This window comes from Tachypleus tridentatus, chromosome 9, assembly GCF_004210375.1.
Source record: "Tachypleus tridentatus isolate NWPU-2018 chromosome 9, ASM421037v1, whole genome shotgun sequence".
In the NCBI taxonomy this organism is placed as follows: Eukaryota; Metazoa; Arthropoda; class Merostomata; order Xiphosura; family Limulidae; genus Tachypleus; species Tachypleus tridentatus.
The window spans coordinates 133,691,416-133,979,773 of NC_134833.1; the positions used below are offsets into that span (position 1 = coordinate 133,691,416).

The window sequence follows — 288,358 nt, forward strand, 5'->3', positions numbered from 1 at the left end:
TAAGCTGTCAAGATTTAAATTAAAAATCATCACCTTATGTCAATTGGTATATTACGTTTCGGTAATTTTGGCCCAGCCATCACGTTCATAAAAAACACATCTATGTATGACATCCGTAAACTACCTGTTTTTGCGGGCCTATACTTTTTCCGTTTTTGGAAATCCTCGAAATACTACAGATCCGTAACATCAAATACATCAAAAAATAATCTTACTGTAAGTATAACTAAAATAAGATGATAAAGATGATATATGTAAGGATTCAAAAATCACACTCTGTTCTATTCTAGAAGGTAATTTGTTTCAACCAAATCTGGTAATATTCAATTAGGGCCAAAGAATAGAAAGGCTAACTTTGCATCAAAGCCATGGTTCTCCCTCAGAATGGTGATGGTTTCATAGTTTGGGTACCATTTGTTAAACTGATCAAGTAGTAATTAATCCAAATCTTAATAGAGAAAATCCTAAATGAGGGAGATAACATGCTGGACTTTCAAACAAGCAAACCCCAAAACAAATCCCAGCAACTGCAACACAAATAGTTATTCCAGAAACTTTCTTGGTATAACTATTTGTGTCACATGTTACACACTTTGGCGCTATGTTCCTCTATCCGTGATGGATGTGCTTTACTTTTTACATTGCAGGCATTGCTCAAGGCACATCTGTTTCTTTCAGTTATTATTTCTGACACTCTTGAATTATTGTTTACTTTATAGTTATCCACTACTGATGGTGCATTGGCTTTCACTCCTCTCATTATGTGCGTTTCTGTGATAAAGGTCTGATTTATGATGTACAACAAAGCCACACTTTTACAAAGATATGATCCAGCCTGCAGTACCATCAACCACTTGAAAGTTGCAGACACATAATACACGCTGAACAAAATCATGTGAAATTTGGTTAGAACAGTTTTCACCATCAAATTTGACTTGCTGCATCTAATACGTTGAGCAAATGTTCACCTTTCAGTGCCTCAAGATATTCAGTTAGTAACAAAATTCACCAATTTCATCAGTCTAAAATCAACACAGAAGCTTGGTCTACCTTCTTCCTGGCCGTTAGAACTGGTAATGACAATCAACAATTCATAACTATTGAACTACACATTATATAACTTGTTGCACAAACAAACTTTTGATAAACTCTGAGGTCCAAGATCTCACTTCAATTGGGTTTTAAAATATTTCAATTGGAATTAATTAATTACAATCCTGCTCAGAAAGCAACTCATCTCACTTTTTTACTGGACCTTTTTACTATACTATAAAGTATAGATCAAACCAAATTCACAAGCTATTCCTACCTTCTATATCAAAGGATCCCCAATACTTATTAAATATTTACTAGTACACTGTATTTTCTAATTAGTCCTATCTCATAATTTGATCCCCATTTGTAGTTTATTTTTAATGGAATCCCCCACATTGGTCAAAAGAAGGATTTTTATTCGTTGATATATAAATACTTTATCAAGGAAAGGTCAAGCAGACATCAAAATCCAGGAATATAATGACAACTTCAATGTTCCGTTAATAAAAGTGATAACACTATATTTACTGTCTTCTTCGTCTTTTGTCTTTGAAGCCTTTAGTTCACTTTAGGGTTATTTCTACGTATGCTGAAACTACATAAATATTAATATATGCTACCACAAAAGGTAAGGTATGATAGGCTGGCGACTTACTAGGAGGCCTTTAGTGGTCTTTCTGGTGATCCTCTTCCGTTTCTGAGTTGAAGTATCTTTAGATCACTCTTCCCTGTGTCTTTTTTTTTGCTTAATGAATTTTCTCTTCACTTATGGTCCTCTGACTGTGCTGAATTCATGCATGTTTCTTTGTTGGCTCTAGAGGCATTTCTAACACTTCAAACTACTCAGTGTAATATTCTCAATATAATCTATATTGATTAGTTATAGGTAGAGAAATGTACAAGTTATTTTGTATTACTTTGAGAGCATGCAAAAGGAAGAATCTATTCGACATTAAACATGACACTGACTGGCCCATAGGAGAGTTTACCAAAAAATTAGCCTCTATATAAGCATATAATTGATCAAAATTATGCTTCTCTTTAAATGTTTAAGTATTGACGGTTCCCGTATCTTACTTGGGGTTGGACAAGAAAATGTGAGTTGCTACTTCTTATTTGTCTTGCTCAGTGATTAAAGTATTGCATGACTCTTGACTTTATTGTTATGGAACATAAGTTGTGGTAGATCTGAATAAACTGGCTAGAGGGTTCCCAGGAGATATTCTACACTTTCAATCATAATTAGGTCTAAATAGATTCTTGTAGATATTTGCCGATACCAATTTTTATATATCAGATTAATATCTGAAATACATACTTACTTATTTAAAGATATATATCCTGATTCTATAAAATTCAATGCCTTGGATTTGATATACAAAACTCTATGTGCGCACTAATTCGTTTTTCTTCTCATTTATCAGTGTAAAACTTGTGTAAAGTGACTTCATGCTTTTAACTGATAGTCTTTCAATTAGAAAGATCTATTCCTCTTGTTAAATGTGGTATTGTTTTTCTTGCTGGGCGGTGGTAAGTGTTGTGTCACTTCAATATCTCATAAAGATGCCTCACTGTCGTCAAACAATTGCATGGCACCTAGACTGACCTTTGTATGAGCTAACAGTGGTGGTTATTCCTCAGCAGTATATCTACTATTATTTTGTATCCAAATGTCTTGTATCACTATTCTATTCAGGATCCATCAGGTATCGGAGCTGATTTACTTAAGAAAACAAACTTTCTACTCAAATTAATTATTGGGGAACCCTTCGAAAATTCTTTAAGTTTTGAGAAGCTTTCTCTTAGTGGTTATATCCACTTGTCTCAGACTCTTAGAAGTTACTTTAAATAATGCAGTTTTTAAATGGATTAGCCATTCTTACAAAGTTATTCACACTGAATGAACGATTAGTTCGACCAATGAATTCTTTATATTTACTTAGAATAAATTAAATATAAAAACACAATATGCCTGCAGAATCAAAACTTATACAAATTAAAATTTCGTTAAAACATTAGTATATATTCAATAGGTACCGAAACAAAAATACATACACTTGTCTGTTTGATTTGATTTTTTTAAAATTTTCACGCAAAGGTACACTAGGACTATCTGCGCTAGCCGTCCCTAATTTAGCTGTGTAAGCCTAGAGTATAAGACTAAACACCTGGCCATGCTGGGCCTCATACATTTGTCACTATAAAATTTCCCCACAGTAGACAAAGGGCACATAGCCCTGAATTCAGTTCATGTTCCTCAATTGGTGGTATATTCATGATGTTACAAAAACACGGGGGTTCAAGAAGTCTTGATGCAAATGTACATAATATTGTAAAGTTAAAGGCTGCATAAAATCAAATACATCCTAATACATATATATTCACAGTACTGATGAGATTCTATTAACCACCCCCTTCCTCCTCCTCCTAGTGGCACAGCAGTATTTCTGCGGTGTGTGTTTTCTTATAGCAAAGCCACATCAGGCTATCTGTTGAGTCCACCAAAGGTAATCGAAACCCTGACTTTAGCGTTTTAAATCCATAGACTCGCCATTGTACCATCGGAGGACGTATTTCTGTGGACTCATACGGCTAGAAACAGATTTTTGGTACTCGGGGTGGGCAGAGAACAAATGGCCCATTGTGTAGCTTAGTGCTTAATTCTAAACAAACAAATAAACAATATTCAATCAATTTTGTAGGCTCTTTGAAGGACGCATCTTGAATATGATAAAATAATGTTGGGTACTACTCAAAATATCTATTTTTTGCAAAATAAAAAAATATTATACCTAAAAATTGCAGTGGAGCAAAAACAAATCGCCCTTTAAGTGTTTGCATTAAAAAAAACATCTAAATAAAGATATAGTTGTTTATTATGGAAATAAGTCTGAAAAAAGTAAATAAAAATAGATATCATAAAGACGCATTCTGTTGTTTCTGTTCGGGTTGGGGCCTGGCATGGCCTAGCGCGTAAGGCGTGCGACTCGTAATCCGAGGGTTGCGGGTTCGCGCCCACATTGCGCCAAACATGCTCTCCCTCCCAGCCGTGGGGGCATTATAATGTGACGGTCAATCCCACTATTCGTTGGTAAAAGAGTAGCCCAAGAGTTGGCGGTGGGTGGTGATGACTAGCTGCCTTCCCTCTAGTCTTACACTGCTAAATTAGGGACGGCTAGCACAGATAGCCCTCGAGTAGCTTTGTGCGAAATTCCAAAACAAACAAACAAACAAAACTGTTCGGGTTATTGTACATTGATTTACCTATGACTAATGAAGGTGACTTCCAACATTTCCGAAAGGGCTTATCAAAATACGATGCATTACTATAAGCATAAACAGTGAAATAAGTTCAGAATAGCAGCACAAAGTATAGTAGACAATATATCTTATATTTATTTATTACAAGGGACAAAAATGAATTGTTGGCTTATTTATCGAATTTTTCACAAAGCTATATGCGCTAGCCGTCCCTAAATTAGAAATGGTAGAGTGGAGAAAAGACAAATAGTCAAAACTACCCACTGCCAACTCTTAGGCTACTCTTTTATTAACGACAAGGCCCAGCATAGCCAGATGTGTTAAGGCGTTCGACTCGTAATCCGAGGGTCGCGGGTTCAAATTCCCGTCTCACTAAACATGCTCACCCTCCCAGCCGTGGGGGCGTTATAATGTGACAATCAATCCCACTATTCATTGGCAAAAGAGTGTCCCAAGAGTTGGCGGTGGGTGGTGATGACTAGCTGCCTTCCCTCTAGTTTTACACTGCAAAATTAGGGACGGCTAGCGCAGATAGCCTTCGTTTAGCCTTGCGCGAAATTAAAAAAAGGAAAAAAAATACTAACGAAAAATTGGGTTTACTGTACATTCCAACGGACTTACGGCTGAAAGTGAAAGCATGTATAATGGTGGAATTCGAAATTGTAAGTCGAGTGTCCTAGTTACTAAACAGTAGAACTAAGTAAAATTAACTAAAGGATACATAGAAATAATTGGTTGTTGTTGCTTGTAATTAAGTAAAAAGCTACGCAATGGGCTATCTGCGCTCTGCCTACCACATGTACTGAAACTCGGTTTTTAGCGTTTTAAGTCCACACGCATGCGTCCATGCTACAACATATCTCAAGTGAAAGAGTAGAAAAGTGTTAAAGTTATGTTAATGTACTAATTGTGGTAGAACACAATAATAATCATCACTTTTACAAATGAAATTAGATGGTAATAGTTTATGTTTTAATTTATTTTTTAATGTTTTAATAATTTTAATAATGTTTTAATTATTTTTCCTGGATTATCAATCGTTATTATAATTATTTTTAAATATAATATATTTATTTATGTATGTGTGTGTTTATTGTTATGGCCAATCAGGATCCCTAGTTTACACTTTGGCTGGTTTAGACGTTCATTATTCCACAAATTTTGGTGGTGCGTAAGGTGAATAGTACAGCTTACAGGCTACAAAGCAGTATAAGACAACTTGGTTTCGTGCGAAAGTGAGGTACGAGTCCTGAATACAGGGGTGTCCGATGAATTGTTTATACAAGAGCAACCTGAAACTTTTTAAGTTTTGAACAGGTATGAAGAGCTTTATGTGAATCAATTCAAATAAATAGGAAAGTTACATTTGATGTATGTATAAACTTGAAAACAGAAAACCTATTTTTAAACCTGTGTATGTAACTTCAAGAATTTTAAATTATTATCGATGTCTACGCGGTTCTCGTTGTCCACGGTGACAGTCTAGAAATTGAAAGGTAGTGCAAGTTAGATTTCTGACTAGGCTTACCAACTGGCGTTAGGCCTGTTGACGGTGCTATGATTAAGATTTAGGCGTAGCCCAAATTGTACAGTCTATGATAATTCATAATGTACCGGTGTATCCAAATTTGAATATCTTTTCGAATGTAATAAATATATCTAAAAAAGTTGTGTTTTTATTACTAAAATCAGGTTATTCTTTTTTTTACTATAATTATATATTTGTTTATTTAAACAATTAAAATTCAGTCTGGCAACCCACTGCTTAGTAAGCACTATAATAATACTTTCTGGTTCTAACTTGCATTAATACCACTGATACCAGTAGTTATATAAAATTCACTTATTAAATATTATTGTTAGGTTATTAGTGTTTTTTGTTTTTTTTTTGTTTTTTCGTTGTATATTGTTATGGAAACTAAAATATTTAAAGTATTATTCTATTTTAATTAATATTTTTTACTTAAAAAAAGACAAAATATTAGAATAAACCTGTGGTGAAATATATACTATAATCTAATGGTAGTCTGAATTTTTAAGGAAAGGTTTAATTCAGAAATAATAAAAATAGTTTAACCTTGTGAAGTTGTATAGCTTTATGGTAAAATACCATTAGAGTGATAGTAGCATTTTCTGATATCCTTATTACAAGAAATATATTGTTAACAATGTATAAAAGATATATGATAATGGTGTTTGTATTAAAAAGATTTGATATGTGAAGAAAGGGTAATAAAAATGGATGTCTTTCACAAAGCATGAAACTTGAGAAGCAGAAAAGTAATACAAGTTTCTAAAATTGGTAAGAGATTTGGATATTAAAAAACTGCTTGAAAGAAGTGTTTGGGTGGAATAATAACACAATATCCAATCTTTTTATTGTACATTAACACTATTTGGAAGTACAGAAGCAGACATATTCTTTAGAGTATTACCTTTGTATTAGATGTAGAGTTGTGGAAATATGTTTGTTTAAGTTAAAACAAGATTAAGAGAGAATTTAGTTCTGATGCATTATTAACACTTGTTAGGAAGGTTTTAGAACCTGTTGTCAAAAATAGTTTATAAAAGTAAACTTCAAACTAGTATATTGTGATCATTTTGTACCCACAATAATTTTGTGAGGGATTTTTTTTTATCTATGTTACAAAATTAACACATTTTTTAACAATTTCCTGTCCCCCACTCGTACAGTGGTAAGTGTACAGATTTACAATGCTAAACTTTGTTTTGTTTTTCCTTGGTACACTCAGCAGATAGCCCAATGTGGTTTTACTATAAGAAAACATGCGGCTTTGTTGAGAGCTACTTGGTAAATGTTGTATACTTTGGTTAAACAGTTCAATTAAAATCTGATGAGAGTTTTATTTAGTAAATTACATTTTCATATAATTGGATGGAAAAGTAAAATTAAAAGAAAATTGGGTTGTTAATAATAACTGGTCTAGATTAATTAATTAGTATCACATAAAGTAATTAACTGAAGTTAGTGTTTTCCAGTTATTACTGTTTTTAATTATGCCAAGTACAGAAGTTAAGATATCTTTATTATGATTTCTTATTATGGCCAGGTGGTGAAGGTGCTTAACTCATAATCTGAGGGTTACAGGTTTGAGTACCTATCACACCAAACATGCTTGCTTTTTCAGCCATGAGGGTGTTATGTGATGGTCAGTCCCACTATTCATTGGTAAAAGAGTAGCCCAAGAGTTGGTAGTGGATGGTGATGTCTAGCTAACTTCCCTCTTGTCTTATACTGCTAAATTAGGGATGGCTAGTGCAGATAGATCTTGTGTAGCTTTGCCCAAAGTATAAAACAAAACATTTCTTCTTATTATTTTTGATTAATTTAAGGTTACTTAAATTAATCAGTTACTGTTATGACATTAAAAAACAAACAAACAAACTAGCATTTCCAATTGTTAATAATTTAGATTATTCCAACTGCCACTGGCCTGGCAAAGTTAATTTGTGACCTATGTATTCTTCTCACCCTTAAGGTACTTAACTACAATGAATTTGGTTGCACACTTTCTACATAATAAATAGTTTGTTTCAAAAGTATTATAAAATTCGGTTTAGTATTTTAATGATATTTTAAGTTGTGAATTTTCCGAAGTTTCAAATTTTTGTTACTATGTAAAACAAATGTAGCCTTTATTTATTTTCAAAATAAAACTATAATTGTGTATGTGTCCTACTATAGACATTCTCGTTTGTTCGTATGAGCTGTAACATACAAAGAAAATAACTATTAAAAATGTGAAGGATTAAAACTGGATCTTGTTTATATTATTTATTTAAAAAGAAAAAAAAAATTGTATGTATTTAGTTAGATCTAAGTTCTATTTTCCTTGGTAACATATTTCTTACCTTTTTGTTTTTGAAGCAATTACATAGCTGCAAAACAGCATAAAGCACTGATGAACAGTAGGTGTTGACTGGTAGAAACATAATTTGCACTTGTATTTTAGGGTCAAGCTCAGTCTCACTTATAAATGTGATTAGTTTTTAGTAACTAAGCAACTTTTGTAATTGTGTTGAGTAATAACAGATTTACTAATATGCAAAGAAAAAAAGCTCTTCTGTTATCTGAATAATTTTTCATTTTAAGAACTCCTGACTTTTACCATACTTACTAATCCTAAATAATCATCTGTCTTCTCGTATAAGAATATTTGTAGTTTTAAAACATACGGAATAGACGTTTAACATTTAGACGTTTAGACGGAATAAACATAAATGTTTTTCAAAAACATAGTCAAAAGAAACTATTTATACATAAATTTCAGGTTCATGGCTTATTAGGTTTTCTAAATTTTGTATTAGAATACATTTCTACTTACTCAGGTGTTTGCAATAATTTGGACAAGAATATTTTCTCTCCAGTAACATTTAGCCATTTGTTTTATCTCACTTGGAGGCTAAGAGTTATTAGTTCTAACTCATTTGATGTTGTATCAAAGAAAATCTTAGTACAGTTTTCTTGAAAGTGGTTGTCAGGGTGTAAAGTAAATGTCATATAAGAAGCAAATTTGTAGATAAGATTAAGTGAAGCATACTTCACTTATAAACGTGCTTCTGGATAAATGTGAAACCTCTATCTTGAGATGAACAAAAAGAAAGAAATTAAATGTATAAAAGTTTTGTTTATAGACAACTCTCATTTGAACTGCATAAAGATTAAAGTTCAAAGTATTTTTTATATTTTTCCTTGTAAACTGCTCTAAATAAAGTTTGCAGAGTTGCACATATGTTTTTATAATGTTATGCTGCTGTCATAGGAAAATTATTCATTTCCAAATTTTCATACTTAAAATCCATAACTGTGCAAATCTCAGTATTACAGTTCAAGACAAATAATTAACATTATTTCCAGAATGCACTTTCAAGACCCCTCGTTACTTTCATTCTCCTTACTGGACAAAAATGTCCATTTATCACCAAGCTTTATAATGCCAAACAGTATTTTCATTTTATAACTGTTGTGAAGCATTTAATTAAAGGCTTGCTGGAAATTAAAATCTGTTATTTGTGATAATTTTGTCCAACGTAGTGTAAATCCTAAATTAAAACCAGTTGGAAAGTTAGAGATGTTCCTAAAATTTTGCTGAGAAACAGTTTTTAAGTGCTAATTTTTCAAGCATTCTTAGATTATTTTTAACATTTGATTTCAGTGCTTTAACAGCTGAAATGAGACTTGATGGTTATAGTTTCATGGATCCTCCCTATACCATTTTCTTAATTATCTGTGGGTAACTGAAATTTCTCCATTTATCAAGAAGGAAATGAGATTTTTGTTACACATTTGTGTGTTTATGAACTTTCAAGATCCTCTGACCCAAACATAAACAAATTTAGTAATGTTTTTCATATTTGTTGATAAAAGCATGTATAGTTTTTAATCAAAATATGGGCTTAATGTGTCTGGCTTGTTGTATGATACACAAGTTTATTACAATGTAAAGACTAGAAAAACAGACTATTATCACTTGATTTACATTTTGATGAAATGTAAAAATGTAAAGCACTTAATCAGAATTTTTTTTAATTGTACATGTATAGGAACCATGGTTATGAAATGTTTTTATTACAAACTTGCACTTAATTTTTTCTGGGCAATTATGATTATTTACAAGAGTATGAATAATATTTTCAATATAGTGTCTCACCTCTTGTAAAATAGCTGTTCTTTTGTCAGCAAAAATTTTTAATACATTCCACTAGCCTTCCACCTCCTCTTCCTGCATAGCCATAGAAAAATGATAGTGCAGCAGCTCTCCACCAATAGGACCCTAACACCATTCTCATTGTAACCAGCACCCTCTTCACATCTATCCTTGTAAATCACTTCGTGATTAGTAATAGTCCTTTATAGATATGCTGGTTTTTATTTATGGATTTGTTGACAGTTTCTTTTACACTTATGACTCAGGTTTTTCTTCTATATATTTTAAATTTTTGCATTTTGGTATCTGGAAATTTGCCTTTTTTTCATACTTTTTCAGGGGCTTGTTTCTAATGTACTGTGGATCCAACTCTGACAAATTGGTTCCTGACCAGATGTGTGTGTGTGTATTATATTTTAACATCTGCATTCTCCATCTTGTGACCATGCTTGATATCAGTTACATTGTGACCCTTCCTACTGCAGAACTGATGTACATTTTCAAATGCTGCCAGCTGTTGGTTGTGTCTCCATTTTATAGTAATGTATGACTGACCAGTTACTTAGCAGGTTTGAGTTGTACATGCTGTAGAGATATGTTCTGTAGGACTGTTATTGGCTTTTTGCTTCATAAATTTGTTAGTCTTGGACTGTCTACTCATGGACTAACATAAGTAAAATAAGGTTGCTGTATACTTCTGTTTCTCCATGTCATTGAGACTCTTCTAATAATGGACCTCTGATACCATTCCATATTCTTCTTAGTGTTAAATGAGATCAGACTACCTAGTACGTATGATCTTTTGTGCCCTTGTTGCTCAACAGACCAAAGTTCCATTTATCAGTTATGCATATTCTGAGATTCCTTCATGGTGTCCCATACTTTTTCTTTGGAAGTCTTTCATAAGAGAGTGAAAGAGTATACCTAGATCAGATATGATGTTTTCCTTTTGGTTCCACACCAAACACTGAGTAGTATTTATTTAAAATTTTTCAATGTTCAGATTAAAGTCCTGTCATTGCATTAAATTGGGTACGAGTTTTCCATATCACAAACTTGTATCTTTATCTTACTTTCTACAAAGTTTGAGAAAATGTCTGAATTTATGGATTCCAAAAGTGAATACATCAAAGTTCAAATTAGATTTTGTTTATGTAATCAGTAAAAAATTAATGATAAAAGGTATTTCAAAAGTACTATTGAGAACATTCTTTTGATTTGATTTTATGTTGGCCTTGAAACTATTTGTGTAATCAAAGCTGAAAAAAATTTCTTGTGGTTTTAAAGGTTTGTAGTATCTTAGAATGGTGGGTTATAATAATGTTTTAAATGGATGATAATGTATAAAGTTTTACATTTTGAAACTATTATACTACAACTTTTAAAACTAATTAAGGAGTGAGCATGAGCCTTAATTGTTTAAAAAAAAAAAAACACCCAAAAAACTGTACTCCCTGAGGACAGGTGTGAGCTAGTGCTAAGCATTACAAGTTGTTTATGATTCATGTACTGTTTTTATTGATGTATTGCATAATTGGTTAAGTTACAGTTGCCCAAGAAGTGGTGGTAGGTGCTTTTGACTAGCTTTCTTCCTCCCTCCAGTTTATCATTTTTAAAACTATATTAGTGGACTAGTACAGATAGCCCTTGTGTAGTTTGTCTTGAAATCTGAAACAAACTGGACAAGGTGTGAATACCTACTAATGGTAACTTTTGTTACCAGCACCATATACAAAATGAATTAAGATAACTAGGAAACTACAGGTCACCAGTTTAATTTCTGTTTATTAGAAATGAATTGACATCTTTTGTTGATAATGTATTACAAAGTTTAGGAATAATTGTGAAACTCAATACCTCTGTTTCACTTCTGTTCTTAAGCATGACATCAGCATCATTATGTTGTCAAGGGGGAAAACTGACAGACAACAAAATAAGTGGATGAACATCACTATATTATTAACTACACACTCTTATTTGCTTGTTTTAATGTAATGAGTACCCCTGTTTTGGTAAACAGTTTAAGTAATGTTTGTTAACTTCAGCATCACATCAGGTTCAGTATTAATTTGGCTTTGGATTTTAGACTCAGTGGCTACAAGTGATGAAATTTCCACCTCTGAAATAGAAGTATAAAAGTACCAGTTTTGTCTGCAAATTCTGGATACTTTCCAGGTCTGTGAATACAAAGCTAACTGTGGATTTCTTTTAAACTCTGACCTTTTAGGGTTTTGTTACAAGTAAGCACCAGCAGATACCCTTCTTACTTTGTAGAGAAACCAGACAGACCATTATTTTACAATGCACATAAACTTCTAAGTAAAGAATACAATTTTTCATTTTAACTCAAAAGTCTTGTAAAGTTTGAGAGATTTTTCCTACCTGTGTATCTATTATTGAGGTTTAAAGTTTTGACTTTGCTTTGGAATCTACACTCTGGCATAATTATAAAACATTTCTGCAAACGACAGTGTGGAAACCTCTGTTGTAGGAGAAAGTAACATACCTAAATGTATTGCACTGTGAACAGTACTATGTATTATTTCCAGAAGGGTTACACAACAATTGTAGGTGTTTCATTCGCTTGTGGTGATTGGCAATTGTAAGCAGTAGCAAGGACAACAAATTAAAAACAGACTAAACACATGGAAGTTGCACTTAATCTATTTAGAAATGTGAAGAATCTTAAACAAAATGATCTCTAGTACTCCTCTGTAAATAGTTGGGATACATAAATGTTTGATTGGGATAAAGTATAGCATTGGTCTTGGAGTGCTGTTATGAGTCAAAGATACTTTATTTAGTATCAATCATATTTTAAAATGTTTGATATTAATATCAAAGTAAAAGATTTTTACAATCCTAGGTTCACTACAGTTATGTGATTCATGGAATTTGGTAATTGCTTTGTCATTGGGCTCATTAATTAATTACATTCAAATAATTGATTGTTGTCAGGTGAAGCTTGTGTTTGATTGAAAACCATTAATATGTATAAATGAAATAAAGCTTTCACATAATTTATAGTTATATAAAATAGTAATCATGTTTTCACATCTTTTTAAAAAAAATGTACATATCTGATGCTGTGTGTAATATGCAAATAGCTATGTACAGTAAAGTTGCACAGGAATAATGAAATAAAATTACATTTGCTCAGGAAAGCTTTCAGGAAGCTTACATTTCCTTTGTTATTGTTGCATTTTCCCATTAATTGTTTTTATTAAATTTATGCAATAAGTTCACTTTGCCGTGAGTAAAAGAATGCGGATGAACCATGCATACCCAGTCAGAAAAGCTAACTAAAAAGATGGAATTCGTCAAGCAAAGTTACATTCCTTGGGAATGTAATATTTCAGTTCTTGCTTGAATTTCAAGATCATCTTATTAGAACTAATTAAAAGGACTAATTTATTTAAATAAAACAAATCTAGTTAACAGTGTGTTAATAATAAGTCCTTTTTAACACAAAAATATTGGTTGATTAATCATTCCTAATAATAAATAAACAGAGTAATACTAACAGTTTGATTAAAATGTAAGCTTGGACATTAAACTGTAACAAAAAGTTACTAAAGCAATTGTTATTGTTGCCACAGTTTGTTTGTACAGTATTGCTGATTGATTAAACATATGCTTTGGGGGGGAAAAGGAAATGTTGAGTTACAGTGATGCTCCTCTTGCTGTATGTCAGTGTATATTTTATGTTTGATATATTGTCTTCCACAGTACTTTTACGACTTGTATCCTGGGTATTCAGTATATTGAATTGTATCCAATAGATGTACCCTTCTATGGATAATGCCAGCTACTAAATTTAAAAGTAATTATCACTTTTGAGTGCAACAATTTGTGTTCCCCAAATGGAAAATAATTGTTTTATAAAAGTGAGGCCACAAAAAGAAATATTTAAAAAATGAAATAAATAATAACTTCATAATAATAATAATAATAATAAACTTTCCTTAGATTGTGTCTCTATATCATGTTTTTTGGAATTTTGTCTTATCCCAAAACTTATCAGAGTAGATTAGATGCATTTAAGTTTAGCAGTTAAAAGACAACAGACTTTTTAACTGCAAACCTCTAGATGTGGATTCCTGTACATGGCGAGGAGACATCCCAGGGAAGGTTCTCTTTCAGTTTACCTCCTGTGGGATCTAAACATCCACCCACATGGTGACCTGTAAAGGAGAGGAGAGGATCCTGGTGGTTGAGGGCCCCACTTTGGCCTTGAATTCCTGTAGACAGGTGATATTGGGGTGGTCCTCCTTGGGTCAATTTGCTGGTTCCCTTGGGCTAGGGATAACCAAGTACCAGTGTTGAAAGTTCTCAACAGGTGTTGTGGACATTGTATCTGATGTTGCTGTTTTAGGTATAGTGCTCACTAAAACCTGGCATTGTTGCAGTGTCATAGTTTGGCATTGTTGTAGATCTCCTTGTTGGGCTCCATGATGAGTGGGGTCAATGGTTAACAAAAAATTATTTTATTATGGATATTCCAAATAAAAACTTAAATAGTGAAAAAACAGTCCATAGGTAAATGATCATATCTTGAAGATTCTGAGCAGCAGTCTTCAACATCTGTAATACCTTTACCTCATTTTCTTATACGACATTTTCTTTCGGACAAACGTTTTAGGGCAAATGTCTCCATATTTCATTCAGAAGGGACTAGAGGGACTTTCTGGCTCTCCAGAATCAGCCAAAAACATTCACTCTGGTGACATATTGGTGGAAACATCCACATCTCAATGCAGTGAACTCCTCTTATATTCAAAGGCAATTGGGGATACACCTATTGAGGTTATGCCTTGTGCTACTTTGAATTTGTCACGAGGAGTTATTGTTGAGAGGGATTTGAAGAACATCCCCGAGTCAGATTCTTGCTGATTTCTCCACCCAAGGAGTTTCTGTAGCGAGGTGTATCTCCACTCACAAAGATGGAATTATTACGATAACTAGTGTCCTCATTTTAACATTTACATCACTACATCCATTTGCCACCATCAAGGCAGGTTACCTTAATTGCAAGGTATGGTCATACATTTCAAACTCTCTCAGATGTTTCCAGTGTCAGTTGTTCATTCACTCAAAGACATCATGTTATGGTTTCTTGACGTGTTCTTGTTGTGATTGCAAGGACCATGATGCTTATGAGTGTGAAACAGACCCTTATTGCATCAATAATTTTTCACCCACCCTACTTTTGTTTTTGATCTAAATAGTTGGAAGAAAAAGAGATGCAGCATTTGAAGATGGTTCAAAACATTACTTACCCTGAGGCTCAAAAGTTGCTGTCCACTACTTCATCTCGGATGTATGCTCCTGCACTTCATTCCACTACTATAGTGGGAGTGCAGATGGGTCTCTCTGTGTCTCCAAAGGAATCATTCTCAAACCAAATGAAAAGTCTTTTGACTTCCATGATTAAAAAAGTTGATGAATCAATATCATCACTCACCTCTGTCCCTAACATTCATTCCAGCAAACCCCAAGATTCACTTCCTTTGGTTCCAGATACATCTCCTCCCACCCCAAGATGCAAAATGATCATTTGTTCACATCCTCAGTTGCTGGAATCCTCTTTCAACAGCAAAAAACTGCCAAATCAACCCAGGGTAGGATCCATGGAGGATGACAGACTTCCTTTGAATAAAGACAAAGAAAAAAGACGTGGTCATAAACAGAAGGGCTCTCCACCTATTTCACCTACACAAATAAAAATGGCCACCTTGATACAATGGAACTGTTGATGTTTACATTATAATCTGGATGACATTAAAGCACTAATTGCTTCCTACCATCATGTATGTTTTTCCTTACAGGAAAAATTTCTGAAACCTGCTGATACACTCACCTATCAGCAGTTTTCTTTGTACAGAAATGAGAGGCTGTGTGATGGATGATTGCATGGAGGGGAGGCACTGGTGGTTGATTAGCATGTGCTCATTTTTGGAGGGTGTAGCCATCTGTGTTTCCTTGGTTTCTATCATCACTATTTGTTCTTTCTACCTATCTCTTGAAAAAACATATAATCAGTTAGACCTTGATGCTCTCATTGAACAATTGCAGTTTCCCTTTTTAATCCTGGGGGACTTTAAAGGACATAATCCCCTCTGGGGAAGTGCTGATATTGATGGGAGGAATCACTCTGTAGAGTGTATGCTCTCTGATCCCAACCTATTTTCAGAACTGGTTCTGATGCTTATTTTCATGCACTTAGTCAGTCCTTTACTGCTATTGACTTCTCAGTTTGCTCCCCTTCACTATTCTTCCACTTTTCATGGAGGGTTGACAAGAACACATGAGACAGTGACAATTTTCATATAATTTTGAGAGAAGCTGGCTGTGGTTGATACCATGTGCTCTGATGGAAGCTTAATCAAGCAAACTCGCTCTCTTTCACTGCTCTTGCAGAACTTGATCCTGCCATCATCTGTAAGCCATCAATAGACGACTGTGTAGCAGCAGTAACTAACTATGTTATACAGGCAGCTGCTTAATGTATTCCTAAGACCGCAATGCGTTTTCTACAATATCCTCATCTGTGGTGGAATTTTGCCTGCCATATAACATGGAAGGCTCTAAAATAGGCCTGGGATACTTTTTGTAGGTATCCCACACTCTTGAACTGCATCACTTTCCAGCAGCCCCATGCACATGCTTGGTGGATAAGACATCAAAGCCAGAATGACTCTTGGATTAAGTTTACAGTTAGCATATCTTCTATCACTAGTTCCAAAGTCATATGGGACAAGATTTGAAAGGTCAGTGAGCAATATAATTCCATCCCCCTTTTGATCTTGCTCTCTGATGGCCAGGAAGTATTTGATACCCTGAAGCATCACCAATACTACAGGTGAAAGGTTTTGCTGGGTATCTCACATTTCTGCTTCATCCTCCACCTTTTTAGTCATCAAGACTTTGGAAGAGTGATCACCTCTTTCCATTAGAGTTGATTGTCTCTGAATTCCACCAGTGTAAAGGGATGATTATACTCAAACTAGCCTTTCATTAGTCTGGCAGTACATCTGTTGGACTTGATGATGTATGCTACAAAATGCTGTGCCATCTGTCTTCTGCTTCTCTTGCTATTCTTCTGATTGTTTTTAACTGGATCTGGCAAGATAATATTTTTCCTGATACCTGGTGCCAGGTTATTGTTTTGCCTTTCTCTAAGCCTGGGAAGGATCCCAAGGTTTCTTCAAACTACCATCCAATTGCTTTGTCGAGCTGTCTCTGTAAGACCTTGGAGAGAATGGTTAGTGCTCCTTTTATTTGGTTTCTCAAATCAAACAACCTCCCACCTAGTGTGGGTTCCGACAACAGAGCTTCACCATGGACCACCTGATTTGATTTGAAACGTCAGTCAGAGAAGCCTTTCTCAAATGAAATATCAATGTTCTTTAACATTGAAAAGGCATATGATATAACATGGAGTATGGCATTTTGCATTTATATGGGTTATGTGACCAGTCAGAGAAGCCTTTCTCAAATGAAATATCAATGTTCTTTAACATTGAAAAGGCATATGATATAACATGAAGTATGACATTTTGCAAGAACTCCATTTATATGGGTTATTGATGTTCTGTGTTAAAGATACATCATGCTCTTATTCGATTGAAACTAGACTATGGATAATTGGTCTATGGCTCTGCTAGGACCTAGGTCTTGAAGATGCTGGATTCTGTTTGTCATCAGGGACTTTGACTCTGCATCAGAACTTTCTGCACATCCCAAGTTCAGAGCTCATACACAGTCTCATGAACCTCCTCTACAACTCTGCCGTTTGTAACTGTCTTTACTGTATGCTTCAAAACTTCGATTCTTACCACAGCATGCCACCTGTGGTTGTGTTTTTTTTCCTCAGTGGGCTATCCTTTTTCAGAACAGATGATCTGCCATTGTTCCTTTTGGCCATTATAACCAGGCACAATTGTCTGAAAAAAGCAAGATACTCCCAATTGAAAATACTATCTGTTATTTGCTGAACATCTTTTGAACCATCCTTCCATTCCTATTTATACAGATGGTTTGAAATCAGGTGACTCTGTGGGTTTTGACATGGTTTGTTGTGGTTTCTGTGTTCTACAGTTTGTGGCTGAACTGTATGCTATGTCTCTTGCCCTGGATCATATAGAAGCTGAGCAGTACTCAAATTACACTTATTTATACTGACTTACTTAGTTTTCTACTGGCCTTGGAATAGTTTCACATTAGTTCTCACTCTGTTCTTTCTGATATTCAAAACTGACTGGCCTCTTTCTCTTTAACATATATTTCTATCCAGTTTTTCTGGATACCATACCATGTTGGTATTTGCAGGAACGGGCTTATCAACACCACAGCTAAATCTGTTTGCTCTGGCACTATCACTGCTGTGCCTGTTCTATATGTGGACTGTGGTCCTGTATTTAAGGCTCGGCTCCATGCCAGTTGGGACTTGGAATGAGCAACGTGAAAACAAGCTTTTCTGAAGAAAACCCTCTGTTGGATTTTGGCCATCTCTTTCCATAAGGATAGGAAAGAGGAAGTTGTCTTAACTAGACTATGCATTGGTCACAGTTTTGCACTTCTTCATTGTTTTTTTTTATCTGGGACTGATGCATCAATGTGTAACTTTGAGGTCACAATAAGCCACATTTTACTGTCTTGCCATTGTTAGAACTCAGTGACGGCACCATTTTAAACATGTTTTGTTCCAAGGTTTATCCATAACATTAGATAGTGTGATGGGCAATGGTAACACTGTCCACCTTAGAAATATTTTTAGTTTTTTAAAGACATTAATAATTTTTTAATGCCATTTAAGTTTTTTATACGTTATACCTTTTTTAATGTGATTCCCTTTGTACAAGAATTGATGTACATTTGTTGAATTTGAAATTAGAAAATGGCCAAAATATCAAATAATTTGAAACCAGGACTGGAAAGGCCAACTTCAGGTGTCTAACACTGATGTTTGAACTACCCGTTAGTCATCCTAGTGGGCCCGGCATGCCAAGCGTGTTAAGGGTAATCTGAGGGTTGCAGGTTCGCATCCAGGTCGAGCCAAACATGCTTGCCCTCCCAGCCGTGGGGGCGTTATAATGTGACAGTCAATCCCACTATTTGTTGGTAAAAGAGTAGTCCAAGAGTTGGCTGAGGATGGTGATGACTAGCTGCCTTCCCTCTAGTCTTACACTGCTAAATTAGGGAAGGCTAGCACAGATAGCCCTTGAGTAGCTTTGTGCGAAATTCCAAAACAAACAAACAAACAAACAAACAAAATAGTCATCCTAGTGAGCTATAATAATTAAAATTTTGCTATAAGTCTTTTAAAATGTGTATTACTTTTCTTTATAAAAATGGCCATAACATCAAATAACTCAAAACCAGGACTGGAAAGGCTAACTCCAGGTGTCTAATGCTGATTTTTGAACTTACCCCTTCATCATCCTGGCAAGTTATGATAATTACAATTATGCTACAGAAAGTCCTTTACAACTACTATAGTTTTTGTCTTACCACTGTAGGCTAGAGGTAAAAATCGGATTTAATGCTATTTATTTTTTAATTCAAAAGGTAAACTTTGTTTTGTTTTACCTAAGTTTCCTTTTATGAATTTTGTTAATTTTACTTTAATTTTAACTCTTTACTGGATGTTTGGCACATATAGTCTAGTTGCTTTGTGCTTTTAAACACCAAACAACAACAGTTGTGTTTTAGAAAAGTATATTATTTTTCTTTTTGAGTGCCTCCTACAACCCATAACTCATTCTCAGTATGTTTTCACAAAATAGAAACTTCTCATTTGTGCCTGATTAATGGTGTCCAGATTAATTTTCTGCATTGGTCTGTGTCTTGTGTACTACAACCATAACAGTCTGCTCCAATGCATGGAAGAATCTGCTGTGAATAATGTTTTGTTGTATGTTTTATTTTTATACAAGTTCATGTATAAAGCTTATTACAAATTAAAAAGCTTAAATTTTCCATGTGGGTGACACATAATATGTGATTACTATTTAAACACTCAAATGGTTTCTGTTAAAAGGAAGAAAACAATGAGACTGCTTCAGTGCCATAGGAAGAACCTTCAAATGTTTAGAACTATTTTCAAATATCTAGCTTGTGAATGAACTTTTGAACACAGTTCAGATAATCAGAAATGCTAATTTCAATTAGCTAATTATTTTCATTGTTGGTGACACAAATGTTGGAAATCTAATCTCATTAAACAAAATTAACTCCCATTTAGAAACAAATGAGTTGCTAATTTGAATTCAAATTTTTAGAATGTATATTGAGGTTTTCTTTTCTAGTATGAATTTTTAGCTCAGGGCTCCATCTCTGACTGATTTAATATCTAATTACAGACACAGTTATTGAGGATTCCCTTTTTGCTTTACCATTAGATTTGAGAGAAATTTAGCTAAGGCTAATTTTATTAAGTACTGGAATAGCGATGGAGTGACATAGTAGGCAAAAATAACCCTGTAAACCTTTTTTCAGGTTCATGCTTAGACCTGTTTAGCTTAAATGCATTTTATGTTAAGAGTTAGTCTGTTGAATTTATGTTATGGGTGGGATTATAAAATGTATCCTAGGTTTTGAAGATGACTGCAGAAGTAGGACCCACATTGTAGCTTGTGCTCTAAGATCCTTTTCTAAAAATGTGCAGTGTATTTTCAAAAATTATGTTAATGTGTTTTGATTTATGGCTTAAATGTTATGATTGTAATATAATTAATCAGAGGTTGGGATTTGCTGTTTTTAATACAGTCCCTTCTCATTACTTTGTTTATTCATTTAACTTCATTTATATATAATTATTTAATTTCATTAAAATACACACATACTATGTATAATTGAAATGTGACTCAGTGCATATGCATCATGTCAATGCAAGTTGTGAAGTTAGCTTTGCATGAATGTAAGGTCAGTAATAAAAAACATACGTGTAACTTAATGTTACAGTGTAAGTATAGCATATTTTCATGTTATAATATGCAGTCATTCTAGCACCAAAGAAGCACAACATTCATTTCCTTTTTTTTTTTATGATGGTTACGATGTTGGTCAAGTGGCAAACCCCACATAGGTGGAGTATAGAAAATACCATAAAACAGTCTTACTGAAAACAAACACTTCAAATGTGTTTAAGAGGTTTTAGAACTTATGCAAATACCATTTGAGATTTTTTCAGTGAAGAATATTTTTTTAATTAGAACATTAAATCATTCTGTTTTTAGACTAGTAGTGAAACACACTATTTTCAGACAAAAATATTTAATGAAAATATTTCATTAAAAAAATCTGATGGTTTGCATACTAAATTACTTGTAATCTTTTTTTTTTTTTTTTACTAAAAGTCTACCAACATTTGTAAAGATTCACATGCTATATCAAAAGTTATAGTACATTACTTAATGTGTGCAAATGTGTATATATAAAATAATGCATTATCTTGAGCCCATAGCAAAAGGGTTAATCCAGTGATCCAAATGAAGTCAAGTAATGTCATTAAGATAATCAACTATTAATTGAATTAGTTTCAAATTATTACAGTAGTCTAAGTAATCAAATATATTTTATTTAATTCAAGGATGTTCAGCTTAACTGATTGTTATAACTCAGAAAAATAAATCAACTAATCAAAATTAGTTTTTCTAATTATTACAATTTTTTTTATTTTTCAACTTACAAGAGAATAATCAATCAATTGTATGTAGTTAATTAATAAGCTTGATGACTAATTAACTAGCAATTTATACTGATTATTCAATTTTATATCTTACAGATTGTAAGGTCAATCTTAAACCTAAAGACTCTGAAATGTGCAGATAGCCCTCATGTAGCTTTGCACAAAATTGAAAACAAACCAAACCTCTGAAATTTTTTCCAGAAACTAAGTATATTAGCTATAATTTTTTTTTATTACTGAACTAACAAGAAATATTCTTATTCCTGTTGACTCTGATAATGCAGGTAATTTCTTTTATTGGACAATCAATTTGGGTAATTTTTGTTTTAATAAACCTAACAGTCACCAGATTACACTTTCTTTTTTACTTTTTTCAAATAAATTCTCTGTAACATTAATAAATAGCAAAATGAACTAATTTTTAATCTGGTTTAGTAATTTATTGTCATATAAGTACTGAAGAGTTCAGTAATAACACAATATAGGAATTTTCCTATGAATCAGAGAGAATCATATAGTTATTTGTTTCATTTTATTTAAAACCAAATGATAGTTAATCTCATAAATATTTAACATCATACTCTTTCAAAACATTTGCTATGGCTATATATTTTGCACTTGGGAAAAATTAAGTTTGAAGTTTTTTTAAATAAACTAATACAGAATGGGCATTAATTCATATTTTAATATTTTAAGTTTGATACCTCATAAAGGTACTTTATTTTCTTTACAGAAAAGATGAACACAAATTATGACAAATGTACATAAAACCAATAATGTAAAAAAGTTCCTCTTATGAAACTTAGTCCTTCAACTTAAGAATTAAAATGGTTTTATTTTCAGAGCCCAAACACACATTTAATGTATGATATGCAATAAAATACACAAACTGGTAAGATCCCATCCTGCAGTTTCTCATATTTACAAAATCTAAAAAAAAAACTGATTTGTGAGAGTAATTGTTCTTTTTAAAACTTTCATTAAAATATGTTAATTTTTATCAATTTCATTGTATCAACCTAATTTTAAATAAAGGTTAGAAGAAGTTTGTAAATGCAGAATGAAAGGTCTGTCAACTTGATAATATAACTGAGAATAGTTGTTTTTATTCAACCAGTGTCACTTTTTTTTTTTTAATTTGTATATCAATAACAGTAAGAAATTGGAATGTATTCAACATAATGGAAACAAATATTATACAAATCAGTTTTAATCACTGAAAAGTATTGAAAATGACCATACTTATTACCTATCACACCAAAGTTTACAATCTCTTCTCACTCAAGAAAATATGGTCAAATGATTGAAATTTTATATCCTTGATATAGTCAATATGTATACTTTGCTGTTCTGAACTTTGAGATTCTCTAGCCATTTCTTTTTTCTGGATTGTTTTACATCTTTTGTCAATTGAATTACCTCATTTCACTACTTGCGATTTATAACAAAAAATGAGCATGTATTTCCTTGTGGCACAACCATATATTAAAAAAAAAAAAATCCTTCTGCAACTAAATAAATATTGTGGTTATTTTGTTTTAGCTAATACTTATATTCTGTAAATATAACAAGATTTAGTGGATTTTCAGAATTGAGAAGCAGCATCTATGGAAATCAGCTTTTCTGTGTATGATTTGCTGAATTTCTGTTTCAGAGATATGCACATGAATGTTCTTGTTGTATAGCATCTTGTAACTAGCTCTGTTTCGTAGCTGTTTATACAATCTTCAAACTGTTTACGATGTGAAAATCTGAAAAGACATAGCAGCATGGTGCCAGTAGACATGGGGTTCTTATTTCTTTGTTCAATCTCTTCATAACTGTATTTGTACTTTTCAATCTTAGGAGGGCTGTTTGTTAATTGATTAAATAATTGCCTCATTAACCAACTAATATAATGTTCCCAAAATCAAGCAACAAAAATGTTTGCAGTGGATGCTGCCAACCAGTTGAATGTTTCTCTGTCCAGTAACTTAACAACAAAAAGTTGAAGGCAAGTACTGTACTCTCTCATCTGTACAAAATAAGTGATAATGGCAGATGCTGTTATTAATTTTGCCATAACACAAACAGGGACAGCAGGTTTAGTGTCAGTTGTTTAATTACTTTAGCAGTTGGAATAATCAAATGATGATAATTGAAAACCATAATTTTGAACAGTTGATTATTTTTGTGAAATAAATTAATAGTGTTTTTGATGTATATAGTGTTAGTGATGTATTCCAGTATGTCATACTGCATCAAGAAGAATATCTTAACTAAAAAGTTGATATTTACTTTGTGGAACTCAACATGTTATGGACACAAGTATAAATGCTTGGGAAACGTCTATCCTTTTAAAATGCTCATTTGAATCCTTTTTTTGTGTTGTTGTTGTTGTTAAGAGAAAAGTTTAAGATATAGATATCAGTTTTTACAACTTCTTTTTGTGTCTATATGTTGAAACTATAACTAAAATGTTACTGTTTGATCATTCATGGTAGTTTTGAACTACATGCAGAAATATCTGGAGCTTGTTATGGAAGAAAAACAAAATATATATAACTATTTTTTTAAAATTATTCTATAGATGTGAAGTCTTATTCAGTAAAGACAATCTACTAATATCACAAGACCTACAAAAATAACAAAGCTGAAATTGTCATCTTTACTCTTTAAGTATGCAGTTTTTGTTTCATGAAATTGAAATAAGTGTGATAGTAGAAAACATGGAGTTAAAGCTTTTGTTATTTCTACAGTTGTCAACATTTTTATGGAAAAGGGAAGGCACACACTTGCAATTTCAGTTTCCTGACCTTTAAATATTATCCAAATTGAAGGTTTTGCAATTTTTATCATAGATTTTGTGAAATTTTAACTAGTTACTAGTGTGTTAGAATTAGCACTTTTTTCATTTCGGCTCCTTCAAAGCATGGGTTTAAATCATTATTATATGGGTAAATCAAAAGAATTTTATCAAATGAATTGTATGAATAATTAAAAGTATAGACATACCTGAGAGCTTAACATTTTTTATATTATTACAGCTGTAGTTCAAGATGGAGTTAAGTAAAACAGATCTGTTAAAACTTCTGAGTGTCCTGGAAGGTGAATTACAAGCAAGAGAAGTTGTCATTGCTGTTCTGAAGGTAAAACCAAACCAGTCATAGTAATTGAGTTGGCTCTAACTTACATTATTATACATTGGCTTAATTTGCAGTTAATAGATGTTTGCATATATTTTTCTTTCAATAATTTTTTTTGGATACTATTTTTATTTTACTTAAACCTCTGATTTCTTTTTCCATTAATTCCCCTATTGTTTCATGCTTAGCAGTTGGCTGTGTAACATGTAAGATTGTTACAGAACCAACAGTTTTTCTTATTTCGGGTACACGAGCCCATAACTGATGTTTTTCATATCTCGTCATAATTGAAATGGGTTAGGTTGTGAGTGGATTTCATGCTTGTATTGTGTTGTTATGCCTGTATATTCCAGTAACAAAGTTTGACTTAAACCTTAACTCATTGTATTTTAACAAATTTAATATAAAAATGCATAATGTGAAGATAATGTGTTGCTATGAGCATCTATTTTTCTACACATTATGATGATTTAGTGAGTTACACTTGAAATTTACTTGACCATTTTCTTATTGTGGTATATGAATAATTTTGACAAAAAATATTTAATTGTCCAAATTTTAAGTTTAAGGTTCTTAATATTAAAAATGAAAATTTAACTTCTTTCTAGTATGAGGTTTGCAACATTTTCTCTATAGGAAGTTCTTCTTTTCTGATTTGTTCACATCCCATCTAAGAAGTACAAAATTTGATATAAATTACTTAGTTGAATGCTGTTATCACTTAGGCAAAGCATAATATTTATAGCTTGCAATCTTATTTGGGTATAGAGCCAAACAATGGAAAATCGGACCTTTCTTGCCATGCCCACCTGTTGCATCTTCATTTTACAGAAATTACGAGTAATTCATTTAGAGGTTATATACTATATTTATGACCAATAGAAACCAAAGGCTTTAATTTATCAAATTTTCTATTATATTGTTTTTGGTACAAAAGATAGCCTATTTCACTTTCAATGTCATGTAATTCGATAGGGTAGTGTGAATTTTGTGCTTATCAAGTTATTTACAAATTTTATAGTGGGACTACTGGTTAGACATGTTCAAAGGGCAATAAAATAATAAAATTGAAGTACAAACAACAGATTACACTGTTGCAAGTTTAAACCTATTAAGGATAAACAAATGTAGATTAATGTTACAACTTAACAAATTTTATAGTGGGACTACTGGTTAGACATGTTCAAAGGGCAATAAAATAATAAAATTGAAGTACAAACAACAGATTACATTGTTGCAAGTTTAAACCTATTAAGGATAAACAAATGTAGATTAATGTTACAACTTGAAGTAATTCTAGAAAGAAAAGTAAACTTAGATTTATTTTTTTAGTAGTTAAATGGTCATTTAATTTGACTGATCTCTTATGTAGTTAGGGTGGAGAAAATAATATAAAAATGTGAAGTGCTTATTGAAGAAAATGCTCAGAACTTATTAAAGAGGTTTCAGAGATTATGCAAACAAAATTTAAGATTTTTCAGATGAAAAGTAATTTTAATCTTAACCTGAATATCACTTTGCACCAAAAGTATTTAACATTTTTACTCCATGTACTCATGGAAAAAGATTTGTGAAAATACTTCATTAAAAATTCAGATTTTTAGTCTATATATGACAATAATAACTGAAAACTTGGAAGATTTTGTGAGGATACATAAAACAGATGTTTTAGTTTTGAAATTAAGGTCAGTTTAGAGTTGCAAACTCAGCGAGTTCAACTGAGCACAGAGTGAGAGTTAATCCAGAGAACAAAAAGTTCTTGCAGAAATTGATTTAATGTTGTTGTAACTCTTGAACTTTTTACTTTTCAGAATATAGAGCTTGTATGCTAACCATTTTAAATTTTTTCAAAACAAGTTTAGAAATTTAACTTTTTTACTTTTGAACTCCTTAATTTTGAATTTATAATTCTCATACATTTTTTTAAAAATATCTTTCATAATTGTAATATGTAATACCAAGTAAAAATTGGATAACATCAATATTTCATTGAAGCCAAATATTTACAAGAAGTAAAGCAAACAATTATCTCTTCTTGCTATGACCTTTGTACTTGGTTGTTGTTGTACATAGGTTGCTAAGCCTTATAAAATTTCACACATAGACTATATCAAACAAGACTTTTTTTATATTATATACATAGTTGAATAACTGTAAAGTCATAAATAACTGCACTGATACCATACAGTTCCACTATACTTCATTAAATTTAGTAACTAAGACGTATTTGATTTTAAGAAATATATAAAACTTCGAACAGGCTAAAGACACAACCGACCTCCTTGGAAACTTGGATCAAAAGAATGTGGAAGCCTTTTCAAAGATTAAAATTGTGGAGAGAACCTCTCTGGGACATTCTGAGCTGTTGACTGGTTATTAGCATGTCATATACTGTAGCAAGAGCATATAAGGGACTATTTACAAAAAAAAAAGGAAGTTGAACAGGGTCACAGTGTTTGATTCAGTACACAAGCCATATCTCAACAAAATAAAAAGATACAAAATTATTATTTTATATTGTTGCTTGTCAATATTAGTCATTTGAGTTGTTAATTTGTACAAAACTATAGACTTTATTTTGACATCACAAACATCTAACTTTAAACAGTACTGCACTCAACATATCGTGTGACTTACTAAAATCTATATTTGGATGTGTTCTTTTAATATTTACTTTTAAGAAATGCAGTAATGTGTAATACTAAAATTTAAATTATTTACAATTTGATTCCAAACTTATTAATACATTTATAAAATAGTAGTTCAATAAAGTTTTGAATGCAAATCAACAAATGTGATAACATGGCCTTTTACCCATGACCTGTCATGAAAAGGTTAATCATTTACTTTGTCACACTAATTTGTTAATCAATTCTCTTTAGCTATTGATTATATTGCTTAGTTGAGTTTAGTTTTGCTCTTGTAAAATTTGTTAAAGTTTTGGTTTTGTGGGAACTTGCTAATTTTTTTACTAGATTATTAATTTGAAGCCATGCTAGCTATAAAATAATGATGTAGAATTTTCTTTGTAATTAATAGTTTGTATGGCATAAGTGAAAAGTTTTCAGGTGGTAGTAACTTGTATTACTAAAATGCTTGATATTACTTAATTTGTTTCATTGTTTTCAAGATGTGTGCATGTTTCAAAAATGTAGTTGGGATGATTGCCAATGTCTTTCTTTGTTGATATGAATTCTGATAAACATTTACATATTTATGCTTGTAAAGATTAAGTTTGTGATAAGCAGTTATTAATTGTTCTCCAAGAATAGGTATGTTTAAGTGAAAAGCATTTGTTCAATCCACACAAGACAATTTCATTGACAAATTTGAACAGATTGAAGATCTTGAATGATAGGTATAGTGTGGCAAGTAAAAGACATTTTTTGCATTTTCCAAAATCAAGGATTGTGTGCTTAAAGAATTTGCAATTTCAACTTAAACTTGGGTTCTTGAAATGATAGAAGAATTCTCAAAGGTACTAATTTGCTATTGAATGGTTTGGGATACTAAATTACTCATTTCTGCATCCTTCATATGAATCTATACATTTCTTTACACAGACTAGAAAATAGATGTAGTGCAAGCTTCAGTTAGCTAAGAACACCATATTGTTTAAAAAAAATCTAGATGATATGTATAGTTTTGCTATTTTGTAAATGTTTTTTTTAAATTTATTTGAAATAACAGAAAATTAGTTATAAGCACATCCTACTTTAAGACAATGCACTGGGGTGAGGGGAATGGTTAAATATGTAATTATCAAAACAAGTTTTCTCGCGTGGCCCAGCATAATCATCAGGCTCTCTGTTCCGTTAGCAAAGAGCCAAGATTTATATTCACTTATCTGCTGCCAGAACCAATTCTATATATAACTCACTTTAAGAGAGGTCTTAGCTAGTGATTATATAAATGACTACCCATTTGTATCTTGTCATGCACACGAACTAGATGAACACATCATGGAAACATGTGGGTGTAGGGCAGCTTGCCACCAATAGCTTGTAGTGTGACATCTGTTGCTGCAGTGTTATTTAATTAAGTTGTATAAGAAGCAATATAATCTTAATTACAAACCACCAAATGACTAAGTACAGTACTTTTATCATAATACAGTTAAATTAAGTGATCATGAACAAATTGCAAGGAATGTATTTAGAAAAGAAAGCCAAAGGGGAAAATGCAGTAAGAAAATATTTATATAATATAGAATGAAAGGGCATGTCTGTGTGTGTGACCACTATAACTCCAAGAGGAATAAACCTAGAAACCTGACATTTTGCACCCATATTAAATGGACCATAAGGGTTGGACATGGTTATTACTTTAATTTACCCCTGAAGGTCTATAGAAAAGTTTTTTCCTTCTAATTCTCAATTACTCAATTTGTTGTGGAGGTTTTCAGCCAAACATTCTTTCAACACAAACTGAGGAACAAAAATACAAGTTGGAGAATATAATGAGTTGTTGATTTGAGTTTGGGAAATGGTAACAAACAAAGGGAAGAAAAATATGAATTAGAGAATGAAAATAATTCAAATAAAAACATAGTGAAAAAAATTTATGTGAACCTAAATTTAAACTTTGCTTTCAAAAAGAGTTTAACTTAATTTTGGAAAATGGCAACAGACAAATCAATCATATAAAAATAATTGACATATATATAACTACAGAAGTAATTAAAGTAGTAGAGATGCTCGACTGGTACATTATGGTTTCTGTGAATCAAGAAGTGGACCTTAGAATTTCACTGTGAATTGTGGATATTTTATGCTAGGTACATATTATTAGTACTTTTATTCAAGTTGTATTATTATTCTTAAAATGATTCAAGTACAATTATCAAATAGTATCCCATGTTTTTTCAATTTCTAAACAAAAAAAAAAAAAGGCCTCAATGTACTACACTATTTTATATACATAATAATAAAGTAAATGGTTGTTTTTTCCTGAGTAACAATGATTCAGCTTTTGTTTTGTTTTTCTTATATATAGCTGAGCAAGCAGTGAAATGTTTCAGTTTAAGTTTATATTATGAAGTGCAATTTGTTTTATTGCATTATGAAACTAAATTTGTCACTGGCTATATATTTATAATTATAATACTTCTATATAAATGTGAATACTTCATACTACAGCTATTCAGGAATCTGTTTTTGTCATAGTTGGTATTAATATCTACATGCTTATTTTGTCAATTATTTGGTGATAATTATTTTTGCTTCTGCCACAAGATTTCATAAAATTGTGTATTAAGAAGAAATTTATGTGAAAAAATGGAGGGGATGGGAAGGTATATATATAATCAAATTTATTTTTGTTTTATAAACAGGCAGAACAGATTAAGCAGCTATTGTACCCAAAGAAGCGAGGAGGAAAAGGTGATCCTATTGCAGCTTTACAGCGAGATGTTTTTGGAGTTACAGACCCAAATTTTGATGAATCTGAAGTGAAAGCTGTATATAATATGCAGCTACAGCAACTAGAACAACTAATACTAGAACAGCGAAAAGTTCAGTTGCACCTAAGAGATCAGTTATTAGAAGAAAATGAACGAGCTGGCAAAGTAAGATTGAAATTTTTGTAAAGGAGTTAAAATATTTTTTAGCAATATACTATCTGGCTTAGTGTATCCTGCACCAAGGGAAAAATTGTACCTTTGAATTAAAATCATAGTAGAAAATAAACTTGGGTATTTTTCAGTATGTTTTTAATTACTTCAGATTTGAGATTTATTCAGTGAATCTTTTTTTTTTTTTTTTTGACTTTGTACATAAAATTTTTTAAAAATCAAATGTTAGTGTTGTAATATGGCACTTGCATCCCAACAGGAGGTAAGTCAACACAGTTTTGAACAAAACAACATGAATTTGAACCTTCTAACTTGGATACAATTATAGTATTATTGACTTTAGCTATCCCTTTTTTAAATTTGATTGACATGATGTGATCTAATCTGAATCTGAGCTTCAAAACACATTAGGCTTGTAATCTAAATGTGTAAGATCACTCTCTGTTCTTTTCAACTGCACAAACCAGTATGAAATAAAATGATGAAATATTAGTGTTATGTTGGAAGAATAAAAGATACACAAAAGGTTCTGATTTTTATTTTTAAAGATGGTTTTATTACTTTATACTTCATTTTAATTATGAAGTTATAACAGTAAAAGAAATGATTTGTATTGAAGAAGTTGGATTAGTCAAATAATTTTGCACATGAATATAGCAAGTATTCAAGCATTTGAAAGTTAACTCTTTCACTGTGGGCTCAGTTGAGTATACGGGAGTTGTCTACATGTTGAGCATTAAGTATTTGAGGTATAACCTTTATTACAGCATGTGTTTCTTTAGAAAATTTAATACACTTTTAGTAAAGATTAAAAATCTCATTTTTTTGTTTATACAGTAATAGTAATGAAGTATTTTATTATTAAAGATTTGTATGTGAGAAGTAATTTTATAACTAGTCTGAGTACAAAGTGATTTTCATGTTATGATTTAAAAAAAACTATAATTTCTCTTAAAAATCTTGAGTATTATTTGTGTAATCTCTAAAACCTCCTAAATACATTTAAAATGTTTATGCTCAGTAAGACTATATTTTATTTTCTATACTGTATGGGGTCAATTGCTTGATCAACCTTGAAACAATCATAAAAAAAAAAAAAAAGGATTAGCACAAAAAGCATAATATTTATTTCCTAGAATGACTACATATTATAACATGAAAATACAAATGTTTAGTCTTAGTAACTTGTCTTCTAATGCTTTATGTATTATATTGATTTTCTATGCTTGCTGAACTAACTACATAACTTGCATTGAATTGGTGCACTGCACTAATTGTATATAAAACTGACTTTTAGTCTTCCCTATCTTGGCTATGTTTTAGTGGACTAGTATTCTGTAATGTAGTCGAATTTCAATTATGTATACAGATAATTACTATTTAGAAATAAATTATGAAACTTGATTTATCATTCTATATTTTAAGAAAACTAAGAAGTAAAGCAAACAATTCTTCTTGCTATGACCTTTGTACTTAGTTGTTACCATATGTAGATTGCTAAGCCTTTTAAAATTTCCCACATGGAGAATATCAAACAATTTTTTTAGGTTGTATATATACAATTAAATAACCAAAAACTCATAAATAGCTACAGTGATACCATGGAATTCCACTATGGCTTATTAAGCTTCGTAATTAAGATGTATATAGTATGAAACTTTGAGCATACTGATGACACAACCTACTTGAAAGTTTGTATTAAAAGAAAGTGGTAGTCTTTTCACAAATTTAAATGGCTGAGAAAACCACTGAGGACATTTGAAGCTGTTGATTGATTATTCATATGTTGTATATAATAGAGTATATAAGGGATCATTTAATAAAATGGAAAGAGTTGAATAGGGCCACAGTGTTTTATTTAGTATATAAGTAAAGTAAAAAAAAGATATATTTTAATTTTATTTTTAGCTTGTTGATAATGGTAATTTGACTTTCTAATTTGTACAAAACTATGAGACTTAGTATTTTGACATTGTAAGCATCAAATTTCAAACAGTGCTCTACTTGATATAACTTGACTCACTAAAATCTATATTTAGATGTTTCTTTGAATATATACTTTCAAATTAAAAACATTAATTCTTATGTAATAAAGTGTGAATTATAATCTACAACTTTTTTCCAGACTTACTGATATAAATTAATAAAATACCAGTACAGTAATTTTGAATGCAAGTCAACAAACATGATGTGGCCTTTGACCTGTGACCTGTCACAAAAGGGTTAAATGAAAATTTGAGAGATATCTTTTATAGGGTATAGGCATGGCAGTAAAAAAAACAACAAAAACTAATGGGAGCATTAGTATTGTTTTAACAAAATATTTTCAATCTGAACTATTATGATATTCAAGTAGTGTATTTTATGAAATAGCAATAAATTATTGCATTAAAAACAGTGTATTTTGAGTATTTTTGAAACATTTTGCAAAGCAATTTTAAAAAATTTATTAAACTGAAATTTGCAAATTACATGTATGATACCTCTGTCAGAAGATGTGTTGTCAGTACTGTGTTAGGAGTATGTGTGTAAGCAAGATTTCTGAAATGGCTGAATATATTGAGATGAAAGCTATTATACATTTGCACTATGACCCAACTCAGAAGTGATTAGTTTTTGAATGGTCAAGCTGAAAGGTCAAGGATATAAAAAATCCAAAAAATCTCTTATCTGTTAACTATTTTTGTTCTATAACTCTGCCAAAAACGATCAAATTTTGATGAAACTTGGTGGACATATGTTGAATATTTTTTCATTATCCTGTATTAAAAATGGTTTGTGTTAATAATGAATATTTTTGTATATTTTGAGGGCTGAATATGATGAAAGTGACAGAGGTATATGCTCCACTGAGTGCACCTCTGTTTTTATGTATTTACATACAATCTGTGGGGGAATTATAGTGTGAAGGTCAATTTAATTGTTTGCTTGTAAGGAGTAGCCAGAGAATTGGTAATGCTGACTAGCTACCTTTTCTTTAGTCTATCACAAACAAATCTTAAATGAACAATTTCACTCAATTGCCTTATTCAAATCTTTACAGTAAGTATTATAAGAGTCAAAACATAAAATTGCTCAACGTAATATACTATGTGAACCTCGCATGAAAGTAAAAGTTAAATCACTTCCAAATCTTAGTCACATAAGGCTGGTACTTAACTGTGGTTCTTTATGACATGAGCAGAGGAGAGTATTTTTACATTTTGATAAAGGTGGGGATGCCTATCCATCGTAGATTAACCTTCATTATTAGCTAACATCCACTTTGCAGCTGGATATACTGAAGTAACCTTTGGTTTACCTTACCTTGCACAAGAACTAACAACTGAGCATAGGTAAATGTAGAATCCACAACCTGTTGATAAGTCCACTTATAGTGAATAAGACAAAAACTAGTTTGTGTTGTAGGTCAAATCTGTTTTTCTAACAGGAGAGTCTTGGGTACTTGTATCAACACAGTGGATTAAAATAGAATACATATCAAACTAAATTAGTTATAAAAGGTTTTAAGTATTTAATGTATGTATGTATGTATGTGTGTGTGTGTGTGTGTGTGTGTATACATATATATATTCAACAGTTACATGTTTTCTGAGCTTTCCATACTAATTTTGTCTGTAAATGTCAAGTAAATAAGTGATAAAATCCTAATTTGTATGTCTTAATAATTTTGGAGGAACCTATAATAAACAACTTATAGAAGATTGTAGCACATTTTATGAAATGGGTCTAAGGAACTTTTGTAATTAAAATCATTCAACAGGCTTTTCAACAGGGCAAAAATAATGTTTTTGAGGGTTTTGGTTAGCTCAGTTGGTTAAGAATCACTTAGAGCCAAGACTCAAAAGAACATGCTTATTAAATAACAAGAAACAAAAGTAGTGATTTAGGTATAGCGAAGTTAAGATGCAGAAAATTCAAAAGTGTTATATCTTGAAAGGAATAGAGTAATATATAGTAGACATATTTGTATTTATAGACAGAACTGAAACCTATATATTCTTCCTTTATGTGCTAACACTTTCGTGTAAGATTTGGTGTGTATTTGTTTTGATGTTTGGGCAAAGTTTTATTGCATTAACTTCATTTGCTGTAACTGAAATAAAGCATAAAATGTACTAGCTAAAACAAACCTTTGTTTTTATTTATGATACATATGAATACTTTTAGTAGGAGGAAAATCATTTACCTTGCCTGTCGGTGTGGATTCCTGTAGGTAGTGAGGGTAACTCCCAGGTAAGGTTCTGTTCTTTCAGTTTACCTCCTCTGGGATCTAAACATCCATCCACGTGTTTGCCATGCATGGTAACCCATGAAGGGGAGGAGAGGATCCTGGTGGTTGAGGGGTCCAACCCTAACACACCACTTTGGCCTTGAATTTCTGTAGATGGGCAGCCTTGGGGTGGCCCCCCTTGGGTCAGTTGACTCATCCACTTGGGCTAGGGTCATCCAAGTACCAGTGTTGGATGTTCTCAACAGGTGTTGTTTGACATTGTAGTGCATCCCCTCATAGGGCTCAATGGTGAGTGGGGTCAGTGGGCACCAAAATTTCCCTTTTCTTATTATGAATACTCCAATTAAAAATTTTAATAAAATAGTGAAAAAATAGTCTATAGGTAAATGACCACGTATTGAAGATTCTGAGTAACAATCCTCACCATCCATACCACCTGTTGTACCTCATTTTCTTATATTGCACCCACTTTCAGCAAACCTTGAGGGCAGATATCTCCCTTTTATATTCAGAAGGGACTAGAGGGACTTGCTGGCTCTCCAAAGTCAATAAAAAAAGCTTCACTCTGGTTACATATTGGTGGAAACATCCATATCTCAATGCTGAACTCCTCTTGCATTCAAAGGCTATTGGGGATATACCTATAGAGGTTACACCTCATGCTACTTTGAATTCATCATGAGGAGTTATTACTGAGAGGGATTTGAAGAACATCCCAGAGTTGGAGATTCTTGCTGGTTTCTGCAGTGAGGTGTCTCCACTTGCAAAGATGGAATTATGGTAGCAGGTTATCTTAATTGCAGAGTATGGCCATACATTCCAAACCCTCTGATGTTTCCACTCTCAATGGTTCAGTCACTTGAAGATGTCATGTTGTGGTTCCTTGACGTGTGCTCGTTGTAGTGGCAAGGACCATGATGCCTATGAGTGTGAAATGGACCCTCATTGCATCAGTTGCAATGGTTTTCACCCTTCCTACTTTCGTTCTTGCTCTAAATGGTTGGAAGAAAGAGGTGCAGCGTTTGAAAATGATTCATAACATTATCTATCACGAGGCTTGAAAATTACTGTCCACCACTTCATCTCGGATGTATGCTGCTGCACTTCATTCCACAGCTACTGTGGGAGTGCAGACAGGTTTCTCTGTGCCTCCTACAGAATTGTTCTCCAAACAAATGAAGTCTTTTGATTTCCATGGTTAAAAAAGTTGATGAATCAATTTTGATACCTATCTCTGTCCCTTATATACATTCCATCAAACCCTGAGATACACATTCTTTGGTTTCAGGTACAGGCATTTCCTTGGATCCATCTTCTTTTCTCACAGCAAGATGCAAAACAATCATTCATTCATGTCCTCAGTCTCTGGAATCCCCTTCCAACAGCAAAGACCTGTCCAATGAACCCAGGGTAGGATCCATGGAGGTTGATAGTTCTCCCTCGAATAAGGAAAGTAAGGAAAAAAGATGTGGTCGTAAACAGAAGGGTTCTCTGCTCAATTCACCTACACTTAAATAAAAATGGCCACCCTGATACAATGGAACTATCGAGGTTTATGTTCTAATCTAGATGACATCAAAACACTGATTGCTTCCTACCATCCTGTTTGCCTCTTCTTACAGGTAACGTTTCTGAAACCTACCAATACAGTCACCTTTGGCAGTTTTCTTTATACAAAAATGACAGGCTGTGTGATGGATGAGTGCATGGATGGGTGGCACTGATGGTTGATCAGCATGTGCCCACCTTGTCTTTGCCACTCAATACACCCTTGGAGGCTGTAGCCATCTGTGTTTCCTTGGGTCATACCATCACTGTTTTCTCTATCTGTCACCTGGAGAGACATATGATTAATCAGACTGTGATGCTGTCATTGAACAGTTGCCGTCTTCCTTTTGCATCCAGGAGGACTTTAATGGACATCATCTCCTCTGGGGAAGTGCTGGTATTGATAGGAGGGGTCACTCTGTAGAGTGTATGCTCTCTGATCACAACCTTTCTCATTTCAATACTGGTTCTTCTATTTATTTTCATGCACCTAGTCAGTGCTTTACTCTATTGATCTCTCAATTTGCTCCCCTTCATTATTTTCCCATTTTTCATGGAGAGTTGACAATAATCCATGACACAGTGATCATTTTCCTATAATCTTGAGAGAGACTGGCCATGGTCGATGCCACCTGACCCGCGTTCCCCAGTGGAAGCTGGATCAGGCAAACTGGCCCTCTTTCACTGCTCTTGCAGAACTTGATCCTGCCATTGTCTGTAAGCCATCAGTAGACGACTGTGTGGCAGCAGTAACTGAGTGAATTATACAAGCAGCTGCTCAATGTATTCCTAAAACCTTAAAACCTTTTCCACTATATCCTCCTCCATGGGGGAATTCTGCCTGCCACATGGCACGGAAGGCTTAAAAATGAGTCTGGGATACTTTACATAGATATCCCACACTCTCAAACCACATCGCTTTCCAGCAAGACCGTGCGCATGCTCGATGGGTAAGATGTCAAAGCTAGAAGGAATCTTGGATTAAGTTCACAACCAACATATCCTCTACCACCAGTTCCAAAGTAATTTGGGACAAGATTTGAAAGGTCCATGGGTAATATCACTCTGTCCCCTCTTGATCTTGCTTTCTGATGGCTAGGAAGTAACTGATACCCAGAGCATCACTGATACTTTAGGTGAAAGCTTTTGCCAGGTATCTAGCTCTTCTTCCACCTTCTTAGCCATCAAGACTGGCAGAGCAATCACCTCTTTCCTTTTGAGCTGATTGTCTCTATGGCTATAATTGTCCCTTTACAGTGGTAGAACTCAAACTGGCCCTTCATCAGTCTGGCAGTACATTGGTTGGACCTGATGATATACACTATGAGATGCTGTGCCATCTATCCTGCTTCTCTTGCTATCCTTCTGGTTGTTTTTAACTGAATCTGGCAGGAGAACGTTTTTCCTGATGCCTGATTATTGTCCTGCCTTTCTCCAAGCCTGGGAAGGATCCCAAGATTTCTTCAAACTACCTTCCAGTTGCTTTGATGAGCTGTCTCTGTAAGACCTGATGGTTAATGCTCCTCTTGTTTGGTTTCTCAAATCAAACAACCTCTTCTCATTCACCCAGTGTAGGTTCTGACAACAGTGCTCCACTATGGACCACCTGATTTGATTTGAAACATCAATCAGAGAAGCCTTTCTCAAATGACATATCAATATTCTTTGACATTGAAAAGGCATATGATATAACATGGAGGTATGGCATTTTGCAAGAACTCCATTTATATGGGTTATGTGGCCACTTGCTCATTTTATTAAAAAATTTTTTAATGGACAGGAGATTCCAACTTCATGCGGGTTTGACACTTTTCCGTTTTTTTATAGAGGAACTTGGAATCCCTCAAGGATGTGTTTTGAGTGTCACACTTTTCAGTATAAAAATTAATGCCATCACTGAACAACTCCCTCTCACTGTTACAAATGGTCTCTATGTCAACGACTTTCACATCTCGTGTCAGTTGTCGAACATGAGGTATATTGAGCAGCAGCTACAGACTGCTCTCAGTTGTTTACTGTAGTGAACCATAGCAAGAGTTTTAATTTTCTCTCTCTTTCTCAAACCGTTTGCAATGCACTTTTGGTGCCAATGGGGTGTTCACCCTGATCCTCAACACCATATCGGTGAGGTTGTGCTACCTGTTGTACCTGAGAGAAAGTTCTTTGGGCTTATCTTTGGCTCTAAGCTGACCTTTATACCACACATCAAGTAGCTGCTGGGTCTAATGTAGAAGAGCACTGAATATCCTTCACTTCCACCACTTGGGGAACAGGTTGATGTTCTGTGTTAAAGATACATCATGCTCTTATTCGATTGAAACTAGACTATGGATAATTGGTCTATGGCTGTGCCAGGACCTAGGTCTTGAAGATGCTGGATTCTGTTTGTCATCAGGGACTTTGACTCTACACCAGAGCTTTCATTAGTGAAATCTCATCATGTATAAAGTATAGCAGGTTATTATTTTATATCCTAGCTTTTACATATTTGTAATTTGATTTCCTAATTCATACAAAAATCTGTTTAGGCATGTTTTTAAATACCCATAAATTAAAGTAAGTCATGAATAATATGAACACTTGAATTAGAATTTTATACCTAACTTAGCATAAATTCATAAAATTGCAGTTGAATAAAATTTTGAATGCAAGTCAACAAATATGATGAGAAAGCCTTTGCCTCATGACCTGTAAGAATACAGGTTAAGTAAGTCGGATAAAGTCTTTAGACTGGAGAGTGTTGAGATTTACTGTTTGACTTCAGTTTGAAGCTTTTATTGTCATAAATAATATTCTGCATGGAGTCATAAACTATATTAACATTTATTGATCTTGTATCTTATTACTAAAATATGTTCTGTAATACTTGTATTTACCTATATTTGAATACAGTTATTTGCTAGAATTTCACAATCATATGATAAAATGAATGAATTATGATTTATACACTTTTGTGGAGAATGGGGGGGGGAGTTTTTTAAATAAAGATTCTGTGATTCAGATATCTTTATTTTTTATAGTCAAAACACGTGCTTTAAATTACATGTGCATAGATATGTCAATGTAGCTATTTGTGAAGGTGTGTACATGCTTGTTTGTGAGTGTTGTTATGAAGGTAATAAATGTTTTCTGTCCATCAATCATATATTGTCTATCAGGAAAATATTATTAGAGTTTATTATTTAAGTATTCATTGATTTGAAGTTTCCTGTTAAAGGAACACATATACACACTACTTATTTTTCCACCAATAATTTCCAAGAACTGTGTTTAGTTTATAGACTGGCATTTAATGTAGTTAATTGCTATTGGCTGTTGTATTATAGATCATTTAAGTTATTAAAGTATACTTGTATAAACTGTTTAGAGAACATATCTTCTCTTCAGGAAATAACAGAATAGCATCTGAGATGGAACAACCCACTGAAGGTTTAAAAAACAAAACTTCACTTGTATGAAATTATGGGTAGAAAACAATGGAAATCTCTATAGAAATACAAAATAATCTTGCTATTGTGTAGTCTTTCTGAACCAATAGGGAAGAAAAATTCCAAAAATAACTTTTTTTTCACATTCGAGATATGTGATAAAATAATAATAAAAAAGATACTGTGTAAGCCAAGATTAATACCTGTCTGTACTCAACAAGATTTGTTAATATAAAATCTAGTCTTGGGAACTGAAACTAACTCATAGCTACCAGTCATTGAAATTTATTGAGGTTGTTTATGCTTCACTATTAAACATTTCTGTATTTTAAGTTTTAAATGTAACTTGGAATGATTTAGTTTGGAATTTTCCATTATCATGTACACTATTTTCAGTGATTTCAGTATAAGGCCTGATGTAGTTTTATGACTGGGGTATTCAGTTCTTAATCTGTGCATCATGAGTTTGAATCCTGTTAGTGAACATGCTTGCAATTGCAGCTGTGTTAGCATTATGCTGTTAAGACCAACTTCATATTTTTTTTTTGTAATAAAGAGTAGTCCAAGAGTTGTGGTGGGTGAGTTGACTTGCTGCTTTCCTTCTAGTCTATCAATTCTAAATTAGGGGTGGCAAATGCAGATAGTCTGAGAGTAGTATTTGTGAAAGCCAACAAAAAACAAATAACTTTCATATATGCACATCTTAAGTTCAAAATATTTTAAAGATTTCTTGCAAATTTTACTGTTAAAAATCATTCACATGTTTTCCCTCAAACATATTTATCCATAAAAAAAATTATAAAAAAAAAAAGCAACAACAATTGTTTTTTTACCACCTTGGGTTGCATGTTTCTTAATTTTGTTAGGTTTGTTAATGCTTATGATTTAACATACCAAAATGACAGCCTGTGTAGTTTGCACTTGTCACTGGCTTTGAGTCTGACAGGTAAGTAAGTGTCTGCACTTGATGTAGCATTATAAGATATTCAAGTTTGGAAGCTATGATGTAAAAACAAAGTTTAAGAGTATTTATTTTCATAGGAAATTGGCCAAAACATTATTCCTTATTATAAAGAGTGCTATTCATGAACAAGTACTGAGAATTTTGTTTTTAAAGTTTTAAATATTTGGCCTTAGTACATTTGCATTGTAGATCTATGATTTCCTGAGTGTAAAAGGCATAGATATAAAATTCAGTATTCATTCCTTTTTCTTTTGATGTCTTGTAGTATTTTTGAAAGAAACAACAGGAAACAAAAAATGCTTAATTCTAATTTTTTGTTGTTAGATTGTGGCCGAGCTAGAGGATGAAAAACGGAAGCATGCTCAAGATACCGCTCAGGGAGATGATGTTACTTACATGCTAGAAAAAGAACGGGAACGACTAAAACAAGAGCTAGAGTTTGAAAAACAACAGAATAAGAAATTAGAAAAAGAATTAAAGAAACTAACAGAGACACTAGAAAAAGAACAAAATAGACAAAAAGAAATTGTCTTGCTTTTGCTGGCAGAGAGGAAACGTCTGATTGTTCGTTTGCTGGAAGAAAGGCAGCAGTTGGAGGAATTAACAGAGGTATGTCAAACACCCAACTTGAGATTGAAAATGTTACAAATTTGTTTCTCAGCACAATATGTTAACAAACATTTTAGTTTTAGAATTTAGTGAGTATATTGCTTTAAGTAATATTGTAACTCAAAGCACTTGCAGCTTTTGTAAACAGTTTTGGAATCTATGAGAGGTCACATGATGCATTATAGTTTAAGAATGAAATTTTCATTGATATTAATTTTAAATTGAAACAGTAACATTTATGTTTATATCTACATTTTTGTTTTTTATATGAAATCATACCTGTATTTAGGTATATTGGAATGAAATTTTGCATCTTGCAGATAAATATACATAAAATATTTATGCCAAGACGTGTCTGAGTCTTTTTAATCAGTAAAAAGTATTGCCTCTGTTGATGTTGTGATGTAACTTTAGTGAAATTGCATGATGTTGATGATAGATAGAATTTAACTTTAAAGATTAGTAAGTAGTTATTTAATAGGTTATCTTGTAAAAGTAATATCCATGGGCTGTTCAATGATGGTAAGCATTTGTGTAGCTTAACTGTTAGTTATAAACCAACTGATGTTCATACTAAACAACAATATTCTCATCATATACTGGAGAAGAAAGGCTAACCTTTATTTATATTTAATTATTGTTCTAAATATTATGCAAAGTCTAGGTTTTTATGAAGTCAATTTAGAATATTCTAGATCTATTCTCCCAAACTAGCTTGATTCTAATATTACCTTGTACCTTCTAGCTAATGTCTAAATTACAGCATTGGAAAATATAGTTTATAATCTTATATTTTTATTATAATTTATTTTGATAAACGTAAAACTAAAAAAGCTAAGTTCACTATGAAGAGTGACATTTTACTATATGTTTAAGTTTAATTATACAGAAAGATATAGAACAGTCAAACTCCTGATTCAACTGGCAGCAGGCAATTGCAGTAATGTTCCTAGGTTGGCAGTTTAAAACACCTGTGTATTCTTGTATCAAAGATAAGGGAATACTTTGGAAATTTTAAGGGACACTCTTGAAACTTTCTATTTTATATTGAAGAGCATCACCTAAAGATGAACAGTTATGTTTAGTTGATGTAATGCATTTGTGTTGGGAGTAGCTATCAAAACAATGTTAAATTGTTATAATTATACAGCACTTTAAGTTTTCAAAGTTGAATAGTTAGTAATCCGAGTTGGAAGTGGCACAGTACACTTGTGTAAATTAGCTGTCCTTAACTTAGATATGCTACTGAAGTGCCACCCAAAATATTCTATCTATAAAAGTCACTATATTTGTGTTACTACTATTGTTTTAATGTTCCACTCTATTTATAACATTTGCTTTGTTGGTGATGCTTAAATTGGCTCAGTGGTTAGTTTCAAGTGAAAATATTGTGTTCAAGTCCTAGTCAATTGAAGATTTTATATATCTATTTACAATTATTAAATCGTCATGTTTAGGACAAGATCATACAATATTAGTGAAAACCAGAATAGTATGATAGTTTAAAATTAGGAATTTGAATTATTAATTAACATTTGATTACAAAGACTTGGTGTCAGTCATTACAGTACTTGACTATCATGTGGGAGCCTTATGTCCAGTCCTAGTCAAGTCATGATTTTAACTTGATGTTCTCTGTTAGTTATTATTTATTTATTAAAATACTTGCAGTAAGCTCTTTTGAATATGCAGAATTATATGTCAAAACAACTTTTATCTTTTCATCTCAGCAGTTGGTGCCAAAATACATTATTATTGATATTTTTCAACTTAGATAAGAGATTTTTAATAAGTATTTTTTATCAACTAAACATAATGTTTAGGGATAATAAGAAACTTGTTGGTCCATCTTGGCTGTCCCATCCTTTAAATCAAACTTCTTATTAAGAAAATTAACAAAAGAATTTGTAAGTCAGCCCTAATCATTCATACATCTATCAAGCTTTCTTTTTAAGTTGCTCAAATTTACTGCCTCCACAATATCTGAAGGCAACCCTGGGCTTCCACTAGAAAAATAACTCTCTTAGCCACTGTGGCTAAACAAAGTAATTTTCTTTTAGCCACAGTGGCAATTGTTTATCCACAATTTTAGGTTGCCAAAAACTGTGTGGTGCATGACTTTTAATATGCATCAATTCCATCCAGTAAAAAATAGTTGTAATTATGTGAAAATCTACAAGACGTTTTGTACTATTTTTTTATTCCACAGCAATCTTCCTTGTAAAAAAAAACCAAAACAAACAAAATAACAAACATGATAGAGAGGAAAATAAAGATGCATTTTTCAAAATAACACAAAAAAATGACTTAAAACTAGAATATGGTAGCATGACAAGTAAGTAGACAAATCCAATAGCATCCCTTCAGCCAAATCATTCTCAACACAAGATGTGGTAGAAGTTGACACCTGAGGTTCCAAAGCACATTTCTTCAATAGGGAATGGTACCCATGTCTGTCTTTGTGAGTGACCCAGTATCTGAATGCAGAGTCGAAGTTAAAATAATCTAACAGTTTGGATTCCATGGATAAGTTCAGTAACATTTCTGTCTTGGCCATTGCTCCTGGCATCTGTTTTGATGGTGTTGTACCTGCTAATTCCCTGTTCATTCAACAGATGTAATTGGAATTATTAATCCAATTGCTGCAAGCTGAGACAGATTTGGAAAAGTTTGATAGGTCTGGTGGATGTATTCCTTGTAGAAGCTCTTCATGTTTCTGTTTTTGTGAGCATCCTGTTCCATTATGTTCCTTAGTAGCAGCCATTCAGTCAGTGCCTCATCCTCATTGATGAAAGGAGAGAAGTGCTGGATGAGTTTCTTCAGATCATTCTCATCAGATACTGCTCTGCTGTGACATAGGCTAAATATTGACAAAAATGACATGATGTTAATGTCTGGGAATGCTACTTGTAGTCTTGTGACCACCTCTTCAACAAATTACTCAGCAGCTGATCTGTACTTTTCACGTTGTTTATCAATATCTTTGTCATGGCCTCTGTAAGAAGTGTAATCACTGGCATCAGGAGCTTGTGGGAGTTCCTTTAGTGCAGCCTGTGTGTTAGGACCAGGGATGTGTACCAGCGACTGAATTGACAGAATTGACCCATCAATAATTGCTTTAGCCTGATCATAAGATAAATCAGCTCTCTCTAGAGATCTTGACAAAAGTCCAAGAATGCTAACAGTGTCAGCCAAAAAGTGTGTCATCATGGCAAAGCTGTAACATGACATTTGCTGGAGTAGACCATGTAGTAAGGCTCAGCCTGGAGTATCAGGCAGCTTATCACAGTTACAATACAGTTGACTAATGCTTGGATGGAATCATTAAAAGAGAGCCATCATGTGAAAAACACTTGCTTGATTTTGTTGCTTTTCTCTCCATGCAATGCTTTGCTCTCTTCCAGAACCTGACACAACTTGGGAGAATATTTCAGGCTTTTTGCAAACTGGTTCAAAACTGAAATGTACTTCACAAGGTATGGCACCTGGTTTGCTGCCTTTTCAGCAGCCAACTGTAATCTGTGTGCCAAACAATGACTTGTTATTATCCAGGGGCATTTCTCAAATTTTATAGCAACACCTGTTTTTATTCCCACCATGACATTTGCACCATCAGTTGCAAGTCCAACCAAATCAACATCAAACAATCCTCAATCTGCCATGACTAAGCACATTATGTTGTAGATAGAATCATCCCCAGTGTTGGTCAGCTCACGCACAGCAAGGAATTGACTTGTAACCTCACCTAGTGATGAAAGATACCTGATATAAATTATCAGTATAGAGGTGTTTCCTGCATCAGTTGCTTCATCTGCTTCAAGAGCAAAAAATGGGAAAGGCAATGCCTGAAAGTCTGCCTGCATTTCTTCCTGAACTACATGATTTAGGACACTGTATATATCATCCAGAGACTGGATGTGGGTGTATATGAAGCTCCCTGTTCCACTTTGTGACTGAGTCTGTAGTTTCTTTAGAGAGGTCACTCCCTGTTAAAAAATATATAAGAACTTGTGTTTTGAAATAAGACCACCAATTAAAGTAATAAACAAAATATTTGGAAGAGTTGGCTAGCTACTTAATTTTTATAGATATTTTCAAAATGTTTCACTTTTAGAAAATTGTCAAATTGCCTTTTTTAAGGAAACAAAGTATCTTATTAATACTAAAATGAAGAATATTCATACATTGAATACTTGTAGTGAAAGGAGGGAATGAAACTTCACAGTTGGGATAGCTTCCTTTGCTTGTACAAGTAATGTGGCCATCTGTGCCTGAAATGCCACCTTTACACCCCACATACACATTTACAGCAGCAGTTGACATGTCTTTTTTCAAAACTTGTGATGCTACTGCACTGCGATGATCTTCTTACTGTGCATGCTTCACCAAGTCGTCTTTTTTAGGCTTAGTAGCATTTTTCCCAGTGGTACTATAAATATTTGTGTTCTTGTTGCCCCTGCATAATTTGCAATGAAATGTATTTTATTGGGAAACATGTTCCAGCCAAGGAAACTGTGAAAACCAAGTTTTTGTAACAACTCTGTGAAAATTGCGGATATATATTTTTTCCACACCGACAGTCTGATCACTGCTGCAAGCTTCGGTTTCTTCAAAGCTATCTTTTCTTTTGGAAGTGGATTTCCCATCATCAGTTATGTTGTTGCTTCAACCCTCTTTTGAAAATAACTTTATATATCTAACTGTTTAGATGTCTTTTTATCTGATCCAGGAGTTGTCATGATCTCAATTCACACACTTGTCAAACAAAACTTGGGATTTCCACTTTGATACAGACCATATGTTGGTTTTACGAAAGTCAGGTTTTCTCTGTTTACTGTTTGTGTACCACGGGCAGAATCAAACATGTAGCATAAGAAATGAAAATAAAAAAATCATTAGCACAGCTGAGTAATAAATTTTTTAAATTTAATTTGTTAGTTGTCATATCCCTGAAATCATAAAAATACATATATAAAGAAAATACAGATCAGTCAGTGGAAGTTTTTAAAGATGTTTCTTCAACTTGCTGGGGGGCACCTCTGGTCATTTGTTATCATTAATGGCGTGGATGGTGATAAAAACCATGAAAGCTGTTAAGACCAAAACTTGAGCAGAATAAGTAAAGGAAAACCATCCAAGACCGAAAAATTATCTTTCACCACTGTGGTGAAACCAACACTAGATTTTTTTAGCCACAGGCTGTTTCTTTTCGCCAATGGCGTTGTGGCTAATGGCTAGCAGAAGCCTTGCAATCAATCCATTCTATAGGCCAACCACCCTATCTGAAAAATGAAATTCTTATCTGAAAGCTGTTAAGACCAAAACTTGAGCAGAATAAGTAAAGGAAAACCATCCAAGACCGAAAAATTATCTTTCACCACTGTGGTGAAACCAACACTAGATTTTTTTAGCCACAGGCTGTTTCTTTTCGCCAATGGCGTTGTGGCTAATGGCTAGCAGAAGCCTTGCAACCAATCCATTCTATAGGCCAACCACCCTATCTGAAAAATGAAATTCTTATCTGAACGTGCGTGCCATTTTTCCACTGAAACGCGGATTTCCACGTTTTCAAACGACCAACGATCACCCACGATATTCGTGTAAATTCGAGGAGAAAATATGAGCGATCTGGGGGCCGGGTAGGTGGTTTTTGAGGAGAAATCGTATTTTTTCAATGTTTATTGCAGAAGAAAAAAAAATCTGACCACCATCTTGGAGGCAGTCTCGTTGCAGGTCTCGTGGTCTGGTATCGTGTGCATACCAGACGATAAAATATTCTCTACGCTCCAAAGAAACAACAGCGATTGAAATGTTTAAAAGGAAAGATGTTCATTTTGATCCTGTAGACAAGAAAATGTGTAAGGACATTAGATCAGCAGCTTCAAAGTATACCTCAAAGCTGAGGGAGAATCAGAAGAAAAGGGCAGAAAGGCTTGAGGCCTATGGTTCTGTGAAATCTGGCCCAGCCACCTTGGCTAAAGAAAAAGTCCAGAAAGCTGCAGAGGCATAGAGAAGAAAAGCTCGGAAGAGAGCACTGGAAACCCTTGTCTCAAAAAAGAGGAAAGTAGCCAATATTGATTAAAGGAAATTAAGTGATTTGAAATTTGACTGTAATTTATGCAGCAGAGCAGAAGTTGATATCAGTGACTGAAAAACATTTTATTATTATCTGCAGCATACAGTGCCAGTGGTTTATTTTAAAGCATATCATTAATTTTATTTTGAAGCAATGTCAAAGCTTTCCTTGATTTGCTGTTTCAGTTTGTATTGTGAAAGAATGAAAAATATACTGATATTGAGGTACCAGTAATTTACTGACAAGATTGTATAGATGAACAAGTTTTACTGTAGGTAGTCATGTAGAGTAATTTTAAGTAATTTGAAATTTTAATGGAATACATGCAGCAGAGCAGTAGTTGTTGATGTCAGTGACTGTACAAAATTTAATTTCTGAGGCATATTACTGATATCAGTAGTTTAATATTGAACCATATCAGTAGTTGAATTTTTAAGCAATGTCATAGCTTTCCTTCATATGCTGTTTTAGTTTGTATTGTCAATTTGTGAAAGAATGGAAAATTCATTGACATTAAGGTACCAGTAGTATAATGACAAGATTGCATAGATGAACAATTTGAACTGTAGGTAGTCATGATTAGTCAAAAGAGTAATTTTATGTGATTTGAAAATTGTATGGAATATATGCAGCAGAGAAGTAGTTATTGGCAATGACTGTAAAACAGTTAATTGGCAGCATACCAGTAGTTGATGATGTTATTGATGACAAAAAAGGATAATAATGAAATGATTTGTATTTGAAATATTTACTGAGTTATTTTGGCTTTTTTACTAATATATTTTGATTTAGAAAAAAATTAAACTGAATAAATAGCAAATAAACAATCTTAAATTTCATTTATTTACTTTTTATTTTATTTGTTAATTTTAGATATTTTGATATATCTTCTAAAAAATGAATGCAAATAAAAAGAATAAATCAATCTGCTTAAAACTGTAAATGAAAGTTATAGTTTTTATTAGTTTGATTTAGTCTTTTAATTTCCTTTTGTTATTTTATATGATATATATTGTGTACTTTTCCAACATTGCAATGTCAAAAAGCATAAAGAAATTGTCCCAGATTACACCAAATAGCATCCATTTTTTTTTAATTTCCCAGGTGAGCATGCCCCCGGACCCCCCTAGTTAAGCACAGCTGCACCTTTATACCTTTATACCACAGGCTATATACCTTTTCCTCTTTTTTTCATAAATGTCATTGGCATGCCTGTCTGAAGACAACTTCTACATTGACTGACTTTATGTTCATATCCCCTAGTTCTATAAATTTTGCTGTTAAGTATGAAAAATGTTGATGCATTAACATTATTGGATCCTTTTATAAAACAATTCAATTGTATCATCTCAAATTCTCCCCTCTTTCAGGATAATTTTAACATTCTTAATCTCTCATATGACAACCTCTTCCATCTCAAGTACCATTTTAGTGACTCTCCTCTGAACTCTTTCCAACAATTCAATGTAAGGATCATAAGATTAAACACACTACTTCAAAGTTGGCCTAACCAGTGACATATGCAAATCAAATTATAACCTCTTTAGATTTGTAAATACAACCTAAAAGCTTATTTGTCTGACTGTTAGCAACAGCACACTACTTGTATGGCCTCAGGACTGATCAACTATTACACTAAGATCCTTTTCTTTCATGACACTGTTGAGGTTATTCCAATCCGACTTGTACGTAAAATTCAAATTATGATACCCTACATGCAAATTTTGCATTTACCATAATTAAAACTCATTAGCCATTTTGTTGCCCAACTCACTAAATGATCTATGTATCTTTGTAACATAGTATGTTTTTCACAGACAGGAATATCAAAGACCTTTTTCATCAGCAAATGTAAGTAATTTGTTGAGCATTCCTTCATCTGAGTCATTAATGTAAATCAAAAAGAGCAATGGTCCTAATACTGAGTTCTGAGGTACACCACTTGCAATGTTAATCCAGTTTCACTGAACTCCATTTGTAACAACCTTCTGCTTTCTTTCATCATGTCACTCTTCTGTTCAATTAGTAAAATTATTCTCTACACCAAAAAATGTCTTTTACAAGTCTTTTATATGGCACTTTGTCAAATGCTTTCTGAAAATCCAGATAGACCAAATCTATGCCCTTATCCTCATCTCTGTGTGGAGTAACATTTTCAAACCATATCAAAATATTTGTAAGGCAAGATTTTCTATAGTGACATCATGTTGACGATAGGATAAAATTATAAACTTTGTTAAATGATTTTGCAAAGTATCTTTTTATTGGACTTTCCAAAATGTTTCCCACAACTGATGTGAGACTAGTAGGCCTATAATTACTGGGGCAACTTCTGTTACCTCCCTTTGAGATATGATTGACATTAGGTAATTTTCAATCTGTTGGTACTTGTCCACTATTCAAAAAAAAAAAACAACCTCATTTAGAACCCTTGGGAAAATATTTCTTACAATCTTATTGCAAATTGTATTACAACTAAGCTTACACATTGCATTATTAAAATCTACATTAAAAGGTTATACCTACTATTTTAGTACTCATTTTTACTAAATATAGTTATTTCTTTTGTTCTGCAACTCTAATTTTTAAAGATAAAAATAATGAAGTAACGCTAAAAAATCCTTAATATTATAAGAACCTAATTTTCTAACGTTGAATTGTAACTAAGCCACAGTAGCTGTTATGTGCAATAAGCCTAATCTAACAATATAGTACACATTATGCTACTAAAATACAAATTAAAAACTTGTACCTACTATTTTGATCTCCAATCTTGCCAAATCTAGTTATTCTTTTGTTATTTAACTCTAATGTCCAAAGGTGAAAATAAAAACCAAATAGTATTAAAATTGACAATATTATATATTTATAAAATTTTTCTAACTTTCATGTGCTTTTTTTTTTCTTCATCCTCAAATTCTTTACCTTTCTCCTCACAATTAAAAATTGTAGCCTCGTATATTTGAACATGTAGAAATATTTTTTCAACTGTTTTTTTTTTCCCATCATGGATCATTCTATAAGGCTTTACTAAGAAGCAGATTTAAACATAACTACAAGTTTTACATGTGAATTTATAAGGACAACTTACAGGAGAAGACTAAATATATACAGAAAATACTGTATTAATGAGAATCTAGAAATGGAATAATCATTCTCCATACATATATTGTTACTAACTTCTAATTAATATTAAGAAAACACGTTCATTAAACATTTACTTCATTTTTAAAAACAAATTTAATGTGCATTTACCATCATATGATGGGTACTTATCTAGTTGATATTAAATTCATAGTTGTATTAGTAGGGTGACTTTGTATGTATATTATTACTTTACAGTAATGTAAGTCAGGCAGTAAGTTTTTTTTTTTTATGTATAGACTTGTGATACTTACAGTAATAAGCTATGAGCAACATAAATATAAAAAAATAGTCACTCACCTGGCCACAATCAGTGTGGCTTGTCAGTACTATAGATATATTTTAAGCCTTGCTTGGGACCTAGTAGAATTCTAGTAACCTGCTTGTTGGTCAGAAGATATACAATTGTGATCATTTGTTATTACTTAAAGTAAGTTAAAACGATTCATTTAGTAAAAATGATATAGGCCTAGTAGTGCAAAGTTGCTTTTGACATGCCATAATTGTGGCATGCAACTAACTCCATAGAATATTGTCTTCAAGAGACGAGACTCAAATTTGAGATTTTTGTGATTTCTATGTAAAAATGGGCAAATTTACACATTTTCATTTACATAAGGTCTGAATAAACAACATATGAATCAAGATTTACATGTATTTATGCTAAAGTTATACAAAAATGAGCAAAAATGTTTAGAAGTGAGTAGTTTTTCAAGATTTGCAACTGTACTGTAAATCACTTTCATGTATCAGCCCCCAAATATAGTCTCCAATCATGTTTTCATTATATGCTCCCAGGTCACAAAAGCAAAGTTTGAAGTGAAAAATTAGTCTTTTCCATTTACTTTAGGCTCAAGCAGTTGGGGATTAACTCTTCCCAGGAACAAGAAAAAGTACAAATTTTGTTACATAGTATAATTAACAGCTTTGGTGATTATTTGCACCCCAAAAACACTTTTGGTAATAAAATGTTCTTGAAACTAAAAATTGAAAGCATTGGTTTTATTCAAAATAACTGGTATAAACATGTGTGTATTAAACATGCTGTCTAATTAGCATGATTAAAAAATCTGTATATTACATGTTATACCATTGCTGATTAGTTATCATATTTTATCAGTTTAATGCAACATGACTTAATTTTTTTTTGGCTAAATATTGTTTGAAAATGAGACCTACCAAGTTAATAAATTATATTAAATCTTTACTCCTTTTAAAACAAAAACATTTAAATCAATGTTTCTTAACTATCTTTGCCAGGCTCTGGAGCTTATAAAAAGAAAAACTAGATAGTTTTCATAAATAAATTGCAATGTTTTTGTACATTCATCTAAGTATTCTTTGACATTCTATGAAGGCAATGAGTTTGTACTTAGTGTCAAAGAGGTTGAGAAATGCTAACATAGATAATAGTGTTTTCATTCTACTCTGAAGTTCTTATTGATAATTATTCCCTGACATGTCAACTGATGCTGTTTACTGTGTCAGCAAAATGAATTTCTACTTCTCTGGAACAGGTGAAAGTGCAGCATCTTGACCACTTGAATGTGACACGTGACAACTATTTCTGTACGAGTAAATTTCAGCCAGTTTTATAATTGTGAATTGCACCTTGTAGAGATACTTGCCCAGTATATTAAGAATTGAAAACAGTAAATAAAAGCTTGTTGTCCTAACTTCATGTTACAAGATGTTTTTAATTAAAAAATTATATCTGTGGGGAGCCTTATTGCATTGGTTTTTGACTCTGTTTAATATTATGTTTTGGTTTGATTCTAGAAAGTGTTTGATATAATATTGTCTAATATTTTGTAATCTTTAGCAAAATATATATTGTATGACATTATATTTTATAAAAATTACTATTTTTATATTGAATATAATTAGAATAATTGACTTACTATTTATTTGCTATCTTTAATGAAGTACTTTGATCATTTAAAATATTTCTCTTGTCCACATATTTTATGCATGGTAACTGCATGGGTTTATGTTTAGCTTCAGCATGAACTCTTTATAAAAGTGAATATTAGTTCCATAATATGTCTTTTAGTTGTAGTAATATGTTTTAGATAAATGAATATATATGAATACATGATTTTCTGTAGTTAAGCTAATATAAAACTTGTATACTGAAGAACTTTTATTCCTAATAGCTTGTAACTAAGAGAAATACCTTTGTGAAAGATATAGAAAAATTGTAGTAAGTGATAAAATGAGAAATGTTGAATGCATTTAGGAGTTGCTGTGATGTGATATTTTTACACCATTACATAAATATCTGATAATATTTTTATGGTATGTCCTAATATTAAAAGAATATTCTTAATCCTACACAATTTGATGGATCTTCACCAAATTTGGCATGAAGACTTGTGTCCATGGGGTGATCCATGCAAATTTACAGTTTCAAATTTTGTGTTTTGCTGTTTTTAATGGGTATTTTCATTTTTTTTTCTAATTATACAATATTATCGGTTTCATTTTTTATTTAAAGGATTGAACAAGTGAAATGGGATAGTGTATGGTACTTTAAGACTACCTAAATTTAGTTTCTTTACATGTGCAAACTTAATTGCTGAACTTCAAAAATATGCATGACTTCTGATCGAGTGAAGTCAAATTCTACACTGTCAAATTGCATTTTGTATGATAATGCTTACAAGTCATGGATTAAAATATTTCCAGTAACTTGCTTTAAGTTGTTAAAGGAAAATCTTACTAGTGGGAGAGATAAATGAATTAATCACTTAAATATGTTTGTTGTAAATATAAATATTTTATATTCTGTTGCATCTAGCATCAGAAATAGAAATTGAACTACAGGGTGAAACAAATGTTTATTTAATTTGATATGGGTAGCATTTGTTTTGTATTTTAGAAATAATATTGTACAAATCCTGAAATATTCAAAGAAAGGTCATTTGTTTTTCAAGTTCTGTATTTTTGTATTCTGAAGCATTCTATTAAAAGTTTGAAATTGTATATATTTCAAAATATTGAATGTTCCTTATTTTCTTGGTTTTGATAATACCAATTATGGAGCAGACAAACCTGGAACATGTAGAAATGAATATGCAGATTTTTTATTATTTTTGAACTAGGAATTTTGAACTAGGGATGTAAAAGTCTTGGTTTTAAGGTTTATTGGCTGGATATGTGGTATAATTTCTAATAAGTTGTGGATGTATATAGGTGTTTTAGAAAATCAAGGCAATATTTACATCAATGCTTTCTCTGAGTTGCAAGGCAGTAAATGTTATGTTGTAAAGCATCATTGATGTATGTAGTTATGAAAGTGATCCCTGTTTCCCACATGATGCACCAGTGGTGCTAGCCAGTGAGGAAACAACTTGACTGTGCAGTTGTCATTGTATGTTGGAAAAAATAAAGCAGTGATCTGAAGATGTTATGCTAGCTGAAATACACCAGATAAGACTGTAACAACATGGAGAGAATTGTATGGGACAATGAGTAGGTGGAAAAGTCTAAAGGTAGCCAAACATTAGTAATGGGAGGGAGATTGAGCAGGATGGCTCAATAGTGATACAATTGATTAAAATGCTGCCGAGGTGAACGCATCTATTTGTGATAAGTGAGTATTATTGAACATGTAAATAATGTTAAGTGCTGGTAGTTTTCATACCATTATCCATTAAGTCACAAGCAGTTGACAGACATTCATAAACAAAATCAGCTGGATGTGTGTACTTTTAAAATGCTACCAGGAAGGTGGTGGTCTTATTGTCATCGGTGAAGAAACACGAGTGTGTTGTTTTGATCTGGAAAGCAAAAGATAGCATCTAGTTACTGCCACTAAGAAATTTAAAATATGGTAATCCTTTTGGACAATAAATTTTTCACAATCATTTGTTTTATGAAATGCCTTTATTTTCTGAAATACCCTTGTTGATAGTGTCTCACAATACAGTATGTTACTCAAAAGAGCTTTTTTTAAGCTCATTTTTTTGCATTTGAAAAAAGTGTAAAGCAGACCTACTTTAAGAAGTTTACTATTTATGTTTTCAAGATCCATATTGCACCTGCAAGAATTACGTACAAAATTACACGTTTTCTTTGGATATCTGAAGAGTATATTTGTACTGAATATCGAATTAAAATATTAATGTATCAATTTTAATATTATATCAATTTTAAAAATATTGTTCTAGAACATACAGTAAAGTTATGTACATTTTTGAAATTTTTTATATGAAATAACCAATTATATTTTTTCTGTTTATTTAAATTTTGTTCACCACATATTTGTATTGGAAAGTTACTAAATAATTTTAGAACCACATAATTACAATATCATGAGGCTTGAGCATAATTTTTTTCCAATACACAAAGTAATACACTGAAATCCCGTATCTCCTATATTAAGATTTTTGGTTTTATTTCTATAACAGTACTGTACTTCGACAAATGAAGTAGAATTTTATACATGTTAAGATGTTTTATGTTTATTATTCAGTAATCTGTATTTATCATTGTCAAATTTCAATTTGTAAACTGATTCATTACTCCATATTATAATATTGAATTAACCAAAGAAATATATTTCTCAAAATTTTCAATTTTTTTTATTGTAACAGAATTTATACACTTGTATAAATATATGTATTTATATTTTAATTTTTTATTTATATTTTGTGCATGTATTTTCACAGTTTCTATCGGTATAAAGTCCTAAATACAATTAATTATATATTTTCTCAATTGGCATTTAATGATGAGATAATTTTCAGTTTTTTCTCACCATGTACAGGTTTACAATGCTAAAATTAGGGGTTTGATTTCCCTCGGTGGTCTTGGCAGATAGCTCAATGGGGCTTTGTTATTATAAAAAAAAAAAGAAAAAACAATAAACATGCACATCCTCACTATAAAATACAATTTTTTTTTGTTTTTGAAATATTTGAATTTAACTTACTAATTCAAATCTGTTTATAATTATTTGTTTTTAATGACTAATTAATTAAAGGAATTATTTCTTATTTTATGTCTGTACATTTTGCTTAATCAGTATTATCAGCAAGAAATTAGTATTTTCCTGTCATTTTAGCTATATAAGAATAGTATACATTCTGAATAAATCCTAATGGAGCTCCATACATATTGTATTCTGTTTTCTGAATAACTTTTAAACCATTTGAATACTGTAGTATGGGGCACTATCAAAAGATATAATAGAATCAAAATATGCAGCAACAGTTTCTTTATAGTTACAATTTTTTAATTAAAATGCAAAGCATGCCTGGTATGTAGCTTCCCCTAAGACCAGAGTACTTCAGTATGTTCATTTTTTTTGTTTTTTTATAGATAGGTTTAATTGTAATTTTATTAAATATTGAATGAAACTGGTAACAGTGGTATTGAGCAATAATTTTCTAAATCATTTTTATCTCTACCTATATACAGGAATTACTTTAACTGTTTAATTTACTAGGAAACAGTGTAGGAATTGCATTAATTGTTTAATTTTCAAGGAAACATTCTGGAGTGAACTGCAAATATAGACTAATGGCCCACCAATTCAAATTGTGTATAGTTTTATAATTTCAATTTTTAAATTATAAAACCTAGAACTTTATTTTTTAAACTATTTGGTAAATTTTTAATGTTATTGGGTATAAAGTTAGTGTCTTAGAGCTTCAATGACATGCATTTTCATATTTTTATGTATAATTTCATGTTTTTTACTAATAAATATTTTAGGTAACATTTATGAAATGATTATTTGTTGTAGTTTAATTTATCATTTGATTATTTCCTTGAACAAAAATTTTGTTTTCACCTTTAATGTTGTCCATATAATTAAACTGCTTTTGTTACATTTCCATTACATCCTGCTCCCCAGTGGCTCAGCAGTAAGTCTGTGGGCTCACACCTGCAGAAAACTGGGTTTCAATACTCATGGTAGAAACAGTACAAGATAGCCCATAGTGTGTATGGCTTTGTGCTAAACAAGACTGTTACATTCCATAAACAGTTTTTGTATACCTCTGCTTTACATTTCTTAACATAATATTTTTGTTGTATAATTTTTAATACATATGTTTTATGTATGTTTAATTTTTAATAAATTTTAGTTTGTAAAGTAATTCAAAATGTTTTTATTTTTTACTTCAGACCACATCAGGTGCAATCTAAACATGACATAAATAAACCTACTCTACTTCTGAGGTCAAATACCAATATATATCCCAGTGCAACAAAATTTTTTCCTTTTTAGTATATCAGTAATTTATATTGTAACTTCAGGAAAACATCTGTTATGTACCTGTGACCTATAAATTTCTATTAAACTTTTCATACCTCAAGCTTATGATTTTGACTGTTTTTGTTATTTGTATTTATATTTTCCACTTTTTTACATATACATCAATACCACTGTTTTATTATGTTCTCTACAGGTGTTATATGTTTCATGTCTATGTAAGTGGAAAGTATCTGTTCTTTAACTAATATTTTGCATAATATCACTACCTCTGTTTTTGTGTAATGTATTGTTTATTTTACATATTTTTTTCTTAAACTTCTATTTAAATGTAGTACATGAAACAGTGTAATACACCTTTGACCAAAATATATTTGTAAGTCTGAAATATGTTATATATTTATTAAATAGACATGTTTTTTACTGTTACTTTTGAAAAATAACCACTCTTCCTTATGTTTCCTTGTTCTTTATTTCTTATTCTCCAATCCTTGTAATTTACTTTTTCATTTTTTACTCAAGCTTGAAATTAAGTTCCTTTTAACTTCTTGATTTGTACAATAATTTATTTGCTAATGGTGTTAACTATTTATTCAGTTATGTTTTGTCTTTAAAATTTTTATCTGTAGCTTTGGAAAGTGTGTATGTATATATGTATATATAGCTAACCTACTTTCAACCATTTGCCCCTTTTAAATTATTTCTAAATTTTACATTTATTGATTTTATTTTTATTTACTTTTTATTTATTTCTTTATATAAAAAATATCAGTAACCTTCATGTTTACTTCTTACGTACATCCACCTTGCCTTTCTGGAATTCATACTACTATGAGTGTTACAAGATTGGTTCTTCTAGATATTAACTTTGATCACTTATGTTTTACCTTCTTTCAGTTCAACATTTACCTTTTTTATTTTTGAATTCTATTTCTTCATTCCTTTAATTTCCTGTGTTGATCCAATCATGACCATTGGAAACTCATCCACCTGTTTTGGACATGAATTTCTTCTTGAATATAATTTTATTAACCCTTATATATTATTTCTCAACTTTTTTTAATTGTTCCTAGTGCAGTAAAAAGTGTAGGCATGTTTTACATTTCTCATGCTTCAAAATATTAATTCTTGAATCTTCCACCACACAACATGCAATGTCTGCTAACTTCAAATATACCAGAAGAAAAAACTAATTGTTCATATATACACATTTACATTAAATTTATTTAAAGAAAAAGAAAAAGGCTTTATTTAAGCTACTGCATAAACATTCTATTGCTAAGTAACTGCTAAATTCACCCCAGAATATTAGCTTTATTGCTGTTGTAGGTATTTATTTTTTGCGACATATGTGTTGATATTACAGTATTAGCTAAGGATGTGATTTTAAAATTGTTTGTACCTGTAAACACTTTATTAAAATATCTTTGAATCTATTTTACAATGCAGGCACTACTGTTACCAAATGAAATCAAGTTTAAGGTTTTTATCATTTTATGCTAAGACTTGCTGAACCTACAAATATTTCTGACATGTAACATATTTTTAACATACATTTCAAAATAATTTTTTTTTTTTTTTATATTTGTGTTTTGACAGTGTACTTTGTTTAAAACTAGGAGTGTATAAATGGATTTAATTTTAAAATAGTCTAATACTTTTTGGCACTAAATGGATTTTTTTTTCTAGATTTTGAATCATGAAAAAGCACAAATTGCTGAAATGGTGGAAGGCCTAGAAGAAGAAAGTCAGAAGTCTCTTCAGCTTGAAGCAGAGCTTGAAAAACAGCAGGCAGAATTCAGTCAGCAGAAGGAGCATTTCCAAAGACAGTTGTCCACAGCTGGAGAAAGAGAACAAGAACTAATAAGTGAACTGGAAAAATTGAGAGAAGAAGATATATTCCTTCGTAGGCAACTTGGTGGGAAGGGAGATGAACTTCTGCCTGGTGGTCCCATTCCTGTAAACTTGGGTGAAGGTGTTCGGAGCACCATTGTGACAATGGTTTCTACTCCCCCTCGCTCTATTTCGACTGTGTCTCCAACAGTTAGTCCTCCCAGAAATGTTGCTAGAGCTGTTAGCCCTAAGCCAGGGCTACCTCCTGCTACTCCTGCTAAACCCCCAGGTTTAGTGCCTCAAATACCCCACAAACTAGCAGTACCTATAGCAACAAGCATTCCTCCTAAACCAAATGTACCCCCTTCATTAACTGGGGCTCAGTCTCATCCTACTCCCCCTTTACTTGCTGTTCCACAACCTACTGTGCCGTGCTCATCACCAAAATCACCTGTTAAACATTTCCCCCATAGTACTTCACCTGTTCCACCTCATAGGCCAGTATCTTCTGCTGTTCCGCAGGAAATAATTATGGGCGACTCGACTACTGGGCATGTTAGCACTGCACATTCTCGAAGTGTTACTTCTGCAGTTGCTGCCACTTCAGTATTCCACACAGTTGAACGAACAGTTACCATGGTGACATCACAAATGCATGCAGCTGGAGCAGATACCGTAGTGCAGACTCAACAGGGAGGAAACATTCCAGCCACCACTGCTGAATCCAATTTGGCAGCAGCTGTCAGAAAACCTGTTCCAGTGGGTCGAGGAACACCACCTCCAGTACCACCTAACAAGCCAGTATTACCTCCGCAGGTGTTATACAGGAAAGAAATTGGACCAAGACCCCCTGTCCCACCTCGTAGTGATGTAATAACTGATGGTCGTACAACCCAGAAGATGGCTGTTTCTGGAACTCGATTTGGTGTGACTGTTACAAAGAATAAAGTATTGACAAAAGGTCCTGGCTCAGGTGTGGATGGTCCTGAAGTGGCTAGAGTGGAGGGTCAGGTGGGTGGTGCATTAAAGGAGGACCACTGTGGTGCTCCTACTGGTAGAGAGGACACTGTCAATCTGAATGGCTCCTCAGGGATGGATATGATAGATCAAGAATTGGCTGATTTTCAGGAACTTTTGGTTTCTATGGTAACAGGTAATGATGATAAAACTTCTTGCGTGTCTCAAGATCAGAAGTGACACTGTTAATTCTGTTAAATGCCACTATACATAAGAACTGGCTGTTAATCAAATTATATTAAATAAAAGTGCAGTTGCAGTTGTTAGAAAGCTTGTCTATTATGCAAACTGTTTTGTAGAAGTTTTATCATTAAAAACATCATTTCAAAAATTTATACATGAGCAACAGAAACCAAATCTAAATATTCAAAATTCATGCAGTTAAGCAGAGGCTATATTTAAATTTTTTAAGAGGGAATTTTATCAGTTTGTTTATGCATTTCTTTCTACTCTCATTTATACATTCTATAATGATAGAAAATGTAGTGAACAAAATAATTTTCTTGTAAATATCACATGTTTTTCTAAACTACTTAAGTAAAATTCCATGTAAATGTATAGGAATTATTTCCATGCACCAACCTATGTACAGTACTTGATTCCAGTTGTTTTTATACAAACTTAATCCCTACAATAAAAGGAACAACTGAGGAAGTTGAATTGTATCAAACACCTATACTCTTTTTTTTTTTTCATAATTTTCATTTTGCAATCTGAAATCTGACAAAGTACAATCAATGTTTAGGTGAAGTTATGTTTACCATTCATCAAGAGAAAGAAAATTCAAAGTATTATAAACCAAATCAACTTTTAAAAGGATATTATTTAAGGTAATTAGAATTTGGTATTTTAACCCTTAAATGGTGGTCATCATCAGTTGATGCTGTTACCTATAGCATTCCTGCTGCTCAAGGGTTAAGATATGTTGTATCTATTAAGGGTGTGCAGTCAGGTTTTAATAAATGTTGGATTTGGCTGTCACATCATTAATGTGGTACATAATCATAATTCATTACTTCATACAGATAATTATATTTTTTTAGGTTATATTTAGTAAGTGTAGTGAATATTCATTCACTATCCTTACCTTCATATATACCTTCTGCTGCTGTGTTCTAACCTGTGACCTAAGTATTGGATCTAATCATTTCTTTTTGTTCCTTCCCTGTGGAGCCTGACTAACATTGGTGGTGGCCTAAACTAACCTTTTTTTCTTTCTCTTTTATTAGTCCTAATTTTTAGAGTATGTTACTCATATGGTATGCATAAAAGTGTATGGATGTGAGATGACATGTTCATGAACAGGTATGTACAATTAAATATCAATTTGTGTTTTAAGCTATGTATACATGCATCTCAATAAAAGTTGCTACAATTTGTTTAAAAGATGACCAAAAATTTTACTTTGACTCTATTGCTCAACAGTATATAATAATAATAATTATTGTTATTCATGTATCAATACTAATATTTTGTCATTCATCTGTAGTACTATTCATACGTCAGTTAAACATATCCTAGAAAGCCAAAGTTTGTGAAGTTGATATATTTTGAAACTGCATGCCTATTCTTGATTTTTAAAGTTTGAAAAGAAATTTTTCCTGTTTGGAATTTTAACTTGAATGCAAGTTCACTACAATCTGTGTTTTGGTTATTGTACTTCTTGGGTGTTGGACTTCACATTTGTCACATCTTGCGTGCGCGTACACACACACACACACACACACACACACACACACACACACAGAGTCGTGAGGCTTTATATATGAAATAAAATTTCCAATGATAACTTTTGCTAATTTATAAGAAGTTGACAATGCTTAGGGCAAGTTGATGTTTCAAATGTATGCTTTTGTCATTTTGTATTTTTTCACTTAACTGCACTGATACAGTAAGTTAGTTACAAGGAACTGGTTAGAGTGAAGCAAAATATAACTCTTTGTAAACACTACTTCTCCCACTAAGTGCTGTAGAAGAAAACAGCTAACCGTAGTTGATTTAACGTAATTTTAGTGTATATGTGTTTGGGTTGAGAGTAAAATAGTGTCATAAAGGTTATTTTTAAAAACATGCTTTAAGATAATAAATCTTAAATAGAAACACACACACCACAACAACAATAACACTGTATACCTCAATGTTTTCTGTAATTTTTGAAATGCTGTTCTGATGGAGATACACTGAATATTGTATTTATCTTTTTATTCTGCTTATTGACTACACTAAATATAAAACCATGTTAGTACTGCATAATATTTCAGTTACTTTGAATGAATCTGAAATTAGCTTTGGCACTTTTCTCTGTCGTATTTTAGGTCAGTGGGCATAGATGATGTTATCTGTTTATTGAGTCACTAACTTGTGCCACCACCATCTGTACTGCTTCAAGTCTCGTATCATGCTGCATGTGTCAGGCCTTGGATCATTAACAGTTGGGAAGTGGCCTTAGGAACAACTGAAGACCTCTCCCACTTACCAAAGATACTGTACTTTTCTTGCTTTCTTTTTAAGCCTGGGACAGCAAGGTATAGAGTGGTTACTACAAACTTGTATGTTATTCTCAAATAGTTGATACATATGAGGTAATGCAGAAAAACTGTATTGCAAAAAAGTTCCAACTAAATGATGGATGGTGTAAGAACTTTTGGTAGAAGTTTTTTATAATTATCATACAGTTATTGTATGAAATTCAATACTTATATCAAAATGAAACTGTCAACTATCTTCACATGCATCATTATGTAGAAAAATATCTGATGGTTGGTTTCTAGGATACGTGTTTAGGTATAATTACATTAAGCAAATGTTATGTAACTTTCACGTGCCTGTTACACAAACATTGTTTGTGTATATTCAAATATAAACTACATGTACTGTCTCCACATGCATGCTGAAATGGTTTGCATGTGTACTGTAGTTAGTTTAGGATCAGGAGTTTTTAGTTTTTTGTGAGGAAGTTAATCTGTAATATATCTGAACATTAGACAAATGCAGTTTTGAAATTCTCATTTATTTAAGTGATGCACACACAGGTATGGTATACTTGTTTGTTTTTTTTATACTTGTATTATCAGTTATAAACTCTGTTCTAAATGGCAGCTTATACTAGAGTATGTACACCTTATCAAATTAAATAAATTAATCAGTCTTAATTTTAGTGTTGTGGTTGAAATATTTGTTTCTATTCAAATCTCCAGAACTTTTTACTGGACTGGTTTTACAATGAGAATATTTCATTTGCTTGATGATAAATGTGTTTTAGTATTTAAGTAAATAACAAAAACCATGGCTTTTGTTATTATTATACAGGTTTGCTTATTTGTGTCAGGCATAGTCAGATATGTATGTGATAAATATAATGTCCTGTACAGGTTCTTTAGTAAAAGTCATTACAGAAGTCTGCTTGTGCTGTTTAGTAAAAAATGCAGATTGAGAATGCTGTAAAATTGTAAGGTTTATTAGCCTTTGTGTTTTGGTAACTGCTAATGTCATATTGCTTTGCTATTCAGTTTTTGCATTTTAATCAAAGTTTATTTTATAAAAATCTGTAAGGTGGAAATCAAGTGTCACAGTGAAATTACTGATGATTGTTAAACTTAGAATTGTTTGCAGCTAAACGGTTGCTAATGAGCAGATTGTATACAGAATTATTTTATCCATTCCTTACAATTGATTATTAAAAGCAATGTATGATTCATACATTTAATGCTGTTTCAAAGCATTTTGATTTGATAAGTTGGTAGATTAACTACATCAACTCTGTAAAGCCTGCATTGCATTCCATTGGAAATTTTTTACATGTATTACTGTCAGTGAATTAAATATGTGACTCAGTGATGTGTAATGCTTTATATGAAGAAGTGTGTATATATAATATAAGCAAAATACCAGTTGATAATGAATTTTGCATTTGGACACTGGTGCTGTAGGATTTGTCACTGTTTTCCCTTGACTTAAAATATACCAAGGAGGCTAGATACAGTATTAATAAGTACCGTTTTAAAAACTAATTAGTTTCTAAATGTCATGAAACCTCACTATAAACTTGAGATATTTTAGTAACAGTTTGAATTTATAGGTTTACACAAAATAAATTTTATCATTAAGTTTATAAATATACTCTAAATTAAATTCAGAATTTAATTATCTAGATCTGTTAACCAGGGCCATTTGAACCTTTAATATAGTCAGGCAGGATGAAAAAATTACAAGTAATTTGTTGTGCATCTAATTTTTAGAAAGGTGTCTGTAGATTTATTTACATTTTTATTTTTTCACATTTCTTGAATTTTTATTTTTTGTACTTAATTATCAAGGTTTGGTATGTATTTTGGTGATATCCTAAGTTAGTGTGTATATAGACCAAAATTGCATTAGTCTGTGAATGGTTTTTGTAGCATTTCTGAAAGGAGTTGGTAGACTGTTTTAAAGAGCTTTTTTCCTGTAACTGTTTGGTCAAGTATTTGTTTTCACTTAGCTGTGTGTTATGAACCCATTTCACAGTAATAAATGTGAGGGGGTTTAGTCAGTGCAGTTAAAATTTTCCTTAAGTTATAAACATTCATAGAAATGCATAAAGTAACTTTTTTTTTAAGACTCATGGGTGTGTACTTCTGTAATTTATGGTAGATGTATAGTTGTGTATTGGATATATGGAAACAGCACAGTAAGGCTAGTAATTGTGTTAACTGTTTTTCATTTAAATCAAAGATAAAATTGTGTTACATAAAATCCACATAATGGACCACCAGAAAGAATCAGTTTTTTTATTGATTGAGGCAGTATACTTGCAGTGGTTCAGAGTTGTTATGAACTGGTGCACTTCATGTCCTCATTTAACCACTGATGCAGTTTTTGTTTTCTGATGAGATCTTAGTGACAGAACTTTACACATCAAGAACTTCAGTAGATGTTTCAGAATCCTTACACTTTGTTCTGCATTACATTATTTATTAATCACTAGCATGGATACCTTGAAAATTTTTGCATCTAAAAATGCCCAAATGGTGGTGCATTTTTATTCCTTGAATCTAAATGTGAACTTTTTTTTTCCACATTCCCTTAAATATAAGAACTTTCATCTTTAAGTATATATAGGAAAATCTCCATCCTCTTTGCAGATAAGTTAGTGTAGCCCTGGCAGTGAAAGCCAGCATGTTTTGCTGTGCAAGTTGAAGGCTCAAATTTGTCATTTGTTAAAATCATTATAAATGTTTCAATAAAACCTTGTTCAAAGTGAAATATTGGTCTGGACATTTTTGGGTGTTGGCATTACTGAAATATCTTTGCAAGTTTAGCCCTATATGCATCGAAGATGATGTATTATATATTGTATGCATAGCGTAATTTCCGGTAGCATCTTCCTTTACCCAAACTTGTTTAAAAATATAATTATACAGAAGACCATTCATGATCAATTGTCACATGGTAAGAAACCTAAAAGGTAGTTTTGGGGTTTTATAAGAATTTTGCGTACAGTGTTTGAGCAATTTCTCAAGTGTTTATTCATTCATATCATTATAAGAACCTGCATAAGCATCGTACAAGATAGAAGATGAAATTGTGCTTTGTTTGTAGTTTCTTTAGCACTGAGAAGTATTACTTGATGCTTTCCTTCACATCATTAAAGTCATGTTTTTTCATTACTCAGTTAAGTTGCTTCAAAAAATTGTTTTTTGGTTGTATCTTTTCATAATCTTGAATGCAGAAACTTCCAATCAGTATCATATTTCAATGTGTTTTAAAAACATGTTGAAAGTGGAAGAAAATAATGTTGGTAAAATTTATCAAGATATTCTAAAGTGGTTTCAAAATTTTCTAAAAAGAAAAATGGTGTAAACCTTTTTGTGATGTTTCCCATGCAACTTTTCTAATATAAAAATGGCAAACTTTACAGCTTGCTTGAAAACCACGTATAAATAAAACCCAAAACACTGTAGTGACATTGCTTCTACATAGAATATTACTTTGGAACTAAATTATAGTTTGCCCTCTTACATAATGAACTGATAAACTACTAAATTCAACATTTAATCTGAAAAAAAAAAAATTAAGTAGCTTGGCCAATTTTAACATGTATGCTAGGCCTACTTTCTTTAAAACACTTTTTAGAAATAATTTGGACAGTTTTCTTCTACACAAGCCAAATCTTCTTCAATTAAATAGGTTCTGCATCAAATTTTTTTTAGTTCATCTGTTGCATTCTATAATATGTTAATTATAATACTGTTTTTATATATACTCTTCTGCAACAGCCTGTAAGATTTCATGTTTTTGGACAGAGTGACCCATGAACTAATAGGCTTAACATAATGTAAGAATGCTTTATAAAAGGCATGTAATTATTTTTAAATTATTGTATACTTGCTATAAAGTGGTTGTAAATCAAATTGTTTTTGCTTCAGATACTGAAGTTTGTTGTAAATTAAGCTAGTTCCTTCAGGTAATGGTTGAAAATCAGGCTAATTCCTTCAAACATTAAAGGTTACCAATTACCTTTCGGTAGACTACATGTTAGTTGTATTAAGATGTTACTATAAATGATAATTAGTCTTTGAATTGAATCTCTGTGGAGCTTGCAACTTAAGACTGTAGCTGAAATAACATCTGAAAAACAAACTTTAATTAAATTATTGGCATAAGGTACAAAGATTTTATTATCTAATGTATTTGTAACTTAATATGTGAATGTAAATGTTTACATATTGACTTCATGAAAATATTTTCATTTTGAGATACAAAAAGACAAAAATAGCCTTTACTGTTAGAAACTAAATCATATTTGAGTGCATCCTCAGATACATTCCAACATGAAGGAGAGTAATGTGCATTTTGCAATCATTTCTTCTCTGTTCTAACTATTCTGTTAACACATTTTTGTATTCAACAAGAAGTGACAGTTTTATGTAGATTGATCTTTGAGAAGGTGCATATTTTGTCTGTTTATTGTGACAATGTTAAAACAAACTTCATTATATTAAACATGATTGAATTGCATTGCTTACAAGTAAACCAGAGCTTAATGCATTGCATGTACTTTAAAACTTTTCACTGATCTGTGTAACTCAAAAACTTGAAGTTTACAGTTGAAGTATTTTTACAAACATGCTTTTTAAAGTTAGCTGAAATGATCCCCCTCTTTTTCTATGCATATTTTAAGATGTTTGTCTGATAAGTACTTAGGTGTGAAAAACAAAAGGAGGATGGGTAGAGATTACCTTTTCTACCAATGAGGTATTCAATTATGAAAAACTTTTATTACAGACCAATAAGATCTACACAAAGTTGAGATTTTTCAAAGAGTAAACATACTGTTTACAGCTGTTACAATTTTATATGGTGAAATAATTCTGGTATATTAGTAATTCGTAATAGAATTTTGAGGTTTGATAAGCTTGTTACAGTAGATCTGTTACTTATTCTTTTAAATTGTTTTTTTTTTTTTTGGTTTATGTATATATTGAGATTTTTTAAATATACCCTCATTTTATGAACCTAGACTGATTAAAGCTGAATGTAATTAAACTTAATAAAATATTTTATAATGATACATTTTTTCTTTGTTTCTTATCCCATCATCAAAATTTGTAGTTCATATGAATGGTCAGTATGAAAAAAGTACGTTTTTGATGCAAGTTATGGTTTATATATGGATGTTAATTTGAAATAAGTAACACTGTTAAAGTTCATGATACTATTAGTTCAAACTGTTATCAATCTGAAGATGCATAGTATTTTAACATACATAATTTGGTGTTTAAGAACTGCAGACTGTGGGGGCAGGGGATAAATTTTCTTCTAGTTTCATACTTTATAAAGCTTTACTTTTTTAAAACTTTTGAAATATTATATCATGGTAGTTTTGCATATACAAGTTTGATGTGTATGCTAAACTATATAGCAGTTTACCATGTATTTTTCTAATTGTTGTTTATTTAGTACTTCAAACTGTGTTCCATGATAGAAGTAATTTTGAGAGTAGATGTGTGTTTAAAATGAGGCAGGTATATTAAGATGTACTTAATGTCAACATTCTGTTGACATTCACAAACACTGGAATGAGGATTGGTTACTGTTCATGTTTTATTAATTTGGAAAAGTTATTTTGCAATTTGTAATTGCTGTATAAAAATTTATTTTGAGAATTTTTCTTTACTATCCTGTTTTGCTAATTTTTTTTTTTTTTTACTTTTCAGTTTCACATACAAAATCTTCTTTGTGTTATTAAATAATTCCACTTCTCTCTACATGTAAAAATAAATTTTGGTATTTGATAATTATATTCCATTCTGTGATTAATCTGCAAACAACTGCAACTTTTAAGCCCAAAAAATGTTTTCCATTTTTTTACATCATGTCAACTCTAACAAGCTTTGTTTTTATCACTGTTAAGAAAAACAGACTAGTTCTACTTTCTTCATTCAAATTAGATTTAAATTAAAAACACACATTTTAATAATGGTAGATGTCTTAATTATTTTAAAACATGTTTGTTGAGGCAGATAATATATACAAAAAAAAAATAACTGTTAGGTAATGAAACTTTGTAGAATGGATGGCAACTGTCTGTTGTGGAGACACAAGTGTAGAGGATGATGTTTTGAAAGTCTTCTGCCTTTTATCTTCAAGTCAGTTTGTGTGCAAGTGTTGTCAGTCTTTTATAGTGTTCTAGTTGATTGTGGAGAGCATGTAGTCAAAGAATCATTTTATATCAACACTGTTAAACCTTCACTAAACAGAGATTCTGAATTAGAGGAGAGTAACCTGTGGCTGCCATTGGTTGAATCTACAGATCTCTCCTCCAATCAGAAAGTGATAAACCAACCTATCATAACACACTCTCCACAGTTAATCAGAACACTATAAAAGACTGACAACACCTGCACAAGCACTGACTTGAAGACAAAAGACGGAAGACTTTTGAAACATCATCCACTACACTTGTGTCTCTACAACAAGCAGTTGCTGTCCATTCTACAAAGTTTCATTACGAATACTCTTCTTAAACAATCTATCAAAGAATAACTCTTAGGTGATTGTGTTACTGACTTTATAATCATTCTTCAAGCATTTTTTGGGTAAACCCAGAGATATTAACTATATCCTGCTAATTGAATCAGTGAATAATTTGTGCTGTGCTTGTAATGAATGTCGTAATTTGTGTAAATAAAAATCATGTGCAAGGCATAATCACCTATAGAAAGATGGCATAATTACTTGATGGCACATTATTCTAAAATATAAAAAAAAAACTCAACGTAGTACCCTCTACCTGAATATTACATCTGGTTTGTGTGACATAAGATTGCATTTAATTCCCCTAAGATTGAAAGACCAACCTGAAGAAAACTTTATTGCAAATATCATGCCAGAAGATGATAAATGACAAAAGTTACTGACATTTCTAAATTTCTTTTTTGTATTTTGAAAAATTGCTTTTCTAAGGTCTAAATGTTGGATACTGGGACATTCTTTGTTTAATAGTTGTTAGTCAGTGGATAGTACTGCAACATTATTCTGTATACAGTGTTGTTGTAAAAGTTAGGGTTAATAACTAACAGAACAAACTTTCATTTAGAGCTGTGTAAATGTAAATGCATAATTCAAGAAAGTGATTTTAATAGTTTGTGTGCAGTACATACAGAAGAAATTGCAGTATTCTTTGATTTTGAAGTTTTGTTGGAAGAAAGCATGATACATAAATTGGTTGTGTGTGTGTTTGTGTTTTTGCATGTCCAAGGGAAGACATTTGGAGTGTCTTGGAAATAATTAAATACAGATATAAGTATTATGGTTATTAGTTTTAAAATTTCAGATGCCTTTCAAAAGGTTACTAAAAGTTTTGGTAGCATCTGCTGAAATTGAACAAAACAGTCATTTGCCTTTGTGAATAGATATAATTATAATTTTAAGTTTAATATTATTGTGTGGATTAAGAGATAAATGTTACAAATACAAAAAAGGAAAACTAAATGTCCAAGTATGTATGTATTTTGCATTGCCTTGTTTTACAGTGTAGAAAGCAGCTTAGGAACATTTTTATAGGGGAAATTTCTTTGTTTGTTCTTTTGGATGAACTTTTTTTTTGGTATATTTCATTCTTAAAGAATGGATATATGTTAACCAAAATATGTCTGAAGGTTTAAATGTTTTGTAGAATTAATGAAATACAAAAACTAGTAGTTTTACATAGCAACATTAGAGAAAGACTTTTTTTTCCATTTTAAAGTATAATTTTGTTCTTTAAATAATCATCTTAAATATTCTACAAAGCATAAAATATATTTTTACAGTTGCTAAAAAAATAACTGCGTGTTCTCTTCTTGGAACTATGCATTCAACTCACCTCTTTAGACAAGTGCCTTAGGCAGTGTCAAAAAATGAAATTTTATTTAACAGGTCTGATAAGTAACAGTAAAACAGTACCATACACAAAACTGGATGACTGTAGTCTGTAAGTGTCCTGTAATTGTATTTGTATATTATGCGAGTATCTTGTGGGAAAGTTCACTTGTGCAATACTAATGATTTATCTTTATCATTGTGTCTTATAAAACTAAAAAGAAGTGGATAACCTTGTGTTCATGCATTGCAATTTACATTTAATTATATTATATTTTTCATGAAGTCAGAGTTGATGAAGGATAATCTGAAATTTCAGAAGATTATACTGATTAATTTTTCACAGGCTTGGGATATTTCACTAAACAAGTGCTTCTGATTTTTCTTAAATATTATTTGCTTGGGCATGTGAGTTATGATGACTTAGTCATATGTTCCAATTATTAAGAAAGTTCTGTTAGTGATAGCCTTGAAAGTGAAAAATGCTGCAAAGTATTGGATTTTACATCACTTAGGACTAGATTTATTTCAACTGGGGAGGTTTCAATATTATAAAAGATCTAAATATTAGTATTTTGTAGAAGATTCTGCCCATCTATGTGTTATATGTTTCTGTTAATGATGTACATAGACAAGGTATAGTTGCTGTAACTGGTTTTTAAAAAAAATGCTTTTGAAATGTTCAAAGCAAACAAGAACCTCATGGAACTAAATTTATAGTTAAATTTGTGTTTTTCATTGTTTGGTAATTTTCTTAAAATTCTTTGTATTTAACTTGTGAATGTCCAAACCTTTTCTAGTCAATATCTTTGCATGTGTGCTATGGATATAATATTTTTGTGTTGTTGCTGATATGAATAATAGGTAAGAATACTTAGAGAATGAAAGCTACATCTGGATATATTACATATCACATAATGTATCATTTATACCATTGTTCTTGTGATTGAAATTGGTAAAATATACATCTTTACCCAGCAGCTGCTAAACTGGGTGTTGAAGTTTAGTTTTTGCAGTGATGACAAGCTTTAATAAAGTAAGTTATAAACAAATATTGATTAAGGAAGTAAATATTTACTATTCACATCTTTGTGTTTGGAACTCTGAAAACTTTGACACACAGTTTAAAAGTGAAGTATTGTCAATGATTTCAGGAGATGCTAAATTCATATTTTTAAATTTTCACCTTAAGGTATTGTCTATATGTAGTTGTAATATATTCAGTATCAAGCAATTGAAATTACTGACATTTAAAAATGACAAACGTTTTATTATATTTTAAAATGATTAAAACAGCATTTAGCACAACATGGTAAAAATGTTTTAGTTGTTAGAACTTAGAAAAAGTTAAACGTTTATTTTTTATCTTCCTATACATCTGATCTTGTCCAACAGATTCACTTGACTTCTATAATTAATTGCAATTCTATAATACGTATATTTGTTAGATATTTTTTGAAGCCTTAGTACAAGGATTGTAAGGTTTTGTAAAAAAAACAACAAAGTATATTGTATAGTAAATGAAACAAAATTTGCATACTGAACTTGGTTTTTACAGACATATAAATAATTATTTTGGGAAATAAACAAGAATATTGTATTGATTAAAAAGGAAAAGAACTAACCTAATCAAGTTGTTATAGATTATAGATTCCTTTTTACCCAGCTGAGCATGATAGATTTAACTTCAGTTACTTGAATTGTGAATAGAAGATCAGTAGCTGTTTGCTGATTGGTTATCCTAGGCTTCATTTAAAGGATTAGAAACATTTCATTTACTTGTAGCATATTCTCATTTTTCAGCTTTTTCAATTAGTAATCCTTTAAATGAAGCTTAGATTTTTTTTTTAAGTTTTGAGGAAAAGCAAATTTCAGAAATATGTTAATAAAGTTTAAGAATATGAAAAACTGATATTTTAGTAAGTTTGATTCTATATAAGTATGCCTTCCTGGTAGCTATGTGGTAAGTTGAGGGCTTATAAAACTAAAAATTCTGGTTTGATTCTTTTTGTATTCATAGTGTAGTTAGCCTATTATGCATCTTTGCACTTAATTCTATACACTTAGAATTTTTGAGGAAATTGAACCTTAAGTTACAAGTTGGATAGTATAATTTCAATTTATTTTTTTTAATGGAATTATGTATTGTTTGATTCTTTCATGTGGTTTTTTACAATAAGATTATCATTTTTTAAGAAGCTGTAGTATTTTCTGGGAAGAAAAGCAAATTTCTATGTACTTAGTGCACTTACAAAAACTATAAATTACTCTCATTAGGATAATAGTTCTTTCTTCTTTTTTTTTAATGCCAGGAAAGAAAAAGTAATTAAATTATTAGTTATTTTAGCCTTAAAAAATATTTCATGATCTTATGAAAGCTATGCATGAGTAACAACTTGTAAATCAAAATTGCATAATCTGGCATTGTAGCACAAGAAATAACTCAAGGGGTTTCTACGAGTAATGCTTGCATTGTATTTTCTGGTAGGAATAACAATGTAAAGGTAAGAATGTCAATTATTATACTGAAGATGTATTTAATGTGTGGTTTAATAATCATCCATAATACTGTATTGTTTCATATTGATCATTCACTCTATTATTAACAGTATAATATTTTAAACCACAAAATATATGTTGAAATTGTATATTAAAAATAATTATGATGTGAAATGGACTCTGCTGATAAACTAGGTGTGAATGAACATTTTCATTTTTATTTCTAATGTGTATTAAAGCTGTAGTGTATGCTATATGTTTTAAAAATAGTGAACACAAGATTTAGTATTGTCATTATAGTATTCATGTTGGCAAGAAGTAACCAAATAGCAATAATTTTTTTTACAATAATTTGAAATATCAACTTGAGTAGAAAGAAAAAGATATTGCATAGAGCTGGAACATTTTTACAGTGATGCTAACATTGTTCAGTTTTGGTATTACTTTATGAAACTTTGTTTTCATTAAATATAGCATTCAGAATATGATTGCTAATATTTTTTATAGCATTTGTCTTTAAAATGGGTGTATAAAGTGGATATCAATTTTCATAACAATATTTATTTGTTGGTATTGCTTAAATGTGTTATGGTTATACACTGAGAGAGATAAAGTGGAACAATACATAACTTTGTGTAATTTGATCAGAATATATGAATAATGCATATAAGATTATTAGAAGAGAGGATCATTTACAATAATAAATTATCTGCAGAAGTGTGTTTGCTATAATCCTGCTGTCATAAGATTTAGTTCAGAAATCAGTTATCTACTGCAATGTTACATATGTTTCAGCTGTTGAAGAAAAAAAGTGTATGTTATCTCTTCATTGTATTTTCTAGTTTGTCTTGAATTCAATAATACATGAATAAATGATCGATGTTAGTTTTAATGCTTTTTAAGTGCATGTACGTTTATTAACATTGTAACAAATATGTCAGTCCTATTAGATAGTTTGTGACTGTTTTACACACAGTGCTTAAAAGTTGTAAACATTTTGTTGTACTAATGTTTTTGTTCAATTTTAATGTTTTTAAATCTTGATCATTATTAATACTGTGTTAAATATTTTTGTTTGCAAGTAAATGTTTGTGAAATTTATTTTAAATTTTGCATCCGAATAAAAGCTGTGAATGGATTTTTTGAAGTCTAGCAGCAAGCGTTGACATAAGGATAAATTGATTTCTTTCATTGAAATTATGAATATAAAATATACTGGTTAGTAAAGTTATGAATTTCAAAATATATTATGAATACTATGGTTAATTAAGTTAATCTTACTTTGTCATTTTGATAATTCTGTTGCTTTTGTTTTACTTCAATCATTTATTGCAAAAGGTACATTTTATATAAAGCAAAAAATAAATGAAAAGTCATATTGTAGAAAGTACTTGGTTTTTATATCTTTTCCAAAGTGTGTTAATTGTTATATAAAAACAACATTGTAATTTTCTTTCATAATGTAGTTTGGCATGTAGCTACTTTTATAGACTTAAATGTAGTTGTATAAAATTATGTTGGTTAGTCCTAAAAACCATGTAACAGAAGTTCATTCCTAATCATGTTGTGTTAGTTTACAGCTATATTACTGCTTGAAATACGGCAATTACATACTTTTATCGGTGGCAAGAGTTGTTGCATTTACATTATCTTTTACCATTTAATTTCAATAATACTAGCCATTTTATATATATATATATATAACATGAACAAATGAAGTTTATATTAGTTTAAAGATACTGTAATTTTAGCTAATTACCATAGTATTTTATCATAACGTGTATAAATCTGATTAAATTGAAAGTAGGATATCATCTCTGAATAATGTAAAACACCTTGTTGTAAGGGACACTACAACTGTTGGATATGATGGATGACCCAAGTCTTGCCATTTGATTTTAAAAAACATTAATTAATTTCCAGGTTTCTTGTATGTATTTACATAAAAATAAATTTAGAAGGTGAAAGTACATTCACTTTAAGCTTTGATTTTAACTTATTTTTGTTCAGCCTAAAATTGTTATTTAATTTCATGGTATATATATATTGTTTCCCATAAAAACTAACTTTACAACTGACAAAACTTTGTTGAATTAACATAAATTGGGTTTTATTATTATCATTTTGTTTCACATTGCATGAATTGCAGTTTTATTTTCTAAAAAAAAAAAAAAAAGCAAAGACTGGGATTTGTTTGTTCTGTTTTCTCATTTTTTCTGGTTGATACAAATAACATACAATGTGAGTATGTAGTGCCAAAAATAAAACAAGCTGGTCACATGGGCTACCAGTATTTCTTGTTCTGTGAACAAAAGTAAAGGTATGGGAAAGGCTTTGACAGTTTTGTTTTTTTTTTGTTTTTTTTATTGTGTGAAAATTAATATATTAATTGTAGTGCATACTGAAGTATTGTGTTAGTAAATGTAATAATCTGTATTGTGTAAAGAAAATAAAAGTTCTTCTGCTGTCCATCTGACTTGTATTTTTAGTTTATTTGTATTTAATTAGAACATATCTATCCAATTAATCTGATGGTTATATTGTCTTAGTTTAAAGTATTTACACAATTATTTTAACTGTCATAAATTGTTTTAATTTTACATTTATTACAGATACAAGCAAAATCTATCACTGACAACTTCATTGAAAACAGTTTCAAGAAATTGTGACTTAGTGCATAATAACGAAATTATACATCTTTAAGTGGGTAAAGTAATTCACAAAACTTAACTCAGTAAATATTCAGTTTATTAAGAATTGAAAATAAAAGACAACCTTGTACATGTGTATCCATTACCAGCTAGTCATCAACATCATTTTCCATTGAACTACATAAATTTTACTATTTGCTCAGACTGATATGAGTGTGTGAACAAGAGTATAATAGGTTTTGACTGTGCATGAACTATGGTTTCTGCATGAAATGTTTGGTGTTTCTATAGCTTTGCAACTTCTACTTGCACATTTCTTCTTTCTATATATAATCAAGTTCATTTCCTCTCTTATATTTTTATCTCTGTAGTTGTTTTGTCAGTTAAAGCTTTTAAATACTGCCCTGCTAATTCAGTGCTGATCTTTAGAGAATATTTGTTCATTTTACAAATTTGTTATGAAGTATTGTAGTTTTTGGCAGACCTTTTACTGTTATCAAATATATGTAGTGTTTAAGAACTTGCATGATATTGTTTACATTGCTTGCTTTTAAATATTGAGAATAAGAAACTTGTGCTAATAGCATTAAACCACATGGGCATGATGAAACTAAATATTTATTCTTTCAAATGGTGATGCAAGTAATATTTGTGTATGTTTCTACTGTATTTCTTAGGTATGAACTGTTGACTTTAAGCTGAACGTTTTTTTTTTATTTAAGGAAATCATTACCATTGTTTCTTTGTTTTTGTTAGATTTGTGTTAAAAGTTTAAATTTTACTCCATGTCACAATGAAAGAAATGAATCCTCTCAATAATATAAAATAATGGATGCATAGGTTTGTTTTGAAAGCATGGCATGGAGCATCATTAATAAATTTTGAAAAGTATTTTGAAGAAATCAGCCAGCATTTTTGATGATTGAGTGTTAACTTGTTTTAAATTGCAACTTTTCGTATAGTGATTATCAGATCAGATTGCATTGTTCTGCATACAATACTGTAAAACAAAATGAATTGTAATTTGTAATGTGCATTTAGCAGTGTGAGCATTGATGAGTCAAAATGTATGTACACACACTAGGTGAGAAGTCCAGTTCGTGTAATATTGAAGGTTGTGCTTCCTCCTCTATGTCTTCACATCTGTGTTGTGTTACTGCTGCGAAAATCAAACAGAAAATTTTGGCCTCGGATAACACTGACAGTCTTCTGATATCAAGCCATGCTAACCAGTTGAAGCCCAGTTGTAAGTATTGCTTGAAAAAATCAGTTTGTAACCATTAAGGAACCATTATGCTGTTTACATAAACTATAAATTCTTTTTTCCATGTTTACATATTGTGCTGTTTAGTGTTTTGTTTTCTTTTTCTGCTGTAGCCTTTTATCATTTAAATACATTTTTTAACACTGTACAAGATTGTTTTAACCATATGTTAATGTTGTTTCCTCCAGCACACTTATTAACACTTCATAGGTCTGTCAGTTTCACATCTTTTGGCTAATAGTTCAAATACTTGTATGTGAGTTTGGTTCTCAGAATTATTTGTTACTAGATAATGGAGAGAAATTTACTTTGAGTTGTATGTTTCAAGAAAACACGTAGATAAGTTAAGTGATGTTGGTTTTTCTTCTGTTCCTTCCAATGGTGCTATTTTGTATTAAAATAAACCTACTGTTATTATGAATTCATATTGCATACTTTATTGTTCTGTTGCTTTTCATGGATACATTTACAACAATAAAGAACCACTTAACATTTGTCATGGAAATAACTTAAAAGGTCAATGTGAACATATGAAAAGATATTAATGAAGCATAGGTCTTATTAGCTGTGATGTAAGAGGAAAAGAACCATTTACACTTCCGTAGACATTTGTTCCACTGCTTTGTTAAATGCAAAGGGTGGAAAAATATAAAATTGCATGAAACTAATCGTACATCGAGTCTTGAATGGTAAGATGACATGAATGTATTATGAATCATGAGGGACTTCACGTGTCCAGAAAGAAAACTTTAATATGGGTAGCATTCATATCTTCAGTGAATCATCTAAACAGAATGAGATACATAGCTTAGACAAAGACTTACTAGGTTGTCATTATTTTTGCAAAATTTGCATATATGCAGTAGCACCACTGTTACAACTGTATACTATCTGTTGGCACAGCAGATTAAGAGATTTTGATTCCCATGATGCAATTATCATACCTGTTGGGAAGATAATGTAATGCTTTCACATAAAAAGGGATTATAGATCTACTGTATGAAACGCCTAGTATGTAATTATGAGGTATATGAATTACAGGTAGTTATTTAATTTTATTATTTTTCTGAACATAGTTAAAACATTCTTGTTGAAGCTGTTAATATTGTATTTAGATTGTTTGATTTTGAAGATTGCACAAATGGCAATCATATGAGGGGAAAGTAAGAGAGCTGAGTTTATCACCATTCTTATTGAGATGAAGGAAACAGGATACTGAAAAATTGGTTTAAAAAGTTCATAATTTAGCTCAAAGACAATGGATATATGTTAAATAAACAATTTCCCAGATAGATGTAAAACAATCTGACGTTTATGCTTGTTTGGATAGTCTTTTTGTACTGCAGCTAAAATGTACCATATGTGGGGCCAGTATGTTGCATCTCTCTTGTACATACTTGTCACGAGATTGTATTCAATAAGGAAAATTTTACCAGTGATAGATTGCTACATCTATATGGTATCTATTTTATTGTATCTAATAATTGTTCATAGTCAAATTTATTCAACTTCATTAGGTGTCATGGTCAGAATCTTAATGTGTAGTGCATTACGTAATACCTTGCATTCCTATTATGATGTATTTGCTATTGTTTGTCTATGGGTTCCTTGCAGCTATAAGTGCATGTGTGGCATTGCTGTGGAAACTGGTGGGTGACTGTATCAGTATCTTTAAATAATTCATTCATCTTATTAGTACTATTTTAGTTCAAAACCTTACTGCATTCTGATTATCTGCTGCAAGTTCCTCTCAAAGTAAACTAAATTATCCCCACTTTCATTACTGAAGTTTGTGGTACAATCTTGGAGTTTCTGGTATTTGCTTAAACAGTATGGTGTTGTCAGTTGATGTAGTTGTATTTAACACCTGTAGAGAAACTTCTCATTCAGATTTAGGCTTTTGGAAAATAGCGTTGTTGAAGCACAAAAACAGACGTCACACTTGTTTTTGAAAAATTCAGTGTCTTGGTTTGTAATCTTATTAATAGGCTCATGGGTTATTTTTCTTGATTAAGACTTATTTTTTCAACTCTGTTTGCAGTACATTTTGGATCTAGTTGCTGTTGTGGTGTATGGTATTATTTTGTCCCTTTACCCTCTTGTATGGAGCTGATGTTCATTTTATGGTACATTCAGTATGTGTATGCATGCCATTTATAATGCCATAGTGTAAATAACCTTTCTTGGGGGAGAGGAAAAAAGTATTGTATAGGTCTTAAAACCAGTCACCTCAGATTTTTTTGATTTTTTTGATTACATTGATTTATTGTCCAGAATATCCATTACATTTAGAGGATTTGTTTTCATGAGCCAAAAAGAAGTTGTCAGATAAAACTTCCTGATATAAAACTCATAAAATTGTTTTTAGGAAAGATAGAACATGAACTGCAATATGTGGACTTCATTTTTAGATCCTGGAGAAATTCTCTTTACTAATCTTTGTGTGAAATATTCAGAATAGTGTTTTATCATTTTTGGATTTTCAAATTGTATAAAGTTAAATGTGTAGATTTTTGTTAATATCTCAATACCAAGCACTGTACTTCTGTAAGTATCTTATCTACTAAAAGGTATGTGTGAATAATTGCATGAGGTTGGATTATTTTTGTTTACAAGACCATTAGCAGAACTTGCATTCAGTACAATGATTATCAATCAAACTAAGCCAAGTAAGGACTTTTGTGCATATTTGTTTTCAGTAAGATAGTATAACTTACTAAAACTAACTTTTATTCAAGTATCCATTGTTTCATTTATTTTTTGTCATAAATTAACCAAAGAACTTGCAGTAGCATTTATATAAGATGGAGTTTGCTTCATCATATATGCTAGGTTTATTTGAATCTGTATTGTGTATTAGAAATATTTAGACATTTTGGTAATAAAGTTATATAAAATTGTCTTTACTCTTCAAATAATTTCTGGTGCTACTAGTGTTGATGAACCAAAATGCTAGAGCATTGCCTGAAATAATTTTTAATTATTATCTGTAGAGAAAACACTTTTAGAATATAAGAAAAATTAATATCATTATTGATGTGTTTGAATTTATTTTATTTATTAATCTTACTTATCATTTCAATGAATTTAAAGTTCTAAAGCAAGTAATTATTAAAATATGATTAATAATTTAACTTTAGTTTGAAGAAAAGTATGATTTTTAAATTTTTTTTTGCTCATTAATGTGCTCAAAAGCAACTTTTTTATATACCAGATTTAACATAATTGTAACTTTGTGCAAAATAAATTTTTGTATAACATGGTACGAATAACTGCTATTTTATTGAAAGCATATTAAAGACAACATTTTGTTTATAAGGGTTTAATTATCGATAAGTGGTTTAACTCTATCTAAAACCAAAAGCTTTATTGTAAGGACCTGGTTCAAAAATTTGTATATGTAAACAAATTTGAAATATAGAATAAAATCTTGAACAATCAAAGGGAGAAAATGACTGCAAAATGTTTTTTTTTTAATTAATTGAAAAAAAATTACTTGCACATTAGTAGCATGGTAATGATTGACAGTAACCTATCATTTTGATTACTGTTATAAACTTGAGACTAATTTATTACTAGGTACTGATAAATAAGTAGTTGACAAAACATGTAGAGTTACTGGTTATAATGGCATTAGGTTGTAAGTGTGAAATAAAAATTAAAGAATCAGATTTGACATTTTGGATTGTGTTAGTAGACATTGCTACACAAGTGTGTGCGTGCGTATGTGGGGTCATCAGGTGAAAAAATGTATTGTGACATTAAAGTTTTATTTTTTACAGTTTAAAATGAGTTAAAAAATGGGAATAGAAAAGTATGAAGGTATTATAAGTGTAATTATTAGATAAGATGCAAAAATTATATTGTATAGTGACAAGTTTTCCATATTTGTAGTTATCAAGTAAATACAAACATTGTAGCATAATGCATAACCTCTCTCTCTCTCTCTAAAACTGTTTGCATTCACTTTTGCCACCAATGGGGTATTCACCCTGATCCTGACCTCCATATTGGTGAATTTGTACTACCTGTGGTCCCCAAGACAATGTTCTTGGAACTTATCTTTGACCATAAGCTGATCTTTATACCACACGTGAAGCAGCTACAAGCCAAATGTACAAGAGCATTGAACATCCTCCTTGTCCTTTCTTTCACCACTAGGGTAGCAGATCGATGTTCTTTGCTAAAGATATATTGTGCTCTTATTTGATCAAAACTAGTCTATGGGTCATTGGTCTCTAGCTCTTCCAGGACCTTGACCTTGAAGATGCTGGACCCCATTTATCATCAGGGACATCCGCTCTGCACCAGGGCTTTCTGCATTTCTCCAGTCCAGAGTTTATACACGGAGTCTCGTGAACCTCCTTCACACCTCTGCCATTTGCAACTGTCTTTACTGTATGCTTTGAATCTTTGTTCCATACCACAGCATGCAACCTGAGGTTGTGTTTTTTTTAGGTGGGCCATGCTTTTTCAGAACAGATGATCTGCCATTGTTCCTTTTGGCTTTTGTATCCAGGCATAGTTGGATGAATTGGGTCTGTCCTGGGATAACATTGCAGTATTCTCTGGTCAGCCCATCACACCATGGCTTATTACTATCCCCAGATGTGACCTTTCTTTAAGTCATCTGAGAAAAGCAGATACTCCTAACTGGAAGTACTGTCTGTTATTTGCTGAACATCTTTCGAACCATCCATCCATTTCTATTTATACGGATGGTTCAAAATCAGGTAATTGTGTGGCCTCTGCCATGGATTGTTGTGGTTTAGTTGTTGCACACAGAATCACCTCTACAGTTTCTGTGTTCACTGCTGAACTATATGCCATTTCTTTTGCCCTGGCTCACATAGAAGCTAAGCAGTACTCAAATTGCACTATTTATACTGACCTGTTTAATTCTCTACTGGCTCTGGAATTGCTTCATGTTAGTTCTCATCCTGTTCTTGCTGATATTCAAAACTGACTGGCTCATTTCTCTTTAACATCCACTTCTATCCCTTTTTTCTCAATACCAGGCCACTTTGGGAAGGAACTAGCTGACGCTGCAACTAAATCTGTCTGCTCTGGCACTATCACTGCTGTGCCTCTTCCATACATGAACTATGGTCCTGTATTCAAGGCTCGGCTTTGTGCCAGTTGGCAGTTGACTTGGAGTGAGCAACGTAAAAAGAAGCTATTCCAAATAAAACTATCGGACTTTGGGCATCTTGCTTCCGTAAGGATAGGAAAGAGGAAGTTGTCTTAACTAGACTTCACATTGGTCATAGTTTTTTAATTCATCATTTTCTTTTCTCTGGTACTGATGCACCAGTGTGTTGTCTGTGTGACACTCAGGTTACATCTCTTAACAACAGCACCGGCACCATTTTAAACATTTTATCTTGAGGTTTATCCATAACTTTAGCCAGTGTTATTGGTGATGGTGACTCTGTCCACCTTATAAATATTTTTAGTTTTTTAAAACTATTAATCTATTTAATGCTATTTAAGTTTTTTTAATTTATAAATTAGACATTTTTTAATGTGATTCCCTTTTAAGAATTAATGTACATCTAGTTTGATTTGAAATTAGAAAATGGCCCTAATGTCAAATAACTTGAAACCAGGACTGGAAAGGCCAACTTCAGATGACTAATGCTGATTTTTTAACTTACTCGTTTCTTATCCTGGCAAGTTATGATAATTACAATTATGCTACAAAAAGTTCTTTACAACTTGTATTACTGTAGTTTTTCTCTTACTGTTGTAAGCTAGATATAAAAATAGGATTTAATGCTATGTTTTTAATTCAAAAATTAAACTTTGTTTTGTTTTACCTTAATTTCTTTTTATGAATTTTAACTTTTTACTGGATGTTTTGGTGGAGATAGCCTAGTTGCTTTGCACCATAAAACACCAAACCAACCAAGCTCATGATATTTGCATTTTTCACCCATTTTATTCTGTGTTTCTGTAATTATTTCCAATATTGTAAATCAGTAATCACTAACCAAGCACACATAAATCTCAAGTTTCTGTAGGTTCAGAAAGTACAGAGAGAAATATAAAAACATAGAAAATTAAGAAGCAATTCCAAGTTAACAACTAAAACCTTTTTTGAATGATGCTGAGTCTCAGATGCCTCTTACTAAGCTTCTGGAGCTTGTTGAAGTGTGTATATTTGGAAGAGGACAGAATTTACCAAATACATCAAGGGGATGTGCTGTATATATATGCATTTAATTCTGAATGGTTTTATTCAAATCTTTAAGTATGATTTGAAGCTACAGCCTGAGGAACCATTCATCCAATACTTGCAGAGAATTCTGTTTGCTTCATTCAAGGGTTTGTTTGCCGACTTGTGGCACTATGTGCAGTTTTGAATTTTTCTAGTATTTTGGATTTGAATTTCAAAGATAGAAAACTTCAGTTAAAAATGAGAATTTGGTAGTTGGTAATGAAGTTGAGCCTTCTCTTGCAATGCTTGGCAAAGGAAGCCAGCCATCTTTATATGAAGGTGTAAATTGCTATGAAACTACGTTGAAATATATGAGAGCCAAGTTCCAACTTCATGACACAACTTTGAAACATGCATAAATAGCAGACACATCTGTCCTGAAAAGTTCTTTGGAAAATTCAAGCCATTAATTGTAAAAGATATACTTTGGAGTAATACAATGAATTGCTTTAAAAAAAAAACTTTATAATCTATTGGACCGATCTATTAACTGAGTAAGATCTCAATGATCCAGCACTCAAGTGTTGGTATAGTACTGAAAAAAATGAAAGATGAGATGGTCAACTTTCAAAATGTAAACTAGCTAAAGTATTGAAGTCAATCTTTGTAATGCCACACAATGCAGATTGTAAGAGGTTTTTTTTTCATTGTTTGTAAAAACAGGACAGACTTTTGAGGATCAGTATCAAACTCCACCTGAGAATTAATGCTGATAAGGAATGTACAAGAGTGCTACTTTCAGGACTGTTAATTAGTAGTACACTGTAATTAGTAAACATTAAATAAAATACAATTAATAACACCATTTACATTTTGTGCCATTTTTTCTTTGTCAAGGTAATGATTACTGTATTTTAAAATTTAATATTGGTGGGTCTGTATATGTTAGATAAACACACAACTCATACAAACTTGTACAAATATCTGTACCATTCTTTGAAATGAGTACAGCTTCATTTCAGGAGGGCATGAGACAGAAGCATGATCAAGCAAGTATAAGTCTTGCAAAATGTTACTTGTGGTATGTAACATTTTTTTAACTTGGGGAGTGGTACATTTTTCCATGTGATTTACAAGGATGTTGTTAATTACATGCATAACAACTGCACAAAAATTTAGAAGTTATCTGAAAATTATTTTTTAATTATGACCAGGTAAAATGTATTTCAACATCTCTCAACTGCAGTAATTCCTCCATCCTTATCCCAGGACCTCTGTACTCATGAACCTTGATAATAAACATTAATAGGCAAATTACAGTTTTGAAGAAGTCGTAACTTCATGTATTCACTTCCTTGGACAAAATCATTCAACAAGATGCTCAAACACACATCACAGAAAAGAAAATAAAGTATAAAGGGTTTGAAAGCCTGTAAAACAAATTCAAATTTCAATGAAACAGAATGTCGTTACATTAAATTTTAATTGAAATTTACTACAAACTTGAAGCATAAGATTGAAGCTATTTAAAACTGAAGTTGGCCATCATTTGAGTAGGATGGCATACAAGTTTCAATTGTTAAAATAAATAATCTCACAAAATCAAGAAAACACTTAACATGATACAAGATTGAACAAACTCATCAAATTACTGAACTAAAAACATAATCATGGTTTACCATAAATAATTGATTAAAATTGAACATAAGATCTTTAATTAAGAAAACAGTCAAAATGGAAACTGAATTGAGTCATAAAATTTAAGTATGTGGTAAATTAACCAGAAAAGTAAAATAGAGAACATGTCAAAATGAAATTTGAAATGGTGAAGAATTCAACAAACTTGAAAAATGAATGAATCAAACATAATAGAGTGTAAACTTAGTGTCAAAATTAAGTAAGTTAATACTAAGATGCTTTGTAGGTATAAATGTATTATTTATATAAGAAGACATGGTATAACAGTTTACCTTCAGAGGTGTGAGAGAAGGTTGATTTTTTGTTAAACTTCACCTTTTAGCCAGAGGGTTTATTTCATGGATAAGAATTGGCTACACTTTTTGTAGTTTTTGATAATTTCCATTGTCAATTTGACTACCCATTCAGTATGTTCAAACCCTTTAAAAAAATGTTAGGTGGGGGTAGAGGAGCTGTAGACAGAATATTAGTAGGTTTGATTTGGACTACTTTAACTATTTTTATGCTCATTCAAAATTGAAATAAATATGCAAGGCTGATTTTAAGTAGCTGATTAATAGACAACTGACCAAACACAAAATATGGTTAGAAACCAAAGGTATCAAAAGACTACGGAAATGCACAAAGTATTTAAAGTACAATGATAGATTATCAGTAAAGGATAAGCATCGAGGTAGATTGTAATTGTTTCGTAAGTTCAAATTAATTGCTTAGAATTGCATAGAGTAGCCATTTTTCTCTCACTGTTTTCACACAACAATGTTCATTTAAATACAGTCTAAATTGGTCAAATAGAGACAGTCTGTTAGATACTAAATTATTTTCAATAAATAAGTTTTTTGTTACAAATGAAAACATTATGAACATATTAAATGTCACATAATTAAAAATTAAGTCTCAATTTATTATACACAGGAAAGCAAACTCTTGGGACTGGAGATATTTAGGCAGAAGAAATCAATTGACACTTTTGTAATTTGGCTTAAAGGTATATCAGAATATAAAATAAAATATCTAGATATTATATTTATGATTTGTAATGGAGAAATATCAGAAATTTGAGAAGAATAGGACAAGAAAAGGAAAAAAAAAAAGGTAAGGGCTTATGAGTGAACATGTACAACATTTTGCACCTATTTTTAAGAGATGAAGTTTGTAAATAATTGGTGATTAATTTTCTAGTTTGTACTTAACTGGTCAAATCATTACAATTATAAACTTGTATATTGACCTTTATGTATGCATTTGGCCAAAGTACATATGCCATGGCCTATTGCAGGGTGTCATTCAACATGATGTTATATATTTTATGCTACAAGAGCTTAAATACGAGATACAGAATACAGGGTTGTTTGAAGGATAAAAAAAAAATTCCTTTCAGATGTTACACAAATTATATGATTGCCAAAAAGTATTTTTATTTTTTGTATGGTCATTGGTTTCTGACTTACCCGAGTTTAACTCAGACTGATGTAGTCAGTTGATAAATATATTTTAAGGAGAAATACATTTGTTGCACATCTGAATTTTTTTGTTCAACAGACTTGTACATTTTATTCAAAATGAGCAATATTTTTTAAAGATACTTACTAAATTTGGAATTACAATCCACATTTCTTCTTCAGTACAGGAATGGCCCAACAAACTGACTTGGGGCACATTTGTTTAACTAATCTGTAATTTTGGTCATTGGAACACAAGTTAAAGTTATAAAAGTCTAATGTTTAAATGTCATTATAGCAATAAATAATGTAAATATTAAATACCCTAAGATGGTGTAGAATGTGCCAAAGAGCATGTAAACCCCATATCATTTATGGAATAGGATTCAAAACCACCCAGAAGTTTAATTAGCTGTTCTTATTTTTGTCTTTAACCTTCTATAAGTCCTTCCAGAGCTATAAATTAATTTAACAAAATCACTGGGTTTATTTTATTAACTACTACCTCCATAATTGTCTGGCTTCTTTGGTGTTCTTTTTTTTCCCACTGCATCAGTACTCAGGCTTCTGTTTTCTGTTGCTTGGGCCTGGTATTAGTGGTGCCATTAATTAAAAGTTAGAAGGAACATGGTTTTTGAAACTACCATTGGGGCTATTTTCAGAAACAGTCCAAAATGGATATGAATCTAGTAAGCTCTGACATTTATTCTGCTTTCAGTCTGCAGCCATTTTTGTCTTTTACTAGTAGTATCTTCCCAGAACTTATGATCAATGTTTTAGTGCCAACAATATGACAGAAATTTCTTGAATGCACATTTTCCACATTTTGTTTCAAAATATTTTAATTCTTGCTACATTGGTATTGCTTTCTCAGGTTCTTAGTTAGATTATGAAATGTGTAACCAAAGATTAACAGGTCATCCCAGCAGATAAGACGTGTATTATTGCAGTTTTTTAAATGTAAGAATCTTTGCCACACTCAAAAGTAGCAGGTGTATTGTACGGGCTGAATGGCGTAATACGTAATTTATACAGTTTTCTGACTTAAGAACAGTTGTGTAGTCTACTTTTATCATTCTTGTTGATTTTAAGGTAGTCATATCTAGCATGTTAAACCATTTGGTGTCTTACAATGCATATAGGTATTTGCCTGTATGTAGTAGGAGAAAAACCTTGTGTATCATTACACTTAGTTACCTAAAGTTAACTTTAAACTTAACATAATTTCTGAGAACCACCTCTGGTGATAAGTTTCTGAAGGTTTCATTATGTTGCCCTTTGCTATCCATTCATTGTTTTTCCAAGAAAGCCTGTGATACTTGTATGATATATTAGTGCCATTCATTCATTGTTTTTAGCCCCCCACTAGTACAGCGGTATGTCTCCGGATTTACAATGCTAAAATCAGGGGTTCGATTCCCCTCGGTGGGCTGAGCAGATAGCCCACTGTGGCTTTGCTATAAGAAAAATACAAAATACAAAATTCATTGTTTTTAAAACTCTAAGAAAGCCTGTGATACTTGTAAAATATATTAGCAATGTGTGGTTTTTCATCACTTACATGCTTATGACTGTTCTAGTTGGAAGATAAATGGATGTGTCCACAATTATAGATTAGCACCAACACTTGAACACAGCTCTTTTAATCAATGTAGTCTCTATCAAAACAAAGAACATTTCTGTGTGTCGTCTTGTCACCACAATAAATTGCTATAATGCAATAGACTGCATTTTTGAAATGTTATGGAACATCGTGTCTACATTTGGCGGTATCACTTCTTTGCAAACATGGATGTATACAGTCCACTTTTCCTTGGTTTAGTGGTTTTTTTCTAGAATTGCAGTTCATTTGTTGCATAAGTGTAAGTGAATGATAATTTCTATAGTAGGTCCATTTGGAAGATGCTAATGTCTGAACTAATATAGGAGATAACTACTTCCTCTTTGCAAGCATCTGGGTCAAGACAAGGTCAGTGATGATCCATTTTAATTATGAGCAATGTTTGAGTTAATTTGCTAAAGTGATGATTTCCCTCAGAATGTGTGACATATAGTAAGGTTGAGTAAAGTCTCTTAGCAGCACTGGTATTCACTAAAAACTGAACTTTGTGTTCATGCTTGATGATGTAAAGTCCATTGTTTTATGAACCAGTCCTCATAACATTAGTTGCAAGTTGACTGCTGCACACCTCTGAACTGATAGACCGACCCTTATAAAGCTCTATTGGATTAACCTTTTCACAGCATCAGCAGCTAAATTTGTCTTTCCTCTTCATCTCTTGCATATTACATAAATGGTGTTTACAGTAATTCTGTTATATTTAACAGGAGTTTGACATTGGCTCATCTATAATTATGACACAGTTGAAGTATCTCATCTTCCTCTTATACCCCTGGCATCTTGGTGAGCTTATCTCTTGCTGAATAGATGGTTCATCACTATCAACTAGGCCTGAGGTGTTCTTTCATGTCATACACAATCTTATTGGCCACTTAAAACCTGTTACATTTCAGTTTGTAGTGGATGCTTTTTGATCGCCATCACAGTGTCTGAAGTTTGTCTATTTTTGGAGCAGAGTTACAATAATAGTTTTTTTTTTTATTGCTTCAGCATACTGTCTGGTGTGACCAGTTTTAACCATGTTATTACAAAAACTGTATATGTTGGAGACAGCATAAAATTCTGAAATCTATTTGATATCACTTGAATATCCCTGTGATAAACTGTCAGTATTCATCTTGTCTCATTTAAAGAAGGAATACTTGATAATGCCTTCCCTTGTAACCTTTTAGGTCATCTGCATAAGAGACTGAGCTTTGGACTTGGCTTTATCAGTTGTTCAGTTCCTAACAGGATTGAATCTGTGGTGTGGTTATTAATAGCACTTGCATGTTGGTTTGTTTCTCATCCATAGTTTGTGTAAGATCATTATCTGATGTACCTTCTGTCCATGTTTACATTTATTCCATTTAATAACTTGCTTTAAATGCCTGAAGAAGTAATTCAAATCTTTACTTCTCATCCACTCGTATACCAGCAGGCTCACCTGTTTCACTTCATCATACCTAAATGATGGTGCAGGTAGAATACAACTGTTGTATGATTATGATAATATCTGGAGTTATGTCCATCTTGACAAATTCAGTATTTTCAAACAAAGCTTGGAGCACAACATAGAAATACAGAAGAATATATTTTATTATTGCATTCACTGTTCCTCCTGGCTGCTACAAGTAGAATTAGGTATCAATAGTCTATTTTGCTGACTTGGAAGACCCTTCACTGCCCCAAAGATCTCTAGAATAATGCCAAAATGTGGCTGCACTGTCTGGTGGCAGTGCATATTTTCTTGACAAGTTTTATTTATCATGCAAAACTTGTTACTCTCCTTGGTCTTTAGAGCTTTCAGTCCAGTATATATCAGTGCCTTGTCTTGTTACCAATAGGTGGTCAATATATCTTTAGATGTCCAGGTTTATCATGGTTGCAATGACTAGTTTTCACTTCATATGTTTCTGCATGTGGAAGGAAATCAGAAAGGTTGAACTAGTGCTTTCCATGGTTACTTGTTGATCTGTTGGTCATGAGAACAGATTGGATATGGAAGGAAATCAGAAAGGTTGAACTAGTGCTTTCCATGGTTACTTGTTGATCTGTTGGTCATGAGAACAGATTGGGAGTGTGGACATATCTCATATATAACAAATGTTCCTGATTCCAGCGAAGGCCTCATGTAGTTTTTGCTATATTAGCAAATTATGCCCTTATTTCACTTACAGTTTCCTCCTTTCTATCAGGAAGTGTCCTGTGATAATCATGTTTTACATATTTATAAGGAAGATAAATCTTTTATTCCAATTAACTTGTTCAAATCTCTTCTACCTTCTGCAATGAGTAGGACCTTGCTGGAGGAAGGCATGGAACAAGAATAGGGTTAAGAAGGTGTAACCTTTGCAGAATAATTGTTGCAAACAATCACTAGGAATTTTTAATTTACATACCAATATTCAGCTTTATTTTTTTAATGTAATACACAAAATTATTAAACAGCAATGCTTTTGTTTGTAAAAATTCTCTTAATAACCAATAATGTCTTCTTTGCTTGTGGTTGATGTTGCTTGAAAGTGCTAAGCCATTCATACCATTGAAATGGATAATTTTTTTAGTTATTGATCAATGTTTTTTTTTTACATCTGTTTAACCCCTTCCAGTTGGAACATCTTGGTATTACAAAGAAGAAAGAATGTAAATAATTGTTTACCATAAATGTTATCCAAGCCTTTGCTTTTTGTTATTGCCATATGGGTATTATCTTGGATTACAGCACATTATAACAATGAATATAAACTGTAATCATGTTGTAAGATGTAGAAAACCATGGCTGGTGGAATATGACATTTTGTACTAAATGTTTGTGATATTATGCCACAGAAAAACTAGTAATAATTTAAATCACATCATTCTTTATTGGCTTAGTATGTTTTCAGAAGATTGTATGACAGCACTTCAGCAATATTTTGTTTGTTTCACACCACGACTGATATGTTGTGACCCACCTAGCTTGTATTGAGCAAAAGGCTTCATAAACAGAAGCGATGTACAACAAAGAAAATAGTTCTTAAATTTTATTGTACATTTCTGTTATTTGAAACCTGTATTGGGGGCAGTTAGAATGATGTAATATCATATAAAAGTAGAATTAATCATTGTGTTCCATTAATAAACATAAAAATTTTCCATTGTACTAAGTCTGAATAATATGTACTTCAATTAGATATAGTTTAGAGAGGCATATTTCCATTAACTTAAATAACTGGTTCATCAAAATTCCTTTATGAATCAGTAATTATATTTTAGGTGATACCTTGACCCAAGATCCACACCATGAATCTTATGCTGCTACTGATGAAATGTGTAAGTGAAGAGTTTACCATATTTGAATACTAATGTAATATTTGAGGTTATATAGTGCATTTTAGTTTTGTATATCATTTCTGTGTATGTTTTAGTCTGGTAAGCTGAAGTTTATGCCATTATTATTATTATAGAACTTTAACTATACTTGTTTCCACAAGTGGTCTGCCTCCATTAATCTACCTGTGATGGTTTTATTGTCTTGAAGATTTTACATGTTCTACAGTAAATCCATGTCATTGAATCTGGAAATGATAAGTTTTTATCGTGTTCATATTTTTCATAAAATGTTGTATGTACATTTATGTAAGTGACTTATTTTCATTGAATCAAGTCACTTGTTATGCTTAAGATATTGACAACCACTGGCTGTAGATTTATCTAGACCAATTGCGACACAAAAGTCTTATCATTCATCGTAGAACTCAAACAGAATAATAAAAAATGTTCATTATAGTGAACAAAATAATAATTTAAGTTAAGTTTTTTTTCTTCCAGTTTGTAAAAAAAATTCCTTACATGAAAGAAAAAATTTTGTAAATTATTTTCAAAATCTGCATAGTTGAATCATGGAAAATCCATTATTAAAACCAAAACAACTTTTAATGAAGTTTTAACTTACAGGCTTTGACATTTGTAATTTGGAATCTATTAGCACTAACTGCAACTGGTTGTGTGTCTTTTTTTTTTTTTTATGTAGCAGAAGGGTCTTTCATGAATATATTCCAAGAAAATATTGAGCATGTGTGACCAAAGTTTTTTGTGCATATCTGAGTAAAAATCCATGTGCATCAATGATACATTTCAAAGCAAAATGCACTGACATTAACTTTTAAATATAGCTCGGCATAATAAAATAAATGTATGATCCACATAATTTATAGAAAAGTCCTTATTTTACTTGTGGGTTATGTGTGTACAAACATTAAAAAAAATATATATATTTTTTGAAACAAGTATAATTTCTTATGAATAGACATAATTTTACAATGTATTGTGTTATTAATTTCCATTTGGTTCTTTGTAATAAGCATGCCACCTTTTTCTCTTGCTCCTTATAATAAGCAGTACCTATGATACTTTAGCAATTTGTAGTGTCTACCTGTACTAGTGTTTGCATTAATATTTCAAATTATAATGTTATTTACTAGGTCAGACATGATCTGGTGGCTTAAATGTTTGACTATTAATGAGTAGGTTACAAAATTGAAACTTGTAAGTGCTTTCTCATTCACTTGGAAGGGGATTATAATGTGATGGTCAAGCCCACTGTTTGTTGGTAAAGAGTAGCCTGAGAGTTGATGATGTGTGGGGTGGAGTAGTTGCCTTTTTTTGAATCTATCACTTAAATTAGGAATGGCTAGTGAAGATAGACCTAGAGTAACTTTGCTTGAAATTCAACAAAAAAACAATTTTCTAGGAACCAGGTCTTGTTTCTTATTCCTGATGTAGGTTATTTATGGCAACTTTGAGTTGAGATAATTTGAACTATGGATAGTGCATGGACAGGTGTCTTGAGTGAGGCTAATGTAGTAGCCTAATTAAACTTCAGAGTTTGATATACTGAATGCAAAAACGTTATTTCATCATTAGTAAATTTAATTTTTAATTAAATTACAAAAGTTTTAACTTTTTTTTTTAATTAGGGATTATTTGTTTACATAACTTGAAGTGATACTGGCTATTTATTTTATTTTTCTCTGATTATTTAGATTCTAAAATCTTAGAAAATGACAACACTGCTATACATAAAGCAACAGCAAATGGACACCTTTGGTAAGCCTCATTTTATATTGCACAATAAACTTTAAAAAAATTTGCATTTTTTTTAAACAGTTGTAGCTGGTAATTTTTATATAAAATGTTTAAGGTAAATGATCCAAAACATTTCAAAAAGTGAACTATGGAAACTACTGGAATATAAGTTCTATTATTAGGTTAGTGACATTAACGTTATTGGCTGCTTCTTGTACAGAGAATGATATAGTATTCAACAATACTTAAGTATGTCTAAGTTTTCTTAATATATTTTTACCACAATTGGTAAAATTTTGTTAAAGATTGCAAGGATTTTCTGCAGGAAGAATGAGATTGTTTTAAGTATTTTAATTAAAAAATTGTTATTTTTGTCTTCTAGTTATTCACACTCAGACTCTGAATGTTCCAAGTATTTTCATCAACATATTGTGCAGTGAAGTGTTTAAAATTTAAAGCAGAAAATGTGCATACCTCTTACTTTTTTTCATCAAATACTCTTGAAAATATTCTGAGTGTATAAACCAAATTGCAAGTTTTTACTTTTTCAGAAAAAGATTAATTTTGATGTGTTTTTTTTTCTCATCCTTTGGTATTAATACTTGTTTAGTTTAGCTTATATTTTTAAAAGAAATTATTAAACCTTTCTAATATGCATTTTAATACATGCTTAATTAAAATGTAAAACTAAAACCTAAATAAAACATAAAATTGTGGTTATCTGATATGTGTATTTCATTTTACATTTAAATAACTCTACTTATATAACTTTTTTTTTTTCTCTAGAATATGGCTTAAATCTGTGTAGCTTGCACGTTAATAGTGATACCTGCTTTCTAATTGCATCTTAGGTGTCTTAACTTAATCCTAAAAGGTGGTTTTGATATCAATGCAATGAATGAAGAAAGGCAAACACCATTGCATATTGCTGTTACCTTAGGCAACAAAGAAATAATAAATCATCTACTAAAAAATGGTGCTGACCCTATGGCTTATTCCAAGGTAATGAAAAGTAATTTAATGACTTTTAATGTAAGATAATTTTTTAACTTAGCTGTATTACAAGATGCATCTTAATAAAAGGGATAAAAAATAAACAAATTAAACCAAATTAAAATAATGACGTACTTTGCTTTGATATTTCTTGAATTTGATTAAAAAAAAAAAAAAAAACATTAGGGTTTTAGGTTGTTTCTACAGAAATATTGTATACAAGTCTAAAGATATTTTAATTTCATTGTATAGGTCACATTTGGAGTATTGTGCTCCTTACATTAGGAAAGATATTGAATTGTTTGGAAAGGGTTCAGAGGAAGGTTACTAAAATTGTTCGTGTGGTAGAAGGGCTGTCATATGACGTGAGATAAAGATCCTTAAAATTGTTTTCTTTTGAAAAAAGAAGAGTTAGAGGGGATCTTATTGAAGTGTTTAAGATTGTGAAAGGAATTAATAATGTTGATACATCAACATTTGTCATACTTAACAGCGAGAATTATAGAACTAGGGGACAAAAATATAAATTTAGGCAAAGAAGAAGCCATCTTCAGCTTAGACAATTTTATTTTTCAAATAGAGTGGTTGGACTAGGGAATGGATTGCCTTCAGATGTTGTGCAGGCTGTAAATTTATATGTGAATGACAAGGGCTGGCTCAAATTATTTATTTAATAGTTTTTTTTGACTTAGAGGATGGGACAGCCAAGCTAAACCAATAGGTCTCTTGTTGTCTGTAAATGTTGTGTCATAATTGCTTATTTAATGTTATTTAGGTTTGTCAGGTTTTAAATCAGTGTAGAAAAATATGCTGAGTATACTCTGAAATTCTTTTCATAAATTTGAATTTAGAATACATCTAGGATTGAAATATATATTTGACATCTCGTCTGGACAGTCAAGTAGCTGAAACCTGGGTGTTATATTGACTTTTGTGTTTGGCATTTTCAGAATGTAATTTTTTGTGACATATTTATTTAAGTTTCAGTTTCTGCCTGAGTGTAAGAAGACTTTCCCAACAAATTAAAAGTGTTGACATTTATGCACATAATTAGTAAGATATCGTTTTCTACATGATTTGGCATTTATGTTTGCATTAGCTTTTTGAAGTTGTCTTTTATTAATATAAAAAACTACTTTGCTTTGATTTTTTACATTTTTTGGTTAATTTGCTGAGGTTTTTACTTCACATAAGTATTCACTTCCTTTTGTTTATTTTTTGTAAAATAGTAATAAAAATGTACTTCTTTCCATAAAATTGTACCACCATAATATATTTGTGATTATTTTTTTTATATCAATTTAAACTCTGCATATACATTGTACCTAACTGCTGTCACTTGGTTTACAAACAGTCATTGAGCCTTTATTATTGTTACTGCTATACAGAAATTCTCTAACTTTTGCTGTCATATGTATCTTTCCATAAAATTGTACCACCATAATATATTTGTGATTATTTTTTTTATATCAATTTAAACTCTGCATATACATTGTACCTAACTGCTGTCACTTGGTTTACAAACAGTCATTGAGCCTTTATTATTGTTACTGCTATACAGAAATTCTCTAACTTTTGCTGTCATATGTATCTTTCCATAAAATTGTACCACCATAATATATTTGTGATTATTTTTTTATATCAATTTAAACTCTGCATATACATTGTACCTAACTGCTGTCACTTGGTTTACAAACAGTCATTGAGCCTTTATTATTGTTACTGCTATACAGAAATTCTCTAACTTTTGCTGTCATATGTATCGTGTTTTATAGTGTTATGTAATTCTGGATTGTTGTATAATTGAGTTTCCTAACCTCTTCTGATTTACTGTTTTTACTTAGTAGCTGATTGTAATTAATATTTTTGGTATTTAAATTTACTATTCAGCTTTTTTTTTACTTCTATTTAACATTTTTACATATGTATCTTGCTTGTTTATAATGCACTTTCAAACAATGTGTCAGTGTACAGAGGAGTACTAGGGTGTTTCAGGTTTTCTCTATTTTCCATCTTGTTTGGCTGTTTGGACTACTTATATTCATTATTGATATTTAAATTAGTAACTTTTTTAGTTCATTCTCACATATACTTGGCTTTTGCTTCTCTGTTTAATAGTTTGAAACAAGCCAGTGGAGAATGTAATAAAGTATCATATTATGTTGGTTATGAGCTGAATCTAAAGACAGTAAAGAACGTTTTTTAATAGCTACAGTTAGAGTACAAAAATGTAAAACTAAAATTAATTAGTTATCAGTTGTTTTTTTCTCTTGAGTGTGCTTTTTATTTATCTTCTATTCTGTGCAGGAACAGTTTCCTTACAAACTCTCTTCTTCTTTTAATGAAGGTTTATCTTCCTTTTATCCTTTTTCATCTCTGTGTTTTTGTGATGTTAGAAAAAACATGCAGGTTCAAGAAGTCTTGATAGAAATGAATAAAAACCTTATAACACAATAGCTTTCGAAAGTTGAACCTTTCTTCTTCAGGGGCAAACTAGAATTGGTGATGTCATCAAATGAGTGGTGTAACATATAAAGGGAAGTTAGTAACATCATCTCTTTTTTCAGGATATGTCTATTTCTCTATATACTGTTTTAAGTGATGCATTTTCAGTACAAAGCAGCTGAAGGTGAAAGTGTTGGTGAAAAGATGTTATGAATATTTTACTTAAGAAATAGCTAAATATATGTATATTTAAAACTATACTTCAGTGCTTAAGTAAAATAAAGATGACACCTGGAGACTGATTGAGAAAGATGTTATACTAATCAGTTTATAAAAACAGGTAGGAAAAATTATCTTAATAGTTTTAGCAAAGAATAAAAATTATTTTTCCAACAGAGACAGAACCAGTGAATAGAGATCACCAATTCCTGGATCTAGAGTAATTCAGAAAGAACTCCTGTTCATAAAAATTTTCTCTACAGTGATGATGAAAACCATGTGTGTGTAAAATGGCAGATTTGGGTTGAAAAATTACATTTTACATATATATTATTCTCTAAGCATTGTTTGTGTATGTCCTACATATTGGGAATTGCATTTTTTACACTGATTATGAGATAATTGGTGTGTTTTTTTTGTTTGTTTCACAGGTGATTTTTTTAGATATTTCATAGTTTTTTTTATTGTACTTGTTAGAAAATGGATCAGTGATTTTTATGAAATTTTTGGTTTGACAATGGGCTTTATTGCCTGGACAGCAGCCATTTTTGTTTGGGATGTAATTTACTTTTATGTGAACAAAAATATGTTTTAGAGTTCTGCTTTTTGGAAGGAGACTTTAGGACCTTCAAGAAAATATATGTTTCAGATGGTTGTTGAGTTGTAGCAAATGAAAATTTTTCAGAATCTGTGACACATTTCTTAGTTTAAACTGATAGGTAATAATAAGAGGAATTCTGTTTGAAAGTTTAGTATTGTTCTGATTTAGGATGTTTTTCTACAGAGTGTTGTTGGTTTTTTTATCTGTTTTTTTATTTTGTTATCTATATATCCTATATATAACATGGTTTGTTTTAGATCTCTGGTGTGTTTTCATTACTGTTTCATCTGAGCATATTTTCTTTATCCTAAGAGCTTGACTATAGGTGATTCTTCCTTTTTAGTGTGAGAGGAGTGATGGTAATGTGTGGTCTGTCTGTAGGTATTTTGTACAAGTTAGTGTGTAAATTCCATTTTGTAATAGAAACAGTGACATTAATCTGGGTAGACAAGTAATCATGGGTAAACTTGTTTATAGGCCCGGCATGGCCAGGTGGGTTAAGGCATGCGACTCGTAATTTGAGGATTGCGGGTTCACTTCCTGGTCACACCAAATATGCTCACCATTTCAGCTGTGAGGGTGTTATAATGTAATGGTCAATTTCACTATTTGTTGGTAAAAGAGTAGCTTAAGAGTTGGCAGTGGGTGGTGATGACTGCTAAATTAGGGACGGCTAGTGCAGATAACCCTTGAGTAGCTTTGTGTGAAATTCAAAAAACAAACAAACTTGATTATTTTGTGGAAGGAGTTTAGAAGTAAACTAAATTCTATAAGTTATTTAAGATGTTGTCTAACTGAAAAATGCCATCTGTGTAACTTCTCTGTTCTTTCACATTTAAGATGTATATTAATATTTTAGGACTTTTTATCTTGATATATGTTCAGAGCTTCATCTCTTGATTTTATTGTTGTACTGGGTATTCTCTTTCGTTATAGCTTTCTATTTAGCTTTGTTTATTATATTCCCATTTTTCTTGCAACCTTACCTTTTAACCTGAGTGTTTTTATTTGTCATTTTTATGTATATATGTTCCCCTTTTTCTCAAGCTGATTAACCAAAAAATTGATTTTATTTTTACGTGTGGGTTTAATTGTGTATTGTGCTTATTAATTACATTTATTATAGAGTTTTGATTAATATTATAAATTATATTTCATTCCTTATGATTGTTTTTATCAATTTTTATTTCTTAATAACATCCGAGAGCAATAGTAGAATGATACAAATAATAATAATAGTATTACTTACTGCTGAGCTTAAGTCAGCAATAATTACTTCAGGGCATATTATAATTTTTCAGTTTCCTAGAGGTAAAGGAAAAATTGAAAGTTTTCAAGATACTTAAAGTCTGAGATTTTCATGAATTCTAGCTATGGTCATGGAAAATCAAATAAAGGATGAGGTAAACTTGTTACAAAAATTGAGTGAAATATACTTACAGCAGGTTTCTGGCTTGCCTTGTGTCTGAAATGCTCCCATAGACCTGACCATTAGTAACCGAGGAAAGTCATAGAATTTTGCATTATTTGAAGTGTATGAACCCCAGTTAACAGTGTCTAATCAATACACAATAGTTACAGTTATATTTTTATTACTGTAGTAAACAAAGGTAATCTATATTTAAATATAAGAAAGAACTGTGTTATTTAAAATTCACACAAGCTTTTTATTGGTTATATATAGTAATACTTTCTTGCAAACAAAATAAACATTCACAACATGCAACCAATAAAATACTTATTTTTAAAGATAGTCTATGTACATTGTATATGATAATGAACCTGTTGCACCAGTTTTTCTTGCTTTATTTTTTTCAAACTTATATCACTCTCTGACTTAATTCATCAAAGTTAGTTGTTGGTTCTTTTACAGTTTAATGTTTTACATATTTCTCATATTTTCTGTCTAATATAAGGACAATAGAACTCCATTACATGAAGCTGTTAGACATAATAAACCTGATATTCTGTGGGTCCTACTCCAACACATACCAGTAACTAGCTTGCAGGATTCGGAGATGAAAACAAATGTGAGGAACCTCAGTTTATCGCTGATTCATCTAGCATTTAACAATAATCTGAAGGTATGTGTGCATGAATGTGCTGCTAATGAACCTGAACCTGTAAACAGTAGTTGACTAGTTCCTAATCATTGAGAATTTGTCTAAAAAATTACTGGTAGTGACCAAGCATGAAAACTTGTTTAAATGTTATTTTAATTATTTTATAATGAAAGTAGATATCAATTTTCCTAAAGTTAAAAAAGACTTGTATTAATTTTGTGGCTTCATTTGATATACAAGTTATCATTATCTTCTGATCAAAGCAAGTTGTACACACAGATTAAAAAATAAAAGCTATACTATTAATAAATATAGTCAGTTTGATATACTGTTCTTATTTATAATAATAAGAATGTGTTGATTCATGAATTGGGTATGCTTAGTGTTACTGATACTTTTGGTTGTACTTTAAATAATATCTCACAAAGTTTGGCCAGTGTATGAGAATTAAGTTATTTTCAAAATTCCTTTACTAAGTTAGCATGCAAAATGATCCTCATAATAAAATGTATGCAATAAATAAATTAGAAATAACAAGTGTGTAATTTAAACATTCTAATGATGCTATTACTGAAACTAACTTTAAAGAAAGAAGAGAATATAACATTATAATGACAAACCTGGTTGTTTGATTCATGTTTACTAGTTCATTGTTCCTTGAAGTTAGAAAGTCAATGTTCATGAATCATTTGTTCTAAGAACAATATGGCCATTCCATTCATGTGAAACCAACAAAGCCAATTGATTTCCCTTGCATCAAAGTAAATGTTTTTGCATATATTTGTTCTGTGCCAAAATAATTATAAAAGTAAAAAGATACATTACAGTAGTCTTTAAATTATTGTGTAACTCACATTTTTTTTGTATGGTGAATGACAAATAATATTTTAGTTGTTACAGTTGACAAAACACCTTTAGTACAAAACACAAACCTCAGAAGTACAATCTCAAGTATGCTTATTAGTAATAATTTGTGTAATTAAGTGCTATTGAGCAGGTTTATAAAACTCTTTAATTTAGTGTTCTAATGGTTGAAGTATTCATAGGAAAATCAACATTTTCTTCCATATGATTTTTGAAATTTTGTAAAGTGGTAGTTACAAGTCGTTTTGGGCAATAATTTAATTTGTTCTATAGAAAGAGTACTGAAAAAATATCTAAAATTTGTTAAAGCAAAAAAGAAGTTTAAAATTAAAAGAAGATTTTAATTAACAATCCATTTCATTCTTAAAAAACGTTTTTTAAACCTAAATAAGAAATGAGAATCACAAATTCTATAAGAATCATAGGACTATGTTTATTAGATAAAATGAAAAAGTAGAATGATGTATTCATAAGCAGTGGAATAAAGTCTCTTATAATTATTTTGGACCAAACAAGAATCCCTCTGTCTAGCTTTTATGTATAAATTATTGTAACTAACTCTAGATTGCTTGAAATTTTAGTGATTAAAAGATCAGCTAAAATATAACTGCTAAGGCTTCAGTTTAATTATTTTTTGACTACTAGATTTTATGAATATAGACTAAATGTTTTAATTGGAACTCTTTAGAAGTTCTCTATTGTATTCACTAATCATAGTATTTAACATTTCGTATGTGAGGTTAGTATGAAGAATGTAAGATAATTTGTACCAGTTTGATTTCTATAGAGTATGTGTATCCTCAAAATACACAAAAATAGTTTACTAATATTAGCTTTTGATTGGAGAAGTATTTTCAAATTTGTGAAATAGAGAATAACTATATATATAAAATTAAGTTTCTATTTGAAAAAAAGTTAAATTTATTGTTCTAATTTGATTTTTCAGGGTTGTTTAGCAGTGTTACTAAGTGCTACAAGAATCTTGGATGAAATCAATTTATTGAAAGATTCAGTACAAGAAATGGTAAAGGAAGTAGCATCTCTTCTAGAAGATGAAGGTACTAAAAATCTCCTCAACCTCTACACAACTTCAGTAACTATTCTATTAAGATTATGATTTTTTTTAAAGCTAAGTAACAATATGTATGATTGTAATTAACGATCTATGGGTCTTTTTTTGAAAGGTTCTATCTTTATGTAATACAAACTGAGTTTATTATTGTGTACTTGTTATTGAATTTGTATATAATATTTGAAAAGAAGACAACCTAGAGATGGGTTAGGTGGTCCTTGCAGTTTTGATTTTTGTATTAAAATAACTTGCTTTGTTCTTCAGAGAACTAGTGTGGCACAAAATAACTTGTAAATTAACAATAAAGTGAGCAAAAAATGTGTAAAAATGGCTCGTTTGGGTTGAAAATTTTTTACGTTTTTGCACATATTTTTTCTACAAGTGGGTTTTCTTGACATCACTGAATAAAGTGAGCAATTTTGTATTATTTTTATTTCTCAGTGCCTTGTGATGTGTTTTTTTTTTAAATCTCAAATATGATATTGTTTCTTTGAATGATTCTAAATAATGTATGTTTAAGATTTTAACAAATGATAGTTCATATGCCTAAACATAGGACATTTTAGGAGAATAATCATAAAAGCTTAATAGAGATCTTTCTGGTACTTTGGTTTTCTATATTGACATTCAAAGGTGCTGGAGTAAGCTGTAATTATAACATTAACTCTTTCAAGCAGAATTGTTTCACAGAGACAAAATTCTGATAAAAGTTTCCTAACTCATGGTTGTTGTGAACATTAGCCTCATATTTCACCCCATCATTGGTTCATGTAATTTCCTGCTAAATTTTTCTGTAGTACAAGAAAGGACATTCCTTTACATGACTGCATGGTTGTCTCCAAACAGTTTATTGTTTAAATTTTTTTAATATACAATTAAAAACAGGTTTTTTTGTAGTTCTTTCTTTTTTTTTGTTTTTTATTAATGAATTTGCTGGTTACAATACTTTCTTTTTTTTGGTGTCAAGCTTTTCATGTTTATTAATTCTTATGTCTTCCAACTCTTCTTTGGAATCACATACTTGTTATCCACAGAGAGCAGTTATCATATAGTTAAATTAAAAATCCTTTACGGACCATTATGTGAATGTTCATATTGATTTTCTAATCATATTAGTAGTTTCAATGACAGGTTGCTGGGTTATTTCTATACAGTGGAAAGTTACATTTTGGGTGATTAATTATTTGCTATTTTATTTATTTTTATTAAATAAATATTTTATGTAGGTAGAGATAAACTTATCCATTACTCATTCATGTTTCAAACTCAGCAAGGTAAATTACCTTACGAGGTCTGTTCAAAAAATACGCGGACTGTTTGAATTGCGCGGCTCCAGTTGGTTCCAGGGGAATCCGCTAGGTTCGCACAGATCAGCTGATTACGACGCCATTTCCCGATTGCAGATATCTTCATTTGTGTATTAGCTACGCGGCTTTAAGTGAAGTGCGATTTTTTCGTTTGGCGGATTTCAGAATGAATGACCTGATGGAGCAATGACTTGCTGTGAAATTTTGTGTTAAACTTGGAAAATCTGCGACTGAAACTTTTGCTATGCTTAACACGGCTTACGGTGATGTTGCTATGAAGCGTACGGCATGTTTCAAGTGGCATGAACGTTTTAAGGATGGTCGACAGTCCATTGAAGATGATGAGCGTCCTGGACGTCCTTCCACGTCAACTGACGACCCACACGTCGACAAAATCAACACCCTGGTGCGGGCAAATTGACGTCTGACTGTCAGGGAACTTGCTGAAGAGTGTGAGATATCAGTTGGATCTTGTTACGAGATTTTGACCGACAAATTGAAGATGCACCGCGTTGCTGCGAAATTTGTGCCTCAGAACTCGTGCGTTTTTTGGCCAAACACTCGATCACTGTTCTTCTTCACCCCCCCTACTCACCTGACCTTGCTCCTTGCAATTTTTTCTTGTTCCCCAAACTCAAAAGACCCTTGAAAGGAAGAAGATTTGAGACGATTCCCGAGATTAAGGCAAATGCGACGAAGGAGCTGGAGGACATTACAAAAGAAGCGTACCAGGACTGTTTGAACAAGTGGAAACATCGTTGGGATAAATGTGTGCGTTGGGGAGGAGAGTACTTTGAAGGGGTCCCAGACCTGTAACTTCTAAATAAAGTACATTTTGTTTTATGACGTCAGTCCGCGTATTTTTTGAACAGCCCTCGTATGTTGGCTTTGAAACTGCTTTGCTGATAATTTAACTCATTAAAATGCATAATATTTCATTTATGTTGAACTTATTATGAAGTGTTTAACTATGGAAACACAACAGTATGTTCACTTTTTCTTTTTTATATAATTTATGTTTAATATGAATACTTATTGTATGTAATTCTTATTAAAATATAAAATGAATTAAATAAACAAATATTTCACATTCAAACTAATGGTGGTTTAATGAGAAATAAATGTGGGGTGTTGTTTTCTAGATATACAGCACCACAAAACCTGTGATGTTGTATTATCAATAAAACATTTGGACAGAGTTCAACTCCATCCTATTGGTTTCCATTGGACTTGGAAAAGCAACCTTGTGGGTACAGTTGTGGTTAATCCTTCGACAACCTGGAATACTTTGGAACAACAGCTTAGTGTTTTGATTAATCAGTACTGGAGTTCTTTATGCAAACCTCTGACTTTGAATATTAGTGGATCTAATAGACAAAGCAGTAAAGTAAAAGTGGCTGCACTTGGGTTGTCTTGGGAGGCCATTCAAGGCATAGCTATTGGTATAAGTATTTGATATTCTTATATCACTATTACTCTTTATGTATTAGATACTTGTACTGTGGAGATTGGTGGTGAAAATGTCTGTTGTGGTACGTAGTATAATGATAAATAATCTACTACATACTGTAAATATAATTTTAGGTTTTTATTAGAAAGAACATACCAATAATGTATTCTAGATAGTTATACTTAATATTAGTTTAATTTATTGTCTTTCACTATAATCATAAAGTGGATCAATTCAGTTGTTTCATTAATAAGAAGTTTATTACATGAGTTATTACATTTTCTCATAAATTACCTGAATGTTTTTAATAACCATTTGTAGCAGGCCTGCAAATTTACTCTTTGTAACAGTTGTTTTGGTTTTATTAATGGATTTTTCCATTATTTAACTGTGCGTAGCTTGAAAATAATTTTAATTTTTTTTCTATAACGTGAGAATGTTTTCGCAAATCATGAAGAAAAAAAAACAACTCATGATGAAATTATTTTGTTTACCACAGTGAACATTTTTTATTATTATGTTGGTTAACAAAAATACAAATAAACTAAAGAAAAGGGAAGAACAATGATGTTGAACTAAAAATGCATCTTCGTTCATCTTTTTTTTTGTGGAATCTACGTCTTTTAGTCTCAAAACTACTTATGGTGATCTTTCTTTTACGTATTGTATTCTGATGTATTGTGAAAAATCTGTAAGTGAAAGAAAAAATAAGTATTTTTTGAATTTATCATACAGGAATTACTATAGAACATGTAAACATTTCAAGACAATAAAACCATCACAGGCCTGTGTTATGTGTGAAATAAAGTAGAATTGCTAGGTTTTTATAACTTGTCCTGTCACCTAATTCAATCAAATTCTTATGTTTTGCTGAGCTAACAGCTGATTATTTTCATTTCATGTATCAGAAAATTCTAATTTGTTTTAAGTATTTGTTACTATGTTAAATAAGTAATAATTTCAGTACCTAAATCTTTCCTTATTCCTGGAAATATTCACAGGATAAGAGTATGATACTATAATTTTAACATTAATTAGCAATGAAATAGTGTTAAATAGTTTTATTTAGACTCTTTCAAAATGAAAATAGCAATCAGAATGTTTACACATTTGTGATTGAATTTGAAATAATATATTGTTTTTCAAACATTTGGAGATTGAAATTTAAAGTAACTAGTGAGACAAACAATGTTGTAAAAGACTAAAAACAAATTCTTTTATTATACTCTTTAGGCCCCATTTATTGGAAGAAAGAACTCCATGAAATCTGTATAACTCCGTGTCAGCTTGTGAATTTATTTGCCACTAAAAATGTTGTTGTTTATCTGAAAGGTATATATTGTTTTTGTTATTAAATAATATAACAAAGTATTTAGCCTACTTAAAATATGATGAATGATGTAGATGGTAAATGAATGTTACAAATATGTTAAACATTTTTTGATCTTTAGAAATAAAACATTTCTGTTAATTGTACAGATTTTTTTTTATGAATATAGTTTTAATGTAATTGAAACTTTTAAAATGTCCATTCAGTAGTATTCTAAAAGTGAAATCTTTATGCTAATATTATGACTATTGAAATAAAATTCAAGATACATTTGAGTTACAGTTTGAAACCAAGTTATATTTTTTTCTACACAGTAAGATTTTAGTTTGATTTTTTTTTATGAAATTAACATAACTGGAAAAATTGTTTTACTTTTGCTTGTCACAACTTGTTTATATTGCTGCTGTTTTCACCACTGTGAATGATTGAAAGTATTATTTATATAGTGGATCAAAATTAATAATTAGATTGTGTTTAGCAGAATTGTTTAGTTTTATAAATTAATTACAGCTGTGCCGTGTTTTTATAGAGAATTAGTGTAAATTTGATTTCTCTTAATCCTATCATGACATTCAAGTGCTGTCATCATGTTTGTTGACTTGCATTCAGAATTTTATTGAACTACTATTTTATGAATTTATGTTGGTAAGTTTCTATCAAATTGTAGATTATAATTCAAATTTATTGTTATTTATTAGCTAATTTCTTAATTTCAAAGTAAATATTAAAAGAACATACCTAAATATCGATTTTTGTGAGTCACTTGGTATGTTGAATGCAGCATTGTTTCAAATTAGACGTTTGTGGTTTCAAAATACTAAGTGTGTAGTTTTATACAAGTTAGGAACTCAAATTACTAATATTATCAAGCTTGGATATAAAAGTGGAACTTCATATATTTTTTATTTTGCTGAGATATTGCTTATGTTCTGAATCAAACACAATGGCCCTGCTCACCTATTTCTATTTTTGAAATGGTCCCTTAAGTACACTTGTAATATATGGTGTGAGAATAACCAATCAAAAGTTCACAATGTCCTATAGTTACTTTCTTAGTCATTTAAAAGTGCTTTGAAGCCATCTCATTCTTTCAAGCCAATATTTCAAGGATGTGTCTTTAGTATACTCAAGTTTACATATTAAAAAAAATACAGCTTGGTTACTAAGCTTGATAAGTTATTGTGGAATTCTGTATATCATTATAATTGCTTATGATTTTTTGGTTACTTCTAATTTACATATAAAACCTAAAAAAAAAAATTTGTTTCACATCATCCATGTGCAAAATTTGGAAGGACTTAACAACTTGCAGCAAATGAATACAAAGGTTATTATAATGAGAGGGTATAATTGTTTGCTACACTTGTTTATTTGGTGTTCTGTGTTTTAAGATAAATGAGTTTAAGAACTTGTTTGTAAATAGTAATAATCTATATACACATATGATGTATAATAATGAAGATGTAACTGTATTTTACCAAATACTAGTCCACTAAAGCACAGCCAAGACAGGTCACTTTTTAAAGGCTAAAGGTCAGCTTTATGTAATTGGATACAGTGAAGTGTGTGCATATGTGCTGCATCAGTGCAAGTTGAATGGTATTAGCAAGGCACAACTTTAAGGTCAATGTAATAAAAATAAGTATATATAAATGTATAATGTTTTACGATTTAAGCTATTTAGACTAAACATTTGTGTTAGTCATACTAGAGTGAAAAAAGCATAATTTTTATTTATTTCCTAATATTTTATGATGGTTACAAGGCCAGTCAAATTTACAGTCCCTACGTAGTTAGGTTCTATAAAATAACAGAAAAAATATAAAGTCTTACTGAAAACAAACATTTTAAATGTATTTAGGTTTTAAAGATGATGCAGATACTATTTGACATTTTTTAGGTTGAAGAATAGTTTTTAATTATAACATGAAAATCACTTTACTCTTGGACTAATAATGAAACACTCAAAATTGTCACATGTAAATCTTAAGTAAAAATACTTTTAATCTTTATTAAAAGTCTACCAAATTTTGTGATGATACACTTATTTCATCAAAAATTGTAGTATAAATTCTTAACTTGTGTATATTATACTGAGTACATTGCAAAAGGGTTAACAAACCAAAAGACTTTTATCATAATGCTTGGACTGTTACCATGTGTCCTAAATCAGTGATTCACAATCTTTTATGCTGAAGTACATAATACTTAAACGATATCATAAACCTACATACATTTTAAACAAAAGTTAAGGGCATATATAATAAGAGATCTAAGAAATTTACAATAGTGTGTAAAATTCAAGTATTTTCTTATTAATTAGTGACAAACTGTCCTTTTTTGATACCACATATGTTATCCAAATTAGAAATGATACATTGTTGGTTTTACAAGCTACTACATTCAGTTTACCTTTCTATTGTGTATGGTTTGCACTACATCACTTGTTTAATGTTGGAGATTCATTCTTTTCCAAGTTTGTATAGATGTTTCTTAAACTGTATGAATAGATGTTAAAATACATATTTTTGTCTTTCTAAATCATAATATTTGTTGGATATATAGCAGTTTGTAAATGTATTGCATTTTGGCAGACGAAACTGAAGGTAGTCTTGCAGACTTAGTGGGAGACACATTACTTCCTGTACAAGCATTAAACTTCATTGTCAATTTGGTGAGCTCTTTGAAGACTGTCTTTTTTATAAAATGTTTTTATTTTCTTGAATATCCAGTAAATTTAGTAAAATATTAAGAGCTTGGTTCACAATAATTAAAGAATGGTTTGCTTGGTAAATTTTAGAAACATTTTGAGATTTTTGTTCTTTATATTCTACTGAGACTATAAATATAGCTTAAGATTGTTACTTATGTTAATTAAACTGCAACAGTATCAAAATTAAATTTAAATTTGTTTGCTTTCATCTAGGTAAATTTTTTACCTTAATGAGTTTCTGTAGTATGGAGGTTTTTGTGATTATTCTACTAAGCTGTTATTGAAGTGGGAAATGTTCCTTTTAATAGTTTGATTAACTTACTTTATACAGCTTGAAAGTTCCTGTGGTATTATCTTGTCAGGCCCTTCTTACAGTGGAAAAACTTATCTTGCTTTAAGATTAGCTTATTACTGGGCTCATAAGTTGCAAAACCTTGGAGAAGATGTTTCATTAATATTCCATGATTTTGGAACAGAGAGAAGTGATTCAGCTTTCAAAAAACTTGGTAAGTTGTTACTATGTAACTTACCTTTTAAGGAAAGTCATCTTCACTTGTTTTACACAGTTTTCTGAGGGTTATTTCATAAACATGCATGTGAGTACTGTTTAGTGAGATAATTCTAAAGTAAAATTTATTATTTTGTTTTTTAATACTGTGTTATATTAAGTGTCATTTATAGTAGTTCATTGATTTGTCTTGGTGTTAACCTTGAGGAATTAGAACAAAATCTCTATGACACTTTTAATGTAGAAGCTGCTTTTGTGTGAACATGGCAAATTATATATTAAGAACAATATATTTTATCTTGTCTGTGAAAGTGTTTACAAGAGTTTAGGTACTTTACCTGCCTGTATTGTCATTAGTTTCATACCAGATAAAGACAAACTCTTTCCACAACTCTATATACTTATTGATTAATCATTTCCAAACATGAATAAAACAGACAGGCATGTCTATCTTATATCTGTGCATGTGTATTTCAGACAAAAAACAACAACAAATGTATTGTTATTAACTTTTGATCTGAAATCAGCTAACTACATAGATTAGAACTAAAAAATAACGTATAATTTAATGAAGTCAACTCTGAGTAACAAACATACTAGAAGTATGTGGTATTACAAACAAATAGACAAGAAAATGGTGTGCATATATTAAACCATAATTTGCTTCACTTACTGTTAAGATAATTTTCAGGTGTGTTATTTGACACACCTTGATAAAATTTATATAAAGTTTGAAGATCAAATTCATAGTTCAAGATCAAGTATAGTTGAACATATAAAAATTATTTGTAAAAAATAAACTCTCTGGATGCTTTGGAGTAAAAGAATTTTGATGAAATAATTTTGGTTTTTTCATAAACTGTTACATGTATTATCTAGTTTGGTAAAATGTAAAATTTGGCATCTTGTTATGTCTGAAGAGAAGTAAATATTTTCTATTTTTATTTGGAAAAAAACAGAACTTTGTATGTCTTTTTTTTTCACTACTGAGGGTAGAATATGATATTTTTCTTTGTTTCTGTTCTTTAATTTAAAAAATAATAAATTATAGTTGTTGATTTGTGAGTTGAGTGTACTAATTTGTATGTTATTTGATATGTCACCAGACTAGTTGCCAATATGTTCTTTATAGTTATAGAATATTTTTGAACTATATAATAATGATAATAAAAAAAGAAGTACAGAGTATTTGTGAATAAATCATGATTATGTGTGCCATCACTTCTTACAATGTCAGTAGTCATCACAAACATATATTTGAACAGACATCAGAAAAGTGACAGATATCAACAATAGTAAATTGTTCTTCTAGGCATAATGAAGCCTGCCTTGGAGTATATTTCAAAGGTTGGGATAATAATTAGAAACTATAGTAACAGCTTTACAGTTAATAAAGTTGATTTCATTTACATAGTTTAGTTTGAGAATGCTTCTTTTTAAAGATTAGATAACTTGTGTTCTCTGTTTCAGGTAAACTTAATGATTTTTTGGTCACAAGATTAAATAACTTCCACTGCATTGTAATACTGGATAACCTTCTTGTGAATTCTGAGGGAAAAAATGGAATTAAAAACCTTGAAGAAATGGTTTCAAGTATTTTAAGTGCAGGTATGAAGAGTTAAGTCTTTATTGTAAAATAATTGGAAGAATAAAAAAAACACTTTAAAACATCAATGATGCACTATAACAATTATTTAAATTTCTTTAAAAACACTTTTCCAAAATGTAAAAATTAAATATTTTTTGTGTATGAAAATATATGAAGTTCTGTTATAGTCTTCTTGTTGTAAAACAAAACTTTTAAAAGTTGCAACTCAGAGAAGAAAAAAGTTTCAAGAAGAACAACTTCTGTTAATCATTTCATATCAGGTAGATGTTAGTATGCATGTCACAACTTTTCATAGAATTACATTCAAAGTTTGATTAAACTACTGTATCATCAGTATGTATAAATAAATATGGCACCAAAACATATTTAATAAATCCAATTGTAATAGTAATTCTGTTTTTTTTTTAAGTTCTTAATTTCAGAAGGGAATGTTAAACAACAGCTAAATCTTCCTTAGTATGAGAACTGTAATATTTGTTATCTGTGTCTTCTCTCATCTTTAAATTATTCATCCTCCCCCAAGAAATTTGGAATTCAGCATAAACTGAATTTTAAAAAAAAAAAAGATGCAATAACTTCTTTCAGAGTTGTAGCATGTATACCACCATGGTTATGAGATGCTGCAAAAAACATCTGCCTGTTCTGAAAGGGTTAAACATCATTGGATTGGTAAGAAAGATATTTGTGAATGTAAGTTATTTTGTTAAACTTGAATATTCATAGTTGAAAATTAAATTATTTTTTGGTGAGATGCTAGTGTACGTTCATATTTTTGTGTGTCCATGTACCACTCTATGTTAGTCAAAACTTGTTTTGTTAGGTCCTTTGGATTGTGATTAATGCATTTTTAATGGATATGTTTTTCAGATAACTTATAGTTTTTTTTTCTTTTTTGTATATTAATAAGAGCATGTTTCATATTTACAGCCAGCTAAACATTCATATAATCCAAATTATGAAAGAAATACTTTATGCATAATAATAATAATAATTTTATGAAACATTGCCAAAATATGAGATTATAACAAAGAACTCCAAGAAATGACTTTCATATATATATATATATATTTCATTTTCCATTTATTGGCAAATATATCAAACAGATGTACGTTACTGACAATGTTCTGTATTTTATATCTATAGAACTTCTACAAAGAGTATGAGCTTTTACAGTTTTCTAAAAAATTCTTAAACTTTCCAAGGGCCCAGCAAGGCCAGTTGGTTAAGATGCTCGAATGAGGGTCGCGACTTCCAATTCTCATCACACCAAACATACTTGCCATTTCAGCCGTGGTGGCTTTATAATGTTACTGTCAATTTCACTATTCATTGGGGTGGACCAAGAGTTGGCAGTGGGTGGTGATGACTATCTGCCTCCCGTCTGGTCTTACACTGTTAAATTAATAATGGCTAGTGCAGATAGCCCTCATGTAGCTTTGCATGAGATTCAAAAACAAGCAAAATAAAACAAACTTTCCAAGTAATAAAATGGTAACCTTATGTAATGAAATTGATTACAATACTGATATGTAACACTTCCTTGTTGGTAACTTTTAAGAGTTAACTTTATAATCCTTTATTTTCAAACAAGTATAGTGCTAAGTGTATCAACTGTATTGCTTTTATTTTAATTGTGATACTAAGACTATTTTGTATTTGTATAGAATGTTTTGTTTTCATTCAGTTACTGTAACTGGGTCATCCCATGTTTTTGTAAACATAAAACTTTAATTTATAGGTAAACATAAAGATGTCACAGAAAAAAAGCAACTGCATTTTGTTGTAACAAGTAGCTGCCTGAGGTATGTTTATATTTTATTTCTATGTTTAATTTTTATCATGTAAAAGAAAAAAGGAAACATAATTTTAAATGAAAGCACAGCTTTATATTATAAAGCTTCACTGTTTTCAAACTTACACTCAATTATACCAACAAACCTAGTTTTATATCTTTAATAGTTTATAATAAATAAGCATGCATACAGCATTCAGGTTCACTGATGTCAAACAGGCAAGTACAGTTATGACAGAAAGTGTTCGACCTCTGCGTCCCAAGTGGTTTTTTGCTCACAACTTAAAAAGTATCATGATTAGGCTAATAGAAGTATAAAATATTATAAATATTATACTTACACACATCTACATAAATTTTTATGTAAATTAAAAGACAAACTGTTTATAAACAAATAACCAAAAATAGGAGGAGCAGAAAGTGTTCATACATTTCAGAACATGTGAAAAAACTGATATTCCCATAAATATTTTGTTTAGTTTGGTGAATAAACTACATTATACCATTCTAGAACTTGACACTGGGTTCATAATTATTGGAATTTAGCCAGCAAAAAATGTACTTCCGGCAACTTAGCACCGTCTCCGTCATTATCTGCTTGGTCATCATGGCAAACAGGAAACAACTGTCCAGTGATTTAAAAAATCGAATTATTGTAAAATAAAAGTAATCACCTCTATAGTTACAAACATGTTATGCTCTACTGGGTTCAAAGATTGCTGTCCTCGTAGAACACCATATTTAAAGCCTGTTCATTTAGAAGGATGATTGAGGTATGCAAGAAAGCATGTAGATAAACTCTTTACCTATTGAAATAGTATTCTTTGGTCAGACTAAAATCGAGCTTTTTGGCCACAATGATGTTTGCCATATTTTCCATAAGAAGGGGAAATGAAATCTTCCAAAGAACACCTTCCCTAGAGTTAAACACGGAGGTGGTTTGATCATGCTATGGGGTTCCTTCAGCTCTACTGGTGTAGACAGCTTTCACCGTGTCAATGGAATCATGAAAAAAGAAGAGTATGTTGATATAACAGGCACTTATATCAAGAATGATGCTCGGACCTTGTGGCTTGGGCGTCGTTGGATCTTCCAGCACGACAATGACTCCAAGCACACATCAAAATATGTGCAATCCTGGTTGCAGAGGAACTATACAAGTGTTCTGGAGTGGCCATCGCAGTTACCCGATTTCAACCCAATTGAAAACGTCTGGCATGAGTTGAAGACCAGTGTTTATTAACGTCATCCTTAAAACTTGGAAGAGTTGGAGGCCTTCTGTAAAGAAGAATGGAAGAAAATACCAGTTGAGTACTGTCAAATGATCATGGAGGGTTATGAGGAGAGATTGCACCAAGTAATTCACCTGAAAGGTTACACAACTGACCATTAAAGTAGATGCACAAACACTTTCTGCCCCTCCTATGTTTGGTTATTTGTTTATAAACAGTTTATTTGTCGTTCAATTTACATAAAAATTTATGTAGATCTGTGTTAGCATAATATTTATAATATACTCTACGTTCATTATCCTAATCATGATACGTTTTAAGTTATGAGGAAAAACTACTCATGATGCAGGGGTACGAACACTTTCTGCCGTAACTGTATCAGGGTTTGCAATAAATAATAGATTTAGGAAATGTTTTTTAGAGGATGAATAAAATATGGACAGCAAAGGGATGAAGACTGAAACATGGAAACACACATACACAAAGAAAAACAAAATATTTCTCATTTACAAATATTAAAGTATGCTTAGCTCTTATTGTTACTGGTTAGCTTTGTAACTAGTTTGACTGGTCTGACTGTTTAAACAGAGGGTTGGAAAGTATAAAAGTATCTATAACACTATTAAGTCAAACAGAAGTTATAGCTCACTATTCCATAACCCTAGATTATCTACATCATCACCAAGTATTTTCATTGTAATCTTGTACAAAGCTATAGACCATTTATCCTATTGGGTGTGAAGCACACTCCAGGGAAGCAATGAAACAGAAACATGCCTATGAAAATATAAACTCCTTTGAATAACAACTGTGGTATATAACCCTAACTAAGGGTAAAAATTAATGCAAATTTCAAATTCTTGTAAGAAGTCTTCTGAAAGTAGAACACATCTGAAGGAAAATTTGTGTATTTAAATAAATTTATTATTTCCTAAGTTGAGGTCCATTTCCCCTTAAATGTTGCTAAGAGGAAATGTTTAATGCACACCTTTTGGGGGAGAGGTGTGAGGGGCCACAAAAGATTGGAAACCACTGGATGCACCAGACATGAGTATGTGATGTAATTCTCATTAAATATCTTTCTAATAAGAAAACCAGTGGATGAAGGCATTTAAAACTTTGCCCAGAACTTTTATGAAAGTATCTAGTTTGAGAAAAATAAAGTATTTAATTTGAATTTTTCTATTATTTCTACCAAAAATCTGATATTTAATTTGTTTTATTGTACTTAGTATCTAAATAGTTCACTTTCAAGGTGATCTTTATGTTCAACATTAAAGCACCGTATGTGATCCCATAGTTTCCACATTTCACTTTCATAATCTCTACCCCTAAATAAATACAAAAAGATCTTTGGAATAAATATTTATATTTTATTTTCTATTTTTTCTACAACATCACTAACTCTAGCTATAATTATTAATATATAGTGCACTGAGATGTTAAAAATTAAGAAATGGAAATACATACATTTTATCTCTTTGAAAAATTGTTAAAATATCTTCATTGGGTCACATGCCTAATTTCAAGTCTTTACATTTTCACTTATGGTTTGTTTATTCTTTTATTTACCATTTGCTTTTGTTATTTTTGATAATTTATGCTGGCACCCATCATCAAGTGTCTGTGGAGGATATAACCACAATATTGCCAGAGATGGTTTAGTCCTGATAAAATGGTGGTTGTCTTGCTAACTTCATCAATGCTTGTTCATTGAGGCAAAGTGTAGAATACATATTTTTTTAAAAATCATTAAACCTTTCTTTTATGAATTTTAAAACACAAATAGTATATAATTAACTAAAAAGTAAAACCTAAATGCAATCTAACAGTCTATCAAACTAATGTATATAAGGCAAAATATAAAATTGTAAGTACTAGGGGCACTCAATGATGGACTAAGCTGTATTTTACCTGGTTTATAAATGGATATATGCACGTATATTTACTGTTAATTTGGCCCACATTCCAGTGAAAAACCTGTTCTTGATTATACATTCAACCTCAAACTGTTACTTAACAACACAGATTGTACTTTGGAGGTGGGTATAGTTTATCTTGAACTGAAAGAACCATTACAACATTTATCTCAGATAGAAGTTCTTGGAAATTGACTTGAATTACCCGTAAATAAGCTATATATGTGTACTTTGAACACTTGGTGGAACATACCTTCATTACACACACCTGTTGAGCTCTAAAGCTCGGGTATCTCGAATCATGAGATCCTTAAGCAACAACAAATTGAAATATTTCATTATCATTTTAAGAGATTTTTTTTTAAGTAAAGGAATAAAAACTGAGATTATATAAAAGTTTGAATTATAAATATTTGATAAAAATAATTTCATTGAAATACATTGATAGTAAAGTGGTTTAATTAAATTTTGAATGTAATTCAATAAATGCCCCAGCATGGCCAGGTGGGCTAATGTGTTTGACTCGTAATCTGGGGGTCATGGGTTCAAATCCATGTCACACCAAACATGCTTGCTCTTTCAGCCATGGGGGCATTATAATGTGACAGTCAATCCCATTATTTGTTGGTAAAAGAGTAGCCCAAGAGTTGGCAGTGGGTGGTGATTACTAGCTGCCTTCCCTCTGGTCTTACACTGCTAAATTAGGGACAGATAGCACAGATAGCTCTTGAGTAGCTTTGCGCAAAATTCAAACCAAACAATTCAATAAAATTTGCAGAAAGGTTTATAAAAATGGCATTGTTGTTATAGGCTTTACAAAATAAAAAGCAACATTATTTTTAATTTGCTTAAGGTAACTTCAATTTTTAAAAGTAATTAGTAGTGATGCTTGTGGTAGAGCCTAGTGTAAGAATTAAACTAATTATAGTTAACTTCAGTGCACTCTGAAAACAGTTTTTTTTGGTTTTTTCAGAATGTTTATTCACTATTCATGCTTTTAAAGCTTTTTATTTAGTTTTTCTCTTCCATTTTTCTAGTAGGTGATTAAACTTATCTAATGAGTACAAGATAAAGTTGTACTTAATTTGATATTTATCATACTTGTAATTAATTTTGTGTGGTTATCATCATTTAATAGACAGAAAATATCCTTAAGAAACTTAACTAGTGATGGGGATATATGTAGTGTGTTCCTAGAAGAGCTGAATTGTAGGAATTTTACTGCTTGAAAAGTATTTTCTATAATGAAAAAAAAAAAAATTGGATAAATGTAATTTCATTATCTTGCCAATTTGAAAGAATATGAACTGGTTATCTATTATTTGTTTGGTGGTATTTTTACATTAAAAAAAAAAAAACAAATTTTTCAACATGTTTATTCTTTTTTTGGCAGTTTCACTGAAGAAAAAGAAGGTTTTTTTAAATTTGTTAACCTCCTTGATGTAAAAGGATCATTTTGCTCTATTGTTGATCGACACTTGAGGAGACAACTTATACATCACCAGTTCCAAGTTCATGCATCCAAAATCTCTTCTGGTCAACAGAGGGCAGCAGTGTGGGTTATAGCTGTTTGGAATCAACTGAACTCATTTCTAGCAAAGGTTGGACTTGCTGAATTGAAGTTTGGCCCATTTTTATTCACATCATGTCCACTGACTGGCTCACAGCCAACAACAGTTGCCAAGTAAGATTTTATTTCTTCTTGTACAAGGTGTTTGTAAAGTCACTGTGCAGTTTTGAAGGCAGCGATAACAGCATTCATTCAGTCTATTTCAAGCCAGCAACTGATAGCGGTGTTTAGAAACAAAATAAGAAGGACCCAAGACTGTATTCATGCCAATGGGGGTCACTTTCAACATTGTTTATAATTGTCATTCATATTTACTTCCTGTATTCTATATTGAAACATGTCTGTTAATAAATATATAAGTGCACAGTGACTTTCCGAACACCTTGTAGTTAGTATTTTGTTTTTTAGGCTGACAATGTGTAGAAAGTTATTATCTAGCTCTACAACAGTTATATTATTTTCATAGTTTATCATCTTAGTTTTCTTTTCCAAGGCAATACTAAAGTAGGAATTCATGGTAATGAGAAACCCACAAGGTAAATGTGTAAAACAGCATCACTGATGATTCTTGGCCTGGCATGGCCAGGTGGGTTAAGGCATTCAACTTGTAATCTAAGGGGTGCGGGTTCGAATCCCTGTCACACCAAACATGCATGCCCTTTCAGCTGTGGGGGTGTTATAATGTTACAGTCAATCCCACTATTCATTGGTAATGGAGCAGCCCAAGAGTTGGCAGTGGGTGGTGATGACTAGCTGCCTTCCCTCTAGTCTTATACTGCTAAATTTGGGATGGCTAGTGCAGATAGCCCTCGTGTAGCTTTGCACAAAATTCAAAAACAATCAAACACTGATAACTCTGAGCTAGATCTGTGTGTGAGTGTCTTCCATAAAACAGGATCCTATATTTACATTTTAAGTCAAAAACTGTTTTGGGCTAATGACTAATAGATTACTAACCAAGGACTAGTTGCACAGAAATATTTGTTTGTTAATAAAACAATATGTAAACAAAATGCTGTCTTTCAAGACTTGCCAATTCTACATGTAACTATTAAATCTTAAGTATTGTATCAATGTTTATCCAAAAAGAAAATTATACTATACCTGGCAATTAAATCATTTCTTTTTCTGCTTTCAAAAGTGAATGATTTGAGCATGTCGAGATTGAGAAATTAATATTTATATTTTCACCATGAAAAAGCAAAAAAATAAAATATGTGAATAAATATTCCTATGTTAATAATGCAGCTGTCATTAACTATATTGTATCAGTAGTATTACCTCATTAGTAGTAAACATCTGGTCCTGATTTCTACAACATTGGTACTTATCTTAGTAGTAGCAGAGAACAGGTAACATAAAGAAAGTAAAAGTGTATTCTTAACTACACTGCACAAAATGTTGAACTTGCAAGTATATACTAAGATAACTTCTGACAAATTTTAAGATATGAACGTAAAATATTATTTTTCATCACTTTTAGTACAGACAGTATTTGATATCTTTTTAATTTTGTACTTAAAAACCAATAATGTATGATTCTTCATTTCTGATTTAAATCCTTGTATTAATATGGTGTTTAGTGTATCAGTGATTTAATTTCTTACATTCATATTTCACCTTTAGCTGGCTTTTGGACTTATGGAATACTGTGTTATTTCATGAGATTGAAAAAGCAGTTGTATACCTTCGACAGTGCCCTCACAAAGATGTGGAAGAGAAGGTCGTGAACTCTGCTTTGTCTGTAATAGCACGAAAAGTCTTGCTAGCAAAGTGTCCACTAGCCCCATCAGGTAGGAAGTCTGAAGTTTGTTTTTTTTTCTTGGTAACCAAAAATTCTTTAATGACATGATTTAAAAGTAACTGTCTTGTGTTTAAAATATGAGTTGAATGTTACAAAAAAAAAGAATTTTTATTTTGTAAATGTCATTTTTAAATTTAGTTTGCTTGAGACATTATATATGAAAATAATCTGGCAAACCAATTCTAGGAATTATGACAATTATGACTTTTCTGAGAGGTGCAATACATCAAAGGCTTGAGTTTTGAAATCTGTTAACTTTACTGACACAGGCCAAAAGCCATGTCACTGCATTTGTTTACTTTCCATTCAAAATTATATTCAACTATTATTTTATGAATGTTTGTCAATAAGCTTGGTATCAAATTGTACATTATAATTTAATTTTGTATTTTACATTACTTTATTTCTTAATTTAAAAGTAAATATTAAAAAACAAATCCTAAATATGAATTTTTGTGTGTCACATGGTATGTTGAATGCAGCACTGATTCAAATTATATGTTTACGATCTCCAAATACAAAGTATTTATTTTCTTATATAATACAGTTGTGTAAAAAATTAGGACACCCTATGAGAGCCTGTGTATTTTTGTAACATAATATAGATATTTAATCTCAATTTTAACAATACTGAGAGGTTATATGAATATAACTAAACAATTAAAACTGAAGAAAAGACTTTTCAAGATCTTCTGTTAATGTCATGCTTCAAAAATGCATATTCGAACTGAGGAAAAAGTTAGGACACCCTACCCCCATAATAGCTAGTGTTACCCCCTTTGGCTGAAATAACTGCAGTGAGATGCTTCTTGTAGCCATCTACCAGTCTCTGACATTGGTCTGAAGAAAGTTTGCCCCACTCCTCAATGCAGAATTCTTTCAGCTGTGAGATGTTTGAGGAGTTTCTTGCATGTACAGCCCGTTTCAAGTCACCCCACAGCATCTCAATGGGATTAAGATCTGGGCTTTGACTTGGCCATTCTAGGATTCTCCATTTCTTGGTTTTCAGCTAATCCTTGTTGGATTTACTGGTATGTTTTGGGTCATTATCATGTTGCAGGGTCCAGTTCCACTTCAGCTTTAATTTTCTTACAGATGGTCTCACATGATTCTCAAGCACCCTCTGATACACAGTAGAATTCATGGTGGATTCTATGATTGTGAGCTGTCCAGGTCCTGCTGCAGCAAAGCAGCCTCAAACCATGACACTTCCACCTCCATACTTCACAGTTGGTATGAGGTTCTTTTCCTGGAATGCTGTATTTGGTTTATGCCAAACATGTTCTCTGTTCTGGTGTCCAAATAATTCAATTTTGGACTCATCTGTCTAAAGAACATTATTCCAGAAGTCCTGGTCTTTGTATACATTCTCTATGGCAAACTTCAGTCTGGCCTTGATGTTTTTCTTAGAGAGCAAAGGTTTCCTCCTTGCACACTTCCCATGCAAGTTAAACTTGTGCAGTCTCTTTCTGATTGTATAGGCATGCACTTTCACATCAACAGTAGCCATCCTGCTGTATGTCCCATGATGACATTTTAGTGTTTTTGGAGACCACTTTTAGCATCTTGCAGTCTGCTCTTGGGGTGAACTTGTTTAGATGACCAGACCTGGGCATGTTGGCAGTTGTTTTGAAAGCCCTCCACTTGTGACTATTTTCCGGACAGTGGAATGGCTGATTTCAAGATCCTTTGGGATCTTTTTAAATCCCTTATCAGACTCATAAGCTGCTACAATTTTCTTTCTGAAGGCCTCAGACAGCTCTTTTGCTCTTACCATGATGCTCACTCTCACTTCAACAGTCAGGAGCACACCAAACTAATGTTTGAGGTTTAAATAGGGCAAACCTCATTCACAATGCTGAGTAACGATCTTCTATTCACGTGCACCTGGTGTGATACACCTGTGTGTGAGTTGAGCTATTTTATGTGGGTATAAATGTGGGGGTGTCCTAACTATTTTCTCATTTAGAATATGCATTTTTGTTGAATTACATTTCACAGAGGATCTTAAAGTCTTTTCTTCAGTTTTAATTGTTTAGTTATATTCCTATAATCTCTCAGTATTGTTGAAATTGAGATTATCTATATATCCAGAAATGTTACAAAAATACACAGGCTTTCATAGGGTGTCCTAATTTTTTCACATGATTACAGATGACTACATATTGACAAACTAGAATGTAAAATACAAACCTCCTTTTTTTTTTTTGTGAGATATCATTATATTTATTGAATCAACCAATGTAGCTTTGCCCACCTTTTCAGCTTTTGAAAGTATCTGCTTATTTACATTTACTTACCCAATGACATGTATCACCAACTGAAAGCTCAGAATACCCCTCTAGTTGTTTTCTCAGCCTTTGTGATGTATTTGCATGATAAACTGTTTCTTTTCATGCTAAATTCCAAGCTATTTAGTAAGACATCAGTGAGCTTGAAATTCATACTTTTTAACCCCAAATATAGTTTAGTTACTAAGGTTTATAAATTAAAATAGAATTCTCTATACTGATATAATAATTTACGATTTTTTTTATTATTTCAAAATGTGTTTGAAAGACCTAAAAGAAATAAATTTGTGTCGCATCCTTCTGCATGAAATTTGATAGGGTTTAGCCCACGATTTTTCTTGGCTCCCAAGTTTTACTCATATATGCATAATACACTTTTCTGACAAATTCTGTAATGTTTTGTTTATATTTCTTTACAATAAATTTATCACAAATGTAACAATATGTTTGGGTCATTTACACATCCTCTTGTTGCATGCATAATACACTTTTCTGACAAATTCTGTAATGTTTTGGTTATATTTCTTTACAATAAATTTATCACAAATGTAACAATATGTATGGGTCATTTACACATCCTCTTGTTGCATGCAACGTGAAAGTGCATGCACTTTATATATGCTTTTATGAAAAATCTGTGCACATTGGAGAAAAAGGATACTTTTGGTTTCAGCTTAGAGGAATTACTTTACAACATGTAAATATTTCAAGACAATAAATCCATTGCAGCCTTATGTTACCAATCTATTTAACTTTTTTAATGTTTGTGGAATTCACAGTTTATTCTTCAGAACTTTATTCCATGCACTATGTGTAGCTATTGAAAGAAAAACACTCAAGTAATGGAAGCATCCAGTAGTTAGTATATTCCCTTATCTAACAGTTTTTCATTTATGGATTTCTCATAAAATGTATCTCATGTTTGTAATTTAAATGTTCAGCTCTGATTAATGATGTTTGTAGTGCTTGAAATTAAAGGTCAAAGTTTGGGAAGGTATAAAATGCAATGAAGATTTTTGTTTTCTATTGGAAAATACAAGACAATTGAATTTATATTTCAGAAGTATTCTTTCACAAGTGGTCACAAAATAACATTTAAAATGTAGTATATTATTTACAGAGGTGTATTTGTATAGGCCATTTTATTATGTATATTACACTGTTGTAATGCTTCTCATTCAGCTTCGTAATTAAGTAAAGTTATGCTTGGCCACATTATTTTTTATTACTCAGTTACCAGTTTAAAGTCAGAGATTAGTAAAAATAATGTTCAAGATACTTATTTGTGCCTGAAGTTACAACTTGTGTTATTAAATCTCATAATTTTTATTTCTTTGTTTGTTTTGACATTTTCCTCAGCAACAACTGTGTTGTTTATGTATTAACCTGTAGAAAAATCTGAGTTCATCCAGTCTCTACTTGGTATTGGGTCTGGGCCTAGACTTAATTCTGTAAGACATGGGAGATTCAGTGGAAGCATTCATGACTTGTCGCATGGTAGGAGGTCACCTAGTGTAGGAAAAGCACATCGTCGCAGCCACAGTGCAGATAACAGACCTCAGGCTGCAAATAAAAAACCTGAAGATATTACTTCCAATTATGATCTCTCCTCCACCAGGTATGTTACTTATTACTAATTACAATTGTTATGTAGATTTTATTCCTGCTCTTCTATTCCTTGTAATTTGTTTCATACTTGAATGCATTTAAAAAAATAAAGATACCAATATTGTGGTTAATTGTAACTTGTCTCTCCCACGCATTCCCAAAATGGACAATTTGGACACCAGAAAGATTGTGAAAGAAAATAAAAATTGAAAACTCTGTATTACTACTTGGGACATGCATATGAATAATTCAAGAAAACAACAAATTGTGCTTTCTTCACTAGAAAATTGAACAAAATGCAAAAATTCTAAAACTATCTTGCTCTCTGTGAAGCTTTTAAAAAGCATCCTTGCACCAAATCTTATTTAAATTGGTTGAGTAATCAGTAGAGTAATTTAAAAAAAAACAACAACTTAAAATTATGCTTTTTATTTTTGGCATTTTGACCCCCACTATAATTAGTATAAATGACCGAGTGTAACATTTTTGTTTGTCTATCTATGTTGCCTGTAGAAAAGTACCTTTTTACCAAATCCCATGTAAAATTGGTCAAAACAAGGCTAAGGAATTAACCAGAACTCCTAATATTTTGAGTTTATTTTAGTTTTTGACCCTCCTTACCCTAAAATGGGCTTATCTCACATTTTTGTATATTTGTGTATCAGACCTGTCAAAAAGTACTTTGTACCAAATCCTATCTAAATAGAACAAAATACGGTGGAGTAATTATCAAAAATATTTTCCAATTATGTTTTTGTAGCATGTAGGACCTCCTTATATTTATTAAAGATAAACAAGTCCACCATTTTTGTTTGTCAGGGTGTGGGATCTGTAGAAAGTAACTCTTTACCAAATCACATGAAAAGTGGTCAAAATATGGCTGAGTAATTGACCAAGTATTTCATAATTGTACACTTTTTGAGCTCTGGCCCCTGAATAGCCTTGAAATAGGCAAATCAAGCATTTTTTTTCATGTCAGTGTGTTTGGTGCTTGAAAATTTTCATAGTGATAGCTGTGAATGTGACTGTACAGGAGCTCAAAATATACATTTTTGTGTTCTTTTGCTTTTGATCACATAAAATTTATAAAAAAGACCTAATACAAAAAATTGAAAAAGCATTTCTGGGCATGTTGGATCAAGGTATAACTCTACCAAGTTCAAGTCAATTCGCTATGAAATGAAGGAATGGCAGTTGATTGAAAGGTTTTTGGAAGAAAAAGAAATAATATGAAAATGGTATGTGTTCTCCAAAGAATTAATGAATATCATAAGTGGACATCTTATGGCCTAGTAGTTAGCATGTCTGTACTTTGCATTTAAAATTTTATAGTTTTGACTGGATGCCTAAAAAATATGCTTGGCATTTTGCAACCATGGATACGCTATAAAATTGATTGTCACGTTGCACTATGTTGTCAGAGTGGAGTGATACAAGAGTTGGCAGTAGTTGCTGTTGACTGACTGCCTTCCCTATGTTGTTTCAAAGTTGTGGATGGGTATGCACAAATAGCCTTTAAGGCTTAGTGTAGCTTTGCAAAAGGTATGAAAAAAAACAACTAGTTTAAGTGAATCATTAAGTTTAGGAATAACAAGTAAATAACTACTTCTACAAATTTTTGTTCTTTCATTCAATAAATGTTGACAACTTTTAATTTTCATTAGTTTCACATAGAAGTCTGTTAATGGCATGATTATTTTAATAATAAAGATGTTGCAGTATCTTGAATTTTGAATATTTTCATTGAAACAATCTTGTATAAAAGAGATTAAGACCAAAGCTTAATTAGATAAGGAACAGTTGAATCAGGCCATCTTTAAACTAATTTTGTTTTATTTTCAGTATAGGTGTAATTCTAACAATTACTGTCTCAATCTTTGGACTTTCTTTAATGTTTGATAACTCGTGTATTTTTCAGGAACTAAAAACATCAACATTTAACACTTTTTACTTAAGTTACTTTTTGTTACAAAGTAGTGATTTATAATTTCAAACATTCTAAGTCATAGCTCTGTAATTATTATTGTATATTTCACTATTGCTCAGTGACATTGGTTTAAGTAAGGTATACTGTATTATTTATTTATCGCATTGGTCTTACTTGGTAATATAAATATAGGAGATCACTACTTTTTTATTATTATTTCCTATTATTATAAAGACTGTTTTACAGTGTTACTTTAATATATGTATTTAGGACTGACCTTAATCTGAGCTCCTCAAACCTTGTGAAAGATTATTGGTATTGCTGATGAAAACATAATTAACAATCAAAGGAATGCAGCAGATGAAATACTGTATTTTAATCTTTATAAATAAACCTGTAAAAAGGGTGTATTTAATCATTTATAAGTAAGCCTATAAAATGGGTGTATTTACTCATTTATAAGTAAGCCTATAAAATGGGTGTATTTACTCATTTATAAGTAAGCCTATAAAATGGGTGTATTTACTCATTTATAAGTAAGCCTATAAAAAGGGTGTATTTAATCATTTATAAGTAAGCCTATAAAAAGGGTGTATTTAATCATTTATAAGTAAGCCTTTAAAAAGGGTGTATTTAATCATTTATAAGTAAGCCTGTAGAAAGGGTGTATTTAATCATTTATAAGTAAGCCTGTAGAAAGGGTGTATTTAATCATTTATAAGTAAGCCTGTAGAAAGGGTGTATTTAATCATTTATAAGTAAGCCTGTAGAAAGGGTGTATTTAATCATTTATAAGTAAGCCTGTAGAAAGGGTGTATTTAATCATTTATAAGTAAGCCTGTAAAAAGGGTGTATTTAATCATTTATAAGTAAACCTGTAAAAAGGGTGTATTTAATCATTTATAAGTAAACCTGTAAAAAGGGTGTATTTAATCATTTATAAGTAAACCTGTAAAAAGGGTGTATTTAATCATTTGTAAGTAAACCTGTAAAAAGGGTGTATTTAATCATTTATTCTGAATTCAAAGATGAATTTTAGTTGTTCTTTAAGCATGTAACATACACGTCTCAGAAATTAACATTCATTGTTTAGTGACCCAAGTTTGGTTGTGTAACTTGACAAGAGTCGTATGTTGTGTGTGTGTAATACTGTTGGTGTCACATTACTTGAACTGTCAGTATTTTTCTTGCCAAGTAAGTATTGTTATTGAGTTCACTTGGGTTTTTGATACATGAAGCTCCAGCAGAAGTTAAGTTGAAATACTTGAAACAAATTCATGTGGTGTGGAGATACAAATAGATAGAAATAGCCATTTTAAGTTAATGTTCTGTAAAACATTTCTCTTAATGCTACATTACCTTAATAATATTGTTTTAAATGTTTTAATTTGGTCAGTACATAGACTGTTAAACATACTTTGTCTAACCTGAACAGTCTTCTTTGCCTGTCATTAAATTTAATAATACATTACAGATGTTTTGTAATCATACTGTATAACAAATGCACTGTGTGTAACATTGTGGTTTTATTGAGCAAATATTTTTTAAGTTAAGAAGATTTCTCATGGTGATACATTAACTTATTGATTGGGATTTAATATATTTACTTTGTGTTATAATATCATGTTTCCTATATCAGCTGTGCCACGATAATGCACTTTATCTTAAAAAGTTACAACAGTGACCTTCATTTAACTACACACCATTCTGTTACAGTAACATATGTACTCAGTTGTCATCCTTTTTGAAAATCTGCTGGATAAATAAAACTATTCAAATTTGGAAAAATATTTTCTGGCACTGTATAAAATGTGGAGTATCCAAATGGGTTGTATAAAATGTGGAGTATCCAAATGGGTTGTGTAAAATGTGGAGTATCCAAATGGGTCACATTTATGAAAATAGTGAGTAAAAGCTTGTACATATCATACTGCTTTCTCTCTCTCATAGAATGGTTGGTTATGTACTTCAGTCTATGTATTACTTTTGTTGTAGTCTTTAAAGATTTAGAAAAATATTTAGTAATTTTTACAATACGTAATGAGACTCGGTGTGTTATATTTCTCAAAATGTGTATAAAATATTTTAATACATTCATTATGAATGTTCAAACCAGTGTAAAAAACAAATTCTTTTGAATACTAAAAATGAAAACCATTATTGATTGGGTCTGAATTTGAAGAGTGTGTATAGTAGATTTTAAGATAGAAGTAAAATATATTTTAAAAAAGTGGATCCAATCTACGGTTCATCCATAACTTGCATGAATGTAAAAGACTAGAAACAAACTTACAAACTCATAAGCCAGTGAAATCTTTTCATTACAATTTTCACGTATTCAGTGTAAGAAAATGTATAAACTAATCTTTTGTGTCAGGGATTCTCTAATTGGGAGGTGCAAGAAAGTGCTGGATGATGGGTGGGGTGTAAATACACAATAAGTACTAAGTATTTATATATCTATAAGTTTTTTTTTAACTTCTAAGAACATATAAAAATATAAGTTCTTAGGGTAGAAGCCTCAGTTAGGATGTGAAATATTCTGAAAGGTCTTGTGCTGATAAATGTGGAATGTATGGTACACAGTACAAGTGTTTAGAATTTTAATAACACATACAGTTATCAATCATATTCATGCTGATTAATTAGAAAAAACAACTCGGTTGCTTTTAATTAGAATAATACAAAACCATTAATGTAAACATAAATTCACATGATAGTTCTACACACGTGCTAAAATCGTGTGCAACATCACTGAATAGCAGTACTTATTTATTAACTGAAATTTCATATGCATATGTTGAAGCTCAGAAGTTTGTTTCATGTTTGAGTAAGAATGATTCACATACAAGTTTTTAAACAAAATTCTGCAACCTTTACAAAAGAAATTTATTCAGGAGTATGCCTAATAACAAGAACAGTCAAACTGTAGAGTCTGGGAATTGTGAACTTTAGACCTCCATAATTGAGTGCATGTGTTCCTCTTTCCAGGTCTTTAGTCAAATGGGGTGTTCAAATTAATGCTACTTTCTGGTATAACCAAGAGTATGTTAATTATCTAATAATAATTATTTTTGTTACAGAATGCATCTGGTGAAAACATCTAATTGAATAAAAATCAGGCCATATTAAAACATGTTTTAAAATAACCCATTTGCTACAGCTTGGAGGTATATTTCCCAATCCACATTTCTTATTTGCAAAATTGATTTTCAAACCTTTGCTACTAATGGTTTTTAAATCTTCCCTTTATTGACTTTTGTAGTATCACCAAAATTAGTAGAATTGTAAAATATCACTACAATCACTGTGATTATTTTTAATAATTTAATTCAATTGATTAAAAGTAATTACCAAATTGTTAACAAGAGCTGCTTTTCAAACAATGCTGATACATCTTAAAATTTTTAACAACAGTTTAACAGTGTGTGCATTTTTTCCTTTTTAAAATCACATTTAAAGTATGTTACAGTTTGTTACTTGTATATATTTAAATGCTAAGAGGTTTATACTATAGAGCAATAATTGCATTTGTTCTTCTGCAAATATGTATACTAACCTTTTGCACATCTATATAAATACAAAGAAACAGTGATTAAATTTGTTTTATTCAGTGTGTTCTCTAAAAGTGAAAGATTTCTTTTTTACTGCAAAATAGTTAAAAACCCAGAACTAAAATATTTTTGAACTTTTATTTTCAAAACAGCATGAGAGATGTCTTGTGTGTCTAAAAATAGTGTTCAGATACAGCAACAAAGTATGTAACTACTGACCTGTCACTTTGAAAATGTAGTTAAAAATCTTTTAAGTTATATATTTCAAATAGTTATTATAAACCATGAAAAGTGTTTCTTCAAGTTACAATTTTTATTGTACAGAAAATAGTAACTTAGTTATTTATATTACCTTGTATTCTACATTGTCAAAAACTCTATTCACTTAACTGGTGTTAAATAGCATGTAAATGGTTTTAATACTTTCATACATTGTTACTAACAAAGTACAACAATATGTTTTGTATCTGCAAAACTTAGGAAACAAAGCAAAATAAATGTATATACATACGTGTAGTTTTAAGTTGACATTTATTTTGTGGTAGCAAATGGGGCTAATTAGTAAAATTCAAAGTCTTGCTAACCCATCACGAAAATATTAGCCACTATTGCAGTGGCATAATAGTTTTTGAAGGAGTTTACTTATTTGCAAAACTGTTGTGCTATTGCAATGAGAAAAACATTTATAACACCACCTTTATTTCGTAGTATTCTTCATTGTTACAAATTAAAATTAAGGAAGAAACCAAAGTGTTTCATCTGTTACAACACAAGGTATTTGTCAAACTGTAACTGATGTCACCTTTGCCAAATCATTATAACATTCTGGAAAGTACAGCTTTTATTTTCAAAGTTTATCAAAATTACTTCTTCTGTCAAAAACCCATAGTCTATATAGAGCTTTATTTGGCATTATAAATATATTCCAAAGATCATGGTCTCTGCTGATATAAGATAATCCCTATTTTATACAATTCTTATAAACTCTGGAAGAGGCTGAGTATATCCACCAAACCAGAATTGACATAACCACTGCTCTGGAAGGAATTTGATTTGTTTTCACAGTTTATATAAATAGTATTGATCAAATTACAGGAATAGATCTCCATGTCTTTTACCTATTTAGTGGTTGAATTTCTGGTTCAGAGATAGTTTGATCTAGCTTTATATACATTCCACAAAAAGTACACATATTTATTGCAGTGTTAGATAATATTTTGATGTCCTCTTTATGTAGCCTAACAAAAAGTAGATTTTGTAAGGACTTCTGGTCTAAGTTATGTTTTTTTATCTTTCTTTATTGGCTTCATCTTCAAGGATCTCTTTTTGCATAATGTCTGTTATAGCACACTTCAAACAACATTCAATAGTATGCTAAGTCATAAGCTGTTGTTAATGATCAGTGATGTGGAATGACGAAGATTGTATTTGATTCAGGTGGCTCAAGAGCAAACTGTTATTTCCATATGATTTTGTAAGCAGTCCTTCAACTGTGTTGCAAGTTCATTTGGAACAGAGAAATTTCACTCATTACTTGAGTTCATTTATACATTAACAAGGCATTAAACATGAGGAATATTTGGAACCTTAAACTTGATCTGTGTGTAAAAACATGTTAATGTATTTGCAACAACATAAAGAACGTTAGCTGTTTAGCTATACAAGTTTTAAATATTTTTCCACCTGAAAAAGCTGCACAATAGACAGCTTTAGGCAGCTGATTGGGAATTTACTTTGTTAAAAAGAACGTTTAATGCTTCAAATGGAAAACTTCCATTTTGGTTGTAAAATGAGGGTGATACAGTAAAACTTAAAAAGACAAGAGAAAAATGGAATATTTTCATTCTCAGTTTATGCTGAAAAATATGTGGAGTACTGTTGTACCAATTAACTAAGTATTTACATAAGAACTAATATTAGGCCATTTTCTTAGACTTAAAAATGCTTATGATGCCAGGAACCTTTGTAAATAACATACATGACTTATTGGTGCTTTGTTGAATGCTACATTGGCTAATTGTTTGTGTGTTAAGAGTAACTTTATAATTACAAATAAAATAAAACTAACCTCAATAATCTATGAGGTGTTATTCTATTACTTGAAGATTGCAATTGCAGTTGCAATTAGCCTTGTGCATGTTGTTGTTGTTCTACAAGAATCATCTGTTCTTATGATAGCAGGTGATTGTCTGTCATGGTCTTTAAATTGATGCTGTTAGGCCTCTTCTGTTCTACTCTCTACCTAGTTTCTAATCACTGTCTGGATTTGCTTCTATAGATAACAATGGCACCTGATGTTTAGTTAACATTGAAGTAACTGAGATCTGGTGGTTACATGGTCCTGTCCACCCATGATAGTCTTCTGTGGTGTCTTTTCCATAACCTTCTGCTTGTTTGATATCTGCTAGTTTGTTGTGGATATGGAATGTTTTAGTTGAAGAGAGCAGTGGCTCAGTGATGGAATGCATGGTCTTTAGACCTCGAGACCATTGTGAATAAATATGCTTGTAAATGCTGTTGTGTTTTGTGATGCTGCTGAGGGTTGTGGGGTGTAACGGAGCTTTGATGAAGTATATCTCATAACCAGTTGTAAATCTTCCCTAGATATGTAGTATTTGTACTGATTGTTGGTATTGCAAAGGGAGCAGAAGGAGCAATTTTGGGTTGTTCAGGCAACTTGGAATAGTGTTCAAAGCATGCTAATGCTAGGTGTTCTGGGGGCATTCCCTCCAGGAAAATTCTGAAAAATAGATGCTCTGAGATTAAATCTCGTTCTAATTTTACTCTAGTTTATTAAAAGTATCGTCATACACTTCTTTATGACTCACAAAAATAGATGCTCACTGGTACTTACTCTCACCATAGCTAAAAGCGTGTACACATGCAGATTAGTGCATAATAAATTACATGTGTAGTATACTAATTCATACATATTATTATAAGTTTTATTTATTCAACGAGAAACAATTTTAGTAGTTTAAGTTTAAAACGCCTTATATTCACTCTAACAAAGTGTTAGTGCAGCTACTGCCTGGCCTAACAAACCTGCTCCGACGCATTTGTTGCATAATCCAAGATAGAGCAGGTAAGACTGATAGATTATAAACAAGTAATATTAGTCAGTTCCATTTTCTGCTGCAACTTTTCTTGTATCGATGCCTTTGGTAGCTGTGGTTTTCATAGTGTTAATATGATTGATTAATATTGAAAACTGTTATTTAAGATTCTGCACAGTCTGAAGTTTTTCACGAAAACCGTTTGGCATTGCCAAAGTCAAGATGGCGTGTACCATATGTACACGAAAATCCGATTGCGTACATTGAAATAAAGAATGGTATACATTTATAGAACTAATACTGTTTGTATATGTACGCACAAACCGTTTGATATAAAAAACTTCACACTTCTTTTATAGATAGTTCTGTTTTATTGTTTTTCCCCCCATACTCCAAGAAGAATAAAGATGAAGGAAATATTCAGAGTATACTACGATAACACAACACGTTGGAAAGTGTTATTACAATAAATTATATATACGAATTTTCATTCACATAATTACACTTGTTTTTCCAATAGTAACCCAAACACAAGCAATCAATCTCTCAATTGGGATGACGAAACTCATCAGGAGATACCACAGCATAAGGAGCAGGAGAAATCTATACAGTTTATTCCATGCGAACGTGAAAAGCATGTAGACCCTAACTCTGACAAACCAGTGAAATCAGCTGAAAATCAAAGGCCTTCACGTAAATCTGAAGGTAACGAATCTGAGATGATTAGCTGAGTGTGAAAACCAACTGTCTCCAATCATTTGAGCTCTGGAGAGGCTGATTTACAATTTTTTTATTTTACAATTTATTTTCAATTATGCGTGTATTTATAAAATTTATACCATTTTTTTTATTTTTATATAGAAGTTTATGTTTATTTGAGATTAAAATATGGCGTGGACGCCTTGCTCATATTCGATGTTATTTCCGTCCTTTTGATTTAACTTGCTTAAACTCAATCGTAACTGAAACTTGTGATTGAAAATAGTTAGTATTCTTATTTAAAAATTTTAAAATAGCATATAGTTTCTATATTATTATCTAAAGAGAGTTTTTATTATGAAAATGTTACTACTATTCAATGCATTTTTGTTAGTATTATAATTAAGCAGAAATCTATCTTTTCTGGGATTTGGTAAAGAAAACTATTATTTTTAGGTCTGTTTTTGATGAAAGTGTTTAACTTACGGTCTTGTAAGTGTTACACCTTTCATGGTAAAATAAATATATTTTATCAAGTAGTAAAAAATTCATCACATCGAGTAAGTCTCAATTCGTTCGTGTTGTTACCGCATATTTCGTGTCAAAATTACTTCTCTTACAAGTATATATATATATATATATTGGTTTGATTTTCTATATATTGAGCTACGTTATTATTTTCTATATTTCCCACCGCCTTTTGCTGTTTAATTTTATTTTCTATTTTTTATTTTGATTTTACCTTTATATAAATTAACAACTCTTATAACTATTATGAAATTTACACACCCCTTTGACACAAAACTAAACCTGACATAAACAACTCTAGGTTATGATTGGCTAGTTCTGAAGGCCAACTCCTATTGAACATCCGGTTTACGTGGCATGGACGTCCGAGCCTATATATTTCATCCCTTTGGTAAAACATAACGCTTTATTCTCTCGGAGAATAGATAACATGACTACTATTTGTACTGCGAAATAGGGGTCATGCTCGTGGCTCGACTGTCTGCGGGTTTTGTTTTTTATCCTTTTCTTTTTCTCAGATTTTTTTTCAAAATAATTGTGCAATTATGATTTTAGACAGCAATTTTGATGTTTTAGAGAAATTGTTGCTCAGAAGTTTATTTTGGTAACAAATGTTCTGGTGTTGCATGATATCTGTGGTTTTCGCTTGCAGGATCTGACGTGCATTCAAGTCTTAAGTTGATCGGCTCAAGCTTATATGTTCCTCTTTACTTTTAGCTATTAAGATAGAAATACAAAACATTTGTAACTTGGTTAACTTTATTTGGTTAGGGATTAAAAACATACAACATAGACATTAATATTTCACTCGGCTTCAGTTACTATCCGCTGTTATAATCTGCACAGTGAATCTTCGTTAACCACATGCATTTCAAGTTGTGTTAAGGTATCGCCTGGTAATGCTTTATTCTCTTCCCTAAAGATAATTGGTGTCTTTAGTCTTTCAACAAGGGCTTTTTCGTAATCATTCCCAAGCACAGATTTGTGCAAATTTTATATCTCAGGACGGCAGAGAACAACGTTTCGACCGTCCTGGGATACATTTTTATTTCAATTGGGTTTTTCGTCATCACGAATTTGTGCTAATTTTGTACTTATTTTTAACAGACGTCAATAGGGTGTAGATGCACTTCCTTGTTTGTAGCATAAAATGTGCCGAAATGTAGGAACTATTTATGTTATTTTAGCGATTGAATTAAATTGAAGGAGCAAAAGTGGAATTACACTCGTGTCACTCCAGGAATTCGGAGAGCTCGAGCGTGACTGATCGATACTTCACCTTTATGATTGTGACGTCTTGTATATTTTTTTTTTATGAGGTGATTTAACGACAGTAAAAATATTATAACTTAAAACAAAGAACTTTAGTACATTAAAAGAGTTTATTTTAATTATGTAGTGGATTAACTAACGGGATGCTTCGATTATCCACTTTTACTGTTGTCAGTGATTTTTTGCTTTTCTCAGACCAGCACGGATAACTGAAGCAATCGAATATAATTATTTACATTCACAGCAACGAGTGAATGCTAATGGTTACATGATGTCAAAATCCACTTAATAGTTATGTCTGAACTAACTGCCTTTAGACCTGTATAACACGCACGCTAATTGGTTGTATTGAAAGAAAGAAGGAAAACAAAATAGCGCGAAATTAGTTGTCGTTGTGCAACAGCAACGTTTCCATTCCCAAAGATGTATCCTAAACGAAAACGTAGTTCTCTTTTTAAAAATAGGATTATGTCCGTATTTTTAGTGGCTGGTAAGCAGAACTGTATTGTAAACACAAACTAATACAACGATCATGTATAAATGATGCAAGTGAAAATATACGAATTGATATTACTCCATGAATTGGCCTTTGTATGAAAATGGTATATTAATTAAAACAGCTGTTAATGGCTAAAAATTAGCATAGTGTGAGTAACAATTGTTTTTCTCTAGGATTTAGTAAAGGTGCAAACAAAGTAATTCATGAGAGGGGGAGTGTACGGAATCCAGATAAAGTAGAAAAATCTTCATTCCTGAAAAACACCAAAAAGTTCTGATTCCACCATTAAAATTCCGGAATCAAAGTTCGATTTAGGATTTAAAGAATTTGAAACTTGTTCCATACTTCTTCTAAGAGTTCAGAACTGTTTTCGAATTCTGTTAGGTTGTTTGAAAAATAATGGCGGATTTTAAATTTTAACTTTAATGTGGAATAAAAAATTCAAAAGCAACTTTATTAATCAAAATAGGACTCTGATGAATCTACACACTTGCCAACGGAAAACAAGATTATTTATGCCATGAAGATAAAAACTCTGAAGCCCTTTTACTCAAAAATTCTTTAAAGTTATTCTCTGCTGCTGCTCTGTTGTTGAGTCTTTTATACTGTAAAAAAGTTGTCCAAATGCTTGATGTGTGGGGAGTAAGGAGGATGAGGCAATGTTTTATAGCCCAATTGTTGTTCAATCTTTTATACTGTAAAAAAGTTGTCCAAATGCTTGATGTGTGGGGAGTAAGGAGGATGAGGCAATGTTTTATAGCCCAATTGTTGTTCAATCTTTTATACTGTAAAAAAGTTGTCCAAATGCTTGATGTGTGGGGAGTAAGGAGGATGAGGCAATGTTTTATAGCCCAATTGTTGTTCAATCTTTTATACTGTAAAAAAGTTGTCCAAATGCTTGATGTGTGGGGAGTAAGGAGGATGAGGCAATGTTTTATAGCCCAATTCTTTGATCTTCTGGAATGTCATTTGAGCAATTTATGGTCGAGTATTATCATAAAGCAAGATTGGTGCTCTTTCACAGGCTAGTGCTGATATTTTTACACGCAACTTTGTATGCATTTCTTTCTATTCTTAACAGTAACCTCCGCAGTGATAGCTTGGCCCTGGTTGAGCAAGCTGTAATGTATAATACTGGTCGTAAACCACCATACGCTGGCCATAATCTTCTGTTGGTACAACTTTGGCTTGTTCGAAAGAATGCAATAAATAACATGTTGTTAAGTGTCATTATTTATCACGAAAGTTGGATCTTTTTGGAGTATCATTTCTGTTGTTCTACCTATTTTTAATGCCTAACATTGCAGTGTTAAATATAAGAGATTACTCAGAAAATAATTAAAATATGAATCAGAAAAAACATAATCACTCAATATGATAATCTCGATTATGTTTCTTATTCTTTTGTTTAACTTTTTAAAGCAATAATATAATTTCTAGTAATAACTTGAGGTCTGGCATACTTGCTGGTCAAGATACTTCACTTGTACTCTGCGCGTCACAAATTCGAATGTACTTATCCTATTAGTTGTGAGTGAATTATGATGTGACAGTAACACCCACTATTTAGACTCGTAATCTGAGGGTCGTGGGTTCGAATCCCGGTCGCACCAAACATGCTCGCCCTTTCAGCCGTGGAGGCGTTATATTGTGACGGTCAATCCCACTATTCGTTGGTAAAAGAGTTAGCAGTGGGTGGTAATGACTAGCTGCCTTCCCTCTAGTCTTACACTGCTAAATTAGGGAAGGCTAGCACAGATAGCCCTCGAGTAGCTTTGTGCGAAATTCAAAAACCAACCGATTAGTAACATCATGAACAACACAGTAACTTACGTAACATCAAACAGAGAAAAGCCGAAGGCATACAACAATGGATACGTTTATTTATTCGATAAGGGTAGCAAGAAGGACAATCAGGTAACTTTCTACATGTGTGAAAATTATGTCCGAGACGATACAGTTACAGCTCGCCTCAAGGAGCACAGCCACGCACCCGATGGACCGAGAAAATCCGTCCTGGAAATTGTATCTGCAATTAAAACACAGGCAGGTGCTACAGCGGAGCCGCCTATTTCCATTTTGGCTAACAACACCACCATAGTAGCTGCAAGTCTACCACGTGCGAACAATCTCAAGCGCATGATACAGCGGGCGCGCTTATGATCACAGCCTGATTCCCTGCAAACTATGGTTCTGCCTGAACTCTTCACTCGCCTCGAAACAGAACTGTTTCTATTACATGACTTGGGGCCAGGCGCCAATCGGCTCCTCATAATCAACACAAGAACATTATTGCAAGTTCTCCGCAACTCGGGGCCTGGCATGGCCCAGCGCGTTAAGGCGTGCACTTCGTAATCTGAGGGTCGCGGGTTCGCATCCGCGTCGCGTCAAACATGCTCGCCCTCCCAGCCGTGGGGGCGTTATAATGTTACGGTCAATCTTACTATTCGTTGGTAAAAGAGTAGCCCAAGAGTTGACGGTGGGTGGTGATGACTAGCTGCCTTCCCTCTGGTCTTACACTGCTAAATTAGGGACAGCTAGCACAGATAGCCCTCGAGTAGCTTTGTGCGAAATTCCAAACAAAAAAACAAACAAACAAATCTCCGCAACTCATCTGACTGGAGCTTTGACGGTACGTTCGACATTGCACCAACACTGTTTCATCAACTATTCACCATCCATGCCACGTCGATGAACTGCACGATACCAGCGCTCTATGGCTTATTACTTGCAAAAAGTGAGCAATCTTACAACATGTTATTTAATGCTATGGAGGACTTAATCCACAAACCATCATGTGCGACTTCGAACTAGCGGCGGTAAACGCTACCCGCGCTAATTTTCCAGATGCCAATATCATTGGATGCTTTTTTTCATCTGAGCCAGTGTTTGTGGCACAAAATTCAGACCCTCTGCTCTACAGCCGCATATCAAGAAGAAGACGGAGAGTTTGGGACTTGGGCACGTTGCGTGCTATCGCTGGCTTTCGTGCCCGTTGATGATGATGTCGCAAGTTTTGAAACATTGATTGCTAACAGTGACTTTCATCGAGTAGTAGGGGAGAGAACACAATATCTGGTGGACTATTTCGAGGACACCTGGATCGGTAGACTTCATCGACGACGTGCAGGTGGGCGGAGAAATCTTCCCTTCCCGATTCGCTCCTGGAACGTGCGCGAAAGGACAATCCAAGGCCACAGACGCACGAACAGTATAAGAGAAGGGTGGCATCACAAAATGAACAAGCTAGTAGGAATCTGAGACCCCAACCTCTTCGTATTGATACAAAATGAACAAGCTGGTAGGAATCTGAGACCCCAACCTCTTCGTATTGATACAAAATGAACAAGCTGGTAGGAATCTGAGACCCCAACCTCTTCGTATTGATACAAAATGAACAAGCTGGTAGGAATCTGAGACCCCAACCTCTTCGTATTGATACAAAATGAACAAACTAGTAGGAATCCGAGCCCCCAACCTCTTCGTATTGATTAAACATCTAAAAAAAAAGAATACCAAATGAATCTAAATCTTCTGGAACAAATGATTGCAGAGCATAAACCGCCAAGGAAGAAGGCAAAGTACGAAACTGTAAATCAAAGAGTCCAACGTAAGTTAACGAATATCAAGAAAGGGATCATATTCAATTCCTTCGAGGAATTAGCTAATGCTTTAAACTGTGAACAGATGTGGCAGCATGGCTGTATGAATTTGACTGTGAATAAATGTGGCTACATGGCTGTATGCTATATGAGTCTTTTTTCTTAAACTGTAATGTTGATTTAAATACTTGGCTGGTTAATCATCCGCTGACAATTTTCCTGGGTGCGAAGTTGTCCGCTGCCAAGAGTTGGGTGCGAAATTGCGGCTGCGAAATGTCGGGATGCCGGAGATGTTAAACCTACAGGACAATATGTCAAAAATTCTTAAGTGTCGTATGGCTTTTGGACTTCGTTTCTCGTAAATAGGCTAAACGTTTTCATACCTATTTACTTCATTTACGACGAATTATCACTATTTAATAGATTAATTATTCCACGTAAACTTTACGATGATATTTACAACACTGCTGTAAGATCAAAAGGGAAAATAAACTTGATTTACACTAATCGAGATATGAAGAAATCCTCTAGATTTAAAAGACAATAGTTTTCAGTCTAGAAAACAAGTTTAAAGGAAAAATCATTAGGGACACAAAAATGTCATTATTTGACACTCGTGATTTCCATGCTATTTGTAGGTTAACGTAATTTGGAGTGAATCAACAGCAGTATTCTCAGGTGTACTGAGATTAGCTGAAGTAACAAGTAATAACAGTGAATGTTAAACATGACTAAAATAGAACATCCGACTTTCACCGAGCTATTGAGAAAGTGACGAAACATAAGATTAAAATGAAAGTAATTTATATATACGTATAATAAAACGGATTCAAAAGACGATGGGCAGCATTTCAAAGACTGGTTACTGTTGGTTACTGTTATAAAGAACACAAAATGCAGTTTCTCACGGAGTACATACTTTACACACACGACTCTGGTGATCTCATAAGTAAAAATAGAGAAGATTAACCTTCAGGTATTGCTAAATCTACTTAGGTAATCACTATAGAGAGTATTTTCAATTAAAGACCTGATTATACAGATATTCTTCAGTGGAAAAAAAATGATGTATTTAGGAGGAACTATATTTAGAATGGACAATTTTAAATTAGAAAGAAGCATTCCAGAACTGTTCTAACTATATGTTAAAACCCCCGCTGTTACAGCGGTAAGTCTATGGATTTACAACGCTAAAACAAGTGGTTCGATTCCTTTCAGTGGACGTAGCAGATAGACTAATATGATTTTGCTATAAGAAAACACAACATTAGGTTTTAAGCTGATGCACATGACTCAAGATCTCAGGTAAGTATGAAATGCTCGCCTGTTTAAGACAAACAGAAAAATAAATACTGTTACCTATTACCATTTGAAATAGCCTGAAACTGAGTTAAATGATAATTTAAATTTATAAGTTAATTAAATGTAGATATGTATCTGATTTATATTTTCAATATTACTGATTCACACAGTTTTCTTTTTTAATACAAATGAATTTTTAATATCCAATTCATAATGACGACTAATACAAATAATGATTTGTATACAAAAGTTTTACAAACAATACTGAGTTTTCTTTCTGGATTGAAACTGGTATCTTATCGAGGGTTCACTAATTTTAAGTTTATACAAGTAAAATTCACCTAACGGAGAGCAAGCCAGCTCTGCGTAGAAATTTCCACCGATGAAGTTATATAATGCATTTGTAAATATATTAATGTCCAATGTGAATCCATTGAAGTTAAATGTTTTTTATGTTTGAAATCTATGAACGTTTCTGGTCAATATATCTGAAATGTTTGATTAATAAATGTTAATCACAGTTATAGCTTCCGAGGTTTATAGTATACCAACTGTAGCAAACTAGTAATATGCACTGTCTGTTGGTCACTTTTACAGGCGTGAGGAGAGTTTCTAGAAATTTAAGCCTGCACAACAATACTAACGAAGCACTAATGTTTAATTACGTGTATATATTGTCGATTTTTACACTCTAGAATCTTCTACAACTTTAATGAATTGTCAGTAATTTCGTAAGACAGATTTAACAGTATAAATTATGTACATTTCTAAATATAAATTTCAGTTAAACAAATGTTGATATTAAAATAAATATGTAACGGCAAATCCATGACACTTCCCTTCCTAAAAAATTAGAAATTTACGTTAGACAATTTTAAACCAAGGCACTTTATACATACATTGCAAACAATACATTAAATACAATATACTATCAAAGAATTACACAACTTCAGTAATCATAACACTATATAACAATCAATACAAGCAACCTTGTGATCATAAAATTGCATAGTATATCAAAGTGCATCAACACAGATGTGTTTTTTGTTTGGTAAAGGTCCAACATAATCAACAATCATACGACTGAAGTGGTCATTGAAAGCTGGGATAGGCTTCAAAGGAGCAACATAAATGTTCTAGTCAGGTTTTTAAATCAATTGATAGGTATGACAAGTTTTACAAAACTGAGAAACATCTTGCTTTATTTTTGGCCAAGTAAAATGTTTTATAATTTTGTCACATATTCTGTTAACACCTAAATGGGCAGCTTTCAATAATTTAGAATGATATATTTTGAACACAACTATTTGGTAAAATGTAGCCAAATCCCATGAACCAAGCACATCTGTCGGTCTCCATTTCCTCACGAGCACACCATTTCTGAAAGAAAAATAAAACATTTGAAACGTTCTTCCGCTCACCTTTTGGGGATTTAAAGAGTGAAGAGATTTGTAGTTCGTTTTCTGGATCAACGACAAATTTAGTTCTAGCAAACTCAACTTCATCAGTGAACCAGATCCCTATGTTTATCATTGTCACTCACTGAAGAATCGCCAGAAGGACAATATCCAGAACATCCTCGTTGGATCTAAAAAATATATATATCCGAAACAAATCTATAGGCCAAGCGTGTTAAGGAGTGCGACTCGTAATCTGAGAGTCGCGGGTTCGCATCCGAGTCGCGCCAAACATGCTCGCTCTCCCAGCGAGTTAGGGGCGTTATAATGTGGCGGTCAATCCCACTATTCGTTGGTAAAAGAGTAGCCCAAGAGTTGGCGGTGGATGGTGATGACTAGCTGCCTTCCCTCTAGTTACACTGCTAAATTAGGGACGGCTAGCACAGATAGCCCTCGAGTAGCTTTGTGAGAAATTCCAAAACAAATCTATAACATCATCCTGTGAATATATGTCTATCATTTGTTTTTGGTTTAATTTCTTAACTTGAGCTCGAGTTACATCATGCGAGGAAAACACGTTTGGATTCTCCTCAACCACATCAACATCCTTTCATGAAATATTAATTAACTCATTAACTATTTTGGGTTCAGCAACAATTTTATTCTCAGTCAAATGGTTTCCCAACAGAAATGATAATTGGCAGAGTAGGTCTTATTCCAACAGCAACTGATTCCAAAACTAGGTCATATCATTCATGAAGCATCAGAAAATATAAGTAAGAACAGACTCGCCAGGGACAGAACGCGAATCCTTCGGCAATATACTTTCTAACAACGACTGAGCCGTCCCAGTATCACATAGAATATTTACGGGCATGGGATTGGCAGTTTCATTTGCCAAAGACATTGAACCAACAAATATAAAAGGTCTAAATTCCTCCCTGGTTACATCAGCCTTAATATCAATGGACGAATCAACAACATCGCGCGATCTGGTGAAACTACGTCCATGTGAGGACACGAATTCACTGGTGTTGCCTCCTTTTCTTTCAAACACCAACAATCAGGCATAACATGACTAGGCTTTTACAAAAATAGCAGACAGGCTTTGATGGTTTTGATGACGTTTTATCCTAACTGTAAGAATATTTCGAGCTGTAGAAGTTGGAGTTTTTTAGAATAATCCCAACTTTGGTGGATTGAGCAGACAGTTTTTTGTTGAGATGGTAGGAATTTCTTTTTATAAAAAATGGTTTTATGTGTTAGAGTGCAATCATCAGAAGGAGGAGCTGCTGCTTGTAATGTTTCAACCGTTTAAATTCCTCTACTTCGAAACTTGGCGATAAGCCTACAGTACTAACAGTTTGCTATGAGAATGTGTGTTTTAACTTTATCATAACCCATACAATCTTTTAGAGAGAGAACGACATAAGCTTCTTGTGCTTTACCCGTTAAAACACTTTGTAATAATAACAGTTTTTGAAGGGCCATTCTACAGTTTAGGCAACCTTCTCAAAATGTTGGAAATTTTTATCAAATTCATTTTAATTAATTGTTGGTACTTTAATATATCGATCAAGTTTAAAGTTACCATGTTGCCGAGGTTAATGGAAGTTGAGTCTAATTTCCATTTCTTTCAGTCTAATTTCTCTTTCCGCCTTCATACTAGCTTACTCTTTCACGGCTTAAATAAGAGCTTGTTAAAGCTCGATTTGTTTGAGTTTTAGCTGGATATCTCACTTATCTTTATCACGCAGCCCCAGTTAGGTAGTGGGGACACTAGAGTATTCTCCCACTACTTTATCAGATGACAAATCATTATTAATTAATGTTTGGATAACACCCTTTTTAGATAATTTTTTCTCATTGGTTTCAGGTCCGGCATGGCCTAGCGCGTTAAGGCGTGCGCTTCGTAATCTGAGGGTCGCAGGTTCGCGCCCGAGTCGCGCCAAACATGCTCGCCCTCCCAGCCGTGAGGGCGTTATAATGTGACGGTCAATCCCACTATTCGTTGGTAAAAGAGTAGCCCCAGAGATGGCGGTGGGTGGTGATGACTAGCTGCCTTCCCTCTAGTCTTACACTGCTAAATTAGGGACGGCTAGCACAGATAGCCCTCGAGTAGCTTTGTGCGAAATTCCGAAAAACAAACAAACTCATTGCTTTCTTAACCTCTAATTTTATTACTTTAACAGTTCTGAACGATTCACTTTTGTTATATCTCTCTAGTTGTCCGAGGAAGGGGGGGGGGGTGATTTAAGAAAGCCTTGATAATCAAATATTGTTGACATTAATTAGTATAAGCTGAATTAAGATTTGAATTTGAATTTAGATCGAATTTTAGCTCCGATTCAGATGTCGGACACGGGCATCCAGTTTATTATGTTATGTATTACAACTTCAAATAGCCTTGAATAGAGTTAAACTGTCATTTAATATTAGAAGTTAATTAAATGTCAATATGTATCAAATTTATGATATTTGCTAACAAGATTGATACACACAATTTTCTTTCTTAACACAAATATATTTTATTATTAAAATATACAATTTATAATAACGGTCATGACAAATGACACTGTGTAACACAAATTTTGTACCTGGATAGTATGCGTTATTTCTTAATAGTTTCTGTTGTGAAAGTACAGAAAATGGCCATTATTCCCTTCAAACTTTGCTTTTGTGACCTGGATAATGAAATTAAGAAACTAGTCTATTTTATATGTAAAAACGGGCAAATTTATACATTTTCATTTACATAAGGTCTGAATAAAACAACATATGAATCAATATTTACATGTATTTACACTAAAGTTATAAAAAAATGAACAAAAATGTTTAGAAGTGAGTAGGTTTTTGAGATTTGCGACTGTAATGTAAATCACTTTCATGTACCATCCCCCAAATATAGTATCCCATCATGTTTTCGTTGCACGCTACTTGGTAGCGGCGTTCAAAGTCCAGTTTATCTTGGTGGAAGTGCTTGCCTTGCTCCTCTGAGTATGCTCTCATGTTTTCCTTGAATTTATCAAGATAAGAGTCAAGGATATGGACTTTCAGGGACATTCTGCAGCCCTTTTTGCCGTAGTTCTTCACCAGAGCTTCAACAAGTTCCACATAAGTTTTGGTCTTATGATTGCCCAAGAAACCCCGAATCACTGCGACAAAGCTGCCCCAAGCTTTTTTTCCCTTCCTACTGAGCTTCTTTGGTAATTCTGTGCACTCCAGGATCTTCTTTTTCTTTACTTGTGGTCTCGAAGGAAATTGAAGGCTGCAGACTCCTTATCAATAGCTGTGACAAACTGTTTCATAAGATCCGATTTTATTTGCATTGGTTGGAACAACATCTTTTGGAAGTCCACTAGTGGCTCACACTTCATATTGTGCTTTTCCACAGAGAACTCGGTCCGTTGTGACCAGTGCTTCCTGTTGTAGTGCGCTGCGGTGTCCCTGTTTTTCCAAAGGCAAAGATAACAGAGAACTTGGTAAAGCCTTTTTGGAGACCCATCAGAAATGCCACCATTTTGAAGTCTCCGATAACCTCCCAGCCATACTCATCATACTTCAAGGCTTCTAGAAAGGTCTTGACGCTCTTGTATGTAAGTAAGATAACGACCTGTAACTTTATTAGCTCAATATTTCGTTATTGGACTGTTGCAGGTTTGCTTGTTTGAAATTAAGTATAAAGCTACACAATGCGCTATCTGTGCTCTGCTCACTACGGGTATTGAAACCTGGTTTCTCGCGGTGTGAGTCTGCAGACATATCGCTGCGCCACTGGTGAGCAACTTTTTCAGGAGATGTCATTTTCCTACCAGATCCCTAATCCAGTTGAATCTCAACTGGAACACCCTTAACGGTAAACTAAATATAGATACACTGTTTAGAAAGTTCGGAGCTTCGATTTACTGAAAATCAATACACAGGTATAGTGTTTAGAAAGTTCATAGGAACTTTACGCTTCGAACACAATAAACACATTTAAATTATAAATTTACATTTTATTTCTCTTACATTATTACTAATGATAGAAATAAGACTTTTAAGTTGCAAATCCCTTTGGCAACTCTAGAAATAAATTTGATATTCGATAGTCTCTCTTAAGCTGTGTGTGCGTGTGTGTTTACACGTATGATTTTAATGTTTGAAATGATATGTCATTGCAACCTTCAATACCGCATGTTCTGAGACTACACTATCTTTTTTTTTGCAGAAGGTCCTCACCTTGCTCAGGAATGGAGTAATATTCACTGATGGAATCAGCTGCATTGGTTGAAGAGAAAATAAGTTCCTTTCCATTGGGGTGACAAGGAGAGATGGTGGTCTCTTAACTATGATGGCCCCAGGACCAGAGGAATAAGCGACGATTAAAGTGTTAGGCTCCTCTCTCAGGGTTAGATTGTTGGTGTCCTCCAGGAAAGCCTGCACGTTGAAAATGTTAGCCAACAAGATCTATTTATTTATTGGTTCTTCTTTGGGCATTGATAACGTTAAGTTGGTCCCACGAGCTTTAGAAACTATCGCTCAATCCTCCAAGCAATTATTTGCTTTCCATCGTAAAATAATGGAGTTATGAAGTACTAGCAGAATGTCGTAAAATGTTTTGCAAGTTCAAATAAGAAAAAAAAAATAGATAGAGGGGTCAAGATATGACTTTATAAGGAAAAAATCATGATTGAAAATGCTAGGCTAACTTGATTTCTGTTTTGTCAGTTGAGCTAGAAATGAACGTTTCAAAGTTGTAATAGCCTGATTACAAACACAGTCAGTTTTAAAAATATGATTTATAAAAGTAATGCCAAATAACTTAAATATGTTAGTTTGGAGTAAGTAGATGAAGAAAATAATTAAAAAAACGAAGTATATAGTAATTATCCATCTTTAAAGTTATCAAGGATGTTAGAGAATTTCACGCATCCGTAGGATTATATGGAAGATTCATCGAACACTTTATGACCTGCAAAGCCATTAACAAAGAAATAAGTAGTTTACCAGTGTAAATATAGCATTTGAAACACAGATATTTACTTTTAAAAGCACGTATCTTGAGTTATCAAAGTATCATTGAAAACTTGACACTCAGTACAAATGTGTCAACCTGATTACCAGATCATACGACAGGAGATGTGTAATTACAAATGAAAAACAACATGGCATAGCATACCAAAGACGACAAACATCTGAGATTAATTATTCAAGTCCCACAGTGTATTGAAATCAAAGCTAAATAAGGTCGATATTATTTATCCAAACATAACATGAATACGTAAGAGTATTGAAACGGTTGTTTTTTGTTTTCATAGTAAGAAGTTTGCTAGTTTTATGGACCATACATCATGGAGATGGTTAATGGCACTTAAGGCTCCGTCCTTCTCAAATATTTGAAGGTTACAGGTCTATAAATTTGAAGTAATAAATAGATCAAGAAGGAAATGTAAATATGCCAAGAAATGTCAGATTCGGAGTCTTTCAAGTTATCTGGAAATTGACTATTAGTAAGATTGCAAAAAAAAAAGGAGTAAGATTTTAAAAATGTTATTATTAAGGAGCAACGAAATATGAATATGAATTCATTAAGATAATGGAGTACACAGAATTAAGTAGTGTGTATTAAAACGATTTTGAATAAGTAAATCAGCAGGTCACGTATATCTATAATTTACATAAAATAGTGGTAAAATGGAATGTACCAGAAATGAATTTTACCATTGTTTGGCATTTAGTACAGAGTGTGATGCCACAAAAATATATAACTTTTGGGAAAAATATGCGATAACTCTCCTTTGTTAGATATTCATGCATTATATCATAAAAAGTTAAGTGTGGGAGTTTCAAATTTGCAAGATGGAAATTTCCCTTATATTTAATGGCATTGGAAACAAAAAACATGGCAACCATCCGAAAACCATACATGCAACAATTGGTATGTCTACAGTTGTAGGTTAAATGTGTCATTTGTTACAAGATGAGAATTAATGAAGACAAAAGTCGGTGAAAAGCCATCCACTTGCTCCAGGCAACAGCAAAGAATATAAGTTAATAATGATCTCCATATGAAAAAGTAGATACAACTGCTTTTGCGACATATGTTCATTTGCTCCATATCTCAGACACTTGGAAAACGAAAAGGGTATTCAGGGTATTGCATACAAAGACCTACTGTTCAAGTTGCCAGAAGCAGCACTTATAGGTTTCTGTGCAATGAAACTGTTGAAACAGGCTCTAAGAAACTGTCATTCGTATACACTAGATAGGCTTGGGAAGGCATGTAGGTAGGATTATGAAAATGGTTACTGGTATATGATGTACCAATAGACACCGATGCTATTCTCACATGATGTATCGTTGTTACAAATATCCATTGAAGTTATTCCTACGTGAGACACCAACAATGGATTTTATGTGTTTCGCAATTAGCTTAATTTACCTGATCAAATCATTAACCGTGTGACTGTCAGGTACGTTAGTGGATATTGACTAAAATGAATGAATATAGCTAATTCCGTAGTTAGCATGTGACAAGCTCAGTCAGTCATTCATGTTAGATAGCTAAGCAGAACCACTAGATTAGATATCAGTGTTTTGCACATAGTAAGTTGTGAATTGGAAGCAAAAGTCTGACTCTTTCGGTGGATAATATTTTGTCAATTTTAAAAGATTATACATATCCGTGTGATATAAAATTTTACAACCAAATTAGAAAAAAAAAAGCAATGCTCATTCGAAGCCTTATATAGGCCTATTGATTAAAATCAATAGCAGAACATCTGAATTTGATAACAAAGTTTTCGACCAAAAATGCTGAGCTGGTGCCAAAATGAGAAGTTTTGTAACCTAAATAGCTTTAATAATTAATTAACTTTGTAGAGCATAAATTTGTTGATTTGCAGTAAATGTGAAATTTTGGTATTATTTAGTGAGAAATAAATCCCTAAGTTATGTATGTATAGAAACTACTTCAAAATTATTGGATAATAAGGATGATATACAAATACAAAATTTTACGAATTTTGTACATGCATAATCACAATTTAAAAAAGTATCGGACTTTTAATACCTGAATTACATTATCCAAAACAAGTAATTATTAAGGGTTTTAATCAACATTATTACACATCATGAAATGCATGCAGGAAATCAGCAAAACACGAGAGTTTAGCATCGTCGTCAAAATCCGTGACGTCTGTCACGTGCCATGCTTGAAGTGAGACAGTCACACGGTTTGATGACGCCATATTTAAAACCTCAAAGTATATTAATACAGGCATGTAAAAACAACCTCGACCTTTATTGATACAATTACCTATGATAGCCACAATGTTTAACATAACAAACTCAGCCCTCTCTGCATGAAATAGCATTTATCTCAGTGTCATATGTTCGATAATATTATATTTACATAAAATTAAACTTTTTTTAGATGAAGGGATCGAAGTCATTGAGTACAACACTCAAATGTTTAATAATAAAAACTGTTGTTACCCTCAAAGTTTTGTTACATTTTGAAGTCAAACAGAAATTATCTATTCAGATATAATACCAAAGAAAGTGCCTGTTGAGTATGTGGTTAAGAGTTTACAGAAACTGCAGTTATCATGGTGCGTTTCTGAAGTTGTTAAAGAGATCCTCTTGAGTACATATAATTGCTGATTAATGTCGAAAAAATTATTTCAAAGCCAGGGAGCATAACAATAAAAAAGATAGCTGCTACTCAATTCTTTTTTCATGAAAGCTCTAAATAAATTTCAGCAGAAAAGTTGGATAGTTATACAACTTACTCTAGACATAAAAGACACTGCCATCATTTTTATGCTAACAATGGGAGGGTTTCGTAGCAGATTAAATAAAGCTGGAGTTTACACAGGAGGAGGCATATATTTCTCTTCTTCTCCATTCCAAACCTACAGTTATTGAGGGAAACACTACTCTATTGATTAAGATTTCGGACACAAATATATTAGTCTTAGCTTTTTTTCAGGATATCCAATTCAAGACCAACAACGTACCGACAATTTATGAGTATTGAGTCTGTGTGTAAAAACTTAAATTTGTGTATATGTAGAGCTATGCCTGGAATATGTGCTTTTAAGGGTAGTGCATCTCAAGGAAAGAAGAAATTATTTTGAATTAATGGACAACAGCTAATGAGCAGATTTGGACAGCATATTTATATACAGCTAATTAAGCTGGATGAGAGTTTTGTCTGTCGTATGTTTGGTAAAACAGGAGATAACATGAAAGTGTATCGTTACACATTTATCTGTAGTCAAACCAATTACTGATATGCAGAGTTGTCTGGAAGATGTGCACATAAAAGGACAAACTACTAGGATGTCATATGAAGACGTACTCTGGAACCAACCACACCAGGCCCTGTTGTTCTGAGTGTACTGTGAACCAACCACACCAGGCCCTGTTGTTCTGAGTCTACTGTGGTTAAAGGGGAACTTCACTGTGGATTAGATGGGTATCTTGTCTAGTTTAAATACCTGCACGGAAATTTTGTCAGGGAAATGTAACGGAACCCACTGTTCTTGCATTATCAATAAGTTGTTTTGCACAGAACTTTGAAAGTATGAAAAAAGCTGTCAAAATTCTACACAACGTTAATGTGATTAGCGCATGAGAGGATGACAATGAATGCACATAAAATACTAAAACTCGGTGTTTTTCAACCATTGCAATACTTCACATTTCATTTCTAAAACTATAATCGAAAGACATACGTGCCACAGTTTACAACAATGATATGCACAACACATAGTAATCTAACTAACAAACTATCCACGTTCTGTAAAAAGAGTTGGTTCATTGAAACAATGCTTTTCTAACTGATATTTCTATTATGAACCTAGATACTAAAAACTAATGGTTATCATATTTTTAATGGGCCTGGGTGCTAAGTGATACCATTTTGCGACACTTATAAAATTACCTCGAGTAAATTGCCTGTTAAAACCTTTCAAAAATATTCCAATATGCAGTGATAGACAATGAGAAGTCTCGTAAATTTCATGTCCACGTCAACTCAGGTTCACCAGGACTTTCTGGAGGAATATATATATCAGTCAGCTTAACTAACAATTAAGTTGATCAGTTCATTTCACGTTTAGGTCAAATTAGCCTTAACTCAAGTTATTTTAAGAACAATAACGTCATTCTTCTCATGACACAAGCAGTACTCACGTTTCTGACAGTGACTCACACTTCAAACTGAGGCATTATCTGATTTTACAGTGGAAAAGATCACTGTCTAATATAAGAGGAATACGTTACTAACTGTCAACCGTACCACATTTGCTATATTCACTGCCAATGTGGCTTTTCGAACGATACCAGGGCTCAACAGACATAGTAGTTAGGCAGGTGTGATATATATATGTATAAGTAACCATTTTTTTATGAATTTTAATCAATAGGTATGAATTATTTTAAGCAAGTAAATTGTAATTATTATCAAGTTTTAATTAAGTCATTTACAAATCAAATTTACAGTCGAGAACTAATACCACAGTATTATTTATTTTGCTTTAATACAGTTTATTTGTCTTATTTATTAATTATTATTATTATTTGAATTAAGTCTACTAACATTCCCAAAAAATTGAAGAATAGCAAGCTATTTAGGCGTAGCCAAGAAATATTTGCTACTGATATAAAAATACTTCGTGGGAGAAACTTCGTGTTTTTAGGCAATGTTAAACCTAACTTCCTGTTTACTCTGAGTAAGTTTTAAGTAAATCCTAACTTCACAGTTTTTACAGAAACGTGATACACATTTTTAAAATAAAAGGCACTATTTCTTCTCCCTTATTTTCACCACCCTACTAATATTTCTTCGTATTTGGACAAATTGCATGACCCACTTCTCTGTTGTGCCAATTATTATTTGTCTCAATCTTAAAAAAACAAATAACACGAGCATTGTACTGTAATTATAATAAATATACTCTAGCACTAGATCTCCATTAAGATATGAAGTATTTTTTATGAAGATCTGCCAAAGATTATTCTTAAACACATTTCAACCGTTGTCAGTAAATAAAAGATCAAATGAAACTATTAAGGCAAAAAATTATCTACCGACAGGTGTTGCACAACATTTAAACTAGTAACACTGATAAACACAAAAAATAGTTTAAAAAACACATCATTACTGCATGTTTAGTTTTACAGCCATTTGGCTCAATAAAAAACTTCTTTTTTTTAAGGTTTATTTGTCAAAGTTTGACCTCGTTTCTTATATTCGTCTTATCTAGGATTACTAATGGAGTGGTTTCTTCTACACCAGTCTAGCTCGAAGATACGTGTCAAATCGAACGACCAATAGTGTTTTGCGTTGCTTTCTCACTGAAATGTTTAAGAACATTTATGGTGTTTCAAATATTTTATTGGTGACAGATGTTACTTCTTCGTTTAAGTATTTTAAAGATGAGTAATATTTTAGACTACTAAATTATTTTTCCATGGTATTCAATGGAGAAACTGTTTGAAGCAATTATTTTACCTCCATCACAAAAATTACAAAGCAAAGTCAAACGTGTTCAAGAACTAGCTTTGCTCAGGTGTATATTGATTCAAGGACTAACTCTGCTCAGTTGTATATTGATTCAAACACTAACTTTGCTCAGAACTATACTGACTCGAGGATTGACTTTACTCAAAACTATATTGATTGCGCTGTGACTGTCCGGCATGGCCAGGTGGTTAGGGCGCTTGACTCTCTTGGGCGTATTGGGAAATAAATTTGGATAACCAAACATGCTCGTTCTTTCAGCCGCGGGGGGCATTATAATGTTACGGTCAATTCCACTATTCGTTAGTAAAAGTGTATTATAAGAGTTGGCGGTGAGTGGTGTTGCGCAGCTACTTTCTCTTTTGTTTATCACTGCTAAATTAGGGGCGGCTAGTGTAGGCACCCATCATATAGCTTTCGTGTGAAATTCAAAAAACAAACCAAACCGACCGTTACTGGCTCACGTGACTTGACTTGTGCATTTTGGGCTGTGCGTACAATAGGCCTGGTATAGCCTGGTTGTTAAAGTACTAGAATCGTAACTTGCACACATTTTCAGCCTTGAGGGCGTTATAATATGACGGTTAATCCCAGTTATCGTTAGTACAAAGAAAAAATGCAGCAAGTCAACAGTGCATACCACAAAGTCTTGGATTGGTCTTGTCTGACCGAATAGTGAACCATAAATCCTTATACTAACAGTCAAAAATGCTAACACTTGGCTACGTTAAGTCCATGCTCTTTTATGCGTGTAGAAAGACACCTAATTATAATTCCCAAATATTTGCTGTCATAGTGTAGATGTAAATTGTTAAGTAACCAATGAATAGCACAGTTTATCTTTATCAATGGTCGGACCCTTATCGTTGCTTCTTCTCCAATGATTAAACTCAGTCCAATAATTTGTCTTATTTTCCATCTTGTTGATCCATAGGTAACTCGGCAATAGCCTTCTCGCAGTCCTCCAAAACTGTGCCTTACTCAGTTGTTTGAAGGAGTCCAGACCTGAATCATCCAAATTAAAGATCAGACATTAAGTGGTGTGTTCTGGAGACAAGTTAAACCAGGCAGTTTTTTTCTTAAAACATTTGAAGCATTATTTTAAGTCTTCTTTTACTCTATTATTGAAACTCAGGGGTGTAATTTTATTTGTTTCACACATTGGACTTTGTTCGTGGGTATGGCTAAATTCTCTTGAACTCTTGACCAGCACCATTACAACTACAGGTGGTAGACAATTTTTCTAACTTGACCCTCAGACAAGTATTCAGGCCTTAGTTCAGCGTGATTGAATGATGAGATCTCAGTATCTCTTCCACCAACGTTTCCCTGCCCATGGTCAATGGCTATCCTTAGCTCAAAGAATGTCTCCAATGGCCCATGGATTACAATAAAGTGTTTGCCAACTCACCTACTGTGAGATGACTCCTGTTGGCAGACATAATCTGTCAATTTCAATCTCTCTCTACTATTCTTTAATAGCTTTGGCCACAGTTAGGTAAAGCTAAACAACTTATGTGATTAACTGATATAATCAATTACTTAAGAGCAGCATTTATATTGATTAATGTCACATAAACTAATAGATAACTCAAAATTACGATTAAATCAAGTAATTAAAATTAATATTCTTGATTATTATAATTTTTGATTATTTTAATAATCGATTAATAAAAATTACAATTAAATTGATTTTACTAAAATAATGAAACGATTGAAAGTTATATTTCTGATTTTTACATTTTCGATTATTCCAGCTGTACAAGTAATCTAAATATGCTATTGTGTTAGTTTTCTGTTAAGTGCAACGCTACTAAATGGGCCATATTTGCTCTGTCTACTGCAGCGAATCAAATTATGTGTTCCAGTGTTTCTACAGTTGTTCAATGTTTTGTTGAAACGGGGAGGGGCAAAATTCTACTGATAAATAGAGAAAAAGCAACTGAACAACATCGCCTATTTTAGGGTTCTCTTGTCAGAAGGAATTGTACGACGTGTCACTCTTATGGCACATCTTATTCTTTTGAAAACACTTTAAATGCTATTGAAACAACATAGCAGAGCAAAAATATAAAACAAAAACAAAATACTTTAAGTCCATATTAAAACTGTACTAAATACCTTAAAATTGTCAAACTTAACTTATTGTGAGGTCTTAAAACTTAATATTTTAATTCATAAGGTAATAAAATTTTAACATCTTTAAAAATTTAAGACCATATTTAAACTGAGGTCTTAAAACTGAACATTCTATTATTTACAGGTTTTAAATGTGACACTGAAGATAGGTAGGTTTTTATATCAGTGTTTATGAAAACCTGGTTTGTCACAACCATCTTGGTGATTTGTGTGATTTCACAAAAACAAATTCACACGTATATCATAATGGTTTTTAGTTGTACCTTGAGAGTTTAGAGAGATTCAGAACCGGTTCGTGGTATCGTTAAAAACGCTGCCTTGTATAAGAAATAACACGATACTTATTTTTTTCAAATGTTTTGTGTTAAAGCACATGAATTTATAGTTTAATGAAACGTGTTCTACTGATAGATCTATATATATATATATATATGGATGTATGCTATCAGAATTTATATGTTTTAGTTGTTGTTTCTGTTTTGAATTAAGCACAAAGCTACACAATGGGCTATCTGTGCTCTGCCCATCACGGGTATCGAAACCCAGATTTTAGCGAGTAAGTTCGCAGACATACCACTGAGCCACTGGGGGGCATATGTTTTAGTATTAACACAATTGCAGAATAAATGTAATTTTAGTAACGGTTTTTTTTTTACAAGGTGAAAACATTCATACGTCTTACTTATCGCAGAGATGTCTACCCATAAGAACTAACAAATTCATTTGAAGACCAGTTCGAAATGAGTCGCTACTTACTTGATTTACACGGTCTGAAGAAATTACCTCAGTTTTATCAGACTCTTCCGAAACTTGGTATTGTTTGTGTGACACAATTTTAGTTTTGATTTTCAGACTTTTATTAATATTTAGTTCAGAACACATCTCATGTTTCCACAAGTTCTCTTTCACACTCCCTACGACATAGAAGTGATTTGGTGTAACAGGCACAGCCTCATTATCAATAGCGAAGAATGGTTGATAAGAGGGAATATTTTGCGCATGCTCTTTAATTCTGAGATAAAACAACAAATTGTAGAGTCAACATAGCAAAGATTACACATGTATAGTTATAGATGATACAAGGGAGATGCATCATAGGAATCACGTCTTTAAATTTAAAACAATTACTTACATGAAATATCTGTTTAAAAACAATTACTTATATGAAATATCTGCTTTAAAAGAATTACTTATATAAAATATCCGTTTAAAAACAATTATTTCTACGAAATATCTGCTTAAAAACAATTACTTATATGAAATATCTGTTTAAAAGCAATTACTCATATGAAATATCTGTTTAAAAGCAATTACTGATATGAAATATCTGTTTAAAAACAATTACTTATATGAAATATCTGTTTAAAAACAATTACTTATATGAAATATCTGTTTAAAAGCAATTACTTATATGAAATATCTGTTTAAAAACAATTACTTATATGAAATATCTGTTTAAAAGCAATTACTCATATGAAATATCTGTTTAAAAGCAATTACTGATATGAAATATCTGTTTAAAAACAATTACTTATATGAAATATCTGTTTAAAAGCAATTACTCATATGAAATATCTGTTTTAAAGCAATTACTCATATGAAATATATGTTTAAAAACTTTACTTATATGAAATATCTGTTTAAAAACAGTTATAAGAAATATTTGCTTAAAAACAATTCTTAATTTATGGATGCATTTTATTATTCAAAACTGCTTAATTTTTTCTTTAACTCTGTTGAACATTCGCCAGTGAAGGGTAGAATGCAATAAACTATTTCTGTAACTGTGCAGCAAGACTATTTTTTGTAAAAGAGTCTTTATATTTTGTACTTCTTCAAGGAATTCAGAAAAAGAACTAATTATTTTATAAGCCCGATGAATTAAATTATGAATTAGGTTCTTTTTAAATTCAAAAGGTTAAAAAACAACAACTATCAAAATATTTCCCAGTGAACTTTAGTTTATGACAGCACTTAATCTTAAAACACCAACCTAAGTGGCCTAAGTGAGGGTCGCGGGTTTGAATCTTTGTCATACCAAACATGCTCGCCCTTTCAGCTATGGGGGTGTCATAATGTTACGGTCAATCCCACTATTCGTTGATAAAAAAGTAGCCCAAGAGTTGGTAGTCAGCGGTGATGACTAGCTGCCTTCCCTCTAGTCTTACACTGCTAAATTCGGGACGGCTAGCGCAGATAACCCTCGCTTAGCTTTGCGCGAAATTCAGGACAAATAAACCATCTGTTATACAAATAATTTAAGGAATTCAATAGCGAGAGAATGGAAGGGGAACTCGATAAAGTGTTTTTATTTTTTACTGACTCTAGGAGAATACTTGTTTTACGGGTCTCAGAAATCGATTTACATGTTACAACAATGAAATACTTGTAACAAAAAGTGTCTTATGCATTTATTTAATTTTTAATTTAACTTATCTGGTTTTTATTATCTTTCCGACTTTTCTTGTCTAGTGACCTGTGAAGTTGCATTATTTTCTGTTGCTATTAGCTGCTTCCATATTATCGTATAAAAAGAAACACCTGCTTCTTCCGTGCCACTTGTTTGTTCTTTCTTTTCATAAAACCGCCACAGGCTTTAGGCTCGGCTCTTATAAACTTACGCCAACGTATTACACACGCAATTAGAACTAACCACATAACTAAAAGTTTCAGATAAGAAAACCAACCGTCGATATTAATTACATTTTCGTTGAGTTAGGATCTCATTTCGTATAAACATGAATTGCTTGGCAGTATACGAATTTTAAGACTGAAATATTCTGAACCCAACCTATTAGAACCTTTCAACCAACATACATGTTTCAAAAATAAAACATCAATTATATTTTAAAGCAACGCACCTGGCTGAGAGGTTGTCTTGATTCGGAACATTTTGACTGAATTATGATAAATAACTTCTGTTCATTAAATATTCCCCTCATAGGACAACGACAAGTCTACGGATTTACAACGCTACAATGAGGGGGTTCGATTCCCCTTTGTGGAGACAGCAGATAGCCCGATGTGGTTTTGCTATAAGAAAAAACACATACACATACATTTATTAAATATGAAACACCCTTAAAGATAATTTTATTTTCAATGGCTAGGTATCCACATCTAAAAACATTATTAAGATCTAAATGGTGTGATACCATCGTTGAAAATTATCATTTTGAACTTTATTGATATCCATTTAAAGAGAGAGGAGAGAAAAGGTCCCAGTCTGCAGTTTTTAATTAAAAAGTGAAGAAGTTGAACTTCAAAATAAATCGAAGAAATCTTTATAGATTAATTAGTTAACTTCTTTAGACCTTTTCTTTTATCTTTATAGATTAATTAGTTAACTTCTTTAGACCTTTTCTTTTATCTTTATAGATTAATTAGTTAACTTCTTTAGACCTTTTCTTTTATACTAAGCATTTATACTAAAAATATTAAATAATAGAATTCATGCTTTGCTCCGTAGCTAACTTCTAGCACTAGATTAAATAATGTCTTAAAGTACCCAATTTTCTGTTTCACACAAAGCATGCGAACCGGGAAGACATGTTTTGTGAGTTGATTCCCAAACAAAGCTTTCCAGTACTTTTGTCCCTAAGACATGTGTCCGGCAACGGTCACGTATAAAATATCTCTTTCTTAACCTGAAGATGACCTAGGAAGGTCGAAACTTTGTTCTCTCCTTATCAATGAAAGTGTTAATACCCATACCAGCCGTTCTGAGATACATTTTTATTTCAAGTGGGTTTCTCGTCATCAAGACTTGAACTCTTTACGAATCTGAATTGTTCAACAACGTGGCCGAATTCACACTAGTATCTAGGATACGAGGGACTAAAACCTATACCCCAATCTAATACCTTACACACCATACACTAGTAGCCGCACGTGGGCAATACAAGATTTGATTGCTCAGCTCTATACCTCGTTTTCTCCTCAGTTTTTACGACTTTCAATAAAGACCGCTTGGTTCTGTAAGGTGACTGAATGCGGTATTTCCAGAACATGAACACTTCTACTATTCTGTACACAAAAAGAACACAGTCCAGTCAAACCCCTAAACTCGAATCCGGACACTTTTAGCAGTAAAGTGTGAATTTTTGAGACTAACAGTTAAAGCTATTTATCAAAATATGTATTTTTTTCAAACTTAAAAAATGGAAACCGTGAAACTTCTTTATTTCCCAGCCATCCCACGACTTCGGTTTCGTTGATTCGTAGAAAGGATGTTGAAACTACTTTGATCCTAAAAATACACGAAAAATAAATTCAAAAGTTCAAAGTCAGAGAAGCACAAGCACTTAAGAGAAAAACTGAAATAAAAAGAAACAAAATGTGATTGATGCTCACTGAATATTCTTTTACAACAGTTTAAAGTAATTAAATGATAAAACCTATTTGTTGCTACAAGGAGGGTTTAAAAAAAATATATTAGCGGCGCTCGGGTCTTCAGTATAGACTGTGAAACATTTAAAACATGTTATAATAAAGGCTTATGAAATGATACCTTTTTAAGACATCGTAGCATCATATGTAGAAATATAATATCAAGATTCCAATTAAATATCAGTTACAACATCAACCGGATTGTTAAATCTTATATTGCTGCAAAGCTTAATAAAAAGTTTATTAACTGTTCGTTTCCCAGAATTTCCAATGAAAGAGGCAAGAACGTTATTTAGTTATTTTTATAAAAAGTACTAAAGATTTTAAATTTGAAGTTTTAAGTTATTTTCAAGCTTAAAATACTAAAAAATTGTAAGTCATCGAATCTGCACTTTCACAAGTGAAATAATACAAACTGTTTAGATTGCTGTAGAATTTCATAAATAAATTCGAATAATTTTCAAGCACAATAAAAGCTGACGTCATCATCTCCTATTGTTACATTGTTTAGATTTATTGCGCAAAGTTACTTGATAGTATCTGCTTATAGCCGTCCCTAACTATGAACTGACAGGCTACACTATAAAGAAGACAGCTTGTTATCAACTTCCAGTGATAATCAATGAGTTATTTTTTTTTTATCAGCACAACCCGGACAGGACGTGACCTTGTAGTTAGCATGTACGGATTGTGCTGATTTTTCGACGGCAGTGCGAGACCTCTACATAGCTAATAACATGGTCTGTATCGACATGAACTGCTTACAGTCGCCATAGTTGAAGAATGACAAGCATGTCTTCTAATAGTGTGTCATCTGACTGTAAGTCAGCTCGAGGATGTGAATAAAGAAATATATGTTGAGGAACTGAATAACCGCGGAGTTTCGAATCCCTAGTTCTTGATGAAGATGGTGTTTGAGCCATTGACAGCATATGAAGCTTTATCAAGTCTGGTTATGCTATGGAGTAAAGGCAAAAATGTTTGACGTCAATGTTGTGGCGTTACATGAAACAAGAAATTTTCTGTTATCACTTGTAAGACGTGTAACGTAATAATCTGTACCAAGAATTAAGGGAAAAAAATAAAGGTAACCAAGGCGTCCGACGTCTACCTGAATCAGGTTTATATGAATACCTATCTGTTATTTATATTATTAAACTGAACGTACGAAGTACCTCTAACTATACCGAAAACAATAGTCTGATATATAAAATAAGAAATAATTATAACTCTATTTCCTTTAAAGAAGGTGGTTGATTTTATATTCCACTAAAGAGGTTCGAAGTGAGCCCAAATGACAATAAATGTTTATGTTAAAATCTAGTTTTGTTTAATGACCAGTATTATTTTCAGCTTTAACATAAACTGGTTTCTCGACTTTAAGTTTTAGTAATGTGTAGTTTTAAAAGCGATATGTCTCGAAATATACTCTATTACAAATCAGAGAGAAATTTTGAACGAAATATGATTATCACAGAGATTATAACCAAATGAGCTGTAAATACATGATTACAAGGAGTTTACCGTATTTCACTTGTTGGTCGCTTGAAAATGTTACTCAACCAAAATGAGAAAAAACATCGTCTAAAGGAAAATTTGCTTTATTTGAAATTATTCAAGTAGATAAAAATGCTTTAAACATTAGAATTAATAGCACAAGTTTACATCAATAAAGTAAGTTACTCAAAGTGAGTCTAAATAATAAATATCACGAAGTACACCTATACAGTTACAGTTACATGTATATAGAATGAATAAGCCGTTACAGGAGATAAATGTAGAACAGTGTTTCTCAACGTTCCACATGGCATTCCTACCTTAGCGATTCCAGGGTCTTCCAAATTCTCCCCACCGTTAAATCATCATGAAATAATAAATGATATGCATCATTACACTTTATTTTTACAATAGAAATTAATGAAATTCAGTTAGTCTACAAAACAAAACAATTGTCTATTAATTAATTAATTCAGAGACTTAGTGCGAGCCTTGAAACCTGGCCATAATAGATACGCCTGTAGTCCACATCTCCTGTTTTCGATAAATCAAGTAAATCCTGTTTCTCCACTTTTAATTGATTGTTTTTGTTTTGTTTGTTTGTTTTTGAATTTCGCACAAAGCTACTCGAGGGCTATCTGTGCAAGACGTCCCTAATTTAGCAGTGTAAGACTAGAGGGAAGGCAGCTAGTCATCACCACCCACCGCCAACTCTTGGGCTACTCTTTTACCAACGAATAGTGGGATTGACCATCACATTATAACGCCCCCACGGCTGAGAGGGCGAGCATGTTTGGCGCGACGGGGATGCGAACCCACGACCCTCGAATTACGAGTCGCACGCCTTAACACGCTTGGCCATGCCGGGCTGACTTTTAATTGATTTCTTACGCTACTGTTTGAGAAGGTTTATAATATTTTTGTTTGTTTGTTTTTGAATTTCTAACACAGTTACGCGAGGGCTATCTGCATTACCTGTTCCTAAGTTAGCAGTGTAAGACTAGAGGGAAGGCAGCTAGTCATCACCATCCACCGCCAACTCTGAGACTACTCTTTTACCAACGAATAATGGAATTGACCGTATAACTATAACGTCCCCACAGCTGAAAGGCCTAGCATGTTTGGTGCAACGGAAACTCGAACCCGCAACCCTCAGATTACGAGTCAAGCGCTTTAACCACCTGGCCATGTCGGGCACATAATATTTTAGATCCTCCTAATTACCTTAGAGTAGAGTTTACTGTAATTAAAAAAGTCTTCATATAACTACAAGTGATTAATGATAAATTACTAATATTCGTGCTTAAACGTCTAAACGTTCAAGGTAATCTTGTATCACATGCCAATCGAGAAATTTTGTCTATCCGTTTATCAGTTTCGGGGCCCGGCATGGCCAAGCGTGTTAAGGCGTTCAACTCGTAATCCGAGGGTCGAGGGTTCTAATCCCGATCGCACCAAACATGCTCGCCCTTTCAGCCGTGGGGGCGTTATAATGTAACGGTCAATCCCACTATTCGTTGGTAAAAGAGTAGCCCAGGAGTTACTTGGTAAAAGAGTAGCCGAAGAGTTGGCGGTGGGTGGTGATAACTAGCTGCCTTCCCTCTAGTCTTACACTGCTAACTTAGGGACAGGTAATGCAGATAGCCCTCGCGTAACTGTGCGAGAAATTCAAAAACAAACAAACAAAAATATTATAAACCTTCTCAAACAGTTACTTGGTAAAAGAGTAGCCGAAGAGTTGGCGGTGGGTGGTGATAACTAGCTGCCTTCCCTCTAGTCTTACACTGCTAAATTAAGGACGGCTAGCGCAGATAGCTCTCGAGTAGCTTTGCGCGAAATGCGAAAAACAAACTTATCAGTTTCATTATCTATTCCACACACTAACAATGTATAACTACGTGAAACTTTTAGCGATTTAATTCTACCATATTTGCAAAATACGTCTTGCTTTCTTTTTGTTTTTGACCATTTTAAAAGTTGTTTATGAAGAAGTCATTAATTTTATATCATTTGTAAAAAAAGTTTGAAGTTTTTACATGAAGATACCTAAATAAAGATATATTTTTGCTAGTTATGGAAGACATATACATATTCACTAAACACTTCTGATTACTTTTGCGCAGCATTTGTCAAATATTCTTAAAAATACAGTTTAACCTACACAATACAAACATAGTTTTAGGAGTGAAAAGCTTTAAGAAGACAGAAATTATCAGTGTTTTTTTTAAAAAAAATAGAATTTAAATTAGATTTAAGTATTAAGTATTTAATAATACTTAAATGTATTAAATCTCTTGGTTTCACTGAAATTCACAATTAAAGACCAGACTCCATTTTACTATTCCAAACAGATAATATCCTTGTATCTAAACGTTTGCCCAAAACTACGCAAAGGACGTCCTTAATTTTGAACTGATAAATTAGAGGGAAGGGAGCTAGTCCACATCATTATTACTAACTTATGTTACACCTTTCTCTGATCAAATAATGGAGCCATCAATGGGCCCAACCAATCCCTGAACTATAAACTCTCTGACCATTAGGCTACACACGACCCGATAATCTTCTGTACATAAATTTATATATTAGATTAGGCTTACACTGGTTAAGGGAGTTAGGCTTACACTGGCTAAGGGAGTAAATATATTTCGTATCATTTTGTTCAAAGCATCTAGAAATATTCTTCTAACAACTATAACAACCCACTGACTTAAACAGAACTTCTTATTGCTTCATTTAAAAAATTATTAGCGTATAATGGCAGCAAAGTATATAGACTGGATTTTACTTATTAACATGCTAATTAACACTGTTCATAGTTTAAATAGCTTTTACTTCCATGTGCTTATACGGTTATAGTTCAATTCTAAAAGCAGTAGAAGTTAACCAAATGAATTCGAGAGTTACAGCCTATTATTACCTTAGGTGACTGGTCACTTTATGAGGACTCTCACCTATTATAATTGACGCTTGGCATGGCCAGGTGGATTAAGGCGTTCGACTCGTAATCTGAGGGTAGCGGGTTCGAATCCCCGTCGTACCAAACATGCTCGCTCTTTCAGTTGTGAGGGCTTTATAATGTGACGGTCAGTCCCAGTATTCGTTGGTAAAAGAGTAACCCAAGAGTTGGCGGTGGGAGGTGATGACTATTTGCCTTCACTCTAGTCTTACACTGCAAAATTAGGGATGGCTAGCGCAGATAGCCCTCGTGTAGCTTTGCGCGAAATTTAAAAACAAACAAACATAATACAGTGGTACCTCTATTCTCGAACTTAATCCGTTCCAGAAGGCTGTTCGAAAACCGAATCAATTTTTCCCATAAGAAATACTGTAAATTAAATTAATCCGTTACGGACCTCCAAAAATTACGTATTATGAAGCATTTTAAGCAAATATATTGCTTATTTATACCTGTATAATAATACTTACATGCGTAAAGTCAACCACAAAAACTATAAAGACAATAAAAAAATAATAAATGAAAATTTAACTGCACTTTACCCGTGCTGAAGAGAGCTGATGGCGTAAGTGGAAGGTGGTGAGGAACGTGGAGAGTGGGAGGGTTATTATTGTTTGGAAGGGGAGTAACCTTCTATAAAAACGTCAGGTAACTCTCCTTCTGGGGTTCTTTTTCTTTGCACTGCTACAACCTGCTTGAGACTCACTGGACCTATTTCTCACTAAAAACTTGTCTAATGAGGTTTGTTTCTGCCTGCATTTTAATATGTTTCTGAAGTAAGAGAAGTCATTGAAAAGGTTTATGCTGTGGTTTGCTACAGCTTTATCAGGGTGAAATTTTTCCACAAAACTTTGTAACTCTCATTTTCCACACATTTCCTTGATTAGTGAACTAGGAACATCCTCCCTTCCCTCCTCCTCATCTGAAGACACTTCCTCAGTTGCCTTCTGTTGCTGCTCCTTCTGAAGGTCTTGGAGTTCTTCTGTGGTGATCTCAGTGTTGTGGTCTTCCACCAACTCCTCCCAATCATCACCACTCACATTCAAGCCCATACACTAGGCTAGTGAGACAATATCCTCGACAACAGGCTCAGCTTCAAAGTCTCTATCTGCTACTGAGTCTGGCCACATTTTCTTCCAGGCTGAGTTCATGGCCCTCAAAGACACTTCCCTTTAGGCTCTGTCTATGATCCTCAAGCAATGAAGGATATTAAAGTGATTTTTTCCAGAACTCTGAGGGTTAACTCTGTCAGAGGTCACTTCAAAGCACCTTTGAGTGCTTTGGTATAGAATTTCTTAAAGTTCGATATCACCTGCTGGTCCATGGGCTGAATGAGAGGAGTCGTGTTAGGGGCAAGAGCTTCACCATAATAAAACTATACTCCTCCACCAACCCGACTTGCAAGCCTGGTGGGTGAGCTGGTGCATTGTCCATCACAAGAAGGGCCTTGAGTGGCAACTGTTTTTCTGTGAGGTAATTCTTTACACTTGGGGCAAACACTTCATGGACTCACTCCATAAAAATTTGCCCGGTTACCCATGCTTTACTATTAACCCTCCACATTACATTTAGTTTACTTTTTAGAACATTATTTTTCTTAAAAAACCCTCGGGTTCTCAGAATGGTACACTTAAGTTTTACGTCCACACTTGCATTACTACATAACAATAGAGTTAGCCTGTCCTTCATTGGCTTGTGTCCTAGCAGTGATTTCTCCTCCTTGGTGATGTGGGTCCTCTTTGGCATTTTCTTCCAAAAGAAGCCTGTCTCATCGCAGTTGAACACTTGTTGGTGAATAAAACCCTCAGCTTCTACATAGTCTTCAAATTCCCTAACAAATTTATCAGCAGTGTCTTTGGTAGAACTGGCACCTTCCCCCTGTCTCACCATACTATGTATGCCACTTCTCTTCCTAAATTTTTCAAACCACCCCCTACTAGCCTTAAAGGCATCACTTATATCAACACTCGTTCCAGGAGTGTTTTCCAGGAGGTCAGCATGCAACTGCTTTGCTTTCTCACAAATGATGGTCTCAGAAATGCTATCACCAGCTAACTGTTTTTCGTTTACCCAAATCAACAACAGTTTTTCAACCTCTTCCATTGTTTGTGATCTTTGTTTCGTAAGCACTGTCACTCCTTTTGCAACATCAGCTCCTTTGATAACAACTTTATTTTTCAGTATGGTGCAGACTGTAGACTTCACCATACCAAACTGTGTAGCAAGGTCAGACACGTGAATACCACTCTCATACTTCGCTATGAGATCTTTTTTCACCTCTATTGTGGCTCTAACAACTTTTCTTTTTGGTTTGCTGCTTTCATTATCCTTCTTTAACCCCATGGTGGCTTAATTAATCAGAATATTTAAAAAACAACAAGAAAACAAAAAGGAAAACAAGAACGTTCACAGCAGATTTTAGCGGGGGTGTGGACTGAGCGACAGATGCGGGTAAAATGTTTTGGGCAAGCTTGGCGTGGGCCAAAAATGGTCGAAGGGTCGTTCGGGTCATCAGTCGGGTTATTTCGGGGGTTCGGGTCACGACAGCTTTATTCGGGAACCGAGTTTATGTTCGACAACAGAGACATTTTTTTCTCAAACAATATGTTCAAAAACCGAATTGTTCGAGAAGGGAATCAATCGAGAACCAAGGTATCATTGTAAACACCTATTATTGATTGTAGTCTGTGTTAGGCATGCTGTGATATGTGAAACTCACAATTTGTTTCCTTTCTTAATTTAAATGGCCTAGCGCGTTAAGGCGTGCACTTCGTAATCTGAGGGTCGCGGGTTCGTGCCCGCGTCGCGCTAAACATGCTCGCCCTCCCAGCCGTGGGGGCGTATAATGTGACGGTCAATCCCACTATTCGTTGGTAAAAGAGTAGCCCAAGAGTTGGCGGTGGGTGGTGATGACTAGCTGCCTTCCCTCTGGTCTTACACTGCTAAATTAGGGACGGCTAGCACAGATAGCCCTCGAGTAGCTTTGTGCAAAATTCCAAAACAAACAAACAATTCTTAAATTAATAAATATTTCATGCTAGTTCTAAAATTTTCAACCATACTTGCATGCAGGCGTACAAAAGTGGTTATAGTATGCTGCTAACTTATTGATGTTATAATTACGCATCGCCATATGCTGAACTCTCTCTCTCTTTCTTACAAAATATTACAGTGGATGACTGTGTGGCTTAACAAACATTTACAGATTTGATCGGAGGACCAGTATGTACACCCTGTTTTTTCATGTTCTTCATAGGATGTGCACTAGAAAAAGACGAGTTTCGTACAAAATACTTAATCCTCTCAATGGTTTAAAAATATCTTAATTGTTCATCCAGATCTCCTATCTTGGTTTCTCGACAGTAAGAGAGAAGAATTGTTCCCAAACTAAATAAGGCTTACATTGGTGAAGTGGAAAAACCACATGGAGTTAAACCTATCTCGTATAGACCAGATAAAAGTTTTAAGAAGAATCATTCTAAAAACTCTTCCTAACTAATAAACTTGCTTAAAAAGGAATATCTAACACACCTTAGAACTCGTGTTAATTCAGCAAAGTGTATTGATTGTTTTTAGTACTTATCATTTGAATTAACAATGTTCACATAAAAGAAAGAAAACAACTCCACCCACGGACTTGCATATCGGCATTTAACATGAGTTGTAAGTGAATGAAGATTACTTTGTTTTTTTGCATTGTTTATTTTTCGAATCAGTCAAACGATAAATTCATTTTTCACTCTATATAAACTTTATGTGGAATCACCTCTAACTGTAACTAATATATTTGGATGAAAGTTTTTCAGTTCATGTGACAAGATCTCAATCTAACCAAATAAGCATCTTTGTACTGTACTTGAACCCAGATTCATCATCATAATAACCTTCTATTGTAACAGTTTTAGGCGATATACAGAGGTGGTGAATTATTGCATTTCATTCTGAATGCTCAGTTGTCCGACAAGAAGAAAATGAAGTTTGTGCTGTGGGCATGATTGGACACAGCTACTACCTGTTGTAAAGAGATCAGTTTGTGTTGTGGGCATGATTGGACACAGCTACCTGTTGTAAAGAGATCAGTTTGCGTTGTGGGCATGATTGGACACAGCTACCTGTTGTAAAGAGATCAGTTTGTGTTGTGGGCATGATTGGACACAGCTACCTGTTGTAAAGAGATCAGTTTGTGTTGTGGGCATGATTGGACACAGCTACCTGTTGTAAAGAGATCAGTTTGTGTTGTGGGCATGATTGGACACAGCTACCTGTTGTAAAGAGATCAGTTTGCGTTGTGGGCATGATTGGACACAGCTACCTGTTGTAAAGAGATCAGTTTGTGTTGTGGGCATGATTGGACACAGCTACTACCTGTTGTAAAGAGATCAGTTTGTGTTGTGGGCATGATTGGACACAGCTACCTGTTGTGAAGAGATCAGTTTGTGTTGTGGGCATGATTGGACACAGCTACCTGTTGTAAAGAGATCAGTTTGTGTTGTGGGCATGATTGGACACAGCTACCTGTTGTAAAGAGATCGGTTTGTGTTGTGGGCATGATTGGACACAGCTACCTGTTGTAAAGAGATCAGTTTGTGTTGTGGGCATGATTGGACACAGCTACCTGTTGTAAAGAGATCAGTTTGTGTTGTGGGCATGATTGGACACAGCTACCTGTTGTAAAGAGATCAGTTTGTGTTGTGGGCATGATTGGACACAGCTACCTGTTGTAAAGAGATCAGTTTGTGTTGTGGGCATGATTGGACACAGCTACCTGTTGTAAAGAGATCAGTTTGTGTTGTGGGCATGATTGGACACAGCTACCTGTTGTAAAGAGATCAGTTTGTGTTGTGGACATGATTGGACACAGCTACCTGTTGTAAAGAGATCAGTTTGTGTTGTGGGCATGATTGGACACAGCTACCTGTTGTAAAGAGATCAGTTTGTGTTGTGGGCATGATTGGACACAGCTACCTGTTGTAAAGAGATCTGTTTGTGTTGTGGGCATGATTGGACACAGCTACCTGTTGTAAAGAGATCAGTTTGTGTTGTGGGCATGATTGGACACAGCTACCTGTTGTAAAGAGATCAGTTTGTGTTGTGGGCATGATTGGACACAGCTACCTGTTGTAAAGAGATCAGTTTGTGTTGTGGGCATGATTGGACACAGCTACCTGTTGTAAAGAGATCAGTTTGTGTTGTGGACATGATTGGACACAGCTACCTGTTGTAAAGAGATCAGTTTGTGTTGTGGGCATGATTGGACACAGCTACCTGTTGTAAAGAGATCAGTTTGTGTTGTGGGCATGATTGGACACAGCTACCTGTTGTAAAGAGATCAGTTTGTGTTGTGGGCATGATTGGACACAGCTACCTGTTGTAAAGAGATCAGTTTGTGTTGTGGGCATGATTGGACACAGCTACCTGTTGTAAAGAGATCAGTTTGTGTTGTGGGCATGATTGGACACAGCTACCTGTTGTAAAGAGATCTGTTTGTGTTGTGGGCATGATTGGACACAGCTACCTGTTGTAAAGAGATCAGTTTGTGTTGTGGGCATGATTGGACACAGCTACCTGTTGTAAAGAGATCAGTTTGTGCTGTGGGCATGATTGGACACAGCTACCTGTTGTAAAGAGATCAGTTTGTGTTGTGGGCATGATTGGACACAGCTACCTGTTGTAAAGAGATCAGTTTGTGTTGTGGGCATGATTGGACACAGCTACCTGTTGTAAAGAGATCAGTTTGTGTTGTGGGCATGATTGGACACAGCTACCTGTTGTAAAGAGATCAGTTTGTGTTGTGGGCATGATTGGACACAGATACCTGTTGTAAAGAGATCAGTTTGTGTTGTGGGCATGATTGGACACAGCTACCTGTTGTAAAGAGATCAGTTTGTGTTGTGGGCATGATTGGACACAGCTACCTGTTGTAAAGAGATCAGTTTGTGTTGTGGGCATGATTGGACACAGATACCTGTTGTAAAGAGATCAGTTTGTGTTGTGGGCATGATTGGACACAGCTACCTGTTGTTTTCTTTATAAGAGATCAGTTTGTGTTGTGGGCATGATTGGACACAGCTACCTGTTGTAAAGAGATCAGTTTGTGTTGTGGGCATGATTGGACAGTTATTCAGTCAGGTTTTGATACCATATGACAGTGTTTATAAGATATTTTGCATGATAAAGTTGCACATTAAGGAATATTGACAGCTCTTGAAGGAATAATTCTCTCTTCAAGAATTTCACTTTGTTCTGGTTGGCCGCTGGTAAAGTGGTAAGTTTAAAGATTTACAACGCTAAAATCAGGGTTCCGATTGCCCTCTGTGAACTCAGCAGATAGCCCGATGTGTGCAAGAAAGCACTTACAGCCCTTGTTCTGTAACGGGAATTCGATCACTCTTATATATGAAAGACGTTTTTTTTCCTTTTGTAAATAGAATCTGACCATAGATGCCTTTGAACAATTAATTTAAAAAAAATATTTCGAATGGTGTTCCTACTAGACGGACATCCACTACCATGCCTTGAAGAAAGTTAAAGAGATCTTTGCTATTAACTTTAGTTTTATAGACTACTTATAGAATCATTTTCTGTGAACTTTATTGAATTTCAAATGGTACACTTTCACATCTAGTCCAGAAGTATCAGTTGTTTTTACAATTCAATTTAACTATTAGTTATCATTTTTTCGTTTACTTTTGTTTAGTTAGCTTTGTTTGTTTGCTTTGTTTTTGAATTTCACACAAAGCTACTCGAGGGCTATCTGTGCTAGCCGTCCCTAATTTAGAAGTGTAAGACTAGAGGAAAGACAGCTAGTCATCACCACCCACCACCAACTATTGGGCTACTCTTTTACCAACGAATAGTGGGATTGACCGTCACATTATAACGTCCCCACGGCTGAAAGGGCGAGCATGTTTGGCGCAACCGGGATGTGAACCCGCGACCCTCAGATTACGAGTCGCATGCCCTAACACGCTTGACCATGCCAGGCCGTTTAGTTCAACATTTTAGCTCTTCAAATAGCTTTTGTTGTCACATATAGTTACATCGTCTTTATGAATGACATTGCGCCAATCAACTTATAATGATTACAGCTTTTGAAGCATTGCACGTGCTGCTTGACTATTTAAGGAGGAAGAGAAAATAAAATTCGTTACCCGTTGGTGCCAACTCTGTGGACGCTCTGGGGAGCGAGCTACATTGGAAAATAAATTATGGGTGTTAAAGCCCAGCATTATTTTTTATAACATGTCGTAAGAGAAACGTCCCCCTGTGGGACGGATAGTGATCGGTCTACGGATTAACAAAACTAAATTCTGAATTTCAATACCCTGCGGTGATATATGTATCAGCGTGACTTCGTTATAAAACAAATAAACAAAATCACCAGATTATAATGTCTAACATTAATTGTTTAAAATAAAACAGAAACTGAAATTGAAACTTGTCTCAACCTTTTCATATTCATGATAGAATGTATTTAAAGACATCCTTACTGTTATATTTTACCTGTTTCTCTCATGCGTGCGGCCCGGCATGGTCAGGTGATTGAGGCACTGGACTTGTAATCTGAGGGTCGCGGATTCGAATCTCCGTCGCACCAAACATGCTAACTCTTTCAGTCGTGGGGGCGTTATAATGTTATGATCAATCCCACTATTCGTTGGTAAAAGAGCAGCCCAAGAGTTGGCGGTGGGTGGTGATAACTAGCTGCCTTCCCACTAGTCCTACACTGCTAAATTAGGGACGGCTAGTACAGATAGCCCTCGAGTAGCTTTGCGCAAAATTCAGACCAAACTCAGGCATGCTTTTCAATGTTAAATTGACTCTTATAGTCAAATAGTCATGGAGTGCCTTCAAAAAGCAGCTACGGACACGATACCTAAACAACAATATACAACCAAAAACAATACATGGAAACCAACAAAACAACTATTAACAATGATAAAACAACGAAGACAATTAAGAAGAATATTTATAGCAACAAGAGAACAAGAAATAAAATCACAAATTAACAACATTAGAAATAAAAGTAGAGCAGAAATTAAACAACTTAAACAAGAAAAATGGGACAACTTCTGCTCTCAACTAAACGAACAAACCGACCCTAGCAAGTTCTGGTTACACTTGAAAAAATTCACAAATAAACCCACTACAAGAAAATACCCAACACTGGAATATAACAACACCTTAACACATAACAACAAAGAAAAAGAAGAAACCTTCAAACATCAATTACAAAACACATTTAAAACACACAATGATACCGACATGAACAGCTATTACTACAATAAAATAAACAACCACGTAACAGACAACATAGAATTATATAAACCACACTTTCCAGTCAACATTAAAACCAGCAACACTAACAAAACAAATGAGCACAATACCCAACCACTCACCAAAAGAATCAAACTAAATGAACTTGAACAAGCAATCAAAAATACAAAAACAAAGCACCAGGAAACGATGGAACACAAGCAATACTTTTCAAAAGGCACTCCAAAATTATTTGACCACCTATTAGCAATATTTAATCTATTTCTACATTCTGGATACATCCCAGTTTCTTGGAAGCAAGCTAATATTTTAATGTTCCACAAAGAAGAAAAACCAGCCAATAAACCAAACAGTTATCGACCGATCAGCCTGATCAGCTGTGTAGGTAAAATTCTCGAAATAATAATAAGCAATAGACTCTCCACATTTTTGGAGAATAATGCAAAATTACCAGAAGAACAAAACTGATTTAGAAAATATAGGCAAATAACAGATCACTTAATTTGGTTAACTGAAACAATAATAAACAGCTTTAACAATAAAGAATGCACTGTTGCCTGCTTCCTCGATATCGAGAAATCATTCGACACTGTATGGCACAATGATCTTCGGTTCCATATGTATGAAATGGAACTACCGCGAGGAATTATTCGCTGGTTATCAAACTTTTTGGAAAATACTAAATGTAGAGTAAACGTAGAGGGAACTTTCTCGGAGTTCTTCACTCCAGAAGCTGGATTCCCTCAAGGAGGGGTAGTTAGCCCTGTTTTCTTCATCATGTATGTAAGTAACATGCCACTAAAAGACCCAAATCATGGATACGCGTCTCAGTTCGCTGATGATGTAGCAATTTGGAAAAGTGTCCCTACACCAGAAATAGCAGCCGCTAATTTACAACCACAACTAAATAGATTATGTGAATATTTGAAAAATATAGAATCAAAATAAATACAGCGAAGACGCAACTAGTAATATTTTCAAAATCTACGAAATATCAAAAAGTTCAACCCCAAATCTACATAAATGGGGAACGCCTCCAGACTGCTACATCTGCAAAATTTTTAGGATTAACATATGATTCGAAGCTTACATGGATGAAACATGTAAATAACATAAAAATTAATATTTGGCGAAGAATAAACTATGCTAGGAGTCTAACTGGTAAAAACTACGGAACATCACCAGAAAACATCATTAAAATATACAAGACATACATTAGACCTGTAATAGACTATGCAGCTCCTGCATGGATCAATGTAAGTGTAAATCAAATTCAAACCAAACTCCAAACATTACAGAATACGCTAATTACATCAGCATACAGAGTACCTAAAACCACTTCATCAAAGTTCATGCATAATTACTCAAACACACAAACAATACCAGATAGACTTCTACAGAGTATATTTTGATAAAAAATGGCGAAAAACTGAGTTGCTATGCGAACTTGACAGATATTGCATATATGATGAAGAGCGACCTAAACACCTTTCCCCATTAAATCATTAAGACAAAATCATTTCAAATAATAATAATAGTAGTAGTATTAGAATTTAGATAAAATAAAACAGGTCACCTACGTTCTACACTTATTAAATAATAATAATAGTAATAATAATGATAATAACAAAAATCAAGAACAATATAAATGGACATTGCCCTGAAAAGGACCAGACTAAATTTATGATATCACTCCAGCCATTCTGTATTTAAATTGAAATATATATTAATCTGGCCACTTCAACAAAGTTATGGAAGGAGGAAGAGGTCGAGAGTACCTGACCCTCCTGGGTATACACATAAATATACCCAAACACCAGAGAGACTAGACTAGACTTAATGTTCTAATTTTTTAACTGACCAGTTTTCTTGATCATCTATAATCTTCTAAATCTCCCATAATACCTTTCAATTTAAATTTCTTAGATTTGCGACACTTATGTTATATATAACCTTTATAACCTGTTTTCTCGTTTTTTTAATTTACAGCCACCATTTTCTTTCTATAAGGAATATGTTTAAACTACCATGAGAAAAGTTTTCAATTATGTATATCTACATACATATACAAGTATATGTGTATTTAATTTGTAAAGAACCTAGTAAGGTACTGAATATTCTCCTAAAAGAAAACAACAAGGTTAACAGTGATAATATTTAATGACGCAACTTGTTCAAAAATTAAACGATTATAACGTGAAAAATGGCTACCAATCGTTAGCCAAAACATTATTCCAATGAAAAAAAAATTCTATACAAAAAAAATTACAAGACAAATCCTTCAGGCCCCCAGCTAATACAGCGGTAAGTCTACGGATTTACAACGCTAAAATCAGGGGTTTTATTCCCCTCGGTGGACTCAGCATGTAGCCCGATGTGATTTTCCAATAAGAAAACACACACACACACACACATATACAAATCTTCAGGTAAATTAGGTTTCGAAGAATATATAGAAATACAAAACTACTTTAGACTAATATGATTGTTTCTTAGTGATGTTTTTAAGATGTTATATCCGTTATGCATTCGGAACATGAAAGAACAACAAACTGTTGAGTCGTCAAGAATATAAGGTTTATTGCTTCAAAGAAAATATATGTTAATATATTTTCTAACGAACAATATACACAAAATGTGAAGATCACAACTTCGCGTAGTATAAACGTACTGAGCAGGAGGAAGACGTAGTTGTTGTCCTTGGAACAAATTTTTTCATTATATAAGAACCAGTTTTGGTTACTTTTTAAAGAGTTTGATATGCATGTCGATGCAGTTTTATACCTTTATTTCACTTAATCATAAATATGTAAGACAAACGTGCTGCAGCTTTGAAAGAAACGAAAGTTAAGATTGCTGCTCAGTTCTTTTTATCCTTGAAAAAATGTTGCTCCCCTGACTGTGAATTAAACATAACTGTTGATTGTGAATAAACGATACGTGCATACAAACCAATTCTGTATAACTCTTTGATTTTCTGGTTTATAATTTATGTTAGTGTGACTCGTAATGGTTATATATCCTCCCAACATATAGATAGTCTAACTGATAACATTACATAACCTCTACTATAAAGATTGTTTGTTTGCTTTTGAATTACGTGCAAAGCTACACGAAGGCTATCTACGCTAGCCGTCCCTAATTTAGCAGTGTAAGACTAGAGGGAAGGTAGTTACTTATTACCTCGACATTGTTCTGTATTTAGAGTAAATAAAACCAAAATTAAGAATAACAAACATATTTTTTCCTTGCTTTTGAAATTGAAACGTCACGCTGTGTAGTAGCCTATGAAGTATATACTTCTTCACGTGATTTATGGCATGCGCACGTTTTACTGATATTACAACAGTGAAGTCTCTTTAGTGACGGTTAACTGAACGATACGCAACACACAACTTCACAACGATGCGAATAGTCAAAACAGATGATTATTCCAAGCGGCTTTCGACCTTCTTTTGAGAAAATTACTATCACCTGTTTTCTATCACTAAATAGGGCCACAGAAATTAGTTTTAAACACTTATTGTGCTTGAAATTACGTTAAATCTCTCAAATTAATTGAAGAATATTTTATAGCATCAAATATAATACTGAATGGTATGTGAATTTCAATGATGATTTTCCCAAGAATTTTACTGGCTTTGATGCTTTCACATTATTGTATATAAATGTGAAGATCCCTAAACCAAGAGGCTTAGGTGGTTATTATGAATTCTTTCCAAAGTCATATGAGAAATTAGCTTTCATCATGAAGTACTTTTCCCATCAAGATACCTATTAAACTTTTATTTGAATTGGATGTCGCGTCTCTTCGATATATTTAGCCCTATGAAAATGTCCCTCGCTAGAACAACGGTAAGTCTACATATTTACAACGCTAAACTCAGGGGTTCGATTTTCCCTAGGTGGACTCAGCAGATAGCTTGATGTGGCTTTGCTATAAAAAACACATTCGCACACACACCCTATGAAAGTTTAAAAGTAAATATTGGTTTGGTTTGGTTTAGAATTTCGCGAAAGCTACATGAGGCCTATCTGCGCTAGCCCTCCCTAATTTACCAGTGTAAGACCAGAGGGAAGGCAGCTAGTCATCACCACCCGCCGCCAACTCTTGGGCTACTCTTTTACCAACGAATAGTGGGATTGAACGTCACATTATAACGCCCCCACGGCAGAAAGGGCGAGCATGTTTGGTGCGATTGGGATTCGAACCCGCGATTACGAATCGAACGCCTTAACCCACCTGGCCATGCCGGGCCTCAGTAAATGTTAATAATAGTTATTATTATTTTGTCTGTTCTGACTTGTGATAACTAAGCTTCATGTTCTTCCTACTGGATAACTGGATAATCATTTTGAAGAAATGTCGTATTGTTCTTCAAACGTAATGAATTTCAGTTAGGCAACAATTACATAGTTGCACAACAGCTTATTACTTTATTAATTGAACATTTAATTTATCGAAAAGAACAATTCCTCTGTTATTTCCTTAGCAACGGTTATAACAGATACAGTGTGGTTGATGTTTTGTCACATATTCTTCTTTACTTAAGTTCTTAACTGCTTAAAAGTTACAAATAATGCTAGACTATAGTCATGTATCATGGCAGAAATAATTTATTTTCATATTTTTCGTTAGTTATCCCTGATCTGGATGTTGTTTTTAAATGTTTAAAACTGTATGTTGCATTTACAGTATATGAATGATGCATACATAAATTAATACTTACATATAGCATTTAAACTATATAAAAGTATGTGTCTATATCGTTCAACTTTGTCGATCACAGCAATCTAACGTAAGTTTGTCTTTCGTTCAACCAAATTCTGATAAAGCTAAGACTAGTTGTAGTAGTACTACCACCCAGCCTTAATAATAGAATTAGGATACATATATGTATATATTCAAAAAGCTTAGAAATAAATTTTACAACATATTCTTCTGAACAAAAACATTTTTTGATACAGTGTCTGAATTATGATGTTAAATCTCTAGGCTGACTAATACCACAGTTCTTATTGCGGATTTTAAATATTCCATATTATGTTACCCTTAGGCCTAATTTTCTTACTCTAAAACTTTAGCAACCGTTCTGAGTGCACATTGATACCAAAGTGTAAAATTGTATCCTGATCACTCTTATCAAGAATGATATGAAGAAGCAGCAATGAAAAACAAACAATCTTAATGGTGCAACGAGGATAACAACTGGTATTATTTTATGTAGGTCAGAACCAAATCCAATACCTTAGATTCAGAAAAAAATCAGTATTAGTTTTTACAACATCATAAATATGCATACGTGTATTAAAATACAAAGAGAAGTGTAGTGTAATTGTTTTTTAACCCGACAGAATACTGTACTTTAACTTTTGGTATAAAAATACCATTTAGATTTCTAACGTAAACCTGTAGAAGAGAACTAATCAAATAGATTTTTGGAGGTCACGGCACATGTGTTTTAGATTTATCACAGTTTGAATATTTGGATTCAATGATGCAAATGGTTCATTACGTGATGTTTTTGTGTTTTTATTTTAATATTTTGTTTCCGCTAAGCTGTATAACAGTTTCAGTTGGAGTGGTGGGAACAGCTTGTAAAACACATGGTGCAGCTTTGCGTTAACACCAAACATCCTGAAACATATAGAAGGTTTTATGGTTTCATTTTACCAGTTGTGCGGCTTCCAATCGCGCTTGTTCTCCAGTAATCCGATTTCAACAGCAGATTTTAAAAGTATACGCTAGAATGATCTTGTCAATGTGAATATTTGTGATAGAACATGCCCTTCAGCACAAACGCCAAGGAATTCTCAGGGTCTGGTTGCTAATGGCGTGGTCATTACATTACTAGTAAGTTTATTCCCAGGAACAAAAGCAATAAATTGATTTCAAATAACATACACTAGTCAAACTAAATTTACAAAGTCAAGACTTATCATATTACTAAAGTCAGGTTGGCTTTTGAAAAAAGTGTTGACAGGACTGTCCAGAACATTAAACGATTTATTCTTCACAAATTCTTAGAAATCGGTTTTAGATATTTGAGGTGGGCACAAAACAGAGAGACCACTGTTTAGCGTTGTTCACGAGCTGTGCAGTGGATAGCTTTTAGTAACAAAGAAAAGAAGAATTACAATATGAGAAACATATTATTAGATATAGGATAAATCATGTCCAGTTAGAGTTTTCACAAAAATATAATCTGTAATTCCCTTTTAACATTTTCACTGGTGTGGTCAGGTTTACTTTTTGTTTGTTTATATGAAAGTAACTTAAAATAGTACTGCTAAATTCTCATAATGGTGTATAACACTCCATGATTCCTTCCAGCCCTCGATTAGTGGTGTCAGTCCATAAATATAATTGGCTGTGCTCGTATGATTCATCATCACTGCTGTTGCCATAAATCCAGACATAAAACAAATGCACATGCTCTCTCTCAGTGATTGGAAAGATAACTCATCAGCATTTCCATGCTATTACGACGAACAGTGTTGTTTCATGAAACTGTAAACTTGCAGTTCATTTTACAAGATGCATCAATATCTTTCAGATTTATTAATTTTATCAGATACATTTAAGTGATATAGGGTCCACTCAAGTTGGAACTTCTTACCACACGTTCACACAGTATTATCGTTTAGAAACGATTAGAATATGGCTCTATATGTTGTTACACACTTTATTTCATCCTCTGCATTAACATTCCACCTATTCCAATACCACTGAAATCAGTAGCTAGAACGAAGAGACAATATTTATGAAAATAACCCAAAACTAGTGCTCAAGCAAGCCAACTGGAAGAATAAAATATACTCTTCAAAAAAAGAAACGCAAAAGGGATATCTTTGTTATTTTAAAGAGAAATATATGTAATAACGTTACAAGCTCAGAGTATGTGGTGTTACACGTGTTAAGACACTGATTGTCAGACCAAAATGACAATAAAAGTTGTGCACTTTGAAAACGGAGGAAAACAACAGATTTTTCGCCAAAACGCATTCGTGTCCAATAAATTTGTTTGAGAGATCTGCATGTTCTGCAAGTGCAACATATGCCAAATCCCTATAAAAGTGACGGGTTCTCGGTTTCCATAGCTCAGTGTTAAGCCACCGACACGCAATACAGTTACGCCAAGACTGACTGAAGCACAACGCAACAACGCCGTTAGTCGCTTGGAAGCAGGCGAATCTCGATCAGATGTTGCCAGAGCTGTGAATGTCCACCCAAGCACCATCACAAGGCTATGGAATCGTCACCAACAACATGGATCAACTTGTGACCGTCCACGATCTGGCAGACCTCGTGTGACCACGCCTGCACAAGATCGCTACATTCGGTTACGTCACCTTCGAGATATGACCACCACTGCGACGTCTACTGCCTCAACCATACCAGGGCTGCGTAGGATTTCCGATCAGACCGTACGCAACCGTTGACGAGATTCTTAGGCCCCATGTGCAACCCATCATGGTGAACGTCAACGACGTTTTTCAACATGACAACGCCCGTCCTCACACAGCCCGACTCACCACTGTCTTCTTGAGACACCATAACATCAACGTTCTTCCTTGGCCCTCCAGATCGCCAGATTTAAACTCCATCGAACATCTTTGGGACGAGTTGGACCGACGTCTGCGACGGCGACAACCTCAACCGCAGACTCTACCTCAGCTTGCAGCAGCTTTGCAGGCTGAGTGGACAGCCATTCCACAGGATGTGATTCGTCATCTCATCGCTTCCATAGGCAGGAGATACCAAGCAGTTATTGATGCTCACGGGGGCATACTCGTTATTGACGTTGAGTGATGTTAAACTTCACCTAGTGAGCGTGGACTTCGCCTTTGCAGACTTTGAATGTTCAGCAGTGAATGTGCAAAGTTTCACACATGTCATACAGAACTACCCGGAATAAACTTGTTAACAATATGTCTCAAATTTTGCCTTTTGCGTTTCTTTTTTTGAAGAGTATATATCCGTATTTCACCCAAAGTGCTTAATAGTCGTAGTAATTGCAGATGGTGATGTAACTAACTTGCTTATAATGATCACAACCGTTAACAGTTCAATCGAAACTTAAAAAACTGCAGGCTTCTCAATTTGTTTCAACCTAAGCCAAGTCCTTAACTCACGAAGTCTTTACAGGGTCAATGGACACTCCATCTTTATCTATGTAAAAGGAGTCCCCCGTTTTTGTGCAAATTAACTCACACTTTCTTAAGTTTAAATTCCACTCAGCATTTTTATATACTATTACTAGTGGCCTAATAATCTACAGTTAAAACTCATTTACATATAAGTAACATTTCTCTCATTGTAATGAACTCAGTGAAATGCCAAATGTCTTATACAGACTGAATGGTATGACGTAAAACTGATGCAGTCCTTACTGAGAGCAAAAATTAACATTAGGTTTGCTTTCAACATTCAGATTGACAGTTTGACTTACTACTAGTCAGAAGTCAAACTACATGTACTAATTTTAGTATGTTCAAATATTTGTGCAACTGTGGATAAAGAAGCATTGGTGCATGTTACTGTATTCATCAGTTTAAAGTCTACACAAAGCCTTGGCCTTCTCTGTTTTTCTCTTTACAACAACTACTGGAGATAAATAAGCACTCTCCAAAGATAATTGTTCACTCTTTCAATACCCACTCACTTTAAAAACTAGAAAAGTTCTTGGTTTATAAAGGAAAACTGATTAAGAGGAAACACATATGGTACACAGGTATACTACGTGATTTCTATTAATTTATTTTATACACTATTTAGTTATCTACATATAGGTTATGTAGTATTAACTTATAAAGTCACTCAAATGAATCTCTAGGCTTATCTCACTCCAGTTAACCACAAAATTGTTTATCAACGTTGTTTTCTGTGTACTTTACTGTGGAAAATGTTATTGTAACGCAAAAAATAACGTATAGAAAGAGACAGTGATCTTTTCCTTACAACATCCCTTGTCGTGAAATTAGAGTAACTTCAGTGCCTATGTCTTGAGAATAACGTTAATTTTGACACTCTTACAACATCTCTTGTTGTGAAGTTAAAGTAACGTTCAGTCATGTGGTCAGTGCCTATGTCTTGAGAAGAACGTTAATCTTGACATCCTTACAAAATCTCTTGTTGTGAAGTTAGAGTTACGTTCAGTCATGTGGTCAGTGCTTATGTCTTGAGAAGAACGTTAATCTTGTCATCCTTACAACATCTCTTTTTGTGAAGTTAGAGTAACGTCCAGTCATGTGGTCAGTGCCTATGTCTTGAGAAGAACGTTAATCTTGACATCCTTACAACATCTCTTGTTGTGAAGTTAGAGTAACGTCCAGTCATGTGGTCAGTGCCTATGTCTTGAGAAGAACGTTAATCTTGACATCCTTACAAAATCTCTTGTTGTGAAGTTAGAGTTACGTTCAGTCATGTGGTCAGTGCTTATGTCTTGAGAAGAACGTTAATCTTGTCATCCTTACAACATCTCTTGTTGTGAAGTTAGAGTAACGTTCAGTCATGTGGTCAGTGCCTATGTCTTGAAAAGAACGTTAATCTTGTCACCCTTACAACAACTCTTGTTGTGAAGTTAGAGTAACGTTCAGTCATGTGGTCAGTGCCCATGTCTTGAGAAGAACGTTAATCTTGACATTAGTATATAATGTATGCTTTATGATGATGTGACGGTTGTGAATAGAATTGACTTGATAGACTATACGAATATAATTAGTTTAAATAGGCTGAGAAATCACCAGTGATTGTATCACACGTACACAGTTTCCAAATTTTGGATGTGTGTCTGAAATAAAGATTATTTCACTGTGCGGCCCATTGTGTATAGTTTATTTCTTTTCCTCAAATTTAATTGAGATTGAGAGAGCTAAGATTCTGCTCCATAACACATTTTCTGATGAGCCCCGTGTTATTTTCTAGCTCCTATTCGATTATTCTAAAAGAAATCAGTGAACCCAAAAATATCACAAAGAAGAAAGGAGACAAATATATGGTGTCTTGACTATTGTATTTATTTTTCTGCAATATCTTTTTTCTCCTAATGAGTGCATTTGCTTTTAATATTCAGAACTTTTGCTCTTGAGCTGAGGTGGACGTGTAAAGGAGGTTCATGAGACTCTGTGTATGAGCTCTGAACTGGAGAAGTGCGGAAAGCTCCAGTGCAAAACCAAAGTCCTTGATGAGAAACAGGATCCAGCATCTTCAAGGCCGAGGTCCTGGCAGAGCCATAGACCAATGATCCGTAGACGAGTTTCAATCGAATAACAGCACGATATATTTTTAACATAGAACATCGATCCGCTCCCCAAGTGGTGGAAGATAGGACAAGGAGGATGTTCAGTGCTCTTGTACATTTGACCCGTAGCTGCTTGATGTGTAGTATAAAAGTCAGCTTCCGGTCAAAGATAAGCAAGTCCCAAGAACTTTGTCTCAGGGACTATGGGAAGCATAATTTCACTGACAAGAAGTTCAGGATCAGGGTAAATACCCTGTTGGTGACAAATGTACATGTAAATGGTTTTAGAGAGAGAAAAGTTAAAACCTTTTGCTGTGGTCCACTTCAGTAAATGATTGAGGGTAGTCTGTAGCTACCGCTCAATATACCTCATGTTCGACAACTCACGTGAGGTGTAAAAGTCGTTGACATAGAGCCAGTTTGCAACAGCGAGAGGGAGTTGTTCAGTGATGGCATTAATCTTTATACTGGAAAGTGTGACACTCAAAATACAGTCCTGAGGTACTCCAAGTTCCTGTAAAAAAAGAATGGGAAAGTGTCGAACCCACATGAACCTGGAATCGCATGTCCATTACAAAAAATTTAATAAAATAGACAAACGGCCACGTAATTCATATAGGTGGAGGTTTCACAAAATGCCATACATCCATGTAGTATTATAAGCCTTCTCAAGGTCAAAGAACATTGATAAAAGATGTTGTCTTTGAGAAAGTCTTCTCTGATTGACGTTTCAAGTCGAATCAAGTGGTCCGTGGTAGAGCATTGTCGTTGGGACCTACACTGGGTGGGCGAGAGGAAGTTGTTTGGTTCGATGAACCAAATAAGACAAGTATTATTCTTCCCCTCTAAGGTCTTAGAAAAACAGCTCGTCAAAACAATTGGACGGTAGTTTGAAGGAATCTTGAGATCCTTTCCAGGCTTAGAGAAAGGCAGGGCAATAGCCTGGCGCCACGCATTAAGAAAACATTCTTCTGCCAGATCCAGTTTAAAACAATCAGAATAATAGCAAGTAAAGCATGAGATAGATGGTACAGCATATCGTAGTGTGTATAATCAGGTCCGACCAATGTACTGCTAGACCAGTTAAGGGCTAGTTTTAGTTCCACCAGTGTAAAGGGGCGATTATAGTCACAAAGACAATCAGCTCGAAAGGAAAGAGGTGATTGGTCTGCTCGAGTCATGATGACTAACAAGGTGGAAGAAGAAGCAGAAGTGCTAGATACCCGGCAAAAGCTTCCACCAAAAGTATCGACGATGCTCCGGGCATTAGCTATTTCCTGGTCATCAGAGAGCAAGATCAATAAAAAGAAAGAATTGTACTGTCCACTGACCTTTTGAATTTTGTTCCGTATGAATTTGGGACTGGTGGTAGAAGTGATGCTGGTTGTGAACTTAATTCAAGATTCCTTCTGTCTTACCTGCCGAGCACGTGCATGGGTCTGTTGGAAAGCGATACGGCTCGAGAGTGTGAGATACCTACGAAAGGTATCCCAAGCCCGTCTTTGGGCATTCCATGCCATGTGGCAGGCAGGATGCCACCACAGACGAAGATATCGTGACAAACGTGTCGAGGTTTTAGGAATACGTCGAGAAGCTGCCTATATTATACAGTCAGTCACTGCTGCCATGCAGTTGCATATTGATGGGGAGTTATAGATGATGGCAGGGTCAAGTTCTACGAAAGCAGTGAAAAAGGGCCAGTTGGCTTAATCCAACTTCCACCAGGGTACGCGAATTGGGTGGGGTCGACCACGGTTAATCTTTCTCAAAATGATCAATACTTCGTGTATTACTGTCAACCCTCCCTGAAAAGTATAAAAATAATGAAGGAGAAGAAAGTGAGAGATCAATAACAGTAACAGACTAACTAGGTGCATGAAAATAAGTAGAAGAACCAGTATTGAAAATAGAAAGTTTGTGATCAGCGAGCATACGCTCTATAGAGCGACTTCTCCCATCAATATCAACATCTCCCAGGATTAGAAACGGAGACAGCAACTTTACAAAGATAGTATCAGGGTCTGATTAATCATAGATCTCTTCAGAAGACAGGTAAAGAGAACAAACAGTGAGAGTACGACCCAAGGAAACACAGATGGGTACTGTCCCCAAGGGTGTGGCGAGTGGCAAAGACAGGGTGAGCACATGCTGAGCGACCAACAGTGCCACTCCTTCATCACAAAACTTGTCATTTCTGCATAAAACTGCCAGAAAGTGACTGTATCAGCGGTTTCAGAAAAGTTTCCTGCATGGAAAGACACACAGGATGGTATGAAGTAATCAATGCTATAATGCCATCAAGATTAGAACGTAAACCTCAACAGTTTCATTGTATCAAGGTGGCCATTTTTATTTACGTGTAGGCGAATTGGGTGGAGAGCCCTTCTGTTTTCGACACGTCCTTTTTCTTTATTTTTTTTATTTGAGGGAGGTCTATCGATTTCCATGGATCCTGCCCTGAGTCGATTGGGCAGGTCTTTGTCGTTGGAGAAAGATTCCAGCGACTGAGGACGTTAACGAATGATCGTTTTGCATCTTGGAGCGGGAAAAGAAGATGTGCCTGAAGAAACACCTGTACCCAAAACCAAAGGAAGTGGATCTTGAGGTTTGGTGGAATGAATGTTAGGGACAGAAATGGGTGTTGACGTTGATTCATCAACTTTCTTTACCATGGAGGTCAAAAGACTTTTCATATGGTTGAGAACGATTCTTTTGGAGGCACGGAGAGATTCGTCTGCGCCACCACTATGGTAGTGGAACGAAGTGCAGCAGCATACATCCGAGGTGAAATGATCGACAGTAACTTTCGAGCCTCAGGGTAAGTAATGTTTTGAATCGTTTTCAAACGTTGTACCTCTTTTTCTTCCATCCAGTTAGGTCAAGAATAAAAGTAGGATGGGTGAGAGCCATTGCAATTGACGCAAAGAGAGTCAGTTTCACACTCATAGACATCATGGTATTTGTCACTGCAATGAGCACATTTCAAGGAACCACGAGATGATGTTTTCGAGTGACCGAACCGCTGACACTGGAAACATCCGAGAGAGTTTGAAATATACGGCCGTACCTTGCAATTAAGATAGCCTGTCTTGATGGTGGCAGGTGGACGTGGTGATGTAAATGTTAGAACGAGGATATTGATCGACATCGTAATTACATCTTTGCAAGTAAAGATACGCCTCACTGCAGAAACTCTTTGGGTGGAGAAGCCAGCGAGGATCTCTGATTCGGCTATGCTCTTCAAATTCCTCTCAACAATAACTCCTCGTGACGAATTCAAAGTAGAATGAGGCGTAACCTCAATAGGCATATCCCCATTCGCCTTTGAATGCATGAGAAGTTTACTGTGCTTTGGAGTGGATGTTTCCACAAATATGTCACCAGAGCGAATGTTTTTGGCTGATTTTGGAGAGCCAGCAAGTCCCTCTAGTCCCTTCTGAATGAAATAGGGAGGCATTTGCCCTAAAAGGTTTGTCTGAAAGAAAATGTAATATAAGAAAATGAGGTACAGGTGTTATAGATGTTGAAGATTGCTGTTAAGAATCTTCAAAACGTGATCGTTTAACTATAAACTGTTTTTTATTTAATGGACTATTTTATTTAAGTTTCTATTCAGGGGATCCATAATAAAGAAATAATGTTTTGGTGCCCACTGACCCCACCCACCATAAAGCCCTACGAGGGAATGCACTACAGTGCCAAACAAGGACACTGTAGGGTTTCGTGAGCACTATACCCAAACATCAGCATCAGATACAATGTCGACAACGCCCGTTGAGAACATCAAACATCGATACTTGGTTGACCCTAGCCACCCCAAGGCCGCGCCTGTCTACAGGAATTCAAGATCATAATGGTACGTTAGGGTTAGATCCCTCAAGCATCAGAATCTTCTCCTTCCCTTCATGGGTTGCCACGCACGGCAAACACGTGGGTGGAATTTTAGACCCCAGAGGAGGTAAACTGAAAGAACAGAACCTTGTCTGGGAGGTCTCCTCACCACGTACAAGAATACACACCAAACGGTGAATGATGTGACCTGCATTAATGTCGTTTCACACCTATAAATAGATGAATATTTGTATGCATTGGAAGAAACCTGATGGTTCAATATTTCAGACCTGGCGTCTTGAGAGTAAAGCTAATAACTGCTTTCAGTATTCCAGGTTGTTTTTATAAGGTTTCCATCATGCCTTTCTGTTCGTGTAAGTTAGATAAGTTTGAATTCATTCTTAGGGTGGACCATGCATCATTGAATTGGTTCTTGAGACAACTAAACATTTCTGAAAACTACAATGTTTTAGATTAATAGAAATTAGAAAAACAAAAGAAAAGACAAATTAACAAAAACACTCTTCTTTCGAATTTATAGCAGGACAAGGTTTTATGTATATAGATATTGGAACCCTAATGATTGATTTATTGTTTATATTGTAAATTCAGTTTTCATGCAAGCAATTTCTTTTTTGCGTTATTATCACGCATAAGATTGTATTTAGTGCAGATTGTATTTCGAAAATACAATAACCACGATATTTTCTAGGAATTAATCAGACTAGGCATGGTCAGTTGGTTAGGGTGCTCGACTCACCATGAGGGTCACAGGTTCAAATCCCAGTTATAACAAACGTGCTCATCCTTTCAGCCATTAGGGCGTTATAAAATTCGATCAATTCCATTATTCATTGGTAAAAGAGTAGCCAAAGAGTTTGCAGTGGGTAATAGTGACTAGCGGCCTACCCTCTAGTCTTACCCTGCTAAATTAAGGATGGTTAGCGCAGATAGCCCTTGTGTAACTTTGCGTAAAATTCAAAACAAAACAAACTAAGAAATAATCACTCGCTGTATATTCACAGATGTGAAGATTACACGCAAGACGCTACGTTATACATAAATGCTGGGTTTCAGAGAAAAATATCTTTTTATTGGAAACAGTATAAATTAAAAGCTTTAATCATTTTAGTCCAATGTTATCTACTTTCCAAAGAATTCAACTTACATCAGCAATGTTTACTACAATAAATGATGCGATTAGTTAAAGATATGAAATGTATGTTTACGTTAAAATTTGTGAAATTTTAAAACAATTTGTGGAACAAGTGAGCCAGTTAATATTTTAACTTAAAAATATTATGTACTTCTCCTTCTATAAATAGTTTAATATATTTTCTGACAAGCTTAATGATATAATTTTTACTGAATCACCGGCTTCATGCAAATCAGTCTCAACTGAAGACATTTTTCATTGAAATGGGTTGATTAACTTTGGATATTTTCATTCTTTGTTTGTTTTTTGAATTTCGCGCAAAGCAACACGAGATTACCTGCGCAAGCCGTCCCTAATTTAGCAGTGTAAGACTAGAGGAAAAGCAGCTAGTCATCACCACCCACGACCAACTTTTGTGCTACTCTTTTACCAACGAATAGTGGGATTGACCTCACATTATAACGTCCCCACGGCTGAAAGGGCGAGCATGTTTGGTGCGACGAAGATTCGAACCGAGGAACCTCAACTTACGAGTCGAACGCCTTAACCACCTGACCATGCCGGGCCTTTTCATTTTTAGTTTGCATATCATGTTTAATATGAACTAGAACTTAAAAACATGAGGGTATTGACTTGTTTTTCCGAGTTTATTACCTAATATTATCGTTTTTTCCTGGTAGTTTTTTTTATGGAACCAGGGACGGTCAAGAATGAAGTCATTCTTCTTTGTTCTGCTATTACTGTCATAGTTTAACTACGTCTACTAGAAGTTCCTTAGTGTGCGTGTGTAAGATTCTGTAGCTTTAGTTAACAGATGATAGGGTATTCATTACTTTAAAGCTGCCAACTTTGTTTGAAAAGAGAAGAATTATGTGCACGTGAGAGCAAAAATGAATAAAAGCCTTGAAGAAACCAAAGCTCGAGGTGGTACACAAAACACATTTGGAAATCTGAATCATGTAATTGCACCTACAATGAACCATAAGATTGAAACACAGTTAAGTAAATTCAGAGATACGCACATACACTGCTGGCCAACATGTTTATGCCAATGATAATAAAGAAAAAATATGCATTTTGCGTTGCTAGACTCAACCACTTATTTGAGTAGAGCTTTGAAAGTTGACAATAAGAAAAAGGAAAATAAAATAAAAATGTTTTAGCATTTAATAAAGAAAATGTAAACACTATGAAATTACCTTAAATACTAGCTGGTCGAAAGTTTAAGACCATACTAAAACGAAGCGTTAATCGGTAAACATGTAACGAAATTTAGTCATTGGTGTTCAAGCATTAGCGTTGTCAACATCTTCCACTGACATCTCCTGTGTTATATTGTGTAAAAACATGGCAAAGACTAAAAAGTTGAGAGAATTTGAACGTGGCAAAATTGTCGAGCTGCAAAAGCAAGGTCTCTCTCAACGTGGTATCGCTGGTGAGATTGGGCGTAGTAAATCTGCTGTTGCAAATTTCTTAAAAGACCCTGAGGAAAACGGAACGAGAATTTCAAGTGGTCAGCCCAAGAAAATTTCGCCGGCGTTGAGCAGAAGGATTCAACGGATTGTTTGGCAAGACACCAGCTGATCGTCGAACCAGATTAAGGCCCTTACGGACGCAGAATGCAGCTCAAGAAGAATAAGACGGCATCTTCGAGAGAAAGGCTTTAAAAACCGTAAACGTCTTCAACGGCCACGCCTCCTTCCACACCACGAAACAGCTCGGTTAAACTTTGCTGAGAACCACCAAACATGGGACGGAAAAAAGTTGAAGAAGGATATCCCACAGGAGACATTTTCTACACGACACAGGGGAGGAGGTTCCATCATGATCTGGGGTGCTTTCTCCTTCCATGAAACAATGGAGCTTCAGATTATACAGGGGAGTCAAACAGGAGTTGGTTACATTGGCATGTTGGAGAGAGCATCCTTATTGATTGAAGGCCCTTATTTGTGTGAAAGTGACTGGATCTTTCAGCAGGACAATGCTGCAATCCACAATGCCTGCAGGACAAAGGACTTTTTCATGGCGAATAACGTGATTCTTTTGGACCATCCAGTATGTTCGCCCGAACTGAACCCCATTGAAAATGTTTGGGGGTGGATGGTAAGGGAAGTCTATAGAAAAGGACGTCAATTCCAAACAGTGCATGATCTTCGTGAAGCAGCCAGCCTTTTGCAAACGCTTGTATCGACCATGCCAAAGCGAATGTTTACAGTTATTTGCAATGACGGCCGTTTAAATCAATACTGAGACTTTTGTTGGGCATTTCTTACCCTGCTTAGGACTTATTTTTGGTATGGTCTTAAACTTTTGACCAGCTAGTATTTAGGCTAATTTCATAGTGTTCACATTTTCCCTACTAAATGTTTAAAAAGGTTTTTATATTTTCATATTTTCATTTTCGAAGCTCTACTCAAATAAGTGGTTGAGTCTAACAACGCAAAATGTATATTTTTTCTTTATGTTCATTGGCCTTAAGATTTTGACTAGCAGCGTATATATATATACGCACATTCAAATATTAAGTTTTGCATTTTGGGGTTTTTTTGGGGAGCATTTTGCCTTTTTTACCACTACTTTGTCCCTGTTGAAGGAACTTCACCAAATCTGGTAAGGAAGTTTATTTGGTACATGGAAAGAAACATTCAAATTTACATTTTTTTCAGTTTCTATGGTGTTATTGCATTTTTTACCACTACTTCGCCCCTACAGATGAACCTTTATCAAATTTGGCATGAAGGTTTGTTGTGTCCATACCTGCAAACTTCCTGTTTCACATTTTGTGTTTTGCTGTTTTTGTTGACGTCTTTGCGTTTTTTACAATTACATATAGGGGAAGCAACTTTTCATGTCCTTAGATAACTTTTCATTACTTTTGAATTTACATAGCTTCTATCTGGGGGACGGGTATTACAGTGAGGAATATATATGTTCACAATTCGGATAAGATATTTGGTTATGATGGCCACCTTTACAATCCATTTATTCCACGTTGAAAAAACACTCTTATAAGATGTACTGTAAATGAATCAATTCTGTCATGCAACCGTTTCTGTAGTTGTTTTGATTATTGTGTTCGAAATATGGTATTTCAAGACAAGACAGTAAAACAAATCATTTTACTTAAAGGAATGGAAAAAAAGGAGACCTGTAATATTAATTTTAGTGTTTCACTTAAATAATAAAATGAAAGCATATTATACAAAAACTCTTTTGGATAGATTATAAATCCCGCAAAACAACATCAAGAAATTGTATTACTTTACATGTAATTTAATAAACAAATCAAAGAGATTAGCCGAATAAAAAGGTCCCGCATAGGCAGGTGGTTAAGGCACTCGACTCGTAACCTGAGGGTCGCGAGTTCGAATTCTCGTCGCACCAAACATGCTCGCCCTTTCAGTCGTGGGAAGCGTTATAATGTGACGGTCAATCCTACTATTCGTTGGTAAAAGAGTAGCCTAAGAGTTGGCGGTGGGTGGTGGTGATTAGCTGCCTTCCCTCTAGTCTTGCACTGCTAAATTAGAGACGGCTAGTGCAAATAGTCCTCATGTAGCTTTGTGCAAAATTCGAAACAAATCAAACCAAGCCGAGTAAAAATTATGTTTGCAATGTCCTTGGCCTAGTTTCAACCATTTAATCATTTTTTGTAAGCATAAAAATTATTTCAAATATATATATATATATATTTAATATAATAGAACCTCAGTTACCTTACCGCCCTGTCGGCTTAGTTTATTTGCATAACTAAATAAATGCAACAGACTCTGTGCTTATGAGAGCTCCGCGCCTACAAGACCATATTTTTCATTCACTATTTATTTTGTGAAGTTAATATTTCTACTCTTATGAATTTCTTTACAGCCAAAAGTATCGAAAACATCCAATGTAAAACACTGGTTTGTATTATAAATCTGGTGTTTGTTCATTCAAGAGAAAGATTAATAATTAATGCTTATTTTATAGATTATTAATCGCGCAAGAAATACATATTTTGAGAAAAATGCACGTTTCTCATGTACCACTAAATTTATGAAAGTTAAATTACATTGTACCAGTCATAATAAAGTTTTAAAAACTTAAATCACAATGGGGAACGTATTTTCTTAGAGATAGGGGCCTCGTCTACTAAAAATGCTATGAGTCCCACAGATTCTTAATCAGGTTCTACCCTTATCGGTACTAGTTGCACTATACCTTCAAGTCATTTAGCTTGGGATAAATGTTCTCATCAAAACTTCAATCGAGATATCTGTTTCAAAACGGAAGAGAAGTTATAGAAATACCGTATTTAATACAAAATACTTTTAATCTCAAACATCAATATCTACATATTTAATGTAGGCCTAACATTAATTAAGCCTTCTATGATAAATATATAACACTGTAACTTGAGTATGTTTTTTACTTTAGTTTAGTTAGGACTAAACTTTACTGTACTTAATACTATCAATAAATAAATAAACTTCTTCTGTTATTCTAATTCTACGATCTGATGTTAAACATTTTTAAGACTGATACGTTTTTAATACGTTTTTTGTACAAAATGTCTACTAAAATATATTTATATCCGATTTTTGTTTATAAATTTGACAGGAAGTGGCGCGTATGGTATACGCATTTAGAAAGTAAAGTGCGGGCACATTTTCAGAACAGACAGAATCTGAATACATGTATTATTATAATACAGGGTGGCCCGTACTTCCCTACCCATCCATATATCTTATGTATCCAGTGTATCTATATGCTGTCCCTCATTCTCGCTGCATAATATTATGCGACGCCATGTTCTGTGAGACATTTTCCTCATGATAGCAGGTGTTATTGTTCTAAATGCCGCGGTAACAGCTGCCTTCAACTCATTATTTGCATTATAACGTTGTTTAGACACAATATATGGATGAGTAGGGACTTACGGGCCACCCTGTATATATTGCTTTAAAATGTTCAAAGCTGGCCCTTATGAAGTGTAGTTTAAGAGCCATGGTCTAGGCGACAAACTTCAACAGTTTATAGTAACCAAACCTTATTCCTTTCTATGCTGCGTATTAGTATGACATAATGAGACTTAACAGTCTGTATTATAAAAGAAAGACAAGTTCGAAAATTGATAATATTTTCTTCACTGTCTTTAGATAGGTTAACGATGTCGATAGTTAATTTTAAAGGTCGTAGTCAAGGTAGGGAGGCAGAATAGTGAACTGTGACTGATATCAACGTACACTATGTTGTTTAATCATATCATATGAATTTTTTTAAACAACTCGATTCTTATTACGTTAAAGCCGCTATAGCATACTACTTAACACATGTATTTTCCTACTGCGTCAGCGGTTCGTTTACAGACTTAAAACGCTAAAGTCTTGGATTCAAATCTCCGTTGTTTGGCAGAGTACAGATAGCAAGTTAGAAAATTTTACTTGACTTAGCTCAGTGTCTGGGACGCATGTCTCGCAATCCGAAGGTCGCATGATCGAACTCTGTCATTGAACACGCTTGAGGGCATTACAGCGTGAAAATTAATCCCTCTATTTGTTGATAAGAAGCATCCAAGAGTTGACTAGTTGTCTACCCTCTAGCCCATCACTGTCAAAATTCGTGACCTAACGCATACAGCACTCTAGTAGCTTTGCCCGAAATTCAATAAACAAACCTAATGACAGCTATTGATTAGCATTAGAATGCAAGATCTGCAAGAACCTGGCATGAACTGCAATTTTTTTATTGATAGCCACAAAATATACCCTTATTTTTAAATCTTACTAATCCTTTGCTTATTCATATTTCTGATAACCATAAAGCTACACAATGTCCATCACTGGTATCAAAACTCGGTTAATAGCTTTATAGCCTTTCACACTTGTTTCTGTGTCACTGATGTGAGTGGGGCATTACTTGTCTAAGACGTAATGTAGGTTTGCATTAAAGTGTTACTTAGTATTTCTACATTTACAACTAAACCACATGCTTGACGAATCTATTTTATGACATGAATTTGAGTTACTTTCAAAGCGAAGATAATCAGTTTTAAATCTTCCCACATTACACGTATTCAAAGCATATACGTTAATAGAGTTTGAATTTTAATTTGTTTAATATCCTGATCTACATACATAAGTTTTAATGCAGTTAGTCGAAGTTTTATATAAAATGTATATGTACTTATACAACTGCATATTACTTATTTTATCATCACTCTACATTTTAGAACGTCGTGACTCGTGTGCCCTAGAGCGCAGTAGCGTGTATTAAATTTTTATATACATTTTTGAGGGACACCACAGGCACACCCAACACGAGGGAAGGGGGGCTATCTCTTGTCTTTTTCCTCGCTCCGCACATCTCAGAAAAGAAGCCTAAGGTGATACAACATCCGAAACAACTTTACGGTTTCGTTTTTACAGCCTCAACATCCGCAATTAATAATGTAGAAAAGTTTTGGGTATTCAGTAGACCTGCGCTTACAGAATCCTAGCCATAATTTCGTCCTGTTTTTTTATAGCTAATAAAAACAGAGAGAGAACTTTGTAACAAAAAAGTGTCTAACAAGGAAAGATTTGGTGGCGAGTTATTTGTTTTTGTTTTGAATTTCGCGCAAAGCTACTCGAGGGCTATCTGTGCTAGCCGTCCCTAATTTAGCAGTGTAAGACTAGAGGAAAAGCAGCTAGTCATCACCACCCACCGCCAACTCTTAGGCTACTCTTTTACCAACGAATAGTGGGATTGACTGTTACATTATAATGCCCCCACGGCTGAAAGGGCGAGCATGTTTGGCGCGACGGGGATTCGAACCGCGACCTCAACTTACGAGTCGAACGCCTTAACCACCTGACCATGCCGGGCCTTTTCACTTTTAGTTTGCATATCATGTTTAATATGAACTAGAACTTGAAAACATGAGGGTATTGACTTGTTTTTCCGAGTTTTATAACCTAATATTATCTTTTTTTCCTGGTAGTTTTTTTTTATGGAACCAGGGAGGTCAAGAATGAAGTCATTCTTCTTTGCTCTGATATTACTGTCATAGTTTAACTATGGCTACTAGAAGTTCCTTAGTGTGCGTTTCTAAGATTCTGCATCTTTAGTTAACAGATGATAGGGTATTCATTCCTTTAAAGCTTTCCAAATGTGTTTCGTGTATCTAAATCATGTAACTGCACCTACAATGTACAATTTCAATATAAGATTGAAATACAGTTAAGAATATTCAGGGATACGCATATACACTGCTGGCCAACATGTTTATGCCAATGATAATAAAGAAAAAATATGCATTTTGCGTTGTTAGACTCAACCACTTATTTGAGTAGAGCTTTTTGAAATAAGAAAATAGAAAATAAAAATAATGAAAATTTTTTTAGCATTTAATAGGGAAAATGTGAACACTATGAAATTAGATTAAATACTAGCTAGTCGAAAGTTTAAGACCATTCTGAAACGAAGCGTTCATCGGTAAACATATAACGAAACTTAGTCATTTGTTTTCAAGCATTTGCGTTGTCAGCATCTCCCACTGACATCTCCTGTGTTACATTGGGTAAAAACATGGCAAAGACTAAAAAGTTGACAGTTTGAACGTGAAGCGCGTAAGGCGTGCGACTCGTAATCCGAGGGTCGCGGGTTCGCGCCCGAGTCGCGCTAAACATGCTCGCCCTCCCAGCCGTGGGGGCGTATAATGTTACGGTCAATCCCACTATTAGTTGGTAAAAGAGTAGCCCAAGAGTTGGCGGTGGGTGGTGATGACTAGCTGTCTTCCCTCTAGTCTTACACTGCTAAATTAGGGACGGCTAGCACAGATGGCCCTCGAGTAGCTTTGTGCGAAATTCCAAACAAAGTTTGAACGTGGCAGAATTGGGATTGGAATCCGCGACCCTCGCATTATGAGTCGAACGCCTTGACACGTTTGGCTATGCCGGGCCGGTAGGTGCCGACGTGTTAAAACGTTATTTTATCCACTCGGCGGTATTTTAATGTCAATAAACCTGTTTTAAACATCTTCAAGTGTTTTTTAAAGTCTGCCTTCTAGAGAACATGTCATGAACTTTAATTAAAACAAGAACAAAAATAAAGGTCGAATAAATGGTCGAACCTTATTTAAATAAATTTGGAATGAATATCTTAAAACTCCAAAGTGCGACAAACGATCACTTATTTTACATTGTAAAACAATGGTTTGATTTTTAAAATTGTATACAAGTGTTCAGTTATTTTATATCATTTTATTTATACTACTGATGTAATAAATAGTTCGTTTGGTTGTAGTAACGCTTTATTATATAATTTATATTACATATGCTCTGAAACTAAAGCATTTCTCTGACAACTTATTTGTTTAGAAACGCTGTTATTATTTTTATTAGTGCACAGTTGGAGAGGAAAAGCGACACATTTTGCTTATTTTGGCCACAGAAACCTGAATTGTAGCGTTATGAGTCCCCAGGGGGTCGAAGAGACAGGGGGTCGAAACAATTGCTGAATAATTTACAACGAAAGTTGATTTAGAACGTGGATGGATTTAAAATATTAGTCATTTCATAAAGTTTTATTTATCTTATTAAACATTTAACTAAATTTATTAAAAATTTCTATACAAAACGTACTATATTTATGTTTTAACTTACTAATTTCAATGTAATAACATATGAAACTCAGTTAAACAACATCTAAAACCTTCTAAGATTTTGCTTCCATTCCTCAAGCGTTTCTCCCTTTATTAAATACTGGATAATTTTGTTTTCATATTCAAGTATTGTTAGCCAGCTGTCAATCTTATAATTGAAATGTTTTCTTCTAGTTTAAAAACTTTGTACGATTTACCTTTTTTATTTTATTTTTACTTCCTCACAAGTCCCCGGGGATCAGTATCAACTGGAGTCATTATGGACTGCAAAGTAATTGTTCCTCACTGTCTCATATTTATCACCCTAGTCTCGCGTATACGACAGTGAAATTAACAAAGCATACCTTAGTGTCCAGAGTGTTTTCAAAGTGTTAAGAAACATAATTATGAATACTAACATTACTTAGTAATATCAGGACATTCAAGAAAATTAGAACAGCATGAATACAAACATTTGCGTATCTATTTAATTACTTAATATTGTTCAATGTCGCAAAAGAAGTCTACAGGCTTCTACTTGGTCTATGGAGGGTGCAGCTTTCTGAAACGGCAAGGTTTTATTATGATCTTTGGGGAAGATAAATGCCTTTCCTTCGGATAGTAGTGACAGACAGGCTCACATGCAAGTATTTTCAGAGATCCAACGGTAAAAGTTAGAATGTACTGTGTAACGGACGTACCTAAATTTCAAAATGTATTACATCAACTCCAGCGTCAGTTGTAGCACTTTGTTTTCATCATGCTCTAGCTTTCACAACTTCTATCTGACTGAAGGAGTTCACGATGGGAATGAAAGAGCTTACACCAACTGTAGCGTTGGAATTACTTTCTAACGTAGCTGTCACGACTTAAGTACAAGCTACAATATAAAGTGTAATTCGAAAATTACACATTTATTATTCGTGGTGTTAAAGGGCTTGGCATGGCCAACCGGTTAAGGCCCTCGACTCGTAATCAGAGGGTTGCGGGTTCAAATCCACGTTATACCAAGTATGCTTGTTCTATCAGTTGTGGGGGCATCATAATGTAACGGTCAATTCCACTATTCGTTGGTAAAAGAGTAGCTCAAGAGTTGGCGGTGGGTGGTGATGGCTAGCTGTCTTCCCTCTGGTCTTACACTGCTCAATTAGGGACAGCTAGTGCAGATAGCCCTCGTGTAGCTTAGCACGAAACTCAAAAACAAACGAACAATCCTAGTGTTAACGCAAGCTCGTTAGGTTAATTGTTTTATACGAAAATATATTTAAAATATATTAAATGTAGAACTTCAAGGTTGTTAGATTAAGAAAACAAATGCTACTTGTTACCAAGAAAAAATATTGTAACGGTTCTTTAAAAAAACAAAACTTAAAACCCAGTTCAAACTATTCTGATGTGTCACATAAGGCAAGAAGTAATTACTAGCTCTAACATTACAGCACCTGGCTTTCGGAACACATTTTATATTGTGTTGCCAATGAAAAAAGTTATAAGATAGTATGTAAGCACAAGCGTCTTTTTAGAAAGTCGCATAGCAGGGCAAACTATCTGCATCTTTATAACTGACTATTTCACGCACAAATGGAACTGTGTGAAACAATTATCGATGGGTTGTAATAAAACGAACCACTAAAAATTATAACAATTTCCAACGTCATAAATTAAAACGACGTTTACGACCATGCTGTTAGAGTAGCTGATAAAGTTCTAAAAATAATAATAATTGGCTTGTTTAATTTGTGAGTTTCATAATTTTGTGCAAATCTATACAGGGGTTTGTTTGTTTGTTTGTTTTTTGAAATTCGCACAAAGCTACTCGAGGGCTATCTGTTCTCGCCGTCCCTAATTTAGCAGTGTAAGACTAGAGGGAAGGCAGCTAGTCATCACCACCCACCGCCAACTCTTGGGCTACTCTTTTACCAACGAATAGTGGGATTGACTGTTACATTATAACGCCCCACGGCTGAAAGGGCGAGCATGTTTGGCGCGACGGGGATGCGAACCCGCGACCCTCGGATTACGAGCCGCACGCCTTAACACGCTTACTAAGCTAAACTACCGTGGCAGGGGTTCAGTTTAGAGAGAGAGAAATCAGAAGAGTTCTCTCCCCAACCGGGGTGTTCAGGAACGTTGTGGTTCCTCTTCGTCCCCTTTCGTGGATTGTTATTAAGATTAAGTGGTGTTTTTTTTATTTAATAAATTAATTATTGTTATTATTCTTAACTTTTTGGGTGGAGGATGTCTCTCTAAATGTTGTCTTGGGTGGAGGCAAAACAGCAGCGGAAAGAAAGGCCGGGACCTGTTCCGAAAGGAAGAAGTTGAGCAGATGTGAACATGAATATAATTCAAATCCAGATCAAATCAAACGGCACGATTCAGGGTCTGGCAAAGAGTTGCCTGGGCTAGGATCTAGAAACCAATGCCTAAAGATTTTGATGTGGGGGGAAACGGGAGCGCCCCGAGAAAACCCACTTTCACACGACAGGCGCCGAAAGTTTTGCCTGTCGTGTGCCCTGTACCTGAAAAAAAGGAATTCATGTTAATAACATGGATTTTATTTATTTAGATTCTTTGTTGAGTGGATTGTGATTCTTGAAATATGTTGTAAGGTGATATGTATTTTGTTGGTGCACTTGATAATTTGTGTAGTGATGCCGTTAGTTTGTTTCTATTTTCTGCTTTTAGATAATATTTGAGAGAAAGTTCTGTTATTCTATCTCTTATGGTTGGTAAATTACTAATTTGGTGTAGATAATTTGTTGGCGTAAATGATGGTAGGCTGAATGCGGATTTTAATATTCTGTTTTGTTGCACTTGGCCATGCCGGGCCTATATATACAGGGGTTACTTGCATGTAACTGTCCTTCATTTTGAACTGGCGAGCTAAAGGAAAGGCGGACTAGTCGACATGATTGTTTGTTTGCTTGTTTTTGAATTTCGTGGAAAGCTACACGAGGCAATCTGCGCTAGCACTTAGTGTACGCAAAAATTGTCCATGAACTAAGGAAGGTATTTAGAAAAATAAAACGCGAGATAAATCATATCATTGTAAAATTAAGTGCCACAAAAAGAGGAAAATGAATATTCATATTTATGGTAAAGCTAATTCGGCCATCTGCCGCCATCCTTAAATTTCAACTACTGACCAGGAGGATGGCAGCCAGTCAGCAGAACCATACAGACTACCAACCATACATGTTAAAAGATTATTGTCACTCTTGCAGCACATACACAACTTAAAATGCAGGGAATATTTTGCGGTTTTCCACAAATTTCGCCTCGGCTTGCCAGCTTCAAACTGCACACTCCCTGCTTATTACGAAACCCCGAACTAAGTCAAGTTTTTACCAAGATCGTGGACACTCACCAAGTGATTAGTAAGCTAAAATAATTCAAATATACAGACTGATTTAAAAAAAAAACCAACAACAAATGAATATAAACATAAAAGAAAAAATAATTATTTGTAAAATACAAGTAGAGAAAGTAAACATGCCACTCTGTATATTCTACAAATTTGAAGAATAACCTACAGATAAGTGCGTGTTAACTCTCGGTCATGATGCCTGATAAATGTAGGATCTAATGTTATGATATATTACTTGAAAAGTGACACGTCACAAAACCGGTAGTAAAACACACTAAATATAATTTACTTTACGTTTCTTTTGTATTAAACACATCGTTGGAGTGACTTCAAAATTATTATTTTTGTTTTCCTTGTGTCTGAAAACACAGATACAGGTTAACACGAACGACCTAACCTTTTTGTCGTTTGTTGTTGTTCGGTTGATTTTTCATAACAACGATAACGGTTGTAGTTTCTTGATGAGTAACTTATCAATTATGTGATCCTCAGATATATCATACGTCTGTAGTCTTTTATTAATTTAGAAAAAAAAATTCAATTTATTCTGATTGTATGTAGTTGGCATAAATACGTGTAGTCCAGAAAACATTCGAGTAACTCCATGTTAGTCATCTTTGTTGTTGTTTTTTCGAGTAGTTTATGTCTACTGTGGCCATGAGCACATTACCTCAGTTTCACTCATTATGTAGGATATGTAATCGACAATAAGAACCGCTCTTCAATGGCTGAGCAGAGGATATTTAGAAATAACCAAAGAAATTACATTGCAGACAACTTCAGAACCGCTAAATCAGGGTAATTACGTCAAATATTCTTCTGATATATTTGATAAGATTGAACTGATGAATGCAGTAATTATAAAAATGTAAAGGAAAGCAAGTTATGTAGTAGAAACGTTGATTAAAACTCCTCATCTAGAAATACAAGTTAGCGTTGAAAATACGTTTCCAACAGGCCTCAGAAACATATGGCCACACTAATAAAAGAGGGTGTAGGAGCAGTGAATTAATAACGCTATAAAAACAGAAGTTACAGAATACCTACAAGGCAGACAGTAACCCCATAGCTATATTGTACTGCCTTCTGAAAAGACAAATATTAACTAACTACATGAAAACTAGTCTACCATGACCTGGTCTACCTACAAAGAGGATTCTCAAATGCAATAAATCACGACTTTGGACCATTATCAACCTGATAATCAGCCAATGCATAAACTTTATACAAAAATACAAAAACACAAAAACACAAAAACAACAGCACAACTGGTAAAGGGCTTACGAATTAAATATATGATATAAATATTATTTGAAGACTCTTGCATCTCTTTATCGTTTCTTATAATATTACAAACCTTCATATTGACTATATACTCTTTTGTACCAAGATACGAGGATGATTGTCATTTCCAGACGGTTTTTAAGGTTATATTTTCATGTATCTTTTATTAATAATCATGATGATACCAGTCACTCCGCAGAAGTAACTCGTATATGGTAGCCATAAATGAAGCTAGTGTTTAATAATCAGTCAGAAGAGTGGCAAAACAGCTTGACAGTCGTGCCCTCAAGTCCTCTCCCCTCAAAGAAAAAAAAAACTGATATCTATACAATAAGCATACAATTTGTATTAAAAGTGTCTTGGAAACCAATAATTTTGGATGGTGGAATAAACTAAAACAAAATATATGAAACCAGAGAATAGGTTAAAACTGAGCTTTAGTTTCATGTTACTTTAAAATGCCATACTCTTTATCAAGCTGATAAAACAGATGCAATTGCAAAAATCACTTCATATAGTAACCTTAGGTTTCGATTAAGCCAATGGTGTATTTATACTCTCTAAATCCATGGGTTCCCCCGGAAAGGAGCAAGAGGGGCATTCCCCCTCTTACAATTTACAAAAAATAAATGACGGATTCTAATATAAAATTATCATCATAGTTAAACTAAATGTTTTTAGTAATTTTTATTAAAACTGAAAATTTTTGTTTGCGTTTAAGCATACGTAAAATATATGTTTTACTATGTTGGCTTACATAGCAAAAGTTGATCCCATACACACACATTTCTGTGAGCGCCCGTACCTGAACCATATATATATATATATAAATTGATATTAAATTACGTTTAATATTAAACCTTCACTTTTGGCCTGGCATAGCCAGATGAGTTAAGGTGTTCGACTCGTAATTCGGGGATTGCGGTTCGAATCTCCATCGCACCAAACATGCTCGCCCTTTCAGCCGTGGGGGCGTTATAATGTGACGGTCAATCACACTATTCGTTGGTAAAAGAGTAGCCCAAGAGTTTGCGGTGAGTTATAATAACTAGCTGCCTTCCCTGTAGTCTTACGCTGCTAAATTAGGGATGGCTAGCGCAGATAGCCCTCGAGTAGCTTTGCGCGAAATTCAAAACAAACAAACTTTCACTTTTAATTATAAATACACATACATACATCAGTGTATTTTAATACCTGTTTATGTATTTATACACTGAAAATAATAAATTGTTGGATAGGAAGTGTTAAAGATTGGTTTGTTTTGAATTTCGCGCGCAAAACTACACCAGGGCTACCTGCGCTAGCCGTCCATAACCTAACAGCGTAAAACTTCAGTGAAGCCAGCTAGTTATCACCACACACCGCCAACTCATAGGCTACTCTTTTACCAACGAATAGTGGGATTGACCGTTACTTATAACGCCCCCACGGATGAAAGGACGAGTATGTTTGGTGTGACGGAAGTGTTAGAGAAGCCGCTGTACTTCTGAAATTAGACACCACGTCTTGCATCTTGCGAACACGCCCCTTCTCTTTAATTAAGGATCATCTTACACACCTCAAACACGTAGGTGTATTCTCTTTCTTGCGACTTATCGGAACGATATCCTGCGATATATTTCACAGGTTAAAATGCAACCACTACTGGCAAGTTAAATATCAGGAATGGTAACTCAATAGCAGGTTGGTCAGGCGGAGCTGTGACTGTAAAAATGATAAAATAAACACGTTTTTGTTGTTCTAACGCTGTCACGGGGCGCGGCTAAATAGGAATTTTTTTATATTCAGAACTTACAAATTATTTGAGTCTTCTATTGTCCTTTGATCGTAGCTTTTACAGCCTTATTTGTTTTTTTTTTTTCTTCTAAATTTCCTGTTTTTCTTTATTAAACAGAAAACTCCTCAATGGCACATCGGCAAGTCTGCGGGCTTATAATGTTAGAAATCAGGTTTCTGGGCAGAGCACAGATAGCTCATTATGTTTGCTTTACGCTTAATTACAAAAAACAATTAAATATAAGTTTATACCATTTTAGTTGCAACAGTAAGTACCTGAAATTCCATCTACACTTTTAGTTGCCCTCCAGTGGGTCAACGGCTTACCATGCTAAAATCTGGGTTTCGATACCCGTGGTGGGCAGAGCATAGATAGCCCATTGTGTAGCTTTGTGCTTAATTCAAAAACAGCAAAACAACAACACTTAGGCCTGGCATGGCCAAGCGTGTTAAGGCGTGCGAATCGTAATCTAAGGGTCGAGGATTTGCATCCCCGTCGTGCCAAACATGCTCGCCCTTCCAGCCGTGGGGGCGTTATAATGTGACGGTCAATCCCACTATTCGTTGGTAAAAGAGTAGCCCAAGAGTTGGCGGTGGGTGGTGATGACTAGCTGCCTTCCCTCTAGTCTTACACTGCTAAATTAGGAAAGGCTAGCACAGATAGCCCTCGAGTAGCTTTGTGTGAAATTAAAAAAACAAAACAAAAAAAAACAACAACACTTTCAGTTAATACAGTTAATATATCTAACATCAGATACGCGTATAAACAAACAACATGTATCTCAGCTAGAATTATAATTGTTACAAAAACAACGTGTAATCTCAGCTAAATGTATAGCTGCTACAATAAAAGCATATAATGCTTTCAATGCATAGCTTCTACAATAATAACATGTAACATCAGCTAAACGTACAGACGATTCAGTGACCTTCTGCAATTACGTTTATGACTTTATTGGAAACTCAGCACACAGCTACACAATGGGCTATCTGTGGTCTTCCAACCACAGGTATTGAAACCTGGTTTATAGCTGTGGGAGTCCGCAAACATACCGTTGTGCCACTAGGGGCTACTTTTGAAAGAAATATTTAAATAATTAAAATGATTACATTTTTTACATAGAAACTATGTAAAAGTTTGTTTGTTTGTTTTGAATTTCACGCAAAGCTACTCGAGGGCTATCTGCGCTAGCCGTCCCTAATTTAGCAGTGTAAGACTAGAGGGAAGGCAGCTAGTCATCACCACCCACCGCCAACTCTTGTTTTGGGCTACTCTTTTACCAACGAATAGTGCGATTGACCGTCACATTATAACACCCTCACGACTGAAAGGGCGAGCATGTTTGGTGCGACCGGGATTCGAACCTGCGACCCTGGGATTTCAAGTCGAACGCCTTAACAGCTTGGCCATGCCGGGCCCTATGTAAAAGAAAAGATACACAAATGGGTAAAACGAAAATGTATGGTTTTCTATGTCATGTTGTAAATTTACTTTCAGTTATAGTTTTTTTATACACATTTTGTTAAGTTTCGTAGTTTTTAAAGAATTCTTTGTCGCATTCGCTTTACTTAACAAGGGATAAAGAACACAGGCTTGCGATGGTTGTTATTGTCTTCAAACGTTTACATGTTTTACAGTAATTCTTGTACGCTATATCCCAAAACGATATCCCTTTTCTTCCACCACGTACACATTTTTCACAGAACCTCATACGTACTTTTACATAAGTGAATCAATCTCATTGAAATCGGGTCACGTTTTGTTATTCGTAAAACGTTAACAACCACTGGCCATAGATTTATTTAGACAAATCACTAGGGGCAAATCTTATCGATCGTTCTATTACTCAAACATTATAATAAACAACGTTCATTAATAAATGGATCTAAGTAAGAGTTTTTTTTTCTTCTCTATTTGTAAAAAATCCTTACGCGGATTTCATAAATAATATTATTTTTTTTCTACCGCGTAAGGATTTTTTACAAATACATCATAAACCGTAAATTAAATTCAAATAAAACCTGAAGAATTATCAACAACAGGTTTCCATCCACTTAATCTACAAATAAAATCGAAAAAAACCATACGAATAAGAATAAGCTGGAAACCTGATGGTGATAATTCTTCAGGTTTTATTTGAATTTAATTTACGGTTTATGATGTATTAGTTGGTATACTTTGAATTGTTAGGTTTATTAAATATTTTTTTTATTGATGGATGTTTAACATTTGAAATTGTAAAGTCAAATAAATATGTTCATTCGATCCTACATATTGTTTGTTTCTTTGTATTAAATATTCGTACTGAGATTCTCAAGGGTTATTTACACATAGCCTTTGTTTGTTTGTTTTTTCTCTCTCTCGAGTTTATCAAATTTATTTTTCAAACAACCGAAAAATCGGTTACATGTTTTGAAATAATACTGTAATTACATTATTAAAGAGCAGGTGGCGAAAAGGTGTAAAGAAGTTTCTTGTTTTAACTTTTTATTTTTTAACTTCTGAGCATTACGAAGTAACAGAAATCCTTGGTTATACTTGTGGCAAATATGTATTAAGAACCTAAAAATGCTTCACATGTAGGTTTTTTTTTACCATATGGATCTTTTCTCCAACGATTTTTTGTATCACGATGTGACCTAGAATATAAATCACTGTGTAGAACTAATCTGCATTGCCAAGAAAATGGTTATTAGGATAGTGTATTGTTTGTATGTATGTGAACCGTAAAAAGGATGTTTCATTCTTGTAATTTTTAGAGCTGCAAGTATCCTAACTAGTTAAGAATTACGAACTTCCATGGCGATTGACAACATTAAGACGGAAGGCGGAGCCCTACCACGTAACCAATGAATTTTAGGGATTTCCTATGTCACGTGATGTGAATGTATATAGTCCTTCCTGGCGTAGTTTGCGACACTTTGGTATAACTCGATTATATATTGACACTATCAGCTAATTCTCCATCTACTGTTACCTTGTTTTAACATTCTGATTCTAAATAGACTGGAAAAGGATTTCAATCTTAATATCCCGGATTTTGCAGAAGGTAAGTGAATAAACTTCAGTAAGTCAATTAAATAAGCAAATGTTAGACGTTTAGAGGTTTCTTCCACTTTTATTTTACTTCATTAATTAATATACGAATTGTTATTTTCATGTTAGACAGAGTTATGAGTTTCTGGATCTCTGTTAAGTTTAGTGAAAAATAACATTCTCTGAAAACAATGAAGTTTGAAAAACACATTCTTACTTCTATGAATAACGTAATTCCTGCAAAATTTGTTACACTCAACATTGTGAACAGGATTACACATACTTGTAAAAATGGTAGCTAACCTTTATCTTCATTTAACCAGACGTCCACCGGTACAATTAGCTGTCATGATTGAGGAAAATAACATATATTTTACGTGCGTTTTGTTAAAATAGGGACCACACTTCCTATAAGTCAGAAATAGAGGTGCTAACACAGAGCCTCTTACACCCTAAAGCTCTGTGTTTTAAATATTGTTTAAGAGAAGGTGTGGTTACGTGATACGTTTCCGTGGTCCATTCGGAGGTTGGGTAACATGTAGTTTTTCTAAGAGAAAAGAAAATTTAACGTGCTGCCTAGAAAGTTGGTTATGTTTTTAAATTTCGCGCACAGCTATCTACACGAGGGCTATCTACGCTACCAAGAAAGCATACATTTCCAAAATAAAAATGCTTATTAGAGTCGTGTGTGTGTGTGTATATATACAGGGTGAGCCAAAAGTATGTGGACAGTAAAAAAAACATTTATTTAGAGATCACGTATACGTACAACTATATGTAATAAGACAATTATATTAATGAAAATAAAATGTTATTTATTAACGCAAATGCTCAAATTGTTTTCCTTCTTGATTTACACAGCTTTGAAGTCTACCTCTTACGCTTCGACAACCATTTTTGCACAAGTCACTCTGGGCATTAATTTCTTGAAATGCATCTCTTATGTAATTTTTTAAATCACCGACACTTCTTGGTTTTTGACTATAAACTTTGTCCTTGAGTACTCCCCAAAAGAAAAAATCCATAGGGGTCAAGTCCGGTGAACGTGCCGGCCAATCGATTGGACCTCTTCGACCAATCCATTTCAATGGAAATGTTTCATCAAGATACTCACGAACTCCTTTGGAATAATGTGGAGGGGCCCCATCTTGTTGAAAATAAAAGTCATGTAAATTAGGTTGTTGCTGTAACTGGGGAACAGTTTGATTCCTTAGAATTTCGAGATACTTATCTCCTGTAATTGTTCCGTCCAAAAAAAATGGTCCATAAACACCAGAACTTGAAATACCACCCCAAACATTGACACCAGGCTGATTTAGCTGTTGTTCTAATGTTAAATGCATGTTCTCACTATACCAGTAAACACAATTATGTCTATTGACATGACCGGATAATTTAAAAGAAGCTTCATCACTCCACACAATGTTATCTAAAATTCCTGGGTTTTCTTCAATCTTGTTCAGCATAATTTCACTAAATTGCAGTCGCCTGTCTGGATCATCCTCCAATAAGCCATGAATTAGTTGTGGTCGATAGGGTTTCAACCCAATTTGCGTTATAATTCGCCTAATAGAGGTTTGTGGTATGTTCAATTCCATAGAAGCTCTTCTGGTGGATTTGTTTGGACTTTGAACAAATGCATCGGCTACACGTTGCTTATTATTCTCTGTACAGACTGTTTTGGGTCGACCAGTTTTAGCAGCATTAAGGATTGAGCCAGTGGCGTCGAATTTGTCACGGATACGGTAAATGGTTTGTGTTTTTGGAGCTGGAGTATCAAATGTTTCAACCCACTTTCTCCTTACGGTTTCAGTATTTTGAGATTTCCAATACTCTTTTAACACCCATATTCTTTTATCTGTATTTAAAGTATTTGACATTATGGGTTCTATTAACAATCTAAAAAAAAAGAAAACAGATTAAATTAAAACAAATGTAATTATAAAATTGTAATTATATAACACAAATAATATAGTTGCAACATAGTTATAATATACAATTGCATTAATATAACCGATACATAAACCTATTCCAAATGCTGTCCACCTACTTTTGGCTCACCTTGTATAAAATCCTGTCATATATAACCTATGTTCGTGAAATTAAATTATTGGCTTTTAAATTTCCTAAAACATTTCTATTCAATATTTGGTGCTATTCGTAGAAACACACTCTCTTCAATAAATATTATGTCATACTGTAAGCAGATATTATTCTGAATAGAATCACTAAATAAAATTTATTATTAATTATCTTAGTGCATATATGATCAGTAATAGGAGTGAGTCCTAGCGTGGCCAGGTGATTAAGGCACCCAATTCCTAATCTGAAGGTCACGGATTCGAATCCACGTCACACCAAACATGTTCACCCTTTCAGCCATGGGGGCGTTGTAATGTGACGGTCAATCCCACTATTTGGTGGTAAAAGAGTAGCTCAAAATTGGCGGTGGGTGGTGATAACTAGCTGTCTTTCCTCTAGTCTTACACTGCAAAATTAGGGACGTTAGCGCAGATAGCTCTTGTGTAACTTTGCGCGAAATTCAAAACAAATAAACAAACAAAGCTACGAGTGAATTTTTTAATTGTAATCATGCCTGTTTTCTGTTTAGTTTTCACACCTTATAATCGTGGTAAATCCTATGTGCGACTTTGCGGTGGTTAACATTCATGTGTTCTTCACAGAGTTCCCACCTGAAATACTAGTAATTAACATAATACAACGCAATTTTTGTAACCCTACAATAACTATATTTTTTGCCTCGTTTATTTAGTTTCTCATTTTTTTTCTATTAACTTTATTTAAATTCTATTGGAACTACAGTAGCTAAGGACTTAAATAATTTTACTGCAACCTTAAAGACTACCTCCAACTCTCTCTTTCATAAATGTTTTGTAGACTGAAATGTACATTTGCATTCCTTTGATTGTTTCTGGTTTGATTTGAATTTCCCTCAAAACTACTCGAGGGCTATCTGCGTTAGTCGTCCCTAATTTAGGAGTGTAAGACTACAAGGAAGGCAGCTAATGATCACCATCCCCGCCAACTCTTGGGCTACTCTTTTACCAACGGCTGAAAGGGCGAGCATGTTTGGTGTGAAGGAGATTCGAACCCGCGACTCACAGATTAGGATTCGAGTGCATTAACCATCTGGCCATGCCGGGCATCATACGCTTGATAAAACTTAAATAAAAGTGGAAACTGTGGTAATGGAGTACAACATTATGTTAAAAATTTAGCGCTCGTTTAAGGGAAATATCCTGAAAATAAATTACTTCACTACACAAACGCAGAATGTGCAAAATTACTAAACAAGGAAACTGGTGTTCGGTGAACATTTCAAAATGAGGTATAAAGAAAATCCAAAAGTAAAGTAATAAAAAGTCCTACCTACTTTAAAAGTGATAGACAAGAGGAAAGGCAGCTAGTCATCACCACCCATCGCCAATTCTTGGGCTACTCTTTTTACCAACGAGTAGTGGGATTGACCGTCACATTATAACGCCCCCACGGCTGAAAGGGCGAGCATGTTTGGAGTGAAGGGGATTCGAACTTGCGTCTCTCAGATTACGAGTCGAGTGCCTTAACTACCTGATCATGCCTGGCCGTAATTATATGGGAAAGATAACAGTACAATAAATATATAAAAATAATACAAATATATATACATGATCTTTTACTGAAGGATATAATGTTTCTAAATATAGGTAAAAACAGGTAATAGCTTAGATTTAGCAATTAAAAAAAACTTATTAAACATGAATTGCGGTTTATACGATTAAAAGGAATATTTTGTACTTAATCACATGTATAAATTTTTAATGTGTATTATTACCTAACAAGCGAGGTCACACTTCATGGTTCTCGAATAAAATTATTAATCGGAGTTATTTACGAAACCTACTTATTTCATTTTAGTTTTTATTTCAGTTTTAACGACAAAAACGTAACAGTGACAGACATGTCAAAAGGAGTCAGTCAGTGTTTAACCGTTTGTTTGCAAGGGTTTAAAACATTCAGTAATGACTTTTTTATTTCGGATATTCGCGAAATAAAGCTTCACAATAGTTAGCCGTTCACAAGTTTGACCTGATACAATAAAAGAACACCGCTATTATAAAACCTACCGCCAACTCTTGGGCTACTATTATCGAATAATGAGGTTTTATTGTCGAGCGTAAAATAAAGCACTTTATTATCTGAAACTGAGATCCACGTTTACAGTGGAATGTGACGTGAACCACAAATGCCTCGAAGTGCCTATCTAACCAGTAGAGGTCAGAAACTTTTTTTTTTACTCTTCGCATCACCACGTGGCCAATTGGCAGGGGCCTTGCAATGATATGAATTGAGGTTTGCTGTTGTTATTTTTTTAACATTTAACTCAAAGAATAATGTAATCAACTGTTGCCTCAAGATCTCAGGAAAACCTGTAAATTAGAAGCTTGTGAAGAAAAGGTGGAGGGATGAGTTGCAACGACGTTGAGGTTAGTGACTTATGACTTAACTATCATGTTCTGTGGCTGTCGCTGAGGTTAGTGACTTATGACTTAACTATCATGTTCTGTGACTGTCGCTGAGGTTAGTTACTTACGACTTAACTATCATGTTCTGTGACTGTCGCTGAGGTTAGTGGCTTAAGACTTAACTATCATGTTCTGTGACTGTCGCTGAGGTTAGTGACTTATGACTTAACTATCATGTTCTGTGGCTGTCGCTGAGGTTAGTGACTTATGACTTAACTATCATGTTCTGTGACTGTCGTTGAGGTTAGTGACTTATGACTTAACTATCATGTTCTGTGACTGTCGCTGAGGTTAGTTACTTACGACTTAACTATCATGTTCTGTGACTGTCGCTGAGGTTAGTGACTTAAGACTTAACTATCATGTTCTGTGACTGTCGCTGAGGTTAGTGACTTATGACTTAACTATCATGTTCTGTGGCTGTCGCTGAGGTTAGTGACTTATGACTTAACTATCATGTTCTGTGACTGTCGCTGAGGTTAGTGACTTATGACTTAACTATCATGTTCTGTGACTGTTGCTGAGGTTAGTGACTTACGACTTAACTGTCATGTTCTGTGACTGTCGCTGAGGTTAGTGGCTTAAGACTTAACTATCATGTTCTGTGACTGTCGCTGAGGTTAGTGACTTATGACTTAACTATCATGTTCTGTGGCTGTCGCTGAGGTTAGTGACTTACGACTTAACTATCATGTTCTGTGGCTGTCGCTGAGGTTAGTGACTTATGACTTAACTATCATGTTCTGTGACTGTCGCTGAGGTTAGTGACTTACGACTTAACTATCATGTTCTGTGACTGTCGCTGAGGTTAGTGGCTTAAGACTTAACTATCATGTTCTGTGACTGTCGCTGAGGTTAGTGACTTATGACTTAACTATCATGTTCTGTGGCTGTCGCTGAGGTTAGTGACTTATGACTTAACTATCATGTTCTGTGACTGTCGCTGAGGTTAGTGACTTATGACTTAACTATCATGTTCTGTGACTGTTGCTGAGGTTAGTGACTTACGACTTAACTGTCATGTTCTGTGGCTGTCGATGAGGTTAGTGACTTACGACTTAACTATCATGTTCTGTGGCTGTCGCTGAGGTTAGTGACTTACGACTTAACTATCATGTTCTGTGGCTGTCACTGAGGTTGATGACTGGTGGCTTAATTGTCATGTTCTGTGGCTGTCGCTGAGGTTGATGACTGATGGCTTAATTGTCATGTTCTGTGGCTGTCGCTGAGGTTGATGACTTAATTGTCATGTTCTGTGGCTGTTGGTTATCAGTTTACTAGTTGTTACCATACGATCCCCGACTGATTCAATGGATTAAAATAAAATGATTTACTCCTTACTTGCTTGTACCTTAAATTTTTAATTTTTATTGCTACTAAAGGGTGTTGGTTTTATTGAGTTAACACTCTTTTTCAGAGGGGACTATAGATCCATTGTCCCTAACAAATGTTGATGTGCTGGGAGAACGGGAAAACCCACTTTTCAGTGGTAGGGCACCAATATTGTACCCTACCAGTTTTCAAGTTGTAAAGGAGATCGGAGCATATATGGTTAAACATTTTCATTCAAGGTGTGTATTGTGTTTAAAGGTATCATTGCAAAGATTAGAATGTGTGATGTTCCCCAGCTAGTACAGCTGTATATCAATGAATTTACAACTCTAAAATCAGAGGTTCGATTCCCATCGGTGGGTTAAGAAGATAGCCCGATGTGGGTTTGCTATAAGAAAACAAACAAATAAACACAAATGTGTGATGCATTAAATTCCCCCTCTCGCTGGTAATAAATAACCTTCTTATTAGTTTTGATAATTATAGTTTAAAATATGAACAAGAAAAACAAGATAATATTACAAGTTACATTCAGCATATCCGTCGATATCAAAATAATTATATGATAAACAGCATTTGAAGATCACATTTGTGTTACTAGAATACGCACATATATGTATATCCCTCATCACTGATGTATATCCCTCTGGCTAGCTTTTTTTTAACTCAATGATTTTGAAAATTCTTTGACTTTATACCATTCATATTTACCCTTTCATTATCTTGTTAACCTGCAGTAATCATTTTATCATAGTTCTCTGCATGCATGTTTAGCTCAACGACTCATGCTATTCAACAACAAAGTATTCATAACTTCGATCAGTTATTTTTACTTGTTTTTACTTCTGCTGCCAAAACACCTCATTTTATGAAAACAATACATGAAACAGCACACAGATACACTGGATACATAAGATATATGAATGGGTAGGGATTTACGGGCCACCCTGTAGAATACAGGATGTAAATATGAATGACAATTATAAACAATGTTGAAATTGACCACCGTTAACATCAGTACAGGCTTGTTTCCTTCTTATTTTGTTTCTAAACACTGCTATCAGTTGCTGCCTTGAAATAGACTGAATGAAATATAATTACAAAACTGCACAGTGACATTCCGAACACCCTGTATGTTGTGCTTATACCATGACATCTGAAAAACAATGAAATAAGTAAATAATAATAGTAAAGTTAATATTATACGAAGTATTCTCGACTATAGCATAGCTTCGTATTTCTGATGTTTGTTTGTCTCGATTTTCGCGCAAAGCTACGGGAGGGATATCTGCGATAGCCATCCCTAATTTTGCAGTGTAAGATTAGAGGGAAGGCAACTAGTCATCACCACCCACCGCCAACTCTTGAGCTACTCTTTTACCAACGAATAGTTGGATTGACCGTAGCTTTATAACACCCTTACGGCTGAAAGGGCGAACATATTGGGTGTGACGGGGATTCGAACCCGCATCCCTCAGATTATGAGTTGAGTACCTTAACCACCTGGCCATGCTAAGCCTCGTATTTGTTTATGATTGCAAACTATACGTGTATTTAATACTTTTCTCCCATTTTCCAAAACGCGTTCTTTGAAACCTTGGAAACATAAAAATACTGATATCTTATTTGGTAAGCCTGCCAATTTACTCACCATAATACACTTGCAGCTATAATAAAATAAATAACAGAGTTTTCAGTGTTTTCAAATAAACATTAAGTAATGCTAAACATGACTTTACCACATACTTTGAATATTTGGATTATCTGCGGAAACACAAGTTAACCCTCATTATTATAGAAGTACATTGATGAAACTCAGCCATTTCAATGACTTAGTTATTTCATCTCGCTAACCCTAAGATATTGTAAAATATAGTAGCTGCAGGTTGCTCAAGGTCACTCACTGTTAAAAAGGTTCATACAACCAGCCATTAGTTCATTGCATTTCTCTAACTGCGATTGAATCTCTAGATCCCAGCCTTGAAAAGGGCAGCACCTTAAACCAAAAACAAATATTCTGGTTTTGTTAAACTATAATTCATGATGTCTTAATCAATTTATTTATCTCACATAAACAGCAGATTAGGTTGATTAAGTTAGTCGCATGTTTATTTATACTTGCAACTCGTTAATCTTGGAACATTCGTAAACATATTTCCTGTAGTCAACAATTGCATGAAGCAGCAGTATTCAACAGCAAGCGTAACTCACCTTCCTTATTCTTATTTTCGTATCTCCACAAACACAGCTTCTATTGATGTCTCGAGACACTCTGTCAAATTAGTCTAACATCAAACATTTATGTTTCCAATTAAAAATTACATCCCTGTTAGTACAGAATTCACGTATCATATAAACCCAAATCATGAAGTGGGATGAAGTGTGTTTTCTTATAGCAAAGCCACATCGGGCTATCTGCTGAGCCTACCGATGGGAATCGAACCCCTGATTTTAGCGTTGTAAATCCGAAGACATACCGCTGTACTACGGAGGTTTCTGATTGCCCATGGTTATCTTTCAGACATCCTTGGTTACTGAAAGATGTTTTAACAAAACCCCACGATTTGGGTGGATGGACACTAGTTCGTATATTAAAACCGACTATAAGTGAACTTACATCTGGTTAAAGTAAAGTGTAAGGATAAGGTTGCCGCCTGGAAGATTTGTTTGTTTGTTTTTTTGGAATTTTGCACAAAGCTACTCGAGGGCTATCTGTGCTAGCCGTCCCTAATTTAGCAGTGTAAGACTAGAGGGAAGGCAGCTAGTCATCACCACCCACCGCCAACTCTTGGGCTACTCTTTTACCAACGAATAGTGGGATTGAGGACGGCTGGGAGGGCGAGCATGTTTAACGCGACGCGGGCGCGAACCCGCGACCCTCAGATTACGAGTCGCACGCCTTACGCGCTTGGCCATGCCAGGCCTGCCTAGAAGAAATAAACAAATTTCCCGTGTACATTCTGTAACACATACACTGATTATTCATATTCACGACTTCAGTGTATTCAAAGGAAAATGGAGGACACGTCGAATATGTTGTTCATATTTATGTTTTACTGAGAAATTAAACAACAGAAAGACTATTTTTAAATATTTATTAATAAGGAACTTTCTAAAGTTTAAAGTTTATTTTCCAACAATCCCTTTCAAGGTGTTAAAGCACGTTACTGTTTCTTTCTTTATTTTTATAACTGAACAGTTCACTTAAAAGCGTTTGATCTCCCCTTTTGTACTCAGGATTTCATGTTTTTGAAAATACTGTCATAAAAAGAAAACATAAGCTGTAATATGTGTCACGCACTGATCTTGATTGCAAGTGAACTTGGAAGATATTGTACATTGCACACGAGGTTAGCACAGCTAGTATGTTTATAGCCCCAGTGTCATCTCTATCCAACATTTTGTGTGACGTCAACATTCTAAAACGCTTTAATAAGTAAACTAACATCAAAGCAGGTGCAGTGGCCTCTGACTTACATATTGACCCACATATGACGTTTCGGGCTTTTGTTTTCCTCTTGAAACAACCACTGACAATATCAACTTTACTTGTAACAAATGTTACTATAAATATTTACTATCAGCCTATCATATTTTTAAACAATATCTTTTTGACTCGTATATCACTACTACTTTATAACACATTTCTGCCCAATGGTGTAAACATTTTTATATATGTTTTACTATTCATTGATAAACAGTATTTTGTATTGTTGTAAATAGTCATACGTACATAAAAATATTTTGAAGGAAAAACCTGTACTGAAGTAAGGTGGAGTTCACCTTGAGAACAGGAATATAATTGGAAGTATCATATTATTCTCGTTAACCCTTAATTAATTTTAACATTGTTACCAAATATAACAATACGATTCTTTCTTTAACTAATGTAGAATAGAATCGTCTGATAGTAAACATAACACAAGCCGTAAACCGTACCTCATAAATCTATACATTGATGAAAATACTTCAAGCTCGAGTTTGTATTTGTTATTATATCGATTTTCTAGAATTTTGTATTTCATAAAACGTTTAATAACAGCAAGTGATTACGTCGTTATGACATATTTTTTGGAGGTTTGGTGAAAACACAACCACTGAAAAAAGAATCATCATAAGTATTTTTCTACATTTTCACTGATGTTTCATGTTTGCTATCTTGTTGGACTGACTATATCCACATAGGAGTATAGATCTATTAGCATACAGTTGTTTTGTTTATGTAAAAGTTTCATAATACTTTGTAATGAATTAAACAAGTAAAATATGTTTCTCAGACATAAAATAATTTCCAGGAGAACATCTTAGAAAGTTAAAACCACAAGACATTCATCCAATAATAACTTGTTATTGTCATAAAAATAGCATATTTGATATACCATAAGTAGCTTTCTGACCTAAGTAAAAAGTGTAAATATTTTTATCAGTTTTCTTGAATGTTGTTAATTATGCACAGAAGTGCATATTCATTCATAAATAATTATTTTATTTATGTGAATTATATAACTCTTAAAATCATGCACCCCCATAGCACAGCGGCATGTCTTTCGGCTTCCAAATTAAAATCCAGGTTTCGATACCCGTGGTGGGCAGAGTGCAGAGAGCCCATTATGTAGTTTTATGCTTAATTGCAACCAGAAACCTAAAATCGTTGTTTACGACAAAAGCAAATTTTTATTCATTTTTCTCCCCATATCAACATAGAGATTAGTGTATCACTATTAGTGTACAGGACATTCCTGATTAATTATTATTTTTTGTGCTTTTCGCTTATGAATAGATTGTCGGATTATTGTAGGTCTCGTATCTCCACATTATGTGGAAGTCGGAGGTCAGTGAGTTCCGAAAAAAAAATGGTCTGATAAAGGAAACATCTTTTGTGTCCATAAAGTATAATCCCTCGCAGTATTTTCTCCATGTGTACATCATAAAGTGTCCATATAACAAAATCATATAATTTACGTTGTGTTATGTGTAACTGATCTTCAACTTGGTAAAAATAATTTTGAGTTAGGTGATCAAATCGACTTTTAAACACGTAAATAACATACCTAAGTATTCTTAAGAAAGTACGATATAAGACTAATACCAAAATGCATGAAAACGTGATACTGAAAACACAGATGTTATCAGAGATTTTCATTTAATATTGTTTGTATGTAAGATACAATACACGATATCCTCAAACCAAGTGTCATAGTCCTATTGTGATAACTTTCAGTAACTGTCGTTATGTAATTCGCGTCATCTCTTAACTTACACATATTAATTAATAATAGATAATAGCCAGCCTGTCTCTTAGGATTGAAACAACATTAAACCATCATGAACCTGGTCACAAGAAGAAGCTCAACCACATTCACACAGTTGTTAAGGACATTGGAAAAGATACGTCGCTTTTCTGTCACATCTTCATTTTGTTCCCGTTTTCATATATCCTGTGATTTCCTTTAGTGGTATTTGAAAATAAAAACGAGCGAAAATGGTAGTAACTCATCCATAACTACTCCAAGAGATCGTACATCTTGGTTGTACTGTCTCTCGAGTGTACACTAGGTGTCGTACACCTTGGTTGTAGTGACTCTCAGATGGACACAAAGAGTCGTACATCTTGATTGTAGTGTCTCTCAGATGGACACAAAGAGTCGTACATCTTGATTGTAGTGTCTCTCGGGTGTACACTAGGTGTCGTACACCTTGGTTGTAGTGTCTCTCAGATGGGCACAAAGAGTCATACATCTTGGTTGTAGTGCCTCTCTGGTTGACACAAGGGATCGCACATCTTGTGTGATATTGGTTTCTCTGATGTAAAGTGAAAATTGTGCAGCTCCAAAAAGACGTGAATAAACATGTGAAAAACATGAACTCTCAAACAATACCTGCAGACTGTTAGCTTTAAGGCCTACTTCTGGACCGAAGCAATATGCCAGTCTGATATGCCATCGACATTAGCAAAGGATAGGAAACTATGATTTCATCTTTTTTAACATAATAAAGATTAAAGTACAATAAAATTCTGAAAGATGCCAATACTGAAAAGAAATATTGTTTTCAAGAATTTTATCAATATGAAATTACATAGGAGAGTCCAACCCCCAACCTCATTACCTCCCACATGATATTCTGTATTACTATATCAAGTTAGGTGCTGATTACTCAAGGAATATGGAAACGTATAAGGATCAGATGGCTTAAATGTGCGAACAAATAGACACAAACTTTGCTTTATGTGCTAAATTAAAACATGGTTTAAAACACCATTATGTTACACATTACATCTTTTAGATGGTTGAATACTATTTTGTATATGCAAATCAACAACTCTTATGACAAATAATATAAAATTGCGGTAGAACAGAAGGTATCAGAACTACATTTTGACATTAACTAGCAATCTTAGGTAGTGCTAGTCAATGAAAATTAGTCACTTTTCATGGAAGGATACTTAACAGCCTTTTATGAGCAAAATACTTGTATTTTCAGATCATACAGATGTGTTCAAATCGTATATTTTCCAAAACGGTGATAATCCTTGTACTAAATAGTTCTGTAAAACAAAGGGGTATAGACGAAGATGGACCAGTAAAACCATCCAGAAGGAGATCCGCAATAAGTTGTACTTAAGCCGTGGTACACAAAGTGCAACACTCTTAACATGATAATCCACGAAGACAAAGAAAGAAAAGTGATAAAAGTTACCCATGTGCCCCAGGTAACATTACACAAGATAATCAAGATGGTTCTCGATGTGGAAAAGTAACAGAAGTCTCTTGTACATAAGCTGTTTCCATTTCAATCATCGTCTACCTCAAACAGACAGTGAATTAAAAATATTCGTTACTGATAAATATTGGTCAGGTCGCCAGACTCTATGGATTTGTATGCAATGCAAAGTCTGCTACACTAAACGTGATGTGTTCGTAAGGCTGCTCCAATAAATGCATTTAGCAATTATGACAAAGCTGATGAGGCTATTTGCCACCATCGATAGTTTTAAACTACTGACCAGGAAATTTTTGCTTTTGAATTTCTCGTTAATAAACTAGATGGCTAATTGCTGTATCCGTTCTTAATTTTGAAGTGACAAATTAATGGGAAGGCAGCTAGCCAACGCCATCCACTGCCAACTCTTGGACTATATCCTTTTTCTAACGAAACGTGAAGTTGATCGTCCCATAATAACCCCATCCACAACTAAAAAAAAAAAAAAATTCAGCTCTGAAACACAGATTTATCAAAGGACTAACCCACGCCTCATACCACAAATGTTTGGTTTGGATTGAAATTCGCGCAAAGTTACACGAGCTAATTGTTTATAATTTATGAGTGAGAGATGAGAAAGAAGTCAACTACTTAACATAACTCGCCGCTAACTCTTGAGCTACGCTTTTACCAAACGGATAGTGGAATTGCCCATCCCATTATAACGTTCCCACGGCTGAGAGAGCAAGAATGTTTTATGACGGAGATTCGAACCTATAACCCTCAGATTTTAAGCTCAGCCACCAGGCCATGCCAAGCTTCCAACAAATGTAGTTCTTTGTTATTGAAAAGTCATTTGTAATAAACTAATATATTACTTTATAGTATGTCAAATTCATATATATATATATATATACACATATTTTTTTATATATAGTTTTGTTGTATCTTTTACAGCACAATGCCACGAAAGTTAAAAGTGGACGAAACCACTTTCCTGCTACATTCATCGACCGCTGCCGCCCAGAAGCAGCTCCGCCGTCTCCGTTGTGCAAGGAGAATGCGTGGGATCTTTTCTGTGTTTCTCTGTAAGTACTCGGTTCCTCATCGTAACTCATTCCCGACATATTAAAGGTGTTTTAACATTTCGTGAATGATGTTTTATTTTTCATACGACGTGATTATAATATAATACTTGTAGGATAGGCCAGACGAAACAAGAATGTAAGGTAATTACAATCTGTACTTTCTACTAGTATAACAGTAGAACTACTAATGTGATTATACTGAGTTCCTGCGAGTACAAAACATTTGAATTATACTGGCTTTTTCATATTACACTCAGTCAAGCATTTCCTGAGTTTTTTTGTAGGGTATAGATCAAATGTTCACATGGAATTTCATTTGTTAGCGAAGATGTGAAATAATTATGTGTTTGAGCAGAAAGAGATAAATCTATCAAAGGTGTCTTGGCTGGAGATGGAGAACACCGTTACGAGGGAAGTCGTGGCGACTTGATGAAGTGTACAATACCCAGTTTAATTCTAGTTCACTGTACACAAAATAGCAGTGAGATCCGGGCCTGGCATGGCCTAGCGCGTTAAGGCGTGCGCTTCGTAATCTGAGGGTCGCGGGTTCGCGCCCGAGTCGCGCCAAACATGCTCGCCCTCCCAGCCGTGGGGGCGTTATAATGTGACGGTCAATCCCATTATTCGTTGGTAAAAGAGTAGCCCAAGAGTTGGCGGTGGGTGGTGATGACTAGCTGCCTTCCCTCTAGTCTTACACTGCTAAATTAGGGACGGCTAGCATAGATAGCCCTCGGGTAGCTTTGCGCGAAATTCCAAAAAACCAAACCAACCAGTGAGATCCAATTATAAATAACAATGCACAAAAATGTTTTTGAAACGTTTTGCTTCCTGAAAAGTTTTTGCTGATTGTGACAGGTACCTGGTGGGTATGCACAAATATAGTTTTGGTTTTGCTTCATCACATAGGAACTCTGAGAAATGGACAGTTAACTGTTTACCGGCAATAACGCATTTAATGGTGTTTATGTTTCTAATACGCTATTAAGTTCAACATAATTAAAAGTGTTTTGCTCCTTATTTTCGTTTGTATTCAATGTCCAGTGCATCACGTTGCAGTGTCCAACAGTAGTCAGCAAGCATTGACGGATTCCAGCTGCCCTGATATCGTTTTTCCATTGTGGCAATGTCCTGGTGAAACTTTTATCGTGCTCGTCACTGACAGCACCGAGATTTGCGGGGAAGAAGTCGAAGTGTGAGTGGAGGAAATGAATCTTGAGTGACATGTTGCACTTCATTGTTTTGTATGCTTTGAGAAGTTTGTCTACCAGCTGAATGTAATGTGGGACTCTGTAATTGCCAAGAAAATTGTCAACAACGTCTTTGAAGGCTTTCCAGGCAATCTTTTCCGGCCCAACTAACAGATCTTCGAACCGCTTGACACTCATAACATGTCTGATCTGAGGGCCAACAAAAATGCCCTCTTTGATCTTGGCCTCAGTTATTCTTGGAAACATCTGTCTTAAATAACGATAACCTTCGTCTTCTTTGATCATTGCTTTCACGAAATTCTTCATAAGTCCCAATTTTATGTGAAGAGGAGGCAAAAAAAAAAAACTTTTCCGGGTCGACAAGCGGTTCATGTGCCACATTTTTCTGTCCTGGAACTAACTTTTTACGGAGTAGCCAGCTCTGTCTAGAATAATGTGACTCTTTGGCACGACTGTCCCATTCACAGATGAAACAATAGTACTTTGGATAGCCGAGCTGCAGTCCCAGTAACAACTTTCAGATTTCCACAGATATTCCAGTTGTACTTGCTGTACTGGATGTGCTTCAGCAACAATTCCATGTTCTCATAGGTTTCTTTCATGTGTGCTGCATAGCTGATAGGTATTGAAGGGTGAACGTTGACATTGTGTAACAGAACAGATTTGAGGCTTAACATTGATGAATCAATAAAGAGACGCCACTCTTGCGGGTCATGGTCACAACCCAAAGCAGAGAACAATCCTTCGCTGTCAACACAGAAACAGAAACTGCCAACTTGTGCAAAGTTGAAATTTTCATATCTGGTGACAGCAAACACCATTCCTGCAGTCTCGAACCCAGCAATTCGGCTTTTGCTTTTAACAGACCCAAATCTATGACCAGATCGTTTAATTCTGACTGTGTTATGAGATGTGGATCGCCTGAGGAGCACGGTTCAAAATCCGGATCAATGTCACTGCCAGTTCCCTGCATTGCAGTTTCTTCATCTGGTTCGTTTAAGGTCCATTCCTCTGGTGGTTTCGGAATTGGAAGACTGTCGTCATGTGGCAAGGGTCTCGTTCCTGAAGGCAGATTAGGGTATTCAATTGACTTCTTGTTTATGGCAGAGAAACCAGACTCATTAGCCAAATAGAAGTAACACTCCGTCACATGGTCTTTCTGTTCTCGCCATATCATCGGGACAGCATGTCTTTCGAGTGCCTCTGAGCCAAGCTCTCGGACAGACAGCACATGTCGCACAACAAATGTAGGGCGCCCATTTCTGGTCTTGATCACCAATTTTACAGCCGAAGTACAAATGATATGCTTTCTTCACAAGAGTAGTCATTGAGCGTCTGTGATAAACAAGCGTATACTCGCCACAAATATAGCAGAATGTATCGCGGCTGTTGCGACATTGACGAAACATACTGACCGACACCAATCGTTCTGTAAAATGTCTATAACATCTAACTTACTTGTTACAATGCTACTGAGGCAATGCTATATTCTGAAACAATAAGTACACACTATAAGGTCTATATTAATCCAATGAGCGGCATCTGTATATGCAAGCCACTTTAATAGCTTGCTGAGACAGTGTCAAGCTGGCTCCGGCCCGCCCAGAGATGCCCGAGCTGCATACTTCCACAGAACAGCTTCCAACCTGGCCTGATTTAATGCCTGGACATGCCCAGACTGCACAAAACATTGTTCATAGGTCTCTTACAGAAACGAACATTTTTGGACACAAATATAAGAAAAAACATAACAAAACTGAATATTTCGATGAAACGGTACGTGATGGACAAATTTGGATGTAATTTTCGTGATCAGCAGCCAAAAATCTATAAGGAACACCCAACAGTGTTCAAGAAGCAAAAACTTTGTTGTGCAGTGTTATTAAAGGTTTCAAACTAGATTATTGTCACTCTTTTACATTACATGCTATAAATGCCTAGTCTTAAACAATTTGTCGTGTCCAAATTAATAGCTATTCCAACACCTGACTTCAGTGATGTTATTATTAACAATACAAGTGGTCATTAGTTAACAAAAAATGCACAACCACGCTTAATGTTGTGTCAGTAACTATAAAGTCAAGAGTAGGGAACTGTTGTTTTTCCTGTTAATGAAAAAGTAATAATTTAAACTTCAAATTAATAGAAAAACAGAACATTGCTTAACTTTAATTAATTGGTAAAACATTGTAAGATTAATCTCACGTACTTTTCATTAACGATAAATGTATCAATAGCAATTACTAGTTTATTTCGAGTAACTAATCATGCTTCAGAGTATTTTTATAAACATCTAATAATAACTAACACCGTGTACCCATCAACCATAAACCAACTTCTACACCCAACGTTCAGAGTAACTCTTATTGATCATGTCCAAGAGAATTGTGTTTTGTCCTAGAAATAATATTAAAACTAATACATGAACTACAATTGTATTAATAGCATCTCGATAGAACTGTGTGAACGGTAATGTGAGCCTAACCCTTGATAACTAATATAGAATATTATTTTAGATTGTGTGCATGAACAGAAAATTAGGGTTAAACATGTTTAGAAAAATGAAAAAAAAAAACTATTTCTGTTCGAAGGGTTTCCTGTTAGTCAGAACATGTTAGTTTTAAACTTATTTATTGGTATTTTTGATGTGTTTATTGATGATAAATATATCACCACTATTTACAAGTAGTGATCAGGTAAAACATTCATATTTCAGAATAGTTATTAGCAATTAACAATAAACGTAAGAAGCTCATAAATATGACGACTATAACCTCTACCAGTTGTAACTAACTGAAATAGTCATGCTCACCAGTATCATGAGTATACAGTTAACTCTCAGCTTCATCTTTGGACATTGATTTCAATAAATGAGCACCGTGTAATCACACCAAGTTACAGAATACGTATGAAGTATTTTATGCAGAAAATAAATTGTACAAAAATTATACATGGAAGTTAAAAACCACCTTTGAGTACGATACTCAAAGTGAAAATAGTTTCACCAAATAGATAATTTTGGCAAAACTGATGAAAAAAGATATCTTTGACGAGGATGATACTTCCAGTAGAAACTAACGAGGATGATACTTCCAGTAGAAACTAACGAGGATGATACTTCCAGTAGAAGCTAACGAAGATGATACTTCCAGTAGAAACTAACGAGAATGATACTTTCAGTAGAAACTAACGAGGATGATACTTCCAGTAGAAACTAACGAAGATGATACTTCCAGTAGAAACTAACGAGAATGATACTTTCAGTAGAAACTAACGAGGATGATACTTCCAGTAGAAACTAACGAGAATGATACTTTCAGTAGAAACTAACGAGGATGATACTTACAGTAGAAACTAAAGAGGATGATACTTCCAGTAGAAACTAACGAGAATGATACTTCCAGTAAAACTAACGAGGATGATACTTCCAGTAGAAACTAACGAGAATGATACTTTCAGTAGAAACGAATCCAAAGAGATCCCAATGATGATGTTCCATCTGATAATAATTCTGATGAAGATTCTCGAAATAAAAAACGTTATTTACTAGTGACGATAAAATATTTTACAGACGTTTTAGTGTTATTAAGCTCAAACTATAAAGTGTGTTATCTGTGCAGTAGTGAGGTATCGAAGCTCAGTTTTTAGTGTCACTGTACACAATACTTTAGTAAAGAGTGAAAGTGTACAACTGAAAGGAATTGTTTTGAAAAGAAAACGTAAGTTACTCAAAACATGATAATTACTAGTGTTAAATAACAATTGACAGACATGATTAATCTGATGTTAGTTAAACTCTGGTTCTAGCTCTTGATACCAGAAGAGAAGCAAAAAATAATAACAGCATTTGACGAGTTGAAAATACACCGAATAAAACTATTAACATTCTAATAAAAATGACCTGACATGACCAGGTGGATAAGACACTCGGTTCGTAATCTGAGGGTCGCGGGTTCGAATTCTCATTGCACCAAACATGCTCGCCCTTTCAGCCGTGGGGGCATTATAATGTTTCGGTCAATCCCACTATTCGTTGGTAAAAGAGTAGCCCAAGAGTTGGCGGTGAGTAGTAATGACTAGCTGCCTTCCCTCCAGTCTTACACTGCTAAATTAGGAACGACTAGGGCAGATAGCCCTCGTGTAGCTTTGGGTGAAATTCCAAAACAAAAAACAAATTTATAAAAATATCAACATTCTAATAAAAAATATTAACATTCTATCAGCAACTCTAGCATTATTCTATTCCACAACTAACGAAAATTATCGGATGAAGATAAATATACTGAGCTTGATGATGTTTAAGCAGCTTTGAAAATTAATAAAAAAATTATTAAATCATCTGATGAAGATAAAAGTCGATTCATGATGTTGGACTTATTAAGTAATAAATAAAATAATACATATTCTCATAATTAACTCGTAAAACAGTGAATTGACTGTAAGCCATTCGCAACTTTAAAAAAAAACTATATGTTTATAATAATCATCGTAAAATTATAAGAAATACTTAAAACGAAAATAAACAAAAACAAACGATATTTATAGCGTGGGCGAAAAAGTCGTACGCTGTAAAGTCAGTTTCTTTTTTTCTCTGTACTTTGGTCTTTCATATTACCCTGCTTTTGAACCGACGACAAACAAACGAACAAGAATAGCTGGATAATATCTTGATGTGGCGGCATGGCTGCAAACCTGTTCTGCAGTCATGGAGGAATCATTTCATGAATATCTTCCAAGATAAATTATTAACTAGTGAGACATTTCAGGTCATGATTCTGATTCATCAAATCCTTAGGCATTGTCCAGACATGATATAAAGTAAGACGTTAATATGGGTTATTAATGATATGGTTAATAGATCTGATAATTGTCTATTCTATATGGCGTAATTAAAAAAAAAAAAAGGAGTTAAACATGGGTGACGTCATCCATTATGGTTGTGCCTACTACTGGAATACACTATCTTAGTGGTTGTGACGTCATGTAATATGTCTGTTCTCTTCATCTGCCACACCCACCCGTAAATCATCCAGATGGGTCCTAGGGTGTGACACATCAGTCCAGTATCATATAGTCTCTGGTCTACTACACTAGTAATACTCAGTTGTGATGCTTTTCTGATCGTTAAATTACTGAACTTTTGTAGATGTTTAGGGGAATAATATAGCGTTCTGCCTTTTTGTAACTAAATTTATTGTAGTTATTCCAACATTACTATTAATATCCTTTGCATGTTTATGTTGTAATATTTCTTGAATTTCCTCACTTTAGTGTGAAGTAATATGTCTAAAGGTCTGTTTTAGATATATTTACGTAAAAGTAGGCCAAGCTTACAAATTATTAAGTACTATTGTAATATACAGTAACTGTTACGTTTGAACTACTTATAAAGTGGTTTACTTATCGTAGTTTGATATACGTATACATGAATATTTATTTATTTATTTTCTATTTTGTATAGAATTTTCGCCACTGCGTTAATCATATACGTTGGTCACAAACTAATATCCGATCGCTCTTCACCAGCAGAACATGGAAACGACAGCAACTATGGTTCCAAATTGTTGCTGTTTTCTACATTTAACCAAAAATCAAACTTAACAAGCGATGAAATTGTGGATGATGAATCGTTTAGCCTTGATGAAAAATTTGATTGGACCAACCTAATCCAAATGTTTACGCGGTACTGCTCGTATTTAGAAGAGTCTCACCAAGCGGTCCAAGACAACAAATGGAAAAATTCGTCTCAACATTGGACATTTTGCCAAAAAGAGCATGATAAACATTCACCACAAGATCCTGAATATCGTAAAGATACTTCACGTTCTGACAATTTTAAATCAGTCGAAACCTTTCTTAGTTTGTACTTAGCTGAATTTTGCCATGAATTAAAAAAGCAAATTAATTCAAGTAACACTGAAAGTTCCCTTTCGATGACGGAACTGTGGATGGAAACCGACGCTCATCATGTGTCAGGAAACAGTAGTTGTAGAAATGACACGAAGTTCTCAAACAAACGATGCTTAAGGCAGTTAGCCATAAACGTCTTACATCAACTGGAATCACCTTGCGTTGTGGTAGAGGAAAACGTCACTTCGCCTTCTTCAAATAATTGTACAAAAATAACGAAACTTCTGAAAGATGTTCTGTTGCTTCAAAATGCCAACACAAACTCATCACTCGATTCTCAAACTCGCAGCATCATTAACAGACTTTTAGAAATACTAAACTATCCAAAGAAGGACAGGATTCAGATAAAAAGTAGGAAATCTATTTGTTTTCTTTCTATTATTTAAAATAAATCTTGTCGATTTGAAACTTACACTTCGGGTTCAGTGCAAGGTTTCATTTATTTTCATTCTTAGCAAAATGAAACTCGAATTACATAAATTTAATATATTCAACCAAATGCTGCTTTCCCACAATAGTTGGGAAAGCAAGCTGGACCGGAATATATGGGTGTGTAATAATTGTTTGTTTTTTTTCTCAACTGTTTGGTAGATCAATGTATTCAGAATTAGTACACATTTTTGATCGATTTATGGTTTATAGTAGAACCATATCGGCTATATGCTGTACCATCAAGGGTAATTGAACCACTGATTTTAGTGTTGTAAATCTATTGACTTACTGCTGTCCCACTGGAGTGCATTAGTAGTAATATTAGAAATAGGGATCTACTACCACAATGGCTTAGAGACAATGGTATGTGTGTTCTACAAAATTTGTTTGTTTGTTTGAAGTTAAGCACAAAGCTACACAATGGGCTATCTGTGCTCTATCCACGAAACTCGCTTTCTAGAGGTGTAAGTCTACAGACATACCGCTGTACCACGAGAGTGGGAGTATTCAACCAAGTCTTGAGTTGTTGTTATTTTTTACTTATGCGAAGTTTTTTTCCAGATTTATTTGTTTAAACTATTGAAATACTTGTCATTCTTAGCTGGAAGCTTATCACGGAAATAATCATCTCTTGTCAGAATGAATAAAAAACTATAAAGTACCAATCATGTCTTTAGCACAACTTCCAACACAATTTACGTCATCCTTTGCACAAAAGTAGCAAGTTAGTTATCAATAGGTTGGAGAAAACCAAAGTTTTCCAATCATCACTATATATATATATATATATATATATATAACGTTTTACTTACTCATTTGTCCGATTATTCTGTCATTGTAATGGTTCGAAAAAATTCGGATACTGAATTAAAATACATATATGGGGAAGATTTGTTACAATAACTTAGATTCTGTAGGCGTTTTACTTTGAGATGTGTTTTGTTCTATGGAGAGTCAGGTTCACAGTAGACCTCTTCCTTTCTCTCAGGAATTATTTTGTTTGTACTATTGCTGAACCCTAAATATTAACTTGTTACATTATTCACAGTACGTTAAATTGTGTCCATTGCCCGCAGTTTAATTAATATACCCTATTCGAGCCACGTCCAGTTCATGAGGTAATATTAACTCCTATATTTGTTATTAGCTTCAACTATGTTTGATTGCACGATTAGCCCGTGTTCATAATACAGTCCCACTTATCAGTGATATACACACATAATTCTATTTTTACATACAAAACCTTTTTAAAGTAGAGCTATGTTCATGTTTATGACTCAGTAAACCTACCATTGTTTGTCCTGTAAGGTTCTTATTTATTATATTCAGAGAGGAGAGGTATTTAGGGTTAAGTTCATCGTGTATTATATACCCTCTAGTTTGCTCATCAGTTTATTTTTATCAATATTTTTCTTATAATATTGAAAGGAGTTATACAGGAGTCTGTCTGATATTGTTGTCATGTTTGAATAGTTGTGTAAAAATACCGAGTTTGTTGATCGTGGGTCTCTATATTGTTTCCATTAAAATATAGTTTTGCGTTTACTGCAGTTTGTTGGTGTGTGTTTTGATATATTTATCTATGTTACACAGGCGTATTCTACGACTGGTCTTGTGTATATTCTGTAAATTTTAATATGTTTTCTGGTGAAACTCATTGTTTATTACCAGTCAGATTCCTAAACTCGCTCTCTCTTTCCCAAACTCTGCTTTTTATGCTATTAATGTGTGGTATCCAGTTTAATTTTGAGTCAAATGTAATACCTAAGAGTTTTCCTGATGTTGTTACCTGTGATACGACTAGATATAATAGCGGTATTAATTTCCCTTTTTAATATGATTTTGCAAATAATATCACTTGTGTTTTGTGTACACACATTTTAATTATCTGCTTATTGCAGTACAATTCTAGTTTGTTTAGTATTGCAAACATACTGTATGTTGCTGTTGTTGGGTTTGGGAAATTCTTCCAGATTATAAGAACATCTTCAAACATAGGCGTTTTTCATTTATGTTTGTTTTGTTTGTTTATATTTTGGGCAAAGCTACACGAGGGCTATCTAAGCTAGTCGTCGCTAGTTCAGCAGTGAAAGACAAGATGGAAGGCAGCTAGTTATTACACCCACCGCCAACTCTTGAGTTGCTGTCTTTCCCAACGAATAGTGGAATTGGTCGCACATAATAAGGCCCCCATCGCTGAAAGACCGAGTTTGTTTCCTGGGACGGAAATTCAAACTCGCGACTCTTAGATGCGAGTAAAGCGTTTTAACCACCTGACCATGCTGGACTATTCTATTTATGTAAAAACTGAAAATAGTATCAGATATAAAGTTACTTACTTACCTATATTGTTATAGAAAAGAAATAATGAAATCACTTTTCATTAAAAGCTCTAGCGGTATAACTTCTAGAGATTGCTAGACATAAATCTGGACTTAAAAAGTAAAGCCATGGTGTCGCTTTATTTTACTTTCTAAAGTTTCCCTTTATCAAAAAACAAACTCACCCGGCAAAAAATAAAAAAACCAACAAATTCACCCCAAAAAAACAACAAACTCACCCAACAAAGAACAAAAACAACGATTCATCCGCAAAAAAAACGTTACCCCACAAAAAGTAACAATAAAGCATGGCCAGGTGGGTAAGGCACTCGACTCGTAATATGACGGTCGGGGGTTCGAATTCCCGTCACACCAAACATGCTCACCCTATCGGCCGTGGGGGTGTTATAATGTTACGGTCAATTCCACTATTTGTTGGTGAAAGAGTAGCCCAAGAGTTGGCGGTAGATGTTGATGACTAGTTGCCTTCCTTCTAGTCTTACACTGCTAAATTAGGGACGGCTAGCGCAGATAGCCATCGTGCAGCTTTGCCAGAAATCCAAAACCAACAAATAAAACAACAATAAACTCACCCCATAAAAATAAAAAAAGCAACAAACTCACTCCATAAAGAACAAAAACAACAACAAATTCTCCCCACACTTTTGGGGCTAAGGGTGACAATTGAATCCCACTGTTCGTACTGACGAGAGTAGCTCAAGATTTGGCAGAGAACCCTCGGGTTTCTCGACAGCCATCTAGGGGTTCCGCGAGATATTGGGGTTCTGCAGAATGTAAGAACTTCACTAGTATTGTTGAACGTAAATACATCCTACAATTGCAATCCGACTACGTCATATTTTTTTTTACTAGTATAGCATGTTTCATAACGATACAATAAATCAATGCGTTGTTTTGAAGAGATTAAGTACAAACAGGTACTTGAGTAATTTAAAATTTAATTAGATGTTATGTATGTCAGAATAACTGGCTCGTGAATTATTGCACGCTTTACATATATGCAGGTGAACATGTATATAGCTGCTTTAAACATACGAACTCGGGAACTATTGACACTAGCTGAAACGTTGCTCTAAGAGCCGTTGTTTATTCTAATAATCACCAGTCGAATTCTCGCGCCTCATTTAAAAGAGAGAGAGAAATTGTACATTTTCTAAAAAAGGATTTTTTTCTGGGAAGTACTGCACAAAAAATGTGTTCGTTTTGTACCCTATAACACACAACATATCGCATCAAAATGGTTAAATAAGTTCAATATTTTAATAAGTTTTACTGACATCAACTATAACGTATTTATATATTAAAAGTGATACCGTTTGTTGCTCAGCTAATTGTGTTTTGTTAAGAACTTCAGATTCTCAGTAATACGTTTAAAAAGATATAAAAGATATAATAAGTCAAGATATAATCACGTACAGTCATAGTGGAATTATGTTCTTGATGTGAAGAGTACTTTTATCTAAAACATTGTGTTCTGTGCTAGAAAAATGGTTAATGCCCAGACCACAGTTATTTTTTTAATTGTCAGAATCTTGACTACCCAAAGAGTGAATTTTTTTCATGAATTTTTGTTGTAGTGCCATTCAATAAATGACGCAGGAGTTTTGATTACAAACATACACGCCATTTTCATTACAGTAAGAACATTGTATTGCAATAATATTTCAGTAATGAGCGTTGTGAAGAGCTCCTTAATATAAATATAACATCAGAAGAGTTCTCTGGAATGAAACACACTGTTTTAGTCCACTATTTCAAAATCAGAGATGGTTAATTCAAAATACTCCTTGTGTAGTTTATAGTTTTATATATATAGTTTATAGAAGTTCAACAACCAAAAACGGCCAAGCGTGTTAAGGCGTGCGACTCGTAATCTGAGGGTCGCCGGTTCGCATCCCCGTCGCGCCAAACATGCTCGCCCTTTCAGCCGTGGGGGCGTTATAATGTGACGGTCAATCCCACTATTCGTTGGTAAAAGAGTAGCCTAAGAGTTGGCGGTGGGTGGTGATGACTATCTGCCTTCTCTCTAGTCTTACACTGCTAAATTAGGGACGGCTAGCACAGATAGCCCTCGAGTAGCTTTGTGCGAAATTCAAAACAAACAAACAATCCAATAATTAATAAACATCATGTGTTAACCACGTGTTTTGTCAGCATTTGCTTAAAGATAATTTTCGTAATTTTAGTTTTAATTGTTTTTTTTTGAATAAATGAATTTGCTTTTTTTATTTAGACAAATCTCAAGACGAGAAAACACGGACGTATGTGGAAGAAAACTTTCTTGACGAAGCTTTCCAGAAAGGCCTCAAATATTTAGAAAATCAACAGACTAAGGAAGACAACTTGTTTAAAACAGGTAAAACAATTTAGCGTTTTGAGCAACGAGATTTGATATTAAGTTTTTTAATTATTTAAATGTAGATGAAGTTCATAACTTACCTTGTGAGTGTGAAAACAGTTTATTTATTAATACTTTTCACAAACATACTGTGGCTCGTAACTTGGACATTTATTAAACATAAACTATTATGTGAAATACTTTTATTAAATCTAAATACAGGATTGTCTCAAAATGTTATAAACAAAATATTCTACAGCCTATTGAAAACAATACTTATGATTATATTTTGAAACTTGACTATATTACATTTTATCCACCTAAATGATTTTTTGCAATAGAAGATTTATATAGTTAAAAAGAAATATTTTAATTATTCCTTATAAAAGCAAAGAAATACCATATATATATTTATCGTTTGTTCCGTTAAAAGATAACGTTAAGAAATTACAAGTAAAATATGTTATAGTTCCCAACGATAAAGCCAATTGTAATTTTGGCTTTATTTGTAAAACAAATTATGCGTTAATTATGATAAATGAAATTAATAATGCACAAGCATTTAAATTTATTAACCAATCTACAGATAGAGTAATTAATAATTTCATTACAGCTTGTAAAAGTTCATCCTAAACCAATTTCTTTTGTAGATTTACATTCTCTGTATGCTACTTCTAAACACCATAAGCCTCCGATTAAATTTAAATTTATTTCTAGTACATTAAAAACATTTATTAAAGAACCACCCATTTTATTAAATAAATTACTTAATATTTTATTTGATAAAATTAAAAATGTAAGTATTGATAATAAGAAGCGTACGTTTTGGATAATAAAAAATAATCAACCCATTTAAGAATATCTAGAATACTATGAACAAGTAAAAATATTCAAACATTTGATTTTACCACAATGTATCCCACAATTCCATTAAAAGCTTTACTTTCTGTTATAAATTCAACAGTTCTTTTATCCTTTCATACCAGGTCCAGCATGGCCAGGTGATTCAGCCACTCTACTCGTAATCTGAGGGTCGCGGGTTTGAATCCCCGTCACACCATACATGCTCGCCCTTTCAGCCGTGGGGGCGTTATAATGTGACGGTAAATCCCACTATTCGTTGGTAAAAGGGGTAGCTCAAAAGTTGGCGGTGGGTGGTGATAACTAGCTGCCTTCCCTTAAATCTTAGGCTGCAAAATTTGGGACGGCTAGCGCAGATAGCTCTCAGCAGCTTTGTGCGAAATTCTCAACAAGCAAACCAAACCTTTCATAAGACTGGAAAAAAGACATCTTAGCTCCAAAGACATATTACATTTTCGCATTCATAATAATTTAGGTATTTAGACAAGGAGTAGGAATTCTAATGAGAGCTAATTACTCCACTTGTATTGCAAATTTTTATGACAATAAGTTTATTAAAAATTGCATAGTCCTGGACATTTTTGCTTTAACTTAGATATAAATATGATTTAATTAGCATGAATAATCCTAAGATAAATAGAATTAGAATCTGCGAATACTTTAATTTTTGATGTAGAAGCACATTAGTTAGATCTATAAATTAAAAGAATCAATAATGATATCAACCTAAATATTTTTGGCAAAAGGAAATAATTTACTTTTCCCCTAATTTATTTACTCTCTGTTAATAAACTGCTCAAAAAAATTAAAGGAACAAGTTCGTTTTCTTATATAATTTATCTCAGTGTTCCAAACGTGAGAATATTTTTATTTTTTAGGTAATTTGCCTCATTTAAGTTCCATCTGAATCCATTTTATAATGTGTGATGAACGGTAAAATAAGAAGAAATAAAATTTTTAAAAATAACCAAAATCACCAAAACTGACATCCATATGAAACAATACTTTAAGCAGTTTACATGCGTTTATTCAAGATATGTTTGAAACATTCGATATCTAGTGTGACTTCCACGGGATGTGACACACTCCTGACACCAATCTGGTACACTTCGAATCAGTCTATCGATGTTATCATGGGGTGTGGCAGCCCACTCGTCTACCAGGGCTTGTAGGAGTTCCTGTACATTCTAAGGAGGTTACAGGCGTTCACTAACACGCCTCGACAATATATCCCAACAATTTTCAATCGGATTTAAATCTGGTGATTTAGCAAGCCGCTCAAAAGTCTCTATTCCTTCCTCGTCAAGGAAATCCATACACAGTCTGGCGACGTGGGCTCGCGCGTAACCTGCATGAGAATAAACCCATCGCCGACAGTACCAGCAAAAGGCCTCACAATGGGTTCAAGAATTTCGTCTCCATATCGTCATACATTTAGGGCACCCCTGTCGAGTATGAGTAAGTCCGTGCGGCCACCCAAGCATATGCCTGCTCAGACTATTACAGAACCTCCTCCGTAAGCGTCGACTTGCACGATGTTACAGACAGAAAATCGCTCTCCTTGGTGTCTCCACACTCTCACACGTCCATCATCACGAGACACAGTGAACCTGCTCTCGTCTGTCCACAGCACAGTGGCCTGTTGACGAAGTTCCCACTCCAAGTGCTGACGAGCAAATCCAACTTGGCTGCACGGTAATGCGCTGTCAGAATAACGCCTCTTGCAGGCCGTCTGGCCCTAAGGCGTCCTTCGTGCAGACGATTGCGAACTGTATGGGTCGATACACGGGTTCCAGTGGAATGCTGAAGGTCATTTCGCAGTGACCGAGTCATAGCTAACCTGTCAAGCAGAGCGGTAAGCACGATGTAGCCGTCCTCTCTGGCTGTTGTGCAGTGATGACGGCCTTGACCTGGCCTCCTGCCATAAGAGTTCGTTTCCTGGTAGCGTCGACAAAGTCGATTGATGATGCTTGGTGACACACCGACGCGCTGTTCCACCCTCCTTTGGGTTTGGCCATCCTCCAACATCTGGACCGCCCTGGCTATCTCGTTCTCTGTCAGATGGCGCCTGACTGCTTAGGTATATAAGATGAAGGTACACACTGACATAATGAGCCGCGAAAGATCCACGTTGGTGTTTGTTTCGAGAATTAATGAGGAATGCATAGTTTCACGTAACATCCTTATATAGGATACCTTGAGTTGTATTCTCCTTGAGTGAGGTGAGTTTCGTTTGAGTTGCTTCAAACATCACTCGCAACATTAAAAATACACTTGTAAATGAACGGATATATTTTTCATACATAAATTTATTCATAACAAGAATATATTGAAATATGTACTTGTTCCTTTAATTTTTTGAGCAGTATAGTAATGCACCATAGTGTTCTGATATAAGCATTATAATTTCACAATTATTTATATTTTGTAAAACTTATAATAAATTCAGTATTTTATTATTAATGTTAAAATATTGATGCAAAATTTGATTTTAATGGACTTGATAAAGAAACTCTCAATAAAATTATTAAAATATTCTGTGATAAATATAATAATATATTAAATAAATATAAGTAAAAATTAAGAAGATTTTACTGAAAGTTTCTGATAAATAGTTTTAGTTGTTAATAAGGCCATTTAAACAACTAGGCACTAGTTTTACGCAGATGAAGGCCTTGTCGTATATAAATGTTTGTTTAGAGTTTTGAAAGTTGGTAGTCCAATGAACTTAATAAGTGGTAGTTGGGAGTTGTACTAATTAGTTTGGATAATTAGTATAATTTGTCTATTGTACTTCTAATTAATGCTTTACTGCTATAATAGGGGCTGGAATGCCAACTTCAGAAGGCAAGTGTGTGTATGTGTTTCTTTTAGCAAAGCCACATCAGACTATTTGCTGTATCCACCGAGGGGAATTGAACCCCTGATTTTAGCGTTGTAACTCCGTAAACTTGCCGTTGTCCTAGCGGGGAGTAGGAGATTAGTTTATCTTGCTTACTCCCAAATGATGTATTTACTTTTTTGTGTTTTTTCTTCACTTTGAAAAGCAATCATTTCCCACGACTATTGGCGGGTTTTGAAGAGTGATACAGATGTGGAATGTTGAGGGCTTGAGCACCCACATCTCGCTCTCCAAATTTCTATTTTTTTCTGACTGTTTTATTGTTATCATTTATTTTTATGAATTTTTTTCATGTTACACTGGTGAATAGGGATTAACACTGAAAGATAGTGTATCTTCACCACAATGTGGGTCATACTTCTGCAGTCACCTTTAAAACATAGTGTACATTTCATATACCACATTACAACCTGTATCTTGGGAATCCTTTTGATTTAGTGAAATTATCTCATTATATTGTTGCAACACAGTAGAGGAGAATAATTCGTCTTGTCAATTGTGTTCTAAAGTACCTGAATCAGTCTGTGTGGACACTGACGAGAAGAAACGATTATTTAAACCTCTAGATACAATCGTCTAACAGCATTTTTATATACGTTTGATTTATTTTCAACATATTATATTAAAACAAGTAAATTGTGTGTGCTGTCCGTTTATTGTTGAAAGTTATCGCCAACAAATCACATATACCTACTGTAAATAATTCTGCTCATATTCGAAACCTGATGTGAAATAATCAGCTATGTTCTCAGAGTAGAAATAATTTTACTGAATTAGAAAATTTCAGGAATTAGTTTTGTTTGTTAGATGTCGTGGCATTGTAATAGAAAAGTATAAATATATATAATTACGAACCGTGTTGTTTGTCCAAGTGTTCGTCTGTGTACTGTTTGATGATTGAGATGCACACGCAAGTAGAGCTCAACTAATTTTATTTTGCAAGCAGGATATTCTAGACTACATTGTTAGGAATTAATTAAACTATCATTCACATTTCAAAATGTGATGTAACTTCAAGAATAAAAATGTATATTTACCTACGTCATTACAGAGTAGCTTTCAGCATGAGTGAAATTCTCAGCTATTACTTTTCGTGGTTATTTAAGTAGCTCAGAGTTTTGGCTCTGAATGAAACCAAGAGTACAACGCAATAATTTTTTTAACTCCATGAAAATCAGCAGATAGCGCAATGTGGCTTTGTTATAAGGAAAACACACACCAAACTTCCATGATAATAATGTAAACCAATAAATTAACTTAAACTTTCCGTCACAGGGATGGGTAGTTTTGTTTGTTGTGTATATAGAATGCTGTATTAAAAATATAATAGGCCTAATATTAATGTCTGTTGGCAAGATGTCAAATGTACCTCAAGCAATGATTTTACGCATTTCTAATTCACAGGTAAACAAGACAGCAATATTAAATAACAATCAGATATTCTGTCGGAGGAGGTAATGGAAATAACAGCGACCCCTTATTTCTAAATTTCGCACTACATCACATCCCTTCATCCATTTTCGAAGTTTCTACATCGTAGATGAGATTTAGCATTCACCTGCCATGCTGGACGCGATGTTAAAATAATTTGGAGAATTAAAAAGACATTATCTTCTGGAAATATTGACATAAGATTGTATAAAAATGTCGGCAGTCATTTTGAAATTATGATTTATATTTCCAAAGTGAAGCTTCATCTTATATTTTATACCTTTTATTTTTTTAAATAATGGGGTGTTTATTTGATCCCAACTCCTCGGCTATTCCCCTGAGGATGTAACACGTGATAACATTTTCTAATCCCTTTAAATATTCATTTTCTGCTTAGAAGTTACAACCATTGCATTTAACTGAACGTGTATTACATGTAATTTATTTGCAGATCGAATTATTATGGAAATGGTATTTTTTATATCTTTATCAAAAAGTTTCCCTTTTTGAGAATATGCCTTGATAAATTTACTGTATGTTGAGTATTTGGAATTAAGCACAAAGCTACATAAAAAGTTATCTGTGCTCTGCCCACCACGGGTATCGAAACCCGGTTTTAAGCTGTGCAAATCGATATTTGCTTAAAAATTAATTTTAAATTTATAATTAAAGTTTATTAACTTATGTCTCCTTAATTACATTTACAGAAATATCATTCGCCAAACAATAAATCTTTAAATTATAAAAATATAAGATAACTGAATAGACGCATTATTTAATGTTTACATTTATTAATTATTATTATAGATGTATTTTTTACTCGGATATAAATTAATCATTATAAATAACTTTGAAAAATCCTATAAATAAAAAAATATAGTTTCTACTAAAACTAAAAAAAGTGGAATTAATAAAGATTTTGCCGTGTAAAGATATATTGTAGTGAAATTTGATTTTGTTTTTTTCTTAACTGCATGAATAGTATACTTAGATTTCTTCTGCGGTGTCACTAGAAGGATGTGTGTTGAGTAGGTAATAAACTTGTTTGTTTTGGAATTTTGCGCATAGCTACACGAGCAGTGTAAGACTAAAGGGAAGGCAGCTAGTTATCACTACCCATCGCCAACTGTTGAGCTACTCCTTTACCAACGAATAGTGAGATTGACCTTCACATATGACGCCCCCATGCCTGAAAGGGCGAGCATGTATAATTTGACGGGGATTCGAACCCGCAACCCTCAGATTATGAATGGAGTACCTAAACCCACCTGGCCATACCGGGCCAGAAATACGTTTATTATCTACTTCAGAATTATTTAGGCTTAATTTGTTTGGAATTTTCCCCAGGAATTCGACCCCCAGAAGGATCGGCCACCGAGAAACATCAGATTTTCCTTCGGTCTCAACCTCAGGCAAGAGTTGCGGCAAATGAAGCCGTGATAACCGAAGGGACTATTAACTATATAAAAGAAAAGTAAGTGTTTTATTTTAATTTAGTTCTCTGGTTCTTATCCTTAGGTTAATGTATTTCAAATGCAAGGCATGAGTATATTAATTAACAATAACGACCAGAAATACTAGGCCCGGCATGGCCAAACGTGTTAAGGCGTGCGACTCGTCATCTGAGGGTCGCGGGTTCGCATCCTCGTCGCGCCAAACATGCTCGCCCTTTCAGCCGTGGGGGCGTTATAATGTGACGGTCAATCCCACTATTCGTTGGTAAAAGAATAGCCCAAGAGTTGGCGGTGGGTGGTGATGACCTGCTACTTTCCCTCTAGTCTTACACTGCTAAATTCCAAAACAAACAAACAAACCAGAAATACTTATCTATTAGACGTGATAAATATAGTAAAATACACACATTTCTGAAACCTAAAAACGTTTAAACGAAATGCAGAAGCTCGGTATGAATCATTGGTTGGTTGTTTTGAAATTTCGCACAAAGCTACTCGAGGGCTATCTGTGCTAGCCGTCCCTAAATTTGCAGTGTAAGACGAGAGGGAAGGCAGCTAGTCATCACCGCCCACCGCCAACTCTTGGGCTACTCTTTTACCAACGAATAGTGGGATTGAACGTCACATTATAACGCCCCCTCGTCTGGGAGGGCGAGTATGTTTGGCGCGACTCGGGCGCGAACCCGTGACCCTCAGATTACGAAGCGCACGCCTTAACGCGCTAGGCCATGCCAGGCCCTGGTATGAATCAAATTTAAAAGTTTAGCACAAAACGCGAACATTTAAAAAATAATATCTCAAAACTGAGACACATCTCTGAGACACTACTATAATTTTTTAAATAGCATACAGCCTGCAGTTTATGTATACAGGATACAGCATTGTCAAATGGATGTGAATAAATCACTCATCTTCAGCTTACACTGCTGTTTTATTAATATAATTGTTATTTATAGGAATCTGTAAATGACAGGTCTTAGGACTGATTTTAAGTTCATCAAATCATGTTAATGTGCACTCGTTAGTTTCTTTCACAAGCTGAAATTCGTGTTTTTTGTGTTTGTTGTTTTTTTACAAAATTGTGGTTTGAATACAAAATAACCTACTGTAGTTTTTCTCAGTTTATTGAACGACTGAACAGGAAACACTGTAAAATTTGAGATGTCATAGATACCTTGGATATTTAGCTAAACGTTTCTACCTCACTGCTGTGACGTGCAATCGGAGAAAAACACCATATTATGGAAACTGAAAACTCAGATAATAATATCGGGTATATAAAAATGCTAAATTTACTTATCATTTTAAATTACCAGAGTAGCTACAATAATCAAAATAGAATTTTTATAAAGAAAGGTTTTTAGTAGTAAAGGATGAGGGAGATTCAATAAATGTTTCTTTATATACACAAACGGGTAAAAAAATTTTCGTCCGCATAGTTTTGTTTTGAAGGTCTACTGAGAAGTTAAAATGAATTTTTTGAGTTTGTCACAGCTGTGTACTTCCCTGACGTTCTGGACGTGAGATTTTGCCCAATCTATGTAGTTAATAACGCCTTTCAAAAATGTTTGTTTGCTTGTTACGTACTTAAGCACAAAACTGCACAATAGGCTATCTGTGCTCTGCTCACTACGGGTATCGAAACTCAGTTTCTAGTGTTTTAAGTCCACAGATATACCGTTGTGTCAATAGAGAACTTTAGAAAAAACCTAGCTGAATTTTGTAGATTTGTAGAGATATCGAGAGGTATGTCAGTAATATCAAGTTCTTAAATATTCTAGTTTAAAATCATGTCTTATAATAGCGACCTTAAAGAAGTGGATCTAATGGATGTCTACGGTCAACAAGAACATCATAAATAACTATTGTTTCGCGAGGAAGAAGTTATCCTTAAAGAGATGAGATTTATGGAGTCTATAATGCCCATCTTTAACAAGTTTCTGATGATGATGCGCACCATAGGCCCATTGGGTTACATCATCTAAGCTGCACGTGGTACCTTTTGGCCAAATCAGGGGTCTGATTCCTCTCGGTAGATTCAACAGATAGCCCGATGTGGCTTTGCTGTGAGAAAACACACAGAGACACACACCTTTTGGCCAAGCTCGTGACTACGTTATTGAAAAAATGATCAAGTTATTCCTAATTTCTGGTTTGTTATAGTAGATGTCAGCGACAATAAAAAGAGTGAAAGTGACCTTGAAATTGGTCTTGCCAAGTATATGGTGTTGAAGCTGTAAGAAACCTGCAGAAAAAAATGTTTGGTCTACATTAAGTTATTTTTGTCACCACTTTGGTTCAATTCTTTAAATCCTGATTAATTGCTGAAGATCACATTATTTTATTGAATGTAATATTAACACATCGCCTGTCTTCTTTGTTTGAAGAATTATTCTTCACTAGCCACCGTTCCATTATACCTTTAGTTGAACCATCCATCTACGAGTTTTGTATTTGAGTAACGTAAGGCTTATTTACTACTGATTACTGAAGCAACAGATACTAAAACACCTTTAAGTGCACCTTTCATTCTGTCATTTTATTCTCACAGTTTCAATACCTGAAGACCAATACTTTGTCATTATTTAGTGGCATGTTTCAAAAATATGAACCAATGTTCTCTCAGAACGTTATTTGTGGTTTGGTTTGTTTTGAATTTCGCGCAAAGCTATACGAGGGTTATCTGCGCTAGCCGTCCCTAATTTAGCAGTGTAAGACTAGAGGGAAGGCAGCTAGTTGTCACCATCCACCGCCAACTCTTGGGGTACTCTTTTACCAACGAAAAGTAGGATTGACCGTCACAATATAACGTCCCCACAGCTGAAAGGGCGAGCATGTTTGATGTGATGGGAATTTGAACCCGCGACCCTCGGCTTACGAGGCTTAACCACCTGGCCATGCCGGGCCCATTATTTGTGAGTGAATATTTTTCCATACAGTATGTATGTATGTATGCTACAGTGTAGGAGCTTTACACGCAGTGAAACTGAAGGAACGCATTGGAAAGTTCTTCGTATCATACCTTGTGTTTATGTGTGTTTGAAGAACATTTTTCTATGTGGTGTAACCTCATTACAAGTACTTTTGAAAAATTGTTTGCATTCATAACCACCATTCTAACTACATAATACAAGAACTGATTCTCAAAATAAAGATAAATTTGTTATCATGGCCATCAAATTTGAAATACAATTATTTTTTTGTATATTGGCAAAAAATTCAATCATTTAATAATTTTATAAGTATATTACCAATTGATGAAAAAAAAAAGTTTCTGGAAATTCATATTAACGCCAATTAAGGTTCTCTGGGCCCGGCATGGCTAGGTGGGTTAGGCTCGCCCTTTTAGCCGTAGGGACGTTATATTGTGACGGTCAATCCCACTATTCGTTGGTAAAAGAGTAGCCCAAGAGTTGGTGGTGGGTAGTGATGACTAGCTACCTTCCCTCTAGTTTTTCACTGCTAAATTATGGGCGGCTAGCGCAGATAGCCCTCGTGTAGCTTTGCCCGAAATTTTAAAACAAACAAACAAACAAACAAGGTTCGCTGACCAATGTAAATACTTTAAAGACCTGTAGTGTAATAAGGTTTTTTTAAGGTTTGATAAGGGATGCGGTGTGATTCATAACTTTGAGACCGTATTATTCATTAATTTAGATTTTAGAAGAAGCAGCATCACCAGTATTTCTGTTTTTGAGGCTGGTTTGAAAATAATTTGTTTTATTTTCTCTTTTGTATATTCTTTTATCTCACAAATATGTTGATTCCGTAACTCAGCGATAAGTTCAAAGACTTTATAACACTAAAATCCAAGTTTCGATACCAGTTGCGGGCGCATCACAGATACCCGATTGTGCATATTCGTGCTTAATAACAAACAAATAAACATATTTGTTTATTTAATAGTTTTCCCAATATTTATATAGGGAAATATTGTATCGAAAAAAATAAAGCCATGGCCACAGACTTAAATATTTCGCTGTTTGCTAATTAGTCACTAAAAAAGCTGTTTAAATAGCAAATTTCAGTGAAAAGTATCGATAAATCTGTCATATCTGCGTAGAAAGTAGGTGTAATTAAACCTAAGCTTAACAACAGTAACAAGGAAAGAAAAATGAAGAGTTGTTCGTCGTACATTAGAACTGTGTGATGAGCAAGTGGCTTGAAAAGTGATAGAAATAGGGTTAAGCGCTTATAACGCCAGATAGGAAATTGTTGTTGATTTTTTGCACAAACTTACCCGAGAGCCATCCGCGCTAACCACTCTTAATTCGTAAATAATAGATTAGAAGGAAAGCAGCTAGTGAACTTCACTCGACTTGTGAGCTACTCTACTCGAATATTGAAATTTCACTTTTACTTTTTATAACATGTCCACACTCCCAAAGTGCAGAGAGTAATATCTGTTTGTTTGTTTTAATTGGTAACGTCTCGCGAAATTTAGAACTTCAGATCCACGTTACAACACGCTATAAAGTATCGCCATAAAGTCTCAATCCATAGTTAATATTTTACGATTTAAACAGTTAAATAAAATGCCATATATGTGTGTCTGTGTGTCTTTTAGACTAAACATGACAAAAGAAAATGTCTTGGAGATCATTCATAGGGAAGTCAATGTCCTCATCATAAGCTATTTCTTCACGCTCGAATAAACCTCACCGACTCAACACACTGTCGACCCACTTTTCCCTATCGTCGTATTGATGGAAGATGTAACAACCTTCAGCACCCAGAAGCAGGGGGCGCATTTACTCCTTATCGAAGGTTGTTGCCACCTGACTACGCAGATGGTAGGTTTTCGTTTCAGTTTTTCAATCCCTGACAAAGAAAAACCCCGACATTTAGCACAATAATGATAAACGTTAATGATAAATCAATTTTTATAACTTGTATTTACTGAATGACAGATGAAAAAAAAATACTGTACATCCGTTTACACTTGAACTTCAGCATCATTTAATATTAACATATAATATTAAAATATACCAATGTACATGTATACAGTATATAGTCTTACCAAAGTTGATAGTAATATTTAAATATGCAACTTAGATGGTCATATCAAGTTTGGTTCGTGCTCAGCAGAAGCTATTCTATAGTAATATTTAAATATGCAACTTAGCTGGTTGTATTAAGTTTGATTCGTGTTCAGCTAAAGTTATTCTGTAATTTTGTTTTTGTTGTTGTCGTCAAGACACATTAAACTCTCTATTTTTATGTTATTTACTTTTAGAGCGAGCGAGATATATTCATAACGTAATATACAGGTTAATGATACTTTAACAGAATATAAAAATGAAGGAATTTTTCAAACAACAGACGAGAAGCACAGTTTACATGATTCCCAAAAGTTCGTTTTGGTGGTGCCGTTGTGGTTGTACCGTTTTCCTTATAAATATATTTCTGTATATTATTTGTATTTTTATTAATAATTTTATTAACGTTTACTGTTAGTGTTTACTGTTGAATTTCTGATCATAAACACATGAAATACTGAAGTTACTGAAATAACAAATATATGAACAAAAATTTCAATTCGTATTTAATCACAAATAAATATCCAGAAAAATTATATCTGCCACCTAGTGATTCAGAGGTGAATCTGAAGGCTTTATAACACTAAACAGTCTGGTTTCAGTATCGTGTAAGGAATAGTACAAATAGCCTATTCTGTAGGTTTGCGCTGAACAGTAAACATAAAATTGTCACCAAAATTCAGGTGTGTTAGCAATTGCGCATGTGCTTATCGAACACTATTGAAAAAAAAAGTCACACTGCCTCAGCCAAGCAAATTATTTAATTTTATGAGTTTTATTAAACTTAATAGTAGTAACCCAAAACATTATTTTTACAGAGGAACCTAAAATCTTAACTGGATTTAATGTATAAATGAGAGATAGTATACTCTAAAGTCGTTCCGTATGGAAACAAGTTTTCGACCCTCGGATTACGAGTCGAACGCCTTAACGCGCTTGGCCATACCGGGCCCTATGAAAACAAGACTAGACAAATAAAATGTTAAAATAAAACAAAGACAGTTTAAGTTAAACATATGTACATGAAATATACTTGAATAAAAAATAAGTTAGGTAAAATTTTAAAATGTCATTTGCTTTCAGTTGAGCACAAAGCTAGACAAGAGACTATCTGTGATTTGCCTACCACAGATATCAAAACCAGGTATTTAGCATTATAAGTCTGTAAACATACTTTAAAATATTGATTGAACAAAACCGTAAAGCAGTTAAGACAGAAGGTAACATTTATAAAATTTCTTGGAAGAATTATGTGAAATGTATTCGCTTCTTCTTTATGGGTATTTGGGGAAGTTGAAAATTTTATACCCAGGAGGATCAGGTGCAAAAAGACCTACCTCTTCCTCCATCCCTAACTTCAATTCTCAGCTACTACTATGTTGAAGTTGTAGTTCTTGAGAAATGAAATGTATTTTCTTTCTTGTATGGGTATTTAGGTATTGATGTTTATCTACCCAGGAGGATCAGGTTTCGTTAACCTCTTCCTCCTTCCTAGAAATTTTGGTTTTACAACTGTTAAGTGTATATATGGTACAAGAGGGCCAGAGTAACCCGCACTTACTCAGGCCCCTTTCAGGGCAATGTCCATGCACAATCTACACATACACTCGGTGCAAATAAAACATTTCTCTTATAGTTCCATAGATCATTTGCACTTTCATTAGTTAGGTATTAACTATAAAACGTTTACATAAAAAAAACCTTTCGATGTTTAGTAATTAATCCCTAAACTAATGTGGAGTCTAGTTTATAAGTGGCCTTTTATTTATTTAGAAAATATATATTCACTGGGAATAGGTACTTAGGTCTATCCTCATCATGCAAACAGTACCTGTCCAGTTCGCTTACAAGTTCATTTTTTCTCCAATTTTTGTCAAAATAGTTTATTGTACTATGTAGGAGTCTATCTGTTATCGTTTCCATGTGTGCGTATTTATGCATGGATTCAGATGATGTTGTTCTGGGTACTTTATAAGCTGTTGTGAGTAATGTATTTTGTATTGTTTGTAGTTTTGTTTGAAGTAGTTTTTTGCTTACATTTATTTATGCAGGAGCTGCGTAGTCAATGACGGGTCTAATGTATGTTTTATATATTTTTATGATGTTGTCTGCCGTAGCTCCACTGTTTTTGCCAGTTAGACTCCAAGCATAGTTTGTTCTTCGCCAAATTTTTGTTCTAATATCATTTATGTGATTTATTCACGTTAGTTTTAAGTCGAACGTAAGTCCTAAAAAGTCCTATGCGGTTTGTAGGCATACCGTGATTATTTGACAGTAGTTATTAATACCTACCGTGATTATTTGACAGTAGTTATCAATACATACCGTGATTATTTGACAGTAGTTATCAATACCTACCGTGATTATTTGACAGTAGTTATCAATACCTATTTTATTTTTAGCTGTTGTTATAATTTTGTTTGGCAGTCGATGGTCTAATTGTTTTTGGCATTCTTTCCAATTTGCTTTTTTGTAATCAAATTTTTCTTTTCTACATATAATATTTTTATGGGGGGTGAGATCGAAGACACACCATACATGAAATGTATTTTTGTCCTCTGATTTTTGTTTTGAATTTTGCACAAAACTATACGAGCGCTATCTGCATACGGTTGCGAATTATTTCTTGATTCTCACAGTTTTCTCAGTTTAATTTAAATTGTTTGCAAAAAGGAGTTTCAGCTTAGAAATTTCCGAAATGTCTGATTTCACGAAACGTCTCGAATTTTATACAGAATTGAGGAAAAATACTGTAACTTTTAATCTATATTGAACCATAAATATACGTTAATTAACATTTACACGTTTTTGAAAGTTCAAGAGAAACCATTAATCCGTGATGACGAGAAAACCCACTTATAAAGAAAAAATATATATGTAAAAACGGCTGGTGTGGGTAGAGAGAGCACAAAGTACAGGAGCGAACAACGTTTCGACGATGACCGAGGAAGGTTAAAACAAGCCGTTTTAACATATATAAGATAAACCATTAATGTAGACGCAACATCAAATACTTCTTTTAACATAATAGGCGTATAAAAAAGCTAAAAAAGGTTAACGTATGCAGGTGATAATATCAGTGAATACCAAGAAGCGTGACTGAAAATATTTTAATGTACGATGATAGGAAACTTGTTTGAACCACAAAAGCCTTGGGAAAAGGCCTGAGTCTACTGTACGTCTTTAGTTAGAATTATTTATTTACATAGGAATGAATACAAAAGTACTTGGAAACTTTAGGATGCAATAATTTTGTTCTGGGAAGATGCGACGCAGATCATCCCAAGAATACGAGATGTATTCTTTATTTTCTAAGTGCTACTTTATTTAAATTAAAATGTATTATAGACTGACTGCAGGACTTTTGTTTTCTATTTGTTTTAATTGGAATATATTATAAAAATGTCGGACTTTGTTCATTTCATTTTTTTAGTATGCATTACTGCGAGAATGCAGAACATTTTGCTATTTATGTTTTAGCTCAACAGAAATATTATATTAAAATCATTCTTTTTATTATATTAAAACAGAACTCCATTGATACTTAGAACAACGTAATGACATCAAAAGCTATCGTGTCTACAACCCATAGGGAAAAGGGGCGGATGTTCCCCATTTCTGACGTCCAAAGTATTTTCTACTTGTTGTTCTTGGTGTTTAAAAAACAATGTTCTACTGTACATCATATTAAATTTATAACTATCGCTATGCTCAACCGTTTTCATTTCTTTGTAAGGCACCCCTGGTACAACCAATTCGTAATTGTGTTACGTTTAACACTGGTTTGCGTCTTTTGTGATTTATTTCGTTTCGTATAATTTAAGAGCCATATGTGTATATGGTTTAGCATGCTGGAATGTGAATCATTAGGTTTATGGTTTGCGCCTCGATGCCGTTACATTGTTCTCCATACATCGGAGCCGTATGCGTTCTAATCCCATTTTTCAATTAGTTTGTACCCATAATATGTGTGTGCTTTTGATTGGCTACTTTTCCACTGGTTTATTGGTTTAAAATTAGAGACAATTAGCATAGATACCCAAAACCAATCAAAGAAACAAGTTATTCAACATTTGATTCGCTGTCGAATTAAAGAAAACAACAACAACATAATTTTCGCAAAGTCTTCCACTCGAATACAACTTTATTCTTTGTTTGAAGTTAAATAGATTCATCCTTAGTATGACGTGATGAGCACGTGTATGAATACATTAATATATCAGATGTTTGATTCCCTTTTGCTTTGCTGTTATTTGCCTGTAAACTCATAGCCGTAAAACCTAATTACCTTTACCATTAAATTTGTAGCCATTGAAAACTCAAAGGTTCATGAAGCTCATAAATTAAGAATGTTGTTTCAAATCTGCCGAACTGAGATTGCAGATCGAACGACATATGGCTAATCATGAATATAAGATAAGATATTCTAACGCAGCAAATAAATCTGTCTTATGAACTATATTTTAATCTACATAATTTTCTAAATATGCTAAGTGTCAAGTCACTGCGACTCGAGTTTCTTAAAGCTGACTTCTAAGGAATCACAATAACTTTATTTCAATTTGATGCAATATGAAACAACTACAGAATAGGTCTAATTCTTAAACAACGTGAATGTATTGCAGGTTCATTGAATACGAGTTTATAATTTCATTTTGATGTTGTTGTTTTTTTCTAATGTTCAGATTTATTCCTGGATACGCAGATACATATTTTATCACGTATATTTAATCACAAGTTTGTTTTTACACCAAACATGATTTCACATAATGCAAACCTGTATACTGTGTTTTTAATGTTTTGGGGATAAACAGGCGTGTCTCAGCCCAGAACTGGATTACATGGACAGCCACTACCAAGCACTCGGCTTATTACGTCGAAGCTATTTTCGGTTAAGAAGAAACGTGATTGTAGCTGCACTCTGATGACAATGCTGATGGGGTTATTTGTGGACCATGACTTGACGAACACCGCCACCAGTGAAGGTCGGTAATAGTAATATTAATAATGTCTAGGCTACAAATAAATAAATTTCCAAATTTCATTTTTATACAGTACATTCATAGGTGGTCTTACCTATTGGACAAACTTGGCTATTGCAGAGGACCCCCCACACACATGGAAGAGTGTCCCTCCCGATTTCATGTCTTTTAATCTACTTCTGAGTTTTCTATCATTATGGGGCCTCATTTACTGAATTCTGCCTGGGGCCCCAGAATGACTTAGACCACCCCTAGTTACACTACTGAAGCAAAAATATTATTATATTTTAATTTAGTTTTACAAACTAGTGGTTTATAGTTGTACTTTATAGATACTGTTCGATAAACTTCTTATTTGAAACATCTCGAAATTAAACTCTTTTGTTACATTAATTTTTTTGGTCGAAAAATATTGTAAACATATCTTATTTTCATTGTTTCAGTGTAAACCAGGATAATAACTTGCAAAAAAACTACTTTTATTATTATATCATTCTAATATAAATTTATAAAATGACCTTACATGAATTCTGACGTTATTTTGTGAGAAAACGACAGATCTTGTTTTAGACAGAGTAAACTAAAATGAAATCGAAAACAATTATGGACTTTATTTCAATAATGTTAGGCCTGGTATGGCTAGGTGGTTAAGATACTCGACTCGTAATCTGAGAGTCGGGGATTTCGCATCCCCGTCGCGCCAAACATGCTCGCCCTTTCAGCCGTAAGGACGTTATAATGTGACAGTCAATCCCACTATTCGATGGTAAAAGAGTAGCCTAAAAGTTGGCGGTAGGTGGTGATGACTTGCTGCCTTCCCTCTAGTCTTACATTGCTAGATTAGGGACGAATAGCGCAGATAACCTTCGAGTAGTTTTGCGCGAAATTTAAAACAAACCAAATCCAAACTGAATAACGTTTCATTCTCCGTGTCGAAACGTTTATTACGACAAGTTTAATTCCGTTGTTACAACAGCAGTCACGATGTTTATGTTAAGAGTTGAAGATCCTGAATAGAAAATATTACAAATTTTTCTTCAGTACGTATTCTGCGCAAATGTAATCTTGACTTAATTCTGAAGTCATATTAGTACAAGAGTCTGGCTCTCCATGTGTTCAGTGACAACATCGAGTATAAAGTTTTGGCATATAAACAGTTTAACATACACCGAACAACTGAGTTGAGATATGTACAAACTCATATTCAGGAGCATAGGTGTTCCATTTAGTCACGTTATGGACTCTAGAGAGATAGAACGACTTTACCTAATATAGATAGGAAATTATGAATAGTTGATCAAAACTAACCCTCGAAACTAATTAAAATGCAACAACTGTTGCAGCTATTTATTTATGCAAAGTCAACAATAGTTTCTAGTAGTTCGAGGTCACGGTCGCTGTTGGTCTTGTTGTAGAACTCGGGATTTCTTATTTGAAGCAAGGTCCGAATCCGGGCGATACAACATGCTCCCCTCACTTTAAACTGTTGGTGCGTTATAAGAGTGATAGTTAGCCCGTTAATGTGGATAGTTGGTTATGGGTGCTCTTCACGGGCCCCCTTCCATCTATTCAGTAGTTTAAAAGTAAGAACAGCGGTAGATAGTCTCGGTAGCTTTGTCATAGCTACAAAATACGGTACAAATACGGTAACATGTATATACTACTGAGCCACCGTTGTCACTTTTCCTGTGGTACAAATACGGCGGGCCCGGCATGGTCAAGCGTGTTAAGGCGTGCTACTCGTAATCTGAGGGTCGCGGGTTCGCATCCCCGTCGCGCCAAACATGCTCGCCCTCCTAGCCGTGGGGGCGTTATGATGTGACGGCCAATCCCACTACACGTTGGTAAAAGAGTAGCCCAAGAGTTGGCGGTGGGTGGTGATGACTAGCTGCCTTCCCTCTAGTCTTACACTGCTAAATTAGGGACGGCTAGCACAGATAGCCCTCAAGTAGCTTTGTGCGAAATTTAAAACAAACAAAACAAATACGGCAACATGTATACACTACTGCAACACCGTTGTCACTTTTCCTGTAATATACTTCTGAGAGTTTTCTTTTATATACTGCAAACATATTGATTTTCACTTCAGAACTGAAATAATTTGACTTTTTTATGCGTCTAAATAAATAAAATATTTTAATGTAACGTTGAAGCTAATCCCTTAGAAACTATTTCCAGTGGTTTTTAATCAAACAAAACAACGTACAAAAGTTTACAGTGATGTACTACAATCATATAATATTATCTGTTAAATGTATCGCAATATTACTGTATAATATCCGATAAATATCAGTTCGAAACATTAACTCCATTGGTAAAAGGATAATAAAGATATTTGAAAAAGGTACAAGTTATACGTTATTACCGATGTGTAACTGATCATTTCTTTAACATGAAGAATAACAGCTCATATATGACCGAATATTTCCCAGAGTAAAAGCTACAATACAAATATTAGTAGATGTGTTCTTAGATGGTCTTTAAGTATCAAACAGTGAGAAAATAATATTGATTTGCAACAGACAGCTTCTTCGTTAAAAATATGCACACAGAATTGCTGTGGTAAGGTAGTATTTAATATATTTGTGAAAGAATAAAACCACGTATTCAATATTTCTTAAATTATTTGCAGGTAAAGATGGCAGTTTTGTTACTTGTTGCGACGAGATGATCCAAGGAAACAAGAGTTTATTACATCCGGAATGTTATCCTATTAAAATTCCACACGACGACCCCTTTTTTGGTCCGCATAACGTTACATGTATGAATTTTGTTCGAGCTAGTCCTGTAGGGTGTTGGGAGTTTGGTAAGTGTTCTAGATCTACAAACATTATTCTGTGAATGTTGAAAGAATATTATGATTACGTATTGTGTAACAGAAAAACAAAAGTTTTATATTTTGATCAAAATACTCGATCTAGTATTATTAAACATTTTCTCACAAGTGACTCTTCACATACCAATTGCTCACAAGTGACCTTTCACACATCGATCTCCTTAGTGAACTGGCCCGGCATGGCCAGATAGTTAAGGCACTCGAGTCGTAATCCGAGGGTCGTGGGCTCGAATCTCCATCACACCAAACATGCTCGCCCTTTCAGCCGTGGGTGCGTTATAATGTGACGGTCAATCCCACTATTCGTTGATAAACGAGTAGCCCAAGAGTTGGCGGTGGGTGGTGATGACTAGCTGCCTTCCCTCTGGTCTTACACTGGTATATTAGGGAGGGCTAGCGCAGATAGCCCTCGTGTAGCTTTGCGCGAAATTCAAAACAAACCAAACCTTAGTAAACTAATTAAGTTAAGAGGCGATTTGATTTTAATGAAATAATATGAGCATTTGAACCCTTTATTACGCATTATAACATTGAGATAACAACTCTATCTTTGTTGCTTGATGTAAATAAAAATGCTTCAATTTTGTAGTTAAAGCTCTTTCTTACTTCCAGGTGATAGTCCTTAATTAACCATTAAAGTTATTTCTGTTGGTTCCTCAGTTGAACAATGTTACTTCTAGGTAATGTAACCATTTATATCTCAACAAAATATATTCCATAAAACTTTTTTTTTGCAATATGAATCTTTTTAAACGAGAAATTTAAAGAAAAAATCGTCTAGCATATTTTTATAGTGCATGCAAGAGAAGGTTGAAATGATATTAAACTTTGTAAATTAAACATATTAAATTTGCCATCGAAGAGCCCAATGTCATATTTAATTAATTTCAAAGTATGGCTGCATAATCGTATTCGAAAGCTTCATATATTATTACGAAAGAAACGTTAAAATATAATCACTCGGTGCAATATTCGGTTTGTAACTATTTGTCACGCATTTCAGTAGATTTAACAAAAGAACTGTATGTTGGTACTCTCATGTGTAATATATAAATATGCTGTAAGTTTAATTACCACATTAATCAGCCACTAACGGGATCAAAATGAAGAAGTAATAATAACTTAGCATAAGGTTGAGGGAGGTGACATATAGGCACAAGAACAATCAGTACAACTATGTCAAAACTAAGTCAATCACTGACGCCTCACTCTCGATATACGTGCATGATTTTGTTAAAAGGAACGGGAAGGGGGAATTCGTATTTATTTTAACAGTGAGCACTGCGTTCCTCCGTTCCCCTTAAATTCGAATACATGCCTACAGTCTTACAAAACCCGACTTCATAATGAAGGGCTACATCTTACCACATTAAATACTTGGTGAAATTTCCATGTCAAAACTGTAGTTATAATGTTATCAAACTGTTACGTTTTTCTCAACAAACAGGTAAAAATACCTGCCGAGGCCAGAGACAGCAACTAAACCAGATTACATCCTTCCTGGACGGATCCAGTGTGTACGGTTCCACGGATGAACAAGCTAGTCAGTTACGCACTTACAAGGGAGGTAAGTTTTGAAAGTTTAAATTCTCTACTGTGGACAGATCATATCGAAAGCTTATTGTGTAGTTGTGTGGCTACAATAACAACTGCCCTTGTAATATAGGTGTAATAAATAACAGAAAGAGACCACCTAAACTTAACTAAACTGGTTTTCAAACAGCCTCTAGGACGGGGTCGTCCTGAAAAGACGTGTATTTCAATGCATCGCCATGGACCCCATGAATTTATTTGTTACAGGATTTTCATAACATCTGAGTCAGATATGCCACACACTATGGTGGCCAGACGTTCAGATTTTGCCGAAACTGTCCCGTTTTTTGGTAAAATGCCCCGTATCCCAAGGATAGTTCTCGAAACTGGCAAAACGTCCCGGTTTTATGAGAAATACATCCAGTGAGTGTTTTCTTACAGCAAAGCCACATCGAGCTATCTGCTGTGTCCACTGAAAGAAATAAAATCTCTGAATTTAGCGTTGTAACACCGTAGAGTTATTGCTGTCCCGGCAGGGAACAATAAATACATCCAACTGTCAGTCACATCGAATCACTATTGTAAACAGGCTTATTTGACTTGTAACAGATGGTTAGGTGGGTAGGGCGCTCGACTCGCAATTTGAGAATTACAGGTTCGAATCCCTGTCACACCAAATATGCTTGCCCTTTTAGCCATGTGGGTGTTATAATATTATGGTCAATCTCACTATTCGTTAGTAAAAGGGTAGCCCAAGAGTTGGCGGTGGGTGGTGATGACTAGCTGCCTTCCCTCTAATCTTACACTGTTAAATTAGCGACGGCTAGCGCAGATAGCACTTCTGTAGCTATGCGCGAAATTCCAAACGTAACACACCCTCCTGTTGGTTGTGTATGATGAACACCCAGACATGAACGTTAAGACAGTTAAGGCACTTCTCATATGAAATTTAATTTTTCAACTGGTGAACGAAAAATAAAACAGAATTTATACATTCCATTCTTCATAAAAATATGTCTGAAAATATATTTTTTTTCAAGGTAATGCTTAAAGCTAAAATTATTGTTTGCAAATGTTATGGATTCTTAAGTAAATCCAGATACGAAGTAGTCTAATTTAAGATAAATTGGATAAAGTGAATAGTAAAATATTTCTTGAATGTATAATTTGATTATGTGTTTCTCATTTTTGTGTCTATTGCGAGAAAAAAAAAATGAAATTATTTCCAAAACAATTCCAGTGTTAATACACTTAGAAATATCATGGAACGGTTCAATAAATGCAAAGTAAATTAAAGTTAACGCATTTCAAATTTGTTTGTTTGTTTGTTTATAATTAAGCAGAAAGCTACACAATGGGATATCTGTGTTCTGCCCACAACGGGTGTCGAAACCCGGTTTTTAGTGGTGTGAGTCCACAGACATCCCGCTGTGTCTCTAGGGGCTTCAAATTTGTAAGAACCATTTCGAAATTAGGAGTAAGAGCTAAGCTGTTCCCGATTTCTCAGTTTGAAAATCTGAACATTCTAGTACAGAGATAAAAATAAGCAAAAACACTACCAATGTTACTACTATTCTCTCTGGATTCTGCTGTGGTGAAAGGAAATAAAGTCACAGTAAAAAAGTCATAATTTTGGTTACGAAAAAAATCACATTTTATTTAAATACTATAAATAATTAAAGTAATAAAATAAAAAATATTTTAAATCTGTTATTAACTGATACGTGCCAATTATTTGTCTTTCTGTTAAATAATGTTTGTTTGTTTGTTTTTGAATTTCGCACAAAGCTACTCGAGGGCTATCTGCACTAGCCGTCCCTACTTTAGCAGTGTAAGATTAGAGGGAAGGCAGCTAGTCATCACCACCCACCGCCAACTCTTGGGCTACTCTTTTACCAACGAATAGTGGGTTTGACCGTCACATTATAACGCCCCTACGGCTGAAAAGGCGAACATGTTTGGCGCGACGGGGATGCAACCCGCGACCCTCAGATTATGGGTCGCACGCCTTAACCCACATGGCCGTGCCGGGCCTTCTGTTAAATAAAGACGCAGGAAAAGGGATAACACTTTATATAGAAGCATTTGTAATATTAATTTTCGTATGTATTCGTGTTTGTATTGTGACTTTTTTCCTGAATTCGCTACTGTTTGTGCTTACGTGGAATTATACAGGAAATGAAGGATTTCAACTAACCTCTGACCTCTTTAGCCATTTCGTTACATCGAGACTCTCGCTTACTTGTTGTCAAGCGTAAAGCTACACGACGGACTATCTGTGCTGTGTCCATCACGGGTATTGAAACCCATGTTTTAGTGTTATAAGCCTTTAGAATTTTCACTAAGTCACTGGGGGTATCGAGTGTCATAACATGCAAAATAATAAAATCAATCAACATGCGGGCCCCGCCGGTAAGTGACCAATTGGTAACTTGAGGGTCAAACTTGTTTCTTTAAATAATTCGCTGCTGTTGTTGTTTTCAAGGAATGTTGAAGTCGAGTATCATGGGTGGAAGAGAAATGTTACCGATGAATAAAGATAAAAAATCCTCGTGTGGAAATCCAGAACAGCATCAATATTGCTTTATCTCTGGTGAGTAGTGTCTGTATTTCGCTGTTCCACATTTTGAAAAATAAAATAATCTTTATGGAATGACTTAGACAATTAAATATTTAATGTTTTACTCTTAAGTCACTTGAACGTTTCAACAACTTGGAGAAAAACTGTCAAACTTAAACTCATTTAATGTTTGCTAGCTACAAAGAGGTGTTGCCTCTTCTTAAAGTTTCCAAATACTGTATATACGTATGTATGTATATATATGTTAATCAACTATTTTGTGTGTTTTATTCACATCTTTACGTAGTGAAGTCTTCACGTAAATTATTTCAATAATGCCTACAAATTGACTCTAATTGAGTTATAATGCTCCAAGTTGGAACAAAACATTGTTTTGTGCAGTTATGTGCTGTACTAAGGATATTAAGTATGTTGTTTTTTAATATTTTATATCGCTTATCAATCCAACACGTAGCAGAATGATTTATTCCAGAACCCGCCTTAAAATAACTAAAATACGCAACAAGATTCGAATCAATACGTCACCCAGGTTTCTAAACGTTGTGTGACAAGTTGCGAAAGACGCGAAACGTACGCCATGAACAACACATTTAACTCTATAGCAGACATTTCGTATTTTGTATCTCAGAACGGCTGGTATGAGTATTAACACTCATGTTCTGAGGTACAGTTTTATTTCAAGTGAGTTTCTCGTCATCAAGAATTTCGTATTTTCGCCCGAACGGCAGCTTATGGGCACGGGTTTAAGAGGCCTAGGATTTAGATAAAGTCATCCACAGTTCTGAACTGTTGACAAATGAAATGACAGCTAGCTAGTAGTAACTAACGCCATGAGGGAATATGGCTGCCTTTAAATCGAATAGAGGAATTGACCATCACTCTTGTAACGCATACACAGTTGAAAATATTAAGCGCGTTGGTTGGAATATCGACAGTAATTTTGAACATTGTGATCCACAATCGGTCACGCTAACACTAGTTGGTTAGGATAGCGACAGTAATCCTCAACATAGGCGATCTACAACAGGACACGCTAATTACTGGGCCACGCCCCGTCCATGAGGTTCATGCCACACGGTTTATACAAACGCTAATTTTGCTAATGGTTCGGTTCTTGATACGTTTTACTATTTCATTTATATATAATACATTTTAAAGCCTAATTAAAAGGCGTGAAGTAGAAACAAACTACAGTGGAAGCCCTCTGAAGCAGCCACCTTTGGGACTGAGACAAACTGGCCTGATTAGAGGGGTTCCACTGTACATAATTAGGGATTATGTAAACAAAAAAGAGACTGTAAATGAATGACCGTTTGCAAGGGTTGACCGAATCTGAGGAGCGGCCGCTTAGAGGGGTTCCAATGTACTTGTATTTTTAATAAGTCTCGTCATAAAAAACAACAGCTTTCAAGTTTCCTGTAACACACACACGATAACAGCTTTTATTTAGGACTACTGAATCATTAGCAGTACCAAACTGCTGCAAGAGCTGTTCAACCACTTCTCAGACGACATGCAACCTGTTCCTTATCTTCTTCAACCCGGACTATAAAGTTTCGTTCAATGTGCAATGAAAAAATTGTTGAACTTGAGAAGACGTGGTTTTCTCTTCTTGTTGTTTTCCTTCACTTTTCTCCTAGACAGGTACCTTGAACAAAGTATGCCATAAAACAACAACGAAAAAATATTCTGTTGGCGGTTTGTGATTAAAAACTCAGAAGTTTATGATTTTATCCAGCATTCAGTTGAAACCATGTTTCGAAACACTGCCGGCTTTCTTGTTATCGTTGTTTTTTCTCCCTTACTTTATTGTAGTCTGTATAAGATATTGTTTTAAACATTTTGTTTCTAGGAGACAGTCGGACAAATGAGCACGTGAACCTCATGGTTATGCACGCCATCTGGATGAGAGAACACAATAGAATTGCCAAAATTCTCCAAGAGTTGAGTACTAATTGTTCCGATGAAATTATTTTTCAAGAGGCACGTCGAATTGTCACTGCTGAGATTCAACATATAACTTACAATGAATACTTACCGTTATTATTAGGTAAGACAGAGAACCAATTTTATTTTCATGTATAGTTCATTCTTTGTTTTCATAGTTCGTTTATAATACTTTTTTAAAACATCTCGGTTACTTGGTTTCGTTTGTTTTGAATTTCGCGCAAAGCTACACAAGGGCTATCTGCGCTAGTCGTCCCTAATTTTGCAGTGTAAGACTACAGGGAAGGAAGCTAATCATCATCATCCACCGCCAACTCTTGGGCTACTCTTTTACCAAAGAATAGTGAGATTGGTCGTCACATTATAACGCCCCCACGGCTGAGAGGGCGAGCATGTTTGGTGCGACCGGGATTCGAATCCTCGGTTACTTAATCAATCCTTCTAACAATTTTTTTGCATCAAGAGTGTGAACTAATATTAAGAAAGAAGAGAAAATACTCCTAACCAAATTTTGAAGTATTTCCTTAACTTAGACCTTTAAATTACAATAGTATAAAGATATCAATGTTTTTGTTTTTTTATATCAGGTGCAAAACCTATAATAGTTTACGTACAGGGTCACTTTAATAGACGGGATTAACAAGTATTTCAAATAATTCAAGCGCCAAAAACCACCCTATCGAGTTTCTAGGCGAAAAACCACTAATCAAAGTATTAGTTACGATATATTATGCGCATATATGCTAATAATACGCTAAAAAGGTCGCTAACATATACATGCAGGTTTTGGATAAATGGTGGACATATCACTCATGTACTTAAATATCTCTTCATACCAACAGATGACGCCACATATCGATAAATAGATATGCAACAGTCTCTAAAATTAAAGTACATGAGAATAACAAAATACAGACAAACAAAAGTATTAAAATTATGAATTTGAAAATGAAGTGAGGATCCTTCTACAAAAAGGTTATATAACAAGATTTAAAACCATAATCATAAATTTATATCATTTAACATCTTTTTATCTGTAGGTTATAGTAAGAATTAAATTTTATAAAATTGTGATTACGAGCCTTATTCTTGTCAAAGTTATAGCTACAGAGATATGGATATACTAAACATTTATAGATGTTGTGTCCACTTCATGGACATATGAAAACTAAACAAACAGGAAAAAGTTTAGTGAAAAGTAGGGATTCTGATGTCACTGCACAACAATTTTTTTGAAAAGTTTTGCTTTCTGAAAAGTTTTGCTGATTGTGACAGGTACCTGGTGGGTATGCACAAATATAGTTTTGGTTTTGCTTCATCACGTAGGAACTCTGAGAAATATACAGTTAACTGTTTACTGGCAATAACGTATTTAATTGCGTTTATGTTTCTAATACGCTATTAAGTTCAACATAATTAAAAGTGTTTTGCTCCTGATTTTCGTTTGTATTCAATGTCCGGTGCATCACGTTGCAGTTTCTAACAGTAGTCAGTAAGTATTGACGGATTTCAGTTGCCCTGATATCGTTTTTTCCATTGTAGCAATGTCCTGGTGAAACTGAAAATTTCGATGAAACGGTACATGATGGGCAAATTTGGATGTAATTTTCGTGATCAGCAGCCAAAAATCTGTAAGGAACACCCAACAGTGTTCAAGAAGCAAAACTTTGTTGTGCTGTGCTATTTGTAGAAATGAAGCTGTGCAAGCGGATCTATACGAATCACAATGGCAACCAAAATAGGAACTGAAAATTGTTTAAAAATCTATCCGGCTAGTATCACTTTACTTATTACGTATTTGTTATTACAGAATTTATTTTCTTTCAGATGCTCCTTATAGCAAATAACCAATGATTTGTAGTTTCGTCACACAGACGATTTAATTGCTATAAGTAATCAGAAATATACGTCAAGTTTAGCATATCGAGAATATCTTATAACGGAAAAATTAATAACCATCAATTACATGCTAACTGTTAGACTTAGGTATTAAACTAGCAAATTGAAAAGTACATTTGACTATTTTTGATAAGACAGGGGCATTCAATTTTACAATTCTTGGTTTACCCATCCCACAATAGTGTAGTGCCTCGTATGATGCTTAAGGGCATATTATATCACAATTATTCCTCGTCACACCAAACATGAGACAGTCAATCCTACTATTTGAGTAGCCCAAGAGTTGGCGGTGGGTGTTGATGACTAGCTGCCTTCCGTCTAGCCTTACACAGCTAAATTAGCGACGGCTAGTGCAGATAGCCCTCGTGTAGTTTTGAGCAACTCTCAAAAACAAGCAAACAATCAAACAAAATCTCACAATTAAAAAGATTTTTAAATGTTTGTAATAATAGTAAATCTTTAAAACTAGAAAAATAATAATAGCAAGTGAGAAAAAGTTTTGCACCGTTTTATAATAAATATGAAATTTTTTTAATAAATAAATTTTCGATAAGTAAAATACCTTTTTTGACACTAGAGGTAATTAACTACCTCAAATAAGTTAACATTAAAATTAAGATTTATTCAGTGTAGCAGTGATTAGAAAAAATTTGAGAAAGTGTTCTACATTGTATAGCGTAATGATATCTGATTCCGTATGAATGAAATGGGACTACCGCGAGGAATTATTCGCTGGCTCTCGAACTTCCTGGAAAACAGGAAATATAGAGTGAATATTGCGGAAACATTTTCGGAGTTCTTCACTCCAATAAGAAAGCGTCCCTCAAGGCGGGGTGGTTAGCCCTATATTCTTCTTCATGTATGTGAAGAATATGCCACTGAAAGATCATAATCATGGATATTCATCACAGCTCGCCGACGATGTAGCAGTCTGAAAAATACCCCAACACCAGTACTATACAACCACAATTAAACAGAATATGCGAATATTGTCAAAAATACAGAATCAAGATAAAGACAGCAAAAACCCAACTTGTGATATTTACAAAGTTAACGAAACACAAAAGAGTAGAACCAGAGATTTACATGAATGGAACACTCCTTCTGACTCCCACATGCGCAAAGTTTCTCGATTAGCTTATGATTAGAAACAAACATGGCTAAACCATCTAAGTAATATTAAAACTAAAGTCTGGTAAAGAACAAACTGTGCTAGGAGGCTTAACTGGAAAAAGCAGTGGAGCATCAGCAGACAATATTCTAGGAATATACAAAACATACATAAGATATGTAATCGAATATGCAGCTCAAGCATGGAATAATGTAAACAAACAACTATTGAAAACCAAACTACAGATAACACAAAATACATTACTCACGACGACATATAAAATACCCAGATATACCTCATCAAAGTTTATGCATGAACCTTCAAACATACTAATAATAGCAGATACACACCAACCTAGTACAATAAATTACTTCGATAAAAATTGGAGGAAAATCGAACTACTATGCGAACTTGACAGGTACTGCTTACATGATGAAGATAGTCCTAAACAACTCTCATTTGTTAACTTATATATTAGGTTAAAAAGAATAAATAAACAATTTTGAAAAAAAAAAGGCCACCTACAAACAAGACATCACATTAGTCAGGAACTTGCTAATAAGCATTAAAAGGTTAATTTATGTAAATATTTCTTAGTGGATTTCTTCTCTATGGAGAAATAGTGTATTTGCACCAAATGTATTGGTGAACGGTATGTAACAGCCCTCACCGACGCAAAATATTCACCTATTCAAAACTGCGATATCACTTATACTTAATGACATTGTAAAAGAAAAGAATATGGTTCAACTTGGGGTACCAAGACCAATCAAAAAGAGACCTATAACTAACAATTCTAGCCACGTGCGAAGACGAGAATCTACGATGCAATTGCAAAGGTCAATAGCAAACGCCGTAAAGTGTGACAGACAACAGGAAATCAAGAAGAATTTATGTCTTTAAGAGCAACACAAGTCACGAATGATCTAATGGTGTATCGTTCAAGTGGCATATACCTCAAACAGCTGAAGAATGAAGCGAGTATTCACCCATTTCTTATGAATAAATATCAGTAACGTAGCCAGATATCAGCCTCTGTCGATAGTTAGTTCCGAAAAGTAAAGAGGGCATGTAATGAACAACGTTTTATTTGTTGTCTATTTCAAAGAGCCACATAGTCAACATAAAATCAAAAATATTTAAGTAACATGTGTGAAACTTTTGTTTAGTTGAGGAAGTTCTATGACGGAAGTTTGTTTAATTATATTATTAGTACATGCATAAACATTAAAACGTAAACGAAGTTTAGATTTAGACTTACACAAAAACATGACAATAAATCTTGAAACTTGCCAGTAAATTATTTCGCTGTCCCTCATGCTTTTAATTAGATCTAAACCAAAAGCAATATCGATGTGAAAAGGAAAAAAGGCGCGACCAACAAACAAGTTATTTGTTATACAAACAACACTAAAACTTTGTTGTTTTTTTTTAGTTTCGCGCAAAACTACACGAGGGCTTACTGCGCTAGCCGTCCCTAATTTTGCAGTGTAAGACTAAAGGGAAGGCAACTAGTCATCACCACCAACCGCCAACTCTTGGGCTACTCTTTTACTAACGAATAGTGGGACTGACTGTGACATTATAACTCCTCCACGGCTGAAAGGTCGAGCATGTTTGGTGCGACGGGGATTCGAACCCGCGACCCTCAGATTACGAGTCGAACGCCTCAACCCACCTGGCCATGCCAGGCCAGTACTAAAATAACTGATTCCAAGGCAACCAATATTATTGAATACATAGTTTAAAATGACATGTTAAAAAATCCTAAATTCTAAACTTAGTTTAAAACTATTTTATCACGTTTATCAGTTTTATTAAAGATAGCACTAGTATGAGTTACTTATCATTTGGCCGCTTTTGTATCTCATAATGTATTTATTAGTATTGACAAAAATAAGCATTAAAGTTGTAAGTAACTCATTCTTGTGCTACGGCAGTTTGTGTTGGTTGTTTTTTATATCAATGCTGACAAACAGTCTATTCCTGGACTCAGCAGGCAGCCCGATATGGCTTTGCAATACGAAAACACACATGCTTCTCTCTGTCAATACTAACAAACAGTCCCCTGCTGGTACAGCGGTAAGTCTACGGATTTACAACGCTAAAATTAGGGGTTCGATTCCCCTCGGTGGACTCAGCAGATGGCCCGATGTGGCTTTGCTATAAGAAAACATACACACGTACACTAAAGTGGCTAAATGATTATTAACTTATACTAGTGCTACCGTTAATAAAATTGATAAAATAATTCTATACCAAGTGAAAAAAATGTGTTTTTGTAAACTATGTATCCGATAATGTAGATTACCTTGGCCGCGTTCTACTATTAAATCATTTAGTTACTTTTTGTATAACGACCCTTTCAATGGCCTCGATTCTTCTTTTTTTTTAACAGCTTAGCTGTTTGTCGCAGCTGTACAAGGATCTAACGGAAAAACCTTTGCTAATGTTAGCACTAGACATACACACAAAGTTATCTCATTGCAATAGTGCGGGACCTGGCATGGCCAAGCGTGTTAAGGCGTGCGAGTCGTAATCCGGGTTCGCATCCCCCTCGCGCCAAACATGCTCGACCTTTCAGCCGTGGGGGCGTTATAATGTGACTGTCAATCCCACTATTCGTTGGTAAAAGAGTAGCCCAAGAGTTGGCGGTGGGTGGTGATGACTAGCTGCCTTCCCTCTAGTCTTACACTGCTAAATTAGGGACGGCGAGCACAGATAGCCCTCGAGTAGCTTTGTGCGAAATTCAAAAAACAAGCAATAGTGCGTATGAGTAAACACTTCGACAGTTCTGACCAAAGCTTATCAGTCAGCCAAAAAAAACGAAACTTATGTATTAGTAAACACACATCATTCGCAAAGCGAGTAATATATAATAGTATAATACAAGAAGTCTTATGGTTATATAGCTAGCACGAGCTAAGTGCGCATGAGTAATGGAAAATGAACTTATAAATTAAGCTTACAAACAAATCAGTTAGTTTGTACACAGAAGTAATGGCATACAATTAAAACTCGTGTTTACACAGGAAGCCAGTATAAATGTCACACAGGCGATTTAAAATTTTACAAACACTTTACAAAAAAAAAAAAAAAACTCGTTAAAAGTCGACGAAAGTTTGCTCAAACACAAAAGTAATGGTATTATTTATCCATGCAAAATTTAATGAAAATATAAACTTGATTTTATTCTGGGTAAAACTATCCATGTGGACCACAAAACTTACTGTTTCGAGCCACAAGCACCATTGCTAGTGGAGTGAATACGAAGTAATGCTATTAATTTCAAAGGAATTTGGCAAAGACTGAGATGATGGCTAAGGTTTAAAACTTAACCACGCATGCCATAGAAACAAATTGGGTGTGCGAAAACGAAGAAAAATAACAACAAACGAACAGCGTGGTCAGATTCGGACAGGTTCCAATGATTCTTTCACTTTTCGTTTGGTAACAACTAATGTCTAGATGGTTTACAGTCGCTAATATATAAAATGTAGCTGTTGAAATAGGTGAATTTCAGATGAGCCAAATTTGTACATAATTACATGGAGCAAAAAGACTGCAGCGACTACATGTTTTGGGACATGCGTGCTCTTTCTTTAAGGGTACGACTCACTACCGTAGCAAGTGAACTATTGACCTTTTACATCTCAAACTTAAGACATGCACAAATATTTTATTTAGACATTTTTTCACATTGAAAACTTTAAGTGTACTATTTGTAATATTTTTATACAATTAAATAATGTGATAACTATTATTCTTCAGGCAAAGATATTATCCAGAAAAATAATCTCACTCTGGTTGAGGACGGTTATTTCTCTGGATACGATGACAACGTAGACGCCTCTCTAAACAACAACTTCGCGGCTGCAGCTTTCCGATTTGGACACAGTCAAGTCCGGGTAAGTCGCTGGAAAAAAATCTTCTATTCGGTAATTTACTCAGGGGTATTATACTTACAAGTCATTTCCTGAACAGGCTATTTTGGTTGTATAATTCATATGTTGAAAAATAAATGCTTTAAGTCATGCGCTCTTGTAAATGGTTTATGGAGAAGGGATGCATTTAAAAAGCATCTTTTTTTTTACAATATGTTTTCAAATTTTATCCTTTTTTAACACCATCTTGCATACATATAAAATATAATAAAATACTTCATGGAGCCATGTACCGTACTGGGCTAATTATAGGGAGATCTCGAATATAAGGCGACCACCATTTTCAGACACCATGGGAAAGAAAATAAAATATTGATTGTCATAATATCATTTTTTTAGGTCCGCAAAATCTATAATATAATTGAAAAGTTTATAGGTGGATTAGTTGCAAGAACTTGTGATGATCTCGAGTGAACATTTGTGTAGATGGATACTATCTGGACTTACAGTATGGGGAAGGGGCCTGTGGTCGGCCGCTATTATAAGGCGACTATGAATTTTACAGCCTACTTATACTCGGACTACTACGTTAATTATAGTTTTGACATCCTTACATCATCCTTATCGTTTTATCGCTTATTTTCAAAACAATATAAATTAATATTTTATAATGAATGGCAGTCACTATGAAGGCAGCAGTTTTTGTCTGACATGATGAGTTGTCTTGATGTACATCACGTGTTGAAGTTAGTTGCTATTCTGCAACTGCACTTCCCTAGTTAAAATGTAACATTCTGGTGTATGTAAATCACTGTGAGAAGTCCAAGCATTAGTGAGGTAGCTAGCCCTTCCGATGCCAAAATAGTATGATCAGCAAGCAGCACATATGGCAGTTACGCTACTCGCTAATAGTTATCCCCTCACTTTGCTGTCCACAGAATACCTCTCAGTAGAGTGTCGCCAGGCTACTGGGAGCAGGGAGAAGAGGTAGATATGATGATGTCACCAAAGACAACAATGTTTTATATAGTTCAATAAAATGCCACCACGACAGACGGCAATTATGTTAGACTATAATTAATATGGTTGGTATAAAACACTAATTTATTAGTTACATAAATTTCCAGGTCATTTATATTTAAATCTTCCTGAAAACGATGATTATTTACATATTATGAAATAAATAAAACTTGCTATTTAACTCTTTAATTGCCCCCCCCCGCTAGTACAGCGGTATGTCTACGGATTTACAACGCTAAAATCAGGGGTTCGAATTCCCCTCGGTGTGGCTTTGCTATAAGAAAACACACACAACTCTTTAATTATAAATCAAGCAGTTATTTTAAATACTTTTGGTAACACGATTATAATAAAAAGATCTCGACACAATACTTTTTTTAACAATTTATTAATTTTGTCATGAGAAAGATTTTGCAAACACATCTATAAAACACATATCGTTGTAAATCTTCTAGAACAAAATTATGAACATATCATTATAATCTTTGTTGGATTCAAATTTAGATAGTAGTTTTCATTGCGACACATGTCAACAACAGTAATAAGCATAAAACACACACATACACAACGAATGCACACGAATTTAGATATAAATGTAAAAAAACAAACAAACATATTTTACAACAATCAGCTTCGTCATACTTTTACAATTCCTGACTGTTTACATGTAAATCGTCCTGTAAAGGGATGCTTATTTAATATGCAATAATTAAAACCTACATTTTCACTAGTTTGATTTCATAATATCAGAAATATATTGTGATATTATGTTTCATATATCATATTTTATAGTTTTATTTACGCAAGTCTTACGAGGACGAATCATATGCTTTCACATATTATTATATCATTAATGTCTAGATTTAATTATGTTAAAACTATTATTTTAACAACAATATTACTGTCCGTAGTATCGTGACAAATATGCTGTTATCCTTTATTTGAATATATTTTACTACATAATAAATAATAATGTTTAACCACTATTACAGAATAACAACACTTACCTTTTTTTTCTTACATCTTTGAGGACTGATCTTTCTTGGACACATGTCAACAACGATAATAAACATATACAATGTTGTTCGCTTATACATGAACACACAGACTAATATGGTCCTTGCAGTAGTTTTGTTGTTTTTATAAGTTGATTTTCTAATGTTGAGATTATATGGAAACAGTTCTAGTGAATCGGAATATTCTCCCTTCTTATCTCAACTATTGAAAATACACAGCCAGTGGTTACACAGCACAACAGAGTTTTTGCTTCTTGAACACTGTTGGGTGTTCCTTATAGATATTTGGCTGCTGATCACGAAAATCACATCCAAATTTGCCCATCACCTACCGTTTCATCGAAATCTTCAGTTTCACCAGTACATTGTTACAATGGAAAAACGATATCAGAGCAACTGGAATCCGTCAATGCTTGCTGACTACTGTTGGACATTGCACCGTGATGCACCGGACATTGAATACAAACGAAAATCAGGAGCAAAACACTTTTAATTATGCTGAACTTAATAGCGTATTAGAAACATAAACGCAATTAAATACGTTATTGCCAGTAAACAGTTAACTGTATATTTCTCAGAGTTCCTACGTGATGAAGCAAAACCAAAACTATATTTGTGCATACCCACCTGTACCTGTCACAATCAGCAAAAACTTTTGAGGAAGCAAAACTTTTTTTAGAAAATTGTTGTGCAGTGATTTTTATTAGATTTATGGATTGAATACAGATTGGCGATGTGTGATCGACATGATCAAGTAATCAATATACTGGCACACACACCTCCAAACTTCTTTTGCGTTCTCGTGAAAGTATTCATAGCTTCGTTCAGACAACGTTCTATAGGACACAAGCTCTTTCACTTTCAAAAGTCGACGAGACAACCATTTGTAGCATAACATGTGTGGACACTGATATCAGACTAGCTAAACTGTGACTGTTAGGAAATACAAATACCATCACTTTACCACACTCATACAGACGGTGTTTCCATAAATGATGAACGTTGTCCTCATTGTCTCAACACGTCATTAATGGCAAGAAAGAAGAAGCGGAAATGTTTTATTAAAATAACAGTTAATTATAATACATTGTTGCTCTTTTATATTGTACTTGATACTGAAAATAAGCAGTTCAAACTGTGCATAATCGTATATTTTCTACATAAATGTAATGTCCACCATACTTGAACTAGAGTTTTTGTATGTTACTGAAATTTAAAAGCCATTAAATATGATTCTTTTCACCATATAGTGATACAAAACACTAAATGTGTATTTCTGGTAGGTTATTTCTCAGTATCTGATGTGACATTTCAATTAATGTACAATCATTACAACCTGTGCCCGACGTACAGCAAACAGTTAAATGCTCAGTAAGCTTATAATTAAAAAGATCTTACATGTTGAAAAAAATTATAAAATATGATATTTACAGATACGTATGAAGTGTACGGAATTTCATAATACATTAATGTTTAAAAGTATCAGATTTCATTATAAAATACAATGAATTATGTACGTGAGTGGTAACACAGTTGATTTCAGGTTTTTTGATAAACTTGTTTACGTCGTCAGTTTATAACAAATCGTTTCATGTTTATCTAAATATTAACATACTTCCAATTACGTTTTATGTTTGTTAAGTGATCTTTCAGAATCGAGAAATGTAATTTTTTTAAAAATTGACATAATTAAAAGGTCAAACAGAAAGTTTTAATTATTGCATGATATGTATATAAATCTCCTATTTAGGACACGTTAAGCGTAAATGATCAAAAAATGCATAGAACTAAGGAATTACTGTTTTATACCGACTATATTAATTATTTTCATGTTTAATTACTGTTTTATACCGACTGTATTAATTATATTCATGTTGATGAAATGTGTGCTGGTCTCTGACGTCATTGTCGCCTGTAGTGAAGGTTTAGCAGCGCGTCCGTAGGGGCATTTTGTGGATTTTAACTTCCTCGCCTTTAATTACATCATCACATCTACCCCTCTCGCTTTTTATTGTCTGGTGTCCCCACTCCTATTGAGGCGGCACTAAACTGAGAGGTTTACAACCCCTGCTTGTACTCTACTTTACTTATGTGTTTTGGCTAAACTGAAGGTCTTAATGGCTTTTGAAAACGTTGCCTAAGTTAAGTGATTATAAAAATCTCTTACATTGACATATGAGCTTTGAGACCGTGATGAGCAATACATATACAGTATACCCTCACCTGGTCGCGGTTCCCCATTCGCGGCCCCGCATATTCGCGGGTTAGGCTCTTAACCCTATCGCATCGTATGCTGGTATACCAGGCTAGCGTCATAACGTCATAAAAACGAATGCTCGGTAAACCGGGTTTTTGCAGGTCATAGAGACTAAAAGCGCTTTTCGAGGGTATGTCTGTATTTACTCTCTCAAGCAGTTTTATCGATTGACGTCTTTATCGAACAATGAGCTGAGCTGCTATTGGCTGACTGCCTCAGCTTCCCCCACAACGCAAACGGCAAAGCACAGCCGGTAACGCACTACACACGCACACACACAGCGCTCGGTCCCGAGGAGGCTAGGAAATAGGTTTGAATTTAGCCAATGGCTGACAGCTTTAGTTTTTCCTTCTTGCTGATTGGCTGCATACGCGTGCTGCTGATCAGCTGTTTCTCTCTTTCATTCGCGCGTGAGTATTCAACGTGGTTGTTTGGACTGTAAATTCAAGTGTTTATTTTTACAATATTATTTACACCCTACAATGCCATTCAAACGCCCTACACCTCCAGCTTCTGGCAAGGAACCTAAGCACCAGAAAAAGGTTATGACCCTGCATGAGAAGGTACAACTGCTTAATATGATAAAGGAAGGAAAAGGTTATGCTGCTGTAGGACGCCATTACGGAGTGAATGAGAGCACCGTGCGTTACATAAAGAAAAATGAACAAGCAATCAGAGCTAGTGTAGATACGAATTTTTGTGGAAGTGCTAAGATGGTGAATGTTGTAAGAAACAAGGTAATCGTGAGGATGGAATCTGCCTTAGCATTGTGGATACAAGACTTGCGAAAGAAAAATATCCCTTTGGACACCAAGATCATTCAAAAGAAGGCATTGAAATTATATTCTCAATTCACTGAAGGACAACCAGGACCATCAACAGCAGCTGATGCCGAAGAATTTCATGCCAGCAAGGGTTGGTTCGATCGTTTCCTGAAACGTTACCAACTACGATTTGGAAAATCCCACGGAGAAGCTGCATCTGCAGACACAGAAGCTGCAGCAAAGTATCCTGAGGCCTTTAAGAAACTCATTGAGGAGAAGGGATACAAGCCAGAGCTGGTCTTCAACATGGACGAGACTGGGTTGTTCTGGAAAAAAATGCCTTCCAGAACTTTCATCATGAAGGACGAACTGAAAGCCCCAGGATTCAAAGCACAAAAAGACAGAGTGACACTTATTATGTGTGGCAATGCTGCTGGTTGGATGATGAAACCCGGCCTCATTTATAAATCTCCAAAGCCCAGGGCTCTGAAGAACAAAAATAAAAACACTTTGCCTGTCTTCTGGATGCATAATTCCAAGGCCTGGATTACGAAGCTCCTGACATCCAACTGGTTTCATCAGTGTTTCATCCCTCAAGTGGTAGAATACCTTCGCAAAAAGAACTCGAATTTCGAGTGTTGCTGATCATGGATAATGCTGGCGGTCACCCTGTGGATTTGTATCATGAGGGAGTCCAGATCGAGTTCCTCCCTCCCAACACAACATCCCTCCTCCAGCCTATGGATCAAGGAGTGATTCGTGCCTTTAGGCACTTTACACTGGCAACTGTCTTCAACAATTAGTTGATGAAATAGACGAGAATGAGGACTTCCAGTTGAAAGTGTACTGGCGCAATTTCACAATTGCATCGTGCCTGACAGTCATACACAAGGCACTTCAAGACATGAAAAAAGAAACATATAATGCATGTTGGAAAAATCTGTGGCCAGAATGTGTTCATGATTACAAAGGGTTCTCACCGGATGAAATTCAACATGATGCTGTCAACAAGTCAGTTAAACTAGCAAAGTTAATCGGTGGTGAAGGCTTTGATGACATAACTTATGAAGAGTTCAATGACCTGATTAACGCCCACTATCAGCCTCTAACGGACGAAGATTTGGCAGATGTGATGACGAAATCTGCCAGTGAAGAAGAAACAGTGGGCCAGGAAGAACCATCAAAAGAGGAAGAGGACGAGGGTCTAACTCTAGAACGGTTGGCTGAACTCATGTCAAAAGCAAAGGATTTGCAAGAGACTGTCAAGTCATGGGACCCTTACATGGTTCATTCGCTGCAATTCTCAAATGCAATTAACTCTACCATGTCGACCTACAAAACTCTATTCATCACTATGAAAAAACAACGGAACCAGCTGCCAATAACCATGTTCCTAAAGAAGGTACCCAAAACGTCAAACCAAGCCACACCCGAAGAAAGTACGACACCTCCTCCTGACTCTCCTAAAGAAACAACACAACCTCTTGACTCTCCTGAAGAAATGGAGCTTTCTCCTTAAGTGCCTGAAGAGGAGGAGTAATTACCTAAAGTGCTGTAAAGCAGCAGCTAAGCTGTGCCATACTGTACATTAGTGTTATCATCATCATTGTATGGTACAGCAAATTTCATCATCATTTTATTATCATTCATTATTGGTGAGTCCACAAACAATATTAAATTTTTTTTCAATTATTATTGCAATACAGTACGTATTTTTTATAAATGCATACACTGTATGTACAGTGCATGATTTTGTGACCGTGTATTAATAATGTTTTTAATTGCATATTATTACTGAATTGACTGTACTGTATTATTATTACCTGAACTGTGCGTACTGTATTTATCTAAGTTTGCCTTTAAATTTGTTCCACTTTCTGTCAATTCTAATACATGTGTTGTACGCATAGAAAATGACTTTACGGTACAGTAATACAGTATGGGTAACTATACTATGCGGTGTTACTGTCCTCCTGTACTTACGTTTCTTTTTGATTAAAATATTGTTGCAGTACAAAATTAAAATGTGTTTACATTATCATTACTACATTAGTGCAATACATGACTGCATGCAATATTACTACATTATTACTGTATTAATGAGTAAGAGTGTCTTTAGAAAGTGTCTGGGAAGCATTTAGTACCGTATATAATCTCATACATAGAAGTTTTAAAACTGCATCCAATATTCGCGGTTTTTCGCTATTCGCGGGGGTTACGTTCTTTACCCCCTGCGAATAGCGAGGGAATACTGCACGCGGCAGCTGTTTTTTACCAGCCCACCCTACGTACTAACTACCCCTGCTTAGAGATTCAGTTCCATCGATTTTTGTCACAGCATACTAAACTTTTGAAAATAATTATTTAAATTTTCATTATTAATGAAAGTGTATTTTAGCGATAATATTCACGTTATCATTTTAATAAACATGTATATGATAAAATCCATTATAGGAAATCGTACCTTTGGCGAATAAACTTTACGTTAAATTCGACGAAAATCCGATCCACTGGACGTTTTTCAACCCTGCGACTCTGTACGAAGTAGGCTTTGACGCCCACGTGACAGGCGCGCTGCAGGAAAGATCACAGAGTGTCGATCATTACGTCAATCCGGAAGTAAGTTTTTCACTCGACATTTCAGATGGTTCAATTAAAATTAATATTAAATACAGATATTATTGATTTCACAAAAGTTTTGACTTGATATATATTTTTAGTCGAAACAAATCAATTTTTTGGCTACATTAGGTACTAATACGAAATTTCAACTATCAATATAATGTATTTTGTTTGTTTTGTTTGTTTATTTTGGAATTTCGCACAAAGCTACTCGAGGGCTTGCTAGCCGTCCCTAATTTAGCAGTGTAAGACTAGAGGGAAGGCAGCTGGTCATCACCACCCAACACCAACTCTTGGGCTGCTCTTTTACTAACGAATAATGGGATTGATCGTCACATTATACACCCTCACGGCAAAAACGGCGAGCATGTTTGGTGTGACGGGGATTCAAACCCGCAATCTTCAGGTTGCGAGTCGAGCACCTTAACTTCTTGGCCATGCGGGGCCCAATTTAATCTAACCAGTCCCTTGGTTCGACCTCTTCATAACATAAGTCCAAATTTATTTGCCTTCCTACGCCCGCCTCCCGCTGGTGCAGCGGTAAGTATACGGGTTTACAACGCTAAAATCATGGGTTCGATTCCCCTCGGTGGAGTCATTAGATAGCCCGATGTGGCTTTGCAATAAGAAAACACCCACCGACCCACCCACATCTGTCTCAGTGGTACAGCTGTATGTCTATTGACTTATACTGCTAGAAACTGGATTTCGATACCTGTGGTGGAAAGAGCACAGATGGCCTTTTGTGTAGCTTTATGCTTAATAAGAAACAACAACAGCTTAGGTTGTTTTTTTTTTATATTGACTATATCTACATGGAGAAAACATTAATTTTTATATTACTTTTTCCAACTATTTAAACTTGCTATCTGTTAAATTCACATATTGTACTGTTCATGACAATAAACAATATTATTCAAAACTTTGTGAGTTAGGCCTGGCATGGCCAAGCATGTTAAGGCGTGCGACTCGTAATCTGAGGGTCGTGGTTCGCATCCCCGTCGCGCCAAACATGCTCGCCCTTTCAGCCGTGGGGGCGTTATAAAGTGACGGTCAATCCCACTATTCGTTGGTAAAAGAGTAGCCCAGGAGTTGGCGGTGGGTGGTGATGACTAGCTGCCTTCCCTCTAGTCTTACACTGCTAAATTAGGGACGACTAGCACAGATAGCCCTCGAGTAGCTTTGTGCGAAATTAAAAAAACAACCAACCAACAACCTTTGAGAGTTTCAGGAAGCAGATTAATTGACCAAGCGAATCAATTGAGTGCGTGGCGCAGGCGCACCCCTTACAACCGAGGTCCATGGCTCGCCTTGGCCGTCGAAGTTCTTCCGTGTTAAATCTTACGCTTGACAAGTCAGAGGGCCCGCTCACCCTCTTTCAATGTCACTGTTTGTGTTGTTTTTTTTATTATTACTATTTTAAACAAAAAATATCACGACGAACTTTAGAAACATTCCCCCAAAACATCTAAAGAAATAATAAATTTCTGAAGTTTTCATTCGTTTCGAATATTTGCACAAAGCTACACAAGGGTTATTTTCGCTAATTGTCCATAACTTTGAATTGATAGACTAGAGGGAGGATAAACAGCACAATAACAACTCTAATCAAATAGTGGAATTTTACTGTCATTTATGTCACTCCCTACCATCTCAAAGAGCGAAATTCTATTATGCTGGGCCCGGCATGGCCAGGTGGGTTAAGGCGTTCGACTCGTAATTTGAGGGTCACGGGTTCAAATCTCCGTCGCGCCAAACATGCTCGCCCTCCCAGCCGTGGGGGCGTTATAATGTGACGACCAATCCCACTATTCGTTGGTAAAATAGTTGGCGGTGGGTGGTGATGACTAGCTGCCTTCCCTCTAATCTTACATTGCTAAATTAGGGACGGCTAGAACAGATAGCCCTCGAATAGCTTTGTGCGAAATTCAAAACAAACAAACAAAATTTGTTTATTTTTTTTAAGTTCGCGCAAAGCTCCTCCAGGGCTATAAAATATAATTGCCAAAATATCGACGAGTATATTTAGTAGAAAATAAAACATTTTATATTTTAAAACCGTGGTTTTAAAATTCTACATTCCTTTTAACTTGGGAAGTCTGTCGATATTTAAATATCTTCCAACAACATGTTTTCAGTTATCTTTGTATTTTGTGTTTACATTTTCAGCTTAGAAACCGACTTTTTCAATCAAAACACGGGAGCCATGGACTGGACCTATCTGCTTACAGTATACAAAGAGGAAGAGATCATGGGCTACCAGGCTACACCAGCTGGCGTGACGTATGCAATCAATCGGCGATAGATGCTTGGGAGGATTTACATGATATTATGTCCAATCGATCTATACGACTTCTGAAACAGTTGTACAGGTAAAGTAATTCTCGATATGTATTTATTTATTTCAGTGTTAGTTGAGAACATCAAACCCAGTGATAATTTTAAGAAATGAAGTTCCAGACGGTGTATTGTTTGTTTGTTCGTTTTTTAAATTTCGCGCAAAGCTACACGAGGGCTATCTTCGCTAGCTGTCCCTAATTTCGAAGTGTAAGACTAGAAGAAAAGCCGGTACTCATCACCACCCACCTACCCTTTTATCAACGAATAATAGTATTGACCGTCACATTATAACGCCCCCACGGCTGAAAGGGCGGGCATGTTTGGTGCGACGGGAATTCGAACCCGCGACCCCCGGATTACAAGTCGAACGCCTTAGCCCATCTGGTCATGTCAGGCCCCGGACGGTTTATTCAAAGGCGTTGGAACCGGCGTTGCTTTAGCCCCCCTACTTTTAGATATTTGAATTCTGTAGCAACTGTAAGTTATATTATTATATTAAATTTTTGGGGCATGCTTCTAGACCCTTAATAATTGAGCTACCTCTAGCAGCTCCTTGTCCTGTCAGTCTCTCTTTGTAAAATTTGTCAAGTCAAGCTCTCCCACTCTGTAACTCTTTCCTGCACCAATATCATTACACTAGATACTTTGAGGTCATGAGGAATGTTATCTGGTTTCCTTATTGAAAGACTCCCAGATGTCTCAGGGGTATGTCTGCGGATTTACAATGCTGGAAACCGGTTTCGAAACCCATGGTAGGCAGAGCACAGATAGTAAATTGTGTATTTTTGTGCTTAAATCTACAAATAAACCTTACTGAGAGAAAAAAATCACAAACAATAGTTTCAACTGTCGTGATACGTTATGAAAATTTATGATGTAACTTTTTGAAACTAGAAAAAACAATACAATTCGTTAAACTAAATTATTATGATTATAAAGAAATATTTCATTGAATATTATTGGTTTTCCTTTAATGAGCACGTGTCAGTATTTCTTTTCACATAACCTGATTTTTTAGTATGAAATAAACAAAAAAATTTATGTTTTCATTAAAAACATTCATGTTTAAAACAGAACTTTCAATGCTTGAATTACTTTTTTACAAACAACACTTGTCGTTACATAAAGGTATTTTGAATGGTCCTATAGACAAACGCCTTACATTTTTTCCAATTTTGAAGTTTTTAGCGGAAATATTTTGTGGTTTATATTGTTATCTATACCCTCAAGTATAAACTGAATCAGAAACTTTCTCTTGTGACCAAATGTGAAATTGTTTTGGAATAAAAAAGCAAGTAATTCCAGCAGCTGTTTCTAGGAGGTGTTGTTCACACTGATTAAAAATCTAGAATACGTTATATCCAAATATTCAACGAACATGATTGGCAACGCATTTTAGTCTGGATCTTTCAACAGTCAAAGTGATTGCACCAACTCACTAGTCCCCGCTGGGACGGCGGCAAGTCTTCGCTAAAATCAGGGGTTCGATTCCCCTCGATGGACACAGCAGATAGCCCGATGTAGCTTTGCTATAAAAAAAAAAAACACGTACTTACTAACAACGCTCACGCACTTGAATTTGTTATTTCGTTTTTATTTCTTATGTCAAATCATCCGACCTTTTTTGTTGTTGTTGTTTGTTTAACCCTGCCGAGGTTTTCATGGACTCCAAATATTTTGTAAACATTAACGCTGACAAATAGAAGCGCATACATTTTTCTTGATCTCAGTAGCTTTACTGTTTGGCTACTTTGTATTAATTAAATTGTAACACTTGGCTTAGCTGTTTAGTTTTATATTTGTTTGGAGCTAAACACAAAACTACACAATGGGCTATTTACTCTGCCCACTACGGGTATCGAAACCCGGTTTCTAGCAGTGCATGTGGGTAAAAAGGAAGAAGTTGTAATATTCAGTGTTAATTTATTGTTGGGTGTCAGTACGTAATTTGTCTCCAAAATAATAATTTATTATGATTTCGTTATTTTTAATTTTTTATGATTCTGGTTCTGCTCCAACCCCAGAAAAGTGACTATGGTAACATTTTTACATAGGTTAAGGTTTCAGAAGGCTATTATACTATGGCTAATGCCTTTTCTTACCGAGCCTATTTATCATTGCCATCACAGCATATGTGGCCTTGATAGATGGGTTTACTTCAGTAAGGATTGTCAAAAAGTCCATCAATATATTTCATCATATGCTACATTCTTAATAAGTTTCACGAAAATCGCAAAAATCTCGAACCTCGTACGTGCAATCTTTGGTACCTGAATGCCTCTTGTTGAGGAATAGATCCTTCCTTATAATTTTATTTGCCCTTGGACATAAAATATATAAATTGAAATATTTTATCAATGTTTATTTTATTTTATTGTTATTGTACTCGATAAAGAGTATTATAATTCGATCAAAATGTTATTATAAATAAACATGTATTTTAGGTGAAATTTTAGTGAATGTATAATAAAAATTTTATTGTTTTCATTTTTCTGACAGTTCCATAATCATATTGATATACGCTATTGAGCAACAGTGTTAGGACTAGGACAGAGATTAGATTTTTAAGCTACTTTCAAAAAACATTAGAAGATAAATCACAGGTGAAACATCAACATTTATTAATCTTAAGATTTAATACAACAGAAACTCAGTGGAAGTGATTGAGTTCAGTAAACAGTTAATATTTTATGTGTTTCCTTGTTGCTTTATTAACCGCAGACAGTCTTTCAGACACTGTTGCAACATATTTAATCAAAGCATTTCTTAGGGATTTTACTCTACATGTTTCTAATACCCTCCCATAAAGTTTCTTTGAACGTAACTTTTGATTTGTCAAGTTTTGATTTATCAAATCCCAAATATGTTCAATTGGTTTGAGATCTGGACTCTTTTGGAAGCCATTGAATCATCTGATATTACTCCAGCAGCCACTTTCTTAGCTAAGTAATTTCTGCATAGGTTAGATGAATGTTTGAGGTCGTTATTTTCTGGACAGTAGAATATTTTACAAGTAATATGTAAACCGTTGGGTATACCATGGTGGAAGAGTATTTGATGATATTTGTGTTAGTCCATTATTCCATCTATTATGCACATATCTTCTGTGCATAATGCCTTTCCATGCTTCATGGTAGGTGCTATGCGTTGAGGTCACTATATTTCACCTTTCTTCCGCTGGACGTACAACCTATGCTTTGAATCAAATATTTCGAACTTGGACTCATCCGTTCGTAACACACTTTAACAATCGTCAAAGTACTTTTTGTACTTTTTTTAGCACATTTAAGTCTCTTGACAATATTTGGAGATCGAAGTAAATGTTTTTTACAGTTACACAACCAGATATTTCATTCTGGTTGAGTCTTCTTGATACTGTAGATCTGGATGCTTTTCTGTCATTTGGTACATGCTTAAGATCAGTGACAGTCTTCCTTCTGTCTCAAAGGCTGCATAATTGAAGATACTTAACATCAGTAACATTGAGTTAAGGTGTTCTGCCTCTTTCTTTCCTATTTTCAAATTCACCTGTCTCGGTCTCACGATATAAGATAAACTTGACAGTGTTTAGAAAGCATTTCTAGTCTGCAACAGTTTGTCAGGGAGTCCAACCAGCATCACATAAAGCTCTGGTTTACTAACAATTTTCCATTTTTTGAGCCATGGCATGACAATAAAACTTAATATATAGTGTTAAACACTGCTTTTAGGAAGGTTTACTTGTAGGGTGCTTTTAAATTGATTTCTTCCAGCACATACCGGTACCAAACGTTGCTTACTTACAGTGGGTACAGTGGCAGTTATTTCAGACCCTAAATTTAATCAGTATGTTCATTTTAGTAGAACCCCTATGACTTGCCCTTGGTACAAGTATGTAGGAACCCCAAATAATGATAAATATTCTAACTTTGGCTCATTAAATTGTCAACAGGAATCAGTAAAGCATTATCATAGTGTTGAAATTTACATTCTGTATTGGCATGGAAGGCATTGCCCATAAAATGGAAAGAATGACAAAATATTCTCTTGTTCTAATACTTTTTCACAGTACTATACAATGCACACATGTTTATATACTGTACCGTACAGTTTACACGTGTATACATATACAGTATTGTACAGTTCACACATGTGTATATACTGTACCGTACAGTGCACACATGTGTATATATACTGTACCGTATAGTACACAGGGTTGTTGTTTTTTTAAATCAGCCGCCATCTTTAACCTATTTATTTTCTTGTTATAGGTCAGTTCATGATATTGATCTAATCCCTGGAGCTCTGTCCGAGCGACACTTACCGGGGGCATTGGTCGGTCCAACTCATGCTTGTCTCATTGCTGAACAGTTTTACCGAACAAGGGTAGGAGACCGTTTCTGGTACGAAAACGGTGGTCAGTCAGGTTCCTTTACAGAAGGTCAGTATATGAATATAAGATAGACTTTTATTTTAAAATTTCCACCTGTTAAGAGTACACATTTTTTGACACTTTATGAACAATAATTAAAAGATAAGATACCTGTAAAGCAACAATTTGCTTTTAGTTTGTTTCTGATTATTTTATTATGACACTTTAAAATGTTTATTTACGTAGCTCTCCACATTTAGCATGACAAATTCATTTCATTTTTCTATTTTACTATCAGGTCTTTTGTATTCATAGGTCAGTTATCAGAAATCAGAAAGGTGACACTTTCTCGAATTCTCTGTGACAACTCAGACAACTTGAACATTATTCAACTCAAAGCTTTTATGCTTCAAGATAAAAAAAGGTGAGTTTTTTTATCCCATTAATTTGTTGAAACAACTGGTTCTTTCGTGATATTTCTCAGAAATGGGGCCGAAAGGCCGTCTAAAAGGGTCACCTATTTTAACCACTTGCACCACAATGCAGTAATGTGTTGTCTGTCAGTCAGCCAATATACGCTAAAATGGTGTAGCATAAGAGATGCTTAACGTTGCAGTCTGTACTTTAGTGACGTCAGTAAAACATAAGCAAGCGACTAATCACGATAAGGATCATACACTGAAGGCTACGACAGATCAGAACATATGCTTTGTTTTGAATTGTTTATTTTGAATTTCGCGCAAAGCTACTCGCTAGCCGTCCGTAATTTAGCAGTATAAAACTAGAGGGAAGGCAGCTAGTCATCACCACCCACCGCCAACTCTTGGGCTACTCTTTTACCAACGAATAGTGGGATTGACCGTACCATTATAACGCCCCCTCAGCTTAAATGGCGAGCAAAGACATGATAAGATTAAAGAAACAAGTTCAAACATTGATCTCTAGAATCTTAAAGGACTGTATCTCTTCGCTTTCAGAGTGCTTTAATGGATCAGGACGACCACTGGAACATTAGATTCTAAGTTGTTGTTTTCAGTTTAATAAGATGCATGAGCTTTATAATCAGTCATTTTCATTTCTTTCAATCGTTTGTTTTTAATTTTGGCAACGAAAGTAACTTATGAAAGCCGTACATTGGAAGTAGTGTTTTACATTTTCACTGGTTTGGGTTAAAATGTAAAAGAATGTTTCCAAAAATATATTATTATTTGATAATCAACTTTACACAATAAAAATAAAACTTTGAAGATGGTTTACCTTATAAATCTCTATTAGAAATTTCTGCAGTCATTTGATAATAAAAAAATTAATAATAAACGAACACTTTATCGTTACTTCCAAATAAAATTAATTGCGTAGTTATGCTTGATAACAATCATATTAAATGAAAATACTATATGAATGTTTGTTTGTTTGAATTTCGCACAAAGCTACTCGAGGGCTATCTGTGCTAGCCGTCCCTAATTTAGTAGTGTAATACTAGAGGGAAGGCAGCTAGTCATAACCACCCACCGCCAACTCTTGGGCTATTTTTTTACCAACGAATAGTGGGATTGACCGTCACATTATAACGCCCCCTCGTCTGAGAGGGCGAGCATGTTTGGCGCGACGGGGATGCGAACCCGCGACCCTCAGATTACGAGTCTTACATTGCAAAATTAGGGACGACCAGCGCAGATACCCTTCGTGTAGCTTTACGCGAAATTTAAACAATTTATTGACATTATTTCAACAAATTAAATACATTCTCGTTAAAAAAAATAACGTTTGTTTAGCGATCCTCTATAAACTTTCAGTTGTTTAAACACATTATATGTATGGTAGTTTTATATTGTAAGTTTTACGATCATAATGACAACTATATATGTTAACAGTAAACATGTTATTCACTCCATTTATAGCAACCCAGCTGTTTCGTGTAATGATGAAAAACGTCTTCCCAAACTGAACATGGAGGCCTGGTCAGGCATTTGTTAAAAAGAAGACAAAGAGTAGCCCGCCTTTTTGAGAACCTCACCTCTTGTATACGTGTGAAAATATAAAAATCTACGTTAGATTTAAAATAGTTGTAAGATTGAGTAGATATTAGGACTTTCACATAGATTGTTTCGTTTTGTTTTTTGGATCACAGAATTGCACAGTGAGGCTGTATCCTACATGAGTTATGGCGTATTTTATCACTGTGTCTATATCCAACAACTTGGTATCCTTGATAAACGATCTTGATAAAAACTCTTAGAATGGACCAAGTATTGAGTAAAAAATAATAATAATAATTTGCTCACAGTTTTTTATTTTTCTTACTCTTTCAAACTTTCAATTCCAGTAACGTTACTACCAATGAATAAAAAACAAAACACAAAGTAACATGTAAAGGATAAATATATTTTATACAACTTTTGTAGTTTTAGAAAGTTATACACTTTGATAAATATAACGATACTTATCTTGGATAACTGAAATGTTATAATTTGTTCTCTAACTAGTTAAGAGCGATAAGTTAAGTGATATTCTAAAAACTAAAACATAATAAAACATGCTTTCATCGTTACAAACACATTTAGCCAGTTAACACGTTCAAATAACTTCGATTCTAGTAAAATCTGTGTTAGGGACGCATTTAACCAATTAACACGTTCAAATAACTTCGATTCTTGTAAAATCTGTGTTAGGGACACATTTAACCAATTAACACGTTCAAATAACTTCGATTCTAGTAAAATCTGTGTTAGGGACACATTTAACCAATTAACACGTTCAAATAACTTCGATTCTTGTAAAATCTGTGTTAGGGACACATTTAACCAATTAACACGTTCAAATAACTTCGATTCTTGTAAAATCTGTGTTAGGGACACATTTAACCAATTAACACGTTCAAATAACTTCGATTCTAGTAAAATCTGTGTTAGGGACAACTAAGCTGGTATGATAACAGTTTGAATAACATGGAAGTGTTTAACTACTGTGTTTGTGAACTTCACTAAATCGTGCACTATAATCATAGTTTTGATATTGTTTTAAAGCTAATTTTTAGCTGATATCAAATGTATAGTTCTCGTAAATTTAGGTTAACGAGTAGCAGTTACACTAAAGATATCATTGTCTTCGTCTGTATTGTATTGATAGAGAATCATTTATTTAGAAAGTTTGAACTCATCTTTATTGTGTAATATTTTAACTGTTTTACTTCATGACACATTCATAAAATCATTAATTCCTTGCAGTTTCTGTTGTTAAATTCATAGCTTGAACGAAGAACTGGAGAATGAACACGAATTGATAAAAAGGATTCTGGTTGTTTCGTTTATAGGAGGAAAAACAGTATACCATTGGTTACTGTTTTGAACTAAATATTAGTCCAAGAAACATTTTATACGAGTGTGCTGTTTTCAAAGTTTTTAACTACTCAGGGCTTGTTTTGAATGGTACTTTGTATTTTGACTGTTTAATTTTAAAATAAATGGCTAATACACTTTTTAGTAGACTCCTTGTGATTGTAACTACTTTCTAAATTTCCTGTTTGTTTGTTTTTTACGTTTCTAGCCTTGTGAAATATCGAAATAATGAATATTTAAAATTTGATATAAAATGACATTTTTAAAACTTTTACTATTTCTTAATTTTGGGTATTGTATTTTCTGTCTTGTATATCAAATATATTTTGTTTTTTTTATTTTAATGCTTAATGTTTTGTGTTTAAGTATATAAACAAATTCAAAGGTTAAAAGCTTTACAGTTTAAGGCTGATGGGACCACCTAATTCGGTTGATTTTAAAAGGAGCACCAGTTTAGTAAATATCAAAATCTCTCGAATCTGTTCTCTAAAAGGATCACCAGTTTAGTAAATAGCAAAATCTCTCGAATCTGCTCTCTAAAAGGAGCACCAGTTTAGTAACTAGCAAAATCTCTCGAATCTGCTCTCTACAAGGAGCACCAGTTTAGTAAATAGCAAAATCTCTCGAATCTGTTCTCTAAAAGGATCACCAGTTTAGTAAATAGCAAAATCTCTCGAATCTGTTCTCTAAAAGGAGCAACAGTTTAGTAAATAGCAAAATCTCTCGAATCTGTTCTCTAAAAGGAGTACCAGTTTAGTAAATAGCAAAATCTCTCGAATCTGTTCTCTAAAAGGATCACCAGTTTAGTAAATAGCAAAATCTCTCGAATCTGCTCTCCCTCCTCGCGGCTTACAGATAAGTCTGAAAACTTATAACACAATAAAGGGGCCATAAACACCCGCCACGGGTATCTAAGCCTGATTTTTAGCGTTATAAGTCCACAGACCTAGCGTTATGCCAATGAAAGGCATAGTTAAATGAATAACTAATTTATTTTTATGGTTATAATTTCCTCAAGATAGAAACTGAGATTTACTTATATATTAGGATTGTTGTCTCATGTACTATGACACATTTGCAACATGTTTTCACACATATTCATTTTTAAAACTTTGTGTTAGTTTATCATGGCTATTACAATCAGTTAAACTATTTTTGAATACATTACATTTTAAAGCTTTATTGTAACAATGTTTCTTACAATAAAAAAAAAATTAACAGTACTGTAAGTACTATTCTCTTTTAATGAACTAACTTAAAAGGATGTATAAACACAACATAAACTACCCAAATGAGCACATAACTACGAATACGTCGTTTTTTGATATACATCGGTTTATAAACCGCATTAATGAATGTTTGCTAACGTATCCGATAATTTAGATTAATGTGTATTAAACTCATTACCTTATCACCCAAAAGTGGAGGTCGCCATGACAGTGGATATCACAAAACCGTTACGTAATATCCAAGGAAAACCAACGCCTGAGTTTTAACGTAACTGTTATGTAATATACAAAGGATGCTAACACTAGAAGGTTATATAACTGGTACGCGATATGTAAAAGACCAGAAGGTGTGTAACTAAGATTTATAGTACCACGCAGAAATAGCAGTAAGGGAGACGCTGCCTAAAGGGAAGGTTGAAATTATAGATCGCCTCTAGAGGGTGCATTGCTAGGAACCATGGCTAAAGGAAGCGTGTTGCTAGGACGGTGAGGCAGCTATGATAATCGCGCTGATAATTCATGAGATATCAACAGATATCAACATTAACCTTGTAGTAACAATCAAAGTCTTAAAATTAATGTTTCATCTTACTGTTTATTGTACATTTTACAATTATCTGTACTAAAACATTTTAAGTCATTATCCTAACTGTAGTTTTAATTTATAAATAAGATAAATATTGTTACAAAAGCAGTGTTACTTTAGTCCCGTTGAACTGCATAAATATTTCAATTTGAATGTATGTTTATAGTTCTCTTTTATATATTCATTTGTATTAAATGCGTTTTACAAAAGTGGATGGTGTTTCTATAGGTAGATAGTGTTGTTAACGCATTTAATGTACTGATTATAGTTTTTGCTTCCATATTTAATTTGTATGATGTACGTTTTGCATTTTTCCACGTTTTATATTCAAACCACTTATCGCTAAATCATTTGTTTTCATTTCTATAATTAATACATTAGATAACATCTATTCGTCCTGAAAAGGACACTTATTTAACATTCTGTGTTCAATTTTTAAGTTGATTTTCCACTAAAATTTAGTTCCAAAGGACTTTTGTAAATAACTATGTTTAACCATTATAATTGTACGTTTCACAGTGGCACAATGTTATGTCTGCATACTCACAATATTAAAAACCAGATTTCGATATCTGTGGTGGACAGAACACAGGTATTTCATCGTGTCGGTAAGAATTATATATCAGTCTACGTAAGTAATAACATTCTTACTGTTTTGTTTTTCTGTAAACTTTTCCATTTCTAAAGACGAGTGTTTAACATATATTGCAGACAGGTCACACATGCAGTGTACATTTTTTCAACCCTATTGCTAAAGCTGTTGGTGCATCATAGTGCAAAAGTATAATTCTAAGTTCTATGTACTTAGTAAAAAAAATGTGTAAACGATCTTTACTATGGGCAGTTAACAACTAAATTAACAGACCTAGGAGTACAAGGATTCAAATTCCAAAAATGTAAGTCACGCTTTTTGTATTCATCATAAACCACTTTTGTATTTTTGTGCATTTCGAGCATTCAATTATTTTATTGAAGCTAACCATTGCTAGTAATTTAATGTGTGCAAAATAATTGAAACAATGCATCATATAATCAAAACTATTTTATTTATATAGCATATAGTTAACTTTATTACATATATATAAATGCCACTATTTAAATCAATAACTACAAAGTCGTTTTTACTCTTAAATTTCACAGATACTTGTCTTTGGTGAGCTCACTAATATACAATTTACTAAAATCACAAACAGATGTTACCAGTCAAAATTACAGGGTTTTTTTTTTCGTATCACTGCGATATAATTGCATTTTCACTCAAATTACTGCATTGTTTAGTCAATAATTATTGTCTGGCAGCCTCATCACAGAACATAATTTACAAGAACAATATAAAATTACTGTCTTGGCAAGTATACTGAAATATGTATTAACAAAACTCCAAGTATTAGATACACCAATATATTATTCATGAAAACAAGAAACATTTTAGTTTATAAGATATTATATTGTATCGTATCATTTAACTTATCTTTCTTATAACTTTTATACATTTCTACATTATGTCCAAATTACTGTTTGCTCATTTTAGTTAGAATCTATATCTTCCATGTAAATATTATAGTTCATTTGTGTGATAATATATGAAAACAAATACAAAAAGTGTATTCATAATACTCTATTTCTCAAGATTTGATGGGGACATGTTCAGTATGTACATTCCAATCAGTATGTTATTTTCTGTACTTTCTACTGAGACTCAATGAACTGATTTAATAATGTTTCTAACAAATGTGCTTAACCATCTAATACAAGTCTCCATATAGATATGCTGTCATCAATTTATATAAGTAAAATCACAAAGTTTAAATGAGACTGTTATCGCGTGTATTAAAACATTTATTTTCAAAACTTTAAGTATTAAATGGGGATTATGGTCTTAGATCAACTGTTTAGATTTATAACTAAATTATTCATAGTACTCTGTTGTTTTGAATTAAGCTACACAATGGGCTATCTGTGCTCTGCCCACCACGGGTATCGAAACCCGGTTTTTAGCGTTATAAGTTCACAGACATACCACTGAGCCACTGGGGGTCTAATAAAATGAATGTTGATGTTCAGTGTAAATACTGGAAGTGAGAAACCTTTTCCTCGGTAGAAATGATATGTACAATCACAGATTTCATTTTATCAGAATGCGATGGTCCTGAAAAGGTCCTTTTGATTTCGGTTTTTAAACGAAGTTATTTTTTAAGATGAATATCTTCCATCTTCTCCATGAATCCTCGTTTGAAAAAAAATGCCAATTCCACAGTGCACCTGCAGCTCAATGTAACAATATCTGTGGAATATTCAATTATTCTAGCAGGTGATTAATCAAATAGAACAAAGCATAGTGGACATTCACCAAGTGATTCAATCAAAGATATTCAGAGACCGTTTCTTCACTTAGATACTGAGCAAAACATATCGTGCACTTGAAATCCATGACTAAAATGACAAACGTAAATTAGTCATAATTATGATGTAAAACAATGGAAATCTTGCACGTTCAATATGATTGGACAAATTGGCAATGTGTTCATGACCTTTGCTCTCTTTTATCATTTATATAATAAGTAGTTATAACTAATGACCGAATACACATCCAGCTATCCTGACCAAGGTAGGATATTGCACTGCGATTTGCAAATTGTAGGTCAAGAAGAGCGAATATTGACACATTCACTGTATTCTGTGGCGTGTATGTATTGTGACAAAACCTAGGTTTATGCTAAACTTAAGAGATACAGGATATTTAAAATGCACCATCATTAATAAAGTGTGTCAAAAATTACAATAAGGACAGATATTTCTTGAAATGAAAGGTAGTTTGTCTATGACCGTTTATATTTTATGTGCTACTTACTTATTTATGATATATACTTAGGCCTAAAAACTACGTCAGCTTTACAGATTTGCAAAATATCTGTAAGATTTAAGATTTAATTTTACAACAAACTATATTTCTGAGCAGTTCCATCACAAGTTCGGACATACCCTAATTTTTAATATATGTCTACAACAAAGAGTCTAAAGTTCAGTCAAATCTGGGTAACTTTTTATATAGAGCTCAGCATAACCAGGTGGTTAGAGCGCTGGACGCGTAATCTGAGGATCACAAGTTCGAATCTCAGTCACACCAAATATATTCGCCCTTGTCAATCCCACTATTCTTTAGTACAAGAGTTGACTAAAAGTTGGAAGTGGGTCGTTCATTGCTAAATTAGAGACAACTAACACACACAGTACTTGTGTAGCTTTGCGCGAAATTCACAACAAACAAACAAACAAAACTTTCAAATGTTGAGACCCTGCCCCCTTTCATCTCTAATAATCGAAACAATACAGTTCTACTACATGGAAGAAGGAATGGTGACCCACCTTTTAAATGTAAGCATATTGTAACTGATATTTCTTTGTTTATAAATCTGGTATTACTATTAATTGTTTTTAACATTAATGTTTCACAGTCATATTTATTATCTTAGTAAATAAAGCTGATCTTTTCTAACTAATTATATACCATATTATATTTTAGACTATTGCAAAGATAATAGGGCGTTCGACCCGTAATCTAAGGGTCGCGGATTCGAAAATCCGTCACACCAAACAATTGCTCGCCCTTTACGTCGTGGGGACGTTATAATGTGACGATCAATCCCACTATTCGTTGATAAAATTGGCGGTGGGTGGTGATGACTAACTGCTTTCCCTCTAGTCTTACACTGCTAGATTAGGGACGACTAGCGCAGATAGCCCTCGAGTAGCTTTGCGCGAAAGTCAGAACATACCAAACGTATTTAAATATTACAGTTCATGATGAAGATAAATTGAACGGTCAGAACAAAGCAGTTGCTGTTAATACATGCACTGAACAAGTGTGCCCTATTTTATAAGTTAAAAAAGAACAGTGTAAAACAAATCGACGATCTTAGCCAGCCTCATCATTTTTGCAACATGTTAAATCATGATGAACGTACATGACTATGTTTAATATCTGTATTAACAAGTGTGGCTGAATTTATTTTTCAATCTATGTTTAATAAAAGAGTAGCACAGTTAAATTTATTGGGTAGGCCCGGCATGGCCAAGCGTGTTAAGGTGTGCGACTCGTAATCTGAGGGTTGCGGGTTCGCATCCCCGTCGTGCCAAACATGGTCGCCCTTTCAGCCGTTTGGGCGTTATAATGTGACGGTCAATCCCACTATTCGTTGGTAAAAAGATTAGCCCAAGAGTTGGTGGTGGGTGGTGATGACTAGCTGCTTTCCATCTAGTCTTATACTGCTAAATTAGGGACGGCTAGCGCAGATAGCCCTCGAGTAGCTTTGCGCGAAATTCAAATCAAACAATATTTATCATTTTAGAGCATACTTTACAATCGAAATAAAAATACATTCATATTGTACTCTCACTTAACTAGTTATGATCAGTTTTTGTACGATGCTAAATTTAAATGTGGGTAAACTTATTGATTTCTTTTACTTTACACAGTAATGCAAAACCCTGAATATATAATCAAGATATTTTAGTTCTCAAGATATGATGGGACGCGTTCAGTATGTGCATTTCAGTCAGTGTGCAGTTCTTGTATACTTTCTTATTAGTTAGTCTCTCCTACTGACTTTTATTCGTTAGTCATCTCGCTGTCAGTACCTCAACTTCAAAATCATTTTGCTCTATTGTCACGTTAAAGGACCAGCGCACAAGTTCATATGAAAAAGATGTCGGACATTCACTAATGAGATTAGATCTAGATTAATCATTTGTCTCCAAAGAACATCAGTCAAAAGTGTACTAACTCTCTAGATTTTGGTTATTATAATTTATATTATTCCTGAGAAAAGATAAAAAGAAAGGTTTGAGTTTTTATATCTTAAATATCAATGAAACTGATATAAGATTTACGGAAATTAATAACAGAAATAAGTTAATATCATAACACTTCCTCACATGATTCTCACTTAAGTTAAGGTCATAAAAACTTGTGTTCAATTTATATTAAGCGAAAACATACGATGGCATTTGTGAGTTGTGAGAAAACTAGAACATAAGAAATAACAATGGATGATAAAAAAGTGTTGTGTTTGGCATTCTCAAAACTCAAGTAAGTTGTTGTGATGCATGAGCATCCTTAGGAGGGAACGTCCATATGCCATAATCTGTGATGATGTATCAGACAAATTCAGCTATATGGCTGAAAAAAACAAAACAAATTTACACTGCATGTGTGACCTAGCCATAATAAGCATTAAACATTCATTTTTTTTTAGAAATAAAGAGCTCTACAGAAAAAAGAAAACATTAAGAATATTACTTATTTACATAGACTGCAATATAATTCTTTCTAACACTCAAAGTTTATTGAACTTTTAGACTACGTACAAATAGTTTCAATCAGCATTATCCATAAAGTACCAACCATCAAGAAACAAGAGCTGCATAAAGATTTGTGAAAATTTCGATAGAAAGATAATAATATCATTTTGTACAATTGTAATGGTTAAACATAATTATTTACAAAAATCTTTTGGAACTAAATTTAGTGAAAAAATCAATTTAAAAAATTGAACACGGAATTTTAAATAAGTGTCCTTTTCAGGACAATTAAATGTTATCCATTGTATAAATTATAGAAATGAAAACAAAGGAATTAGCAATAAGTGTTTTGAATATAAAACGTGGGAAATGCAAAACGTACGTCCTCCTATAGAAACACCATCTGCTTTTGTAAAACACATAACATAACTAGTAAATATGTAATTAAAAACTATGAAAAAATTGAGACAAGTTGAAACTTATATGCATCCTCATGGAGTATAGTAATACTGTCCGCCCATAGAAACGCGTAAAATCAAATAAATAAATGAATGAAACCTACAAACATCAGTTCAGATAAGTTGAAATACTTATGCACGGTGGTTGGGTGTCTCAGTCAGGATGTTAAGTGTTCTAAGAGGCTTATAAAGAAACAGTAGAACCAATTATTTAAAACGGAGCTGTTTTACTTGTACAAGATTAATCTGAGATCAAATAGTGTTTTGACGAGAACGTGTTTTTTTAGTAACGGAAAACTCAATACAACCGTGTTCTGAATAATTCTGACCAATTAATCCATTACTTTTCTTTATGTCCAAGAGCTGTAGTAGTGTTGAACAGACTTTAAAATTTGTCACTTTAAAGATGATCAGACTCTTCTCTAATGACCGCAAACAGCCTGTTGTGGCTGTTTTAAGTACCACAACTTTTATCCAATCGAAGGGTTGGGCATTCACTAGATTTACAATTTCCATTGAAAGAATTTTCTGTTAATACCAGATTAAACATTTAAAATGGATTTAACGTTCAAGACAATCTTAAACTTTTAATAAAAAAGATGTGATGTTATTTAATTTATCTTTTTAGTGAAAGTAATACTACCGTGGACATGGTTTGAATATTTAAGATAATTTTCGAAATCTTAACTTTACATATCCTGGAACGACTACATCAACACATCTACCCTGGAGCGTATAAAGTACAAAATATGCCAAGAAATCAGACATTAACAGTAATTTTCTCTATTAAATTAGTGGTAGAAGTAAAACAGCATTGCAAATGTTCTAGGTGTTTATCACTAGCTGCTCCAAATAGTGCGAGGTTTGTCCAGTAGTGAAACAGAAAAACAGTGTGTTAATAATGAATTCCTGATCTTTGGTATACCCTGTATAAATTACAGCATTGGTCTCCAAGATAAATAAAGCCAATATAATATGTTAAATAAATTATTATAATTAAGCTAAAATCTAGTATGGATATGTAATGATATTTTTTAACCCAAATGATTCCTTGTAAAACATAAGGGCTAAACGACTAGGTCAAAGACTTTTAAGATCCGCTAATTAACACCTGTTGCCCAGACAGAGAGAACCGTTCAACAGCATTAAGCATATATGATTATTTTTCTCTGAATCGAATAGCAAAATTGACTGTAACAATTATATCACCACACAAATGAACGTGCAGAACATAATCATTAGTATATCATAACTTGAATGTTTCGAGTTTTCAAACAACAACCCAGCATAGTAATCCATAGATCACATCTTGTCTAACAACTCAGCATAGTAATCCATAGATCACATCTTGTCTAACAACCCAGCATAGTAATCCATAGATCACATCTTGTCTAACAACCCAACATAGTAATCCATAGATCACATCTTGTCTAACAACCCAGCATAGTAATCCATAGATCACATCTTGTCTAACAACCCAACATAGTAATCCATAGATCACATCTTGTCTAACAACCCAGCATAGTAATCCATAGATCACATCTTGTCTAACAACCCAGCATAGTAACCATAGATCACATCTTGTCTAACAACCCAGCATAGTAATCCATAGATCACATCTTGTCAAAAGGTTTTATCAAAATTCTAATGATGTTATCACTTTCAAGGAAATTTAATGTTTATTAATAAACTCTATGTCTGTAACTTGATTATAAATCACAGGAATTAAATTCCGTAGATGTAATTTTAAATAAATTTAGGAAAAATGAAATGTAATCCAAATTAGTTTTTTGTTCTTGTTGTATTTGAACGTACGGATATTAAAGGTGTAACCCATCACATGAATTTTCGGAGATGTATGCAGTTTAGTAGTGTGATATTCAGGTGCACTGATTGATATTCAACGGATAAATTCAAGTATCAACAACAAATAACTTCTAGAAATGTTATACAAGAAGTAGTAATAATCTTAAATAACAAATTAAACACAAATAAACAAATGAAACAAAATATTTCTCGTTTGTGTCTTTCGACTCAAACTGGTTCACGGTGTAAAGACAATGCATCCAAATAAGTCTGTAGCACAGGACAAGGACCAAAGAAAGAATAATATAATAGAACAATTTCGAGCCAGACTAGGGTTATATTGCAGTATCTTATAATCCTTAGAATACCTGTAACAAACACTATTTCAAATAACAAATACAATAGGGAGAATTCAACCTCATATCAACTTGTAGAAATATCCGTATCATCCCTTAATATGGGTTTTCCCCGTTCCAGCAAGTA

At 33.7% G+C, this 288,358-nt stretch overlaps 3 protein-coding genes and 1 long non-coding RNA gene across 5 annotated transcripts; 3 read left to right on the plus strand and 1 right to left on the minus strand.

The window, feature by feature from the left end:
• Positions 1–5,395: 5,395 nt before the first annotated feature.
• LOC143226422 (uncharacterized) lies at positions 5,396–131,329 on the plus strand. Of its 2 annotated transcripts, none has more exons than XM_076457360.1 (21): positions 5,396–5,613; positions 24,684–24,785; positions 30,115–30,348; positions 40,853–41,137; positions 58,270–59,566; positions 76,006–76,167; positions 90,344–90,400; positions 92,113–92,176; positions 93,007–93,157; positions 98,330–98,497; positions 100,287–100,398; positions 102,862–103,161; positions 104,403–104,501; positions 107,094–107,173; positions 107,544–107,718; positions 109,191–109,328; positions 111,068–111,131; positions 115,666–115,956; positions 117,469–117,635; positions 121,330–121,555; positions 130,603–131,329. In XM_076457360.1, exons 2-21 carry the CDS (start codon positions 24,696–24,698, stop codon positions 130,811–130,813), a joined length of 4,371 nt encoding a protein of 1,456 aa, XP_076313475.1. In that variant the 5' UTR covers positions 5,396–5,613; positions 24,684–24,695; the 3' UTR covers positions 130,814–131,329. The 2 variants fall into 2 exon arrangements, with proteins under 2 accessions (XP_076313475.1, XP_076313476.1); XM_076457361.1 differs by lacking the exon at positions 5,396–5,613 and adding an exon at positions 5,691–5,792.
• Positions 131,330–135,200: 3,871 nt separating this feature from the next.
• Positions 135,201–136,687, plus strand: LOC143227256 (uncharacterized). The gene has a single exon (XM_076458723.1). The coding sequence runs from the start codon at positions 135,928–135,930 to the stop codon at positions 136,339–136,341; it is 414 nt and encodes a 137-aa protein (XP_076314838.1). The 5' UTR covers positions 135,201–135,927; the 3' UTR covers positions 136,342–136,687.
• A 2,169-nt stretch (positions 136,688–138,856) lies between these two features.
• On the minus strand, positions 138,857–157,153 carry LOC143226423 (uncharacterized). Its single transcript, XR_013014611.1, has 3 exons — positions 156,839–157,153; positions 152,790–156,282; positions 138,857–139,364 (listed from the first exon to the last, which is right to left on the minus strand). It is a non-coding gene; the product is annotated as an uncharacterized LOC143226423 (long non-coding RNA).
• Positions 157,154–214,962: 57,809 nt separating this feature from the next.
• Positions 214,963–278,638, plus strand: LOC143227490 (salivary peroxidase/catechol oxidase-like). The gene is made up of 17 exons (XM_076458932.1): positions 214,963–215,019; positions 215,967–216,097; positions 222,767–223,566; positions 228,223–228,345; positions 234,869–234,933; positions 239,585–239,768; positions 244,829–244,999; positions 247,629–247,802; positions 249,280–249,399; positions 251,851–251,958; positions 253,799–253,996; positions 260,675–260,811; positions 268,299–268,463; positions 270,636–270,838; positions 275,057–275,226; positions 275,473–275,581; positions 277,059–278,638. The coding sequence occupies exons 1-17, from the start codon at positions 214,963–214,965 to the stop codon at positions 277,132–277,134; spliced, it is 2,991 nt and encodes a 996-aa protein (XP_076315047.1). The 3' UTR covers positions 277,135–278,638.
• The last annotated feature ends 9,720 nt before the right edge of the window (positions 278,639–288,358 follow it).

Coding starts and splice junctions, on each gene's coding strand:
- LOC143227256 (XM_076458723.1), top strand. CDS start 135,928: ATGCCAATATCATTGGATGCTTTTTTTCATCTGAGCCAGTGTTTGTGG.
- LOC143227490 (XM_076458932.1), top strand. CDS start 214,963: ATGATAATCCACGAAGACAAAGAAAGAAAAGTGATAAAAGTTACCCAT. Junction 216,098..222,766: donor GATCTTTTCTGTGTTTCTCT/GTAAGTACTCGG, acceptor TATTTTGTATAG/AATTTTCGCCACTGCGTTAA. Junction 234,934..239,584: donor TCCTTCGGTCTCAACCTCAG/GCAAGAGTTGCG, acceptor GATCATTCATAG/GGAAGTCAATGTCCTCATCA.
- LOC143226422 (XM_076457360.1), top strand. CDS start 24,696: ATGGAGTTAAGTAAAACAGATCTGTTAAAACTTCTGAGTGTCCTGGAA. Junction 104,502..107,093: donor TGTTGTTGTTTATCTGAAAG/GTATATATTGTT, acceptor GCATTTTGGCAG/ACGAAACTGAAGGTAGTCTT. Junction 121,556..130,602: donor TATGATCTCTCCTCCACCAG/GTATGTTACTTA, acceptor TTTTTCCAATAG/TAACCCAAACACAAGCAATC.